This window comes from Parasteatoda tepidariorum, chromosome 9 (assembly GCF_982258835.1).
Source record: "Parasteatoda tepidariorum strain Cologne lab strain chromosome 9, Ptep-v5.0, whole genome shotgun sequence".
Classification (NCBI taxonomy): domain Eukaryota; kingdom Metazoa; phylum Arthropoda; class Arachnida; order Araneae; family Theridiidae; genus Parasteatoda; species Parasteatoda tepidariorum.
Window position 1 is genome coordinate 64,809,645 of NC_141763.1, and position 288,358 is coordinate 65,098,002.

A 288,358-nucleotide genomic window follows, 5' to 3' on the forward strand; every position below is an offset into this window, starting at 1 on the left:
CTCACTATCAATGTCAGGTCAATAAATATGTATTGTAAGTACAAAATATGTAAGTACAAAAATTGCGCTTTTTGTGGGCATAAATCAAAACTTCTTAAATATTAATAACTTCGAAATTGATTTCATCTAATTTAAGTTGTCTTTAAAAAATCTGCAACCTTTAAAAAGTCTTCATAAAATCACTTCACTTTTTTCCCTTTGTGACATATTTTAGTAAATTCAAGATAGTGATTAAAACCATGAAGAAGGAGGCAAATTTCAGGCATACTTGTGGGTCTAAAAACCAACTTTAAGCAATTTTCTGTTTTCATTTTCTTTTTCGTATGCAGCTACACAGGATCTAGTCTTCTAGAAATTCGCTGAACTTTAGATGGAAAAAAAAAACGTCAGAATTTTTCACTTGGGGTTTTTCAGTTAATTCATTCTTGAATAGTAAAATTTCATTTTCTTATCGGAAAGTAAGATTCGTTAACTGGTTGCAGTTCATGGAATGGCATAGAAACAGTCAAATCCATCCATATTTACCTTAAAAAATATTGTACATACTTCAACATGCCATTTTACATAGAAAATCATTAAAAAAAAAAAAAATAGTGCGTGGAGTCCCTCCACGCGGAAGATGTTAAACTTCGCAACATGCGACGTTAATTGTAGAAGAATCAGCAGTCGTATAAGGATCACTAGTTTTATTCTTTTTCCTGCTCTGCTCGCTTCCGTGCTCTGTAATCACGGTAATATTGTGCATTTTTCCCTCTTGAACCAGTGGAAGTGCTTGTGGTTGCCTCATCGTCTCGCCCTGGAAAATGTATTTGTATTAATAATGTATGTGAATGCGTCATAATGTAATTTCAGAGGAGAAAACCTAACAATCAATTGATATTCACAAGAGACGTACCTTGACATAACCTTAAATCCGTCGCATTGTCCGTGGGATTGTTTTCACTCATTTTTTACAATTGTTATCCACTAAATTTGAAAATAAAAAGTACTACCCTATTAAATTATATGTGTATCAAAACAAACTAAAAAAAATAAAGCAATTCGCGATCGCAACGAACTATAGGGGGCGTTGTTGTATGAGACTAATACCTGCGATTTCTATATGAACAGTCATTCAGTTACTCTAGAGACGTCGTTAATGTAGCACGTAGCATTGCAACGTTCCTTCTTTATTGTGGTAATTAAATTTAAAAAAGAAAAATGCTTGACATTCTTTCTTATGCAAACGAAAACAAAATGGTATCTCTTTTTATTAGAGAAGGAATATCCAAAACACATCGGAAAAATATTTGTACATTAACAGAAAAAAATATGTATATTCTTATAAGAGTTAAAACCTAATGCCCGAGAAATAGTATTACTAAATTTAATGATATAACATGAAAGGCCCATTTAAACTTTACATTCTATAGTTTTAAGAATCATATTACTTTAAAAATTAAAATGAACAAAAAATATACATAAGCCTCATAATTTTATGAAATTTAATTTTGTAAACAAAGTTTTTTATAAACAAAGTGTTTTGTCAACAAGTTTTATCAAAAAATTTCAAGTTTCAGTAAAAATCATTATTTAGAAACTAAGAAACGTAAAATAAAGAATGCTGACGAAACAAGAACAAAAACAAAAAAAAAAACAATTCTTTTTTGTCGCCATTTTTAGTGCTACGAAAATTCGTCTTTGGGATTTGCCAAAAACAGAATAAGATGCAATTTTATTTTTTCAGGAGGGAAATATTTTACCAAAAAAACGAAAATGTACCAATTCCCACAACATAAAACTTTATCTTGGTAAACATACGTTTTGGAAATGTTATTTCATTTGGAATCTTATTTATCAGGGTTCATATGGCGATATGATTGTTTTGAATCTATGCTAAACTCTATATCGGCTCATTTTCCACCGAAATCCGATTGACTATTTTGATTTTAAATAAAGTGTTTTATTTTATGAATTGTCGCAAAAATTTTAAGTGTAGATTGGCGGCACTTAAAAACCGCCAAATCTGTAGCGGCGGTGGCGTTAATACGTAAGTACCGAATTTTTATTCCATACTTTTCTGAATCATATTACTTCAAACATTGGAATATACAAGAAGTATACATAAACACATAATGTTATACCATTTAATTTTTCAAAAAAAGTATTTTGAGAACAATTTTTATCAAAAAATTATAAACTAGAAAACGGAAAATAAAGAATTCTTAGGATAAAAAAACGATTTTAAGAATTCTTTACATTGAAATAAAAACTTTCATATTGTTTCTTTTTTTATTATTCTTATAGTTCTTAATCAGACGTAAAAAACCATTCTGTAGAGAACCATCATCAAATGAAAAAAAAAGTATGTACAAGCAAATTTTTTATTGTAAAAATCATTGCACTTACCTGATTTATAATTCCCGGAGAATTCCAAAATGATAAGTTCCTTGTTTGAAAACTTTATTCTCAAATAATAGATACATAGTTTATCCCTTCATTACGTTTAGATAACATACTACACAGCAAAATTTTATAATTGATATGAATTTGAATATGTAGCTAAAAACAGAATAGCTGAATTCTAGTTAAACTTATTCTTTCAAAATTAAAAAATACTTACCAAGAGAATGATTAAAATTAATTAAGAATCAGCACAAATGGCACTATTTCAAGTAACTTGGATAATTTTTTATTGTTGTTTTCCGAATTATATGGATACAGAAATATATACTATTCTAAAACGAAGAAGAATATGCTATAACTATTACAATTCTGTATGTTTTGAATTCATATTTATTCACTGGAATGACGAGAGCAATGTTGACTTCACTTTAATTCGTAATGAATTGAAAACAGAAGAAATACATTTTACCTTAATACACACATCTGTAACAGTATCCGAAATCGGAAGTCATCAGTTGCAAGTTTGTTGATAATAGAAATTAAAAAATATTGTGGAATTTTTCTTCAAATGTTTGGCGTGTTCCTGAAAGATTTACTAATATTCTGGAGATTTTTTTTCAAGTTCTTCGGCCTTTTCCTTAGGGAAATTTTGTTTCTTATTTGCTGCTAAAAAATGGCGTCTGATTCAGTCAATGATTTTGATGGAACTAAATGAAAACGTGATAAATTAATGTCTGATATTTACAGGCTCCCGCTAGACGGCGTACTCGACCGTTGCGATCGCGAATACTTTTATGACTTTTATTATTTTTATGCTAGTGAGAACCAAAACAATATGGAAATGAATGAGGGAAAACTGGATCCTATCACGTGATTTCCCGGCCAATAAAAATGTAACGTTAAACGTTTAACGCAACCTTGTTGGAAGTCGCATAAGAAGTATAACTTCAAAAAATCATCAATACTCATTTTTTGAAGACTGTTATGACCTATGAATTTTAAACACTGTTGGGATTCTTGTGCAACATTCATACGCGCATAGACCGAGTCCAAAAGAGACAAGATCCGAAAATTAATCATCAAATTTGAAAGCCCTGTAAGTTTTTTTTTCTCACGCAAGGATAGAGGAGAGCTGGTTTGTTGGGCTAGAGAGAAGGAAAATGCTCTTCGTAAAGAATGGAGCGTCAACTGTTACAAGCGGGCAAGACTCATTCTAAGATAAGATTTAGGTGAAAAAGATGCTGGTTTAGACGCTAAATAAGAAGAGTGATGAATAAAGCTTTAAATCGATTACATCAGAAAATGGAACAGAGGTACTTGATAACGTAGACCTAAAATTTGGCTTTTTATTACGTATTTCTATGGGAAAAATTTCAATAACACTTTTTCTCATTTTAACCCACTGGCGGTTAAGGAAATGGGCAAAATTGGGAGAATGTTTCTCCCCTACACACAGTTCCCCTATCAGTTAACAAGGGAAAACCGGTTTTGCTATGCAGAGAAGACTGCAGGTTAAAATGCGACTTTTTACGTGCAGAACCGTCAGTGGGTTAAAGAGACATATAAGAATTTGGTAAATTTTTGAAACACACGCATGCTTTTGTTTGGTTTACCACGGGTAAAATTAACAGAACTATGTCAAATGTTAATTTTCAATATATATATATATATATATATATATATATATATATATATATATATATATATATATATATATATATATATATATATATATATATATATATATTAAGATAAAATAAAGGAAAATTACAGACATATGAAAAAAAAAGGGGGGGAATAATAATAATAATAATACGTAATTAAAAAAAAATAACAAACAACTGGAGGGAGGGGGAGGATAAAAATTTTTTTAAAAATCCGGAAAATAAAAGATATAATCTTTTCATCAGTCCATACGATTATATCCACAAATATATATATATACATAATCAAGAGCTGTGTATATCTTTACTGCTTTACATAATGGAGTAAATTATTAATAAAACGTAGAAGATAAAACTTGAGTAAATTCATTCTATTTATATTTAGCGGTAAAATGTCGGAAAAATAAAGCGGCTAACACCCTCGTTTTGTTTTTTTTATTTTAGTAAATGAAGATAGTATTAAAACAAAATTTAAGCTAGTTTTTATTTTAATTACATGAAATAGCAATCAAATACATTTAGGTAAATTTATCATTTGTATAGGTGTTTTAAGTTCGAAAAAAGAAAATTGAAGGCGCAAATTAATTTGATGCTTAAAAAAAATTCTGAAATTTCGTTTAGTTACCTTTTATAATGTCAGATATTAAAAACTTTGAATATATTTATTTAGTTCTGGAAGTATAATGTGTTAAATTACGGTATTTTCTTTTATAAATCGATACAATATCAAAGATGTGTTTAGTGATTTTTTTAAAATGTTTTCTAACAGTAAAATCGGAAATTGGCGTATTACATTTGTTAATAGTACGTTACGTGTGTTACTCTTTGTAAATGTTTCGAATGAAAAGTCACTGCACTAAAACATTTCTTTATTTTAAATTAACAGAATAAAATCAACTTTTTTTTAACAAATGAAGTAGCTATTTTGTCTGGGAAGAAAATTTCACCCCTTTTTTATAATGTGTTAGTGAGTAAAATAAAGCGTATCATTGGCACATCTATTTCCTTAAAATCCTTTCTGTCAAGAAATATAAAATATGTATGTTTTCCAATTATTTTCCGCAAATAATGCATTTTCAGTTTACAAGAATGTGCATGTGCGTCAATAATATGACCGAGATAAAGCACATCTCGTTTGAATTTCAGTTATAGGCTCTATACTAACTACTTTAAGAGGAATTCTAAAGGGAACTAACATCAAGAGGAAACTCTGACAGAAACAGATTATTTGTGTGCCTATTTGTATTCGTGCACTCTGTGCATCTATGCATGTTATTAAGTAGAGATACTTGAGTAACATGCATAGATTTTATACTTTGGATTCTATTCAATTTCTATTTTCGGATTCTAGTTCTATTTTGCCATTATTATTGATCTTTAATCATAAAGTTCTATTATTGATCTTTTCAATTAATATCTCTACTTTATTTTGGCTTTATGTATTACTGTTCTATAAGGCATTAGTTGATTAGTTAGCGTTGTGAACAACACAACATATTTGTAAAACAATGTTGTTAAATTGACTTTGCATTTTGCTTCGCACTAAAAATTTTGCACTGCACACCTATCCAGTCCACAACACTTCTGCCATGTAAAGTGCTAAAATGTTTTCAAATGAATTTCTTCCGAGTAAAATCCTAGAATAGCCCACCTCTTGGCGACTTTTTTAAATCTCGCCAAGTTGGCGATGATTACTGGGATCATCGTTGCTTTTTGATTATTAAAAAAACAATTTTTATTACAAATTTATTAAAATATTTTTTAATAGAATAAAAAATAACTTACCTTTTCTCCAATGTCTCATATTTTGACATACATATACACATACTTAATTTATTCATAGAAAACTACGTACCTCTCCTAACACTCCGACAAAAAGCAACCACGTTCAATCTACGCCTTCGACATCTCCTCTTAAAATCATCCACTACATCCTTTCGCTCAATTTAACTCATTTGTTCTCCTCATTTAGGGCATTCATACGTTTACGGAAATTTTGATTCATACACCATTCAATCATAGCTTTCCTACCTATTGCATTCAATAAAGTTAAAAATTCACTAGTCCACTTGCTCATTAACAAAATAATTTATAACGATATATTTATTTTTGAATTCTGAACTTGGTCCATCACTGGAGAGGAACAGCTGCTGTCAATATTTGAACAGAGGTTCAATACTATAATATTGATTGAACTTCGTTTTGATATTCACAAGAATGTACCATTGCAAAGTCAACTTAAACAACGCTGGTTTTACTACTTCATATCTTCTTCTGGAAGCATCTGCTTGGATTCTTTTAATTCTTATGTATTCTTGAAAGTTAGCCCAATTTTCAAGAGTTATTTCAAAATTTCCTCCTGTACATTTGCTATCATATGGGTCATTCTCAAACAAACAGTCATTCAAAAACAGTCATTTTCATGTCCCCGGTATATTTTATGTTTGTTGTACAACTTATGAAAAAAAAATTTCAGGGAAATTGTCTTTCAGAATGCAGGCTAACAAAAGAATAGAAGTAAAATTATCAATTTTTATTTTTTATTTCTTTTAGGTAATTAAAATATACCAATATGGCATTCCCTCACTTGTCCCCACTGTTGATTTAAAAAAAAAGTGTTTCTGAAATAAAAAATAAAAAAATTAAGAATTCGTGCTTTTTACTTCAGAATATTGAAATATAGAATTCAGAAAATAAATTTTAAATTTAATTTCTGATAAAAATGTTGCCACATCACTACTTTAAACTTTGTCCCTAGTGTTTCGCATCATTCCCTCACAACAATGTTCTTATCACCAGCAATCTTCTTAGAATAAAAATATTTTAATAAAAACTTCAGCAGCTAACAACTGACATCATAGAACAAAACTGCAGTATGTTTCCATCTTCAACTTAAAGAAGCTTTGCTGTGGAATAAATTTGAATGAATCAAACCTGGTAAAATTTTTTACATTTGTCATTCCCTCATGTCGTTTTTTAAAGTAAAATAAAATACAACTTCATCGAGAAAGAGGATAATTATGTGTTGCCTACTTGAATGAATATAATTGTATGTGATTGATTTCAGAATTTAGGTCTAACTGTTATTTTTAAATTTTATTAAATTTGTCATTCCCTCACTAATGTATAAAATGAGGGAATGATGCTAAAGTGAGGGAATGATTCAAAATGAGTATATTATTAAAAACAGTTTTCCTTTTGGTTCTTGGTTTTTCTTTTTTTTAATAAAAATAGGTTATATAATTAAATTATTTGGTTTTTAGTGAAGCACTATGTTTGCAAGTAGGAACTAATTTTAAAATTTTAGCAAAGACTCACAGAGAAAAGAAGTTATTTCATAGACTTTTAAGTGGAAAAATTCTGAAAAAGTGCAGAGCATTGTGCTTTTCAAAGCGACTTCTGAAATATAGAAAACAAAGAATCGGCAAAATCAAAATTAAATAAAAAATAACATAACTTATGAAACTTCATAAAGCTTTGCTGCATTTTTTGAATCTGATGATGTATCCAGATGGTGCTCAAGTGAAAAGGAATGCATCACAAGAAAAAAGATAAAGAAGCAAAAGAGAGTGCTTCTTGATACACTAAGAAATCTACATATAAAATATTTAAGTGAAAACCCAAATCGTCGAATTAGTTATCCTACTTTTTGTCGAATGCGTCCATTTTGGGTAGAACAACCGACAATTAACGACAGAGATACATGTAAGTGTGATACATGTAAGTGTAAGTACATGCTAATGTGGAAATGATTATCTCAAAACTTTATGAGAGGGCCGGGATAGCCTGGTTGGTAGGGCACTGGGCCCATGTCCAAGAGGTCGTGGGTTCGATCCCCACCGGCCGAAGACTCCCCGTGTAGTAAATGGTGACTGATGCTCGTTAAATCTGTCGAGTCACAAAGTCCTCCATGTTCCCATAACAAATCAATACCTCTGGGGGTACTGATCCAGGAGTTCCCTTGTCTTCTGGATTGGCTCAAAATTACAAGGCTACGGAGTTGAGCAACAGTTGTCGGAAACCCAAAAATTGGGTCGGCTGTTCAACGACGGATATAAAATATAAAAACTTTATGAGATTAATATTACTGCATATAAATCATCAAAATGTTTAATAAAAGCAATAACTTGTGATACCAGTTGTGAAAATTGTTTGTTCAGAAAATGTCCTAATTGTAAAGATAAAATGCCAATTTATAAAGAGTTTAACGATAAGGAAGTAATCAAGTACAAAAAGTGGGTATTAGAAAAAAAATAAATATATTGCTAAAAATCAAGAAAAGATTTCTAATAAACCAATTAAGATAGAATATAAAGTTAGTTCATCCAATTTAATTAAAGAGCTAGAGGGTAACTGACCAAAATATATGGTCCGTATTGCAAATATAGTTCATCAGTATAAAACTATGAATGAACTGAAAAAACAATTATCAACACATTCAATAGTAGTACACATTGATTTTAGTGAAAATTATAATTGCAAATATAGTGAAGAGATTCAGTCAGTGCATTTTGGAAGTGGTAGGCAACAGTAGTTTATTACGAAAAAGAAGGTGAGTTCCAACTCTTTTGCTACAATAAGTCCCTCACTTCGACATGATGCAACAGCAATATGGGCACATCTCAAACCAATTTTTAAGTGGATTTTGAGTACAAATGAAGTAAAACATGTTCATATGCTAAGTGGTGGGCCATCAGCCCAATATAGAAACAGAAAAATGTTTCATCTGATATCCCAACATATAAAACAGCTTACTCCTGGTTTTCTAAACTATACTTGGAACTATAATGAATCCGGACATGGAAAAGGAGCTCCTGAGTTGTTATGAAAATAACAGCAGATCGGAAAGTGGCAGAAGGAAAAGATGTTCATAATTACAAAACATTTGTTTCTGTATTAAAATAAAATTGCTTAGTAACTTTATTTGAAGTTACAAATGAAGACATAAAAAATTTGATAAATTCATTGAGGGAGAAATAAAACCATTCACTGGCACTATGAAAGTTCATCAAGTTGCATACAGTTCAAGGAATAACATATTGAATTTTCGCTCTCTTTCGTGTTTGGCATGTGATGCATCAATTTTGTGTGAACATTATAATTTGGGAACTGCATATGAGTATGAGTCTAAAATCTCTGTTCCATTATGCTCTAGTAAAAACCAAAATACAGAGGCATACAAAATAGGAGATTGGGTGCTAGTTGAGTATGAAAAAATTTTATACCCCGGAGAAGTAAAGATCTTACATTCAAAAAATGTAACAATTGATGTAATGGTTCACACAAATGTAGGAAAATACAAATGGCCCTTTTCAAAAGACATACATAGCTACACAAAATCACCCATTCCATGTGACAATCGTGCCAGCCAATTTTATTTCCCAAACCTGTAAAAACTATTAAATATATAAAACTAAACTGTAATAAATATTAGATATACTTAGTATGTTATCATTTTCAAACTTGAGGTAGCTGTAATTTAGAGAAAAACATGTATTAAAAAAAATATCATTCCCTCACTATAAGTGTCATTCCCTCACTTTTTAAATTGTGAAATTAATTAATTTATTTAAATATTAAGCATAATTTAAAGGATATACATTTTCTTTATAATACCGTTACATATTTCTATTAATATAAAAAGCTTCAGACCTTTTTATTCGCTTTACTTTTTTGGGATTTTATGATCAGAAAGATGAGAGTTTTCGTGAGAATGACCCATATATACTTTTATTAAGTGACAATTGATATCGTTTTCCCATTGTTGCCAAACTACGATAGAAGATGGCTAGAAGTCTATAACAAACAATTAGCCAATATTTGAAAATATCACAAGCACCATACCAACAATTAGAATCAAGAGTTTCTTTTCAGCTGGTTTTCATAAATACTTTTACCATCACCATGTATTGTCATAAACTTGATTTAGGTCTTTCAGTAAAAGAATAAAATTTTCATGATGCATACATTTGAATTGATTCTAAGGGGAATTCTACTGCAACAATACATTTTTTGATCGCATAGCACAAAATTTTGAAAACGAAACTATGTTCAGGACGCAACTGGCAAAAAAAACTAAGCTTCGCATAGAAACATGGTTTGATAACTCTTATATTTTTTTTTTTTGCTGTAAGTCTTTTTTTTCATTATCAATCTGTCCCATATCAAAGTGCAATTCGCTTTGCTCAGATATTACTGCAATTTTCTTCCTTGTCGAAATAAGGAGACTTTAAAACGATTTACAAACAGCTTTTCCTAATGACTGACGTCTGGAATACTGTTTACTTTGTAGTGTTTTAAAATTCAATATGCTGTTATTATTATTCAACTTATATCCCTCTTCTATTCTTTCATCTTGCGTTTGCATTTTCGTTACCATTTTGCCCTATGCTGCTTCTTCTCAAGAACGCTCATTTCATTTCATTTCATTTTTCTGTAAGAATCCAATTCTTCTATTTTCTTACCATTGAAACACAGGTTCCGATGCTTTTTTCTGTTTTTATTCTTTCAGCTCCAGCCCCCCAGGGGCACGCTCTTGTGTGACGGGTACGGCGCACCCGGGGCCCCGAGCTGGACCTTAGCATACTTCAATTTCTCTCTTGCGACGGTCCTGTTTTGAGTTCCTGACTTTCACTTTATCATTTTATTGACCTAGTGAGCGAACATTATTTTATTTACTATCAAATTCTGGATATCATTTACAGAACATTGGTTTCTAAACTTTTGATTAGTTTTTTTCATTACGTTGATATATTTATTCCTTTTGTTGCAATTCATTATATGTTTATGAATTCTCATCCTTATCGTGGTTGCCAGATTAACTGGTAAGGACTTTTCTTCTTGGCTCGGTGTTATATTGAACCCTGATGAGAAGAAACCACCCGCGTGTTCGCCGTGCGAGGAGACCCGTGTCCTTGGAAAAGGGGATCCTGGTAGTTGAAGGGCATCCTGGTACCCCAATACACTGCTTTGGCCCCTGCTTCAGGTAAACGGGAGGTGCATATTGGCCTGTATGCATCAATCGGCCAGTCACGAATGTCATCTGTTGGCTAGGGTCAAGCCCGGGGTCACTTACTGAGCACCTCGTTAAGGGTGGAGGCTGCACCAGGGGTGACCTTCGGGCGTATAGCTATTGGCTAGCATCGTTGTTGAGTAACAGATTTCTATCTATTTCTCACATCCCCTAAGTTGGACTCCGTGGTGGGTGGTGCTGCCGATAGTGGAACTTGATTTATTTTTTTGTATGGCAGAAAATGAACAGATGGTGTTGAGTTCCGCAAACAAAAGCGAAACAACCCCTTTACCTAGTTTTAACCTATCTAAATGTCCAATTTACGAACCAGCTAAAGCCAGATTCCTAATATTGAGCTCAACCGAAAAAAAAAACTATCTAATGTATCCCCATTTCTTATCCAAAAGTCTCTTGAATCATCAATAGGCAATCCCAAACATGTTAAACAGCTTCCCTCAGGTGATTTACTAGTGGAAACTATCTCTGAAAAACAGAATACTTCACTCTTAAAAACACAAACTTTAGGCAACATACCCATAACAGTCACACCTCATAATACATTGAATATTTCATTAGGTAATAATCATAATAAGGTGTCATTTCTGATAAAGCTCTCCAGTCCCTTCCAATCGAAGAAATCCTAGAAGGACTATCAAACCAAGGTGTTATTGACGCGCGCCATATCACAATTAAAAAAGGTACAGAGATAATAAATACTCAACATCTAATATTAACATTCAATACTGCTCAATTACCTACTGATGTCAAAGCTGGTTATCGCAACTGTAAAATCCGTCCTTATATTCCTAATCCAATACGCTGCTTTAAATGTCAAAAATTCGGTCATTCAACTAGTAACTGCCGAGGAAAAGAAACTTGCTCACGCTGTAGCCTACCTGACCACACTTTTAGAACATGTAACCTTCCCGAAAAATGCATAAATTGTTCAGAACCCCATTCTGCAAACTCTCGAATTTGCCCAAAATGGAAACAAGAGAAACAAATCCTAAATATAAAAATTACACAAAATCTGACCTATTTCGAAGCTAAAGCAAAACTCCTAGGCTCCCAACCAATACCTAACGTTTCATATGCAGCAGTTGTTGCCAAAAAACCAACAAAATCAATAGGAACACAATATGGCATAGCTGAATTAGATGCGCAGAACATGAAATTAAAAATTCTGAAACCAAGACAAACATCTACTAAATCGAAATCAACGGCATCCCAAGTTACTCAACAAGCACCCAGCACTTCAAAACCCACATCAACTCAATCTAAAGCTCCAAACAATACAGAAAGTAACAAATATCTAAAATTAACTCCTCAAATAGTAAATGCTTTGCATCAAAAATTATCTCAACCTTCAAGTTTTAGCAAACATACATACATCCCGAAAAGCAGACAAAATAAATTTAAATTCCGTCAAAAACAGTTAAATGGTACTCAGCAAGACCAGCAGTTGCTTTCGGACGCAATGAGTACAGATGAAGATAATACAAATGACTCGCCAGAACCAGAAATGCAAGTAGATGAAGGGTTAGAAACGCCAGCTAACCTCATTCCCAAAAAATCAAAATTAAAACTTAAAAGATAATGGAGAGGAAAGTTTTAACCTGGAATTGTCGTGGGTTTTATTCAAGCTGTTCGGACATTAAAAATTTAATAGAGGTGTATAATACCGCGTGCATTGCTCTACAAGAGACATTTCTTAAACCAACTCATACGGCTACTATACGAAAATTCTCACACATAAGAAAAGACAATATTATTGGAAATAAAGCATGTGGAGGCGTATCTCTTCTCATTTCAAACAGTTATCCATTTTCAAGTATTAATCTTCAAACAAACCTTCAAGCAGTTGCCGCTCAAATAACAATAACTTCGCTTATAACTTTCTGTTCTGTTTACCTTCCCCCAAACGAACATATTTCACAATTAGACATTGACAATTTAATAAATCAGTTACCTGTACCTTATGTTTTATTGGGAGATTTTAATGGTCATAATACTATTTGGGGAAGTAAAGATATTAACGCTCGGGGTTCACAAATTGAAAAATTAATAGATGATCATCAACTGTGTTTACTGAATAGCAATGAAATAACTCATTTCCACTTTCCATCCAGAACATATCATTCTATTGATTTAGTTATTTGCAGTCCCAACATTTATACCTTACTGAACCTAAATGTTCACGATGATTTAGGTCAGAGTGATCATTTCCCTTTACTTCTATCTATTACTGGATCTGGACAAAGGAATCTTCCCGCATCACCTAAATTTAAGTTTGAACGTGCTAACTGGACCTTATTCCGAAATTCAGTTAATTTAAATGATGATTTAGTCAATAACTATGTCAACGAAGCTACAACATCAATTACTAATGCTATTCTGGCTGCTGCAGAGAAATCTATACCGCGCACTACTGGTAATTTTCCAAGGTACCCTAAACCTTGGTGGAACCAGGAATACAGCTGCGCTCATAAAGCACAGAAAAGAGCGTGGAGAACATTTCGCAGGTTTCCCACCATCGAAAATCTTATTATTTTCAAAAAATCACGAGCCCTAGCTAGAAATATTAGGAGAAGAAGCCAAAAGAATTCTTGGATACAATATGTATCGAACATAAATAGCAGCACCACATCCCGTGAAGTTTGGCGAAAAATTAAATCCATTTAGAAATAAACAACAACAAAATATGTGACGTTAAAAATATAGCAAATGTTCTAGCCGAAACCTTCAGCAACTCGTCAAATCCAATTAACTATTCGTCAAAATTTCAATCTCACAAAAATAAAATCGAAAAAATACCTTTGAAGCCACCAAATTATCCGCTTAATGAATATAATTGTTCAATAACATTCTCTGAATTAAAATCCGCTCTCAGTGTAGCCCGACTTACAACTGCAGGACCTGACAATATTCATAATTATATGCTGAAAAACCTTTCAGATTCTGATCTTCAAGTAATTTTAAAACTATTTAACAAAATATGATTGGAGAGAGACTTTCCATCTTCTTGGCGAACATCTATCATAATAGCTATCCCCAAACCTGGTAAAGATACTAAAAACCCATCCAATTACAGACCAATAGCATTAACTAGCTGTCTTTGCAAACTACTTGAGAGAATAATTAATAATAGACTCGTACAATTCTTGGAAATCCAAAATATTTATCATAATAAACAGAGTGGCTTTAGAAAATGCCGATCAACTATCGACAATATACAAAATCTCGAAACTGAAATACGATTAGCTTTCCTCAAAAAACAACATCTCATAACAGTGTTGTTTGACCTTGAGAAAGCATATGACAGAACTTGGCGACATGGTATTCTAATGGACTTGATCAAATATAATATTTCAGGAAACATGTTTCATTTCATCAAGAACTTTTTAGCTGACAGGACTTTTCAGGTACGTATCAATTCAATTTTATCCGATAATTTTAACCAGCTTGAAGGAGTTCCACAAGGAAGCGTTATTAGCGTAACGTTGTTTCTCATCAAAATGAACGAGCTTTTATCTATCCTACCAAATACGGTCAATACAATGGGCTGAACTCAATGGTTTTACCTTTTCATCTTCTAAAACATCATGCATTCATTTTTGCCGAAAGAGAGGAATTCACCCTGATCCAGAGTTATACATTAATCATGCACAAATTCCTATTGTTCGAGAAACGAGATTTTTGGGTGTAACACTAGATTCTAAATTAACATTTTCAGCTCACATACAAAACATACGAAAATCCTGTTATGCAAAATTAAACATCTTAAAAGTACTTGCAAATGCATCATGGGGGGCAGATACTCAATCCATGCTTAGAATACATAACGCTTTAATCCGTTCTAAACTTGATTATGCGGCTATTGTTTATGGATCAGCTAGAAAGTCTGTTTTAAAGTATTTGGACACCATCCATCATTAGGGACTCAGAATTGCCACAGGAGCTTTTCGCACATCACCTATTAGTAGCTTATATGCATTGTATAACGAACCTTCTCTTAGTTAGAGGCGAAATAAACTGTCTCTGAACTTTTACTTTCATATAAAATGTCATCCTTCACATCCATTGTACTCTCATGTTTTAACACCATCATGTTCTACACATTTTAGCAGCCGACCTGCCTTAATTCCTACTTTTGAATTAAGGATGAAAAAACTCTTGACTGATTTATATTTAGAAGATTTTAATGTTTTAGAGATTGCAGAACTTATTCCTTCTTGGAATAACATCAAAGTTAAAATTTTCGATATTTTTGAAGGTTTGACTAAGGACGAAACGTCTCCAGTTATTTATCAACAAATATTTTATGCTTTTTTACAGCATTTTAATGACTTTCGTACAATTTATACTGATGGCTCTAAATTTGATAATCATGCTGCCAGCGCGGTTGTGTGTGACTCAGAGGTAATTTCAGAGAAGCTACATTCCGCCTTTTCCGTTTTTTCTTCTGAATGCAACGCTATTTTACTTGCTCTTCAGTTTATTTCTAGGCAACTGTACAAAAAATGGCTGATTTTCTCTGATTCTAAAAGTTGCATCGATGCACTTAAGAATCTTGACAATAAACCTCACTCTATCATACATCATATAATAAATACATATTTAAGCCTCAGAAACAATAGCTTTGAAATAATATTTGTTTGGATCCCGGGACATGTAGGCATTCCAGGTAATGAAAAAGCTGATTCAATAGCCAAGTCAACACACAATCTTACAAATAAACCACACTGTTTACCTGACATTCGAAATTTAGTGGCAGACACTCTTACCCAACTCAGACAGACCAACTGGAATAATGAAATAAACAACAAATTACATGAGATCAAATCAGATATTAAACCATTTGCACCACTGACTAACTACAACAGAAAAACCCAGGTACTTATCAACAGACTACGCATTGGACACACCCGCTTGACACACAAATATTTAATTTTAAATGAAGCACCTCCACAATGCAATTTTTGCAAAGAGTCTCTTACAGTAAAACATTTTCTGACCCAGTGTATGAAATTTAAATCTAAAAGACGACAATACTTTAACTGTGACTTTCCGACTTTATTATTTTTACTTGGAGACACACCTCATCCTAATTTAATACTGTACATCAAACATATCGGATTTTACAATTTGATTTAGTTCTAGATATAACCTAGTTGACAAATTTTAAATTAGTTTTAATTTTGAACAAGTTGCTCATTTCAGCCTAATTGTTCTGATTTTAACAAAGCTACAGTAATTTTTACCTAGGTTTGGGCACGGTATAGCCAAACCATGGCTCTTGCGCCAAAAATTGACATCAATCAATCAATCAATCAATCTTTCAGCTCCAGATAATGTCACTTTTTCAGACTTATTAGAATAATTTAGTAAATGCTGATGAAATATTCCACTTAAACATAAACATATAACAAATAGAAGTTGGGGAAAATAATCAACTCCCAGAAGTTTCAAAATTCTTTATTTGTGACTTGGACGTTGAAGTTGTGCCACGGTTTTGAAAAATGTGCGAGCATGATTTCATTTGACCAAAAAATTAAGTGTCAAAATACTTCTAACACGCGTAACTTTTTGTTACGTGTGTAACCTTGAATATATTAATCTTTAAATAATGATCATTGGCAGTTTTGATTCCAGAATTTTTTCCGTTAAATATCTTGCTTTCCTAATTTATAAAACAAAAAAAAATTTAAATTTTCTATCTTTACTGAAGTTTTACAAAAATTCTTTTTTTTAAAAAAATGTGTAATTATGTTACGTGTGTAAAAGTGTGAACGTGAACATTAATTATATTCTTATTACATATTTAGTATTCCATGTTTTGGCAACAGCAGTATTTAGTATTCCATGTTTTGGCAACAGCAGTTCTTGTGTACGATATAGATTTTGAGTTTTTAGAATAACGGTGTGCGTAAATTTTAATAAAAGTAAACAATAAATGATCTGCGTTTGTTTTGTTTTTCTTTTAAAAGTTGTTTCTTACATTATCAGAAGTGGGATAAACAGGCAACTGTAATTAATTTTGAGTTTAAAATGGCATTTTTATCGCGACTTCGTAAAGATCAGTTATGTTACGTAGCTAATGAGTTATCTGAAGATGTTTCGTCTATTACTTAGAAAATCCCTGACTTGAGAAAGTTAATATTGAATAGCGAGAAATACGAAGAAGAAATGGTTCGAGGAATGGTAGAAAATTTGGTTGAAGACGCCGAGCGCCTTCGTCAAGAAGAGAAAGAAAAAGCCGATCGGGAACATGAATTGGAACTCAAGAAGTTAGATATTGCTGCTAAAACTTCAGAAGTAGTCGAAACTGAAGTAATAACATCGTCGCCAAAAGTTGATTGGCAGTCACAACTGAGAAAGTTTTCTACGAGTAATGAGGATATCAGCCTTTATTTAGTATATTTCGAGAGAGTAATGAAAAGAGTACAAATGCCAAGTACATTGTGGATGGCATGTTTAATTAACCAGTTACCAAGTGAAATTGTCCAAATGATAATGAGAGAACCAGAAGAACAGTCAGAAAATTATGACTATGTTAAATCTCTTTTGCTTAAGTGCTACAGACTAAGTCCTGAAAAATTTAGACAACTTTTTTATTCTCATGAGAATACTGATGGAAAGTCATGGAAAGAATATTACCACGAGCTTGAAACGTATTTTAATGGGTGGACTGCAGGACTTAAAATAAGTAGTTTTGAGAGTTTAAAAGACCTGATCATCACAGATCGAATGAAAGCTCGGGTACCGCCAGATATACGAGAGCGTTACTTGGATAAGTGGACCCATATAATTTCACCTTATACATTAGCTGAAAAGGTAGATGAATTTATTGAACTCAAAGATGTTTTTAAGAATCATATTCAGTATAATAATAAATATAGTAACAATAAGTTTTTGAAAGAAGAAAATATCGACAAAGGTGAACAAACAGAGCCAAGTCGAAGTACAACTAATAATAAAACTGTTTGCTACCGGCCATTTTGCCCGTGATTGTGTAAATCCAAAACGTCCAAAGTTTTGTTCTGCCTGCAAAACAGAAGGACATGGTACAAAGGAATGTCCAAAGATAGCGTCTTTCCCATTAGTCAATGCAGTTTCGTTTTTACCCAGTTCCAGTAATAGTACAACGAAGAATATTATCATAGAAGAAGTAAATACAAGTGCTCTTACGGATACCGCTGCTGATATATCTATGTTAAAATATAGTTTTGCACAAACGTTTAATAAAAGTATACATAAAAATATAGTTCGGTATTGGAGGTGTAAGGGAGTCACTAGGAATTATCATACTTAATGTGACTATAGACAGGGTAAAGCTGAAGGAAGTTCTGTTTTATGTAGTGACTGATGATGCATTTGAAGGCCCGGATGTTCTCATCGGGAACGACATCATTGACGCACCCGAGATAATAATGGTTAGAAATCAAGACAGGTCCAAGTTAGTTCATGTGGAAGACCTGGATTTTTTGCATGATTTCCAGATTAATGAAATGCCTGATAGGGTTGTGTTGAAGACCCTCGAAAAGTTCGTGATTGAACCGCGTACAGTTCAATTGGTAACGCAAGATCTAGTACCAACATCAAATGACTACGTAAATCCAACAAAACTGCAAAGAAATGCCCAAGAAAGTATTATCATTGCACAAGAAAAGATGAAAAGGAATTATGACAAACATCGATGTGATGCATTTAAGTACAATATAGGTGACGTTGTGGTCGTAAGACGATTACCTGAACAAACTGCCTTATCTAACACTAAAACCCAAGTTAAGTACAGAGGTCCTTTAACAGTCATCAAAATATTACCATCCGACACTTATCAAGTAACTGATTTACGCGCAGTTGAACAAGGAAGAAGAAGGCAACATAATTATACGACTACCGCCCACGCTTCGCAAATGAAACTATTTCATCTGGTCAACGACGAAGATCTGTCTGATGATGGGGACAATATTACTGGAAGTAAGAAAAACTTCATTGCTTGTGAACCCATAAACGACAACAATAGTACAAATCAATGCAACGACGATCCAAATAAAAATTTAAGCCAAGATAACAGTAGACCAAAGAGGTGTAAAAGTGTGCCGCTTCACTTGAAGGATTATAAGTTGTTTCGAAGGGACGAGGTCGTCCAAAAGTCAGGATGGTCGAGTGTAAAAGTGTGAACGTGAACATTAATTATATTCTTATTACATATTTAGTATTCCATGTTTTGGCAACAGCAGTATTTAGTATTCCATGTTTTGGCAACAGCAGTTCTTGTGTACGATATAGATTTTGAGTTTTTAGAATAACGGTGTGCGTAAATTTTAATAAAAGTAAACAATAAATGATCTGCGTTTGTTTTGTTTTTCTTTTAAAAGTTGTTTCTTACACGTGTGTTACTTGAAAATTAGATTATCTTGATTAATAAACTTTAAATCAATCAAAAGAAATATAAAAGAATAAAACAGTTATATATGGCACTAAAATTTACTTTATTGCTCTTCAATATTTTCATTGTTTTTTTTTCTTATTAGTCAATAAAAAAAGGTTACTTTGTTCATAAAATATGTAATTTTATATTACCATATTTTACTAATATGTTAATCGCAACCAGTGATCGAAAAAAACTACATTATTTTTGCAGTTAATTTCATTATTTTTCCACTTAATATAACTACAACTACTTAATTGCAAATGTAGTGATTACAAACGACTTTTAAAACGGAGTCACTATTTGACTACTTAATTTCGCTGGAGAATTAATACTCAAAATGAAAATATTTTTGAATAAAAGATTTTCTTATTTAAGCATGAGGAATTATTAAAAAATATTTATTCATGTTTACATGAATAAATATTTTGTTCAAACTTATTTTGACGAAGTTGTTCTTTTAAACTTCAACTTTTTGTGTCTTCTTGACAACAAATATTTAATTCGTAAATACTTAGAAATTATCAAATAATTACAGTTTTGTAAGTGTTTAATGCTTTTTTTATTCCCTCTAAGAAATAAAACGTATCATAAAGTACGGAGGAAATATGTATTTCGTTGAAATCACATTAATGTTTCGTAAGGAAGTGTGGGCAAAGTGATAAATTAAATTTTATTCAAAATGACTTGTTTAAAGATTAGTAATAAAAAATACATGATTTTTATTAACGCTTTGCCTCAAGGGCATTCATTCACATTGTGTCCATTAATCAACGGACCCACGAACATTTGTTCCAATCAGATTCCAAGAGAATTAAGTTCGTCTGAACCTTGTTTCTTTACTAAACTACCGTAACAAGTAATTGCTGGGAATCGCTACAAATTACTGTTTTTTCTTCTTCTTTATTACACTTCTCACTATATTACTTATTTAAAAAATTAGCACACTACACTACGAAAAAAAGTTGTGACAACTTCCGACCACCGATAGTAACGAATTGAAAAAATACCTGAATTTAAAAGATAACCAACTATACTTGGAAAAAAAATGCACCTAGGAATGTAGGATATGCGACACAATGAATTGATATAAATGAAAAGTAATTTTTCTTGATAATAATATCTAAGTATAACCATACATTATGTAGCAGTTCACATTGGAGACAGTTTTTATCTTAATTCAGCATTTATGTTTTTAAAAGTTTCGATATAAATGTTAAGATTTATATCTGGCAACCTTGATTCTCGCTCTCTTATCACTATATCTAATCACAAGGACGACTGAGAACACATAATTCAAATTTTTTTCTGCTTTATCTCAAATTTTTTCCATTGTGATGTGGATTTCCATATTTTGATATTATTAAATAGACCCAAATGTGTGAAATGATTACAAGATTCTTTACTTTTTGCCTCATTTTCACTCTTATCAAATTGATTATCGTTAAATAGATATTCGCTAAAATAAAACTGCCAACTCACTCCAATTATTTCTTTACGAAGAACGCGTTATTGTATGATGTTAGTAAAAGATAATTATATTATTAGAGTCTTGTTTGATTGATGCTTATCTAAAATTAATGATTTTTTTCTCTTGATTTTTACATTCTCATTCACGACTTTTGAAGTTATACTTCTTATGCGACTTCCAACAAGGTTGCGTTAAATGTTTAACGCTACATTTTGATTGGCCGGGAAACCACGTGGTAGGATCCAGTTTGCCCTCCTTCATTTCCATATTATTTTGGTTCTCACTGGCATAAAAATAATAAAAGTATTGTTTTTCTATAAATATTTTTTTAGTTTGTTTTGATACACATATAATTTAATAGGGTAGTATTTTTTATTTTCAAATTTAGTGGATAACAATTGTAAAAAATGAGTGAAAACAATCCCACGGACAATTCGACGGATTTAAGGTTATGTCAAGGTACGTCTCTTGTGAATATCAATTGATTGTTAGGTTTTCTCCTCTGAAATTACATTATGACGCATTCACATACATTATTAATACAAATACATTTTCCAGGGCGAGACGATGAGGCAAACACAAGCACTTCCACTGGTTCAAGAGGTCCACGAGGGAAAAATGCACAATATTACCGTGATTACAGAGCACGGAAGCGAGCGTAGCAGGAAAAAGAATAGAACTTGTTAGAGATTGTAATATGTTTTTATAGTTGGTGTCACGTGACTCTGACTGCTACTACTACTTTCATTTAATTTTTATTGTTTAACTTTGGTTTTTATGTTGGCAACCTTTTTGAAATGTTTTTGTGTTGATTATTTTAGTGTTCGAATTAGTTAGGTTTTGTAAATATCACTAAATTTAGATTGCTTTAGAATTAATAAATGTTTGTTAAGTTTTAATTCGTATCTGTTTATTTATCTGTAGAACTTGTAGTTCATTTGAATAACACAAAAAGGCGTCCGCAATATTTATTTCCAATTATTAGCGACATTTGTGGCGTCCGCGACAGGACGATTGATACGCTACTTCTGATTTGAAAAATGTTTTTAGCATTAAAAGGATTTAAAAAGGAAGATCTTATTATTGTTGCCCAAGAAATTGGCGAAGTATTACCTCAAAAAGCTACTGTAGCGGATCTGAAAACGATCATTTTGAAAAGTAAAGAATATTTAGCTGATCCAGATTTTGTAACAAGTGTATTAGTCATAGAAAAAGTTAAAACTATAATATAGTATTTGTCAGTTAAAATAAAACTTTTTGTTTAAGTCATTGCTAACAATTCAAATTTCTCCGAGGCAATTCCAAAGTATAAATTAAGGTAGTATTGTTAAATTGAAACACAATACTACTTTTAGTTTTAATGTCCACAATACAATTCAATTTTTCACAAAAACGATTGTTTCCATTGTTAAATTCAATGTCAACAATTCAAATTTTTCTGAGGCAATTCTTAACCTCTAAATATTTTTCTTATGTACACATTTCTAAATGGCAGTATTCAACCACAAAACAACTTAAAGTCCTCAAATTTAGCATGAAGTTGTAAAATGTAATGAAAGAGGGCCATAGCAATAATGAAAGTAGAAGTAAAGTTAGTACTGTAAAATTAAAACAATATTTTTAATCAATGATCAAAGTTCTTCAAGAAACAGTTGTAGAAGTAGGTTGTTTATTTAAAACGTTTTATAGAATTTCTTTAAAAACACAATTGTTAATTTGGGCTTTTGGCGATACAACACTTTTAGAATTGGGTATAATATAGCCTACGTCACAGGTTGTGTTGTTCCTACTAAATTTAACCCATGAATGGCATTTTCTGCGAGCCTAACTTCAAGCCACAAATAAACAAACGAAGTGTTCGATCGTTTAAATAGCTGCTCGCCAGATTTTATTGCAAAATAAAGAAAAGTTATTGAAACTAAATACAACTAAATAAACAACAACAACTAAAACAAATAACAACAACTACTAATAACAATAACTAAATAAACAACAACAACTAAAACAAATAACAACAACTACTAATAACAATAACTAAATAAACAACAACTAAATTCCATTCGTTTAGCATTGCGTCATATGTTGTTCCTACTAAATCGAAGTAGTTGTATTTTTTTCATATTATACCCAATTGAAGGATTTGTTACGTCAAACGCTCAGGTATCATAATTTTGATCTAGTTGCGCTTCTATGTCATTTTGATTTATGTTGCTAAGATAACTTTCAAAAAATTCTATGGCTGGCAACAGCATTTTTATTTTTTTATTTCTTTTAGAATTCGTTATTTTTTTTTAGCGAAATGTTTTGTAACCTAACAGAATTCTTTGCCGACTGTTTTCTCTTTAAATGAAGAAAATAAAGTAAATATTTAAGTGTTGTGAAAAGAATCTTATTTAGTTGTACAAAGTACTTCAGCCAAAATTTGGGAGCCACGTAAGAGAATTATATATATTAGATCAGAAACACATCATTAAAAGGCAGAATGCTTTGGTGTTTTCAAAACGTCAACAAAACAAAGCAAACATTGCCACCAGCGGAAAAGAAATACAGCCAAAATTTGGGAGCTACGTAAGAGAATTATATATATTAGATAAAATCTCTTGAAAATTGAAGTACTCTTAAACAGGTTACTTATTTACCACACTTGATTAACACATTAACCTTTTCTAAACTAACCAGCCCTAGTTCAATCTAAAAAGCACATCGTGATCTTGTGTTCTGATTTGAAACTTAAGAGACTGTATTAAAATAATTGCGATTTTCCTCTTTCTTTTACTTGGTATTTCCCCACGCGAACTTCTGCTTCCACAGTGTATTATCCAGCGTCATACAACACAAACGACTGGCATTATAGTGAGAGGGGCTATTGGTTATAATTATCGAGCGTATTTAGCAAATTTCGAGTAACATCAACAGTTATAGTTACATAAGGAAAATTGTAGAGGTAGGAGTCCTTCCAATTCTTCGATGCATTCCAGGCGCTGTATTTGAGCGGGATAATGTCCGTGCACATGTTTCTAAGACTTCACAAGCCTTTTTCAGTGAACAGCGGGAATCGCTTCTTCCATGGCTCACTTATTCCTTCACCAGTCTGTTTCTCGCTCATACAGCTAATGAGGGCACACAGTAAGACTGAACTTTGGCATCGATGAAGCCATGTGGAATGCCATTTTTCAAGATTACATTCAGAACCTGATTCATTCAATGGAACCCCCAGGGGCACACTCTTGTGTGACGGGTACGGCGCGCCCGGGGCCCCGAGCTGGACCTTAGCATACTTCAATTTCTCCCTTGCGACGGTCCTGTTTTGAGTTTCTGACCTTCACATTTAAGTACATTGACCTAGTGAGCGAAAATTATTTTATTTACTTTCAAATTCTGGATATCATTTGCAGAATATTGGTTTCTAGACTATCGATGTATATTTTTTTTTTCTCGTTACGTTGACATATTTATATAAATTATCTTGTTATTCTTATTTATTATATGATATATTATCTTGTTGCAATTCCTTATTAGTTATCGATTCTCATTCTTATCGTGGTTGCCAGATTAACTGGTAAGGACTTTTCGTCTTGGTTCGGTGTTATATTGAACCCTGATGAGAAGAAACCACCCGCGTGTTCGCCGTGCGTGGAGACCCGTGTCCCTGGAAAAGGAGATCCTGGTAGTTGAGGGGTATCTTGGTACCCCAACACACTGCTTTGGCCCCTGCTTCAGATAAACGGGAGGTGCATAGTGGCCCGTATGCATCAATCGGCCAGTCACTAATGTCATCTGTTGGCTAGGGTCAAGCCCGGGGTCACTTTCTGGGCATCTCGTTAAGGGTGGAGGCTGCTTCAGGGGTGACTTTCGGGCGTATAACTATTGGTCAGCATCGATGTTGAGTAACAGATTTATATCTATTCCTCGCATCCCCTGAGTTGGACTCCGTGGTGGGTGGTGCCGCCGATAGTGGAAGTTTTATTTCTTTTCCTATGGCTGAAAATGAACAGGTGTTCAGTTCCGCTCACCAGAACAAAAGCGGAACAGCATCATTACCTAGTTTTAATCTATCAAATTACTCAAATTACGACCCCTCCAAGTCAAAGTTCCTTGTTCTAAGTTCTGCAGAGAAGAAACTCTCCTCTATGTCACCTTTTCTAGTCCAAAAATCTCTTGAGACACACATTGGAAATCCAAAACATGTCAAACCAATGCCATCTGGAGACTTATTAGTTGAAACAAATTCTACCAAACAAACAACTTCACTTCTCAAATTGAATCAAATTGGAAACGTTAAAATTACAATAACCCCTCACAACACTCTAAATATTTCGAAAGGCGTAATTTCAGAAAAAGCATTACAATCCATACCAATCTCAGAAATTTTAGAAGGTCTCTCTGATCAAGGCGTTATAGATGCACGCCACATAACAATCAAGAAAGGTTCAGATATATTTACAACTCAACATATAATTTTAACTTTTAATAGTGCTGATCTACCTATTGATATTAAAGCTGGTTACCGAAACTGCAAAATCCGTCCATATATTCCAAATCCTTTACGCTGTTTTAAATGTCAGAAGTTTGGTCATTCTACCAACAATTGCAGAGGGAAAGAAACCTGCTCCCGCTGTGGCCAACCTGGACATTCATTCAGATCCTGTTCATCTCCTGAAAAATGTGCCAACTGTAATGAAGATCATTCTGCTAATTCCAGACGATGCTTAAAATGGAAGCAAGAAAAGCAAATTTTAAGCATAAAAGTAACGCAAAACCTTTCCTACTTCGAAGCTAAAACTAAATTTCTAAGCTCGCAACCTCGACCAAATGTTTCGTATGCCGCAGCAGTTATGAATCCGATCTCAAATACCAAACATACTAAATCTGTAGGCTGTCAATGTGACTGTACAGAATCTGAAACACAAAATAATAAGCCTAAAACAGTATTGCCCAGACAAGCAGCCAACCAAACAATATCCTCCCAGTCTCAACAATCTGCATCTCTTTCACCTATACAAAACACTTCTGAAAGCCAAAGATACGTGAAATTAACGCCTCAATTAATAAACAAATTACAACAAAAACTGACTCAGTCTCCCGTAGCCAGCAAGCTTAAATATATACCAAAAAGTAGACAAAACAAGTTCCATAAAGACAAGTTAAAAAAACCAAAAAACAAAGAACTTTCGCAATCTGATGCAATGAGCACCGACGAAGAAAACCGTGACGAACTACCTTACCAGCAAATGCAAACTGACGAGGGGTTGGAGGCTCCACCAAACCTTTGTCCGAAATCTAAACTAAAAATTAAAAGATAATAAATGGCCAAAATAATATCCTGGAATTGCAGAAGCTATAACACTACAAAACCAGACATAATTGATATTATAAATAAATTTTCCCCTTGTTGCATTTGTCTTCAAGAAACCGCTCTCAAACCAACTCAAACAATTAAACTACGTGGTTACAATATAAACAGAAAAGATAACATCAATAACAATAAAGCTTGTGGCGGAGTTATGATTATGACGTCCGCAAGATATCCGTCTAATATGTTATCGCTAAATACTAACTTGCAAGTAGTTGCTGTCCAACTATCCCTTCAAATTCTCTTAACAATTTGCTGCATTTACCTTCCTCCCGGAGATAATATATCCCAAATTGATTTAGATACCTTGATCGGTCAACTCCCGCAGCCATTTATAATATTAGGAGATTTCAATGGCCATAGCCCTACTTGGGGAAGTCCTGACTCAAATAATAGGGGTCTCCAAATAGAAAAATTAATTGATGACCATCTTCTGTGTCTTCTTAATACAGGGGAAAGCACCTACTTTCATGCTCCATCGCGATCATTTCATGCTATAGATTTAGTCATATGCAGTCCATCTATTTATCCAGATTGGTTATTTTATGTTCATGACGACCTCTTCAATAGCGATCATTTTCCATTAGTACTTACTTACACAGGCAGTAACAGCTACATTTTATCCAAAACACCGCGAATAAAATTAAACACTACGAACTGGGTTAAATTCACTACCTGGATACATATTGATGAAAGCATAGTAAACCAAGCTGATATAAATCTTGCAGTTGATCATTTCACAGATATGATACTAGAAGCAACCAAACATAGTTCAAAATTGTCATCCACAAAATTACCAAAACATCCCAAACCATGGTGGAACGATGACTGTCAAAAAACCAAAAAAGAGCAAAAACATTACTGGCAGATTTTTCGTAAACATCCAACCACTGATAACCTGATTGCTTTCAAAAAAGCCCGATCAGTGGCCCGAAAAACTCGACGAAACGCTCAAAGAAATTCCTGGAAAAATTATATCTCTTCCATAAAGTATAACACACCATCAAATTTAATCTGGAATAAAATAAGGACGATTTCTGGTAAATATACAGCACATAATATCCCTATTCTTAAGTGTAATAATTCACCAATCTCAGATATACACGATGTTACGAACGCCCTTGCCGGTGCTTTTGCTCAAGTTTCCAGCTCTTCTAACTACCCAGAACCATTTGCTTCAATTAAAAGAAATAAAGAAAAAATTAAACTAAAGCCTAAGAATACAAATAGCAAATATAATGAACCCTTTACATTCAACGAAATTCAAATAGCTCTAAAAAATATTCATCCAACAACACCTGGTCCTGATGATATTCACTACACTATGATTCAAAACCTTCCGGATAAAATTTTAAGTCTTCTCCTAAAACTTTATAATCGCATTTGGATCGAAAGAGTTTTTCCAAAAAACTGGTCAACTGCTTATGTCATCCCCATTTTAAAGCCAGGAAAAAACCCCGAAGAAACTACTAGCTATAGACCTATTGCATTGACCAGCTGTCTTTGCAAGCTTCTTGAAAAAATGGTGAATCGACGCCTTATGTTTCTACTTGAAACCCAACATCAACTTTCTGAATACCAAAGTGGTTTCCGTAAAGGTCGAAGCACTCTTGACAATTTACTAAGACTTGAAACAGACATCCGTCATGCCTTTTTAAAAAATCAACATTTAGTTTCAATTTTTTTCGATATGGAGAAGGCATATGACAGAACATGGCGGTATGGTATACTTAGGGATCTTATTAATTGCGGAATCGGTGGCAACATGTTCTATTTTATCAAAAGTTTTTTATCAAACAGAACATTTAGGGTTAAAATTAATTCCGTTTTATCTGATATTTTTATCCAGGAAGAGGGTGTTCCTCAAGGTAGCGTTTTAAGCGTGACACTTTTCATTTTAAAAATAAACGACATTTTACTTCAACTTCCTCCATCAGTTTATGGTGAATTGTTTGTTGATGACTTTCGGATATCATGCCGATCTACTAATATGTCACTTATTGAACGACAAATGCAATTAGCTGTCAATAAAATTTTAGTATGGACGACAGAAAATGGTTTTACATTATCTACTCAAAAAACTCACTGTATGCATTTTTGCCGCAAACGTGGTCTACATCCTCATCCGGAAATCATTCTAAATAGTTGCGTTATACCCGTTGTTGCTGAAACGAAATTCCTGGGAATGATATTTGATTCAAAACTCACATTTAAACCTCACATAAATTACATTAGGAAAAAAACATCTAATTCATTAAATATTTTAAAAGTTCTTACTAATTGTTCGTGGGGGGCTGACATGGACGCAATGATTAAAATATATCGTGCTGTTATACGTTCAAAACTAGACTATGGCATTCCCGTATATTCATCAGCTCGTTCATCTGTTTTAAAATATCTAGACACAATTCATCATCAAGGTCTTAGAATATCGTTGGGGGCGTTTCGAACTTCGCCAATTGAGAGTCTGTATGCGTTATGTTCCGAGCCATCTCTTTATTTTCGTCGCTCTAAACTGTCCCTAGATTATTATTTCAAAATTAAATCAAATCCACGTCATCCGTTGTATTCAGGTGTCATCAATCCGCAATTTACCACTCATTTCTCTTCACGTCCATCTTACATCCCTTCATTTGGGTTAAGAATCATAAAAATTTTAAATGATTTTAATATTTTCAATTTCGCAGCTTTTACTAATATAGAGACGATCCCACCTTGGGTTAATCTCTCGATGTGTGTCTTAGATATTTTTGGAAATTTCAAGAAATCTGACACCAACTCTAGTGTTTTTAGCCAAAAATTTTATGAACATCGTAATAATTATAATAATTTTAAACCAATTTTTACTGATGGTTCAAAACATGATAACCATGTTGGTTGTGGTGTGGTTATTGAAAATTTTACTATATCTGAACAATTGCACCAAGACGCATCAATTTTCACTGCAGAATGCTACGCTATTTTACTAGCTCTAAATTTTATCTCTGACCAAACTTACCGCAAGTGGATAATTTATACTGACTCTCGCAGTTTTATATCAAGTGTTCCTCACACCGGGCGAAACCCCATGATATGTAAAATCCAAAGTTGTTTTACAGAATTGTGTGGTGAAGGTTTCCATATCTACTTTTGTTGGATACCATCACATGTCGGCATAAGGGGGAATGACCTTGCTGACATTACGGCTAAAACCACTCAAAACGTAAGCAATAACCTTATAACATCTCTTGATTTCAAACGCATTTGTAAATCCACAATACAACAGGCTTGGAAAGAACATTGGTATAAACAATCTAATAATAAACTGCACGAAATTTATCCTAATCTTGACAACTTTAAAACAATACATATTGATCGCAAAACCCAGGTTATTATCAATAGACTGCGCATTGGTCATTCTCGTTTTACTCACATGCATTTACTAAAATCTGAACCTGCACCTAGTTGTTCTCTATGTCATGTCGACATTACTATTAAACATATTTTAACAGACTGCGAACGATTCAAACATTTGAGGAACAAACTTTTTGATAGCTTTTATCCTAATCTTCAATCTTTACTTGGTGACCCTATACATCACAACCTTTTAAAGTTCATCAAAACTATTGGACTATATTCTCTGCTTTAAAATAATACATTCTCAGCTTTAAATAATAAATCAGTAGTTTGACCTAGAGTCCGACTATTAACCTAGTGCCTGGCGCAGCATAGCCATTTCTGGCTCTTGTGCCAATAAAATCCAACTAACTAACTAACTAACTAACATCATTCAATGGTATTAAAACACGAACTAGAACTGATTAAAAACGCAACTGAAAATATTGAAGCATTAACTAGAACATAATTAAATACAACTCTGTTCAAAAAACTACCAATACTATCGCTAAAAACTTAACAACTTTTTAATAATCTTAAACGTAACAGTTCTACCAAAAAAATAAACATCATACTCAAGAACAAATCAAAACTGAAAACATCGGTGGCGTAACTAGATCATTTAAAAATACAACAATAACGAAGGCGCAGATAGATCACCCATCGTTTTGTAATTTATTATCGCTTTCAACTTCCAAAAAAATAAATGATCTAGATCAGGGGTCCCCAACCTTTTTGTACCTAAGAGAAAATACCAAAATATCGGTTGAATGGCTGGCACCATTTATTTTTTTAAGATAAATTTATATTTGATCGACGGAGGTAATTCACACTACATATAATGCACAAAAAATTTAATTTTAAAAATTAATTTAAATTAGGAATACAATTAGTATTAATATTCCTGAGAAAAATAAATGATTACTAAATTGCTTTTTCAAACCATACGAAGTATAAAAATTATTTATAAAATATATAAAATACAGTCAATGTGATCTTTGGTATGGCATTTCACTGGCCAGCGCTTCATAATTGGGAGAATATGGTGAAATTTCTGCTCGCAAGCAGTCGTCAAGGTGCTCATCTGTAAGTCTGGATCTATATTTTGATTTTATGATATTTATTGTCGAAAGCAGTGATTCACTCAAGTATGTGGAACCAAAAAGCGACTTTATTTTATATGCTGCTCTTTTTAAGAATGAAATTCATTTCTGACAACTATATTCCAGAATTTCTCATCTGATATAATACTTTTGAGGATAATGTCATTCTGAAGATCCAAAATTTCTATCTTCACTTCTCGTCTTACTTGAAGAAATTCTGAAATGTGTGTTGCTATTACGGTTACGTTTATTTGGTTGGTAAAAGGATTTACAAAATACATGATCAAATATCTCGATGATATTAAACTGTTGAAAGCGCTTTTAAAATTGATCATGTATGGAAAATGCACAAGAGACTTCATTTTCAAATGTAATATCCACAAAACTAGCTTAGCTCTGAACGAGTTTATAGCCCCTATTATTCTTGCTATATGTTTGTCTATTCCATTCAGCTCCAAGTTTCAATTATTTAATTTTTCCGTTATGTCCGTTATGAAAGACAAATCTGTTAACCAAAGAGGATCTCTTAGATCTAAAAATTTTTGATTTTTGACTGCAAGATAATTTTTAATTTCTTCAGTTAAATCTAGAAATCTATTAAGTACTTTACCTTTACTACGTTAGTGTATTTATGCATGTATTTGCATAAGATTTTAGGGGGAAATGGAAAACTGAAATATTTTATCGTTGGGCACAAGCAGCGGGCGCACCTAGACCGATCGACGGGCGCCATGGTGCCCACGGGCATAGGGTTGGGGACCCCTGATTCTAGATCATCGCTTTTAACAAATGCCACGAAGTATACAGACTCTCATCGCTTAGAGCGACTGGCACATAAAGTACTAATTTGAGACGTTCTTATTGTAAATTGATCTTTTATTTGTACCTTCAGTAATATGAATAAATTTCATACATTCTGACAATTCCTTTACAGTGTTGCGTTTTTCATAAACATTAATTTAGATTTTATCCAACACTTATTGACTAACCTTCACAAGATGGGCCTAGAAATTTTATTTTGCTTGATTCGTAGTCATATAGGTAATAAAGAAATGAGATGGCTGAGACTGCTGCTCAGCATGCGTCTACTCTATTAACCTTGTTGTACCATTTTACTCTACTTTAAAACACTGTAAATGAATATTTTCAGCTACTTTTGCTTTTTTTTGCTACGCTGAAACAAAAATGTCACAATCAATGTCAAAATTTTGTGCACTGTTATTGTGTTTATTTAATATTCATAATTGTTTTTTTTTTAAAAATTTGTAGTGGACTACGAAGTCGAAAAAGGGAGCGTTGCCTTTATATTTCCATTTCTGCTTCATAGAGATCCTGAATCATTCCCAGATCCAGAAAAATTCGACCCAGAAAGATTTTCTCCTGAGAATTTAGCCGGAAGACATCCTTATGCCTATGTGCCTTTCTCAGCCGGGCCAAGGAACTGTATAGGTAGTCATAAATTTATGCATACATTCATAATAATAAAAGAAATTACTAAATAGTGTATTACTACCACATTACTAAATAGTGGTGAACTTGACTTTCATGTGTTGATCGCGATCAGAAGCACTATGAATGATAATAAATACAGTTAATCGTTCTCTGTGGAAACTAGAAAACTAGACATTAGAACTTCAAAACTAGACATTAGAAAAGATACCTTACTTGTTTTCATAGCAATGGTTTAGTTCCTTGCACGCTCCGGATTAAATAAAAAAGTCATTTTTCTCCATTCAAGACTAGTATTTAAAACTCCTTGTGTGACAGAAATAAAAATATTATAGTATCACCCTTCTCTTTCTTTCTTTTTTTACGAATTGTTAACAAACCTTGTTTATGCAGTTTAGCAATCATGATACTATATTGAATTAAAAAGTATTCCCACAACAGCCCGTTCTGGGTCAGGGGGTCATGGAGGTTGACGCTCCAATTGGACATCGAACTCCAATTCTTTACAATGACAGTTCAGTGCCTTAACCACTGAGTCATCGCGCCTTACTCTATTTCATTATGTTTGACAATTATCTCTCTTCTTCTATCTGAGCTCGAATTTCAATTGAAGGGTCAACTAGCGTAAGAATTATGTTATTGAGATACTCAGTAGTAAATTAGTATTTGAACTTCATGATATAGTAATCATGTATTATATGTTTATTTGTTTTATATTATTTGTATTATATGTTAATTTGTTAAAGTTGAAGTAGATATATATTTTACGTGTTCTATTTGCAGGTCAAAAATTTGCAATGCTGGAAGAAAAAACTGTGCTAGCAAATGTATTCCGGAATTTTGAAATAACATCCAAGGACCCCAGAGACAAAGTCAATATCAATGCTAGCCTTATCATTCGCAATGTTCAACCAGTCATGCTACAATTCACACCTCGAAATTTAAGATGAATTTCGATTTGGATAATTACTGTTAAAGAGTACAACTATTATATTTCATGGTTTAAGTTTTTAAAAAATTATTTTATTTGTATCTTTTTGAATAGTTAAGAATTTATTCTCTTATTTCGTGTTGCTACGCTGTAAACTGTTTTCTGTTGCTACTCTCTGCGCTTTAAACTGTTCTTCAGAAAAACACATTTTAAACGACCTTTTTTGGAAATTTCAGTTATATTTCCGTTAGCATTAAATTAAACATTCAGTCAATGAAAGTAATGGGTAAATAATTAATCAATCGCTTATGTAAACTGTAATTATTAAACCAATTTTTGCATTGTTTGAATATGAAAGTGATGATTTAGTATTTGTGTTTTGTCATTTTGTATTTTTTTCATTATAACAGATATTTCTAACTTCATTATTGTTCTGGTTTCAATTGTATTTTTGTCTTTTGATTGTCATTTCACTAATGATTACTTCATTCTATTTTTTACTGTAATTTTCATCATAACCGATATTTCTAGCTTCATTATTGTTCTGGTTTCAATTGTATTTTTGTCTTTTGATTGTCATTTCAATATTGATTACTTAATTCTATTGTATTTATACATTAAATCATAGTTCATCTGACAAAACAAGAATTTGGTGTAATTTTTTAATAAGATTAATTTATAATAAAAAGAAATCTATTAAATGTCTTTATTTGCATTTTGAATGTTCTTTCCTGTTAATAAATATAAGAATGGCACTTCTATTATTTAATTAATAGTGGGCTGCACCCCCTGTTTGCTAACGCTCGCCAACCCCCGAAAATTGCTACCGAATCTTATATGGTTTGCTTCGCAAACCAAGCTCGCTTCGCTTGCTACTAACTTAGATACATTGCAAATGCACAAAATTCCAAGAATTCAAAACAATCATTCAAATCCATATAAAAACTTTTTTTTTTAAAAAAAATTACGTCTTTTTAGTAAATACTAAGTCATTAAAATAAATTTGAATTGAAATAAATGACATGTAATTCGTTAAACCTATTAGAAATGTGCTATAGTATAATTTGTGATATAAATCAAAAATCATCAAATAAATTCGTGAAAAAAAGCGCTTTCGACAAAATACTAAAATAGAGATCTATCGACAAAGACTACTCACTTCTGCCTAGCTTAATAGTATGAGATTGTCACAGCTGATGCTCTCTGGTTATTTCAGTTTCCGTTTTTAAAAGCGCTATATGTTGAGCCGCCTCAACTAGATTTGGCATGTGACATTTTTAGCGGCAATCATTGGTCGATTTGCCGTGTAAGAGAAATAGTAACATAAACAAAACAAAGCAAACGTTGCCACCGGAGGAAAAGAAATACAGCCAAAATTTGGGAGCCACGTAAGAGAATTATGTATATTAGATTTTCAATAAGACACGCAGAAGCGAAACACAATTCTTAATTGTTAAAATACAATGATAATCATTTAGCATTTTTATTAAACGTATTTTGATTTCCGTTCTGGATTAATCCCCAATTTCCGTAACTGTCATATCCATAATAAATTTAAATTTAATGGCTACCATTTGAAGTAAATGATAATATTTCTTTAGAATTATCAACATAATAATTATAAAAAGCTGATACATGGTCGCAATCTGAGGTGGGTGGTGACCGCTGGTAGTGAAAGTTACAGATATTTTCTGTGGCCGAAAATGGCAAGTTGTTCTTTCCCGCACACCAAAGCAAAAACAACGGGACAACCTCAACACCATGTGATTATGCTTAGTTTTTCTTTATAAATCGACAAATCCTAATATACCGAACAATTCATTTAGTAAAGCATCGCAATTTCTTATTCACAAAGCTCTTCTTTCCATACTGGGGTTAGTCGCCTTTGTAAATGTTACGTTCGGTTACCTCTTAGTTGAGGTCTATATAAATCTAATATTCTATTTACTTGTACGAATATGCGTCCATTTGACGTTATAGCCATACGTCATAAATCTCTAAACACCTCTCGAGGTGTAATATCAGAAGCAGAATTTATAAACGATGACGAAGAAATGCTAATTGAAAACTTTAGAGATCGAAATTCGACAAAAGTTCGTATATTAAGGGGGGGGGGGCCCACCCTGAAATGGTAACGTATTAACGTTTTTCTTGAATTTTTTTTAAGTAATAGAGACAATGCAGAGACTCCTTGTTTTTTTTATGTTATTTAGAAAAAATTTTCTTTCACAAAATAATAAAAAAAAATAAGATTGTGGCAGCTCCGTGTGTGGCTGGTCATCAAAAGGTAGCACCTCGCTGGCCTCATGGATTTAGAAGTCCTGAAACACAGGAAAACGATTTTGTTTAGATTTTCTGAAACATAAAGACATTATCTAAAACGTAGCATAGCGGTTTTTTGATATTCGCAAAATTACCAAAATGGCGGCAAACTTTAAAGAAACGGTAAGTTTTTCATTGAAGAAATATTCATTAAAATACTAATATAAAATCTAAATATAAAAATATCAAAAAAAAAATCCTATGCTACTTTCTAAAGAATATATTTTTACGTAATTTAAAATAAAGGACAGCTTATTTTGTTGTATAGATCATGAGAAAAACGTTAGGCCAGGTCAAAAAACAGCGTTCTGAGTAAAACGTGTTTAAAGTTTTGACTTATGGTAGAGGAAAACGTTTAATTTCATATATATAATGATCGATAAATGAAATGCCTACAACAAGTTTCTATATACAGTCAACAGATTGGATGAGACACAAAAAGAATGTCGCCCCTCCTAATCCGGCTGAGCGGGCCTTTCTACCTGCTTAGCGACTACTCTCTATTTTCCGGTATAACTTACAAACGAAGTTAGGTACCGAGAAATTGTTTTAGACAGACATTAGGAAGGGTACAAAGATTCGAAAAATACAATAAATTTTTTTTTCGAATTTTTGAAATAATCAGGGTGGGGTCCCCCCTTAAGATTTGAAAACGCAGGAATCTTGTCTTGTATCTTAGCCTCACATTTTACACATCAAAATTACCATTCTCTGTAAAACTAGTTTGGTATAACAGTCCTATTCGACTATATATGCCAAATTTTTAGAGCTGTTTAGAGCTAATCTCAAAGATTTTAGCTTTATTTTAGTTTCAACATGATGTCTAGATGTCATTGTGCGAATTGGTGTTTATTCACGAAACTTGCTAGCACTACTAAAAATATGGTGATTAGCAACAATATTGATGCCGTGGTAGAGAAAATTACTTCGATAGTTATATGCATGCTGCATACTAAAAACGACTACAACTTTCTCCCGTCATTGTGAGCCGTGCAGTTATAATGTTAGTTATACTTTGTTAATTTGTTTTTATAACTATTAATTGCAAAGCTCATTTTAATTGTTAGCTTTTTTCCCTTTTGTAAGGTAATATTTAGCTTGTTTTCTTTTGTTAATACATAAATTTAATAGTCTTTTTTAAGATAAATTTATTAGTCATTTTAATAACATTTTAAGATTGTCAGAGACAAAGATGCCATTAAATCATGTAAAAATTATAAAAAGTATATTATATATAAACATTTTTCTTTAATTTAAATTTTATTCGTAATAAAAAAAAGCATTATAATTTTTACTATATCATTTCGAAATTTGACTAAACTTTAATCACACAAAAGTGATTAAATTTTAAGGCGCAGTGGTTGAGAATCAATGAAAAATAATAAAGCTTTATAAAAGAACTTTAATAAACTTAAAATGGCAAATATTAATAATAAAAGTAAGCAAGAATTAGAAATGAAACAGAGATCAATTTAAATAAAGTCCACGATAACTCTGCAAAATTAACAAGCAAAGTAACAGATGAAACTTGCAATTAAAGGTCACGAAAAAAAGGATTCAATAACACTGAACAACAAAATATCTCTTTTACCCCATCAGTAATCTTTCCATGTATTTTGTATGCAGAATTTACTTATGTAATAAAAATCTATCTGCTCGCGCTTATCGAATAAAAGGTTCTGAAAATATTTAGGAACAAATATGCAAGACATGATGCTTTTTTCACTCTTTGGAATCGATTGATTGATTTGTTCATTTATGTCGCACTAGAGCTGCACAATGGACTATTGGCGACGGTCTGGGAAACATCCCTGAGGATGATCCGAAAACATGCCATCACAATTTTGATCCTCTGCAGAGGGGATGGCACCTCCGCTTCGGTAGTCCGACGACCTGCACGCGAAGTCGAGCACTTTACGGTAGCACAGTTAAACGAGGACCAATACCGCACACCCGCGGTCCCTACGCAGACTGATCCAAGTGGTCACCCACCCGCACACTGGTTGCCAGTGATGCTTGACTTTGGTGATCTGCTGGGAACCGTGTCTTAACGATCAGTCCAATGTGGGACCTCTTTGGAATCGTATATCTTTGGATTCATAAATGACGGTATAATTTATTTTATAAGGCATAATGTAACCTCTCATCTTTTTTTTTAAAGTGATAGCAAGTTTTTACACCCTACCATAATCTCTATAGTTTATCCATAACCCACAAGATCCTTAAATATAATGCTAATTATAATAAATATAATATTCTTAAAATGTTACTCTCATAAATAGTAAATACGAGGGTTGCTATTTATATTTCTGGCCTAATAATGAAAAAACAAACATGTAGGATCGAAATTGGTTTTATTGTTTTTCAAAATATTCTCCATGATGATCAATACACTTTTGCATGCGTTTGAACCAATTTTCAAAGCACTTTTTCCAGTCCGATTGAGGTAACTCCAAAACATGCGTTTTGAATGCATAAACCGCCTCTTCGGGGGTCGAAAGTCGTTGTCCACGTAATTTATTTTTGATGTGTGGGAATAGGAAGAAGTCATTGGGTGCCAAATCAGGGCTGTACGGCGGATGGCCCATCAGTTCGATCTTTCACTCCGACAGAAATGCCTTTGTTTGAGTCGATGTGTGACAGCTCGCATTGTCATGATGAAGAATGATTCGCCTGTTCTTCTGCTTTTTTCGAATTTCTCCGATGACTTCTGGCAAACAAATGGTCGTGTACCATTCAGAATTGACCGTCCTGCGTTGCTCTAACGCCACTGTTGCCACATGACCGTTAATGCCAAAGAAACAGGCAATCATTTGTTTCAATGTGCTTCTTCCTCGAACAACTTTTGTTGGTTTTGCCTCGTCTTGGAAGACCCATACAGTTGATTGCTGTTTTGTTTCCGGCTCATATGCATAGATCCATGATTCGTCACCTGTGTAGATGTTATACACAGCCTTTGATGTACCTTGAACATATTTTTCCAACATTTCCTTGCACCAATCGACACGAGCCTTTTTTTGAGCGATTGTCAGATTATGCGGGATCAACGCGAACAAATTTTTTTTACGCTCAAATGTTCATGCAATATTTTATTGATGCTAGTCATACTAATGTCCAAAGACGCCTCTATCTCACGATATGTCACATGACGATCTTGCTTTATCAGTTCACGCACAGCATCGATCTTTTCTGGCACAACAACGGATTTTGGACGACCTGCACGGGATTCGTCCTGGATCGAACATTGACCACGATTAAACTCGTTATACCAATTTTTTTACAGTGCTCTAGGATGGCGCTTTATAGCTGAATAAAGAATTAAGTTCATCAAAATACTCTTGTCTTGACAATCCACGTCGAAAGTTATGAAAAATAATGGCACGAAAATGTTTACGATTCAAATCCATTTTTTGAAAGAGAAGAACTTTTCAATTTACTGTCAGCACAAATGAAGCTATAATGGTATTGATTGATTGATTGAATGTAGGGTTTAGTGGCACAAAGTCCAAATGAGGACATGCTGCGCCAGACAATACGGTAATTGTTCTAAAGCCTAAGTACATACAAAATTTAATTGTAGCACAATTATAACTGATAAATCAGTGAATAAAACAAGATAAATTCTATGAAAATTAGATAAAAGGTATGAGTATAATCAGATAAAAGTTTGAGTACAGTATAAAACGCACGGAGTAAAATGTACAAAATAGTAAGATGTTTGCAAAAGTGTATAAAATAGTAGATGTGTTAAAACTTTTATATGCTGTTAAAAATACCTACGGCACATAAAAATGCAAAAATGTTAGGATGGTGAGTATCATCCAACAAATCTTGCAAGCATGAAATAGTACTCCCAAAAAGCTTTAAGCGTAGTTGATTAAAACATGGACACGTTATTAAAATATGATGAACTGTGAGAGGAACGTAACAGGTACTGCATTCGGGGGGAAGCTCTCCAAACAGTAGATGGAGGTGTGTTAACCGGGTGTGACCGATTCGGAGTCTGGTTAGCTTTACATCAGCACTACGCAAGCGCAGCACTGGAAAATTATCTAAATCGAATTTAATGCTATGCAATTTATTGAGAACTTTCAGGTCTCATTGCTGTTGCCATAATGATGTTACCAACTTTCGAGTATGTAGCTTCATGTCAGAAAAAGGTATGGACACTTTCAAGACAGATGTGGCAGATCGTGCAGCTGTGTCAGCTAGTTCGTTCCCTGGAATACCAACATGACTTGGTACCCAGCAAAATAGAATCTCAAAGCCATTCTTTTGAAGAGTGATTAACAAATGAATGATGAAACATAAAATTGGATGAGTATCACAGTGAAACTTTTCTAGTTGGCTCAAAACGCTCATACTATCGGAGTATAGGCAATACTTCCAAGTAGAGTGTGAGGAAATTAGACGTAGTGCCATAAGGATAGCCACAGCTTCAGCAGTGAAGACCGAGCAAATATCTGGGATTTTATAGCTAAATGTATCATCAGCGATGATGACCCCGCATCCTACATATCCGGCAGATTTTGAACCGTCTGTATAAATCGGTACATGATGAGAATATTGGTGACGATGTGCAGTGAAAAGTGTATGAAAAATGCAGGGTGTAACGTTGGCTTTATCGTGTAACTTGAAAAGGGAAATAGATTGGTATGGTGAAATGGTCCAGGGTGGTATGAGAAAGTGATCCACTGATTGTGATGGTAATTCACAGATATCGAATGATTGGATAAGTGAGCGTGTGCGAGCATGAAGTGGGGGAATGTGTGATGGTCTAGCAATATACAGTCGCTCCAAGCTTGATGAAATAACATCATGCTTTAAAGGATGCGATTTAGAGGACATGATACTAAAGTAATATGTAAGAGACAGCTGGATGCGACGTAGATATAATGGTATCTGGTGACAAACAACATATAAGCTTTCAACCGGGGAAGTACAAAATGCTCCAGAACATATGCGTAAAGCAGTATGATGTACTGTGTCCAAGATTCGTAAGTTAGAGGTGTTTGCAGTACCATAAACTACGCATGCATAATCAAGCCGTGAAAGTATCAGGGCCTGATAAATGCGTAAAAGTGCTACGCGATCCGCTCCCCAGTACGTATTTGAGAGAACACGCAACATATTCAGTTTTTGCTAGCATCGCTTTCGTAATTGTTTGATATGAGGGATAAAAGTTGACTTGCTATCAAAAGTGACTCCTAAAAATTTTGCATGTGGTACAACTGGTATAGCAATGTTATGAATAAAAATGACAGGATCATTATGAAGTGCGCGTTTCCGACAGAAATGAATGCATGAACTTTTAGAAGGTGAAAGGGTATGGCCATTATGATCACACCAGTCTAAAATTTTATTCACTGAAGTTGTCGCTCGATGATTCTCATGCCGGATCCCGAACATGAGATTTGTAGATCATCAACAAATAGAGAGCCAAAGACAGCAGGTTGCTGTACGTTTAAAACTAGTGAAATATGAACGATGAACAATATGACACTTAGCACACTGCCCTGGGGAACACCCTCAGCCTGAATATATAGGTCAGAAAAGTTGGATCCAAGCTTAACACGAAAATACCGTCTGAGCAAGAAATTTTTTATGAAAATTGGCAAACGACCACGGAGACCCATATCAAACAGTGCCTTCAGAATTCCATATCTCCAGGTCCGATCATAGGCTTTCTCGATATCAAAAAAGATAGAGACTAGATGATTGCGCCGGACAAAAGCATTGCGAATTCTAGACTCAAGAGCAACGATGTTGTCAATTGTGGATCTTCCCTTACGAAAACCACTCTGAAAGTTTGGTATGAGGCGCTTTTTTTCAAGGTAAGGTAATGCACAAGGCGCGCGTTAACCATACGCTCAAGCGTTTTACCAAAACAGCTGGTTAGTGCTATAGGGCGATAGTTAATGGGTTCTTTTGGATCTTTTCCTTGCTTTAATATGGGTATTACAATGACTTCACGCCAACTCGACGGGTACATCTGCTCTGTCCATATTCTGTTGAATAGGGCAAGAATATTCTTTAAAGACCTCGTGTCCAAGTGATGGAGCATTTTATATGTAATCCCATCTGGACCTGGACTTGTGTTGGAAGATCTAAACAGTGCTGTGTTGGAAGATCTAAACAGTGCTCTCTTTAGTTCAGGAAGAGTGAAAGTACAATTGTATGATGTGAGTTGGCGGCTGTTAAAATTAATATTTTGGCTTTCAGCGTTACTTTTGTGTAGTTGAAATGTTGTGCTATAACTGTCGGGACTTGAGGTACCTGCAAATGTTTCGCCTAAAATGTTACATACATCAATGGGAGACGAGTATTTGATGCCGTTTATCTCAAACACTGGATAATGAAAGTCCCGGTAAATACCATTTGCTTTCTTTACTCTTGACCAGACTTGGCCCGGAGATGTCGACGATGTAATAGAGGAAACATATCTCGACCAACTATCTCTCTGACTCTTACGTCGGACCTTGCGGGCAAAGGCTTTAGTTCGTTTAAAAGCTAGAAGATTCGTTGTTGTTGGGGTACGGCGGAAGACAGTGCCGTTCCTGGCAGGTATGCAGCGAATGCCCCGCACGCAGGCGCCCAATTTAAGGGGCGCCAAATTCAACTATTCGAAAAAAATCAAATTATAGCAAATTATTAAAAATAAAATTATTAAAAATCAAATTATTAAAAATCAAATTACAGCAAAGCTGTAAACTTTGATTACAGGAAGAAACAGTAAACTAATATAAGAAGTAACTTCTATACTTTGCTTCTACACTGGAATTTACATGCAAAAAATCTGTTGTCGGCGTGTCGGCACTCGGCTTACGGGCGGAGGCGGCATTAAGGATAATTTTGACGCTACCGATTTCTGTTGCGTCTGGCGAAAGGAGTTTTTCAAAGCTAAAACTTGTAAAATCTTATTTGAGAACTTCGATGTGCCAGGAAAGACTTTCAGATGTAGCTGTTATTTCAATCGAAAATAAAATATGTGAAGCCATCGATCACAATGAAATGATCAATGAGCTTGCATCTGCAAAAGCAAGACGTGTTATGTTCTAAAACTACCTTGTTATTTGATAATTAGGTACTTAGGTATTAGACAGATCTTGCACATTTTCAAGTTAACGGATTTGTTTGCGTTGAGCGCCGTTTGAGAGTTTTAACTCAATTCACTCAGTTGAGTGAATTGAGTTATATTAGATTTTTTGTTAATTTCCGAATGGACGTGTTTTATTTATGACCTATATTGTACGTTAATAGTCTATTTTATTTGATATCAAAAATAAATTTTTTGTTATATTTTTTCGTTGTTTTATTTTATTACGCCCATTTTCATAATCAAACACTTACACTAAAGTGACTTTAGTCTATAAGGAAACTATTCAGTTTAAACCTCAAACTAAAAATGATTATGAAAATTGGCCTTATCATCAAAATTTAAGCATAGTATATAGGGGCGCACAAAATTATTCTTGCACGCAGGCGTTCGCCACCCCAGGAACGGCACTGGCGGAAGATGTTCCAAAGGCGTCTCTGATCTTTATAAGCAGTGGCACATTCCTCATTCCACCAAGGCTTACGATGGCGGGGAGGTGAAGTGGAGGTCTTTGGTATACTCTCTTCAGCTGCGTGAATAATTACAGACGTAACATTATCAACAGTTGTATTTATAGTATTACACGTAACGAGGGAATCAGTGATCTGTGCAAGTTTAGTAAACAAACTCCAATTAGCGCGATGATAGATGAATACTGGTGGTCTAGGAGTAATAGGTGCAGTAGCAGAATATGAAACAACGAGGGGAAAGTGATCACTGTTGTGTAAGTCATTGTCTACTGAAAGTTGTGTAAAAGGTAAGAGGTCTGATGAGCAGAAAGCCAAATCAATGGAATGGAATGTTCGTGTGGGCGCATGAAAGTATGTTTCTTCGCCTTGGTTTAGCAGGCAAAGGTCATGGTCTTCAATGAGTTTTTCGATTTTTCGACCCCGATCATTGGAGTCAGAACTGCCTCATCACTATGGCCATTAAAATCTCCTAATAAAATATGAGGCTTAGGTAATTGATTAATCAAGCAATTCAAATAAGTTTGTGAAATCGAGTCATTGGGTGGTAAATAAATGGAACATATGGTGATGAGAACATTGACATGAATCTGAATAGCAATAGCCTGTAATGAGGTTGTCAATGGAATGCTAATGAAAGGTAAGTTATTTGTAGTTAAAATCGCAACACCACCATGTGGTCGGTTGCGATCATCGCAGTCGTTACGGAAACACGAGTAATTACGCAAGTGAAACTTGTCAGATGATTTTAAAAGTGTTTCTTGAAATAAAATACACGTAGGTTGATATCGAGAGACTATCTCTCTGACATCAGTTGATTTATTGCGAATGCCACGACAGTTCCACGAAATAAGCGTAAATGCCATTATGTTGTGGATTGTGAGATTTGCATGATCTCTTGATAAGCCGGAGGACAATCTAAAATGCTTTCTTCGTCTTCAGAGAGATAAATGGACACTTCATAGTCCTCTTCAAGATTTTGTAAAACTCCAGAAGCTGAATTGGCATACTGGAGGTACTTCGGATCTTTTTTCTTTTTCGTTTGTCCAGGAAGTTGACGTATTGGTTGGGGCTTTATGTCTATGCGTTGTTGTTTCTTCGGAAATTTATCATATTGATCTAATTTAGCTGCTTTAGAAGGTAGAGAATTGGTCGAGGTAGAACTGCGTGATGAAGTTGCTTGATTCGAAACATTAGGTTTCGATGCTCTAAAATGAAAAGCAGGCTATTTGGTAGATGTTAGAGCGAAAGGAGTATCAGTTTGTGTGCTGACAGAGCAGTAGGTTGCTTTTACAGCTGCAGAATAGGATACGTCCGGACGGGGAGTTCGAGCGGTAACCATTCGCCTTGCTTCATTAAAAGTCAAATTTTGCATGACTTTAATGGTCTGAATTTCTTTTTCTTGTGATCATTTTGGACAATTCCTGGAGTAGACCGCATGATCACCCTTGCAATTGATGCAAAGGGGCGGTAACTCACAGGAAGTATCGTCATGGCCACAACCAGAACAGCGAGCACAAATGGGTGTGCTACGACAAGAGGCCTTTGAGTGACCAAACCTTTGACACTGGAAAAATCTCTAAGGGTTTGGCACGTATTGGCTAACCGGACAGTTATACCAGGCAAGCTTGACTTCAGATGGCAACTTTGGAGTAGCGAAAGTAAGAATGAGATATTTCGTGGGAACGAGTTGGCCATTCCTACGAACCTTAATTCTTCTTACAGCAATAACATGTTGATCGCGCAATTCATCTACAATCATTTCTTCTGTGTCATCAACAAATTCTGATTGCGATATCACCCCTCGTGAGGTGTTCAGAGTCTTATGAGGTGTGACGTTTACTGAAAACGAACATATACTTTTAAAGGTTGATAGAGTAGTCGCTTGTTTTTCAGATGATACCTGTACTAAGAGGTCACCTGATCGTAATTTTCGAACAGACGTTACTTCTCCTAAAACAGAGATAAGAGCTTTGTGTATCAAAAATGGGGATATTTTACTAAACGAAGTGTTAGAAACAGTGGGATTTAACAATGCTATTTTAAAATAACGAGCATATTCACACGGTGATAAAGGTGTTCCGCTGTTTTTGCTATGGTGTGCAGAACTACACACCTTGCCGTCATTTTCCGCCGTAGGAAATTTCAAAGACTTCAACTACCAGCGGCACCACCCACCACGGAGTCCAACTAAGGGGATGCAGACAACATATTGGTTCTAACACCAATACGTTACATGCACCAATGCTAGCCAATAGTTATACGCCCGCGAGTCACCCCTGAAGCAGCCTCCACCCTTAACGAGGTGTCCAGCAAGTGACCCCGGACTTGACCTAAGCCAACAGATGATGTTTGTGGCAAGTCGGTTGATGCATACAGGCCAATATGCACCTCCCGGTTACCTGAAGCAAGGGCCGAAGCAGTGTATTGGGGTACCAAGATGCCCCTCAACTACCAGGATCCTCTTTTCCAGGGACACGGGTCTCCACGCACGGCAAACACGCGGGTGGTCTCCTCCCATCTGGGTTTGACACAACAGGGTGGTAATCGAACGCAGAAAAAAAGCCCTTACCAGTAAATTCGGCAACCACGACAAGGGGGAAGAGAAAGGAGAAAGTAGGAGGAAAGGGAGAGGAAACGGAAGGGAGGATAGATCACTAGGGTACCCCGGGGCGTGACTCCCTGTGTCTACCTAAAGAAGGTAAATCCCCTCAGAGGAGCTATAATGGTAAATCGTCTGCTGAATTTATGTTTAAAAATATCAAAGTTTCGATTAAAATCGTCTGCGGTCGCCTAGCAACACTTACTGTTGCCAAGGCCAGAAATATAAATAGCAACCCTCGTATAGGGGACAGGGATGCACGTTTTATTGTTCTAAATATTTATTAGCACATATAATTTGAAATCGTAGCTTAACATATTGCTTTTTTCTTTATAAAATGTAATTATTAAAAAAAAGCTGTTACAACTTTTAATTAGTTGATATGTGACAAAAGTTGTGCAAAAAGTTTTTATTTTCTTGCACATTTGAAGTTAAATATCCCGAAAACTATATTCTTAAATTTGATTAAACTTGATCTGCTTAAATGTAATAGTAATAATTTAAAAATAAGAATGAAAAAAATAGATAAAATTATACTGATAACCTCGATAGAAATACAAAATATAGCGACTTGATTAAAATTCATTTTTAAATAGCTTAGTTTATTCAGTTAAATAGTATAAAATACAGACAAAATTATGCAAGAAAATATTTATTTTAATAAGAAAATGTTAAACACGTCAATGTTAATTAAAATATCAGTTTGATTTTGTTTTAAACATGTGTAAAAATTAAAAATTTTCAACAGTATGGTATGTTTCAAAATATGGAACAACACACAGTGTGACATTGCACTGCTTGCATTGAAATCGAGATTCTTTTTTTAACTCGTTGTCCTTTTGAGTCAAAATGTTTACTGCGCATAAAGCACACCCTTGTTGGGTTTTTTTTCTTTTCCGTTGCTTCTATGTAGGAATGAAAATTTCTGCCTGTAAGGCGGTCCGCATAGATAGGTGTAGAAGCCATTTTCAATTCACCATATGTTTTTAGTAAGCTCTCAATTAGTTCCATGCGAAAGTTCAAATGCCTTAGAGACCCCGCGCAGTAAATGATGACAGATGCACGTTAAATCTGTCGAGTCTCAAAGTCCTCCATGTTCCCATAACAAATCAAAACCTCTGGGGGTACTGATCCAGGAGTTTCCTTGTCTTCTGGATTGGTTCAAAATTACAAGGATACGGCGTTGAACATTAGTAGTCGTAAACCTAAAAATTGGGTCGGCTGTTCAACGGCGGTCATAAAATAAAATAAAATTACTCAGCGAGCCACCGTTCTTTTTGTACAATACAAAAGAATTCCACACACATTGGTTTAAAATTTGTCTAAAAATTTTCACGTAGTATATATACAGTGGTGGCCAAAAGTGTGGACACTTTTTGAAAGTTACATGTTTTTCAAATTTGTGTGCTTGTAGAATATATAAATTTTCACTTAAATACAAACGTTTATATATCAAATTGAAGGTAATTTAATGTAGAATTTAATAATAAATACAGTATTACAATATCAGTGTTACAAAAAAGGTTATGCATCAAATAGTCAGATCTATCTTAGATTTGCATTTTTTTAAAGTGATACTTACACAATCAATATTTAGTAGGATAACCCTTATTTTTTAAGACAGCTTCACAGTGTCTTTTCATCGAGTGAACGAGTGTTTGGAGTTCATCTTTCGTAATCACATGGTGACAAGAATCAATTATAGCTTCACTTAGTTGTCTTTTATTGGATGGACGTTTTTTTCGTACAAGAATTTTCAAACGTGTCTCCACAAATTTTCAATTGGATTAAGATCAGGGCTGTTTCCTGACCATGGTAATATATCTATGCCTTTATTTTGAAACCATGCTTCGCATACTTTTGCTGTGTGGCATGGAGCTGAATCCTGCTGAAAAATAAATGGTGCGTTGTTGGAGAAGAGATCCCTGATTGAAGGTATCAATTTTGGTTTCAGGGCAGTTTCAATGTATTTTTTGGCATTCAGGATGCCATCAATCACTTGAATTCGGAACACACCATCTGCAGACATACATGCCTAATCATGGCATTTGTTGGATATTTTTTAGTTGCTTCAATGCAATCAGGATGAAGCGCTTCACCTACTCTATGTCTCACGTATTTTCTACCATCACTTCCAAAGAGCGATATTTTACTCTCATCACTCCAGATTACTTGCTTCCATTGATTTTCTGACCATTTAATGTGTTCTTTTGCCGACTTAACTCGTTTTTCGCGTTGCTTTTGACTTAAATATGGTTTTTTCCTTGGAATTCTAGCTTGTAGTCCAAATCCTGATAACCTTCTTCTTATTGTTCTTGAACTTACTGCAATACCAGCTGCATTCATTTCACATCTAATGGCATCTGATGAAATTTTTCTATCTTGAAGGCATAGCCATTTAATTTTTCTATCGGTAGTAGCACTTTTGCATTTTTTTCGACCTGATTTGGCATTCTGAATACCAAAAATACATCGAAACTGTCCTGAAACCAAAATTGATACCTTCCATCAGGGACCTCTTCCCCAACAACGCACCATTTATTTTTCAGCAGGATTCAGCTCCATGCCACACAGCAAAAGTATGCAAAGCATGCTTTCAAAATAAAAGGCTTAGATATATTACCATAGCCAGGAAACAGCCCTGATCTCAATCCAATTGAAAATTTGTGGCGACGTTTAAAAATTCTTGTACGAAAAAAACGTCCATCCAATAAAAGACAACTTATAGAAGCTATAATTGATTCTTGGCACCATGTGATTACGAAAGATGAACTCCAAACACTCGTTCACTCGATGAAAAGACGCTGTGAAACTGTCTTAAAAAATAAGGGTTATCCCACTAAGTATTGATTGTGTAAGTATCACTTTAAAAAAATGCAAATCTAAGATAGATTTTACTATTAGTTGCATAACTTTTTTTGTAATGCAGATATTGTAATACTGTATTTATTATTAAATTCTACATTAAATTACCTTCAATTTGATATATAAACGTTTGTATTTAAGTGAAAATTTATATATTCTACAAGCACACAAAGTTGAAAAACATGTAACTTTCAAAAAGTGTCCACACTTTTGGCCACCACTGTATATATATATATATATATATATATATATATATATATATATATATATATATATATATATATATATATATATATATATATATATATATATATATATTTGATTTTGTATTGTCCGGCAATATGGCATACATTGGTCTCCCATATCAACCCCTCCCATCTCTAAATTATAATCAATTGTGGGTTTCGGTTTTCTTGATGATGTTCTTTTGGATAATCCCATTGTTTTTCTTCCTTATTTTTTCTTGTTCAATAAAGTTTATTTTGTGAATCGTGCTCAGCATTAAGATAGGTTTTTTGTCCATGTATTTTTTTTATTTTATTTCCTATGAGCTGCACAATCAGCTTTCCCAATGAGCAGACCCAGTGCGATCTCCATAAGTGATCCACTCTTTCAGGACCACCACAATGGGTGAGATATCGTTGGCCATGTTAATTTGGACGTTTAGTTTCTGTCACACTAGATGGCAGCACCGAGACTCTATTTGTATGCTAAAGTGCACTAGGAATTTAATTTTGCCGGAAATGCCAAGAGCCAATAAGGCATTCCAGGGATCTTTTACATGCCGCATAATCATACGACATGGCCGCTGACGATTTTCTGCATCCCGAAAATCTGATGTTTGGGTCAGGGCTTGTCCATGTATTTAAAAACACTGATTTTTTCCAATTTGATATCCAGTTATTTCTCCTCTTTTTAGTTTCGTACTTTTTACCCCTTGGGGTATTCCAATACGGTTTATCCTCATCGTTCCATATCCATCAGTTTTCTTGGTCAGAAGGTACTCTGCGAGTTCAATAGAAGTGTAATAATTGTCTAATGTTACGCAATATTCTTTATTTAAGAGATCTTGTATCAAAGTTAAAACAATATTACTAGTTGACTTGAAGTTTGCGTTGAAATTGAGTGGGGTATTTTTGCCGGTGTGAATATTGCAGATGTAGCCACTGCTCAACTCACATAACTGGTAGAATTTCATACCAAATCTAGTTCTTTTCTTCGGAAGATACATCTTAAAATAGAGTATTCCTTTATACAATATTAAAGATTCGTCAACTGAAATATCCTTTTCAGGCACATATACAGTTTTAAATATCTCATTTATATAATTATAGACTTCGTATATTTTCCACAATCCCGGTTGTGGATGTTTGGCAGGATCATGTGAAGAATTGTTTGCAAAATGCAGAAATTTCATCAGAAGAGAATATCTCTTTTCTGACATTACATGTCCTACATATGGTGATGATATTAGTAACTTTGTGGACCAATACCATTTTTGCACAGGCACTCCCATCAAAAGAATTAGGGCAAACAAAACTCGAATTTTACTCGAGTTTGTGTCCTACCAGTCCTTCACTCGAGAACTTGGTGTTAAATCACTAGTCTCAACGAAACTCTCCGCATATCGATTTGTTTCAGTAGCAATGTAACTCACTACGTCGTCATCGAAGAAAATACTGAAATACTCTAAAGGAGTATGAGTATAAATAGGCGTCTGTACACCAGGTTTTCCAGTAAATTAATACCTCGGAGTCCGTGGCGTAGGATCGCTTTCATCTAGTTTACACCCTATTCATCCATCAAGTTTTGGTTCAGTATCTTCGTCTTCTGAATCCGAAGAGGATGAGTCAGAGTATTCTTCTGAATCCATTTAGAAAGTAAATAATGAGAACTGTAGATTTTAATAAAGCAATGAAAAACTTAAGTCTGAAAAACTGCTAAATTGAAAAAAATTTAAAGTTAAGTAAAATAATAAAAACTTTAAGTTATACAAATGATTAATTAAATTAATTTCGTCATTCTTCTTCAGCACGATAGCCCCTTACAGGCCTTGGCTGCCTCCATAGAAAGCCTTGCCATAAGGCCTTGACTGCCGCCATACAAAGAAGAATGTGCACCTTGAATAAAGCATAATCGTAGTACTTTTTCATGACAAAGTATTTTTCTGTCATGTTTATAGGTTATAATTATTGTCAATGAGTTTCACAGAAAAAGAAAAGCAGAGCAATGATTTTATTCCGATTTTGCATGCACTATATTCTATAGGCGGAAAAAAATTAGCGTTGTCAGCTAGAAGTATAGCTATTTACTTTTGTGTTTCTGAGACACCTTTTAGAAATGGTGTCTCAGAAACATATTTGGAATAACTAATTCTTTTTATGAAAAAAATTTACTTGATATTAATCATACTAAATCAATACAACCAAAAAATTTTAAAAATATTTTTATTTTTGTACAATTGGATTCTGTTACTTTGACGTACTTTTTTTTATAATACATATTATTGTTTGATTCATATTGTAAAATTCATTCACACGAAATTAAAAGCAATAGACAAAGCAGCAAAGAATATGGACTGAACAAACGTGGCCTTCTGGTTTGAGTGAAACAATTGTGATACCTCTCTCTTTCTCTCTCTCTCTCTCTCTCTCTCTCTCTCTCTCTCTATATATATATATATATATATATATATATATATATATATATATATATATATATATATATATATATATATATATATATATAGCCGTCGTTTGAGGCAACTTGCTAAATACCTCTTTTTAGATCTTTTATAAATTTTCCGTTTAACTGGTATTGCATTGGTACACAACTAAAAAAATTTTTACGCCTTTTATTTTCTAGCTGAAGTTCTTTTTCAAAATAAAAATTATGATTTTTCTATCGTTTGAATGTTGATTTAAAGCATAATCCAAAATTCAGAGTTAATTAACAAAATATGAAAGAGAAATAAGTATTATAGTAAATTTTTTTTTAAAAAAAACGTCATTGATATTATATTATGTAATATTTAAAAAAAGTTAGTATTAAAATAGTCTATGATACGTACTCAGTAATAACTTATGTTAGTTTCATGCTATCAGTGATCATTTTTAAAGTTTAGTTTTTTATAATTATGTTATGTGAATTAGGATATAAAACAAAAGAAGTCAGAAATGATAGAAAACAATAAACTAATAAAAAAATTGGGTGTGATGGCCAATGACGTCTCTTCAAATACAAAACGTCGCAGAGCTTTTCTGGAATTATTGTTAGAGCATCACATTAAAGATCCATCATTTACGGAAGATGACATTAGAGAAGAAGTGAATACTTTTATATTAGCTGTAACTTTTTTTTTTGTATATATGAATACTTTTTTGTATAGCTGTAAGTAAGTCAGTGGCGGATCCAGAAATTTTTCCTGGGGGGAGGGGGGTCATAGATTCAGATTCCCCCCCATACAATTAATTTTCTTTATACATTTTTTTTTAATATTTATGATGCAGTAATGCTGGGTTGGTTGGTTGGTTGGTTGGTGTCGTATCCTCTATTGAATCATACTTCATGGTGTGCTTGAATAGTTTTTGTTATTTCTATGGCATTAAATGAATAAAAATCCTCTTATGTGGGGTAGTTTAAGAGGTGAAGGCCTGCAACAACTGCAGGGCAGTTAAAAACATGAAATGGTGTCAGTTCCACATTAAGACAGTTGCCACAGTTTTGATATTTTCTAGTCCCATCTGTAGAATTTCGTAGTTCGTAGTAGTGTAGTTTTGATGTTTTGTTCTTAGTCTGATGAGAGTAGTGACTGTCTTCCTATCGATGTCAAGGTTAGTTATTTGATCGTGGGCTTTGATTTTTAAAGGGGTGAACAGTCTTGACTTTGCAAAAGCATTTGCATCTGCCAACGTGGTTGGGATTGTATTTTGATTGAGATCTCTGTCATTTTTAGCCAAGGAATCAGCTATTTCATTGAACTCTAGGTTCACATGGGCGGGAATCCACTGCAAGAAGCATTTTTTCCGGAGACGCTGAAGTTGTCCAAGTTGTTCTATGATATTCAGGATTAGGCTTGAGGTACCTTTGCTGAGGGCCTGTAAGGGCTGGTATCCAATAAAAAAAAATACTAAAGAATTTAAATTAACAAAAAAAAACTAAAGTTACATTTTTAAAGAAATCCGACAAAAAAAAAAACATGGCACATGATCTATCAGTGGAAGTACATAAAATCGAGGCGCTGTTTAACCCAGCGATACTAAAAACTAAAAAAACACATACCTTTTTTTGATGAGAAGTCGATAACTCACAACTATTTAAAAGCACAACTGTAAAAAACTAAATAAAGAGTCAAGTGTTTTAAATGAAAAGGAAGTTCATTTTTATTTTGGGTTTTTCTGACGTTGAGGCAGCAGCAAAAATCAATTATGGCAATTCTGACAGGTAACACACATCATGGCAATCAGTCAGATGGAAATCCATGGCTCCATGGTTAGTGGGAAATTGATTGATATAGAACAGCGGTTTCCAACTTACATGAGGCCGGGGGCCACAATTAACAACGCAAATCAAATGGCGGGCCGCAACTTTATCAAAATTTTATGTAGGACTCTTTTATGTTTGAAGGAACATTAAATATTACTGTCAGATTTTTACCAAGTTGTACAAAAGAAAAGTATTGAATCACAAATTAAAATAAGAAGTGGATTTTTAAAAATACTTAATTGTTACTAATAATATTTCTAAAAATATTAAACAAATAATAAAAATTCGGGCTACAATAACTTTAATGTGCACCTATGTATTAAGCAATTAATATGCAACAGATATCTAATTGTTAAGATATAAATCTTTGAAAAGGTTGGTATTAAAACTTACATAGTACCACACATAATGTTCAATGAGAAAATTGAGGTTTGTCTGCGGCAACCACCAGAGAATAGATATTTACATTTAAAACTTACAAATGTGTGTGTAAGTATTTTCGTCCAAATTGAGTGGTTTCAAAAAGTTAAGTCGGAGAATTTCTTCGGGAAAATTTCTAATACACACGCTGAATTATATTCACAAAATACAAAAAAATGAAATGAAAAAGAGAAACAAACACGATTATTTTTGCATTTGAATAAATATTTTCTTAGATGCAAAATCCGAGAAAAAATTTTTTTTTGCCCCATTGGTATGTTAAATTTAACAGAAAGGACGAAATTAGGTTTTTATTGACGAGAAAAGTATTTTAAACCCAGAGAGAGTTTTTACGAAAATTGTCCTAAAAAAATGACAACTAATATATTTTAGTTCGCGGGCCACAAAAAAGGCTTCGCGGGCCGGATGCGGCCCCCGGGCCTCCAGTTAGAAACCCCTGATATAGAAAGTGGAGTAGGGCGGGATAGCCTGGTCGGTAGAGCGCTGGGCTCATGTCCGAGAGTTCGTGGGTTCGAACCCCGCCGGCTGAAGAATCCCCGTGTAGTATAGTGACTGATGCACGTTAAATCTGTTGAGTCGCAAAAGCCCTCCATGTTACCATAACAAATCAAAACCTCTGGGGGTACTGGATTGGAGATCGATCGCTCTCTGATTCAGGTCAAAATTACGATCTGTGGTTGTATGAATGGGTCCGCCCTGTAAACGGGTGCGACGTATGGTGTGGCAGAAGTCGAATTCTTTACCATAGATGGCGCCACTGGAAAACAAGAACAATCGCACCCCCAATTGCTGCTATGTTGAAAGGTTATTCTTCATAAGTTCTGTTCTCGTTGTCTGTTTTGATGGTATGTCATATAGATCTATTGTTGATTTTTGACAAGCTAATTTGGCCTGTCTATCAACTTCCCCATTGCCCTAATATCCTTTGTGGGCTTTAATCTAGTGGAATTTAGTAATATTGTTGTAAGTATTTTTTTATCATTTGAACTAAGAAATCATTCGTGTTTGTGTTGCTAAGGACTAGAAGACTGGAGTGTGAGTCAGAATAGATGTTTCTTTCGCTATTGATATTATTTTGGTGTATCCAGTAGAGTTTCGCCCATAATTCTGCTTTGAATAGTCTGAAGTTGCGAGACTCTACAAGACCACCATCGACATATATTACGAATACACACCCTACTTTGTATTTGCCGTAATAAATTAACCTGTCCGTGAATATCTCAATTCCGTCTTTTGTTGGTAAATTATAGTCACAATTTATGAATTTTAATTCTGCGGGAAGTCTGGTAAAGGTACGTATCATCGCTTTTATGGAAATAAATATTCGCAATTTTTTCTTCTGCATTAATAAATAAATCTAATGGGATGGTCCTGGCCAAAACGTATAGTGCATCTGTTCAAGATTGTCATGTAGGCGTTTGTTATGGAGAGAAGAGGAATTCGTACTATTTTTTTAAGTCTGTTCTGACTTGATTACTGTTCCAGATTTTGGATCCATAAGTGATTAATTTTTGTGTACTATTTTGGAAAACAAATTTTTTAATGTGTGGGCTCATACCCCAGTCAACTCCAGAGAGTCTGTTCAGTTTAGCTTGGAAGAAAGAGATTTTATTGTAAAGCTTATCCAAATGGGGCATTCAGGAGAGTTGACAGTTAAGTCGGAGCCCAAGGTAAGTTATGGTTTAAATTATGGATACACTCTGTCCACTCAGTCTTACGGTTGCTTTTCTAGTGATCTTGTTAAATTTTGGAAAGACTATGGTTTGTGTTTTTGCTTGACTAAATTTGAGGTTTTGCGTTTTTGCCCACTTCGGAAAAGTCTCAAGTACAGTAGTCATTTGTGGGCCCAGTCGATTAAAAATTGATCCCGAAATCATTACAAAGAAATCGTCAGCAAAAGCAAAAAAAAATTCATTCATTTTCCTGTCTTATTTTAGATTTATATTGGCGATGAGTAGGCACAGGATGGGACCATGGCTCGAACCCTGTGGCACTCCAATAGTAGCGTTTTGTAAAATCTCTGTATTCTGTATGGAGTAGCTCACAGATCTATCATTTAAGAAGCTTCTGATTAAGTTCGTTAGAGTGAAACTACAATTCAGTGTATTCAATTCATTCATGGGAATTTTCCACTCTACACAGTCAAAAGCTCCCTTGATGTCGAGGGAGACTAATGAGTGGTGCCCATTTTCTTAAACTGTTTATGGAACTGATTAGACATTTAATAGCTGATGTGGTTAATCTATGCTTTCGGAAACCGTATTGATCATGGTGCAGGAGGTCATTTTCTTCCAGGGAAAAGGTTAACCCATTTGTAACGAGCTTGTCTAGGACTTTGCCCTACACCGGAAGCAAGGATATTGGACGATATCCATCAGGTATGAAAAGATCCTTTCCTGGCTTAGGTATTAAAATAATTTTTGCTTTTTTCCAAATGGTTGGAAAATGTTCAAAAAATGGAAAATGAAATAAATTGTTGATGGAAAAATGAAATAAATTTATATCTGAATATCTAATTCTGTTAGGTTGTTCAGTTGTTGATCTGTCAAAAGTTATCCCCTTAGTGATTACTAAGATAGATCCCCTTAGTGATTACTAAGATTACTTAGTGATACTTAGTGATTACCCCGATGGTCACTAAGTGTTTATCTGTCAACGACTTGCCAATTATGTATCGGAAGATCTCTAGAATAAGTGGTTAAAACAATCCAGCTTCTGCCCTTAGTAGAGTTATAGGTTGGTGGTGAATTAGGGTCATTTGCAACTTCTAAGTCGATCAAGACAATAAATTCCGTCACTTTCACTCCTCTGTTGTCGTCGCTACCACCCCAGAATGAATTTTTAGCATTGAAGTCTCCATCTATTATAAATGGGTAAGCTCTGAACTTCTGCAGATTGTAAATTGTTTAATGTTGGCGTAAGTTCAGCTGAGGGAGGCACATAGGTGGAAACGAAATAGAATCTGTTTTGTCTGTAGTTACATTCAACCACAACTAAGCCCCTTTCAATAGTTAATGGGAAAATGTCGATCTGCCCTTTTTAAAAAATTGCCGCGCTTCTCCGCCTGTCTTTACTTGCGATTATTTGAATATCTGTTTGAAATCCCGTGATATAATTGTCTGTATACGGTTCATTAATTGATCCAATGAGTATATCTAGAAAGACATCACCATGTGAAACATTACGGACGTTACCTTTTATTGTATTAATCAATCTTTTACTCATATAGCGCTTCGCCTCCTTTCTAGTAAGTAGACTGTGTCTTAAAAAAATTTTACTCCGGTGTTGGCGCTTTGCACCAAACTATGTGACTAGACATACTCCTTTTTTTATGTCGTGTTAATGTTATTATGTTAGTCAAGAATATTGAATAAAAAACATAACTCTTCAAAAATAAATAAATAAAACAGTTAGCAAGTCTTTTCATTTTATTAAATTTTGATGAGACAAAACTTAATATACATTTATAGGATAAAATTATTGAAGTTTACATCTTAAGCACTCAAACAGATAGTTTTCTTGTTATCTAGGACATTACACATTAAGTTCATTTGCTAAATGTGTTTTCCCTTTCTAATCAAAACTCTAGACGTTTAAAACTTATTCAAAGAAAATTTTATGCAATTTTAATTTTCACTTCAAACTTAAAATTTTACCAAATGTAGCTGTTACTCTTATTACATTTTGAAAAATTAAATAAATAAAAGTATTTTAGTACTTTACGTAAACACTACTTTCTTTTTCTAGTCATCAAAAATAAGCAAATCACAATTTCCTTTTCCTTTATGAGAATGCTATAACATGGGGAAATTGATTTATGGCAAATTCTTTTTCTATTAACAGAAAAATTTAAAGTACGGAAAACTTTAGATAAACCTAGAGAAAATCATGAAGTTTCTTACTCTGAAAAATATTTTTCTTTAAAAAAAAACAATATCAATACCTGAACAAATTATTATAGGATAACTTCCCAACTGCCTAATCATAATTAATCATGTCCTAATTTATTTGCATTTCGATATTTTGAAAAAAAAGTTTCAGCAATATAAACCTCCTAGTTTACTTTAGATTTACCTGAAATCAAGAAAAGTTTGCGCAGCTGAGTGTAGAGATGATTAAATCAGAAAGACTTCACCTATACATCAGATTTTAGATAACAAAAAAATCTGTTTTATAGAAACGCTAGATCGTAATGTGTGAAAACGTTAATGGATGCTTTTTCCTCATTATTTTTGAAAATTAAAAATACTATTAAGTAATTCTTCTAATGATTTAAAACATTTTGTTAATCTATCTTCTTATTATATAAAACGCTAATACGTACGTATGTATCAATAAAACAGATGATATTTCTTTTCTCGCGTTGGCAGCAGTTTTCATTTTTTATTGATAGGATTCGGCGCGCAAGAGCACGTAGTGAGTGAGCATCATATGGCTAATCTATATTATATAAAACGCTAATACGTTTTAATTGATAGGCTTCGGCGCGCAAGAGCACGCAGTGAGCATCATATGTCTAATCGGGTGAATTCTCACCGAATTATCAAAAAAATTCTCACAAAATAATCTTCATCGAAGCCGATGCATTACATCCGGCTTTCAGTACTATTTCATATTGTTTTACAACACATGGCTTTAGCCCTCTGGTGGGAAAGACTTTAAAACAAAACTTACAACAGTTACTTTTCTCAACAACTGAAATTTAGAATAGTGTGATTAAGAAAATTATGTGAACTGTTTGCAATTTCAAATTAATATTGAAATGCACAGGTTTAGAATTTTCTACAGTGACAAGTTTTCGGAACTTCAGTGTTCAAAAAAGTATACAAAAGCTAGACGTTAGGAACGTATCCAATGAGCGAGCACGAAATGAACTGCGAAAGCAGTTCAGGGGGGGGGGGTTGGCAAGCGAGAGCGAGCAGGGGGCGAAGCGTCCTAGTCTTACATTATTTTTTATGTGAATTGTTTTTAATTTGAAAAATTAAATTTTTAAAAATTATAAACACCGTTAAGTATATCTTAATTCTTCTAATGATTTAAAACATTTTGTTTTAAAAAACATTTAAATTTACTCGATTAAAAAGATAAACCGGTGAATTGTTAGCATTTTTTTTGCGCCTCCAAATTATATTTATTTGTAACTTTCTTTTTTCAAAATATTATTAACTTGTAAAGCAATGTGCGATTAGAAGAGATTCATAGATTGAAATAATATATGAACATTAAATTTTGTTGCTCTAACTCAGGGGTTTCCAACTTACATGTGGCCGGGGGCCGCAATTAAAAACAACAGTCAAATAGCGGGCCGAAACTTCATCAAAATTTTATATAGGACTCTTTAATGTTTGAAGGAACATTAAATATTACTGTCAGATTTTTATCAAAGTTTTTTTAATATTAAGATGCAAAATAACAAGCATTACAAATATTGTTTGTTGCATAGACATATCATTTTGAATCGTCTCTTAAACAGAATCTTAGTGACAAGATTTTTCTTTTAAATTTAATTCTGTGAAAAATTAAAATTTTTTTCGACTTATTAGGAATTATAGCAACAACAAAAAATTATCGAGCATCTGAAATTAATTTTTGCTCTTTTCCACACATGCGATATTCAATTCATGGAATTTAAATGAAACATGATATTCATTCCCTCTTTTATGCGTTTTAAAATTTAGAAGTTTAAATAATGTCGTCCAAAATGAGTGGTTTCAAAAAGTTGAATGGGAGAATTTCTTCGAGAAAATTTCTGATACGCATATGCTAAATTATATTCACAAAATACAAAAAACCGAAATAAAAAAGACCAACATACACGATTATTTTTGTATTTGAATAAATATTTTCTTGGATGTAAAACCTGATAAATAAATTTTTTGCACCGTTGGTATGTTATATTTTACCTCTTTTATGCGTTTTAAAATTCACAAGTTTAAATAATGTCCAAAATGAGTGGTTTCAAAAAGTTAAATGGGAGAATTTCTTCGAGAAAATTTCTGATACGCATATGCTAAATTATATTCACAAAATACAAAAAAACGAAATAAAAAAGACCAACATACACGATTATTTTTGTATTTGAATAAATATTTTCTTGGATGTAAAACCTGATGAATAAATTTTTTGCACCGTTGGTATGTTACATTTTACCTCTTTTATGCGTTTTAAAATTTACAAGTTTAAATAATGTCGTCCAAAATGAGTGGTTTCAAAAAGTTAAATAGGAGAATTTCTTCGAGAAAATTTCTGATACGCATATGCTAAATTATATTCACAAAATACAAAAAACCGAAATAAAAAAGATCAACATACACGATTATTTTTGTATTTGAATAAATATTTTCTTGGATGTAAAATCTGATAAATAAATTTTTTGCACCGTTGGTATGTTAAATTTTACCTCTTTTATGCGTTTTAAAATTTACAAGATTAAATAATGTCGTCCAAAATGAGTGGTTTCAAAAAGTTAAATGGGAGAATTTTTTCGAGAAAATTTCTGATACGCATATGCTAAATTATATTCACAAAATACAAAAAACCGAAATAAAAAAGACCAACATACACGATTATTTTTGTATTTGAATAAATATTTTCTTGGATGTAAAACCTGATAAATAAATTTTTTGCACCGTTGGTATGTTAAATTTTACAGAAACGAAGAAATCAGGTTTTCTTTAAACGAAAGTATTTTAAACCCATATAGATTTTTTACGAAAATTGTCCACAAAAAAACGACAACTGATATATTTTCGTTCGCGGGCCACAAAAAGGGCTTCGCGGGCCGGATGCGGCCCGCCAGTTGGTAACCACTGCTCTAACTCGTAGAATTTTAACATTTAGATTCAGAAAAAATGAATTTTTTTTAAATTTGTAAAATTTGAGTTTTTTTAAAATTTCGAGTATTTTATTTCTTGTTGCTGATCGTATGATGAATTCTTTTTTCCCTAACTAGTCTCCCTCCCATATACGCAAAATTTTATGGCTTTACGATTTGAAGTAACAATTTTGTACTTGATAGATTCACCTTTCTGTACTGCCCTCATTTTAACTATTCTCCTGCCGATTCATTTCATTTTCAACTAAACAGAATTTTGTTTAAAATAGAATTTTCTCGGTTATCAAAAAGCCAAATATCTTTAAATCTATCGAAAATTGAAATTTTAGGTCCTGATAATGAAAATATTGGTTAAAAAATCATCATTTCATCGACAAATCATTTCGTCGACAGGGTTATTTTGTCGGCAGGGTCATTTCGTCGACAGGGTCATTTCGTCGACAGGGTTGTTTCGTCGATAGGCCATTTCGTCGACAGGGTCATTTCGTCGACAAGTCATTTCGTCGACAAGTCATTTCGTCGACAGGGTCATTTCGTCGACAAGTCATTTCGTCGACAGGGTCATATCGTCGACAGGGTCATTTGGTCGACAGGGTCATTTCGTTGAAAAGTCATTTCGTCGACAGGGTCATTTCGTCGACAGGGTCATTTCGTCGACAAGTCATTTCGTCGACAGGGTCATTTCGTCGACAAGTCGTTTCATCGACGGGGTCTTTTCATTGACAGGATCATTTCGTAGACAGGGTCATTTCGTCGACAAGTCATTTCGTCGACAGGGTCATTTCGTCGTCAAGTCGTTTCGTTGACAAGGTCTTTTCATTGACAGGATCATTTCGTAGACAGGGTCATTTCGTCGACAGGTCATTTCATCGACAGGGTCATTTCGTCTATAAGTCATTTAGTCGACAGGATCATTTCGTCGACAAGTCGTTTCATCGACAGGGTCTTTTCATTGACAGGATCATTTCGTAGACAGGGTCATTTCGTCGACAAGTCATTTCGTAGACAGGGTCATTTCGTCGTCAAGTCGTTTCGTCGACAGAGTCTTTTCATTGACAGGATCATTTCGTAGACAGGGTCATTTCGTCGACAGGTCATTTCATCGACAGGGTAATTTCGTCTATAAGTCACTTAGTCGACAGAATCATTTCATCGACAAGTCATTTTGTCGACAGGGTCATTTTGTCGACAGGGTCATTTCATCGATATGATCGTTTCATCGACAGGGTCATTTCGTCGGCACACCATTTTATCGACACCACTTCATCGACAGGCCGTTTCATCGACTAGGTCATTTCGTCGACAGGCCGTTTCATCGACTAGGTCATTTCGTCGACAAGTCATTTCGTCGACAGGGTCATTTTGTCGACAGGGTCATTTCGTAGACAAGTCATTTCGTCGACAGGGTCATTTCGTCGACAAGTCGTTTCATCGACAGGGTCTTTTCATTGACAGGATCATTTCGTAGACAGGGTCATTTCATCGACAAATCATTTCGTCGACAGGTTATTTTGTCGGCAGGGTCATTTCTTTGACAAGTCATTTCGTCGACAGGGTAGTTTTGTCGACAGGGTCATTTCGTCGACAGAGTCATTTTGTCGACAGGTTCATTTTGTCGACAGGGTCATTTTGTCGACAGGGTCATTTTGTCAACAGGGGTCATTTCGTCGACAATATTAAGAGAAGATCATTTTGTAGGCAAAGTCATGCGTAATTTTGAAACTAGTCTTATGATTCTTTTACAATAGACGTTATACCCCTTGCACTTTTTTGTAATTTAGTATATTTCTGATGAAATTTTTTAAGCCTAGCCTGATGCAAAATCTTAATAGTATGTTGAAGTTGCCGGAAAAAAGCATTTTATTTGAAAATTGCCTACTCCTGTATTCACATCACGTTGCAAAAACGAAACATTAATTGTATTTTACGCATTTAAGTTGTATATTACACAATTTTTTTTCTAATCATATTTAACACATTTGTTTCTAAGATTAATTTTTAATGTACATTACTGTAGATTATCATCGCAAAAGCAATTGCAACAACTATTTTGAATGATTCTTGATGTAGGGAGTGAATGGCGGGTGAAATTAGGAAGGAAAAAAAGACGGTATAAAATGAATCTGTTAGATAATGAAACCATGTGGTCGATAGATAATTTCAATGACAAGGTTTTTTCGTCAACAGGCCACTTCAGCTGCAAAAATTTTCTGTCGATAAAAAAGAAAATTATACTTATATAACGTTCCCCCGCAATGAGTAAAACGCGTTAATACAGTTTGAAATCTTGTCCAAAAAAAAGAGAAGGAAAAGGAACTAACTTTTGTTTACAAAGAATTAATCCGAAAAACACAAACCTTTTAGATAGTTAGCTAGTAAGATTACTTCTTGTTTTATCAAAAATTTATATATTCCCTGTGTTTAGATATTTATTTTTTTCAAGCTCTGTTGATTTTTTTTCATATTCAAGTAATCGTATACAAAAGCTAGACGTTAGGAACGTATCCAATGAGCGAGCACGAAATGAACTGCGAAAGCAGTTCAGGGGGGGGGGGTTGGCAAGCGAGAGCGAGCAGGGGGCGAAGCGTCCTAGTCTTACATTATTTTTTATGTGAATTGTTTTTAATTTGAAAAATTAAATTTTTAAAAATTATAAACACCGTTAAGTATATCTTAATTCTTCTAATGATTTAAAACATTTTGTTTTAAAAAACATTTAAATTTACTCGATTAAAAAGATAAACCGGTGAATTGTTAGCATTTTTTTTGCGCCTCCAAATTATATTTATTTGTAACTTTCTTTTTTCAAAATATTATTAACTTGTAAAGCAATGTGCGATTAGAAGAGATTCATAGATTGAAATAATATATGAACATTAAATTTTGTTGCTCTAACTCAGGGGTTTCCAACTTACATGTGGCCGGGGGCCGCAATTAAAAACAACAGTCAAATAGCGGGCCGAAACTTCATCAAAATTTTATATAGGACTCTTTAATGTTTGAAGGAACATTAAATATTACTGTCAGATTTTTATCAAAGTTTTTTTAATATTAAGATGCAAAATAACAAGCATTACAAATATTGTTTGTTGCATAGACATATCATTTTGAATCGTCTCTTAAACAGAATCTTAGTGACAAGATTTTTCTTTTAAATTTAATTCTGTGAAAAATTAAAATTTTTTTCGACTTATTAGGAATTATAGCAACAACAAAAAATTATCGAGCATCTGAAATTAATTTTTGCTCTTTTCCACACATGCGATATTCAATTCATGGAATTTAAATGAAACATGATATTCATTCCCTCTTTTATGCGTTTTAAAATTTAGAAGTTTAAATAATGTCGTCCAAAATGAGTGGTTTCAAAAAGTTGAATGGGAGAATTTCTTCGAGAAAATTTCTGATACGCATATGCTAAATTATATTCACAAAATACAAAAAACCGAAATAAAAAAGACCAACATACACGATTATTTTTGTATTTGAATAAATATTTTCTTGGATGTAAAACCTGATAAATAAATTTTTTGCACCGTTGGTATGTTACATTTTACCTCTTTTATGCGTTTTAAAATTCACAAGTTTAAATAATGTCCAAAATGAGTGGTTTCAAAAAGTTAAATGGGAGAATTTCTTCGAGAAAATTTCTGATACGCATATGCTAAATTATATTCACAAAATACAAAAAAACGAAATAAAAAAGACCAACATACACGATTATTTTTGTATTTGAATAAATATTTTCTTGGATGTAAAACCTGATGAATAAATTTTTTGCACCGTTGGTATGTTACATTTTACCTCTTTTATGCGTTTTAAAATTTACAAGTTTAAATAATGTCGTCCAAAATGAGTGGTTTCAAAAAGTTAAATAGGAGAATTTCTTCGAGAAAATTTCTGATACGCATATGCTAAATTATATTCACAAAATACAAAAAACCGAAATAAAAAAGATCAACATACACGATTATTTTTGTATTTGAATAAATATTTTCTTGGATGTAAAATCTGATAAATAAATTTTTTGCACCGTTGGTATGTTAAATTTTACCTCTTTTATGCGTTTTAAAATTTACAAGATTAAATAATGTCGTCCAAAATGAGTGGTTTCAAAAAGTTAAATGGGAGAATTTTTTCGAGAAAATTTCTGATACGCATATGCTAAATTATATTCACAAAATACAAAAAACCGAAATAAAAAAGACCAACATACACGATTATTTTTGTATTTGAATAAATATTTTCTTGGATGTAAAACCTGATAAATAAATTTTTTGCACCGTTGGTATGTTAAATTTTACAGAAACGAAGAAATCAGGTTTTCTTTAAACGAAAGTATTTTAAACCCATATAGATTTTTTACGAAAATTGTCCACAAAAAAACGACAACTGATATATTTTCGTTCGCGGGCCACAAAAAGGGCTTCGCGGGCCGGATGCGGCCCGCCAGTTGGTAACCACTGCTCTAACTCGTAGAATTTTAACATTTAGATTCAGAAAAAATGAATTTTTTTTAAATTTGTAAAATTTGAGTTTTTTTAAAATTTCGAGTATTTTATTTCTTGTTGCTGATCGTATGATGAATTCTTTTTTCCCTAACTAGTCTCCCTCCCATATACGCAAAATTTTATGGCTTTACGATTTGAAGTAACAATTTTGTACTTGATAGATTCACCTTTCTGTACTGCCCTCATTTTAACTATTCTCCTGCCGATTCATTTCATTTTCAACTAAACAGAATTTTGTTTAAAATAGAATTTTCTCGGTTATCAAAAAGCCAAATATCTTTAAATCTATCGAAAATTGAAATTTTAGGTCCTGATAATGAAAATATTGGTTAAAAAATGCAATAGAACTAGAGATATAATTATCATTTATGATGAGAATAAATTGCAACTTCAAAGCATAAAATTAGAATAATCCTTAAAAAACCAAATTCACGTTAAAAATATTGAGCATTATTTTTGAAGAGGAAAATTTAGTTTGAAATAAAATAGAAAAATAAATTCTTTAATGAATTACAATAAATTTTAACATGGCAAAAAATTAAAACATTAAGATGATAGGAAATGCCTTCGGTTCAAAAATAGTATGCATAATTATGACAAACGGGACCAAGTTACTCAATTTATAACAGTGTACTACAAAAGAACTTTATCATCTTTATTTAATTTCACGAAGAAAAAAAAACGATCAGAGATTTTTTACATTATTTAGCATTTTCGAAGCAAGTAAAATTCAAAGTCATCGCCCGAACCGAATAAGAAAGAGTTTTTTTTTTAAATGGCAGGCACTTGGAACTTATTGTCCATTGGCCGGGTCGCATTCATTTCATCGACAATCACTTCATCGACACACCATTTCATCGATACCACTTCATCGACAGGCCGTTTCATCGACTAGGACATTTCGTCGACAGGCCGTTTCCTCGACAGGGTTGTTTCGTCGACAGGCCATTTCATCGACAGGGTCATTTCGTCGACAAGTCATTTCGTCGACAGGGTCATTTCGTCGACAGGGTCATTTCGTCGACAGGGTCATTTCGTCGACAGGGTCATTTCGTCGACAAGTCATTTCGTCGACAATTCGTTTCATCGACAGGGTCTTTTCATTGACAGGATCATTTCGTAGACAGGGTCATTTCGTCGACAAGTCATTTCGTCGACAGGGTCATTTCGTCGACAAGTCGTTTCGTCGACCGGGTCTTTTCATTGACAGGATCATTTCGTAGACAGGCTCATTTCGTCGACAGGTCATTTCATCGACAGGGTCATTTCGTCTATAAGTCATTTAGTCGACAGGATCATTTCATCGACAAGTCATTTCGTCGACAGGGTCATTTTGTCGACAGGGTCATTTCATCGATATGATCGTTTCATCGACAGGGTCTTTTCATCGACATATCATTTCGTCGACAAGTCATTTCGTCGACAGGGTCATTTCATTGACAGGGTCATTTCGTCGACAAGGTCATTTCATCGACAGTGTCATTTCGTCAACAGGGTCATTTCGTCGACAGGTTCATTTCATCGACAGGGTCATTTCGTCGACATGATCGTTTCCTCGACAGGGTCATTTCATCGACAAATCATTTCGTCGACAGGGTTATTTTGTCGGCAGGGTCATTTCGTCGACAGGGTTGTTTCGTCGATAGGCCATTTCGTCGACAGGGTCATTTCGTCGACAAGTCATTTCGTCGACAAGTCATTTCGTCGACAGGGTCATTTCGTCGACAAGTCATTTCGTCGACAGGGTCATATCGTCGACAGGGTCATTTCGTCGACAGGGTCATTTCGTTGAAAAGTCATTTCGTCGACAGGGTCATTTCGTCGACAGGGTCATTTCGTCGACAAGTCATTTCGTCGACAGGGTCATTTCGTCGACAAGTCGTTTCATTGACAGGGTCATTTCGTCGTCAAGTCGTTTCGTCGACAAGGTCTTTTCATTGACAGGATCATTTCGTAGACAGGGTCATTTCGTCGACAGGTCATTTCATCGACAGGGTCATTTCGTCTATAAGTCATTTAGTCGACAGGATCATTTCGTCGACAAGTCGTTTCATCGACAGTGTCTTTTCATTGACAGGATCATTTCGTAGACAGGGTCATTTCGTCGACAAGTCATTTCGTAGACAGGGTCATTTCGTCGTCAAGTCGTTTCGTCGACAGAGTCTTTTCATTGACAGGATCATTTCGTAGACAGGGTCATTTCGTCGACAGGTCATTTCATCGACAGGGTAATTTCGTCTATAAGTCATTTAGTCGACAGAATCATTTCATCGACAAGTCATTTTGTCGACAGGGTCATTTTGTCGACAGGGTCATTTCATCGATATGATCGTTTCATCGACAGGGTCATTTCGTCGGCACACCATTTTATCGACACCACTTCATCGACAGGCCGTTTCATCGACTAGGTCATTTCGTCGACAGGCCGTTTCATCGACTAGGTCATTTCGTCGACAAGTCATTTCGTCGACAGGGTCATTTTGTCGACAGGGTCATTTCGTAGACAAGTCATTTCGTCGACAGGGTCATTTCGTCGACAAGTCGTTTCATCGACAGGGTCTTTTCATTGACAGGATCATTTCGTAGACAGGGTCATTTCATCGACAAATCATTTCGTCGACAGGGTTATTTTGTCGGCAGGGTCATTTCTTTGACAAGTCATTTCGTCGACAGGGTAGTTTTGTCGACAGGGTCATTTCGTCGACAGAGTCATTTTGTCGACAGGTTCATTTTGTCGACAGGGTCATTTTGTCAACAGGGTCATTTTTGTCAACAGGGGTCATTTCGTCGACAATATTAAGAGAAGATCATTTTGTAGGCAAAGTCATGCGTAATTTTGAAACTAGTCTTATGATTCTTTTACAATAGACGTTATACCCCTTGCACTTTTTTGTAATTTAGTATATTTCTGATGAAATTTTTTAAGCCTAGCCTGATGCAAAATCTTAATAGTATGTTGAAGTTGCCGGAAAAAAGCATTTTATTTGAAAATTGCCTACTCCTGTATTCACATCACGTTGCAAAAACGAAACATTAATTGTATTTTACGCATTTAAGTTGTATATTACACAATTTTTTTTCTAATCATATTTAACACATTTGTTTCTAAGATTAATTTTTAATGTACATTACTGTAGATTATCATCGCAAAAGCAATTGCAACAACTATTTTGAATGATTCTTGATGTAGGGAGTGAATGGCGGGTGAAATTAGGAAGGAAAAAAAGACGGTATAAAATGAATCTGTTAGATAATGAAACCATGTGGTCGATAGATAATTTCAATGACAAGGTTTTTTCGTCAACAGGCCACTTCAGCTGCAAAAATTTTCTGTCGATAAAAAAGAAAATTATACTTATATAACGTTCCCCCGCAATGAGTAAAACGCGTTAATACAGTTTGAAATCTTGTCCAAAAAAAAGAGAAGGAAAAGGAACTAACTTTTGTTTACAAAGAATTAATCCGAAAAACACAAACCTTTTAGATAGTTAGCTAGTAAGATTACTTCTTGTTTTATCAAAAATTTATATATTCCCTGTGTTTAGATATTTATTTTTTTCAAGCTCTGTTGATTTTTTTTCATATTCAAGTAATCGTTAATTTTGTTACTATTGACATATTAATAAAATTTTCTTACATGAAATTTCAATATTTATATATTTTCTCTTTAAAAGAAAGATCGATATACGAAAAAAACAAACTAAGTTGTATGAGTGGCTATTACGAAGGTTAGCGAGCGAAGTGAGCAACGGGCTGAACTTCCTAGCATTATAAAATTCTTGGGGAAAAAATGCATGAGGGGAAAAAAAAAATGAAAATCCAACTTGGAAAACATTGGGAAATAATGTTGATAAAAATTTTTGTTCTAATCCTCTTCCTCATGTCTTTGTCAGCTATTCTGCTGAAGAGGGAAGTTTCTGACAATTCTTGTAAAATTTAAATGAAATATTATTTGAAACAAAAATCTTGTTCTCGCATTTCCAGTTTATTTTATTTCTTATTTAATTAATTATTTATTACGTTTTGGCGTTTAATAGTTTAATATGTATTTTATTCTATATGTTCCCTAAACATTTATAAGTTTTTTTACCTTATAAAATAAACTTCGTTAATGTGAAAAAAGAAAAAAAAATTCACAATGACTCCACATCCTCGGTATGCGATGCAATCGAAATGATATAAAAAATGGCTCTAAATCAGAGGAGGGGAGGAAACCTGTCTAATTGGTTTTTATGATCTAAAACATTTGGGAAAAAAAAACGCAATTTACTACGATATAACAAATAAATTGACTTTTGAGTTTATAATTGAGGTGAGTTTTCTATATACATCTGATTTTATTCTCATTAATGTTTTATTAAAATAAATTTAGCAAACTTGTCTTACTCAAATATTAAAATGTTTTTCTTTTCGATTTGCAAGAGAATAAAAATTTATTTAAATTAATAAAATTTGCAGTGAGAGTATATATTTTAAAGGCGAGCAAAATGTCCTTTAAAAAGTGTAAATGGAAATGTTTTTAAATATCATGTTTGATATGTGTCCTGATAAAGAAATGTGAATTTTTGTTACCAAGACGAAAAAAGTGGAATTTTGAATGTTGATAGAATATTTTGTGAAATTTTGCCCTTGTGGTTTTTGCTATGCGTGAAAATTTTTATAAATTGTTTTTCTCATTTGTAGTCTATTGAACAAACTTGATATTTTAAATACATATGCATTTTTTATTTTCATTTTTTCTACATTTTAGTTTTGAGTCTCCTGGCTTGTTCAGGCAGAAAATAATCAAAATTTTGATTGGCGATAAGTCGTGCTAATAGTGGTCAGTAAGCGTTTGAAAATTGTGTTTTTATCCTGTGTAGAAAATCAGTTAAAAATTTCAGCAATTATACTAGTAAAAAATTGGTCAAATTTTAATTGCACGATTTTATTTTCTTTTTTGTAGAGAAGGAGTTATTTATTCTTACGTTTAAATTCCAAGCTTGACTTTTTGTTAATTTTCTTTCAAGCAAAATGTGTCTAATTTAAATCCTGCAAATAAAAAATGAATTAATTCATCATTTACTTACTACAATTATTATTCTTATTAAATAATACTATTATTATTTAATTATAACAATAGTATAATTCAAAAATAGTATAATTTGATAGTATTAGATTATAATTGAATATATTAAATTCACTATTCATAGAAAAAACATATTTTGTGAAGACCAAACACTAACAGGCTTGCAGCGTTACGCCCATGCATCTAAACAATTTTGGTAAGGTGAGTAGCACTTTAAATATTGTGGAAATCTACAACCGCCTCGGTAAATACCTAAACATCAAGTTTGTGTTCCTATTGTTCTTCGAAATCTCTAATAGTAGTAACGAAACTAAGACTCAATTCGATTGTTCGAATACGCATATTCCTGTCCCAATGTTAAAGATGCTGAACAAAATGTTTAAAATTGCAATTAAAGTGAACATTAAGAAATTACTTTTCCATCATAAAAAACCTAGAATTTTTTTCTACTTACGCAGATATAATAATTAGATCTATGATTATTTTCATTTCTGTGAGAATTCGACTGATGTCTATGTTTTTGTTAAAATTTATGTAAAAGTGTTGAAAATTTTTACAGCAATAAATTTAGCTTTCCTCTCCTTGAAATAGTGTCTAAATTTTCATTGTAATATATTTTTATTACTTTTAATTCTAAAAATATATTTGATATTAAAAATTTGATTTGATTTGATTTGATATTAAAAACAGTTTGATTGTTAACGTAACACTATATTAACTGTAACCACGGTCCGGATATCATGCTTGGTAATGTTCTGAAGACAATCCTTACCTATCCTAAAAATAAGTGTCGAGCTATTACGATTTAGATATAGAAAAGTAGATTTCGATACATCAACCGTTTAAACGCTTCTCAACTACCTATTAATTAATTTAAAAAAGCGAACTTCTTTTAGTGCAATTGTAACATTAAACCGCCATAAAGAATTTTACTTTAGTATAAAATTAAATAAGTGCATTTTTCTAATTAATAATAGAAATATTTAGATTAAATCTCTAAAATAGTATCAGAATTACGCATGACACTATCAACGAAATGACCCTGTCGACGAAATGACCCTGTCAATGAAAAGACCCTGTCGACGAAATGACCCTGTCGACGAAATGACCCTGTCGATGAAATGACCTTGTCGACGAAATGACCCTGTAGACGAAATGATCCTGTCGACGAAAAGACCCTGTCGACGAAACGACTTGTCGACGAAATGACCCTGTTGACGAAATGACTTGTCGACGAAATGACCCTGTCGACGAAATGACTTGTCGACGAAATGACCCTGTCGACGAAGTAACCCTGTCGACGAAATGACCCTGTCGACGAAATGACTTGTCGACGAAATGACCCTGTCGACGAAATGACCCTGTCGACGAAATGACCCTGTCGACGAAATAACTTGTCGACGAAATGACCCTGTCGACGAAATGACCCTGTCGACGAAACCACCCTGTCGAGGAAACGGCATGTCGACGAAATGACCTAGTCGATGAAATGGCCTGTCGATGAAGTGATTGTCGATGAAATGAACCAGACCCCCATTGGCCACAGAAAGTGCCAGAACTGCTAACTCTCTTTTCTTTACCCAGTGGGCACCTGTGGTTCAGGGAAATCCTAGCATTGTCCGGGAATTTTGTTTTAACTCTAAAAATCAGGGAATAGTCAGGGAAAGCCTTAATATTTTGAAAAATACCTGGAAAATTCCTATATCATACCTGGAAAAGGAAAAAAAACTTCATGTAACACTAACCAAAGGTAATTTGCAACTTAACCAAACTTGCACTTTAAATTTAAAAAATTGGAAAAATAGCTAGGTCAGTTGAATTTTACATTTCAAATGCTGATATACTTTACGCCATATTAAGTTTAAAAACTGGTATTGGATTTCAATTGGTGATTGATAGTAAGAAACTGATTGTAATGCAAAATCGGAAGAAACTGATCACTTTTTTTTTATTATAAAAGCAACTTGTTTTTACATATATCTCCTGAATTCCAGGTTAAAGATTGCAATAATAGAACCGATAAAGGATATAAAGTTATGAATAAAAATTAAAAAAAAGCAAAAATATAAGAAAAATTCTTAAATCAAGTAACAGTAAACAATTGAATGTTTATAAAAATGCTGAAGAAAAGAAAATTTGGACATAAAAATAAAGAAATATAAGAATGTCAATAATGTAAAAACAATAATTTTAAAGAAAAATAAAACAAAAAATGAACTTTAAAATAAAGATTTAAAAAGCAAAACTGAAAATTATCTTGAATTTTTAAATATTCTGGAAACTGGGTTTGATAATGGAGGGTTACGTTGTCAAAGTCATGTTGATGGAATTTGCAAAGTCAAGAAAGACAAGAAATTTTTTTTTTCTCCACCTACAGGAAATTTCGCAAAATTTTTGAAATATTTTGATATTAACATGACAAATATGAAATATAAATAATAAATAAAGTTAAAAGAAGTGGGTCACTAATGGTAGAAAATCGAGTAATATTTATGAATTTAGATATCATCAAACGCAATAAAAATGTTCTGTAAAAAAAATTAACTAAACATAAACAGGGACTATACATCATTCTTCAATAAATTTCTGATGTTAATTACAAAATGAGTAATTCAGCGTTTATCGTTATCTGACAAAAAGATATGGGATGATGTTTCTTTTTCTTCTCTGTTTATCATCAACACCACAAATAGATAAAATTTTTATGATATATATCTTGTATTTAAAACTAGGATATTGCACCACAATTGCTGAGATTTGGAACTGTTTTGCTCAATTTGGGGATTACACAAAAATCCACCTAAAAAAACTGATGTCTGAAACTTCAGAATAAGGACGAATGATTCATTTTTTTAAACTAATAAATAATCTCAAGATTCAGAATATGTCAATATCTCTTTTTATATCTCATGTTTTTGAATAAGTACATCTGGAAATGTACAGTTCTTAGTGAAAGAATTGAAAGACAAATAGATGCAGAATGGTATTTATTGGTGAAAGACTATCATCAAGAATTATAAATAAATGACTTTGAACTGATAAAATCAGAAAAAACTTCATTTATTTTTAAAAAAAATTCATTTAATTTAAAAGTAGGCTGCAAACATTTATTGACAGTAAATTGTGTGTTGAATTAGTAACATTATTAAGTTAAATTTTTTATCATTTATACAAATTATTTTTTTACGATTCATATTGCTTTTATTTATTGCTTGTATAGTAAATGTTAGTCTTTTCATGCTAATTGTGTTACTAACATAGGAAAAGTATTTCTAATAGATAATTTTTTCAGATAATGGCTTTCAAGTAAATTTTAATTGACAGTAAATTTGGATTTAACCAACCGAACCGAAACGGACGTAAAATTTAAATAACTGTTAATGAAAAGCTTTTTTTTTTTTTTGTAGAATATTTTTCCAGTGATTTTTCTTCGAGTAGAAAAATATTAACTTTCTTTATACAAGATCTTAGATTCGATGAAAAAAATGTCCAATTATTCTGGGATATAAATTTATAAAAAATCCCAGTGCAGACGCAGGCAGTTGAACATATAGTGTGGAAATCGTGACTGAAGCCTCATGTAAAGTTTGCGGAGATGAGTAAAGAGATTGTAACCTCAGTTTTGTTTATACATCAGATAGTTCATTACTAAAATATAATACTTAGTAAAACTAAGAATGAGTGAAAACTGAGATTAAATTTTTAACATTATTTTTGTGAACTTACATTTTTTTCCATTAAAAAATCTGTTTTTAAATATTACTAATTTTTTTTAATGGTTTATTTTCAGTAAAGAAAAAAAGAAGGTAAGTTGCTAGCATTTTACATTTATTAGCAAAGATTTCTTTTCTTCAAAATTTTATCAACTTCGAGAGTAACTTGTGAATAAAAGAAGGTACGGATTTTAATGACATCTAAACTTAAATTGTACTCATAAGAATTTTACTGAAATTGCATTGTCCTCAAAAGATCTTTTATCGACGTATTTAGAATCTTTACTTAGGAATTTTTTCACCTTTGATTCAAGTTCAAGAATGTACAGAATCTCAGTAATTGTTAGCTGTTTCAAAATCAGTTCCGTAGTCGGTAATTATTTCTGTTTTTTTTCTTCTAAAAGTTATCAGGATATTTCATTCTGAATCTTATTGAAACAAGCAAATATATCCCATAAATGAGAATTCAATGCATACAGTGGATCAACATGCTTGGCGTCGGTAAATATTGAGATAACTTATTCAATGCAATCGTATTTGAAATTCTGATTTTCTTTTCACTTTAAACTTCTCCATATTCTTATTCTCTAATGTAAATATATTTGTATCAATATATTGCTTATACAAATTAGTTTAAATAGCCCTTAAATTCTGCTTATTCATGAATAAGCATACATATTTTTTAACAATATATATATATATATCTATATATATAAAAATCTCTTGTCACAGTTTTAGTGGTTAAACTCCTCCTAAACGGCTTGACCGATTTTGATGAAATTTTATATGTATATTCAGTAGGTCTGAGAATAGGTTTATAACTAATTTTTTTTCATTTTTCGGACAGATTTAACGTATATTTTAAATATATCTTTATTTAATCGTATTCGGATCCAAACTAGACGTGGAAACATAACAATTAAAAAACAATATTCAAGCACGTTGCAACAAGTCATATTGAACTCTAATACTTATGCACGCCCTTAAAGGAAGAGCATCAAATATATTTGCAAGTATGTGTATAAAGGCAGTGATATAGCAGTATTTCGAGTTGAAAATACCAATGTGACAGCTCTTCCAGTGAATTGGGTATAATATAAAAAAAACACAACTACTTCCACTTAGTAGGAATAACATTTACCAAGACGCAATGCTAAATTCTATGCCATTATCCACATAAATGCCACTATCCACATAAATCAATTATTAATCAAAAATCGAATATCAATTACTTTTCTTTATAATGCAATAAAATCTGGCGAGCAGCTATTTAAACGATCAAACACTTCGTTTGTTTATTTGTGGCTTGAAGTTAGGCTCGCAGAAAATGCCGTTCATGGGTTAAATTTAGTAGGAATAACACAACCTGTGACGTAGGCTATAGTATACCCAATAACAACGACGAAATAACGCTGTACCAAATAGGCCGGTGAATCAGCTCCAATGAAGCTGTTTGGCGTATCTTTGGATTCCCAATTCATGAACGGGATCCAACCGTTAGTCATTTTAGCCGTTCATCTTGAAAACGGTCAGAGCGCACATTTCACGAACGAGACAGCGATTGACCGAGCTACAAATCCACCGAAAACTACACTCGCCAAATTTTTTGAATTGGGTAATCGTACGGATGCTTTTGGCGTCTTTGCACGGGCATTACTCTACTCAGAAGTACCACCCTATTTCACATGGGTTCAAAAAAATGGACACCCCACAAGCAAGGCACATCGGTTGATGCATGTCCCGGTTTATTCAAATCAAACGCCTTGGGGAGAATATTTACAGTCAATCCAAGGCAGACTGAGTGCTTTTATTTTCGACTGTTGTTGGTTAATTACACCGGCTCATTGTCATTTCAAGATATACGTTAAGTCGATGAACATCAGCATCCAACGTATAAAGATGCATGCCTTGCACTCATCTTGCTGGAAGACGACAACCAGTGGGAATAATGAAACAGCATGTATGCTTGCTGAAACAGCATTGAACTGTATTGCAAAGCAAATTCGTCTACTATTCGCTATAGTATTAACTGCATGTTTCCCGGCCCGTATCGAAACGTTATGGGATAATCACAAAGATTCGATGACTGATATACGGTATCAACATCGCACACGTTGCAACGATCTAACGATAACATTCAGCGATGCCATGTACAATGAAGCACTGATTGCTATTGGGGATCTTTGCATTATTATTGCCAACTTGCCACTCAGTCATTTCGGTATGCCTTCGCCAAATCGAAGTGCATCTGATTTATTAAACACTGACATGAATCGTGAACTTCAATGCAATACGATAGAAATAGCAGCGATCGTTACTCGCAATGTTCCACTAATGAATGAGGAACAAAGGAACATTTATGACCGCATTATGCTCGCAGTTTCGACAAGACAAGGTGGATTTTTTTTCCTGATGCACCAGGTGGAACTGGCAAAACATTAATTATTTCGCTAATTCTCGGTGAAATACGATCAAATAATGGCATCGCGTTGGCCGTTGCATCATCTGGCATTGCTGCAACTTTATTGAACGAACCAACGAATTGAATCTGTAGATGCAACAGTTATTGCCAGGTAACTGGGTGACATATAAATCCGTTGATGCAGTTTGCAATCCCATTGAAGCTGCAAATTTTCCAACAGAGCTTTTAAACTCATTGAATTTACCTGGCATATCACCGCATAATTTAGTACTCAAAGTTGGATCTCCAGTTATTTTTGACTAATATTTTCAGAATTCGTTGTATATATAATTTATTAAAAAAAGTTACAATAAATTTAAAAAAAAATTATTTGGTGTGTTGTTATTTTCACATTCCGTCATCGTTCATAGCGCTCCATGCCTCTTCCACTCATATACCACATACGCACACACTTACAATAAATAAGCTATATTTTCATACTATAGAAATAATTCATGTGGCAAAACAACGTTTGCCGGGTCAGCTAGTATATATATAAAAATCTCTTGTCGCAGTTTTAGTGGTTAAACTCCTCCTAAACGGCTCGACCAATTTTGATGAAATTTTATATGTATATTCTGTAGGTCTGAGAATAGGTTTATAACTAATTTTTTTTTCATTTTTTGGACAAATTTTACGTATATTTTAAATATATCTTTATTTAAACGATTCCAAACTAGACATGGAAACATAATTAATCAAAAGTAATATTCACGCACTTTGCAACAAGTCATATTAAACTTTACTTATGCACGCCCTTAAAAGAAGAGCATCAAATATATTTGCAAGTATGTGAATAAAGACAGTGATATAGCAGTATTTCGAGTTGAAAATACCAATGTGACTGCTCTTCCAGTGAATAACAACGTCGAAATAACGCTGTACCAAATAGGCCGGTACATCAGCTCCAATGAAGCTGTTTGGCGTATCTTTGGTGTCCCAATTCATGAACGGGATCCAACCGTTATTCATTTAGCCGTCCATCTTGAAAACGGTCAGAGCGTATATTTCACGAACGAGACAGCGATTGACCGAGCTATAAATCCACCAAAAACTACACTCGCCAAATTTTTTGAATTTGGTAATCGTACGGATGCTTTTGGTGCCTTTGTACGGACATTACTCTACTTAGAAGTACCACCCTATTTCACATGGGTTCAAAAAAATGGACATCTCGCAAGCAAGGCACACCGGTTGGTGCATGTCCCGGTTTATTCAAATCAAACGCCTTAGGGAGAATATTTACAGTCAATCCAAGGCAGACTGAGTGCTTTTATTTTCGGCTGTTGTTGGTTAATACCACCGGCTCATTGTCATTTCAAGATATACGTAAAGTCGATGGACATCAGCATCCAACGTATAAAGATGCATGCTTTGCACTCGGCTTGCTGGAAGACGACAACCAGTGGGAATGTATGCTTGCTGAAGCAGCATTGAACTGTACTGCAAAGCAAAATCGTCTACTATTTGCTATAGTATTAACTACATGTTTCCCGGCCCGTATAGAAACGTTATGGGATAATCACAAAGATTCGATGACTGATGATATACGGTATCAACATCGCACACTTTGTAACGATCTAACGATAGCATTCAGCGATGCTATGTACAATGAAGCACTGATTGCTATTGGGGATCTTTGCATTATTATTGCCAACTTGCCTCTCAGTCATTTCGGTATGCCTTCGCCAAATCAAAGTGCATCTGATTTATTAAACACTGACATGAATCGTAAACTTCAATGCTATACGATAGAAATGGCAGCGATTGTTACTCGCAATGTTCCACCAATGAATGAGGAACAAAAGAACATTTATGACAGCATTACGCTCGTAGTTTTGGCAGGGCAAAGTGGATTTATTTTCCTGATGCACCAGGTGGAACTGGCAAAACATTAATTATTTCACTAATTCTCGGTGATCGGTGACGATCAAATAATGGCATATCGATTCTCGGTGACGATCAAATAATGGCATCGCGTTGGCCGTTGCATCATCTGGTATTGCGGAAACTTTATTGGATGGAGGCAGAACAGCTCATTCAGTATTTAAGCTGCCACTAAATATTCAAAACAAACCAGATGCAGTGTGCAACATAAAAAATATTTCGTCTATGGCTAAAGTGTTGAAACACTGTAAAATTATTATCTGGGATTAATGCACTATGGCACACAGACATTCGCTTGAGGCGTTGAACAGGACATTGAAAGATATAAAAAAACAATGACAAATTATTTGGCGGCACTCTGTTACTCCTTTCAGGTGATTTCAGACAAACACTTCCCGTCATTCCGCGTTTAATGTACGCTGATGAGATCAATGCTTGAAATCATCTCCACTGTGGCGTAATGTTGAAAAAGTTCTACTAAAAGTAAATATGCGCGGACTAATGCTTCAAAATCCATCTGCTGAAACATTCTCAAAACATTTGTTAGATATCGGTGATGGAAAAGTTACTAAGGATGAGACTGGATGCTTAAAATTATCGGACGAATTTTGCACAATGATTGATTCACAAGATGATTCCCATTAGCCTAATATTTCCCGATGTACACTCGCAATACATTCATCATGAGTGGCTGGCAGAAAGGGCGATCTTAGCATCAAAAAATGTGGACGTCAACGAATTGAATCTGAAGATGCAACAGTTATTGCCAGGTAACTTGGTAACATATAAATCCGTTGATGCAGTCTGCGATCCCATTGAAGCTGCAAATTTTCCAACAGAGTTTTTAAACTTATTGGATTTACCTGGCATATCACCGCATAATTTAGTACTCAAAGTTGGATCTCCGGTTATTTTTCTTCGTACTTTGAACCCACCACGGCTGTGCAACGGCACGCGATTAGTCGTTAAAAAATTAATGAACAACGTCATCGAAGTCATTATTTTAAATGACAAATTCCGGGATGAAAGTATATTACTTCCACGAATACCTATTATACCTACAGATGTGCCAATTCAATTTAAACGCATTCAGTTCCACATTAGATTGGAATTTGCAATGACAAGGCCAAACAATGTCTGTTTGTGTCTTAGATTTGAGGACACCATGTTTTTTACACAGACAATTATACGTGGCATGCTCTCGAGTGGGCAAACCATCCAGTTTATTTATGTTGGCTAAAGATGTATGTTGGCAAAAAATATTGTACACTCCATTGCACTAAGAGATTAATATTGTTGACTAACATTTTCAGAATTCGTTGTATATATAATTTATAAAAAAAAGTTACAATAAATTAAAAAAATTATTATTTGTTGTGTTGTTATTTTCCCATTCCGTCATCGTTCACAGCGCTCCATGCCTTTTCCACTCATATACCACATACGCACGCACTAACAATAAATAAGATATATTTTCATACTCTAGAAATAATTCATATGGCAAAACAACGTTTGCCTGGTCAGCTAGTATATATATATATATTGTTAAAAAATATGTATGAAGTGTCCCATCAAGCTGAAAAAAGTCTCTCATCTCTTAATTGCGCTATTTCAGAATAAGTTTTATAGTATTCTTTAAGTTGATTTTTGTGAAATGTTGTTTTTCGACTTTTGTCACTTTTCTCTCATCTCTCAGGGGTGCGATATATATAACACAGATGCAAAATAGCCAATGGCTAAAATAACCATAAATTCTGAAAGTTTTAGTTTAATATTGTCTATCACTGAATAAAATGTTTTGTAAAAGCGAAGCGTACTAATTGGCAGCCCTGTAATAGGCATAGGGAGATATAGCGGCCTGTTCCTCCAAACCCACTGTTTCGTGGTCCTACATATAGTCAACCATCTTACAAGTACTCGTGTTTACACGTTTTAATGACACCAGTGCTGGAATCGACTATTCTTTGCCGAGCACTTGGTAACAATACTTGAAAAGCGCTTATTTAGTATTACTGTCAACGTGGCAAATTACCGCAATAATTATCAATCTATTTTCATTTTATACTTATAATGTGATAACTATTAACTACTCATGGTTCGAATTTGAGCTTGGTAAAAATGTGTCTTGGAGCATTGTTGTCAATTACGCTAATTACTTCGTTAATCAGAAAATATAGAAGAGAAACGTCTTTAGTTTTCCCCTTTTTCTTATAAGGAGCACGAATTTGAAACTCCCTTGTAACAATCTTCTATTTTGCATAACTTTCAATTGGAGTATAATTATCCCGATAATTATACTATACCGTATCGAAACGAAATTTTTTTCGTTTTTTCCTTTATTTAATAAGGAATACGACGAAAATAAATTTGAGACTTCAATCTTCATGGCATTTTTATATTTAGCATTAACATTCAATTGGAGGTAAATTACCAACTAATTACTCCGAAAATTTCAAATGAATTATTTTAGTTTTTCTGTTAATCCTGTAAAGAACACGTTATCTAAATTTGAGACCTCTACCATGTTGAAAACGTGCTATTTAGCGCAATCGTCAATTAATTATTCTAATAACCCCTATAATTACAAAATATCGCAATGAAACAAATTTTTTAGTTTCTTACGTATCTCATACAGAATGCATACTCCAAATTTTAGGTTTTTTACTTACGCGGAGATGAGAGAATTAGTAATGAGTGAGTGAAAGAATAAGTGAGGGCTTTGCCTTTTATGTATACAGATTTAATCAGTAAATAAAATTTATTAATTACTAACTTCTTTTTTTATAATTTTAATTAATTTCTTTAATCTTATTTTTGTCATCATTGTTCCCACTTTCTCTTGTGTTTTAGCATTTATTCTAATAACTGCTGTGATGAAACAGTTGAAGCTTGACGAAACGTCCAACAAACCTTTACCAGGTCTACAATGTTCACCGATGCTCTTTTTCTATTGTATGCTGTTCAGTTTCCTTAAAAGACTTCATTATGGTTTCGATTATTTATTTTGTAGTAAGTATATTGCCACTTGCTAATTTTGATAAGATTAATTAAATGTTGCTTTTAAATGTACTGCCGTTCACAAAAATTACTAATTTATAGCCAAAAGACAGCTCAAGCTTTTTATCTATTTATTTTTAATGGTGTGCATAAAAGACAATATTGACACCAGGAAACAAATGGCAGGAGAATGAAGAAATAATAAAAACGTGACAGAAAAATGTCTATGGACCCATTTGGTTGCTAGCTACAGTAGCGTTCCAACAAATTTTTGGGCAGACTCAAGTGAGTACAGTTCATATGTTCCTGAAGATTACAGAGCAAGTTTGAGTGAGTCACAGAGTACACTTACAAAGTCTAAATGCCTAGCAAGGGAGTCGCGACCAGTAGCAAGGCTTAATTCGGCTACTACTTTCCTTTTAAGCCTGTTTGAAATGTTTTGAATATTTTTCCACCAGGATTTCTGTTACATCCTGTTTAATAAGCAATTCGCTGCACTCAAATTGAAGCTTCTCTACCAGCTGATCGAATTAATCCAGTTACACCATTTTTCTCCACAGGATCAGATTTTGCCGGCCCTGTACATATTCGCACTTTGAATCCTTCAGATACAGCTTACATTGTACTGTTTACCTGTTCAACGACTAGAGCCTCTCATCTCGAACTTGTGTCAGATCTTTCGACGGATGAGTTTCTGTTAGCATTGCAGAGATTTGTGGGTCGTAGAGGACTACCGCATACCATCTATAGTGACAATGCTGCCACTTTCCACGCTGCAAATAAGGAGATAATACTTCTATGGAACACTCTTACATCTACTAAAGTGCATCAGTTTTACGCTCATAATGGCATAATTTGGAAGTTCGTCGCACCCAGAGTGGGTTGGTGGGAGAGCCTAATCGGATTTTATTTTATTTTATAACCGTCGTTGAACAGCGGACCCAATTTTATCGGTTTACGACTACTAATGTTCAACTCCTTAGCCTTGTAATTTTGAACCCTATCCAGAAGACAAGGGAATTCCTGGATCAAGTATTGGGAGAATTTTTGCTTTCGTGGAGGTCTTTTTGATGGAACTAACCCGCATTTGCGTTACATGGAGAGGAAAACCACGAGAACATCCCACGGTTAGGCTGACGGCAAGGGGACTCTTACCCACTATCTACCACTGAGGATATTTCACGTCAGCACTGTGGTCGGTGCAAGCCGGATGCGGAATTCGTATCGATTGGGATTCGAACCCGGTTCGCCCCATTGGAAGGCGAGTGCTTTATCCCCTGGGCCTTCGTAAATCTCTTGGTCGGGTACTATTAGACAAAGAAAATATATCCACTGTACTTGTAGGTACAGAAGCCGCTCTTAACATCAAACCCCTTGTATGTGAAGAGGGAGATGAAGACAACACAGAAGCCTTGACAACGGCACATTTCCTAACAGGTAGAAAATTAACAACTATACCCACAAATCTGAATAACAATCCAAGACTTACAAAACTCTACAGACAACAACAAGATGTGTTGGCTATATTTTGGAAAAGATAGTGCAAAGAATATCTGCTGCAACTGCGCTCTTATCACCAAGTTCGCAATATTCATCAATTTCTTTAACATCCGTACAGGAGATCTTGTGCTACTACAAGAAGACATTAGGCTCAGACACATGTGGTAGAAGGCCTGAATCACCAATCTAATTAAGGGACGTGATGGGGAAATTCAAACATGCGTGTTAAGAGATGATGGATGGAAATACTATAACTCGACCTATACAGCTGGTCATCCCTCTTGAGGTTGACGAGGATGCTGCGACATCAATGGGGAGTTAGTTTAAATAATTGTTTTAACAAGGCTGGCAATTCTTGTAATTGTAATAATTGTAAATCTGGCTGGTTGCCAGGCAACTAAATAATTTTCCTTTTTTTCTTGCTAATAATGTTTTTTGTTTACAGTCTGTATGTCAGTGGAAATAAAAGAAGACGATCGCTGTAAAAGCTAACAACTACTTTGATCAGCCAGCGTAGGGACTGAGGACGCGTAGTATCAATTCTCGTTAAACTGTTCTACCGTGAAGTGCTCGAATTCGCTCTCAGATAGCTGGCATACCCAAACGGAGGAGCCATCCTCTCTGAGGAGGATCAAAATTGTTATGGTAAATCTTCGAATCAACCTCAGGGATGTTTTCCAGACCATCACCTATAGCCTATTGAGCAGCTCTAGTGCTACGTAAATAAAGAACCTATCTATCTACCCTATCGTAGTTTAATTTGTGATTGGAATTAAGCGGGGTAATTTACTTTTTTTCGTCGCAAAATATACCCCGAATTATCCGGCATACTCAAAAATTTGAATTTCTCGGCCTGCTGGTAAACTTCACTATTTCCGGTGGGTCGGCTGATGCAGGGTAATAAGATATGTGATGTTTCATATCATTTACTTAAACTTGGTGCACATTAAGATCAATAATATATCATATTTCAGGGATGACAACCTTCAATTCTACCACAAATTGAAATTGTTACTCTTTGGCATATACAGTCTTACTGAAGATATCCATCACGTTTTCTTAGTATATTGCTAGGTCATGTATAAGGGCATTAAAGTAGTAATACTGAGTGAAGGTTTCGGCCATGGTGGTAAATTTAACTTGGTATTACCCTCTGACCGCATGAAGTCTACCGATTACGAAAAAAAGGTTAGAAGCTCGTTTATCAGCATTTGAAGAGAGGATTGTTGACACAAGTCAGATTTTCCTGCAAGAGAATGCCTTCATTTACATTACAAAATCTTCGAGGATTGGTCTTAAAGCTCTTTCTCATGACCTCAATTGCCAAGAAAAATGTGAAAGGATATCCACAACAAGGCTCAGTATATACAAATAAGAATCACCTTCTGTCTGTGACAGAATTAGACTTTCATGATTGAAACTTGGCATAGCCGTGGTGATAGAGCATTCGTATTCCAATGAGGCGAACCGGGTTCGAATCTCAGTCGATACGAATTCTGCATCCGGCTTGCACCGAACCACAGTGCTGACGTGAAATATCCTCAGTGGTAGACGGATCATCGGTTAGAGTCTCCTAGATTGCCGTTAGGCTATCCGTGGTAGGTTCTCGTGGTCTTCCTGTCCATGTAACGCAAAGGAGGGTAAGCTCCATCAAAAAGTTCTCCACGAAGGGAAATTTCTCCCAATACTCGATCCAGGAGTTCCCTTGTCTTCTGGATTGGGTTCAAAATTACAAAGCTACGGAGTTGAATATTAGTAGTCGTAAGCCCATAAAATTTATTTGTCTGTTCAACGACGGTTATAAAATAAAAAAATAAACTATTAACGTCCTAGGATTGGTAAATGGCATGCAACATCACACGTTTTAGGCCATATAAAAATGTGGTGAATATTTTGGCTATAATCACAAGTGGTTTATTTCGGGGGAGGGGACATTTTCTCTCCTTTTTTTCTACTTATTCCATGTTTTTTTCCTGGACGGGTGGTGCATGACTAAGTTACTCCTTGAAAATATGTGTTTAGATATAGACATTCTTAATATGCAAGTTTCGTTCCAATTTGTTTGCTTCCAGTTATGGCACAAAATCTGTTCTATTTTAGGAGGTACATACTGTTAATGTAAATTGTAATTTTTTTCAGTTGTACTGGATCTTGCATGTGGACTGTGCGTTTTATTTGAAAAGGAACGAATTTTCCAAGCAACTGTTTCAAGAAAAACATTTGTTATTTTCTTCAAACCAGAAACTGTAGAGGTTTGTCATTTATTTTTTGCTAGTAAGTGGATTGATAGTAAAACATCATGCATGATAAAACTTAAGATTCTCGTCATAATACACTCTATAACAAAAAAATTCGACGCACTAAGAAGCAATCATCCGATTGCTTTGAAATTTTGTATGCATGAAACAGATAATATGGCTGGAATGATGCCGACTGGGGACGTATAGTCTTTAGCGACGAATCCCGCTTCCAACTGTGTCCTGACGATAATCGAAGACGTGTTTGGAGACGCACAGGGCAGAGGGGGGATCCTGCCTTCACTATTGCACGCCACACCGGCCCTCAACAAGGCATTATGGTCTGGGGTGCCATTTCCTTTGACAGCCGGTTCCCTTTGGTCGTCATTAGAGGTACACTTACTGCACAGCGGTACGTTGACGACATCCTTAGACCTGTTTTGCTACCGTTCCTTTTGCAGCGCCCTGGGCTGCTTTTTCAGCAGGGCAATGCCAGATCACATGTCACGAGTTGCTATGAACTGTCTGCAAGCTTGTCAAACTCTTCCTTGGCCTGCCAGATTACCAGACCTCTCTCCTATCGAGCATGTCTGGGATATGATGGGAAGGCGATTATTCAATTGTTCTGAAATTTTAATCATTTACTATACTGTACATTGTCTTCCTATCCACCAATTTTCGTTTCAATCGGACAACTCCTTCTTGATGCGTCGATTGTTTTGTTATAGAGTGTATAAAAAAATTACCTCTTATACATACACGAAGAAGTAACAATCACATTGAAAAACTTGGTCCAAGTAAGCATCTGTAAGATGTGAACTCACGTTCTACTGAGGAAGAGTGTTAAATACAAGAAGGGGAAACCACAGCGCCACTCAAGATAGAATAGTTAAGGTCTGAGTAGAAATAGTTAAAGGGAGTTAGCGAGTGTAGCTAAAATTAAATATGCATAGATTAAAAATATTATTATTCATGGATTAAAAATATAACTTCTTTATAGAGAGAGAATAAACTGAATTAAGTAGATTAGAAATATTTTTTGCAGCACTTATTGCTATTTCATTTCTTTTTTAAATTTTTTTTTATTGTTTGTTGGGAAAAGTTTTATTTCGTCATGCACACAATTTACTGTAGAGAAATTTAAGCAACGAATTGACGCAACGTGTTTTTTTGTCAATATTATAAAGTTTTTAAGAAAATATTTAAAAACTAGTGATTTTTTTTATCTTTATAGTTTTATGGAATCATGAAAGTATATTTTTTTCCTTCAGGTTTTATTGAGTAGTAGTGTTAATATTGATAAAGCCTATGTATATGACTATATACACCCATGGATTGGAACTGGTCTTATTACAAGGTGATACTAATTTATTACTGATATTTGAAACATTATTCTCATTAGTAGGTTCATTATAGACACAACTGCCTTTACATTAATAACTCCAAATTAAATCATTACTCTATCGTATTTTATATTTTTTCATTTCCGTTGGTTGTTATAAAGTCGTTGTTAAATGGGTTAAAGTTATTAACTAGTTCTATCTATTTATCAGAGCCTGATTATACCTTTCGTAGGCCCTAGGCATAGCCGTTTTTTGGGCCCTCTCCTCCTTCCCCCCCTCCTCCCCTCTTTTCAAAATATATGCTAAAATTTTCTTGCATATTTTTTTTAACATTTTTATTAATATGGATTTTGAATCCAAATATCGCAAAAAAGTAATATATTAGATCAGTGGTTCCCAACCTTTTCTGAACCATCGCCCCCCTCTTGTGGTTGGCTGACACACATCGCCCCCTTTTTTTTTGCTCAAAAACCATTCTTTGCTGCTTGTGAGCAACCAAACGCTAAGTTATATTTGATTTTAATTTAAAATGTAATGCAAATAAGGAGGCAATTTTATCCTGCCATTTTTATTAATTAAAAAAAAATGCGCATCTTTTTTTTGAGAAAGAAATTATATTTAAAACGGAATAATCAAAACAAAAGTACATTTTTTAAAATTCATATTTTAATGTAATCAAGAAAAAGTTAAAACGTTAGCAACTAAAATTTGAGAAAAAAATGAAGAGTGAGAAAGTACATTTTTACCTCTTCAATGACTGCCCTTTGCTTGGTGTATTTCAGTTAAAGCTTGAATGTCAGGTTTTATGTTCGTCAGATTTAAACGCAGGTCTCCTTTGAAGCAAATGTCCAACCTATTTCTTTGCTTTGTGAGGAGCTGGACGACAGAACTAAATCCTCTCTCCACTAAATTTGTTGACGGTAATGACGAGATGAGGAGCGGCTCAGTTTGTTTCCACAATTGTGGATAAGCGTTACCCAAGCTAACTCGTAACCGTATTTTTTAAAGACGACTTTAGCATACTTCAAATCTAAAAACTCAGTCTGCAAAGAGGAAGTGAGCTTATCCACAACTTCAAAAGAGAAAGGATCGAAAATCCGATCCGGAATTTCTAATTTCATCAAATCTTTAAGTCTTGATTCCATATCAGTTTTTAACTGGTCAACGTGATCAGTAAAAATTAAAGATTTTATTTTCGAGAATCTCGATATCTGCAATTGAACACTTTCTAAGAGTTGGAAATTGCATTATCTCTTTGCGACCAATGTTTGACTTGTAGATATCAAACTTGGCGATGAATGAAGATATGATTCCCTTAGCCTTGATAATGTTCACTTTATTTCCTTGAAGTTTTATGTTGATTTCGTACATTTTTTCAAAAATATCTGTGAGGTACGCAGTTTCTAACTTGCGTTGCTTCAAACTCTCACTTAAAACGGGATCAGTGGTGTCGAGAAACTCAGTAACCGAGTCAACGATTCGAAAAAACGACGCAAACAGTTTCCTTTTGAAAGCCATCTCACATCTGTATGTAGGAGCAAGCATTCGAAATCTTCATCATTTTCACGGCAAAGTTCTCAGAACAAACGGTCATTGAGAGAATCAGCTTTGATTTTATTGATGCCAGAAATAACGAATTGTAAAGTGTCATGCAGGGCACCACTTAACTTTTTTGCAGAAAAATGCTGACAATGAATGGTGATGACCACCAGTACTTCTTTTTTAAGGTACACTAGAAGCCCAGTATGACGACCAGACATGGCAGGAGCACCATCTGTCGCACAAGCACTTACATTTGTAAGGGGAATTTTTTTCTCCACAAAATAGTCTTTGACCAATTTAAAAAACTACAAACATTTTTTATCAGTGATCAAAGTTCTTGTAAACAACATTTCCTCGTTCATCCAATCTCCTTACTCTCATTTATGAATCTCGCGTAAGCTAATACAATAGCTTTGTTATCTATCTCAGTTGAGTCATCAATCTGCAACTCAAATTTACCTTCTCTCATACATTTGATGAGTTTTGATTCAACGTCTGCGGCCATCTCATCAATAAGCCTGGAAACAGTATTATTGCTCAGAGGTTTTATCTTATTGCTCGATCCCTCACCCAACATGATTTCAAATTTTTTTTTAGTAGCAGGTAAAATAAGAGTTTACCAATTGTGTGAGATTTAGAGTTATATAAATGTTTCGTCTATCAATTCGTTTCTCCTATTACATGCCTTTTAAAATCGGAGGGATGGGAATGAGACGAGAGAGGAACATTTGAGGAGAAGAAGGTATATAAAAGACCATGACTTTCAACAAAAGAGAATTCTTGAACGTCAGATTTCCGCCAACGATACCAAAACGCATGACGAAAACGATCCTGAACTTGAAATTTTTTAATTTTTAACTATCGTAATTCTTTATCTATACCAGAACCATAAGCTTCATATATGTTTTCAATTTCGATCTCAAATAACTTTTGTCATTAATATTATTAGCAATTTTTATCTTTTGAACACTCGTCGCCCCCCTAAGGATTATCGCCCCCATGAGGAGCTCTATCGCCCCCAGGTTGGGAACCACTGTATTAGATCATAAGATTCTGCAAAATAATTTATTATCGAAAAATATTATATTTTTATTTGTATCTTCATAATTTTGTGCAAAATACACTTGTTGTTTTTAAAGCTAAATTATTTTTGTCAAAAAAAATTTTTCTCCCAAGTTTTTCATAGGCCCCTGAATTTCGTTGGCCCTAGGCACGTGCCTATTGTGCCTATAGGTTAATCCGGCCCTGCTATTTATTGAAACAGTTAAGATGAAAGTCAACTCTTATTTTATTCTCCCTCCCCCTCTATTCTATTTGGTTTATTTCATTTTCATCACATATATTTCTGTTCTTTATTTAAATTTTTTTTCACTCACTGTACATATTGTTCTGTTATTCTCATTAATATGCCAAACGTTGCATTTAGCATATTAGTTCGAACCATTTGGACCTCCAGTTATTGAACCCTACATTCAATCAATCTAATATGTAAAACCAGCTATATTAATTTACAAAAACATATATGGAGCTAAGAGCATAGAGAAAAAAATTACACTAATCGGATATTATTGTTAATACTATAAGAAAATTAAAAAATTGCTAAAATTTTAAATCCTTTTAATTTCATAAATCAGGGTGCACATTTATTAACGTGTTTATTTACATAGCTTTAACATTGTCATCACTTAATTAATGTTTTTTTTGCAATTAAAATCCACAGTCGCCTACCCACGCACAATTTTATGGCCTACTCAACACATACACCGACATATTTGTTATTAATATTATATAAATAAATATTTGTTTTAATTAAATTATACAATGTTACATACATTATTTATTTTTGCTGTATTTTTTTAATTTTTAGCTCTGGTAAAAAGTGGCATTACAGAAGAAAACTATTGACGCCTAGTTTTCACTTTCGAATATTAGGAGATTTTATACCTGTATTTTTCGATCAGTCTCATATTCTTGTATCACTTCTTCGTAAGCTTGAGAAAGATTCCTGGATTGATATTGTTCCTTTAATTACTTCTTGCACTCTAGATATTATCTGTGGTAAGCGATATCTGAGAAATGGATAAATATCTAAACCTCCTTCGTAAGTCTAGAAACCGAGATTAAAATGCAACCTTTTTATTTCTAAAAAGAAGAAAAAAAAATAGGCAATTAGCAATTTAAAAGAAGCAATAATATGCGGAATCATCGATTTAGAATGCCAGAAGACGGAATTGTATCATGCAAATTAATAAACACATTCGAATAAATTTCGTACTAAAATTTTAGGAAAAGTATGAAATTTTATAATTTTTGATCCGTGAAAATTAATTTCCCGACAGACATCTTTCTATATCTTGTTGCTCATGGTTGCATTTTAGTCTGATGAGTCCCGCATTGGACTATACACTTTTGCGACGTTTCTAAGTTAAAATTATTTTAAGTTTCAAATGAATAAGTACAGTAACATTTACAGTGAACAAATTCATTTACTTATCTATTATATAGTTTTCTTGAGTTTTTCTGATTTGTTAATTTTATAATACGTCTTTATTTGAAATATCCAATTTTTTCCTAAGTCTACAAATTGACAACGTTAGATAAAGCTGGCCAGCATGTTTTCGCGTGCTGCGTCTCATAAGGTAAAAAATGGGTACCTGCTGGACTTAATTGTCTACTCTCACAAACGAGTGTGGTGCTTAAGAAAGCAAATTTCACGTGCTTCATTTTAGACCATTAGAGATAGGTTAGGTCTTCTTCTCTTTCAACCGCATGCTTTACTCCCAACTAGGAACCATGTATTTCATTAGGAGGTTTGCCCCTGACCTCCGTTTTAATCATAGACTTATATAACACGGACATGGTTTTAATCATAGACTTATATAACACGGACACGGTTTTAATCATAGACTTACATATATAACACGGACACGGTTTTAATCGGGTCTGGTTCATTTCATCGACAATCACTTCATCGACAGGGTTGTTTCGTCGACAGGCCATTTCGTCGACAGGGTCATTTCGCCGACAGGGTCATTTCGTCGACAAGTCAGTTCGTCGACAGGGTCATTTCGTCGACAAGGTCATTTCGTCGACAAGGTCATTTCGTCGACAAGGTCATTTCGTCGACAGGGTCATTTCGTCGACAGGGTCATTTCGTCGACAAGGTCTTTTCATTGACAGGATCATTTCGTCGACAGGGTCATTTCGTCGACAAGGTCATTTCATCGACAGAGTCATTTCGTCGACAAGTGATTTCGTCGACAAGTGATTTCGTCGACAGGGTCATTTCGTCGACAAGTCATTTCGTCGACAGGGTCATTTCGTCGACAAGTCGTATCGTCGACAGGGTCATTTCGTCGACAAGTCATTTCATTGACAGGATCTTTTCATTTACAGAGTCATTTCGTCGACAGAGTCATTTCGTCGACAAGTCATTTCATTGACAGGGTCTTTTCACTGACAGGGTCATTTCGTCGACAGGGTCATTTCGTTGATAGTGTCATGCGTAATTCTGAAACTATTTTAGAGATTTAATGTAAATATTTCTATTATTAATTAGAAAATGCACTTATTTAATTTTATACTAAAGTAAAATTCTTTCTGGCGGTTTATTGTTCCAATTGCACTAAAAGAAGTTCGCTTTTTAAATTAATTAATAGGTAGTTGAGAAGCGTTTAAACGGTTGATGTATCGAAATCTACTTTTCTATATCTAAATCGTAATAGCTCGGCACTTATTTTTAGGATAGGTAAGGATTGTCTTCAGAACATTACCAAGCATGATATCTAGACCGTGGTTACAGTTAATATAGTGTGACGTTAACAATCAAATTGTTTTTAATATCAAATCAAATTAATAAAATATATTTTCAGAATTAAAAGTAATAAAAATATATTACAATGAAAATTTAGACACTAATTCAAGGAGATGAAAGCTAAATTTATTGCTGTAAAAATTTTCAACATTTTTACATAAATTTTAACAAAAACATAGACATCAGTCGAATTCTCACAGAAATGAAAATAATCATAGACCTGCGTAAGTAGAAAAAAAATTCTAGGTTTTTTATGATGGAAAAGTAATTTCTTAATGTTCACTTTAATTGCAATTTTAAACTTTTTGTTCAGCATCTTTAACATTAGGACAGGAATATGCGTATTCGAACATTCGAATTGAGTCTTAGTTTCGTTACTACTATTAGAGATTTCGAAGAGCAATAGGAACACAAACTTGATGTTTAGGTATTTACCGAGGCGGTTGTAGATTCCCACAATATTTAAAGTGCTACTCACCTTACCAAAATTGTTTAGAAGCACGGGCGTAACGTTGCAAGCCTGTTAGTGTTTGGTCTTCACAAAATATGTTTTTTCTATGAATAGTGAATTTAATAATAGTATTAATTATTCAATTCTAATCTAATACTATCAAATTATACTATTTTTGAATTATACTATTATTATAATTAAATAATAATAGTATAGTTTAATAAGAATAATAATAGTAGTAAGTAAATGATGAATTAATTCATTTTTTATTTGCAGGATTTAAATTAGACATTTTTTGCTTAAAATAAAATTAACAAAAAGTCAAGCTTGGAATTTAAACGTAAGAATAAATAACTCCTACTCTACAAAAAAGAAAAAAAAATCTTGCAATTAAAATTTGACCAATTTTTTACTTGTATAATTGCTGAAATTTTTAACTGATTTTCTACACAGGATGAAAACACAATTTTCAAACGCTTACTGACCACTATTAGCACGACTTATCGCCAATCAAAATTTTGATTATTTTCTGCCTGAACAAGGCAGGAGACTCAAAACTAAAATGCAGAAAAAATGAAAATAAAAAATGCATATGTATTTAAAATATCAAGTTTGTTCAATAGACTACAAATGAGAAAAACAATTTATAAGACCAATAGTAACCGACCTACCCCCGAAGGAGTTTGCGGATAAGGGTTTCACCCGTTTGCACGTGACTAAACACTACCAAACTACAGAAAAGTAAAAGTACTAAATTAAAAAGATTAAAACACATAGGAAAAATCCCAAAACCGAAAAAGTAAAATAAAATAAAACAGAATAAAGAATAAAAGTACTTAAAACATCAAAGTGGATAAAATCAACCGACAATAAAAGTGTCAAAAATACAGGTAAAAACATATAAAAGTAAGGTCAATTAAAACATCAAAGGGTAAAATATGAAAAATCACATTAAAAATAAAGACTAAAATAAGCCCAATAGAAAAAATAAAATAGTCGACTAAAAGTTCAAGTGTCTCCCTTTCAAGGCTAAGTGCCTCTAAGATTAAAATGTTCTAAGGTAAACCAAAGTTTCACTGAGGTGATAACACTCAAAGATGACACCAGGTAAGACAGAGGGTGCTGAGCTTGACCAAGAGCAAGATTTCATTTTGAATGTCCTATGTATAAGGAAGATGCCAGTTTAAGGAAACGGCAAGTGCCGGAGTAAAATACTAAAAGCAGAAATTTAAAACCAGAAAACCTAAAAGCCGAACGTTTAAAAATAAAACCAGATAAAATTAGTCAGGTGTGCTCGCAGGGGCAAGCAGATCATCGAGGGTATATTTAAGAATTTCGATGATTTTCTCCCTGCAGTCAATATCAGCATAAAGTTGATGTTGAGTGTATTGATCCCATTTTCTGCCACGGATCCTCTGGAATTTGGGACAAAATTTTATGAGGTGGTCAATGTCTTGTACTCTGCCACAAAATTTACAATTTGCTCGTTTATTGAAGAATTTCTGCTGATATATTCCGAAAACTCCGTGGCCAGTTAAGAATTGGTTTAAATAGAAGTTTGACTGCAGGCGAGTTAGTGTGGGATCTTTAAAGAAATTATATGTCTGCCTGCCCTTTGTTGATTCACTCCAATCAATTTTCCATTTATTCATTGTGACTTGCTTGATGTATCTAATAATGAATGTTCTTTCCACTGGGAGCATCGTTCCCACCCGGCTGAAGCCTGTGGCCTTTTTGGCATGCTGATCCGCCTCCTCGTTACCTTCAATTCCAATGTGTGCTTTGACCCAGTAAAGTTTAATACTTGGTGTTATATTTACTTTGATCTCTTCAATAATCTTATTTCGATTTCTTGGGTCATTTAGACTTTGTAACGAGGACAGCGAATCAGTATAAATTTTCGCATCTTTGTAATTTTTGTTTTTGATGTAAATAACAGCTTGTTTAATAGCCTCCAGCTCCGCCAGATAAATACTTGCTTCATCGTTTAATCTATTGGAGATTAGATCGATTGTAAGTCCATTTTGCTTCACGACGATTGCGTATCCTACTTTACTCTGCATTGGTTCGCTACCATTATCATCAATTTTTGATCCATCTGTGTAGATTTCGATGTTATTGTTATCCGGTTTTCCTTTGCTCCAGGGTACAGCGAGAGAAGTAGCTGGGTGCTTGAGGGGTGGCAGAGACTCCAGGTATTGGGCATGTGTTAAATTAGTGCTAACCAAATTTAGGTCGTCTAAATGCCATCCCCATTTTAATCTTTTATAATAAATTTCGTCAATTATTTTATAATGAATGGGTTTGATTCCCGAAAGTATTTGCAGGGCTTCGGTGCTAGTTGTATTATAGGCTCTAGTTATTGTTAGCAGCGGGATCCTTTGGATTGATGCTAGTTTTTCTCTCATCCTGACCCCCTTGTTGAACCATACACTGGCGGCATAAGTAATTATTCTCTCACTGGCCTGGAGGTAGATACGTTTCAGGACTCTGGGTTTTAAACCCCAGGTCCTTCTTACGTAGGCACTCATGTTGTGGTTAAAAACGGTGATACGCTCTTTTGTATCCTCCAGATGCGGAAGCCAGGTTAAACCGGGGTCCAAAGTGACACCTAGATATTTCACGGTTTTATAATTCTTAATGTTTCCATTTAATCCCATTTTGATGCAAGGGAGACGTGTGATCTTTCTGCCGCTCTTAGGGAAGGAAATCACTTTAGTTTTTTCATGGCTAAACTTGAGTTCATAATCCGTAGACCACGAAATCAACTTCTCCAAAATCTGTGTTCCAATAAGATCAAACTTGTAAAAGCTAGTGTGCTTAATTAAGAGCAGCAAATCATCTGCAAATGCCACAATTCTAAAATCTTGTTCGTTAAAATCACTAAAATTCGCATAAAATTCATGATTAAAAACGTCAAAGACAGTATTGATCAACAACAACCATAAAATGGGCCCCAGTGAGGATCCCTGAGGAACCCCCATATTAAAATCTTTTTGTATAAGTATGGAACTACCACCGTCCTCATAAGTAACAGTACGGTTATCTAAAAAGCCGAAAATCAATGACAATAAATTTTTGGGGACATTGAGCTGATTTAATAGTTTTTTCAAGCTATCCCATCTAGCTGTTCCGAAAGCATTCTTGATATCAAGGGTTATCCCAATTGTGTGTTTCCCCTCCGATTTAGCATCATTAATAAAATCGATAACAAACTTCAAAGCTTCCTCTGTTCCCTTGCCGACCCTAAAGCCAAATTGTTGATCGTGCAGTATATGTTGACTTTCAAGGTGATAGACAAGTCTTCTGGTTAGTAGTTTGTCGAGAACTTTCCCCCAGGTTGGTAGAAGTGAAATTGGCCTATATGCCTCGGGTTTCTTTAGATCGATCTTTGGCTTATTAATTAGGGTGACCCTCGCTGCTTTCCATATCTTAGGAAATACACCTAATCTCAAGCATCTATTTATTAAGTTTGTCATCCAGGTCTTGTTTGCATAGAATAGATCCTTTATCACCTCTGCTGGGATTCCATCTAATCCCGGTGATTTGCCCACACCCTGATCTCTTAAGACAGCCTCAATTTCAGCCTCAGTGAATTCAACATCGCTAATATCCGACTCCTCCATAGCAATATTCTCATTTATTGTTTCTCTGAAGTGGTGTTTAATAATATTTTCAATAGACTCTTTCAAATCCATTGCGCTTGTCCCATCTGGCTTTTCCGTGTTAATATTAATCTGCCTTCCCATATTTTTGCCCTTGGCCATTTTGTAGGGGTCTGAGAAGGCGTCCAGTGGAGTAATTCCATTTAATTTAAGTTTTAAGTCCTCTCTCTTTGCATTTCTAATTTCACGTTTATAATCCGCTCTAACTCTTCTGTATGCCATAATCCGTTCATCTCTCTCCGATTGGTTTGTGGCTGACTGATAATATCTTCTGTGAGCTCTAAGCTTCTTTCTAAGTATTTCCAGTTTGGTTGTCCACCAAGATGCTGGCCTCGACACCTGTCTCCTTAATTTAAACCTTGATCTTTTACAGGCTTCAACAATATCATTTGTCACATTTTGGACGAATCCATCCAATTCCTCAGTTTTTACTATTTCCTCTACTTTGAATTTTTTGGTTATCCTATAAAGCCAATATCTCAGATCAAGCCAGTTTAGCTGTTTATAATTGATTCTACGTGTTTTCTTATTATCCTCACTCCTCTCGATGTTCTTATCTTCAATGATCAGGTCAGCCATGATTAGCTGGTGATCCGACATTGTTTCACCCTCATAAACTCTATAATTATCAAGTTCAAAAGTGTTGGTTATGATAATATCAATCCAGCTCATGCCCAAAACAGAAGAATAAGTGGGTGGTGCGGCTGGATCGTTAATAACAGTTAGGTTAAACATACTTAAAAATTCGGTGATTTGATCACCCCTAGCATCACACCGGGGTCCCCATGCCGTTGATTTAGCGTTGACATCTGAGCAAATGAAGATTTTAAAGCTGGAATACTTAGTCAAGATTGACCTCAGAACATTGAGGTTTCCATCCATGCTCTCACTTGGCGACAAGTACATAGAAATAAAAACACAGTCCTGAGACCCAGCCCGAAAGGTCACAGCGCAGATATCACGGGTTATCAAAATTGAGGAATCATTTTTAACATGTTTGTCCATAACGATAGCCGCCCTGGGTCTATCCTCCGAGGCGTAAATCTTAAGGCTGTTAGAAAATTCACTAATCCTCATCTGCTTATTGTAGTAAGGTTCGTTTAAACTAATGAGGTTTAGTCCCAGGGAAGAAATATCGTAGTCCAACTGAATGTTAGCCAGTTTTGAATGATGTAAATTTAAGTGCCCTATTTTACAATTAATTGTTATACCATCGGCCATAGTCAGTGTGCTTGATCTGTAAATTTTTGGCTCTTATGTACTGATAGCACTCTTTGCTGAATGGTGAGTGGCTCACATCCAAGTTTGACTTGTGTTTGTTGTTATTGTTGGCACAATTTATACAATGTGGTCGATTGCGGCATTCATTTACTCTATGATCTGTTGATGAGCAGTTTCTACAGATATCCTGTCTGTTACACTCTTTAGCTAAATGTCCCATGGCTGCGCACCTGAAACACTGCTTGATTCTATAATTTTCCTCAAAGTTATATCGCTTCCAACCTATATTTATTTTATCCTGGTATTTTAAGCAATTAAATGAGTCCGGATCAAGCTCAACAATCCAGTGTTTGTTATTCCTCCGCCCCTTAAGTGGGAATTTTACATTAATTCCCTCATTATTTAGACCCTGATTTTGATTAATTAGGGCTTCTTCTATTTGCTCTCCAGTTATTTCTTCATCCACACCAAAGATAATTATAGATGGTCTTTTCTTTTTGGGCGAACCAAAGCTATATTGTTCATCCAACTTAACCTTTTCCATTTCAAATTTAAGTTTTTCCAGGTCTTCTGAGTTTTCAGTTTCAATGATGACACCCCCATTTTTAATGTTATTGATTCGCTTGACGCCTATCTTTAAGTTTGCGGGGTTTAACTGGTGGACCAAATCAGATTTTGTCTTCTCAACAATTTATAAAAATTTTCACGCATAGCAAAAACCACAAGGGCAAAATTTCACAAAATATTCTATCAACATTCAAAATTCCACTTTTTTCGTTTTGGTAACAAAAATTCACATTTCTTTATCAGGACACATATCAAACATGATATTTAAAAACATTTCCATTTACACTTTTTAAAGGACTTATTGCTCGCCTTTAAAATATATACTCTCACTGCAAATTTTATTAATTTAAATAAATTTTTATTCTCTTGCAAATCGAAAAGAAAAACATTTTAATATTTCAGTAAAAAAACAAGTTTGCTAAACTCATTTTAATAAAACATTAATGAGAATAAAATCAGATGCATATAGATAACTCTCCTCAGTTATAAACTCATAAGTCAACTTATTTGTTATATCGTAGTAAATTGCGTTTTTCCCCCAAATGTTTTAGATCATAAAAACCAATTAGACAGGTTTCCTCCCTTCCTCTGATTTAGAACCATTTTTTATATCATTTCGATTGCATCGCATACCGAGGATGTGGAGTCATTGTGAGTTTTTTCTTCTTTTTTTTTTTTACATTAACGAAGTTTATTTTATAAGGTAAAAAACTTATAAATGTTTAGGGAACATATAGGATAAAATACAAATTAAACTATTAAACGCCAAAACGTTATAAATAATTAATTAAATAAGAAATAAAATAAACTGGAAATGCGAGAACAAGATTTTTGTTTCAAATAATATTTCATTTAAATTTCACAAAAATTGTCAGAAACTTCCCTCTTTTGCAGAATAGCTGACAAAGACATGAGGAAGAGGATTAGAACAAAACTTTTTATCAACATTATTTCCCAATATGTTTTCCAAGTTGGATTTTCATTTTATTTTTCCCCTCATGCATTTTTTTCCCAAGATTTTTATAATACTAGGAAGTTCAGCCCGTTGCTCACTTCGCTCGCCAACCTTCGTAATAGCCACTCATACAACTTAGTTTGTTTTTTTCCTATATCGATCTTTCTTTTAAAGAGAAAATATATAAATATTGAAATTTCACGTAAGAAAATTTTATTAATATGTCAATAGTAACAAAATTAACGATTAACTTGCATATGAAAAAAAAATCAACTGAGCTTGAAAAAAATAAATATCTAAACACAGGGAATATATACATTTTTGATAAAACAAGAAGTAATCTTACTAGCTAACTATCTAAAAGGTTTGTGTTTTTCGGATTAAATTCTTTGTAAACATCACCATTGTTATCATTGCAAAAGTTAGTTCCTTTTCCTTCTCTTTTTTTTTGGACAAGATTTTAAACTGTATTAATACGTTTTACTCATTGCGGGGGAACGTTATATAAGTATAATTTTCTTTTTTATCGACAGAAAATTTTTGCAGCTGAAATGGCCTGTTGACGAAAAAACCTTGTCATTGAAATTATCTATCGACCACATGGTTTCATTATCTCCCAGATTCATTTTATACCGTCTTTTTTTCCTACCTAATTTCACCCGTCATTCACTCCCTGCATCAAGAATCTTTCACAATAGTTGTTGCAATTGCTTTTGCGATGATAATCTACAATAATGTACATTAAAAATTAATCTTAGAAACAAATGTGTTAAATATGATTAGAAAAAAAATTGTGTAATATACAACTTAAATGTGTAAAATACAATTAATGTTTCGTTTTTGCAACGTGATATGAATAGAGGAGTAGGCAATTTTCAAATGAAATGCTTTTTTCCGGCAACTTCAACATACTATTAAGATTTTGCTTCAGGCTAGGCTTAAAAAATTTCATCAGAAATATACTAAATTAAAAAAAAGTGCAAGGGGCATAACGTCTATTGTAAAAAAATCATAAGACTAGTTTCAAAATTACGCATGACTTTGCCTTCAAAATAATCTTCTCTTAATATTGTCGACGAAATGACCCCTGTTGACAAAATGACCCTGTCGACAAAATGACCCTGTCGATGAAATGACCCTGATTACAAAATGACCCTGTCGACAAAATAACCATGTCGATGAAATGATCCCGTCGAAGAAACGATCATGTCGACGAAATGACTTGTCGATGTAATGACTTGTCGACGAAATGGCCTGTCGACGAAATGACCCTGTCGACAAAACTACCCTGTCGACGAAAAGACTTGTCAATGACATGATCCTGTCGACAAAATAACCCTGTCGACGAAATGATCACGTCGATGAAATGACCCTGTCGACAAAACTACCCTGTCGACGAAATGACTTGTCGACGAAACGACCCTGTCGACGAAATGATTAGTCGATGAAATGACCCTGCCGATGAAACGATCATGTCGATGTAATAACCTAGGTGAAGATACGACCCTGTCGATGAAATGACCTGTCGACGAAATGACCCTGTCGATGAAATGAACCTGTCGACGAAATGACTTGTCGAAGAAATGGCACTGTTAACGAAATGACCCTGTCGACGAAATGATATGTCGATTAAATGACCCTGTCAATGAAAAGACCCTGTCGACGAAATGACCCTGTCTACGAAATGATCCTGTCAATGAAAAGACCCTGTCGACGAAATGACCCTGTCGACGAAACGACTTGTCGACGAAATGACCCTGTCGACGAAATGACTTGTCGACGAAATGACCCTGTCGACGAAATGACTTGTCGACGAAATTACCCTGTCGACGAAACGACTTGTCGACGAAATGACCCTGTCGACGAAACGACTTGTCGACGAAATGACCCTGTCGATGAAATGACTTGTCGACGAAATGGCCTGTCGACGAAACAACCTTGTCGAGGAAACGGCCTGTCGACGAAATGACCTAGTCGATGAAACGGCCTGTCGATGAAGTGGTGTCGATGAAATGGTGTGTCGATGAAGTGATTGTCGATGAAATGAATGCGACCCGTTTTAATCATAGACTTATATAACACGGACACGGTTTTAATCATAGACTTATATAACACGGACACGGTTTTAATCATAGACTTATATAACTATGTCGGTATATGATTTTCAGTTTTGAGCATGATTTCGTAGTGTTTCTCAGTACTGATTTATTGATTTCCGTACAAATTTTTTATTCACCCAGTCGAAGAACTGGTATTCAGCTAGTATTAATTAAAATAGAAAAGTGAAAGCAGAAAATATCCATTCAAAATGCTCATAAAATATTTAAAAAGATCACAACAAACATTTTCACAAGCCGTTTTTTCAAACGTCCCCCTATTATTGTCAAGTTATGATTCTATCCTTAAATGCGAGTTTCAATCATATATTTTACAAATTTTGGTTTTCACCAAATTTGGTTTAAAATTCTACATGAAATAAAACTATTAATTACTCCTTTTGAAATCTAATTAGCTCTAATAAAGTTGAAGTTCTCATAAACATATTACATATTGGTCACAGTACGTAAATACCTTTAACTGAATGAACGGCACCGGTTTGTGGTAGTTGAAGGTTCCAATTTGAAAAATAAGCACATCTTAACATAATGTTAATATCAAACGTAAGGCACGTGATTAACCTAGAAATTTTGTTGATTCATTACAATCCTCATCGAAGTCTTATTCATAATACTGGGTATTTCCAAATATATTATTCCAGGAATTTCATTTTTGCCAAGTTATAGTCGTGGTAAGTTGAGTTGTTGTAGTTTTAGCTCTTGCGCAATGAATAAATTAAACAAAAAATTTTACATTTCACCAGATAAAAAAGTTCGGATTTTTGAGAAACACGCAGAATTGAGCCACCTTGAGTAATCTTTGAGTTGGAGAACTTCGTATTGAAGACTTCAAGTACAGAATGCGCACATAGGGGGGAAATGCGGAGGAATAAACATAATTTTTTTACTACATTTCAATACAAGAATTACCTCCAATACAAGAAATATTTGCATGAATTACTTAAAGCTACCTGAATTAATTTATTTTACAAGAATTAATTATTTCAGCACACAAAATAGATTAAGGGGCTTTGAAATTTATTTTTGCAAAAACTTAATGAAGCTTTTAACCTTTCACAAATACTAAAACAGGTGTAAAACTTAAATATTTCTACTTGTTTTTTTTAAAATAGTTACCTCAAGTTTGAAGCTTAAATTGCTATTGTAACTTTTAAACAATATTTAGTACTCACACGATTATTGAAACTTTTCTTTCAGAAACTGCTATGGGCGTAAAAATCAATGCCCAATTGGGTGAAGGCCAAGAATATTATAAAGCAATTCATAAGTAAGTTTTAACGCATCTTATACTTAATTTTTTATTTGTTAATAGGGCACTATATATATATATCACAAGAGGAAGCCTTCCCGACGAATTTTCTTTCACCTACATAAGTAATTTAAAGTTTAGAGAAAAGTAAATTCTCAAATGAAAAAAAAATATCTAGAGTATGCCATAAAGTTTCAAAGGTTGCCTGTTGAGATGCATGAATCTACCAGAAAAGATTACTTATCTCAAGTCTTACTCGGCGCATACTTTCTCCGGCAAAATCGCCCATTAAAATCTGCATTGCTCTTATTCCACACAAACCACAGTGCTAACGTGAAATATCCTCAGTGGTAGACGGATCATGGGTTAGAGTCCCCTTGCCGCCAGGCTAACCGGGGGAGGTTCTCGAGGTTTTCCTCTCCGTGTAACGCAAATGAGGGTTAGCTCCATTAAAAAATCCTCCACGAAGGCAAATTTCTCCCAATACTCGATCCAGGAGTTCCCTTGTTTTTCTGGATTGGGTTCAAAATTACAAGGCTACAGAGTTGAACATTAGTAGTTGTAAACCCATGAAATTGGGTCGGCGGTTCAACGACGTTTATAAAATAAAATAAAATCTGCCTATCTCTTATTCATTAAAACCTGCATTATTCTTATTCCATTAAAATCTGCAGTTTTCTTATTTCATTAAAATCAGCATACCCAGAGGATCCAATATCCAGAGTGACTATGTTAAAAACTACAGTTAAATAGAAATTTATATCTAGGTAATCAGCTAACTAGAAAGCTGCTGCTATATGGTCAATAGCTATTTTTATTTTGATTAATTTTGTAATGTTCATCTAAATACTTAAAGAATATTTATTTATTATTCTTTTCCCCCCATCTAGAATTGGTACTCTAGTTTTGATCCGCATTTTTAAGCCTTGGCTTTATCCAGAATTTATATTTAGAATATCACCGACTGGAAGAGAATTTTACAAAAATGTAGACATTATTCATCGCTTCACAAGGAAAGTAAGTGGTTTAACGACATTTTTACAGAAAGCGGCGCAATTGGCTCAGCTTATTCTGAACAGCTATCTTGTCAATTTCAAACATTTAGGGAAAGATTTTATTACATAGATAGTAAAAAGCACGTTTAAATACAAGATTCCTGATTCATATACAAGATATGGGATTTTAAATTATTTTGAACGTCAGATAAATAAAAGCTTAAATTTATACACATGAAAGTACTGGTTTTATACTTTTAAAAGCCATTATTTTGAAAATTAGAGTTTAAAAAAAATGAAATTTTTAAGGTTGTATTTTCTAGTTGCCACGATTGTTTTTTAATGTTGACCATGGAAAATGAATATTGTGTAAATATGTGTTCAAGAAACAATTTTCACGAAAACCCTGGCTAAAGAAACAGCAAATTATTGTTATTATAGTTTTTTTTTTTACGGAATTTGAAAGTGAACTATTGGGACAAGTTCTGGCTACTAACACATTACTGGGCTATTGATGCTGTAAGCTATATAACCATTAAAAATTTCAAAAAAGTGAAATCCAAAACTTTACATTTGTGAAAATCCAAAACTTTAAATTATTGCAGCACGTTGAACATTAGTAGTCGTAAACCCAAAAATTGGGTCGACCGTTCAACGGCGGTCATAAAATAAAATAAAATTATTGCAGCAAAAAATGACTATACCATCTTTAATATAAATCTTGTATTACGTGAAAAGAAAAAGCAATAAGGTCTCCATTTTTTAATAAACGCAAAATTACCAAAGTTGATATAAATTAAAAATTATGAGGGTTCCTAAAAAATAAACGAAAAAAGAAGATAGTTTTATGAGAAATCTATCTGTAATTTTAATGTATAATTATGAAAGAGAAAAAAAACACTACTGCATTATGCCATTTAAAACAAAAAAAACTTTTTTTTGTAATGAATCTCTTTATTTTAAAAAATCATAAGTACAACCACTGTTTAGGTTGTTTAACTTAACATTAATTTTTTTTCCACTGCAAATACAATAAGCTTCAGAAACTTTGAAATTAAAAAGGCGTTCAGAAAAACCTAAAAGGAATACGTTAAATAAAATAAAATTTCAATATTAGTCCAGAATTATTTTAAAGTGTTAAACTTAGAGTAGAGAAATAATATGCGGACCTCTCAACAGGCTGCAGAAATACATTTCATAGTTGAAATTTGATATTCTGAAACGGCCATCTTTATTAATAAACTTAAAACGAGATTTGTTTTTAAAAGTTATTTCAGTCTTAAGTGCTTCTTTCGGGAATTTTTCTCATTGTTACTTATATTACACTTTGTTTTGCTGTGCAAAACCTACATAACATAAAATTTAGAAATGATTATGTTGCGCAGTAACTTGTGCAAGGAAAGCTACAAAATAAAAATATTTAACGTTCGTTGCTTTCAAAATTATCTACCATCAAAACATGTAAGTAAAAAATATTATTCAAGCAGCTGAAATGAAACTATGAAGTTGGAATCAAACGTGAAAGAATAATTTTTATTTATATTATATCTTAATTTAAAAGTATTTAAACTACTTAGAGTATTGTTTGAAACTTTTTAAAGTTTTAAGATAATCAAATCAGACTTTTTTCCACAAATCGATTCACTGCAAAAATATTTTTTTTGCGCATGCGCAGTATGAAAGAACTACAATAACTACTCATATCTTGCCCAGTTTTTAAACTAATTTCTTTCAATTTTTAAAATAATAATTTTGTAATTCATTTTAAATTGCTCCAAAATTCACAATGCATGTGTATAACTATGTTCTACCTAGGTAATAAAACAGAAGAAGTCAAAAATGATAGAAAATAATCAACAATTAAAACAGTTGGATGTAACTGCCAATGATTACCCCTCAAATACAAAGTCTCGCAGAGCTTTCCTGGAATTGCTGTTAGAACATCACTTTAAAGATTCATCGTTTACAGAAGAAGACATTCGAGAGGAAGTAGATACTTTTATGTTTGCAGTAAGTTTTTTTAAAAAATAGTATTGTAGATTAGTATGAATGTAAAATAAACACTATTTTATCCCGAAAAAAATATTTCATTTGAAATTATATCTCATTTGTAAAGTTTATTGACTATCTTAACGGTACTAGTACTTCCCAAAAATTTAAATTGTGCTTTTAATATCAACCAGAGCAGTTGTTGCATGTCTGTCCAAAACACGTGTTTTTTGAGTTGTGCCACTATTGCAGCCCATGAGCGATATAATAAGCTACGCAAGTATGAATAAAGCAAAACTTATTAGTGCAAATAATGGCACAAAAATAGACATGCATTAGTTCTTTAAACTATGATTTTTATCAGTGTGGAGACATTAATGACCCAAGAAAAGCGTAAATCTCAGTGTGAACTTATCTAGTTTTTGCTGACCATATTTACCAGAATTGTATTAAAAACCTTTTCAAAGTTGTTCATTTTTTTTTTCTTTTTGTATTAAATGTTCAAGGAGTGGTTTGTAAAGAATCACCTTCTTTCGAGCACAGTATCATAAATACCGAGATATCATTGATTAAAAAAAATTAAACTTAAAACATTCATTGGTGAACATAGATTACTAAAAACTACTATATTAATTTAATTAAAACATACATTATAATTAAACATAGACATAATTTTTACAAAATATTTAAAAAATAGAAGCAGGTAAAATCTCCTTGAAAAAATTAAACATTCTTGAAGTCTAAATTACAAGCGTACAGAGATTAAAAGCTTGCGAGAAACAAATATGCTTTTAGGTTGAGTACACATATTTAAAATTTAGATGAGTAAAGTTTGAAATCCTGGATGTCAAGAAAATGAAGTTTTTTAATAGTAAAAATCATTAGTCTAGACTTAAAAAAATTTAATAAAACCTCCTGGAAAGCTGAGGTCCAATTTAATTTCTAATTAAACGTGTAAAATAAATATGATTTTTATACTAATTTTAATCATAAATACTCAATTTCTTGGTTATAGTTTTTTTGTGCTTGAACAACGGCATTAAATCTAAATTACTTTTTAAATTATAATTTTAGCTTTAAAATGTATTGTTAACTGTTTTGAACCTGTGTATTCTTATAATTTAAAAATTTATAACTGTTATAAGTTCGTTTCGTTTTGGTGAAAAAACCTTACGAAAGAAATTCGTTGGGTCACTTAATTAATATTAGCAAAAATTAGTACAGTTTGATTTTGACAAAATAATAAATTTTTTAATTATCCAAAGACGCTAATTACCATTTTTTCTTCTTTCAAATTTGTCGGAGGTTGCTAGGTTTTAAGAAGGGAATTTATTTTAGGTGCATTATGTTAATTTCAAAATTTTAATTTTAGGGTTACGATACTACGGCTGCGGCGATTTCTTGGGCATTATATTTCGTTGGATTATATAAAGACGTGCAGGAAAAAATACACGAAGAATTGGATGAAATATTTGAAGGTGATAATGAAAGAGAAATTGAACGTGATGATTTATTGCGCATGAAGTACTTGGAGTGTGTCATTAAAGTATAACTTTATATCAGGAATTCATAACATCAAAATACTGTTACTTTTTTATCAAAAAAATAATGTTTTCTTTATGTTTAATTTACAATAGGAGTCTCTTAGATTACACACTTCAGTGCCTTTTGTAGCTAGAGGCGTTGAGGAAAACTTCAAAGTGTGTAAGTAAAAATAATCTTCTAATAGTAAAAGCAAAATTATCGTGGAAGAAGAATTTAATTTACAAAACATAAAATAATAACAAATTTAATATGTGCAATTTTTCTATTATTTGTTACGAAAATGTAAGACAGTAGAAATTGCATTTAACAAGATGCTGAAGAAACTGAAAAAATACTCTTTAAATCCAGTCCTTCGCTAAATCTAACTTTAAATTGTGTACCATAAATGAATACAAACTAAATTGCTTGAACTGAGAAGTAATACAGTTTATTTTATTTTGCAGTCGCTTTTGAACAGCCAACAATAGCCTTGTCATTTTGATCAAGAGAACGGAACTTTTGAATCAAACTAGCCTCAATAGAGGATTTTATAACTGTACAACTTGAGCCGCGATTGCTCAGGGGATAGAGCGTGAGCCTTCCAATGAGGCGAACCGGGTTCGAATCTTAGTCGATACCAATTCCGCATCCGGCTTGCACCGACCACAGTGCTGACGTGAAATATCCTCATTTGTTACCCTGGGAGATTCTCGTGGTCTTCCTCTCCATGTAACGCAAATGAGGGTTAGCTCCATCAAAAAATCCTTCACGAAGGAAAATTTCTCCTAATACTCGATCCAGGAGTTCCCTTGTCTTCTGAATGGAGTTCAAAATTACAAGGCTACGGAGTTGAACATTAGTAGTCGTAAACCTATAAAATTGGGTCGGCTGTTCAACGACGGTTATAAAATTATAAAATAAAATTGTACAACTTATTTGCATTTGCGTTACATGGAGGGAAAAGTCACCCATGTTCGAAGGAAAAGGGACCCTAACCAATACCAGGGCTAAAGAGAATAGAAGGGCTGGTTCACTCCTTTGAAGTATCTCTTGCCGCGCCGATCCTCCGACGTCACTCTAGTGACGTCACTTTGGCGCAAAGCTCGCACTTTTACTTCAAGAACGGAGCGTTTGGCCTTACTAGCTCTAACTAATATTGGATCATTTCTTTTTGCGAGATATTCTAAGACATTTGTTATTTTCTATAATGACTTTCCTCAGTTTTTGCAGTGAATTTACAAGAATTTAAAACTATTATCGAAATGCCAGTTTGCGCGATTGCAACTTGCAAAAATTCTGATATAAAAACAAAAGGAAAAAGTATAATTTTTCGCGTGTTCCCTAAAGTAAATGAACAACTATGTAAAGAATGGATTCCGAAATGACACAGTTAATATAAAACCGCAATACGTTTATTCTGTCGTTAAGAACTTTTATAAAAATTCATTATCTAAATAGAAACCGCCTCGTTACTTCAAAAAGAAAGGCAGGTGAAAAAAATTAAAAAATGGATAAAGTCAAAGAAAATTAAAATGTAAGTAAAAAGTATAAATAAAATATATAGTATATAGTTGGAATTCTCCTAATTTCATAACATATTTTTTAATGTAGTTATTCTAAATATTTATGATTTTTTTTTGAAAATTATATTCTCTTAAATTTAAATATCTATAAATTGTATCATCGTAAATTTAAATGTCTATAAACAATCGAAAAATTTCTAATGTCATTATGAACCTAAATTATTATTTTGTTTCAGTAATTTGCGCTTAAGGTTGATGTTTCCTAATGATGAAGTATGAACAAATTGCTATTAACGACATATTTTAAAATCAGGGATTCTAAATTTAACTTAACTTATCTTTATAAAAGAATATATAGATAAAAAAAGTGTCGATATATGCCTTCATTTTTCTTAATAGTTAAAGTTAAAACTGAACTTCTTAAAATAAAGTATTTATCGTGTCATTTTCACCAACTAGCAAAACATTTTTATAAGTTTAAAATGGTATTTTTTTAATATAATAACCAAGAAAGCTTTTTTTGAACTATGTTTATGAACGGAAATAATGTATTAATTACGTAAAGTTTTAAGGCTAATAACCAGAAAAAGTCTTAACTTATTTTTACAAGAGAAAGATGCAAAGTTATCATATCTTGCTTGCGATCTCCGAGATCTGTAGACACAGTGACGTCATGAGGAGGAAAATCGTAGCTTCAGCTCTAAGAGCGGAGTGAACTAGCCCTTGTATTCTCTTTAGCCCTGAACCAATACCTCCTAGAAGATGGAAAGACTTTCCACGGATTAATTTAGTTGTCTGATGTAATGAACATAAACAGCGCAGTAATGGTTAATATGAAAGATTTCACTACGTTCAGAATAGTAAAGGATCGGATTTCTCGTTTACGGTAACCTTCTCTTTTCTAGGAGGAGTCTCTCTAACCCAGGGGTTTGCCAAACTTTTTTGATCATAGACCCCTACATAATTTTTCGAAATCTCCATCGACCCCCATAAAAGTAATTTTCTGTTAATTGAAATAAAACTCTATTAGATACTGTGTTTCTACATTTATTTTATGATTTTGAACATTTATTAAAGTAATAGTACATAGTGTAACAATAGTTTTATGAAAAATACATTAATGTTGAAATATAAATACCTTAATATTTATGAAATAATAAGTAATTATAAGTAAGTAGAAATAATAAGTAAAGTAACAACAGATTTATTGTTTCTTAATCAATGACATGGGTGTGCCTGGTGTTTTTTTTCCTGCAAGGTTCGTTATATTGGGTTCAAAATTGGTCAATTTTAATCTTAAATCCCCTCGAAACTCCACATTTAATTTATTTCTGTTCTTAGTTAAGATTGAATTTACGTGACTGAAACGAGCTTCAACCATGTAGGAACTTGGAAATGCTATCATAAATGGCTGAGCTATTTTGTAAAGTCTTACATATTTTTGCATTATATTTATATTTGTCCAAAATTTGCTTATTGTTAACTTTTTAAAAAGAATCTTTGCTTCAAATCCCCATAATGATTCAGCAAGCTCATCTTGCAGGTTGATGTCCACGTTTTCAATTGAAGCAGAAAATGGCACAATAATCCAATCAGGGATGTCAATGTTTTCCAAATCAACAAAACGCAGCAGTTTAAAATCGTCACTCAATTTTTGAAGATTACCTGTATATATTTCCAAGTCTTCTTCTTTTATTTCTAATTGTCACATATCTGAAAAATACTGATAATCCTTCGACTAATCGACCCTTCTGGTTCGGATCGACCCCCTGGCTCAGATCGACCCCCGCTTATGTTAAATAGACCCCTAGGGGTCTATGTAGACCACTTTGGCGACCTCTGCTCTAACCCATGATCCGCCTACCTAGTAGAATTTATGTCAGAACTGTATTCAGTGCGAGTAGGTCGCGGAATTCGCATCAAGCTGTCACAACTGGGACTCCAACATAGGATTACCTCATTGGAAAGTTAACGCTCTATCCCCTGAGTCAACGCGTTCAATAACGTTGATTTGTGCTTGATTAAAGACTTCATGGTTTTTAAAAAAATGTATGAAGAGGGTATTAAAAGTTGATATGTTTCGAACTATCAAGATTTAAAACAAAAAAGCTTAAAGTTACTAACGAAAAATTGAAAATGTAGGTGATAAACGAAACTAGAAAAACCACGGTAGCAGAGAGTGAAAAAAAATAAAAATATTGAGTTTTATCCATCTCTTTTATGGGTTTTTAGATAAAAAAAATCCAGAGGATTCTCAGTCTCAGAATTTGTCTTTATAGTCAATCAAATCAACATATATTGTTTACTTTTTGAACAGGATGAAATAGTTTTTTATTTGATTTTTGAAAATAAATTTAATTAAACTTGGAATTTTTGATCTTATCAATTTTTCTTTTGTTCACCCTGAAAATTCTTCCCTGTTTTCTTTCCTCTCTGAAAATTCTTCTTCAATTTTTATTTTATTCACCCTTTATTTTAGCCACTCAGGGCTTTCGTGCTTGTAACTAAGATTCTCATTTAATTAGATATTAAATTTAGTTTTTAAACTGTGCTGAAACCAAAATTTAACATTCACTACAATTTTAGGTTGTTAAAAAAGTTCTGCAACACTCAGCTTTTATGAATTATCATATTGTGTTGTTGCATTTTGGTGTTCTTAGTTTAAACTTTCGTCAATATGCTGTAAATGATTTTGGATAGAAACTGAACTTCGGGTTTTGATTCGTTATTCCTATGAAAGAATTAGTTTTTACGTAATTCAAAAGAAACAATGAAAAACCAAAATTATGATAAAATACGACAATCGAAGTTGATAGCTCCGGTAGAAATAAAGGCAAAACCTTTTCTATCGAGAGAACACGACAATTGTCTAAATTGCTCTCTTTCTCTGTACCCCAAAGGTTTTGCTGAAGTCCAGGAAGAGAAAATACAATATTAAATACGTTAAGCAAATACAAAAGTATAAAATCAAGACAAATACTTATAATAAAAAGCAGGGCTCGAAAAAACTCAGATATTTTACCCGTCCCCGAGGACGGCTTGTCCAACAATGTACCCCGTCCTCCTTTGAAACTAACCCGTAGCTTCTAAATAAATAAAAATATAATTTTCTCTTATTTATTACAAACATTTTTTGCACAATGAATTCGTAGTTACTAGGATTACATTATACAGTAATAAAAGAAATTTTAGGTTACTAATAGCAACCTAGTATTTCTTTTATGAAATAGTTTATTTCTTTTATGAAATAGTTTATTTCTTTTATGAAATAGTTTATTTCTTTTATGAAATAGTTTATTTCTTTTATGAAATAGTTTATTTCTTTTATGAAATAGTTTATTTCTTTTATGAAATAATTCAAGGTCAAGTTGTCTGGAATGTCAATTTATCCGAGGGTACTGCGTTTTTTAAATGAATCAAATATGACGTTTGCCAGTTCTACAATCAAGCCAATGATTTACAGAGGTTTCAGCACAGAAGTCTGAAAGGGGTTTTCCGTTTAGGTAGATGTTCATAATTGCGTTTAACGCTTCTTGTTTAAGGCCAGTACGTAATGTGCTTTTTTGTAAGTTCATTGCTGAAAAGCCCCTTTCAACCGTTGCAGTACTCCCATACAGAGAAAACATCAATTCCACCTTGCGCAGTATGTTGCTGTATTGTGGGTCATTTTGCTGCATTAGGTCTTTATAAATAGCTTGAGCTCGGAGGGCTGAAGTTTTCTTGTGTTTAACAATGTTGTGTATCTTAAATTTTAATAACACCCATTAGAATTTCAGATGTATTCCAACAAAAATTGAAAATATATCACGAACATTAACGGGAAAATAGCCGTCCGCGCGGACGTCGGATTCGAGAAATTCATTGTCCACGGGGAATTTTTGACCGTCGAGGACGGGCGGTATTTCGAGCCCTGATAAAAAGCTCAAAAACTTACTTAAAAACAAATCCTATAACCAACTTACACTACTGACTACCAAGCAACAACTAAATTGAAATAAACGAAACATTTTTTCGTTTATTTCAATTTATGGCTTACGGAGCTGGTACGCCTTGAAGACGTCAGCTTCAGTTGTCGTATTTTTTAATAATTTTTCTTTTTTTCAATTCCTTTTGGAATTTCAGCTGCAAACCGCGTTTAACCACTGGAAGTATAGTTTTTAATTGCTATTATTATTCTGAATTCTTTTCTTATTATTTTTAGTTCATTTATCATTCACAAGTGTTTCAAAACTTTTTTAACACCTAATAATTTGTTATAATGTTTTGCTGTATTTATTTATCTCTGATCTAATTTATAGTGGACTACGAAATTGAAAAAGGGAGTCTTTGCTTAATATGCCCATTTATACTTCATAGAGATCCTAAATCATTTCCAGATCCAGAAAAATTCGACCCAAAAAGATTTCTTCCCGAGAACGTAATTGGAAGGCATCCATTTGCCTTTGTGCCTTTCTCAGCCGGGCCAAGGAACTGTTTAGGTAGTGTAATGAATAAACACTTATATAATTAATAGAATAAAAATAAGAAGTTAGAATAATAGAAACGTCTTTGCAAATTGTTTATGCAGTTTATTTTCAAAGTAATAATCCACACGTGCTCAAATGTTTTTGGAAGTGTCTAATAGTATATGAAATGTACTGTTAAATATGCATTCAGGAAATGAGATACCTGCAAGTGACGTGGTATATCGATCCCAAATGGTGTGGGTATATCGATCCCAAATTTTTTCGGAAACGTGGATTTCTTTACGTTTTCAACTGTTCTTTCCACTCTCTTTCGAGTAAGCTAAACCCATCTGACCAGTTTAGTCAGATTAATAGCTCACAATAATTGGACTGTATATTCACTTAATACTCTCATTAATTTTTTACCAGTATTCCTGACTCTCTCGTGAGCCTGATACTCTCCTGCTTTAGCACTCAGTCCTACAGTTAAAATTCAATTCGTGCCATCTGTATGTTGGATGGGAATTAACCACGTTAGCTATCAATCCTCATAAGTGACACATTCTATATTCTTACACTAAGATACTTTAGTAAAGATTTCAATTCTTTCATAATATATTTCTTACCTTAGACATAGACGGCATGAATTCATGTAGAACATAAACAAACAAATTATGTATCGAAGTTGCCATATACACATAACAAAAATATGTCACGGTTACAATAAAAAACATTAACAAATAATCAATCCAAGTTAATTAAAAGTAGACGAGAAAAAAATTGTATTTTTGTACAAATTCGATGTGCGATATAGTGCTGTATTTTAATTTAATTCACGTTAATTAATATTCTAACTTATGAGAAGAAACTTAGCTCAACTTTAACACACCATTTTGCTTATAAGCGATCAAGTGAACCTAACGTCATAGGTCACATGTGTGGGTATTGTGATCTTCTTCAAGTGCAATTACCCAATTGCCATCAAAACAAAAGTATTGAATTACAAATTAAAATAAGAAGTAGATTTTTAAAAATATTTAATTGCATATTAAAAAATTCGGGCTACAATAACTTTAATGCGCACCCATGTATTAAACAATTAAAGTGCAACAGATATCTAATTGTTAAGATATAAAACTTTAAAAAGGTTGGTATTAAAACTTACATAGTAGCACACAAAATGTTCAATGACAAAATTGAGGTTTGTCTGCTGCAACCACCAGAGAATAGATATTTACATTTAAAATTTACAAATGTGTGTGTAAATATTTTCATCCAAAATGAGTGATTTCAAAAAGTTAAATCGGAGAATTTCTTCGGAAAAATTTCTGATACACACATGCTAAATTATATTCACAAAATACAAAAAAATGAAATGAAAAAGAGAAACATACACGATTATTTTTGTATTTGAATAAATATTTTCTTGGATGCAAAACCTGACAAAAAAATTTTTTTTGCACCGTTGGTATGATAAATTTCACAGAAACGAAGAAATTAGGTTTTTATTAACGAGAAAAGTATTTTAAACCCATATAGATTTTTTACGAAAATTGTCCGCAAAAAAATGACAACTAATATATTTCAGTTCGCGGGCCACAAAAAAGGCTTCGCGGGCCGGATGCGGCCCCCGGGCAGCTAGTTGGAAACCACTGCTCTAGTGAAAGCATTGTTTTTGCACTAAAAATTGACAAAACCGAAAATTAGATAAATTAAATTTCAAGGTGGATTGTATTGGGATTATTTTATGTTTCAAATTACAAGCACAATTTTATGCACGTTTTGTTACAAAATCAGCAACAATTTTTACTAAAATATACTATCAATATTTTTCTTAGGAAAAAAACCTGGATTGTAATATAATTGAATAGTTTCTATCTACTTATCTTTTCACCGTTTAAAACCTTGTTATGCCCTGCAAAAAAATTGCAGTTTTTTATTTTAAGTTTTGGGCATTTATTTTTTTAGAAAATATATTTAATAGACAATTAATAAATGCCTTTAAAAATTTTACTTCCCGCAAGTTTAACAATATTTTGTGTTTGTTGAATTATTACCTTCATATCGATATAAAAGATAAGTTTCTAGTCCAGCCAAGTACTTTTTCCAAGAAGTTAATAACAAAATTTTTTTTTTAATATCAGAGCGAAAAATCTAAAATAATTATGATTATTGAATCGCCACCAGACCACAAATGTATTATTTTATTCAGATTTTTCACATAAATAAGAAAAGCACAAGGTTTTCTTTTTCTCAAAACGAAGTTAGCTAGACTGAAGCCCTTTTATGCATATGTCATTCTTCGATCTGTAATATTATTCTTTTTCTTTGTTTGTAGGACAGAAATTTGCTTTAATGGAAGAAAAGACTGTGCTTGCAGATATATTCCGGAACTTTGAAGTAACATCCAAGGACCCCAGAGACAAAGTCAATGTTACTCCTAACCTGGTCATTCGAAATCTTGACCCACTCATGCTACGATTTACACCTCGAAATGCTAAATGAATTTCAGTAAAGATTAAAATAATTATAGCTGAACAGTACTTTTATACAGCAGCAAATTATCATTATGTAGCGTAAAACGGATTTTAGATTGCCTTGATGTTTAATAAAGTAAATAAATAACAAGTCAGAGGCCTTTAAAATTAATCATTCAAATAAAAATATTCAAATTTTTAAATGTAATAATTTAAAAAAAGCTAAAAAAAATTAGTTCAATCATAAATCTTTTGACGTTTTTTATCACCAAGTTGTTACCTGCAATTACTTAAATGCTAAATAATTTCTAGAGACAAATATCTACAAAATAGCTGAAATATTGACTCATTTTTAAAATAATAAGGGATTATAATTAAGTTTTTTTTTAAACTTCCGAACGTACTCAAAACATACTATGAGTTTAAAATCAAGCATTTTAGATTATAATCTTATATTCAGGATTTCAAAGTGTTATTAGTTATGTACCGGATGATTAAGGATTATTGAAGCAGAATTCTCTTTTTAAAATCTTATAATATTTCCCCCTTTAATTACGTTGATGCTTATCCAACTAATTATTACGTTAATTGCGACAGACAGATTAAAACATTGAACAATTATATTAATTTGCATGAGGATGCAGTGAAATAAAAATTTTAAATATTATAAATAATTCTGAAAATTATAAACAGCTTTGCTTCAGAAGTGGAATAGCTAAGTAACATGGTAAAAAATTAATACAAATATTTAACCACTCTCTGTAATTTTTAGGTTTCTTACCATAACGCAATTGTCACGTACTATTTACTGTTATTTTTTAAAATTATCTCTAGATCAACTGATACAAAAAATTTATCACTTCTTTGCATTTATTTGTTAAAAAATTAAGGATTTTGCATTATAAAAAAGCTAACTATTTGTTAAGGAAAAGAATTTTTTGCGAGTTAAAAATCCGATGTTAACTCAACAAAAGATATTTAAGTCTATTTCAAAATTTTTTGAGGATGTTAATTTTTATTTATATTAGTGTGTGTTTTGAATGTTCGACACAATGCTAGCACGTAAGCTTTGACAAGGATAATGTGCCAAAACTGAGGCCATGTACCTCAATTGTTTGACCGCCTCTTATCTTTTTGAGAGAAAAAAAAGATTAATGTATTTCCTACAAAGAAATAATTCTTTAATTGTATAATCGAATTTGTTGTTAAAATAACACCAGCTTGTGTTGATTTCCATACAATCCTACCATTTTTGAACAATTTTTAATTTTTTGAAGAGATCACAGCAAACACACACACCCAGGTCACAGAACAGGTGTTCTCATAAATCGTAGGTCTATTCGTATTTTCATTTAACTTTTGATGTGCTTTAAAATACTATTTGGTGCAGCCATATCCTCGCTTGAATCTAATATCAAGTAGCACGTAATATTAGATTACATTAGAAAGCCAGAAAGACCTTATATAAATTTTGCATAACTTTCGAATATTAGAAATATACCAAAGGTCGCTATCTTCTCTGCACATGCTTTACATAGCCGTAATATTATTTTTCATTGATTTTGGTGCTATATAGCTTTTAAGTTTTCTGTATTATATTGCGTTATCTTTTACTGGAGGAAGATTTGGATGGCAGTACAATAATTCGGCGATATAAATTTACTTAATTTCCTGTGAAGTGAAAAACTTTCGAAGAATAGTTTTATAATGTCATTCCACGCATTATTTACTTTATTAGCAATAAATAAATAAAATTCTGCTACCATCCCTTTCCTCCTCTAAATTATATTTTTTGTCAAGCTGATTTTTATAAAAAAGTTTCTTCTTTTCTTTACACAAAGAGTTTCCTGATAAATTTTATATAAGTAATTATTTTAAAATACCATATTGTTCTTTAAATTTAAATGCATTCCTAAATTAGATTTATAAATAAGACAATTATATCCAAATCTCAATTGAACATGTTAACTTATGAAATACATTTTATAAAAAATCATTATAAATTTCACATTTATCGTACGATATTAATATGCCTAAAAAACACTCGATATTGTATAAAAGTTAAATTTCCATTTGAATTGAGAGGCAGTTCAGAATTTTTAAAAATATCTAGTATATAACTATTTCTGATTTTTAAATTCTATAAAATAAAACAGTAACAATACTTAAATATTTATTCAATATTAGAATACATTTATTGTTCGAATTTTTAAAGTGTTATTTTTTTAATAATAAAAAAGGGAGAAAAAAAATTAAAAATAACCAAAATACTTTTTTCACTGAAATTGAAATCTTTCAGTATCTGAAATTTTACTTAAGAAAAGACCTGAAACAGAACCAAAAGTATTCGTAGACATTTTTACAGGAGGTGAGAAAGGAAACCATTTAATAATTTTAAAATTTTCAATGTATTGTAAATATTACATTGTAAAAATATTTTTACTCATAAAAATTAAGAATTCGATAATTATTTAAAACTACTAAGTTCAAAAACAACAATTCATTTCGAAAGATTCACATATCATTTAAATGTTTTTAAAAAAATGATAAATATTGTTTTACATCTAAATTAAATTTGCACAAACATGTAATTGCATACAAAAAATGAGTTGAAAAAATATACATTTTCTAGATCACCTTTTAAAAGCTTCCTTTAGTATTAATAATAGAAATCAATCACAATTTTGAGAATGATGTTATTGCAATATTTTTTTTTCTTCAAAACAAAACAATTCCATTACTTGTATTTCATATAAGAGATTATGCATAACAAATATAGTAAATATCACCTCGTTTCCAAAAAAAAAAAAAAAAACTAGGTGTTATATGCAAAGATTAAACAGAGCTTTCTAAAAAAGGAAAATGCGATAAATTGAGCAGAAGTCAAGGTTCTAACATTGCCAGAAAAAAATTATATTACGCATAAACATTAGGTCAATCATAGAAATTTTTTACTATTATCATTATTTTACTATTATAGTATTATTATAAACATGATGACAATAAAAAAAAATATACTTGTCTCAAATTTCAGCAAAATAATTAAGAGATCAAAATAATAAATACAATCTCGAAATTATAAATACTCACTAACTTGAGATAGTTTTAAACGTCAGTACTAAAAGAAATTTGCATCTGATATCATACCCTTACATTGTGATGCAATTAAACCAAGACAAAAATTCTATTACAAATCTTTTAACGAAAGCAATGAATAGTGAACTTAATCATAATCATATTAGAAAGAAGATAACAGATGCAAAAGAAAGCAAGAAAATATGAAGAAAAAAACTAACGCGAATAAATCTTAGAGAATAAACACAAAAAACTTAACTTTTACTGAGATCGATTGCTCAAGTCTGCATTAATTAATTACAAAAAATCATGACAAACTATTTCTCTACGTAATTATTTTATATATATATATATATATATATATATATATATATATATATATATATATATATATATATATATATATATATATATATATATATATATATATATATATATATATATATATATATATATATATATATATATATATATATATATATATATATATATATGTTCAAAATGAAGATAAAACAAATAAAAATTATAGACATATGAAAAAAGGGGGGGGGGAATTAATAAGTAAAAAAATAACAAACAACAGTTTTTAAAAAAAAAAGGATGAAATTTTATTTAAAAAAACCGGAAGGAAAGAAAAAATATAATCTTTTCATCAGCCCGCACGATTATATCCGCAAAACAGAGTACTTTCTGATATTGTATCAATAAAGCCAAAGCAAAATATATTGATACAATAGTGTGAGGAGCACTCAAAAAATTTTTTTACAAAAATTACAACAAATAATATAGAACACAAAAAGTAAAAATAACATGTAAAAACAGAAAATAAAATATAATAAAAAGAAAAAACAGTATAAAAAATGGACTATAAAGCGAGTAGCGAAATCAGATCTACTTACATGAACGGGAAATTTTTCAAGAATGATTTAAAAATGTTTTCGCAGAAAGATTGCCAGATTACAAAATATGAAAACAAAAGCGCAAATTCAGTGTAACTAGAGGGTTTTAAATTTTACTCTATTTATTTGTTATTTATTTTACTCAATTGTGTTCTATTTTATTTGTTGTAATTTTTGCAAAAAAATTTTTTGACTGCTCCTCACACTATTGTATTAATATATTTTGCTTTGGCTTTATAGATACAATATCAGAAAGCACTCTGTTTTGCGGATATAATCGTGTGGGCTGATAAAAAGATTATATCTTTTTTTTCCGGTTATTTTTTAGAAATAAAATTGCATCTCTTTTTTTTTAAACTGTTTTTTTTTTATTTTACTTATTATTTCACCCCCTTTTTTCATATATCTATAATTTTTCTTTGTTTTATCTTCATTTTGAACTTATCTAATGAGTTCTGTTTACACGCAGTTTAAGCGCAATAAATGAAACTTATTGTTTTTCTTAACTTTCTTCGTGTTTTCTTGTATTTATTTATTCATATATATATATATATATATATATATATATATATATATATATATATATATATATATATATATATATATATATATATATATATATATATATATATATATATATATATATATATATATATATATATATATATATATATATATATATATATATATATATATATATATATATATATATATATATCTTAATTGTTTAGCATGAACAACTTGTATTTACCAAAAGAAAAAACACAAATACATATTTATATTTTTGTTCTATTGATAAATTTTTTTTTTAAATACGCCCTTTGTCCGAATTACCAAACAATATTTAAAAATTTTTTATGAATTTAATAGTATTTTAGCGTTTAAAGTACAAAAAAAAAATTTTGATAGCCGAAAGACAATCACTGGTTACCCATTGGCAAAATACATGTTGTCTAGTTTTTTTCTTGCTTCAACTCTAACTTTTGGGATCGTGTCAATCAGTTTGAGACCCTCTTTATTTGTGATATTCACTTGAATTAGTATTGAAAATGATCCAGTTTGAACTGTAGGTTAGAATTTCTGATTCTTAATTAGAACAATAAAAACAAAAATATCATTCAAATGATGAAATTCTCTTGTATTCACAACTCAAGAAGTATTTATGGGATCTCTCTGGTCTCATATCTCAAAAATAAACACACCAACTTAATCCAACTTATTTCTTTTCTTTATTATTCATGAACGGAACATAATTTACATTCACGAAAAATAAGTAAGAAAAGTACGAAAAAAAGTTGAATTTCCCTATTTTTCATTTCAAAAAAGATTAAAAGTTGCTTGCCTGACCGAAAAGTACCGTAATAATTGAAAATATATATATATTTAATGAGTAGGTAACTAAGCATTCTTTTTTGTGAAATTAAAACGATTTTTTAAAGAATTTTAGATATTTAATTGAGAATCATTCTAAAAATTCAATGGTTTTTAGAACAGAAATTTAAGGACCACAGTTTCGTTTAAAAACATGCAGTTTGTAGGCTGAGATAAAATTAAAAAAAAACGTTTTGTTACAAATCGACAAAAAATTACTTTATCTGGCTTATTGTTAGAAAAAAAATTAGTTATTGTCTTAGCGGTTTTTTAATCTTATGCTTATCAAACAGAACGCGGTTTAACATACATATACTGAATTACCTTCGATAAGAATGTAAAATCATTGTGTTTTTACGAAATATAATTAAGGAAACTTATGAATATAAAGGAATAAAAGATTGTTTCAATGTTCAATGTCTCGCTTTATTATCTGTCATGAACGATTTTTAAGCTCGCACCTGTAGGTACGTAGAGGAAAAACAAAATTTTATAAGATAATTTAAATTATTTACTAACTTAATAAAGTTAAATTTCATGAAGGAAATCTTTACTAGTATATATTTATGATTTTTGCAATCAGGTGGTTTTATTAACAATATTAGAAGATAATAAATACTAATGATGTGTTAAAGTGTGACGTGAGTGTTGACGCTGTAAACGATCCTCGTATCTCGAGTCCTAACAAAAGTTTATAAAAAAGATTTTCCAGTTAATAGTTCACAAACCGTATAAGCTTTCAATAATTTATTATCTTGAGTTTTCTGGCATAAAATTGCATAAATAAATAAAAAAGATATTTCAAGGAATATTTTAGTTTATTGTTTTTATTCATAAATAAATATTTATTCATTAATGTAAATAATTTGAAGTGCCTTTTCAAAAAAAAAGTGGTGACGGACGAAAAGTAATGAAATGGAGGATATATTTAAAAATTGGAATGTTAGCTCGTATAAAATTTAATCTGATATTATAATATTGACATTAATATTAGATGATAGGATTTGATAGTCAAGCGTTTTCTAGAACAGCAGTATTGCATTGCATCTGTCTGATGTTAAATAATATCGTTTGGCTACTTGAGGTGAAATTAAACACTACATATAAATCAACTCAACTAATTGGTAATATATAGGAAAAAATGTTATTATCTAAATTGGAATTAAAATTTATACTCTTTTTTTATAAGGAAAGTTAAAGTAATTTCTTTTGACAAAAAGTTAAAAGGAAATTTTGTCAAACTTCATTATTTCAAGAGTTAAATCTCGAAAAGTTACTGAAAGATTTCAAATATTAATTTTGATGAGAATTAATTCACTTGGATAAATTTGCTAAGCTAAATCTAAAATATTACAAACAAAAGATCATCAATAAATCACAGAAAAGAAGAAGATACTTTTGAAGAAGATTACAAAATGAACGTAGACCGTACCACAAAAAAGAGTTTTCAATGCCAGACCAGTTCGCATACGAAAAAGAGGCAGGCCGAATTTGAGATGGATAGATGACCTACAGAAAGACCTTTTGATCTTAAAAACAAAAAATTGGAAAGCAGTAGCAAGAAAAGCTTAGCCTGGAAAAAACTTCTTGAGAAGGCCAAGGCCCACCTTGGGCTGTCGAGCCATTGATGATGATCTTCAAAAAAATTTAGCGAATTCTTGGGGAAAAGGAAAAATATTGCAATCATTTCACGGAGAAAAGAAATCTTTCACCATATTTGGAAGGAAAGAAACCACAATTCTAATAACTAAACCGAAGTATACGGTATTTAAACTATTCATGCGATAATTTAACCGTTCGCTGGTTTTACTGTTTACTGGAAATTCCGAAATTTTAGTTCTTATTACAATAGATTTTTAAAAAAATACTGTTCAGTTTTGTGTGCGAGCAGCGACCTATGTGTAATTAAGGAGAACAAGTTAGTTATTAATAACCTTGGTTATTAATAACCTTGAAAGAGGCAAGTGTGTTAATTAAATTTTTAAAAAAATAGTGCGTGGAGTCCCTCTACGCGAAAAAAGTTAAACTTCGTAACCTGCGACGTTAATTGTAGAAGAATCAGCAGTCGTAGAAGGATCACTAGTTCTATTCAACGACTCTTTTTCCTGCTCCGCTCGCTTCCGTGCTCTGTAATAACGGTAATATTGTGCATTTTTTCCTCGTGGACCTCTTGAAGCAGCGGAAGTGCTTGTGGTTGCCTCATCGTCTCGCATGGAAAATGTATTTGTATTAATAATGTATGTGAATGCGTCATAATGTAATTTCAAAAGAGAAAACCTAACAATCAATTGATATTCACAAGAGACGTACCTTGACAGAACCTTAAATCCATCGCATTGTCCGTGGGATTGTTTTCACTCATTTTTTACAATTGTTATCCACTAAATTTGAAAATAAAAAATACTACCCTATTAAATTATATGTGTATCAAAACAAACTAAAAAAATATTTATAGAGAAATAATACTTTTATGACTTTTATGCTAGTGAGAACCAAAACAATATGGAAATGAATGAGGGAAAACTGGATCCTACCACGTGATTTCCCGGCCAATAAAAATGTAGCGTTAAACGTTTAACGCAACCTTGTTGGAAGTCGCATAAGAAGTATAACTTCAATAACAGTCCACTGCCTCAATATGTGTTTTGAGAACTGTATTTTCAAGAGCAATTACATGGTCCTTACCCGAGTAGCAGAGGGTAAGCGACCTATGTATGAGTGAATTTTATGAAAAAAAAGTGAAAATTAGTGGCAAAAGATTTAGTTTCAATTTTTGAATCGGCAACGTACACATATCACTTATAACTAACTGCGTCAAACAGCGATCTGAGGAGGAAGGTAAACGTTAAACGTTCTATTTAGGTGTATTAAATTATAAATATGTCTTTAACTACATTACAGAAAGACGAGTTAAAACTCGACGCAGAAGAGTTAAATTTAAATGCATCGTAGGGTGTAAAAATCGCTAATTTGAAAACTTTAATCGAAAACAGTGAAGTTTTTTAAAAACGGATACAGAATTAGTTAAATGCGCATTGGATTATGCAATAGTATGTCTGCCAACTTTTAATCCCTTCCATTATGATTTTTCCCAGTGGTATTAAAATGGAATTAAAATTTCAATTTTTGGCAAAAAAATACGTTGTATTTGAAAAGACTAACATGATAGTAGTGGTGATCAAAATCATTTAAAAATTAAGTTTATATAAGAAAAAATAGTATTTATTTACTATCATTTTAAATATAAAATTTTACGCCAAATGCCGAAGTTGTTAAATTTGAATTTGAGCGAATTAAATTAGCGGAATTAGAAAAACAATTAGAGCTAGCTTATGTTCAAAAAAGTTACCGCATAAATCCGCACTTACAAAAGACAGTGCTTTTGAGAATGCAAATAATATTAATATAATGTAAATGCAAATATATTATAAATGTGAAGGCAAAATCCTATCATTTTTCTATTAAACCTTATCATTTTTTCGTCATCAAACGTCATTTATTGAGCTCAAAAGTTCATTGATACCAGTTAATAACTTCAGATACGCCGTTATTTTAATTGTATTCTTTTGTTCTATTAACCTCTCTCAGAAACTGCTATAGACGTAAGAATCAATGCCGGAAAGCAATTCTTGAGTAAGTTTTAACTCATATTCTTAACTTGTTATTTATTAAGAGCTAACAGTTACTTTTCTAATACTTAAATATGACTCTTGTGCCAAAACTTAGCATCTTTCAATCTCATATAAATAGGATGATCAATTTATTCCCATAAATTTTTTGAAAGCCATAAAAATATAGGTCTTTTTTCCTATGTTCTCAAAAATTGACGCATGTTTTCAGTATTATTTGATAAATCTCAATAAAAAAAATACACTTTAGCACAATGCATTTAGTAACTACCAGTTCTTTTAAAATTATTCTATTAATGACAAGCGCCTGTGTTTATGTCTGCTGTAAGTTTAAACCTTTGTTTCTCAAATCACCGATGAGTCAGATTTTCAGTTTAAAAATATTTTTTACTGTAATAATCTAATTTTAGCCGATTCAGCGCTGCGCCCCCTTTTTGCGCCTGGTATTTGTAAGTTTGATAATTAGATTTTCTTTCTTTTTTTCTTACAAATCTTTAAACTCAATAAACCTAGTCTATATTTTTAAAATTTTTTGTCCGACTACATGAAATTAATAGCTTTTTTTTATAAATTTTTGAAGCTGATTCAGTAACGGACTTCCACATAAGTGTAAAAAATAGCTATTTTAAATATTTTTTAATCAGTGTAATCCACAATCATTTAATGAATTAAAATTTTAAAGTTATGTACCAATTTTTATGCATTTTTACACTCAATCGAATAGAACTAATTACAAGCTGATAAGGAGCTTTTGTTTTAACGTTGTGAGCAATTTTATGTGATGAAAATTTCTAGGAGTGAACGATTTGAAATAATACTTTAAAATAAAGTTGAGTAAAATATCTCCTATATAACTTGTAATAACGAGCAGAATAAAACTAATTGTCACAAACATTTCTTTAAATATAAAAACATATCCCATAGGATGAAATTAAACAAAAATGCATATAACTTTAAAACACTAAATGTTTTTATTTGTAATTGATTTTTATTCAATTAAGCACTAAAATTACAAAAGAAACAATACAGATTTACTTCTAAAAAATTTAAGATTTCCGAAATTCGCTAATTTTTGAAGTAGTGAACCATAAACAGATGCATAACCCTGAAACAAATTGTCGTTTAAACTTGAAATAGAATTTTATTTAATTCTGCTTAGTATTCTAATAAGTAATAACAATCTGCTTAGTAAATTAACGTGGGTAAATTGCTAAAACATAACATGTAGTTAAAAATAGCAGTTTTGTGATCAAACATGAAAAAGTGAGCTAGCACAGTTACTAGTTTTCAATTATCAAATATCAGGCAAACTATTATTATCAACAATTACATAAATTCTGTAGTTTATTGTGAGAGATTACTTCTTCTTTTTGGTATAAATACAGAACTATTTCCCAGGGGAAGGGTGAGCAGTAGCTTGCTAGCCACTTCCTCGCTGCTTCACGTGTGCTATTTACAGCCTAGCTCATCTCAGCAATATCAGGGAACTACTTGTGGATAAGCTCTGTAAAAAAAAAATATATATATATATATATATTTATATATATATATATATATAAATATATATATATATATATAAATATATATATATATATATAAATATATATATATATATATATATATATGTGTATATATATATATATATATATATATATATATTTATATATATATATATATATAAATATATATATATATATATAAATATATATATATATATATAAATATATATATATATATATATATATATATGTGTATATATATATATATATATATATATATATACACATATATATATATGTGTATATATATATACACATATATATATATGTGTGTATATATATATATATATATATACACACATTACAGAAAGAAATCGCATGTTAATCAGATTTAAAACGGAGTGTTATTATACATATTTTCACTCATAAACAACAATATAAACGTTGCATAAAGATATCCAAGCAAACGATCAGCATACAGCTGTAGTAGAATTTCAAAGCAAAATTGTTATTTTAAAATCTTTCAATTTTCAATGATTTATTTATACGAGAAATTATGAACATTTTATTCAAGTAATCAGCTTGCATACTGCTACATTAAAACATATACTCCTAAGCAAAATTAAAAAAATAGTTACATTTGAATAAATAGCAAACAATAAAATAAACTATGCGTAAACTGCTGTTACGATTCACCAGTAACGTTAACCTAAACAGCGACGAGAAATACTTCTATCTCTTATTGCTCTCTTCTATCTCTTGTTATCTCTTATTGCTAAGCCTACAACAACAGCCTCTAATAATAAAATTTAAATTTGAAAATTGAAGCATAATATTTGATTAAAAGTGATAAAACTGAATTAATAAATGTCAAACACACATACTGAATTTCGCATAGACTTTCGATTGTCAACAAACACGCCATTTGTCAGCTCGCACGGAACTCTGGGAAGTGAGCTAGTTAATGTGAAGTGTACTTTAAACAACCTCAAAATAAGCTTAGGTATAACTAAAATGACTTCATATTCCTCAATAAATACCTGAATCCTTGGCCAAAGATGGCGCCACTGGAAAACAAGATCAATCGCACCCCTCTGCCTAAACAGGCATATGTCAACAACAATGTCTTGAGTTGAAATAAGGTATATTTTTTTATACCTCATAAATACCTTTCTTGTTATAAGTATCAGAAAGAAACCTGTATAGCTTTACAATCACCTCATCAGTTTTGTTGATATAAAGTGAATTTAAAACAACGTCAAAAGAATCTTAGATATAAATAAAATGACATAATACACCTCAATAAAGACCTCACTCTTTTTAGTTGAAATAAGGTAAATATTTTTTTATCTCATAAATACCTCATTTGTTTCAATTATCAGAAAAACAACCTTGTATACCTTAGAATTCACCTCATCAGTTTGGTTGATATGAAGTGAATTTTAAACAACCTCAAAAAGAGCTGAAGTGTATGCAAAACAACCTCGTACACCTCAATTACAACCTTTACGAGGTATAATTTTTATGATTGTTTTCTCAGCAACCTCAAAACAACATCGATACCTCAAACCAACCTTAAACTTCGTAAGGGATGTTACTACAAATCTGATACAAATTTAATCTATTTAATAATGAGTGAAAATTGAGATGCATAATTTTTCATTATTATTTTTTTTAGAACTTAAAATTACATTTTTTCTATTAATGCTTCTAATGGCTTAAAATATTTTATTTTTACTCAATTAAACTTATGTTCAAAGAAAATAAACAGGTAAGTGGTTAGGATTTTTTTGTACTGCAATTTACATTTGTTCGTGATTTTTTTTTCTTTTTAAGATTTCATTAAGTTAATGCGAGACCAGAAGAGGTTCATTTATTCAAATAATATTTAAAAATCAATTTTTGTGGCTTTAATTCAAACGAATTCGAACATTTACAGTAGGGAATTTTTTTTCCTTTCAAATTTGTGAAATAGTGAGTTTTTTTCAAATTTCGAATAGTTTAGGTCTTGTGGTTGATCTTATGATGTAAATAAATATTAATTCTTTGTAATCTCCCAAATACTCAAATTTTTGTCACTTTACAATTTCAGGAAACAATTTTGTACTTTATACACTCACCTTTCAGTACTTCCCTCAATTTTACCATTTATTCTTTTAATTTTTCTCCTGCATTTTATCTAGAACTAAACAGAAATATGATTATCAATTAATACAGAATTTTTTTGGATCGTAAAAGATAAAATCTCTCAAAAATTGCAATTGCAAAAAGATTAATTTCAATATAGAAATATAATTAGAGATATAATTTGTATTATTGATCATGGAAAAAGACTGAATTCCGAAGCATAGAATTAGAATATTGCTTTAAAAACCAAATTCATTGTTAAAATATTTATCTGCGGTCCAAAAATCGTATGTATAATTTTGACACTCAGGACGATAATGGAAGTAGACCTCATGGCAAACTTGCAATTTTAACTTCAAATGAATTACCATATACTCACCTTTTACCATATACTCAACCTCATTAAACTCTTCACAGTATGCTCTGTTTATCTACTGCATCATGCATCGTAGCAAATTTAAATTCACTGACAGATCAAGTTACCTTCGCATTTTAATTTTCTCGGAGATTTAAATGGTCACAGAGAATCGTGGGCAAGTTCAGCCACCAATGAACGGGGACGTACAATTCCACATTTTATCCAGACCATAATCTCAGTTAGCTAATAAAGGCAAGGAAACTTATTTGGATGGACCTACATGAACCTTTCCTCCATTGATTTAGCATTAACTTCACCAGTTATCTTGCCCTTCCCTAAACGTTACTGCGAGTGATGATCTCTGTAACAGCGATCTCTTTACTCTCATAATTTTATATTCTGCTTCAGTTTCCACAAACCCCAGATCCTTAACTTTCATATATCATCTGGCTCTATTTGCTCATATCATGGATGACATGGTAATACATCATATTATAAGTGCTGCTTTTGATCGTGTTACGACTGTAATACTCCAAACGGCAAATGATAGTAGTCTACCCAAGAAGTCAAGTTTGCTTCTTCGTCATCGCAATGCTTGATGGAATGTGGAAAACGGCTTGTGGAACATCCTCTGCCTAGTCAGAGAGATTCTTGGTCAAGTTACGTCTCTTCTATAAAATCTTCGACATCTCCCAGACAAGTTTGACAGTCGAGAGACATGACAGCTAACGACTGAATACCGTTAATTTCCGCTTCCTTGTATTTGAAAGAAAAAAACGGAATAGTTTATTCTTCTCCTGTCGTAAAGAGTTTTGTGTCGCTTACTTTGATTTTTCTACTGCACGGCAGTTCAAGGATAAAATAATTTGTTAAAAAGGCCGTCATTAAATAGAATAAAATTGTTGTTTAGGTTAATATAAGCGGGGCATTTCCAGCTTTTTTCATCAATAATATTAAGATTAAATAAGCCATAAATTTTAACCGTTTGATTGCTGAAGAGTTTTCTTATATACATATGCTATATATGCTAAATATATATGCTAAAAGTGCGGAATGAAATGCGTAGTAATGTTTTTTGGAGAACAATAGAAATGGTTATAATTAACACTAATTATTATGTATTTTTACCAACAAAAATATTTTTTATTCTCCCTTATTACATTTTCGGTGCAGAACAAGAGAAAGCTACTCAAACGGTTAAGAAGGTTATCAAGAAATTTAATAGTTTAGATGGGAAGTATATTAGTATTTGAAATATAAAAAGCTTACAGAATCAATTTTTTAAAATAATTTTTGGATTTTTAAAACTTGTGTATTATAATAGATAATCAAATTCAGGTGACTGTTCTTTTAGTCTTTTTGCTAATTTTATTTCATAACGTTTGAAGTACATTTTCAAATAAAATGCCATTTTTTTCGCTTTACTATTAACACAAATAGTAATAAACCTGAATTTAGTTGGAGTTTTATAAAATTGTGGATTAGCAGAAAATAAAAGAAAAATTTTTAATATTATTTCGTTCAATTTTAAGTGTTTAATAGACAGTATTATTTTATTAATATTAATATCACTGCTGGTGATAAGTTTTAAAGTGTATTTAAATAAGTAAAAGTGTAAAAGTCTTTTTAAATAAGTTTTCAAAGAAGAAAAGAACATAATAAATTTGTTTCAAGTTTTATCTAAACAGTCGTATAAAATTATTTGGTTAAAATATTAAATTAAAATTGACTTCCGTCATCAATGAAGGAAACACTTTAAGAATAGTAAGAATCAAAAAGTCCAAGTTATAAAAAAAGAAGTTTATAATTTATTTATTTTTCTTGTTTATAGTTTGATATTTTTTAATTTGTTTTTGACATCGTTTCCATCTTTTCTTTATAGCTGGCACTTATTCTAGTTATTTCTATCATGAAAAAGTTGAATCATCCGGAAATTGCTACGAACTCCATACCACATCTGACATGTTCACCCATACTCTTTTTCTATAGTTTTCTTTTAAGTATCGTTAAAAGTATTCACAATGGTATCGATTATATGACGTGTAGTAAGTATATTGTCATTTGCTAACTTTAAAAATATCAATAGAATGTAGCTTTTAAATGTACTACCGTTCACAGATTCATATTCGCAAATGAATTTAAACTTAGAAATAAAGATTTGAAGTTCCAAAACTTGGTTAATATCACGCTATTGAGGAAAATGTACAGAAAACCTCGAATTTTACCTCCTCGCCATCACATTTATCACCTCCTTTCCTTGGTGGAATGTTGGATTCTCCACTACTTTTAAAGAGCAGAGATGCTTTCAAAATATTTTCGGTCGTTTCCGAACGAAAATGAATCACTTGTCTTTAAAACGAGCTAAAGATTTAGCTCTCACTTGGTCTGGCGAAATAATCAGAGATTAGGCCTCATACAGGTGACATTTCCCAGGAAAAATCTCATTGAAAGTTAAGAGAGCAAATAGCATTTACTGCATTTTCACTTTCCTATTTTCGAAGGGAAAAAAACCGGTACCAGTTGATGTACGTATTACAAACTGTGAGATATATGCTGCGATCTCAAGCCGTGGTAAACACCGTGAGCATAATGCCGAAAACCAAATCATCTATTTTGATATTCAAATTTCTTTTTCTTCCTTTATTTTTTGGGATTACACTAAGCACTATTTTCTGCAAACACAAGTCCCAACTTCGATGGTGTTACAAATAACTATCTCTGCCATTTATATTCGGAGTCTATGACGAATATTCTTGTTCTGTTCAATAAAATATGAACAAAACAAACGTACCTGGCTTATACACTATCATGTACCAATAAGTATTTGGACACCTATGCAAATGACTATTTCTGCGGTCCTGAGATATGTCACGCCCTCCTGGTATGTATTGGGACCCTTGGTCTTCATTCATGGTAAGCTCGACGCCGATGCCTACTGCACTGCGATGCCTACTCGGATGACAATGTGCTTCCTACGTTGTGGCAGTTTTACGGGGTAGAACCCTGCTACTTCCAGGTCGACAATGCCAGCTGTCATGTTGCGATGGTCAACAAGTCTTGGTATGGTACAAATGGGGTAAATCGAATGGACTGGCCTGCCCAGAGCCCAGACCTGAACCCTATCGAGAAACTCTGGGACGAGTTGGATAGCCGAATTAAGGGGTGTACAACCTGTCCAAAATCGATGAAAGAACTTACATGTCTTCTCCAAGCCGAGTGGAAGAAAATACCACTAGCCGCCACAGAAGGACTTGTGGAAAGCTTGTCGAACAAAGAACACGGGGCGAGCTCAAATGATCAGAAAGTCGCTCCCCCCAATCGTGGTTGCCGGGAGAAAAGTGTTGAACCAAGCAGACTCCTCAATTCTGCTTTTAACATGTAAAGTCTATCGCGGGCTTGTCATACTTTGAATCGATTTTTCTTGTTTAAGAATCGGAGTGATCAATTCGAAAAAAATACTAATAATTTTTCCTATCCACGAAAATGTAGGTCAATTTTTTATTTATTTATCTTTATTACTTTTTGTAATATAGCCTTTGAAACACAAGTCACTTTCTACCTTTGAGTAAGGGAGGAAGGCAACTTCCACCGCCAAGTTCATTCTCCAAGAGACGATTGCGGACTAATCTTCTCCGTAGGGGGTCTTGCTCCCTCCTTCCCAAATACTTTTACTCTGTTCAACTCTTTTTGAAAATCTTTGACAAGCGCAGGTTGCAATCCCCCTTTTCTGTGACAGTGTTTAGTCGATTAGTTTCGGGTTACTTAACAAACCAGGAAGTGCACGTACCCCCACCAAAAATGTAGGGGAGACAGTGAAACTGGTTTTGGAGGTGCTCTATATTTCATCCATGTTCGGACCGAACTCTTACTGAAGATCAGAAGAGAAATGGAAAGGCCTTTCATCAGGGTTTGTTGATTTAAATCAGCTTGATTTAAATCACGATTTAAATCATGATTTAAATCAAATTATTTTTTTAAAAAAATCATTGATTTAAATCAAATAATTTTTTTTATCTATATATATTGATTTTAAAAGTCAAAAAACAGTGTTTTAAATTTTTAATACTTTTATTATTTTCTTTTCTTAGTATTAAAATTTAATTTAAATAAATTGCTGCATTAATTAATTTTAGTTAATGAAATTACTTTTTTGGTGTGTGTTACATTCCAACACATTTGAAATTACATTTTTAAAAATGTTTTGATTCTTGAGATTGAAAGTACAGATTAAAGTAAACATTTAATGCTGTCTTAATATAGACTTGCATAGCTGTAGAAAGTAATTAATAAACATGAATATTTTTTAAAAATTATACAAATAATGTTAATTAAAATTCTACCTTTTGAATGAAAAAGCGTGAATTAAAATCTACATTATATTTTATTGGTGGAAAATGTGTATTTCTGAAGCTTGAGGTTATGTTAAAAAGAAATTACCCTAATATGCCAAAAACAGAAAAAGAAAAAAAGAGGGCTGATGAATTCAGATGTATTTTTCCAAATATAGTGTCATTCTTCCCTTTCAAACTCTTTCAAAGTCTATTTGATGCAGTAGGGTTATTAACTGGTATTTTTTTCTCATAATTTGTTTACAGTATCTTTGACATTATCAGATTTTCTGTAAAGAAATTTTGTGAAAAAAAAATTCCAATGAGTAGATAGATTTTCTAACTTTTTTTTTTAGCTTAACTTATCTATTTTGATATAGAATTAAAAATGAATATTTTAATATAAAAATATGTAGATTAAATATTTATTTATTATTTGATGAATGACTACATTTATAAACACAGTCTGCTGCATTTATTTTGTCATTTTAAAAATCAAGAGGAAAAAAAAAGAAATCACAATTTTAAATTAAAGTTATGGTTTGCTAACTGAAACTTTGTTTTAATAGTTAAAGTGCATGGGTCTGTCCAAGCCAAATTTACTACCGTTTAACGGTACCTTTACAAATTCAACTTTAGGAGAAATGATAGAATACTCACACAAAATACTTTTTCTTAAAATTTTATTTTTGTGTCTCGTAAGAAACGATAAATCCATATTTTTACTATATTTGTGCTGATTTTTTAATATAATTTTTAATTTTCACAAAATAGGTACCTCTCAGAAAAACCCAGACAGATCCCTGAAGTATTCTTTAAATTCTCTATTTAATCTAGTCTTTAAATTTTAATCATGCATTTCTTTCAAAACAGTTGCTATGCATTCAAAGCCATGTATTATAATGAAAAATTATTTTAGTTAGAGCTTCTAAAATATTGTTACAACATAGTTTTAATATTAAGTTAATTTGATTAAACATTTAGAACTTTTTTTAATCATAAATTAAAGTTCTTACAGTGTATTTGAATAAAAATCAAAAAAATCTGATTTAAATCCAAAAAATCCGATTTAAATCAAAAAAATCTGATTCTTTTGATTTCTTTAAAAAAAATCAAAAAAATCACGAACCCTGCTTTTCATGTATTCTTGGTGGTATGCCTCGGAAGGTATGCCTCGGAGGGTTCACGCTGTAATTGCCTCTCGTGGAGGCTCTACCAACTATTGATTATGAATAAAGTTTGCTTTTCTTTTCAATGACGCGTGTCCAAATACTCAATGGTAGATAGTTTTGTCGTGAAGCTATAGTTATAGACATCTTAAAACCAGCAAAAATGTTTAAGATCCAAACAATTTTTAGTCATTTCTCGCTTTGTATATTATATAGAGAAAAAACGTATTCTCCCCATTTTTCACTTAGAAAGTTAACTGTGGACAATATTAACAACTAATAATCTCGAATTCGAAATGGCTCGTTTGTAGAACTCAAATCATTTTGTCTCAATCTTCTCTCATATTGAGTTGAACTTACGTGAAGGATTATTTTGATTTAAGAATCAACACAATTGTTATATAATGTCAGTTAGTTTTTTCTTTAAAAGTAAAAAAAAGAAGTTATAATTTATTGAAGTATAGTAATCGGAATTTTACTTTATTTAACCCAATTAAAATGATAATATATATTATCTAAAAATTTCTATTGATTGTAAATTTTTTTTTCCAGTCCTCCTAAATTTTTTATGTGGATTATGTGTTCTATTTGAAAAGGAAAGAATCTTTGAACTCACTTTATTCATGAAGACATATGTGTTTTTCTTCAAACCGGAAACAGTAGAGGTAACTTTTTGTTAGTTTTAGTGGGTGAAACATCAGGCACAAAACTTAATTCACATTTAATCCAATCAGGCATTAAACTTGACAGTTACAAAATCAATATCCAAACAGTCGTATTGACAAAAATGTTCATAATTACTATAAGCAACTGCGTCATATGATCTCTCGTTTAACTAAGAGAATTAAATTTGGAGGAAGAGGGAGTGAGTAACTAAAAATAGCTAACAAAATTAATTAAAAATATTTTAGATAAAAAAGCTAAAATGGAGGAAATATATTGAATAAAATATGCCGAGAACAGAAATGCAGCACGATTTGTCATTTCATTTCTGTAGTATGACCGTGAAATATTTGGATTGAATAGATATTAAGATAATATAAAAATATCTAAATATTTCTTCTAAACATCAAGTTAATTGTTTCAGATATCGGCGTCAACATTATTATACATTAATGCATACCACATAATGCCGAGAACAGAAATGCAGCACGATTTGTCATTTCATTTCTGTAGTATGACTGTGAAATATTTGGATTGAATAGATATTAAGGGAATATAAAAGTATCTAAATATTTCTTCTAAACATCAAGTTAATTGTTTCAGATATCGGCGTCAACATTATTATACATTAATGCATACCACATAATGCCGAGAACAGAAATGCAGCACGATTTGTCATTTCATTTCTGTAGTATGACTGTGAAATATTTGGATTGAATAGATATTAAGGGAATATAAAAGTATCTAAATATTTCTTCTAAACATCAACTTATTTGTTTCAGATATCGCCGTCAACATTATTATACATTAATGCATACCACATAATTTTAACATAAAACATTAACAATTATAACATAAAATTTTTTAACATTCTCTCCGAAAGTATTTATGTTTACAAAAGATAAAGTCAAAAAAAAAATTCAATTTTTATGAATTGATTCTTAAATAAAGTATTAATATATTCAGTGATCAGCTAAGCTTTCTTTTATCAAAATACAGTACTAAAATGTGTAAACTGACTTCTGCAGTATTACTAGTATGCGCTTTATAGTTTCAGAACGCTATTATTTTAAATTTGTAACCAGTATCTATTGTGAAAACTACTTTTAATATTTAAACAAAAATGGATTTCACAGTTATTGCTAAAATTAGATATGCTTCGTATTACCTCGTGTCCACAACCGTACTTTAATAATTTTTATTTTAGCAGTTAGTTAAGTTACATTTCCTTTCTTAAGACATTTATAAATGTTTTTTCCTACTTTTAACATTGACGTTTTTAACTTATGGGTATTTGCAAATTCTCTTTTTCTCACGTAGTTTTTCACGAGCGCATGCACACTTCTGTAGGTTTGGAATAATTGGGTTGGTAATTATTAATGATAGGATGACAGCTGTGTCTTCTGTAGAGGTGTTTCGTCGTAACCTGAAAAGCAGTAATAGAAAATTAGGCTTCCAAGACACTTATATATTACAGCAACATAATGATCCTGTAGCGTATCTACCACTACAAAATTACAAGTACTAACCCCACATTGGTGACTCAGACGTGATGTGAACCCACCTATCTTGACAGTAACGCCCACTTCGATATGGTAACGCCTACTTCGATGGATGTTCCACATTGAACAGTTGACTTGCTACTTGTGACTGCAGCATTATTCACCTCCTCAAGCTGTTGCTACTCAGCCTTGTCTCGATCATACACAACGTCAGCCTGCATACATTCGACTGCTAAATGCAATACAGGAACGACTACGACCGTGAAGTTAATACACCTCTCACATTCAGCACTCAAAAAAGCCCGGTTACCTTAATCCATACCTGCCAACTCTTCCGGAAGATTTTATTTTCATATTTAAAGTGGAAGTAATTATATACTATTTTTTCTTTTATAATCTTAATTTTAAAATGATATTGATCACCACTATTCTTACAAAAATTAAGCACATATATTAATATGCGTTACTATCATGGTTGTTAACTTAAGTTTTTTCAAATACAACGTATTTGTTTGCTTAAAATTGAAGTTTTAATTCCATTTTAAAACCACTTGGAAAAATGATAATGGAAGGGATTAAAAGTTGGCAGGTATGCCTTAATCCAGCTCTCCCGGTATTTTCACAAGTACAGCAACTAGTGGTATCTATGTACGAATTCTATCACAGGTACATAGCTGCCAACTCTTCCGGTTTTCCCGGAAGATTTTAATTTCGTATTTAAAGTGGTATCGAAACTCATGTCATGCCATTAGACTTTTTGAATTATAAAAAAAATTATAAATGAGTTTGACCACCACTGCATATAAATAATTACAACGAATATATTAAAGCATACTAATCTTTATGATAGCGGAATTTAACCGAGTCAAAATATAAATATATTTTTGAATAAGATTGTTTTTCGGTGATTGTTTTACTACCACTTGAAAAATCCATTCTCAAAAAGAGTAAAAGTTGGCAGGTATAATTCTGGTGGAGGAGTACTGTAATGTACCTACCACTGCAAAATTACAAGTACTAACCCCACAATCCTTAAACATTCCTCGAATGTAACAAGGAAATGGTAGCTTTATAATGCACCAAGAAGGCTAGACACTCCCCAACAATCTTCTGATCTGAACTCGATCGAACATCTTTGGAACCATTTAGAGCAAGAAGTAAGAGTTACTAGGTACGAGTTATTAAGTAAGAGTTACATTACGGGAAGAAATTCTTCAGAGTCTGCATTAATTCGTTCCCGGAATATTTACCAGATATCAACAAAGAGCTTGTGAAGTTCATGCAAAGAAGTTTAAAGGCATTCCTTAAGGCCAATGGACTGCATATAAGGTATTAAAAAGCAAATCACCGATAATGCATAATGTTACTTTGTGTTTCTCAAAGAGTGTAATGTTTCTGAGCAAAACAATTTTAATGTTTTTTTTTTTTTGTTTGAAATTCTGTTATAGCAAGTGTGCTCTTCATTTCCATTTACTTTTGTTTTTACTATGATGGAAGTAAATAAAAAATAGTTTAGATTTGTTTGGTTGATTCATCTTGTTAGAATTTCAAATTCGCTTAGTGTGCTAAAACTTTTCTTGTCAACTGTATTTTGTAAACTGTCAGCTTAGTCACGAAATTATTTCTGAATAGTTTTTGCAAGAGGTTTGAAAGTATGTGACGTCCGTTTGCATTTCTCGCTTTATTTGTTCCTTTTTGTGTTTTAGTGTGTATTTTTCGTGAATTTTTACGAATTCACCCTGTTTAAGTTTTATTCTCGAATCTGTTTCTTTCTTTCTTTTTGGTACTCCTCATATTATTCTATTGATATAAATTGCCTTGGAATATATTAATCCAATTTAAAAAAAGCACCATTTTTGTAGATATAATATAGTGAACTGGTCACAAGATTATATTGTTTATTTTTTTCTTAATTTATTAATTGTTAGGAAAATTTTTCTTACTTTTCTTTATAAAAATATTTTTTTTCTTTCCTCCTTTTTATCGTTTTTTTTATCTTATGCTATGAGTTCCAAGTACTAGCAACATCTTATATTAATATTTTTAATACACGTATACTCGCACGGGATGATACGTAAAACTGCGAAATCTTTCTAATTTTTCATAAATAACTTGTAACCGAAAGTAGTTTCTTTGGTATCAGCAGTTTCTTTTACGAAGTTCAATTTTTGAAAATTCAAGAAGGATGTTATTCCTCAATTAATACTTAATGAAAAGTGCTTTTTTAAAATGAATACAAATTCTTGGATTAATTTATTTTAAGCTTGCACATTAAAACTTTATTGTCTTACAAAAATACCAAAAGAGAATAAAAATAGATTCACGAAATATTGCTTAGAAGAAATATGTTGTTCGATGATTAAGATGTTTTTGCTTTATTTGAAACCATTTAAGATTAAAGCATTTTTAAAAAAAAATTTAAAAAGTAATTAAAACTCTTTAGCAAAATTTTTTTTTGAAAATTATTACTTTAAATATTTGTTTGAATAATTTTGTAGACAGACTTAAATTAGTGATAACAACAATCTGCAAAATCTTCATAATGATCGGACTTTTTTTTATTTTAAACAACCATTTTCCAGTTCCGTTGCACGCAGTTTATCATTTTATTTTGAATGCGCGAGAAAATTATCACCTCTCTGTAATTAGTTTTTCAAGTATTTCTTGAAAATTATGGGGGAAAAATGAGTTAGCATAGAAGTGTTCCATAATCTTGTCATATATATATATAGTTTCATACGCTCATATAGGTTTTTTTCCCTCAGGTTGTATTAAGTAGTAGTAATCTTATCGATAAAGCCGGTTTTTATAACTTTGGTCACCCATTGGTTGGAACCGGTCTTATTACCAGGTAATACTCGTTAATTACTTATATTCAAATTATTATTCTATAGTATTTCAAGGTGTCTTCAATCTCAATAATAATGATTTTGGAGTTTTGTTCTTCTGTATCTTATAGGCATGTTGTAATGCAACTTAATGAGTGATCCCATTAAAAGTTCTCCTAGTCTACATTTCCTCTAATTTTTTTCATTTTCATCACAACTACTTCATGTTGTGGGCATGTATTGTATAAAGATAAATATATAGTCCGCAGTTTACCTTCAAATCTGTTTTAAATTGTTAAAACAGATTAGAAGGTCTAATCTGTTTTCAATTGCTAGGCGCAGCATGCCCTTATTATGCAATGTTTATAATAATCAAATGTGGCTCTTCCACCAAAAACTATTAGCTCATTACGGGTAGTCATTTCCGCTGAAGTAACATCTTTGAACTTTGTTCCACTCCGAAAAATTTGTCCGTATGCAGATGTTTCGATTTTCTTATGAAAATGTTACATAATAATATATTTTTAGAATTTGTAAGTATTATAAATGAAAATGCAAGTGACTGACAAAACAGATTAAATGTATTCAAAATATACTTTTAACGGTATTGATTATTATATAGGTCAATGGAATATTAGCTAGAGGCAGTTTGAATCAGAGTGGGCTAGTTATCGAACGCTAAAACGGTAACGCTAGTTACCGTTTACAATCTTAGTTATATAAAGATATACAGAGTTAAATGCATTGAAAAAAATTACATTAGCTGGATTGAAACGTTTATACAATTTTAAAATAAAAAACTTGACATGGAAATAATCTTTGATTCCTTTAAATTCGACATATACGGTTCGAAATTTACCATCATAATTATTAATAGTTTCACATCTGTCATTATTACTCTCCAATCATTGTCCAAAAAATTAAATTTGCTGGATTGAAACGTTAATACAATTTTAAAATAAAAAAACTCGCTAGAAAAAAAATCTTTGATTCCTTCAAATTCGACATACACGGTTCGAAATTGACCATCATAATTATTAATAGTTTTACATCTGTAATTGTTACTCTCCAATAATCATTGTCCAAAAAATTAAATTTGCTGGATTGAAACGTTAATACAATTTTGAAATAAAAAACTTGCCATGGAAAAAGTCTTTGATTCCTTCAAATTCGACATATACGACTCGAAATTTACCATCATAATTGTTAATAGTTTTACATCTGTAATTGTTTCTCTCCAATCATTGTCCAAAAAATTAAATTTGCTGGATTGAAACGTTAATACAATTTTTAAATAAAAAACTTGCCATGGAAAAAGTCTTTGATTCCTTCAAATTCGACATATACGACTCGAAATTTACCTTCATAATTATTAACGTCGGCCATTGTTACTCTCTAATCATTGTCCTTTTCTGAACTCAATGCAATTAAACCCCACAGTCCCATTTATTTTTATAACACCAATCAATGCATTTTTATGTGTGTTATTGATTTTTGCTTCTCATTTAATATTTTTTTATTTTCAGCTCTCGTAAGAAGTGGCAATACAGAAGAAAACTATTGACCCCGACTTTTCACTTTCGAATATTGGAAGATTTCTTACCTGTATTTTCTTATCATTCGCATATTCTTATCTCACGACTACGTGAACTTGAGAAAGATTCATGGATTGATGTTGTTCCTTTAATTAATTATTGCACATTAGATATTATCTGTGGTAAGTGATATACTGAAAAATAATTTTAGGAGATAATTTATTCTTTATTTATTTATCTATTTTATTATTATTATTTTTTTGGTTATAACACACATCAAAATTTAACGAATTTAAATCTTAAAGAGAACAGAGGTATTTCTAAAACATTTAATAGCCCTGGGAAACTAGAGCGAGAAAATTCCTTGCTTCGAATTAAATCCCTTCGACAGCTCATCTCGTCCCTTTGGCAGCAGCATTGGAACCTTCAAACTCAAAATAAACTTCATAACATCAAACCATATATAGACCCCTTACCTGTATTACGTTTACGTAATGCAGATGTAAAGCTTAATCGTCTCAGACTCGGCCACACTCGACTCACGCATCTTCATCTGTTGTTTGGAGAATCTCCTCCCAAATGCGACTCTTGCAATACTTTACTTACGGTTCATCACATTTTAACCATTTGTCCTTGTTTTAACCAACATCGTCTTACCTTTTTTAATAGTTCAATTTTATGTATGAAGGATTTGTTAGATGATATTCATCATCCTAACATTTTCACATTTCTGCGAGCTATTGGTATTTTATATAGTATATAACTGTTTTATCTGATTTTATTCACTCTTATTTCCTACCCATGAACCGTTTTACCTTTTCTGTATATTTTATAGAATTACGCTTTTTATTGATTTTTATGAGCTTTTGAAAATGCGTGTCTTGAGATAAACAATTTTATTAGTTTCATTTATTTTATAACAATGAAACTATTGTGTGCAATTTACCATTAGATCTAACTCAACAAATTGTTTGGCGCTGCATATCCTCCTTTGGATCTTGTGTCATAAAACTTCTACATTCAATCCAATCCAATCGAATTAAATCCCTGAAAGCTGGAAATGTTTTTATTTCACTTTGTTTCAAACAAGAATACTATGAGTTTAATATGAGCGGCGGTTTCTGAAGTGAGTTAAACTTTAAAGAGGCAAAATACTAAATATTTGGCCTTTTTTTTTCCTAATAAGATCTATGCAATGCATCATTTTTTTTTGTTTTTTACCTTAAAAGATCTAAATAATGCATACTTTTTTATTTATTGCTTTATAAGATCGATACAATGCAGTAAATTTTGCATCGAATGATATTCTTAAATTTGGTTGAGCAGTTTGGTCAGAATCAGTGGTCAAAAATGAGCTTAACTTTTCGCTTTGAATTGAAAAAGCGTTACGCTTTGCTTTTAAACCTTTGTAACTCAAAAAATAATTTCTCAAATAAAAATTTAAAAACATATAAATTTGCTTTCAGTTCTCCGATAAAATTTAATATAGTAAAAATAAAGCACTAAACACAATCATTCTACACGTTCTCTACCAAAGATAGCAAAAATAGAAAACCAATTTGATTCCTTTATAATATATATAAAGAACTTAGCTTAAAACTTTTTGTCCATTTTAGTTCGAAAAAATGTAAGACTTGCTTATCTTCAGAATCTTAGACTATAAGATTCTGATAACTAACAATTTTTATTTGTAGTGGTATTTACTGTAAATAGGCGTATGAAAATAAGTGCAATATTTTTTAATGCAAAGCGAAAAATGTTGCTCATTTTTGATTACTGATTCCGATTAAAAAATTAATGTTCAAGTATATTTTTCGATACAGTATTTACTTATCTTTTGTTCGCAGTTAAATTTTGGGAGTAATTCCTTTTTCAGATGTTATGATATCAAATCTAAAAAAGTGGCGAAAATTTATTAGTTTTTTTAGTCTCAAAAGTTTAGCTAACTTCAGAAACCGTCACAAACTTAAATTATTCTTATTTCAAATGACTAAAGTGAAATAAAATCATTTTCAGCTTTCTAGGAATTATTTTGAATCAAGAGTCTTAGTCTGACTGGGCTTTAAACCAGGCTTTTAATTTCGACCTAATATTAGGCGTGGGTCAGTCGTTTTTCGTCTGGCATTATTTTTCTAAAATTATAAAACTAGCTCCCCATATCTTAGGACGCATTTATGAAATTTCAGTTGCAGCTATAATTCGATTTTTCAACGTAACTAATTTCATTCATTGTTATACAGTTCATAATATTTTTAATGTATTCCGATAAAATAAAAAATCCATAGGCTTAAGTTCGGTTTAGTTTTCAATAAAGCATCATAACTGGGCCATCTTACTCATTCTATGAATTTCCTGTAAAGGTTTCAGGTACAGAATTTTCACATATGGGAGAACTGAGGAGCTTGGAAAAACTTTTACTACATTTCAACACGAGAATTATTTCCGAATGTTTAAAAATAAAATAAACAGTTAATATAATAATGAATATTAACAAAAAATAAGAGTATTGTATTTTTGTATTCGAACAATGTTTAGTTTTTATGCAGTTACTGAAAATTTTCTTTCAGAAACTGCTATGGGGGTGAAAATCAATGCCCAAACAGGTGAAGGCAAAGACTATGTCGAAGCAATTCATGAGTAAGTTTTAACGGATTGTGTGCTTATTTGTTAAGAGCTTACATCAGTTACTTTCCCAGTTCCAAATACTTAAATATCTCTCTGCCCTAAAACTTTACAACTTTCAATTCCTCATTCTTAAGTAGACAAGAAATGACAAAATTTTCGTATGATATACAAATTGTAAACTCAATTTATTTTTACAAATATCTTGAAAATTATTCTTTATGCTGAGAAAAATGTACAGGGAGTTTTAAAATGGTAGTTATTGAAACTTTTTTTAATGATAGATATGTCAAGAGAATGACATTTTAAAGCACAATATATATATATACACTAGTGTAAAAAATTTAGTGAATTTGTAGACTTGGTCTATAATCTCTAGAATTACTGGAGTGATTTTAATGTAATTTGGTATGTACATACATTGATAAAATACAAAAAAAATAACCATTCTTCAACAATTGTAAAACACACGCAAGATCGTGCGTAACATTCGTTGGAGTATATATATATATATATATATATATATATATATATAAAGTTCAAAATTAAGAATAAAACAAAGAAAAATTATAGACATATGAAAAAAAGGGGGGGGGAAATAATAAGTAAAAATATAACAAACAACAGTTTAAAAAAAAAAAAGAGGATGAAATATTATTTAAAAAACCGGATAAAAAGATATAATCTTTTCATCAGCTCACACGATTATATCCGCAAAACAGAATGCTTTCTGATAATGTATCAATAAACCCAAAGCAAAATATATTAATTCAATAGTGTGAGGAGTACTTAGAAATTTTTTGAATAGAAATTACAACAAATAAAATAGAACACAAAAAGTAAAAATAACATGTAAAAACAGAAAATAAAATAAAATAAAAAGAAAAAAAAGTATAAAAATGGACTATAAAGCGAGTAGCGAAATCAGATCAACTTACATGGACAGGAAATGTTTCAAGAATGATTTAAAAATGTTTTCGCAGAAAGATTGCCAGATTACAAAATATGAAAACAAAAGCGCAAATAGAGTGTAACAAGAGGGTTTTAAAGTGTCGTTCTTACTGCACTGCTGAAGTGATTTGTTATTCTGTGCATTGATTTGATATATATATATATTGTTGTTGTTGTTAATTTACGTCGCACTAGAGCTGCACAATGGGCTATTGGCGACGGTCTGGGAAACATCCCGGAGGATGATCCGAAGACATGCCATCACAATTTTGATCCTCTGCGGAGGGGATGGCACCCCCGCTTCGGTAGCCCGACGACCTGCGCGCGAAGTCGAGCACTTTACGGTAGCACAGTTTAACGAGGACCAATACCGCACACCCTCGGTCCCTACGCAGACTGATCCAAGTGGTCATATATATATATATATATATATATATATATATATATATATATATATATATATATATATATATATATATATATATATATATATATATATATATATATAGTTAAAGACAGTGTAAAGTTATTCTAGAGAGCTAATAATGGCATTAGATTAAGTTCTAAAAGCTTTATAGCATAGTGTTTTATTAGACTCCTGTGGAAAATATATCTGTAAAGAATCTCCTATTAATCGATGGGGTATTTATAAAGTTGCTCGGTAGTGTACGTTTGCGTACATCTTGCATGCGCTGAGCAAATGAATTTTATCCTCACATATCGACTTAAAGAACGTTAGTGATATGCGCAAAATGAAGATAATAAAATTAAAAGTTAAAGATTTCTCTTCTCTACATAGTTGGAATTCTAATCATAGTTTTGAGTTTTATTCTGCTAAAATTCGCAGAGCATGACTTTTGGGAATCATTCCATCTTAAGAAAGAAAAAGTTATTTTGTAATTATTAAACAACATTCCAATTCAATTTTATTCAAATTGAAAACAGAAATTTATGTATAGTGTATTTAAATGTATAAAAATTTATGTATAGTAAGTTTATGCATAGTATGATGAAGTAAATTTATGCATAGTAAGTTATGTATAGTAAATTTATTAAGTAAATTTATGTATAGTAAGTTACTACTAAAAGTTTGACAGCAGTATTTTTATTATGAAAAATTCTGCATTGCTCAAAGAAATACTTTTAAAGAATGTTCATTTTTTATTCTTTTTCCCCCTCTAGAGCGTCTGCTATAATTGTAAGCCGCGTCTTGAGTCCTTGGCTTCATCCGCATTTTTTATTTAGAATATCTCCATCTGGTAGACAATTTTACAAAAAGGTAGACCTTGTTCATTCCATCACAAGAAAAGTAAGTGGCTCAACACCAACATTTTCTCAAAATATTTTAGAGTTTAATTTTGATACATCCCCCCCCCTCTCCTTTCGAATAAGAAGAACTACGTTTGCACATTTTGCAGAGAAGCCAACCAGCTTCGTTCTGTCGACAAAGGTATTCTTCAGTCTTCATAGTATGATTAATGATTTATCATATTTCCTAAGAAATCAAATTTTAAATGTACAATTTTTTTTAGATTTCTCAGGAACTATTCAACCAATTTCACTCAAATTTTGTATTTTGCCTTGTAAAATTAGTCACTTTAAATTTATATAAAAAAAACTGCATACCTTACTATTTAAAAGTTTTTCGACTTTTGCTAAATAAAATAATAGTAAATATTTACTAAAATTTATTTTTCGCACGGATTTTTTGGATAAATGAATTTTTCAATTGTATTTAAGGATTTTTCAAGTTAAAAAGTCCTCGAGACATGGCGAAAAACGCAAAAAATTTGGGGGTACAAACTTCGCTTTCCTGACCAAACTATGGAGACCATATTTAACCAATTGCCGCTACCCCCTATATTAAAGAAAGTATAATTATTCAGTGAAGGTCTAAAAAGAAGGTATGTTTATTCAGTGAAGATTCGTTTTTTTGTGTCTGATTTCGTAACTTAAAATATCGTCTGCACTAATTAATAAGCATATTTGATGTGACCCCCTCAAACCATTAAGATGGAGTCCTAGAAAGATTCGATTATTAGATCAAAAGCTATTCAGGGTTGTCCGTTTTTTATTTTGCGCATTGCACCCTGGCAAGAAAAGTGACACATGTCGAAAAACAGCAATTTTGAGGTTATGTCAATAAAAAATATGCATGAAGTGTCCCATCATGCTCAAAAAGTATCACATCTCTAATTCGCAATTATTCCAGCTGAGAGCTGTTGTGTTTGTTTTGAGTCTAATTCAGAATAAGGGTTATCGTATTCTTTCAGTTGATTTTTCTCAAATGCTGCATTTTCGACTTATGACACTTTTCTTGCCGGGGTGCGATGTAACACTTTTTTGTTCAAACTATCTCGAAAAATAATTCTGCAAATGTTAGTTTTTAATTCTTTGCCAATGAATATACATAATTTCTTTCACCGTAAGTGAAGCAGTTAAAAATTCCTGAATCTGAACAGCGTATTTGTATACTTTTAACTTTTTGAGGTAGATTTGTTTCTCTAAATAGCAAAATGCATTTTTAATTATTCTGTTCTAGTTTAATAAATGCAATTTCAAATTATTTTGATCATCACCATAAAATTTATGCATAAAAGGAATAATAATCATTTCATGTTTTTTAAGAGCCCTTATCTTGAAAATCAGAAAGAAAAAACATGACATTTAAAAAATTGTTTTATTTTTCTCCGATTTTATGTTGAAACAGAAAATGAAAAAAAAATTACTGTATAATACTAAAAAACATGTATTTTGATATTGGATTCCTTGTTAAATAAAAGTGATTTTAAAGGATTTAGATCACCACAATATGTAAACATAATTTACATTTATATGTAAAAAGCCGGTATTTGTTGCTCTCTCACCCGCCCCCCCCCCCATCCCCAGAATTTGTGCAAGTGGTCACTTAAAAAGATTTTCATCTGAGACTATAGACACTCTTAGAACGGATTTAACCGTCATTTGTTCATCACCAAAATTCAGACGGATATAACCTTTATTTGAGATAACGTGTTAAATACTTCTTTTATAAATTTGCCGCTTAACTGGTATTGTATAGGTACATGACTACATAACCTATTTTTTTTTTATTTTTGCACTTTCTATTTTCTAGTCGAAATCCTTTTTCGAAAGTGGAAATTGCGATTTTTTTTTTACCGTTTGCGGGATGATTTTATTCATAATCCGAAATTGCAGGGCTGACTAACGAAATATTAAAAGGAAAAATATGTAGTAGTTTTAACTTATACTAATATGGAAAAAGTATAAAAAAAACGTAATTGATAATATATTATATAATATTAAAAAATAGTAAATATTAAAATTATATATGCTTAAGTACTCAGTGATAACTTTTATTAGTTTCATGCTATTAGTGAACATTTTTAAACCTTTAGCCTTTTTTATTATTATGTTACGTAAATTAGGTTATAAAACAGAAGAAGTCAGAAATGATAGAAAACAATAAACAAATTCAAAAAGTGGGTCAGATTGCCAATGACGTCACCTTAAATACAAAACATCGCAGAGCTTTTCTGGAATTGCTGCTAGAGCATCACTTTAAAGATCCATCGTTTACGGAAGAAGACATTAGAGAAGAAGTGGATACTTTTATGATAGCTGTAAGTTTTTTTCAATCGTATTGTAAATGAGTATAAATGTATAATACAAGCTTATTTTATTTTAAAGAATTCTTTTTTGAAATTATATATTATTTCATGGATGACACTCCACATTGAAACTTTATTGACCACCAGTACTTCTCAAAAGTTTAAATTATACTAACAATGTTTAACAGAACAGGCGTTGTCTATCCTTTTTAGGCTTTTGTGTCAGAAATCAATAACTCTAAATGTATTTTTTTCCTAATTAAGATAGGGTATACTTTATGCCACGTAATAAATAAAGAAAACCAACGTGAAAAAGATGATAATAAGAGCACAAAATTAGATATACGCTGTTAGAATTTTCATTCTAAAATTACGGTAAAATATCCTGCAGCAGTCTATCCATTCAATTAACCGTAAAGTTTACGGTTGGGAAAATTTTTTACCTTTACGGGCTTGAAACCTTTTACAACTTGCATGTTTTCAAAACGGTAGAAAAGAAATTTAACTAGACATGTTAGCTGAACTTCCGGTAATGGACAATGAAGTTAGGTTGTAGTTTTTCAAATGAACCGTGAAATGTGGTTTATCTGGTTGTTTAACCCATCATAAGATATGAGAAATATTAAACTTTTTCGTGTTAAGCAGCTTTATAATGTTGCCATCTATACGCGAATGAAAGTATCGTATTCTAATACTGCAGGGTCACAAATTGAGAGGTACAAGACAGTGTTATATTTCTTTACGTAATACTTTTATATTATATTTTTTAATAGCAGTAAGTTGTTTTCAAAATTTATTTTTAGGGTTATGATTCAACGGCTATTGCAATTTCTTGGGCATTATATTTAGTTGGATTATATAAACACGTACAGGATAAAATACAAGAAGAATTAGATGAAATATTTAAGGGTGATGATGAAAGAGAAATTGAACGTAATGACTTATTGCGTATGAAGTACTTGGAGTGTGTCATCAAGGTATAATTTTTATTTAGAAAATTTTCAATATCGAAATACTGTCATTGTTTATTGCAATGGATTTATTGCTTCATGTTTAATTGCAATAGGAGACTCTTAGATTATATCCTTCAGCGCCTTTTATAGCTAGAGAAGTTAAAGAAAACTTCAAAGTGTGTAAGTAAAAATATATTTTAATACTAAGTGTTAACTACTGTTCTAAAAAAGATTTTCCTTCATGAAACAGAATAACAAATAGTGAGTAATTTTCATATAAGCTACAAAAACATACTACAGTGGATTCCATATTCTTTCCATTCCATTTAATGAAACTGAAAAATGTTCGTCAAATTCGGTCTCTAACTAAATCCAAGGGTATAACGAAAAATAAATAAAGAAATAAAAACTTAACTTTATGAAAAAATAATTTATTAAAATAGCTTAAATTTAATATGAAAAGTTTCCAGATAATCTATATTAAGATGTGTAAACGTTGATTCTTTAGCTTTACAAAATTTTCTTGTATATGCATTTCCACAAAACAAACAAATAAACATTTACTACTTTTATGTGTAAATGTTTATGTATGATCTTTATCTATGTAAATCTTTATGTATGAGCTGATGGCACTCATACATAAAGATTGGAAACCTAATATTTGAACCAGGATGTTCTTTCGGATTCCTTGCTCTTAAACCAAACACTCAATCAATTACTCTCAAAATAAAAAATCCTCATGGAATTTGCAGAAAATCTTTGACAGTGGAAGTTTTTTTTTTACTTTGTATGTGAAATTTAATTTTTAAACAGACTCTTCTTGGCTGTATATCTTTTACTTACAGACATCGGAATTTATCCATTTCTGTAAGTGTTTTAAGAAAGACACGGATTCTATAATCCCAAAGTAACCCTCAGTAACCCTTCATTTTTAGTACAGTTTATTTACAATTTTTTATTTGATCCTTGAAGAAAATTCAATTAATCTTGAAATTTTATCTTAACAATTTTTTGTTTATTTACCCCGAAAAAGAGACCGATTTTTCTTTCGTACAAGATATCAACTTTGTTTGTTGTTGTTTATCATCTTCCATTTTTTGTATTAGTAAACTTAATATTTTAACATCTATATAAGTAAAGAACTTCACCCAATCAGACATTGAATTTACTTTTTAAACTCTGCGGAAACAAAACTTTTACATTCTGCAATTATTATTTATTTTATGCTGTAATTATTTATCTACTGAAAACACATTTTTAAATTTCTAGTGAACTACGAAGTGAAGAAGGGGACCGATTGCTTTATCTTTCCATATAGGTTACATAGAGATCCAGAATCATTTCCAGATCCAGAAAAGTTTGACCCAGAAAGATTTTTTCCAGAAAATTTAACTGGAAGACATCCATATGCCTATGTGCCTTTCTCAGCCGGGCCGAGGAACTGTTTAGGTAGTGATAAATATACGCATGCATAATAAAACATAAAAAAACAGTACAATATTCAATTTTTTTAAATTTATATTCTCCATATGTGCATAAATTTCAATGGAAGAGTCAAATATAGCAAATGACGTGTGATGTTAAAATATATATCTAAGAGTAATTTTGGAGCTGGACTTAGTTTAATCTCAATTATGTCATACAAAGTTGTTTTTTATTGTATAGATACCGATCACAAAACAGCTTTAACTTTTAAAGTAGACTATCCCTTAAAGTAGATAAACACAATTTCCTCATTAGAATACAGTTTGATTAGCTTGCCTAGAGTACGTAATATCATTTACGTTTGGCGTACTGTGATTATTTCGTCACAACTCATTTAATGTTATTCTTATTTCAAATGCTGCAACATAATTATGTTCATTTTGATCAAGGTTTAGGCTTGATGTAGCGAAACGTTGTTCTTGCAGTAAAAATTGACACCGACCAATTAATTCTTGCAGTGGATTGTATTGTGAATGTTTTTAAGTTTCAAATTGCATGCAAAATTTAGAGCATATTTTGTCTTAAAATCACAAGCAAAAAATAATAACATCTATAAATTATTTTATAAATAATTTACAAACAACAGTAAAAACTTTTCTATCCCGCAAAGTATTCTAAATGAACAATATATTTTTTTCTATGATATTATTATGAATCGATGTATGCTAAATGTCTTCTACTTCTATAAAATTCCTTTCGAAAAAATTGAAGAGGAAACTATTTTTTGCTTTTATCAGGCGTAAAATGCCATAAAATATAATGCTTGTTATCTAATCATTACATTAGATACATAATTTTGCACTGACAGAAAATAGTTTTCTTTTTAGCTTACTCGAAATAAAGTAAGCATAATTAAAGTGCTTTCGACGTATAGTGTTTAATTTGATCTCTAATAGCATTTCTTTCCAATGTTTGTAGGACAAAAATATGCTATACTGGAACAAAAATCTGTGCTTGCACATATATTCCGGATTTTTGAAGTGACATCCAGGGATCCCAGAGACAAAGTTAATGTTACTGCTAGCTTCCTCTCTCGAAACCTTGAACCAATCATGCTACGATTTACACCTCGAAATCGAAGATGATTTTCTGTAAAGATTAAAATAATTATAGCTAAACAGTATTTTTATACAGCCACAACTTATCATCATGTAGAATAAAAGGATGTAAGATTGTATTGATGTATTTATTAAATAAATGAATAAATAACATTTAGAAGCCTTTAAAACGTGTATTCAAATTTTACAATATTATAATTAAAAAAAAAAACTAAGAACGAAATTAGTTAAATCATAACTCGTTTGGGTTTTTTTATCAATAAGTTATCTCTTGCAATTATTTAAAGGTTCAATATTTTTTAGAGACAAATTATCCATAATGGCTCTAAGATTGACTCAGTTTTCTTCTTAAAAATATTATCGTAGTTTTTCTTTTCATCACACAGAGGCTTCCAATTTCATATTACGTCGATTGAGGTAGACGGAGGAAAACATAAGCAAATTTGTTAGGTTGCAACAGGAGTTATTAAAAAAAACTATAATATTATCAAGTATTTAAAAATAGCGAAAATGATTAACAATTTTGCTTCAAAAAGGGAATTGTTGTGTAACATGATAAAAAGTTAATACAAATATTTTTTCAAATATAATATAATGTTAAAGGTTGGCCATTGTTTTTTTAAACCAAAACTAACAGAACACATGATGAAGCAAAAAACTGTAATAATAAAAATATAACGAATTTGGAAAAAAGTCTTTTTAAATGCATGCTCCACAGCAAAAACAGTTCTGCGTTTAGAGTTTGTAGCATTTCTGTTGTGTGGTGATGTGTATTCCCACTATAGCCATCAGACAAATTGTTCGTGCAGTGAACAAAATATAAATAAAAAGTATTGTATACGCACTTCTACAGATTTCAAAAAGATCATGCCTGTTATCACACAAGTCATATCTATTATCACATATGGTAACCATGACCAGCAACAGACATGACATTTCAAAGAAAAAAAAAATTCTTTTGGCAAAATAACTCTATCTAATATTTAGAAAATTTTTATTTCTAAAAGATTTAGAAAAAAATTTCACTAAACTAAATTATTATCTTATTGAAAAAAAAATAAATTTATTTTATTCAACTAATTATGATAACAGACATAACATAGCAAAGAAACACTTTTTACACGTACGCTTCTATTTCTTTTAAATAAAAAGAACATTCAAAATGGTTATTGTTATCAACATATCTGCTATCAACATAACTTATCAACACATTCTTCTCTGATATGCAATTGTTATCATTAAGGAATTCCGAATGTGTAGTTATAAAAATGTAAATATTTGTAAGGAAACAGACATGACATGACATTAATTTCTGGACAGTTGTATTTTATTAATTAAAATTAATAATTTATTTTTAATTTATTATTATTTTATCATTGTGTAATTTTAAAAATTTTACACAATTATAAAATACGACAGAGTGAAAAATTAGTTATTGGAAGCTCCTTAGAATTTCTGAAAAATACTTTTATGGCGGAGAGAAAAAGGCACCCAATTATGAAAATGACCCATAGGCAGTTCTCCGGTTTTGGTGCTTTCGCACTAAATCATGTGACAAAACATATCAATTTTTTAACGTTATATCGGTTAAGAATATAGAATAAAAAATTCAATTTTGCAAAAAAAAAAATTTTAAGTTTTAAATTATTTTATAAAATTTGGAGAAGTCAATTTTTCAACTTAACATACATTTAAAGTAAAAAGTTATCTAAATTTAACACAAAAGCATTACATCAAATGGTGTCCGAAGTCATTACAGCCATTTTTTCTTGCGTTTTATGGCATTGCTTCTTCTTATTTTGCTCTACTCAGCATAAATCTCGAGTTATTTCTTTATCTATTCATTCAGCATCTCCCATACCTGCAGCTCCTTTCATTACAGAATAAGTTCATTAGCTGAAAAGTGTTTTCCTTTTTCACCAATTTTCATTTACCCAATTTTAGCTTTTATTTCGACTTTGAAAATGTAATTTATTAATAATTTTTTTATTATTATTTAAAAAAAAATTGTGTTTTACGTAAACACTGCTTATACCCTTTACCCCTCTTAGCTATCAAAAATAAGTAAATAAAAAATCTCTTTCCCATTACGAAAATGCTTTATAGTGGGGACAATACTTCATGACAAATTCTTTTTAAATTACTTACGTAATTTAAAGTATAGAAAAGGTGAGTTTGGATAAACCTAGAATTTTGAATCTGAATTAGTAAATCATTAAAAAAAATCAATACGTTAACGAATTATTGCAGGATAATTTTCCCACTGCTTAATTTTAATTACTCATTCCATAATTTGTTTGCATTTTAATACTTTGAAAAAAAATTTGCACTTATTGAAACTCCCTTGTTTATTCTAGGTTTACCAGTAATCGCTTTTATCAAAACTTTAAAATACCAACTAAGGAGAAATAGAATATGTTGTGAAATATTTCATCCACGATCAATCATCCTTTTAAGTTCTAACGTATTATTTGAATGGTCGCTAATGGAAAAAATAATTATAATTAAAATTTCTTAAGAAATTTTTGAGGAAATGATTATGCCTTTTTTTTTTATCTATACGTGGCATTATCCATTGTGATTGGATATACCAGACACTTACAGGATATTCCATATAAGTGCGTACTTATGCAGATGAACAATGTATGAAATACGTGACTGAAGCCTCAGGAAAAATTTACTGAGCTATTATGCGGGCGGGAGATATTTAAATAAAAAGACTTCAATAATACATCAGATTTCAAATTAAATAGTAAAACTTAAGAATGAGTAAAAACAGAGATGGATAATTTTTGAACATTATTTCTTTAAACTTAAAATTAAGTTTCTTTTGATAAAAAAAATGTTTTGTAATAGTTCTAGTAGATAAAACTATTTTATTTTCGAACATTTAAACTGGTATTCAATAAAGAAAAAAAAACAGATAAGGTGTTTTTTAACTGTAATCTTTATTTGTTTGTAACTTTTCTTATCAAAATTTTATTCACTCTTGTTGGCAATGCGCGACTAGAAGAGGTTAATGGATTTAAATAACATTTAAACATTAATTTTTGTGACTCTAATCCATAAGAGTGTGTGCATTTACATTTAAGAAAATGAAATTTTTTTTTTAATATTTGTAAAAATGTAAATTTTTCCAAATTTCGAACATTTTGGATCTTGTGGGTGATCGTATATAATACAAATAATTTTTAATTCTTTTTTCCCCTCCGTTAATTACCCAAATACGCAAATATTTGTGACCTTTAAGACAACTTAAGAAACAATTTTCTTCCTTTCTGTACTCATTTACAAAATTCAGAACTTTACAGAATCATTACTCGTACTGTATTTGTTTTCATTATTATTTTCCGGTCACTGCATTTGTTTTTTCTCTTAAAATAAGCAGAAATATGTCAATCAATAAAGGCAGAAATTTCTCGATTCGTGAAACGAAAAATATCTTTAAATCTATCAGAAACAGCAATTTGAAATTCCTGATAACGAAAAGATAAATTTAAATATAGTAATAGAACTAGAGATATAATTACCATTCATAATCAGAGCCTGACTAAGACAGGGGCATACGGGGTAGTTGTCCCGGGCCCCACAAATCGAGTAAAAAGTTTATTTTAAGTTTCCTTCTTTATTGAACGCTTTTTTAAACAAAATATCAGTTCAGTGTAAAATTCGTCAGTTTTATGTTAGCTTCTTCATTAATCTATCGTATGAACACAAAAAATCTATATTTCGTAAATCCTTGGCTTTCTAGGGAGGAATTTAACTAAATTTTCTCAATTAAGATGGATAAATTTGGCCAATGAAAAGCCTGTATTTTTTTTTTTTTTTTTTTTTTACATATCGCAAAATACGGGCTTCTGATTGGCATAATTGAGCTACCGTAATTGCGAGAATTTAGTTGAACTCCGCCCTAATGTCGGTAAGGATATGAATTTTTTGAAGTTAGATGACAGGTTAGGTGGTAGGTTCAGGAACTCAATTATTAAAGGGGTAAAACAAGATTAAATCCATATTTAAAATATAAAGAATGTTCAAAACCTATTAATAGAGTAAATTACGCTGCAAATAAACATACAAAATTTATAATTATGTGTGCGATAAAAATATGGTAGAAGAATTAGATGCAATACTAAATCCTACCATTTAGAAAGAGGAATAGTTAAACCCATTATAAAAGCTAAGAGGACATTTGATATGGGAAAATCTGATATATATATTGTCTAAAAAGCAAAAAAATATACAAATCTTAAATATACTCACGAAGCAACTTCTAAAAATGGAAAATTTATGATGAAAGGTATATGTGAAATTTGTGAGTCTAAAAAGAATGTTTTTTAGCCACAAGGCTAACACCAGTCAAAAAGAAATAGGAAGGATATTTTATGATCCCGAAAAGGGTTGTTTTGGTATTAATGAATTAAAAAGAAAAACCTGACTTATGTCAAAAAGAAATTTAAAACATTTTACGCTATATATAAAATTTTTACACTACTAGATATAAACCAATTATTCGAAAATTTAGAAGAAGATTAACTGTTTCGCATATTGATGACCAATTATAAGCAGAATTATTACTCATTAAACCATATACAAAATATAATGACGGAGGGAATTATGTTTTAACAGTCATAGATGTTTCTAGTAAGTATGCTTGGTGTATTCCTATTCAAAGAAAAAACAGGTAAGGAAGTAAAAAAATCTTTTAAACTCAGTTTAAAGAAAGAATTCCGGTAAAAAAAATACAGCCCGGTAAAGGTACAGAGTTTATTAATAAATATATTCAGAAATCATTCGAAGATAATAGTATTTACTGGTTTACTAAAGAAAACGTTGAAATAAAATATTTTTTTTGTTGAAACATAGGGTCACAGTACCCAAAAAATGACCAAAACATCGAAATTCATTTATTGGTTATAATAAAACTTCAAACTATTTCAATTTCACTGGAAAAAATCATCTCTCTATCTACATTTTTAAAAAAGTTATGAATGATTTTAGGTTGACCTAAAACAGAAACTTGGTCAGCAGACAGACTTTAAAGTGCTTTTTCTCATAGATGATAATTTTGTTTTTTAATCTTGACTAAATCCCTAAGGATTTTTTTTATATTTAAGTTAAAGCTTTGAAGTAAACTTTTTTACCTTAAGTATAATGCACTTATTTAAACTGTGCATCGAATAAGCATTTTATGAGGTACAGCAATTTTTACAGCATGTTATATATACCTAACAGGAATTGTTAACCTTTTTTTTCTACTTATTCACAAAATGATCTATAAAAAGTATTCTAATTGATATATCAGCAAATGAATGCACAAAATTGTTAGGATGAATATTGTAAGCACTAAGAAAAAAAAACTGTTTTTGAAAATTTGTTAAAATAAAAAAAGTTTTAGGAATTTAAAAATTTTGAAATTTTTTTTTTAAATTTTAAAACAATTGAATTATTTTTTGAAGATAAATTATTGATTATAAGTTAAATGAGCATGTAAAACCTCCACAAAATGAATGATTATATCTTTATTTAAAAAAAATTGTTGCAAAAGTACTGTGACCGCTGAATTTAAAGTGAGTGATACAGTCAACATTTCAAAATACAAAGAAACTTTCACAAGAGGTTACCATCCTGCTTTTACAGAAGAAATTTTTATATCCCCAATTCAATTTGTTAAGTAAGGAAAAGCAGCAGCAACCTTCACATTAAAAATTTTAATTTTAAAAATTTTGTATACTATTAAAATAATAAAATTAAATGTTTTCTAATAATTGACGTTTTTTGCAATTATTTTTTTCACAGGGGGGTGGTCCGTGACTTCTTAAAAATTTTTAAAAGGGGTCCATTTTATCAAAAAGGTTAAGGAACACTGCCCTAGAGCCAGATTTTACCGCCAACTGGTGAGAAAAAATTTCTTCGAATTTCATCCCGTTAAGAAACTGATAAGGTTAATCAAAAGGAAGTAAAAATTTTTTTCAAGGCTGCTTGAGAGCTGTAAAATAATTTTTTACGTTTTTACTATTTTCATTTATGAATGACGTCATTTTTCATTCATAATGTTGAGTAATGCCTTCAACGTAACCGACTCAGTGTAGCGTGACAGTTTTTAATCTCCTAAAGCGTTTGATGTTTGAAAATAATAAGATAAAAATGTATTCATTGTATGCAAAGATAATTGTGTGTCAGATACAAATGTATTCTGTAATAATTAGTAAAATATGTATTCATTATGCATTTTCTTTTCTTTGTTTATAGTTATATTTTTATCTTGTTTTTGACACAGTTTCCACCTATTCGTAAGTGTTGACATTTATTCTAATAACTTCTGTACTGAAAAAAATGAAGCTCAATAAAACTACGAAGAACCCCTTACCAAGTATGCATTGCTCACAAGTGCTCTTTTTCTACTGTGTTTTTTTAAGCTTCCTAAAGAAAATTAACTTTGGTGTTGACTATGTCTTGTGTAGTAAGTATATTGTCCCTTCCTAATTTTGAAAATAATAATGGAATGTTACTTTTAAATGTATAGTGGACAAAAACAGAAAGTACCAAGTGGTCCGTTTATTATTTGCGTACTGTACTACTGTTCACAAATTCATATCTGCAAGTGAGTTTAAGCTTAGAAATTAAGATTTGAAGTTAAACAAGTAGGTTAATATTACGGTACTGAAGTAAGCTTACCGAAAACCTCGACTTTACTTTCTCATCAGGCAGGTGCCATCGCAAGCCTTTGTGAAATTTAAACTTAAACTGTATAAAACATCTGGGCACCTGAAGCCTCTTGCGGCCCTTTCCCCATTCATCATTAGCTTGATCTTTGTGGTGCTTCGATGAGGTTGTGGAATGCAAATGAAGTACCTTTGTGAAATTTATACTTCGTCACTGTTTTTAAAGCGAAGAATCGAATTGAATGTAGGGTTTAGTGGCGCGAGGTCCAGATGAGGACATGCTGCGCCAAACAATACGGTGAATCCATTTAAAAACCTAAGTGCATACAAAATTTAATTCTAACACAATTATAATTGATAAAATAGTACTAATGGGTGATTAAGGCAAGATAATCTAATTAAAATCAGATAAAAAGTATTAATACAGTATAAAACGCACGAAGTGAGTAAAATGTACAAAGGTGGTAAGATATTTACAAGAGTGTATAAAACAGTAGATGTGTTAAGACTTTTATATGCTGTTAAAAATGCCAACGACACGCAAAAATGCAAAAATGTTAGGATGGTGAATGTCATCCAACAAATCTTGAATGCATAAAATGGAACTACCAAATAACTTTAAACGATGTTGATTAAAACATGGACACGTTATTAAAATATGATGAATTGTGAGAGGAACGTTACAGGTACTGCATTCAGGGGGAGGTTCTCCGAACAGCAAATGAAGATGTGTTAACCGGGTGTGACCGATTCGCAGTCGAGTGAGTTTAACGTCTGAACTACGCAGATTCAGAACAGGCAAATGGTCCAAATTGGTTTTAACACTATGTAGCTTATTGAGAGTTTGGAGATCCCACCTTTGCTGCCATAAAGATGTTATAAATTTTCGAACATGCAGTTTAACATCCGTAAAAGGCACAGATAATGGAAAGAGATCAGTGGCAGAACCTGCACAAGAATCGGCCAGGTCGTTTCCTGGTATGCCAACGTGACTCGGCACCCAACAAAACATTACATGAAACCCATTTCTGTGGAGACTACATAGCAAATGAATAATAAGATCTAAAATTGGATGATTTTCACTGCGAATGTTATCCAACAGGCGTAAAACGCTCATACTATCGGAGTAAATACAATACCTCCGTGTAGACGTCGTGGAAATCAGTCTCAGTGCCAAAAGGATAGCAAAAGCTTCAGCTGTGAAGACTGAGCAAATAGCTGGGATTTTATAGCTATAGGTTTCATCAGCAATGACGACACCACAGCCAACGTATCCAGCAGATTTTGATCCGTCTGTAAAAATTGGTATGTATTCAGAATATTCGTTACGATGTTCAATGAAGAGTTGTTGGAAAATGCAGGGTGCAACATTGGTTTTATTGTACAACATAAATGGAGCAATAAATTGATATGGTGAGATGACCCATGGCGGTATGAGAAAGTGATCAACTGACTGAGATGGTAGTTCGCAGATATCAAAGGCCTGTATGAGTGAGCGAGTGCGCAAATAAAATGAACGAATGTGTGAAGGTCTATTTACGTACAATCGCTCTAAATCTGATGATATCACATCACGGTGCAGAGGATGTGATTTACATGACATGATACGATAATAGTATATCAGAGACAGTTGCATGCGACGTAAATCTAATGGAAATTGATGACAAATAACATATAAACTTTCAACTGGGGATGTTCGAAATGCTCGAGAAGAAATACGCAAGGCAGCATGATGTACCGTATCTAAGTAACGTAGGTTAGAAGCTGTAGCCGAGCCGTAAACTGCACATGCATAATCAAGCCGCGATAAAATCAGCGCTTGATAAATGCGCAGTAAGGCTATGCGATCCGCTCCCCAAAACGTATTTGACAGCACACGCAGCATATTTAATTTCTGCTCACATCGTTTTCGCAATTGTCTGATGTGAGGGATGAAAGTCAATTTACTATCGAAAATGACGCCTAAAAACTTTGCGTGCGGCACAACAGGTATAGCAATGTTACGAATGGTGATACCGGGATCATTATGAAGGGTGCGTTTACGACAAAAATGAATGCATGAACTTTTAGAAGGTGAAAGGGTGTGTTCATTGTGGTCGCACCAGTCTAAAATCTTGTTCACTGCTAACTGCATTTGCCGCTCGATGACTCTCATGTCGGATCCTGAACACGAGATGTGCAGATCATCGACATAAAGAGAGTCAGAGACAGCAGGTGGCAGTACACGTAAAACTTGTGAAATATGAATGATGAACAAAATGACACTCAAAACACTGCCTTGGGGGACACCTTCAGTCTGGATATATCGTTGAGTTTTTAAAGCGAAGAGGTGCTTCTGAAATATCTTCCACCGTTCCTGAACGACAGTGAATCTTGCCTTTTAAATGAGCTGAAGGCAATTCTCACTTTAGAATTGAGAGTTGTTGTTGTTGTTAATTTACGTCGCACTAGAGCTGCACAATGGGATATTGGCGACGGTCTGGGAAACATCCCGGAGGATGATCCGAAGACATGCCATCACAATTTTGATCCTCTGTGGAGGGGATGGCACCCCAGCTTCGGTAGCCCGACGACCTGCTCGCGAAGTCGAGCACTTTACGGTAGCACAGTTTAACGAGGACCAATACGCACACCCTCGGTCCCTACGCTCGAGGCCAAACAGCTGCAGTTCCGTGACCTCAACGCCGAAAATTAAACCATTCATTTTGATATTTGCTTTTCTTTTTCCTTTACGTATGCTTTCCATTTTTCTGGAATTACAGAAAACACTATTTAGATCTTGAAGTACAAGTCCCGACTTCGATGGTATTTACATATCACTTGATCCGCCAAATTGACATGGAGTTTTTAACGAATATTTTTGTTTTATTTAATAGAATAAGATCAGAATAATCGTACCGCTTAAAACTATAGAAATACACATTTTAAAACTAGGCAAAAATTCGAATGAATGAAACAGTTATCGCCCTAAAGCATCAACAAGTTTCATTGGTAACACACTTGAGCGCGTAGTCAATTCTCGCCTTGTATATTACCTGGAGAAAATTGAATAATACGGTTTTCACTAATTTAGAATAATAAAAATGAATAATGCGGCTTTCGTAGGGAAAGATTGACTGTAGACAACATTTTCCACTTTGAATCTTGAATTCGAAATGCTTTGTTTAATCAGAAAAGATCAATCTAGAAAACAAATTCTTTTTCTCATTCTTCATTCATATTGAGTTGAACTAACGTGATGGATAGTTTTGGTTTTGTTATATGAACAACACCTTTCGTTATACAATATCACTTAAGGCCTGGTTTCTTAGGACAAGCACCTTATCTGGGCGTCAGCGTTAAGTTGACGTTACCCTGACGCCAACAAAATACTGGTTTGTTAGCTCAAGGCCTGGTTTCTTAGGAGAAGCGTCTTAACTGGGCGTCAGCGTTAAGTTGATATAATTTTGAAGCCACAAAAATACCTTTTTTGTTAGCTCAGCATGAGCAGTCGGTTCAACACAGACATGTTTAAGACATGTGTCGGTTCAACACATTGCGCATGCGTTAAAACGTAAGCAAATATTTATTTTGAATTTGTATTGATTTTGTGATTGTCGACCAGTGCTTTAAAGAACAAGTAATGACTTTGTCCAAGAAAAAACACATTATAGCTGAGCTAAATGAAGAAGAAGAGGAAAAAGAAGCTATGTTTAATGTTAAAATTAAAATCTCGGCTGATTTCAATGCTCTGTTGTTGGCTGTTGTCCGCCAAGCTGAGCGTTCGATGACGTATGCTGTCAAACTCATAAATTAACCAATCAGAGGTAAACGTTCGTTTTAAGCTGACGCCGACGTTTCCTAAAGGTCTGGTTTCTTAGGACAAGCGCCTTATCTGGGCGTCAGCGGGACGTCAACGTCACGCTGACGCCAACAAAATACTGGTTTGTTAGCTCAAGGCCTGGTTTCTTAGAACTAGCGCCTTATCTGGGCGTCAGCGGAAAGTTGACGTAGATCTGACGCCAAAAAAATACTTTTTTGTTAGCTCAGCGTGAGCAGTCGGTCCAACGCAGACATTATCTCTCATTGCGCATGCGTTAATAACGTAAACAAATATTTATTTTGAATTTGCATTGATTTTGTTATTGTCGACCAGTGTTTTAGAGAACAAATAATGACTTTGTCCAAGAAAAAAGACATTATAGCTGAGCTAAATGAAGAGTGCTATGTTTAATGAAGAAGCTATGTTTAATGTCAAAATCAAAAACTTGTCTGATTTCAATGTGCACCAGGATGTTGTCCGCCATTGCTTCTGTGGTTAACGTCACGTTGTAATTCAACTGCAGTTGAGTTAGACGGTAATTGTAGTTCAAGATGAGCGTTCGATGACGTATACTATCAAACTCACAAATCGACCAATCAGAGGTTAGCGCTGATTTCCAGCTGACGGCGTCCTGTCCTAAGAAACCAGGCCTTAAGAAACCAGGCCTTTAGGTAAAAAAAAAAAAAAAAAAAAGGTTTTTTGATCTATGTTATCTGAATTTGACATTATTTCGCTATTTTTAACCTAATTATAATGATAATAATATTATTTGAAAATTACAATTGATCGTAAATTATTTTCTTTTTTTTCAGTCTTTCTAAATTATATTTGTGGAATGTGCGTCCTGTTTGAAAATGAGCGAATTTTTCAAATGCTTCTTTCAATGCAGACATTAGTGTTTTTCTACAAACCGGAAACCGTAGAGGTGATTTTTTTAATAATCCTAGTTGGGGAAACATCATACACTTAGTCATACACAATCAAAAGAGTCATATTTGCAAAATCAAATTGATCCCAAATAGTCATGTTGAAAAACATTTTCATAATCACTGTACGAAACGGGCTGATGTGATCTCAGGTACAACTGACGAAAAGAATTGAATGCGGAGAACGGGTGCAACAGCAGCGTGACTGAAGATAGCTACATTAAAAATTGATTTAGATAAAAAAAAATTATTTCAAGAGAAGAAATATATTATTAAATAGAATATATTATAAAATAAAATATATTAAATAAAATATTTCGAGAATGGTATTACAGCACATTATGCTATTTCGTTTTGTCATTAAAATCCTTTTAATTATTTATTTCGATATGTCGGCTGCTCACACAGCCAATTCGTCTCACACAGTGATTGTTGTCAGCAACAAATGGACGCATGTGATCATGAAAGGAAAAAAAAGCCGGAAATGACTAGGCTATCACCTATTCGTAACACAAACAGTTTCCTCTTAAACCATCCTGTGCCCGAAAGAACAGATTTTCTACAAAGAAATTTTTTACAATTTTTTTGAAAAATAATAACTTTAAAACTAATAAAGATTTTTTGGGATATATATATATATATATATATATATATATATATATATATATATATATATATATATATATATATATATATATATATATATATATATATATATATATATATATATATATATATATATATATATATATATATATATATATATATATATATATATATATATATATATAAGGGTGGTAGTCGTGCGAGCAGGACAAACATTCGTGAGATTTTAAAATCGAAGGACGCAAAATTGAAGTGTTTCTCAATAATATAGTTAGTTAAAATCTTGCAAAATAAATCCGTAAAATATTTCGTTTTGGGGAATAAGGGAAATGGATAAGAATTAACGTATTTTAAGTGTGTCCGGATAGTATTACTTGTCAATTTGTTTTTGGTTATTTTCTTATCCTAATACTGGAATTGATTCTCAGCAAAAAGACACTTGATTTGTTAATGGAATTGTCTGATCCAGGCTGTGAACTGAACATTAATGTCAGGCTCAATCAGGTTTTTCTTCGGGTTTATCGGGATTAAAATTCAAATTTTGAAACTAGTATCTAATTCATTTTCCAAGTTATTTGTATTTGTTTTGAAATTTTCTTATACTTTCATGTTTTTTTATAATATTTGCCACAACGTAAGGGCATTCAAATATTGAAAATAAATTTCAATAACCAATATTAACTATAGAAAAAAGAATAAATATTACTTGTACTTATTTATTTTTATTTTTTTAACACTAAACGCAATGTTAAATGCAAATTTTTCTCATACAATCAATGATTTATATATACTATAGTACATAAAACAATAAAAAAGATAATAATTCCCCTAAACATTTTTATACCAATCAAAATAATCAATTTATTGAAAAACTATTTCCCATGAAAAAGTTTTCCAATAAAAAAATTTACATGCGTCCTACAATGAAAATAAGATCTGTGTATAAAAAATAAATATTATCAATTGAAATATCAAGGACGAAAAGAAAAAAATTTCAAAAATTATAATCCAAATTTACAAATATTTTTGCTATTTAAACACTATTTACTTTAATAATTGTGAAATATTTCGAAAGTATTGTTTGAGCGAAAATGCAGATCAAAATAAATAAAATCATTAATTATCAATATAAATAAAAAAAATCAATACAATTTGCCTCCATAATTATGATGGTATCGAATAGCATTTCCACTTACTAAATTATATGGAAATCAAATTCAACACTCAGCCAACGCTTCCTTTGTTCACAAGTTATCACTGATAAACATAATCATAATTTTCACCACAAATCACTTTCGAAAAGCACAGATCCAAATAAATTTTCAAATTATTGCTGTACCACAATCTTGTAGGAGAAGATTGTTAAATCACGCTAGTAAATATGAACTACTGCATTTTTTCTTTTCATGTATGAAAAGGCTGAAACGACGTCACATTAAAAACCAGAATTTGAAAAATCAAAAGCGTTCATCTCTTAAAAGCGGGGCTTCCCTTTTTTTGTCTCTCACAGCAGCTGTGCAATCGAAACTTTCCTTTTTCACCAAAGCTCCATCTTCAGCAAAATGCCACGTTACTTTTTTTTAAAATTTATATATTTTTTAAGTAAAGAGCATTTTATTAATCCTGCACATCGTTTTCTCAAGTATTATTATCCTGCCGGCTTTTAAGGATGGCAATCGTGCGGTCAGGATAAACAGTCACATGATTTTAAAAAGAGCAAAATAATTTTATTTAACCATTTTAATCAGAGAATGAATATCCAAGTGACACAAAATTGAAGTGCTCCTCAATAAAAATTGGGGAAAATCTTGCAAAGTATATCTGTAAAATGTTTCGTTTTAGGGTATAAGGGAAAGTTTAATAATTATAATTGATCTATTAAAAAGGTCGAGGAAAAAAGTCTTTATCACGATTCAATGAATGGGATAAACCAAATATTTTAATTAATGCATAACTTGAAGCCGAAAACAGATTAAAAGACAGGATGCGAATATTAAAGTGTGTGGAATAGCGTTTACTTTAGAATAATAAATTAAGAAAAAGATTTAGATGAAGGAATACCATAAAAATATAAGTTGAAGCTCTTTATGATACATATATGGGTGATTCTCACGAAACATGACATTTCACTGTCCATTGCTCCAAGATCTAATACTATAATACTAAAAGAACTTTTTTTTAAAAAAAATTTATAAATAGCATTGTTGTTTGCATTTTAAAATGACTTGACGATTGACTGTTTTGTATACTTAAAAAATTTAATTGAATATCAAAATGTCATTTTCCTGGCATGTCCCAAACAATATTTCCAATAATAACTAGCTTCAAAACTTCTCATACATTTTTCAAAATCTAATTTTTTTTATCTTATCCTATGTAAGCATTTCTAGAATATACGCAGAGGGTATTGTTTACTAAAACTATAATTTTTATTTAAAATAATTTTTTCTGTCAATAATTTGTTTGTCCCATGAAAATCTGTCATTTTCCTGGCTACTTTTATTTAGTGATTTATAACCAAAATAGATAGCGCCAGGAATCAATATCTTATGTTAATAGATTAATTAGATCCCTCCTATGTGAACATGTCTTGTTACATGAATGAAGAACCAATTTTTTGGCTCAAAATCTATTTCAAAAAATTTTCAAGGTGAGTAGGTTTTTATGCTGTCATTTTCCTGGCTTTCTTAAAATCATTAATAGCAAAAACTACATAGATTTATCTGAGTTATTTTAAGAAATACTGTTGTTTTCTGCAGAATATAAACGTCTTCGGCCAAAATATTAAATTAAAGTTATATGCTATAAAATGGCGAATTTGTCATTATCCTGGCTGTCATTTTCCTGACCTGTCATTTTCCTGATGGTCCATCAAACATAAAGGCTTAAGTTGAGTTACTTACTATTAACGTAAAATGACTGTATTACTTCTAAGGTAATATGTCATTTTCCTGGCATTCAAGATTTGGTGAATTTCTTTTTTATTTTTTTTTCTCGAGCAAATGTCAATAAACTACACTGCTGTCTATAAAATATTAATAAGTGTAGCTAAAAAAGTATACAAAAAAATTTTTTAGATTATTTTGAAGATTTTAAATTTGAAGAAATTTTTTGGTCCGAATTGTCATGTTTCGTGAGAATCACCCATATATTTTGTTTGATTTACTCATAAAGGTTTTCCCCCCTTAGGTTGTATTGAGTAGTAGTGATCTAATTGATAAAGCCGCTGTTTATGAATTTGCACACCCATGGGTTGGAACTGGTCTTGCTACCAGGTAATATTCATTAATTACTCATATTTAAAACATTATTCGATAGTATTTCGAAATTTTTTTTCTCTCCCATTGATGAGGATTTTAGCTTTGTTCTCCTGTGTCCTATTAGCCTGTTTTAATCCCACATAATGAAATAAGTGATCCCATTGAAAGTTCCTCCAGTTCCCATAAATTCCTCCAGATTTTATTCTCCTTATCATTTTCATCACAAGTATTCCATGTTGTGGGTACGTATTTTACGAAGATTTATATGTAGTATGAAGTTTGCCCTCTGATCTGTTTTATAACCTACTGTTCGACTCAGCATGTCGTTGTTGACATGAAACACTTAATTTAAATCATTAAAGCGAGTTAGGATGCATAGTCGCAAATTTTCTGCGATTTTGGAAAACATTTCTTCTACTAATAGTTAAGTTTATGTTCTGTCTATAATTAATTGTTTTCTAAATTTGATTTAAAGTTGTTTTCCACTCCACTACCTATAAATATTTCTAAAGTTTATATAAATCGACACTTACACATGGTGAGGCTCTTAAATTGCTGGCAAAATTACCAAACATTTTTAATTATCTCCCAGTCTATATAAAAATTTAACAAAATCATAGTAGTTGGTAGCCTTTGAATGTAACGCTATGCACCACGCTAAATTTAGTGCATTGTGCGTTATTATCAAATCTGGATTTTGCACAAAAATCTCCTGATTAAACCCTATCGTTACGGCAAATCCGTTCCGCTAAAGTGGAACATTTGAATGGTGCACAGCGTTGCGAAATATGCACATTACACGTCGGTAAACTGATGTTAGAATTTTCATATGAAGTGTTACATAACAATATATTTTAACGTTTTGTAAAATAAATTAAAAAAGCAATTGGCATACAACACATATTAAGCGTCTTCAAAACACACTTTTAGTGGTGTTAATCCAATGGAACATTAGTCTGTGGCAGTTTGAAGCAGAGAGGGCTGGTTATTAAATGGATAATTGATGTCGCCTCCTAAATAGGGCGCTCGTGACGAAAGGGTTAACTAGGCAGTTAAAAACAATATGACGAAAAATGCATGTAACTGAAAAAGCAATGTTACCACTGTGACCAACTAGTTTGTCTTTGCTTTTTTTTCATGTACGAAAATAAAACTTAATAGTTCAAAGGATTACTCTCAAATCTGATAATTAATTAGGGCTTACTATTAATTAAATTGCAGAATCAGACACAAAAATTTACTTTCTCTGAACAAGCATACCGTTTTATTTTATTTATTTTTTTTTTGTTGCGAATTTTAAGTTTTAACTATCTGTATAGCTGGATGGAATCTGTGATTCAAAAAAATGTGGATCTAATAGTTTAGTTATAGGGGAACAGAAGATTTAGGATCCTTTATGTTAATTAATTTTGTCTTTTTCGTTGCATTTTTAAAACTTATTGCACAGTTTTTTACGCATTTCTATACTCATATGGTAATATTAAATACAAAATTTAAACGCAATCGGTCTCGAGTTGTAAAATTTAAAAAAGTCGTATTTTAAATTTTTTAATAGAAATTATGTAAAGTAGTATCTCTTTTTTTTCTTGCTTCACTGCATCTATTTTTCTGAGTTATTTGAGCTGATATGGTAAATAATACATAGTTAAAATGAAGATATGCTGAGTTAAGTGCGTTTAAAAAATTACATTAAAAGGATCGTAACGCTAATACTACACTGGTTATCATAAATTAAGGAAAAATCACAAAAATAGCGATAACTCTTTCAAAAGTAAGCCAAACCGTGCAAAATTTGCATATGTTGTCCACTAAGAGTAGCTGAGTAAAATTGCAATATGCAAATTAGTGGCGCTGCACTCGGCTTACGTCATCTGCCTGGAGCATAAAAGTCCAAGTTTGAGAGAAAGCACACAAATTTTACTGTGATTGCGACATTGAAAATCTGAGATAGCCAATTCGTAATAATGACCTCTAGGCATCATTTGCCTGAAGAACTACGATGGAGAGCCATCGGGAGACTAGAGGCAGGGCAGAGTCAATCAGAAGTGGCCAGATGGCTAAATGTGAGTCCATCTGTGGTTCATAGACTTTGGAGGCAATTTCAAACCACAGATTCGGCATCTAGGAGGTTCAGTCAAGGACGGCCAACTGTTACGACCAGTGCCGATGACCGATATTTGACATTAAGTGCACGCAGGAATAGAACCGCTACTCCGACACATCTTAGATCCTCTCTTGCTGCAGCCACCGGAAGGTTGGTGTCAACGTCAACTGTGCGCAGAAGGCTCCACGAAGGTGGTCTGTATGCGAGACGACCAGCCATTTGCGTGCCGCTCACATCACGCCATAGGAGAGACCGTTTGCAGTGGGCCCGACAACATGTCCACTGGACGTCAGATCAATGGAGGCCTGTTCTCTTTACGGATGAGTCCAGGTTTAGTCTAGAAAGTGACAGTAGACGTTATTTGATATGGAGAGAACCTGGGACCCGTTATCATCCATCAAACATCCGTGAAAGAGATGCATACGGAAGAGGCAGTGTCTGTGTTTGGGGAGGCATATCCTTAGGAGGGCGCACATACCTCCATGTCTTTCCAAGGGGAACCGTGAATGCTCAGGTTTATCGAGACAACATCCTTGATGCTTATGTGCGCCCATATGCCGGGGCAATTGGTGATTGCTTCCTGTTACAGGACGATAATGCAAGACCACACAGAGCTCGCATTGTTGATGATTATCTTCAACAGGAAACAATTACTCGCATGGAGTGGCCAGCTCGATCCCCGGACTTGAATCCTATCGAGCACGTTTGGGATGCTCTAGGGAGGCGTGTATCTGCCATCAATCCGCCCCCTCAGACCCTTGCCACGCTTGCAACTGCTTTACAAGAGCAATGGCTCTCACTTCCTATTGAACTGATAGACCGCATAATTGAAAGCATCACACATCGCTGTTTGTGCTGTATTGCTTCTAGAGGCAATCATATTCCATATTAAAGGTACTTTTTCTATTGCAAACCGATACTTCCAATTTGTTTATTTTATACATGTGCTAATTTCTATACTACTATTAATGTCTGATAATTTCTTTTTATGTTGTTTAATACCTTACTATGTGTTGTATATTGTGGGTAAGTTTCATAAAATTCCATGTGTAATTTCTTGAGTTATCGCGATTTTTGTGAATTTTCCTTAATTTATGATAACCAGTGTATATTGAAATAAAAAATCTTTGTCTTTTTTTAAATTCCACACATACAGTTCGACACTTACCATCGTAAGTAGTTTTACATCGTTAATTAATACCGTTTATTATTTTCGTTAATTATTATTGTTAGTTATTTAAGTAGATTAAGATCGGTAATTATTACCATCCAATCAATGTTCTTTTTTGAACTTACTGCATTTAAACCCCGCAGTTTTATTTATTTTTATGGCACCAATTTTTATTTATGTTATCGATTTATGCTTCTCATTTAGTATTTATTTTATTTCCAGCACTGCTAATAAGTGGCATTACAGGAGGAAACTATTGACCCCGACTTTTCACTTTAGAATATTAGAAGATTACATACCTGTACTTTCCGATCACTCTAATTTTCTTGTCTCCCGACTACGTGAACTTGAGAAAGATTCATGGATTGATATTGTTCCTATAATTACTTCTAGCACTCTAGATATTATCTGTGGTAAGTGATATAATACTGAAGAATATTTTTAAGAGGATAAATATTTATTCTTCAATATTCTAACCTCTAATAGGCCAGGTGAAAATTTAACCTTTACATTACTAAAAGACAATTGTACGTAATAAAAAAAATTTAAAAAAAAAGAAAAAAAATTTAAATAAGACTTTCTTTATTAGTTGCCAAATTCACTAAAATTTTATTAAAAAATGAAGAATTATTTCGCACACTCACAGTATTAAAGAGCTACTTTAAATATTCTGCGTAGTTTTAAGCGAATTGTTTTACAAATTTTAAAACTAAATTTTTGTATTTAATTTTGAATAGCACCAAAAACTTCGTTTAATTTTACTGAATATTTTTAAAATTATAGCAACGAAAAGAAAAAAAAACGTAAGACGTTTGACTTTATTCTCTAATTCGAGTTTCAACTGTTGCTAAAACTGAGTGTTTCATCAGGGTCGCATTAAGGTATGATGGGCCTGAGGATTATAAATGATTCGTGGCTCAACCTGTATCAAATTATCTAAGACTTACCTATATTCAGAAATAATTAAATTTTTTATGAAATTCAGTTCCAGTTGTACTCGTTTTTCTTAAATTTATAAAAACATCTAATTTATATCTTAATCTAATTCAATTTATGAGTAAACTAGATATAAACCGTTAAATTTAATATCGAAGTGAAAATAAAACACTGAACACGAGTTCCAGAACACCTCAGGTATTTATACTAAATGCAGAAAATCAATTCGATTCCTCTAACAAATATGCAGAAAATAGAGCGGTGATCAATCCCTTATGAAAAAATCGAGGTATAAATGAGGTATAAACAAGTTATATTTTAAAGGTATAAAGGAGGTTGTTATTTAAAGACGTCGTTGAGGTTGAAAAGGGTGCAAATGAATACCTCAAAACCAACCTCAAATATACCTTAATATATACCTCCAGAGGTATATATGTTTCAACTTGAGGTGTTTAATTTTACATCTTGGGAGAGGTAGATATTTACTACTTTAAAGTGTTTCATTTTCAACCTTAGGTTATTACTTATCAGCTTGAAGTATATTTATTTACACTTGTGGAAGTATTTATTCAACAACCTAAAGTGTGTCATTTTACACTTCAGGTTATTATAAATCAACCTCAGGTGTATTTTGTTCCACTTCAGGTAATTATTTTTCAACCTCAGGTATCTAATTTTATGCTTGTAGAGATATATATTTTTCAACGTATGGTGTGTCATTTTACACTTCAGGTTATTTCAAATCAACCTCAGGTGTATTTTGTTCGACCTTAGGTTATTACTTATCAGCTTGAAATATATTTTTTTACACTTGTGGAAGTATTTATTCAACAACCTAAGGTGTGTCATTTTACACTTCAGGTTATTATAAATCAACCTCAGGTGTATGTTGTTCGACCTCAGGTAATTATTTTTCAACCTCAGGTATCTAATTTTATGCTTGTAGAGGTATATATTTTTCAACCTGAGGCATGTCATTTTACTCTTCAGGTTATTTCAAATCTACCTCAGGTGTAATTTTTGATAGTTGGAAAGGTGATTTTTTACTAACGTAAGGTGTATTATTTTTCACCTCAAATATAAGTTTTTATGCTTGTAAAGGAAATTTTTTTAATCAAACTAAAATATGCCATTTTTCCCTTCAGGTTATATTTTTTTATGCTAATGCTGGTAATTAAATATAATTAAAATGTTTCTCCTTAGACTGCTAATTTTTAACCTAAAATATATATCTTTTCACTTGTAGAGGTATTTATCACTCTGATGGAGTTTTTAATGTTACACATTAGGTGGTAATTACTAATTAACTTTTTACGGTCTGTCTTAATTTTCACTGCTAATCCTGATGCTAAGAAACTATTTTCTAAACACATAGGCGGAATACGGATGAATCTTTCTTTCGAAAGAATTTTCGACTGATTTCCATGTATTGTGTGAAGAAAAGTAAAATGCAATGCAAAGAATATATCTTCCTTTAATTTTGAAATACAACCCATTGGAATGTATTCTTCCTCACACAATTCAAAATAGGAATTTTCACTTAACGCCTTTAATTTATAGTTTGTGAACCTTGTGCTAATTTGCAATTAAATAGTTCATAAAATTTATTAATCTTGAATTAACATGTAGAGTTGAATAATGTTAAGTATGCTGACTCATAAACCTTAAAAGAACATTTCAAATGTTTCTGTAATTTTAATAATTTCAATTAAACTATCGTGAAAAGAGGATACATTTGTTTCAGAAAAATGTGGGAACTCATTTATATAGAACAGATGTTAAAGGCGCTAATTTTTTGTAAAAGCGAAATAACAGCAAATTTAAATAATTTAGCCAGCTTACAAATAAAAACTTTTATTAACAAAAAAAAATTAATTTTTCGTTCAAGAAATCAAAATTCTTGACAATTACTCTGCTTCTTCTGCAAGTTTGCTGTGCTTACGTTATTTGGAGCATTGGAACCTATAAATAAAAAATTTGAATTAGCGAGAGTCATATTTACATTGATAATGACAAATTTTAAAAGATTAGAATAATATTTTAAAGCTTATTTCGTTGCATAAATCACCTTTTATTATTATTTCTATTCAATTTTGAATAAATAAATGGTTTCTTTAGTAACAGCAGATGAATAATAATAATGACCTGCAAAACTCTCCTCCCAGTATATTTCAATTCTTTATTTTGACTGTTTAAACATATCACTTAAAAAAGCTAATTTTTCTATAAGATGCATATAAAAACTGCTGTAGAAATAACACGCTTATTGAAATTCTTAATTTTCCAATAATTCAACCGACCATTTTTAATTATGGATTGTTATGCTGATATTTAAATTTTTTTCTCAGCAAATTTTGAATAAATTCAATTACACTGGCCTGCTTGTTTAAATTTTTAGTCCAATTTCGCAAAAGAAATTGTACTAAAACCAATTCTCAATGCTGCTGATTCCGAAAATAATTGTCTATCACGTAAGGTTTTTAAAAACAAAAGGTCATTTTCAACCTTTTATTTAATGTGATCAAGAATCAATCATCTTTTAATAAAAGAATGTAGAACATCAATGTTTTGTGTTTTTCATGCCCCATCGAAATAAAAGCAACATTAAGTTTATATGTTTACTTGCCTGAGGGAATAATTTAAGATAATGCTATAAAATAATGTTTTCAAAAATCAAAGATCATGCAAACTTTATCAGTAATTTTTTAGGTGAAAAGATTTCATTGAATCAAAGGAGAATAATTTACTTGTCTTTTTTCTTTTTGGTGTATATTTAGAGTTACTCCCAGGGGAAGGCTCTCCAGTTACTAGTCTCCACTTCCTCCTAGCTGCAGAGCACGTATTATTGACAGCCTTATTCAAACCTTGAAATTCTGGATGCCATTTACGGAGCAGCTCTGTAAAAGTTGCATGTTCAAGTTGAGTAAAATCAAGTTATATAAAAGTTGCATAGCAAGTTTCATTTGGAAATTTTCAGATGAGATTTTTTTTTAAGAAATTGAAGGAAATTGAAATATATATTTATATAACTTTGATAAGTTACTAATGTTGACAACAAAAATCCAGAGTCAATAATACTTTTAAACTTTTTTTACTACAATATAAGCAGATTAAGTATAGGTTCACCAAAATGATTTTAATATTTAATTGAAATAATAAAATTATTTTTTTGGAATAGCTGTCTCAGTAAATTTGTTTTATACAATATTCTTTGTGGATTAAAGATAAAAACTATTTTATTAGAGCACACTATTTATACGAAAAGTTTTCATGTTCTTTTAGTCTCTTTACGAGTCTTCACGAGTCTTATTAAAAATAAATTGAAAATCATTCCAAAATATTAAACTGCATCATGTTGATCTAGAATAATATTCAAGATTTTGCCTTAGCGGACTAAAAACTAAAATAAAACTAAACACAGTGGCGCGACAGCCCATAGAGGGCCAAGGTCTACTGTGCCCATTTCAGTTTTCTTGACCTTGGGCTCTGGGATGCAGGAGCAGATGTTCCGGTTAGGTGGTCAGCCGAACGCGGAACCCCCAGTGTTTAGTTCCCAAGCATGCTTGGTACTCATTTATCGACCCACTGAAGGGATGAAAGGCTGAGTCAACCTTGCCCGGCCCAAGGATCGAACCCAGGACCTGTGGCACGGAAGAGCGGGGCGTTGCCTTAGTGGACTAAACGGACAAAAAGTTTGAATTTTGCATGAGAATTTTTTAAGTGGATGCCAGTTTTCCTTTACCTATAGTTGCCTTTTTGCTAACTAACTTCAGATATTATTTAATAGGTGATACACATACAAATACTTTTAAGATACTCAACTAAACCAAGCTTATGTATAAAAGGGCAAGTAAACTTAAACTAGGCTGCATTAATTTCTTCGTAAAAATTTTAGTAACTTGTACTTGTCAGAATTCAATATGCTGTTGCTGGAATTATTATGGTGTTATTGAAGAAATGATTTCTGGTGAAAAGATGCGTTCTCTTAATCTTAATTTTAATGTTGAACTAAGCCATATTACACAAGTAACTAATTCTGGCAACTTTAACTTAATTCCTGTGACAAATATATCTTCTGTTTGTATTTCCATCCAGTGCGATGACACTGGAAAAATTTATTTTGCTAATGTGGTGAACAATCTAGAATTAGAATAACTTTTTTCTCTCTAGAGGCAATGTATATGTAAGTTCAGTAATCCCCGCTTATATATAATGTAATCGCTGCTAATATCAATCACTTATTATTACCGAAATTATTCGGTTCTGATTTTTTTTTCATTGATATTATAGTTTTCTGTGATCCTTACATAATTTAATGTTATTAGAATTTAATTTTCAAAATTCTTTATTTATTAGCGTTATATTTTTATTTACTCTGCACATTTAAAAATAAAAAAAAATTCTTTTCTTTCTCTGCGATAATGTTAGAATTTCCAATTTCTCATCATTTCTGGAGTTTAAAAACAAAATATTTTTCAGATTATGAAAATTTATGAAGTTTGCTTTATTAATTTGTGAGGGGGGTTAAAAAATTAGTTCACTAAAATTAGCTTGAATCTTATCTCATATTACATATATTTTTATTAAAAAAAAATTTCAGATTTTATTAGGAATTCTCATATATTTTTTAATGAAATTTGTTGATTTGATATGGTAAACTTGTTTCCTACCTTAGAATCACCTGTTAATAGTAAACATTAATTTAAAAAAATGAATATTTACTTCGAAAAACAGGATTGTTTTTTTTCTTCATGTTTGTAAATATATATTTTTATGAAAATGCAACTTTTGAAGAAATATTAAAATTTTTGTGTGATGTATTTACCCTGATTGCAATTTTTATTGTATATGTTTATTTTATTAGTTAAATATGTATGTTAGATTTTTGTTGAAGGCAACAAATATGCATTTCGTTCCTTACAATAGTATTGTTTATTTGTTTTATTACCTGCAATATATAGAAACTGTTAACTTTCAATTTTCAGTGATTTATTTATAAGAGAAATTATGAACCTTTTACTCAATCAGCTTGCATACTGCTACGTTAAAACATATACATTTAAGCAAAACAAAAAGAATAGTTATATTTGAATAAATTACAAACAATAAAATATACTGTGCGTAACCTGCTGTAACGATTCACCAGTAACGTTACCCTAAACAGCGACGAGAAATATTTAGATTGATCTGTCTTATTGCTAAGCCTACAACAATAGCCTCAAAGAATATCCTTCGACTTAAATAATGTAAGATCAGGACGCGTCTTTAAAACAAAAATAATGAAATTTAAGTTTGAAAGTTGAGGCATATTTGATTAAAAGTGACAAAGCTAAATTAATAAATGTCAAGCACACTTACCGAATTTTAAAGAAACTTTCGATTGTAAACACACACGCCATTTGCCGGCTAGCACGGAACTCTGGGAAGTGAGCTAGTTGATATGAAGTGTACTTTAAACAACCTTAAAACAACCTTAGGTATAAATAAAATGACTTCATACATCTCAATAAAGACCTCACTCTCTTTAGTTGAAAAAAATTATATTTTTTATACCTCAAAAATACCTCTTTTATTACAAGTATCAGAAAATCAACTTGATATACCTTAAAAATCACCTTATCAGTCTGGTTGATTTGAAGTGAATTTAAAACAACCTCAAAATAAGCTTAGGTATAAATAAAATGACTTCATATACCTCAATAAATATCTCACTCTTTTTAGTTGAAATAAGGTAAAAAATTTTACACCTCAAAAATACCTCTTTTTTTACAAATGTAAGAAAATAAACCTGGTATACCTTAAAAATCACCTTATCAGTCTGGATGATTTGAAGTGAATTTTAAACAACCTCAAAACAAGCTGAAGTATATATAAATCAACCTCGTACACCTTAATTGCAACCTTTACGAGGTATAATTTTTATTTCTGTTTTCTCTGCAACCTTAAATATACCTCAAATATACCTCAAAACAACCTTAATACCTCAAAAATACCTCAAATCAACCTTAAATATACCTTAAATTTTCATAAGGGATGTTTTTTTTGTTTATTTTAATACGTTAAAATAAGCATAATTGTAAAATGCTGATGCTATAAAAGTTTTGATAACTGGCAATTTTTATTTGACTTGGTACTTACGATTCACAGGTGTTTGAAAATGAGTGCAACAAAAAATTGCGCTCATATTTAATTACCGATTCTGTTTAACCCGCTAAACCAAATTTAATGTTTAAGTATATCATTCGATGCGGAATTAACTTATCTTTTGTATGCTGTTGAATTTTGCGTATAATGCACTTTTTAGATGTTATGCGGCATTTCTAGCTTTCTGGGAATTAATTCGAACTAAAAGTCTAATTTGACTAGGGTATTAACCAGGCTTTTAATTTCGACCTAATGTTAGGCGTAGTCAAGATATTTTTTGGTTCTTGCACTAAAATTATAAAATTAACTATCTTTATATCTTGGGAAGCATCTATGGAATTTCAGTTACGTCTATAGTTTGATTTTTTTAAGTGACTAATATCATTCATTGTTATACTGTTGATAATATTTTCAATGTATTTACAGAATCGAAGAATCCATAGGCTTAAGTTGGCTTTAGTTTTCAATATAAAGCAACATAACTGGGCCATCTTATGCTGTTGTTGCTAATTCCCATCTGGTCTGACGGGGTCAGACCAGATCAATGAATCCGTTGATATTGAGAAAATCTGAAACCAGAATGGGAGAGGAATGAATATCGTTCCAGTCCAGCCCTAAACAGATCAAGATGTGCTCAGGTGATGCCTGGTTTTGTTGGCATTTAGGGCAAAGAGGAAAGATCTTTTGATTTGCAGAAAATGTGAGACTTTTCAGGTGTCCACTGGCCAGTCGGGATAGGCAGGTGTTGGGGCCATCTTATTCAATCCATAAGTTGTTGAACTAACTTCCTGTTAAAGGTTTCAGGTACAAACTACGGGAGAAATGAGGATCAGGAAAAAAAAATTTACTTTCACTACATTTTAATGCAAGAATAACTTTCCTAAGGTTTAAAAATAAAAGTTAATATAATAAAAATAGTTAAAAATAAAAGTTAAAAGAGTAAAACTTAGCTATTTTTTAAAGTCTTATTACCTGTCACCACAAGTTTGAAAATCATTTCCTAGGGGTCATAAATTGTAATTTTTAGTTTTCGAACAATTCTCAGTATTCATGCAGTAATTGAAACTTTTTTTCAGAAACTGCTATGGGTGTAAGAATCAATTCCCAAACGGGTGAAGGCCAAAAATATGCACAAGCAATTCGTGAGTAAGTTTTAACGCATCCTATACCTAATTTTTTATTTGTTAACAGTTACCTTCTCAGTTCCAACTACTTAAACATGACTCTTGCTCCAAAACTTCATATCGTTCAATTCCCCATATACTATATAGGCTATAGAACAAGTGTTAATTTTTTTTAATTTCGTTTGCCAACTTATGGTACTAAGTTAGTTTTGGTATACTAGTAAATAAAGAACAGCTTTTTTCTAAAGGCCAGATTTCTTAAGACAAGCAGGAAGTTGACGTACCGCTGACTTTAATTTAAGACATAAAGTTCACAAAAAAGGTACCTGCACATTATTTTACAATTAGGGGGTAAAAAAATTTCTTTCGATCAAAATAAAGCTTAAAGAAAAAATTTACTATGTTCACACTAGATGGCGCACTTATAAATGTTGTTGTTGTTGTTAATTTACGTCGCACTAGAGCTTCACAATGGGCTATTGGCGACGGTCTGAGAAACATCCCGGAGGATGATCCGAAGACATGCCATCACAATTTTAATCCTCTGAGGACGGGATGGCACCCCCGCTTCGGTAGCCCGACGACCTGCGCGCGAAGTCGAGCACTTTACGGTAGCACAGTTTAACGAGGACCAATACCGCACACCCTCGGTCCCTACGCAGACTGATCCAAGTGGTCACACTGACCGTAGCCAGTGATGCTTGACTTCGGTGATCTGCTGGGAGCCGTGTCTTAACGATCAGTCCACTGCGGGACCGCACTTATAAATAAAATTAGTGATTATTAATTTATAAATTCCTCTTGTATTCAAAGATAACATTCAGAAAAAAAAATTTCTAACAAACGAGATACAGATTCTATAGCTGAATACAAAATTAATTTTTTCTGTCAGCCAATGAACTACAAGCAATTGCTTTGTACCAACATATGAACAAATATGCTTGATTTCGTATGCCTGTTGAGGCAGAGGAGTTCGATTGTTCTTGTTTTCCAGTGGCGCTATTCGACTTCTACCACGCCCATACGTCACGCCCGTTTATAGAGTGAACCGATTCATACATCCATTTATTAATCCACAGATCGTAATTTTGACTTGATTCAGAGAACGATCAATCTCCAGTTCTGTACCCCCAGAGGTTTTGATTTGTTATGGGAACACGGTGGACTTTGCGACTTGACAGATTTAACGTGTATCAGTCACTATTTTACTACACAGGGAGTCTAACTCACGAACTGTCGGACATGGACCCAGCGTCCTACGGACCAGGCTAATAAAAATAATTCATAAAAAATATTCTTTGCATTTATCATCGGCTGGCTACACAATAGCAACTAGATGTTGCTCATATATTCTGATAAAGGCAAATTGCAGAATTCTTCTTCTACTATTGGAAAAGTTTTAAATGAAATGTAAGAAAATTGGCTAATGTCAGTAAAAAAAGTAATTGCGTCCGAAGATTTATACAATTAGTTTCATTCTAGTTCATATATGGTATAGCTCAATTTTTTTTTACGCTCAATTAAAATAAGACACGAATATCAAAGGCTGAAACATAAAAAGGTAAAATCGTTAGTTTGAAGGAATCAAATAAAAGGTGTCGCTGTTTTAATACGCAAAGCTTTAACATTATGGGCATTTCTCTGGATACTTGCTTATTATGTGAAAAAAAATATGTTCATACAAATGTTTCACGAAAACACAATACAGAGATATCTTCACAATGCACAACCTTTGTTAATAGTGCTTTTCTTGAAGCTGCTACGAAAAGAAAAGATGAACTTAATCTAATTACTTATTAAAATTCGAGGAATAGATTTAATTGCAAAAGGACTAGAATATCAAATAAGGTCAGTGTGCCTAAATGTGACTTTATTTCATGAAAGTTTGTCGCATTTAACTTGATATTTTATCAGATTTTTTTTTCTTCGAAAATAAGACTTCAGTTCTAAACAAATTTTCCTTGCTGAAATTGAATTATTATCTGTAACCTAAGCCAAAATATTTCACTGTTACCGTCAGGGCATTTTTGTCGCATTTAAGGTAACCAGCACTTAAATGGGGCTGCCAAGGTACCTAATTGAGACAGTGAATTGTTATAACCTTTTTATTTACTTGCTTTTGTGCCTGTAACAATGAAATCTTGCTACTGAAATTTCAATCCTCCCCGACTAGTTATTATGCTCCATATCTGAAGACAGTACAAGTTTAAATAGTTTCATGATGAATGCAAGCCAGTATTTATCAAAATTCCAGACATTTCAAGATTAGCCAGGCCAGACTACTTAAAATACTACAACTATGAGAACTCTGGTAGACAATACAAGTTCCCATAATTTGTTTGACCGCTACAAGCAAAATTTATCACGATATTATCGTCGATAGGAATGTATTAATCGAAACTATGACCACTTTAAAATATGCTTGAACTCTACAGTTTTAGTTGTTACTCTGTGTTGCATGACATTACAAGCTTCAATCATTTTCTAATCACTAAAACCGAATTTCTCATCGAAAAATTAAGTTAATCGTCAATCAAAATTCTGAACATTTAGAGACTAGCTAGAACACTTAAAATACAACTAGAAAAGCTCTGTTCTGGGTGACTATGTATGTACCCATCATTATTTTGACTGCTAAGCGCAGAATTTAATCACGATATTATCGTCGATGCTATACTCGAAAAATTTCAAAATCTCTCTGGTACATCAGCTTTTATGGATACTAACAACAGCTCCTCATCTAGTATGTTTAGATGCTACTAAAGACACATCATCACATTTTCAATATTATTACTTTCTTTGTGGGAAAGATATCAAACGATTGCACGTTAGGTATAAGCTCTGCCTAAGTATATATACATAATACTTGACGTTGAGTACGTTTATTAAATTATTATACTTTCCCTTACAATTCAACTGAAAGAATATGAGGCATTCGACCAGAATGAGGATATTAAAAAATCTTTTCTTAGATACGTTGAATTCTAATCATAGGTTTGAGTTTTTTTCTTCGAAATTCTACAGACCTTGAATTTTGGGAATCTCATTCAATATTTCGAAAAATGGTGGTTTTTAAGTTAAGCAACATTCCAATTCAATATGATTAAATTTGAAAACTAAATTTATTTTGAGTGTATCAACTATTAGCTACCTACTACTAAAAGTTTAAATAGCAACTTTTATTTCGAAAAATTCTGTAATATTCTTCGAAATACTTTTAAAGAATAACCATTTATTGTTCTTTTCTCCCCCCCCCCTCTAGAATGAGCACTACAATTTTACTCCGCGTCTTGCGTCATTGGCTTCGACCAGAATTTATATTTAGAATCACTTCAACTGGTAGACAATTTTACAAAAATGTAGATCTTGTTCATTGCTTCACAAGAAAAGTAAGTGGTTCAACAATAACATTTACAATTCCCAAATATATTAGAGTTTAGTTTTGATACGTTTTGTTTTTCATTCCATTTCGATTAAGAACAATTACGTTGTACATTTTGCAGAGCTGCCAACTTGCTTCGTTTTGTCGACAAGTTTCTCTGTACTCTTCATAGTATTGATTTATCATTTATTTAATTTCACTTAATGTGAATTTGCCTACAAAGACTCAGAAAGATTTCAAGCTTACGTATATAACGCCCCCTTGTTCAAATTATCTCCAAAAATAATTTTGCAAACGTTAGTTTTTAACTCTTTGCCGCTTAATATTCTTAATATTTTAGATTAATAGTTTAAGTAGACTGTATATCATAGATTAATAATTTAAGTAGAGTGCTATCACAACGGTAAAATCACATTTGTTTTGAAACCAACATGTGTGGCCGACCGGCCTGTGTAGGGGGCATGGAACTGTCCTTGCATCAGAAAGGTCCTGGGTTCGAATCCCGGGCAAGGCATGGATGTTTCTTTCTCTCTCTCTGTGTTTTATGTCCTTTCTCCTTTGTATGTGAATGTGACCTGCCCTATAGACGGGTTGTGGTTGTGTGAATGACGTGGCAGAAGTCGAATTCCTGGCCATAGATGGCGCCACTGAAAAGCAGGAACAATCACACCCCCACTGCCTAAACAGGCATACGAAAAAAAAAACAGAAAAAAAACAACCAACATCTGTGTGAACTATTCATAGACCAACAATATAAGTAGACTTTTCTCGCAATGATAAAATCATACTAAAACCAACGTATGAGAATTATTCCTTGCGGAATGTCTGAATTATTAAGTGGCGGAAAAGAAGTTACGGCAAGCAATGTTGGCTACTTATCCCTATATTTGGCAATAATAGTAAGTAGAAAAACATTATATTTTTTTAATGTCATAAAATGCTTTTTGAGATAGTACCTGGAATTTCGCATTTTCCACAGACAACGAAATTTAAGACAAACGTTGACTACCCTTAATGTCGAAATTTCTTCTTTATAAAAATTAAAAATGGAATAAATATTTACAACATCGATTATTCAGCAATCATTCGTATAGTTTATCGCTACCATTTAACAAGTTGGGAAAAAGTTTCGGATGAGCAAAATTTAATAAAATCTATAAACAATTCTTAACTTAAAAATTAAATAACATTTCTAATTATAATATTTTTTTGTAATTTTTAAATAAGAATAACAAGGTGTGTTTTTAACATATGAGACAATGATAATCAAAACAAGAATATAAAACTATAAAAATTAAAACTAGCTATTTAAGAAAACAAATATAAAATTCAGCACAAAACACTAGTTATACAAAGACTAGTTATACAAAAAATTAGACTAAAAATAAAATTATAGATCAAATTAATCTTTTTTTTTAAATAAGTTTTATTTCAAATGATTTTGATCATCACAATAAAACTTAAATTTATATATAAAATATTTGATATTCATTTTTTATTTTTAAGAGCCCTTATTTTGAAAATCAGAAAAAAATCTAAATTAAAAAAGTTGTTGTTTCTTTTTTAAATTTTTTTTCTGTTAAAGTTGATATACTTACTTAATAAATGTGAGATCCTATAAAACATATATTTTAATATTCGATTCCAAATTAAATGTGATTTTAAAGAATTTTTATCATTTGTAAATTTTAACATAGAATGTTTTATTAATATCAAATTTTTATATAAATGTTCATAATCATTTTATGTTTTTAAGTGCTGTTGAAATTTATTTGAGGCATTATTGCTATAGGCAAACTTTTTCGTAAAATGGGCTCATGTTGAAAGCTACTGTACAATCTTTATTTATTTTACTCAGTTTTTCTGCATTGAATTTTTTTGCAAAAATATTTGTCATGAGAAAACGAAGAGAAAGAAATTTATTAATAAAGAGATTTTTTATTTAAATTTTAAATTTCGAAAGATTTATTCTGAATTGACAAGCTGTTTAGCCTGCGCAAGCACAGCGACACTCACACGATGACAATAGGTTTAATGTACTGTATCAACTATTTGTAATAGTTGAGAATTCGTGCAAGTTGTACTACTATTTCATGCCGTTTTATCCATTATGTGACAGATAAATTTATAGTAACCTGCTGATCTGCTTTAAATTTTGTGGAAAAAAAATGATATGGTAGCATTTTTAGTTCATTAACACTTTTTTCTGCTGTCCTTTATGTAACCTATTTGCTTTAATTTTATAAAACAATGCTTAAAAGAGCTGCATATTGAAATTTAAAAAAAAGCTATGTACTAAAAAGCAAGGTTAATGCAGAACAGGTCCTTTATTATTTAAGGAAACAAATAGCTAAACAAAGAAATATAGCTAAGAAGCTAAAGTAAAGCTATCAACTCGTGTGAAAATTTTTCAAACCGGCATGCCTTTATATGTGATTTATTTGTGTTCCTTTTCTCAATTTGGTAAGTATTTAGTTTGTATTGGTAAGTATTATGTTTGGTAAGTATTTAGTATTTATTTAAGTATTTAGTTGTTGATTAGATGAATATCAGTTGGTTGAATAGCAGAATTCTTTAGGATACTACTTGAGCTCCCACGTCCTCTGCCCTCGTTAGCCGGATTAACCGTTGCCCGGGCGATACCACGTGGAAATGAGGGTCAGCAGAGGTGTTGTTTTGTGGGAACTTTGCGAGTGTCTTCCAGCGAAATAGTTTCCATAAAGCTACTCCACTAGGAATAGCATGCTGCATATAATAATATTATTACACTCGATGGACATTGCCCGTTTTTTTTTTTATTTATTGTAAAAGTTGTCTTTGTTTGCAAAGTCATTTTTAATGTTAGTCATTTTTCATGGTCATTTTGATGTCGGCCATTTTTTTTTAAATAACACCATGGAGCAATACATTTTTGAAGGAGCTATGCGAGCACTTCCTACTCGATAAGAAAGCTTTGGCTAATCCTCTTCACCAAAATCATTGTCTTAGGGTACATAAATTTTTTTTTCTTCATCCATATTCAAACAGCACATTTTGGAAGGAGCTACGCGAGCACTTCCAATTCTACAAAAAAAGCTTTTTCTCCACCTCGTCGCCAAAATCACTGCCTTTGTTTCCGTCAAGGCTTTTTTCTTCATCCGTATTCAAACAGCACATTTTAGAAGGAGCTATGCGCGCACTTCCAATTCTATAAACAAATGTTTGCTCCTTCTCGCCACCAAAATCACAAAGTTTGGCTCTATCAAAGTTTTTTTCTCCATCCATATCAAAACAATACAACTGCGAAGGAGTTATGCGTGCACGTCAAATTCTATAACAAAACTCTGATTCTTCCTCTCCGCCAAAATCAAAATTTTTGGCACAATCAAAGTTTTTTACTCCACCCATATCAAAACAATACAACTGCGAAGGAGCTATGCGTGCATTTCCAATTCTATAACAAAACTCTGATTCTTCCTCTCCGCCAAAATCACAATTTTTGGCACAATCAAAGTTTTTTTCTCCATCCATATCAAAACAATACAACTCCGAAAGACTTATGTGTGCACTTCCAATTCTACAACAAATCTCAAGCTTCTCCTGTCTGCCAATACTATTTTTTCTTGCTCCTTTTTTAGGAACATCATTCAATTTCCCGTTATTAAGCTAAAATTCAGTTATTATTACTTTAAAACAAATTCTTCATACAATAACAATTTATTTCTGCAGAAACAATAATAGCTATAGATATTTAAATGGTTTAAGATATCTCTATTCATTTTTAATATTTAAGACATGTTTTTAATAAAAAATAATCATATTTTCAATTAGTTATAACACAGAACTGACATATATATTTAAAAAAATCAAATTAATATATCAACATATAAATGAATAATACATCAAAATAATTTTCTTACAAAATAAGGAAGTTTAAACTAGTGTCAATAACTTTTTGAAGAGCTGTGACGATAACTAATGGTGATGGGAGTTGCTGAACTTAATGCTCTCAATTTCATTTTTATGCTTGAAACTGACATATTCTATATGCAGCGTTATGCAGATTTACGATTAAAATAATATATATAATGTTTTGTTTTAATGAACAAAATAAATGTTACTTACAGTTTTTTACGAATGTACCGGAAAAATCTCGAGAAAATTCTTGCCGTAATCAAGTAAATTGAATCACAAAAGAGAAGTTGAATAAAAATCGCCCAACTCACTCAATAGCTTTTTACAAAGTGAATTCTTTTCATTGTTACGCATCTTACATATATTTCTTGCATTGTTTAGTTACCTTAAAATTTTTATTCATTGTTAAGTGTTTGAAACTGAAAATAAAATTTTAATTGTTTAGAGTCTTTTCAAACAAACTACTCTGTTAAAGTTGATTAGAAATATTTTAACAATAAATACACAAACATAATTCTTTAAATGTGTATATATTTTTTTTTTCGTTACAAAAAAATACAATATGTACATTATGTTCCTTAAATAAAAAACATTTAAGAAAATGCATAGAAAATATTTAAAAAATTACTTTAGTATTCATTATTAAAATTATATCACAAAACTCTTAGAACAATTTTTTATGATTTTGGTTGCTTTGCATGCAGTCTACGCTCAAAATCACAATTAAATTTTCAAAAACCAGCATTTGGCACAAACCTTTTAAAAAGTTTCTTTTTTAAATATTTTTTTAAAATAAGCTAGCATAATGATTAGATTGATCGCTGCTAGAAACTTATGCATTCCATTGCATATTATAAAACGTAAGAATATTTTATGTGGTAACGTGTGTGCACAGAATATTTTAATAGAATATTTTATGTGGTAACACGAAGAAAATTTTTTAAAAATAACTGTAGCGCAGATATAACATGGTGTTGAAATTCTTACAGTGCAGCAAGTATACTATGGTGATTTTTAAAAAGTTCACTTCAAAGCATTAACTTTAATAGGAAAAAGTCTTTGGGTATTTAAATAACATGCAAACACCAAATAATCACTTATCTACCAATCACCTATGTAAAAAAGCACTTCGGTCCTCGAACTCAATTTTCACTATGATTCAATCTTGATTGTTCAAAACCCTAACTCTGAATACTCAATTCAATTAGTGGAGACGATATTTTAACTTGTGAATTCAGATACAAAAACGTATATTTTCTCTGAATAAATTTCTTTTTTTCTACGTATTCGATTTTCTGACAATTAAAATATGGGCATACATGCAATATGGGAAATAGGGTCTCAATATTTTGATAAGAAGTGTGGTCAAAATTATTTTTGCTCAATATAAAGTAAATAATAAAAGAATAATATATAATTGCAATCAATTATTTTCACATGGTGTTAATTAGATAAACATGTCTCTTATAGTCGTGTGCAAATAATTTTTAATTCGCTACATTAGTTCAGAAGTATCATGAGTTATCAGAAAATAGAACGAAATTTTCAAAGAATGAAATTAACACTTAGATGGACCCAAACTTTCGACCAATATCATACTTAACTTTTGGGATTCTATTTTCTCAATTGCGGCTATTGCAAGAGTCTGATATTCAAATCAGTATGATAGAAATCACGTTTACTTAGAAAAGTACGATTTTGTCATCGAAAATTTCGTCATCACTTCTTGAGAAGCTAATTTAATGTTAATTACAAATTTTAATTTTTAACCTCTTATATAAAGCTAAAATTTTCTTAATGGCAATATTATTATTTAAATTACTGAATTTAAAATTTTTACTATTTAATCTGAATGAACTATGACTTTCATTTTTCCACACCCTATTCTCACGAACATAAAAATTTAATTCTTTTTTAGAATTTAATTATTACTCACTCAGTTTTTAAATTATTTTTCTTCAACTATTTTAAAACACATTACACAATCATATTCAATTCATAATTTTTTTTCTTCTGTTCATTGGGTCAAAATATCTGCTTCTGGGTGTATTCTTATCATGTCCCATTTGATAAGCAAAGTATCACTAGGCAAGTTATCTAGAATAGTATCATATTGAATCTTTCTGTCCCATAGAAATCTGAATGAACTATGACTTTCATTTTTCCACACCCTATTCTCACGAACATCTCTGAAACCTCCATCTTCAGAAAGACGAACATTTACCCATATTTCATCATTCCTTTCATGTTGAACTACAGTAACATCAAAATATTCTTTTTCGTTTTCTTCCATCTTCCTCTCCGCAATGACATGCAAATTGCTGCATTTTGTTTTGTTCTTTGATTCAGCGAAACAATATATGAAAGTAGGACTTTTTAGAGGCCCCATACAAGAAATAAAACTGAATCGCTCAATAGTCCAGCTGTATGTTTTTGATTCAACAGAACATGTGGTCTTGAAATCGTTTTTCAAGTTCGTTTTCTGGGTAGCATAGGCCGTTGCGATAGCAGTGAAAATTAAATGAAGGATAAGATTTCTTGAAAATAGTTGGCACATTTTAACTTCAAAAATATAACGCAAAAAACCAACACTAATGCCTCAATTTTTAATTTGATTGAGAAGCTATCGTTAATCCAAAAGTATTGTAATGAAATGGGGGAAACTGTTATAAAGTATCTGAAAAACAACATTTATCTCAAAATTTTCTTCACTTGTGACTTATAGTGATTAGATTTAGTAAATACAGATAACATGCATTAACAAACATTATTGTGAAAAAAAGAAGATATAACAAAAAATAGAATAAGCATTGTTCAGTTTATATAGGATAAAAACTTTCAAAATATTGAAAACATACTTTATTCACCTTTTGAATTTCTTTAATACTTTATCAATTCTTTGAAATTGTGTTTCAACTGAAAAAAATTATTTTGCTTCTTTTTAAATTTTATTTATTTACGCATTTTTTTTTTAAATTTCTTCCCCTTCTGATTCCTAACGATTTTCATCACAAAACATTTTGTTGTATTCTTTTCTTTTTTTATTTAAATCATTATCAAAGTTCACAGGAAATATCTTACAGATACTATCGCATACTAAATTCCCTTAAACATGAAATTTTTCCAAAACATTTTTGATTATTCTTAAATAAGTAATAAAAAACAATAAATATTTATTGTTATTTTTTTCCATGGAATTATATTCAGATAAATGAATTTTACAGTTGTGCGCTTAAAATTTTCAAGTTGCTTAAAATGTTCTCGAGATATGACTAAATATGCAAAAAATAAACGTCAATATTAAAAGGTGTAAACTTCGGGCAACTCTCCTGACCAAATTATTGGGACAGTATTTTCCTCATCGCTATATTTTGGGGGTCAGAAATCCGCATCCGATACGATAAAAAGATATGTTTATTCAGAGAAAGTGCGTTTTTGTGTCTGAGTCCGTAACTTAAAATATCGTCTGCACTTATTAACATATTTGAAATCGCCATGGAATCATTAAGATTGAGTTCCAGAAAGTGAAGATGCCATCATTAGATCAAAATTCAGACCTGGTATTGAAATAAACTGTCTACAGCTGTCAATACCACTACAATTGTGTTTATGATATCTTTACACATGTTATTTTCCTAGTTTTTAGAACGGCACAAAGTTGTACAATGTCTTGGTTTTTCATGCCCAATGTATTATGCCTAGCTAGAATCTGAAAAATGAATCCAATTGTGGCAGAAAAATCCAATACGTTATATTCAGATGTTTTCAGTTCATCTGTATGTACTATAAATTTGTTTATTAGGCTGAGGTGAGCTAGTGTATTGGAAATAATTGCAATATCCATGACGGGTTTGGATGTGTATGGTAAAATTCCACATATTGCAAATAATTCAAACAAAAATCGAATGTTGTTGAATCCTTTTACCATTTTAGCTCCACTCTCGTTTAGCTCAGTTTTGTGCCACGTTCTTTAAAATTCTCTCGAATACAACTTTTTTTCCATTTCTTTCTTTATAATGAATAGGACCATTTTGTATTAAATAAAAATAAAAATTTCAGTTCTCTATGAAGGTGGCAATTTTTTTTAATTATTTGCTATCAAATAATACTGCCGATAGTTACTGCCGACAATAACATAGACAATGAGATTCGGAGTCGTCTAATTAGTTCAAATAAAGCTTTTTATGGTTTAAAACGTTTTTTCAAATCCTCTCTTTTATCAAAAAATACAAAACTTTTACTCTATAAAACATTAATCAGGCCAATACTTACCTATGGCTCTGAGACCTGGAACCTAACTCAAGCTGGTGAAAATAAAATTGCCCTTTTTGAGAGAAAAGTTTTGAGGGCCATCCTTGGTGGGATAAAAATAAATAATTCCTGGAGAAGACGATATAATACTGAACTGTATGAAATCTATAGAGAGCCAGATATTGTGAAATTCATTAAAACACATCGAATGAACTGGGCAGTTCACATTTTCAGAAGGAATGATGACTCAAATTTAAAAAAAATCCTGTTACACAAACCCCTAACGAACAGGAAAAGAGGTAGACCCAGGCTAAGATGGCTGGATTTAGTTGAGACTGATTTCCTTACTCTAAAGGAGAAAAACTGGCGAACAAGTGTCAAAAGTAGAGAGAAGTGGATTCGAATTCAAAGGAAGGCACTGGCCCACCCTGGGCTGTCTAGCCAGATATGATGATGATGATGCTATCAAATAATTTAATACTTGCAGTAAAATATTAAATTTCTAGAAAAGTAACATCGTTTTTATATACTTTTCTTTGCTAAGTATTTAATTTATATATTAACCAAAATAAAGCCTAATTCGTTACAATCTAATATTCTTTAATTATGAAATATTCGGACGCAATGAGGAAAACTGTACTATATTTCAAAAAGATTATCAGAAGCAGTTTTGCAGTAAAGGATGTTGATTATAATACAGATTAGCACAATAAAAGCAAGTTTACTATTTATTTTTAAGATGATCAGAGATCAATATAATACATTTCCTATTATTTCGTTTCTAAATAAAATATAAGAAATAATTATGAAAGTAATGAGGTTACTATCAATGATGCTGAATAAATACTAAAGTTTAGTAAAAAGAATTACTTAATTGTAACTGATTTAACCATCTTTACATCTTGGTGATCAATTAGTAAAACACCAATATTTTTAAGACTTTTCATTTTCCCGGACATTTAATTTTCACTTGTAAAATCGTTAATATTAAATAATAGAGATCTATCGATATATACCATTTTTCAAGTGTAAACCATCACTATAAAGTAAAACAGATTCCGCAGCATTCATAGAAAATTCAATCTTTCGTGAAAGATTTTAACCATTTCTCACAAAAACTGCTATACCGCCAGATTTATAAAAAAAGAGGAAGGCCAAAACAAGGATGGTTCGATTCTGTATAATCAGATTTTAATCTGATTAGAGAAAAAAACTGGAAGTTAAAAGGTAAGTCAGGTTAAAAAGTAAGTTGATTTAGAAAAATCTTGCAGCAGAAGGCCTTAGACCTGGGCGGCCGTGCGAAATATAATGATGTAAATTATCTACTGAAAATACCAGGGCTAAAGAGAATAGAAGGGCTGGTTCATTCCTTTGAAGTAACTCTCGCCGTGCCAATCCTCCGATTTTATCTAGTGACGTCATTTTGGCTCAAAGCTCGCACTTTTACTTCAAGAACAGAGCTTTCGGCCTTACTAGCTCTAACTAATATTGGAGCATTTCTTGTTGTGACATATTCTAAGGCATTTGTTATTTTCTATAATAACTTTCCTCTGTTTTTGCCGTGAATTTACAAAATTTTAAAACTATTAACGAAATGCCAGTTTGCGCGATTGCAACTTGCAAAAATTCTGATAGAAAAACAAAAGGAAAAAATATAATTTTCCGCGTGTTTCCTAAAGTAAATGAACAACTATGTAAAGAATGGATTCCGAAATGACACAGTTAATATAAAACAGCAATACGTTTTTTCTATCGTTAAGAACTTCTTTAAAAATTCGTTATCTAAATAGAAACTGCCTCGTTACTTCAAAAAGAAAGGTATGTGAAAAAAATTAAAAAATAGATAAAGTCAAAGAAAATTAAAACGTAAGTAAAAAGTATAAATAAAATATATAGTGTACAGTTGAAATTCTCCTAATTTCATAACTTATTTTTTTAATGTAGTTATTCTAAATATTTACGGTTCTTTTAAAAATAATATTCTCTTGAATTTAAATATCTATAAATTATATCATCTTAAATTTAAATATCTATAAACAATTGTAAAATTTTTAATGTCATTATGAACCTAAATTATTATTTTGTTTCAGTAATTAGCGTTTAAGGTTGATGTTTCCTAATGATTAAGTATGAACAAATTGCTATTAAAGGCATATATTAAAATCGGGGATTCTAAATTTAACTGAACTGATTGTTATAAAAGAATATGTAGATAAAAAAGTGCCGATATATGCTTTCATTTTTTTTAATAATTAAAGTTAAAACTGAACTTTTTAAAATAAAGTATTTATAGTGTCATTTTCGCCAACTAGTAAAAGATTTTTATAAGTTTAAAATGATATTTTTTTAATATAATGGCCAAGAAAGTTTTTTAAACTATGTTTATGAATGGAAATAATGTGTTAATTACGTGGTGGTGGTACTTATTCCTCTTGGTCCAGAACAAGGCTAGACCAAGTCCAGGAGACCGTTCACCGACAGAAAATCAAACACCATCTGCGGATCCTCCAAAATAAAATTTTTCTCCAGTCCCATACAGGATAGCAAATGATCTGGTGAAGCCTGGTGGGCATTACATTTTAGCCATACAGGGAACGTCTTTTGACCCTGAACAAATGTTAGTCCGCGGGTATGACCAGTGATTAGTCTTGTGATAGCTGTCTGTAGTTTCCTATCACCTTTTAGCTCCAGGGCATCCCCAGGACTATTTTGTTGATACCATTCACGACTAGGTGGAATCCTCCAAGTCCTATTATTGTCGGCCTTTACTTTTGCATAGATTTCATTGTATGTTAGAAGGCCACTACTATCTATGGGATCATTGGAGCCCTCCTTGGCCAGTTAATCGACCAGATCATTAAAGTGAAGGTTCACGTAAAGTTTGAAAGCTAATAACCAAAAAAAGTCTAACTTATTTTTACAAAGAGAAAGATGCAAAGTTATCATAATATCTTTGCGTGCGATCTTCCGAGATCTGTGGACACAGTGACGTCATGCGGAGGGAAATCGTAGCTTCAGCTCTAAGAGCGGAGTGAACTAGCCCTTCTATTCTTTTTAGCCCTGTGAAAATACTACTACTTTCAGTCTCAAAAGCTTAATCACGAGCAAAAATTGATTTTTAAAGGAAGCAACAGAGTGTTATAAAAACATTTTCATGTGATGTAATTAAAAACAGGAAATAAATAATTTGCTGAAAATATCTTTTTACCATGACTTTGTTATTCGGAATTAAAAAAATAGCTAAACTTATCTCAAAAGTTTAAACAATAGAGCTAAAGTGATACCCTTTAGCAGTTTTAAAATAATCTTACTTAGATATTGATCCTTCACTACTCTTAATAATATCAAATATAAGCATTAAAGGAAAATTTCTGGACCAAATGTTATCGGACTTGGTAATAAATTAAAAGAGGCTATGGGAATTTGTTTTCAACCAAAAAAGTTCAAAAACTCACCACCAGGGGACAAATGACACTGAATGAAATATTGTTAAACGAAATAAGACATGAAGACATTGGTTTTAACGCCGTTTAATCGTTTCTGAAACGTGTTACAAAGCATGTTCAATGTAGCATCCACCATTTTCTAAAAGCATGTTAAATCATTCTCAACAACATCAGCTCGTAGGAGGAATGTTACGGACATGTCGGTGCATCGTATCTTCCTTTGTTTTCATGTGTTCCATGTTTGATTTTTAATTGGAGTAACTGCAGCTCTTTGCCGACGATTTTATACACCGTACTCCATGGTACGAACCGTTCATGCTATCTATTCGACTTGAGACAGCGCGTATCGTGTGTGCTGTCCATTGTTACTTCCTCCACTGTTAATGCGGGGCCGTGATAGCCCAATGGTTAGAAAATGGGACTCCGGTCCGGAAAGTCCAAGGTTTGATCCTCGACTCCGCTAAGACCTATACATGCGATGTACGTGCTCGTAAAACCTGTTAAATCTAAAGTCCTGCTGTCGGTCGCTGAGCCATGGGTACAGGGATTAGGAGAGAAATTCCTTCCCCATCAGATCTATGTCTAAATTGAGGAAGTGGCATCACAAAATTTGCGATGTAGCATATGTCTTTGGATATCCACAGGGATATTTCCTAGACCTTCTCAAATAGTCTATTGTGCAACTCTAGTGCGACGTAAATAAAGTACCTACCTACCACTGTTAATGCAACAACCTCCTCTGTTTCCACAGAAGCAGGTTTCCTTCCTGTCTCAGATGCAACAATAAGGTACGTGAGATTCAGATCCTTATTTCGTAAATCAATAATTCATACAGCGCCATTTCCTCTTTGGTGGTGAGTTTTTGAACTTTTTTTTCTTTAGGCGAAAACAAATACCCTGAGTTTTTTTAAACTAAGTTCGATCATATTTGCTCCAGTAATATTCACTCTAAGATCATTTCGAAGTGGAACTTTAATTATAACCACTTAACTTATCATATTATATAGGAGTAGGAAATATATAAGTAAACTAACTTATAGTTTCGCTATGTACCATTTCATTGGGAGGTGAGTGCTGTATCCCCTTAGCCGCCGAGGCTCAGGGGAGTCTGATGAGGCTAATCGGCGTTGGTGGAAATCTCTGATTATCTTTAATCAGAGTAACGTGGAATCGGCCCTAAGGCGGATAAGAACGGTTGGCTATTATAAACGTTGATTCGAGTTGACGTTTGCGGGTAACAGGTGGCAAAGATTCAAAAAATGGAAGTGTCATTTTATGAAAGCTGATTTCTTATATGCTATTTAGGTAACTATTTTAAGATGTTTTCCAAGCAGCCGGACAATTCTCATGCGGGAAACCACTTGCCGGATTTCCTTAAAGGTTAGAAAAATGGGATCCTACTTAGGTGATTCTTTTGTTGCATGTGTTACTTTTACACGACATACTTCAACTTAAACACGCTTGTTAGATATTTTTTACTGGTTTCTTAATTACAATAGTTATTAAATCTACACGTGTTTTAAGTTTGCGAAAAGGAGATTGAAGGTACAAATTAATTTGATGTTAAAAAAACAAAGTTCTGAAATTTCGCTACGTGTGTTAATCTTTTATAATGTCAGATCTTTGAATATATTCATCTAATTTTGTGAAGTATAAATATGTAAAATTATATAGAAGAATAATATTTTCTTTTATAGAAAAATACAATATCAAAGATGTGTTCGGGAATTTTTTATAATGTTTTCTAACAGTAAAAACTTTTTAATTTGGTGATTTGCGTGTGTTAACAGTATGTAACGTGTGAAGTATTATTCAATTTATATTTCAGTAATATTTCAGTTTTCATTTCTTTGTTGTCGGTATGAAAAGAAAATTCGTCGGTTTGTGGACAATTTATAAGCCTACAAGTTTATGGATTTTGATTGAATTCTTGCACTTCCTACTTGCTATAATTAACATATTAATTAATGTAGAAAATCCCTCAATTATAAAAGTGTTTAATTAAATTATAATAGTATTAAAAAAAAGAATAAAACCATAAAAAGGAACAAAACCATGTGTACAGCATGCCTTATTATCTAAATACTTTTATAATGTGTGCTACTGTCAGTGAATTTGTAGAGAACTTTTGCATAGCGTTTATATAACATTAACTGCTACTCCTTATAGGAACACGGTGATTTGTAGGAAAATTTTCTCGCCTGCGCTAAGAATTTCCAATAGCTTTCTAGTTAGAGTTATAAGGAACCTTAATTCTATGCGAAATCTTTCTTGTATACCTCTCTTCTAAATATTTTTATTACAAACATGATGAAAATAATAAATTCACACTTAAACCTTAGCTTTTAGTTCAAAATGTGGCTAACATTATACAAAATTTCGAAGAATTATATTATAAACTTTATTATTATAGAATTGGATATAGAACTAATATTAGCAATAGAACTATACATTATAAATTTTTTTTTATAGAATTTATCATAGAGTTAGCCTAAACAAATTCTCTCAAATTCATTATTTTTCTAAAAATAAATTTAAGGTATGAAATTGCCATAAAACGTCAGACAGCATGTGAGAAAAAGAAAAACTACTATTTTAGTACTAAGGATTTGAGAACAAAATTTTAAAAAGCTAATGGACCTAATGAAAAGCTAATGAACTAAAGTTAAAATATAGACAGGAAAAAAATAAAATAAATAGATAAGTCAATCATAATTAGATAAGCCAATCACAATTTTCTTTCTTAACTAATGCGATAAAATTGGGATTTTAACAGGAAATCGTGAAAGATTAAAAAATGCGAAGTAACAGATAGAAAATTCTATTTTTATCTTTATATTGCTGTAAATTAGAAAGAGCCAAATTAGGCGAACTGTAAATTTAACTGCGCCACAACCCCATCACGTTAATTAGGCTATGACTAGACTATTTCACATTAGTATTTCTAGGTATATTGCCTAGTAAGAAATGAAATAACAATTGTTAGCATAGTTTTGAAAATAAAATGTAAAATATTAGATTATTCGCCCAGCCCTCAAGTCTCAAAGAGATTGACCGACAGGAATTTTATTTACATTTCCTCTCACTAGATAGCAGCACTATAACCCTTCATTTCGTTGCTTTAGAAAAAGTATGAACCAACGCCTAGAAATTAATTAACCTTTTTAAATATACATTTATTAAAAAAAAAATAATAATAAGGTTTTTAGTTTGAAGTCTGTAAATAAAAAAAAACTAAGGTATGCAATTTTTTAAATTATAATTGTTCTACCATTAATAATATCGAAAAAAGGAGTACAATAATTTTCTTTTAATATCTTCGAAAAATAGCTCTCCTGAAACATATTTGGGTTATTTTTATAATTACTGTGAATGAAATGAATTACTGTGAATTACTGTGTGTGTAAAGAACTTAATATTATTTAAAAAATTAAAATTTGAAATTATTTTTGATTGTTAAATATTTATGTATTTCTATAATTATATATTTTTATTATTTCTGTATTTTGTCATTTTCCCAATAGATGTCACTTTAAAAGGTTATTTTATGAGCTGCTTATACTAAGGCAAGCCGATTTTTAATTTTTTCTTTTCTCATCTCAATCTAAATCCATCTGAGGCAGAGATTTGATTAAAAATAATTAAGCATTCAACTTCAGAGTGCCAGAATATCAAAATTTTTCAAATCTTGCAATTTTTAAAAACCTGACGAGAGCGGTAATGTGATATGTAATTTTTTCGTTCACAAACAAAGGATCTTACTCTGCAACTATTTTCACTGCATACGAGTAAAGTTTTGATTCATAAAAAAAAAAAAAAAAATTTAAATATTTTTAATTTCAAAAAAATAATTTTTTTTTCTTCAACACACAACTTTTTCTAACGCAGGCAATTTCGATTGAAATTACAAAATCATGATAATCTTTGGTGATCGAGAAGAGCAGAACTCTCTACCTGTGGCAACACTTTGCATGATTTCACGATTAGCGTGTGAAGAGTCATTAGGAGAAGTTTCTGTCTTGATTTTCAAATAGATTAAAAACTTTAAAGTTAGGAAACTATATCGAAGTGAAAACTACATTGAACATAGTTCTAAAATTTCAACAACGCTAAAAAATATTTTTGACAATTAAATATTAAAAATATTAAAGAAGAGGAAAATATCACAGTACTTTCCTATACAATTGGGAAGAAGTGGTAATACATGGAACCGTTCTTCTCAGCAGATGGCGTATTCGAGTATTGCAATCGCGAATACTCAGGTATGTCACGAGAAAAATTTTAGCAGTTTAATTGAAGGGAATTCAAAATTCTAATATATAAATAATTATTCTAAATGCATTGATTTTCTTTTGAAAAAAGTAGATGAAAGATTTTAAGTAACAAAAACCAAAAAATTCGGATTTTTTTTCTTCTTACCACTCATCTGAGTAAGCTTCAAAAAAAAAATTAAAAAAGCGCAATTTTTTTCTTCTTCAAACTTTGATAAAAGTTATGTTGAATCACAACTCATGAAGTTAGAATTAAAAACATCTAAACCAGTTTGATTTCTCAATGAAACTTGAAAGTGGATCTTTGTACTTCCTTTCAGTTTCCTTCATCATTCAAACAGGTTTTAATATTTTTAATCTTTTCTATCTAGTTGGTGTATTATCAAGTTTTGATAACGTTTTTTTTTCACTTTTGAAAAATAATTTCAAATCTCCAAATGTTTAAATTTTTTTAAACTTCGCAATTAACAAGGATTGTAAAAATATATATTATGCTAACAGGACACCCTATTGGTTGCAAATAATGTAGCTTGTTGAATATTGATTATATTACACCACAATGTTACTTTTACGGAGTAATTTTTTAATTACGGACTGCTAGTGAGATTTAATTAATTATCTATCAGGTTACTCGGAATAAATATTTTTTTTAAATAAAACAAATCTTTTACAGTTTATTTTAGTTTAATTGTAAATTATTTCTTGTTTTAACAAAAAGTTGTTCAATTGTTTGGTTTTTATTACGAAAACAGCTGTCTCAATCCCTACCAGTCAGCATTATGGGCGGTCTACCATACTTGGAAAAAAAAACAGAATACTTAAGATTTCTGATTCCTTTTTGTTACACCAATTTTAATAATGTTTATTGAACGGCAATTTTTTTAGGTGTAAAATACTCAATATTTTGAACAAGGGGTTGATTCCATGACTTGGAGATTTTGGAGTACACTCCAAGGGGTTGTGACAATACCATTCGAAAGCAGGCAAAAAAGGTTAATTAGTTTTAATCTTAAGAGAAGTAAGGAGATATTCCATTTTTCTTTTTTGACATAAGCAAATTAAAATGCTGAACTAAAATGTCCTGAAAACAAACTTTTTATTTTAATATAAAATATTTTCCAGCGCTGCTCCGACAGTATTTCGAATAGTAACTTTTTCTTTAGAATAAAAGACAAAATACACATTTAGAAATTGAAAATTTGATTGGTGCATTTTTAGTAGAACGATCGAACTAGATTCAATAAGAATGTTACCTGAATTTCCAAAAATTGCAAATTATATTTCATTATTCTTAATTATTTTTACTTTTTTATATTGTCTTATGACAGAATTGTTTAAAATATCATTATTTTTAAATAACGACTAATCGTTCGACGTCTAATCGACTGGATCGTTCGAAAAGTTGACTGTCAAATGATTGAGAAAATTTTTTTTTGAATAAATTTGGTGGGAAATCCAACAGTTTGGTATCGAGGACCGAATTCAATATTTGCTAGGTTCTACGTAATGTTAAAGTAAACCGATATCTCATGGAATAAAAGTTTGCAATGAGTAAGTTTGACTGTATTTAAAATTCTAACAAAGCAAAGAGTTGTGTAAATAAAACTACAACTGTAGAAGGCGTAAGATTGCTTAAAGTAATTGTTTAATGAGCTTATTTGTATGTCGAGCTGCCCTATTTAAGGGCATACGAGAGTAGATACATACATTAAGCATACATTATAAATACGTAAAACTCTAAAAGTTACATCAACAACGAGTATAAAAATCAGAATATCTAAGATAATGATCAATACTATTCTATTAAACAAGTGTAAACCAATTAAAATAGTAAAGTAGTAAAAGGGTTAAAAAACAAAATCACCCAAAAACCAACAAATGTTAAAACTTTACAGAAGCATGTGAAACAGTAATAAAATATTAGAAGTTAAAATTCGGTACAAAAGTTAAAAATCAGAACAAGTTAAGAATCAAAACAATCAGTTAAAAATTGATAAAAACAATACAAGTTAAATCCTAAAGAAGTTTAAAATGATGGTAGATAAAAACACAAAACACCAGCAATAGTGTTCACAGGCTCCGAGCAGAGTTAAATGTGGTTCAGAATGTCCTCCAATGTTGCCTTTATAATTTTTTTTAACAATGGTTCTACAGACCAACTTAGCAAAGCATTGATGCAAAGTTTGTCCTGCAAGATGGTTTCCACGGAGTGTCTGGAAGTGTGGACAGTTCATGATCAAGTGTTTGATTGTCCCCACAGTAGGTACACAGTAAAGTAATTGTTTAATACCTAGAACTGTATCTTAGATTTCTAACACCCAAAATAAAAGAGCTCATTTTCCATCTATCATTCTGAAAAGAAAACCTTAATCTATAAGTGGTGAAGAAGAAAATAACTGAACTCTCCAAGCTATAGTAACGTTGAGAGAAATTTTCTTAAATAAAGGAAAGAAAAAAAAGAGTATTGCTAGATTGTGTTTATAGGTAATAATAGTAACATAGTCTAACTATTTTTCCAATTTTACACTTCTTTTTAAATGGTTAATTTAAACAATAGAAAAACCGAGTGATCTTCAGATAATTTTTTTTTCTTCTGAAAACTGTTTTCCTTTCTATTCTATTCTATTTCTATTGCATTGGCTTAATGTACTTTAATTATCACAAGAAACTTTGCTTTAAAAAAATAACACAGAAAGAACACCATAATTATTAGATTCCATATTCAAGTTTTTAAAGTTTGACTTTATTTATATTATAGCCAATAACTTAATTTTTTATTTCTAATGGCAGAGTAATGCAAAGAAATACATCAAAGAGAGAACAATAAGCACCAGAGCACTTTTATATCTCGGGGATTCGGTATCAAGTCAGTCAAGTTTTTGCAGCAATGGAGGGACTTTTAACTCATAAGTCTATAGCAGGGATTTCCAACTTACATGAGGCCGGGGGCCACAATTAAAAACACAAATGAAATGGCGGGCCGCAACTTTATCAAAATTTATGTAGGTCCTTTATGTTTGAATTAACATTAAATATTACTGTCAGATTTTTATCAAGTTGTACAAAACAAAAGTATTGCATTACAAATTAAAATAAGAAGTAGATTTTTAAAAATATTTAAGTGTTATTAATAATATTTTTAAAAATATTCAATAAATAATAAAAATTCGGGCTGCAATAATTTTAATGTGCACCCATGTATTAAACAATTAATGTGCAACAGATATCGAATTGAGATATGAAACGTTAAAAAGGTTGGTATTAAAACTTACATAGTAGCACACAAAATATTCAATGGGAAAATTGAGGTTTGTCTGCTGCAACCACAAGGAATAGATTTTTACATTTTAAATTTACAAATGTGTGTGTAAATATTTTCGCCCAAAATGAGTGGTTTCAAAAAGTTAAATCGGAGAATTTCTTCGAGAAAATTTCTGATGCGCGCATGCTAAATTATATTCACAAAATACAAGAAAAATTAAATAAAAAAGGGCAACATACACGATTATTTTTGTATTTGAATAAATATTTTCTTGGATGCAAAACTTGAGAAATAAATTTTTTTGCACCGTTGGTATGTTAAATTTCACAGAAACGAAGAAATTAGGTTTTTATTAACGAAAAAAGTATTTTAAATCCATGTAGTTTTTTTACGAAAATTAACCGCAAAAATTTACAACTAATATATTTTAGTTCGCGGGCCACAAAAAAAAACGCCAGTTGGAAACCCCTGGTCAATAGGTTCTTTAAAGTTAAGTAGATGACACTCAGGGTGGTCATATTTAGGTAAACGATACAAGTGTTCTCCTGGGCAGTCATTGCCTTTCAGGATAGGGAATAGGGCTATCGCATTTCGAGGTATATCTGGTATTGCTCCTATCTTTGCCTCACTCCAATTCTTATTCTTTACACTTCCTCCTAGCCAAGAAAAGGTCCTCATCTTTAATATGCATTTTACATGGAGCTTTATCAGATGGTAGAACAATTTGCTTGAAGTAGCTGAGTACCTTTCTGAGCAAAAGGAATCAGTGTGCTCGTTTGGTTTGGTATCCACTGGATGATTACACTTTTGTTCTTAATTCTAACGGAACTCTCCGTATTGGAGTATCTCATCCGAAAAGTTGTTTACTAGTGAGCTAATTGCTTGGATGGCAGCTTTGGAATCTTAAACTTAAAGTGAATAGATAGCAGTTGTTTTAATACAATACGTATGGCATGAACCTCGCCATCAAAGGATGTCCTGTGTTTTCCGGCAGGTGCAAAGAATGAAAAAAGACATCTGAAAAACTTCAGAACCTGGTGTCATATGAGAGTCAGAATAGGAGCCATCTGCATAAAGGTGTGATCAATGGCGCTCTGCATGCTCAGTACTTTTGTACTAAGAAAAAAGTATTCCCCTTACATTATTTTTCATTCTGTATTGTGTAAATGCCTGTATATGTTGTGAATTATTAAAGCTTAACCTATTCCATTCATCAGTAATTTCTCTTTATGTTGTTATTTCAAATTAATTTTTAAAAATGTTTCAAAAAATTTTTTCCGATGCAGTCATATTGAAAACTTCAATGGTAGTTAAATATTAAAATGAAGTGATATTTTAGTAAGATTATTACTGCATCAGTTAGTTTTTTTTCTTCTTTAACACTAACCAATTAATGACATTAATTTAATATAATAGAAAATACCATGTAAAAAACTTTTAAACACTTTTATCCAAGTATCTCTCAGCAGAATTTCTCCATAGGCAATAATCTGCTGTGATGTCTATATATAGATTATGGGATGAAGAAAGCGGAAAAAATAAGAGTTTCAATAGTTGTAGCATTTTGCAAGCATAAGAAATAATAAAATCCAAAAATTAGGAATATTATGATTAATAATATTTGCAGTAGAAGCTGAAGAATAATGTGTCGAATTCTGAAAAATTAGAAAGAGGAAAACTTTAGATTAAAAAAGACTTTTAAAAATGATTTATAAAAAAGACTTCTGCAACTTAAAATGTGGATCACCAGAGTGCAATATGTTTGATGAAAAATGGCGTCATGAACAAACAAACAGATGAGAGATTTCATTTCATAAAAGAAAAGGTTGAAAAAGGTTTGATTAATATTAAACATTGTCCAACAGATAAATAAATAGCTGACATCTTTTTCAAGGCGCTTGGACCAAATAAGTTTAATAAATTTAAAGGTGAATTGGTAGAATAAGATTTTTAAGCAAGTTTTCTTTTTAATTGAACTAAGAACCGTTAAGAAGAATTGAACTAAGAACTGTAAACACTAAAATCAAACATTAATAATTAAGGGAGTGTGACAGATATAATTATTTATGTATTAACGTTTTTATTAATCCTCAAAACATATTTGAGGGTCAACGTTTGTGTGATACGTGTCTGTAAAAATGTTGCCGTCGCAATGTTCGACGTTTGTAAAAAGTTAAAGCCGTAACAACTAAAAGTGAAAATCTATACTCCGTGCGTGTTTATACGTAGATTTTGCGTTAGATTAAATGTTTTGTTTGCTTACGAAAACTGTAGTTTACTCTTCCTAAATTCACTGCGACGAACATATCTATTTGTCTTTTATTATACATACAAAAATAATCGTTCATAGAGGCTTTTAATGATTCTTTAGATTTGAATATTTGAGAATGCTTATAAAGTGAGAATAGAAAGTCATTATTTTAAACACAAATTATATGCGTTAAACAGTGGTACACAAATAAGCACTACTGAAATCATTTCCATTATGCTGTCGTTGAAATCAATGGTAACAACATATCCCTCTGTCTGCTTTCGCATTGATTTTTTTAAAAAGTGTGTTTACATGTATTTAAATAAAAGCTCGATACTGATAAACATTGAAAATGATCTGTTATATTGATTTTTAAACTCGTGTATTTACATTATATGTTTGTTCAAAGAGGAAGTATCACGGATTTTCAAAAGACTTCTTATTGACTAAACTTTAAAAAGGCATTCCTTTTTCCTTATAATAAGTATTAATAAAGTTACGGTTAAAAATTAATAAAGTTTTTATTGTAAAAATTTAAAGCAACTCTTCCCCCTCAATTATAAACTATACTAGTAATTGAAAAATAAACTATGAAAAAATAATAAAAAAATAAATTAAAATATTTTATAACATAGTTCTGTAATTTTAAGATGAAAAAGGGCAGAGGCTGCAGAGTTTTTAAATTTATTTTAGATAGAAAGAAGATATTGGGAAAATAGATTTAGAAGATATAGGTTAGAAGATATTAGGTTTAGAAGAAAAAATATGTTGTGAAAAATAATGATTGAAATGGGTTTTTAAATTATCATTACATTAAATAATAAAACTAAATATGAAATATTTATTATATATTTATTTTAAATAAAGTTGTATATAAAATAAATAATGATAAAAACTCTATTTTTTATTATTTTTGAATTAATGAGTTTTTTTTAAAAATTATTTGCTTAATCTTTTTATTCATAGTTTCGCATATATTGCAAAATACGAAAAAGGCAAACTTTAATTAAAACTGATTCAAACTTTAATTGATTACTAATTGATTAACTAAACTCCGATTCCCTTTCTCTCTAGCCGACCCAAGCCAAACCCTGTCTTAAATATTGACAGAACGGCTCTTATATGAAATATTTAAACCTCCTAACCATAATCACCACCACTGCTCTAGAGGTGCGATGTGAGTTCTTTCCATAGACAGATTATACTGTCCACAGTCACAGTATTTGTAACAATTTCCAATCATAGCTAGTAAAATTCGAAAACAAAGCCAAAAGGAGTCATGTATTAAATACGCCAGTAGTATAACTTTAAGTACTAAATCTCACGCGAAGTATGGAAGAAAATGGGGAAAATATCCGGAGAATACACTAAAACATTAATGCCTCATTTAGAAATAAGTAGTAACAAGATAACAGATTTGAAAACAATTGCTAATACTTTGGCTGAAAATTTTTCTCGAGCTTCCAGTAAATAAAATTATTTTCAGGCTTTTCAAAAATATCTATCCCAAATTGAAAGAACATCAATTAAACCTCCTGTTAAAACAGCTGATGAATACAATCAATGCACCTTTAACAACGATTGAATTAAAGCTTGCTATTAAAAAATGTAAGGAAACATCCCCAGATCATGACAAAATTCATAATATTATTTTTTAACATTTATTGGATAATCATCTCGAAATATTTTTATGGCTCTTCTGTAGAATCTGGTTAACCGTTAGAGTGCGGAGAAGCGCTATCGTGCTTCTCTTGTTTTGTACCGAAAATGCGGAGATGCTGCTGTTGGTTAGTAGTTGGTTGGTAGTAGTTAGTAGTTGGTTAGTAGTGTTGTACGCATTTCATTCCGCACTATTAGCATATACACCGAAGAGCCATTACATTATGACCACCCTCCATCTATAACAATGGGCTCGCCCAGGTTTTCATGGTTTCTCGCCCAGGAACAATGTTTTCATGGGGCACATTAGGACCCATAATCCTCATAGAACAATCCCTGACGTCAAGGGTCGAATCGCCATGGATTGGTTCGAGGAACATTCCAGTGACTTTCAAGTCATGTCTTGGCCCCCAAATTCACTTGACCTTAATCCAATAGAGCATTTGTGGTCCTACTTGGAAAACCAAATTCGTGCTGCCACGCTACCCTCTCGCAATGAGAGGGAATTGCTGGACCAGTTGGTGAGCGCTTTGTACCCAGATACCTCAGACTACCTATCAGCACCTTGTGGAATCAATGCCACTGCGGGTGCTAGCAGTTTTGAGGGCTAATGGTGGTCCTACATGTTATTAGCAGGGTGGTCATAATGTAATGGCTCTTCGGTGTATTTAAGAAAGCTCTTCAGCACTCAAACGGTTAAATAAGCAAATTCTATCCATATGGCGAAAATCATAAATTATTGCTATTCCAAAGCCTGGCAAATATCCTACACATCGCACAAACTACCAAACAATGGCCCTTACTAGTTGTTTATGAAAACTACTAGAACGAACTGAAAACGCGAAATTGGTGAATTTGTTAGAATATCGAGATATTTTATATGGTAGACAGAATGGGTCTCCGAGCTATTGGCCATTGTCAGTGAGCTGTTGACGAAGCTATTTAATAAAAGAAATTATTTACTTTTCAAGTTTAAAAACACATAATTTTAAACAATATTGTTTTCAAAAGTATATAAAAAAGATGACCTTCGTGTAAATCTACGATACTGTAAAAGCATAAATATTGGCACCAAAATAAAATGTAGCAGATCGATTACTTTTATCTTTAAATAGGCATATAACTAGCCTTACTGAGTTGATAATTATATCTATGTAATGATCTATACATCAATATCTATACATCATTATAACTACTTTTAAACTAGTTGAAAATCAATAACAAGTTATTTTTAATGATCTTGTAGCTTTCATTGATGAAGCTTAATAGTGTTGTTTTTGCCCCTTACTGAACGATTAATCTATCATTAAATAATCACGTACATTGTCATCCTATCTATAATTGCACAAAAATATCGATTAAAAATAAGAAAATTCAAAAATAAAAACTATAACCATTATTTTATTTAATGGTTTACTCATTTAATTTATTTCAGGATCGCTTTATATAAATATTTGTATAAACCATTAAGAGCAAATATCATAAAAGCAAACATCATACCAAAGCACTAACGCCGTCACATAAGACAATAAGATTCTTTAACTGTTTGTTCAAAATAAATATTCAGATGTTTAACTTTACAAAATTACTTTTATTTACAAGAATTTTAAAATACGATATACTTATATTTTCATGGAACATAGAGAGTTGCCATAAGCGAAAATTAAAGTAAAACAAAAATTAAGTGGAAGTAGTAGTTACAGTCACAAAATAATTTCCAAATGAATCAACCAAACGCGGAACTTCTTCAATAATTCCTTCATCCAGCCATTGCAACAAGATCTTCTATAGCTATCGTACAAATTTTCGGAGAGTATCTTGGTTGTCGCAGAACGCAATCTTCTCTTGGCCAGTTCAAAATTATCTGTTAAAGGTACGCAATCATCTCGCCAAGGTAGATGAACCTCATAACGCCCTTCGTTAGTGTATTTAAGGGTTTCAAAAAAAAATCTTTCCGTAGTAGAATATTCCTGTTCATCTTTTTATAACTTTTCAATTGGATCCAATCAAGTCTAACTCCCACAAATCATATATATTAGCTTTTTTTACAAAAAGCGAGGTGACAAGCATGGCAGAGCAAGCAAGAGTCGTCTTCTTTTCGTGGCACTTTACCAAATTTTGAACTTTCAGGTGATTCCTAAAAGTGTCCACCCTAACAACTACGTCAGCTGAATAATCACGTAAACAACGAAGCTCACCCTATTTTATGTATCATCAAACATCTGTTAGTTAGTCTTCACAAAAGTGGTTTTAAGATTTTATATTTTTGGATTCCCAGCCATGTTGGTATTTCAGGTAATGACATGGCTGACTCTGCTGCCCGATCTGCTACGACTCCATTAACACTATCAGTCCCCATTTCTGACATGAAGAATTATATACGACAGCTTACTATGTCTTTGTGACAGCAACACTGGGATTTACAAATTGAAAACAAACTGCACACAATTAAATCCATGCTAGAGCCTTGGCCTGTATTGCGTGGAGCAGATGTCAAGCTCACCCGCCTACGTATAGGACATACTCGGCTGACTCATCTTCGCTTGCTGTTCGGAGAACCGCCTCCACGATGCAATCTTGTAACGTTTCACTTTCAATTCATCATAATTTAATCGCTTGTCCATGTTTTAACCAACAACGCCTTACCTTTTTTGGAAGCACGATTTTATACATAAAAGACTTGTTAGATAAAAGTCACCATCCTAACATCTTTGCATTTTTACGCGCTATTGGAATTTTAAGTTGTATATAATTGTTTTATACTATTTAGTGTTTTAGTAAATTTACCATGCAGATTTATTGATTTTAATGTATGTAACTTTAAAACATTGTTTTAGAATTTTCACTATCTTATCTGATTTTACACGTGTGCTTTACTTAACCTTTTAATCTGTTTTTAAAACCGTGTGTTTGGCTTAGTATGTCCTTTTTTGGACCTTGTGCCACTAAACCCCACATTCAATTCCATTCCACCCTAACAACGTTTCTATGGCTGTCATGATCTTTCTTGCTAAGTCAGCACCAATAAGCAAATGAATTGTAGAGGAACAAAAGGAAGAACATACTTTATCTGATAAATGAATTCCATTATCTTCCAATTCCTGCGTCAAAACCACTAATACCATTTGATGCATTTCTGAGCAAATCTTCTCTTGATCAAAAACGTTGAAAGTGCAATGATAACTCTTTGCAACATCACGCACGTAGATCTTGTATTCTAAATGCTTTTGTTTATTCTCAATTCCACCAAATAAAGTATGGATGAGAGTCGTTTCTTTCAAAACATGAAATTTCCTTTTCTCAGCGAGCCTCCTTCGCAATGTATGACATATGGCTTCCAGTGTCTATGAGAGCTCTTACAGCAAAATCCTCTACTTCACCTCAAAGCAGCACAGTCTGAGGAAAAACATTTGAGGAACGTGTAGGATTGGACAATGTGTTAAAATGTTCAACCCTCTTGACATCAGTGACAATTGAGAGTCCCATTATTCTTTCCATCAGGGCACATAACAACATGTGTTTTCTTACAATTTTCACAGTTTATTCGAACCCTGCAGAGTTTAGACAGATGACCAATATTCAAACATTTAAAACAACAACCATAAGTTATGTCGTTTTTTCATTTAAATCCATATTTTGAGCAAAATGACAATCTTTTGCTTCATGATTCTCTCTATCACAGAAGACACATTTCAAATTAATACCTCTATTTCCTGAAAACAATCCTGCAGCAGTTGGAACGTCTCCTTTAACTTTAGAATACTTCGTATTTTCCTTCAAAGAGAAAGCTTGCATAGCAAGAGCAATTCTATCTTTACTCTCAACTTCATTTTTTAAGAAGCTCATTAAACTTTCTAATCAAGATCCTTCTTTAGAACGTTTCATCAGCCCCTTTTCATTTCTCTGCTAAGCTGTAAGTACTTCTTCACTTAAACATGATTCCACAAGGTTACACCTAGAGTCTCTAATGACCTTAGTTGTGTTTCAATACGGTCGTAAATAGTTGATAATTTAATTTGTTTATCTTTAGAGTTAAAAGTAAGTTTTAACAGCTCCCGATCATAATACTCAACCAAGAAATCATCTCTGCCGAACCGAGATTTCAAACAGTCAATGGCCTTTGCATAATTTCCAGAAGACGGGGGAAAGCTTTCAACTAATTCGCGAGCTCTGGAATTCTGAATAGTAGCCTGTACTAAATATAGAAATGTGTCAGTTTCATCAATATCGGCATCTTCATAGATTTTTCGGAACTGTCCCCAGAATGAAAGCCAATCCTTAATTTCTCCGCCAAACTTCTTCAGTTCTGAACGTGGGAGTTTAAATTTTCGTCTTATATTTTCATTAATTGCCGATTGTGTATCTATGTCAGTACTCAAATGAACTTCTCAATTAAATAATCAGTTCATCTTCTTAAATTTGTAAGAATACTCATCAACCAAACTAACTCCCTTTTCAATGACATTGTGGGGAATTAATCTTAGACTATGTCAACCTTCATCTATCAAAAGGTACCTCAAGATAGAATCAAATTAACATGTCTTAGATACTAGTGAATTGATATTCAATATTTATAGTGGCAGTTACGCCACATTACTCCCCTTCCAGAATTATATCTGTCATAGAATTCGATGTACGATTATCACTCGTTGATTCATGCTTAATATATTTTGATCAATTTTGCTAATTATATTATACATTTTTTATAGCATTTCGCTCATAATTTCATAATCACGTCCGGGTCACCAATGTGGGGAATTAATCTTAGACTGTGTCAACCTTCATCTATCAAAAGGTACCTCAAGATAGAATCAAATTAACATGTCTTAGATACTAGTGAATTGATATTCAATATTTATAGTGGCAGTTACGCCACATTACTCCCCTTCCAGAATTATATCTGTCATAGAATTCGATGTACGATTATCACTCGTTGATTCATGCTTAATATATTTTGATCAATTTTGCTAATTATATTATACATTTTTTATAGCATTTCGCTCATAATTTCATAATCACGTCCGGGTCACCAATGTGGGGAATTAATCTTAGACTGTGTCAACCTTCATCTATCAAAAGGTACCTCAAGATAGAATCAAATTAACATGTCTTAGATACTAGTGAATTGATATTCAATATTTATAGTGGCAGTTACGCCACATTACTCCCCTTCCAGAATTATATCTGTCATAGAATTCGATGTACGATTATCACTCGTTGATTCATGCTTAATATATTTTGATCAATTTTGCTAATTATATTATACATTTTTTATAGCATTTCGCTCATAATTTCATAATCACGTCCGGGTCACCAATGTGGGGAATTAATCTTAGACTGTGTCAACCTTCATCTATCAAAAGGTACCTCAAGATAGAATCAAATTAACATGTCTTAGATACTAGTGAATTGATATTCAATATTTATAGTGGCAGTTACGCCACATTACTCCCCTTCCAGAATTATATCTGTCATAGAATTCGATGTACGATTATCACTCGTTGATTCATGCTTAATATATTTTGATCAATTTTGCTAATTATATTATACATTTTTTATAGCATTTCGCTCATAATTTCATAATCACGTCCGGGTCACCAATGTGGGGAATTAATCTTAGACTGTGTCAACCTTCATCTATCAAAAGGTACCTCAAGATAGAATCAAATTAACATGTCTTAGATACTAGTGAATTGATATTCAATATTTATAGTGGCAGTTACGCCACATTACTCCCCTTCCAGAATTATATCTGTCATAGAATTCGATGTACGATTATCACTCGTTGATTCATGCTTAATATATTTTGATCAATTTTGCTAATTATATTATACATTTTTTATAGCATTTCGCTCATAATTTCATAATCACGTCCGGGTCACCAATGTGGGGAATTAATCTTAGACTATGTCAACCTTCATCTATCAAAAGGTACCTCAAGATAGAATCAAATTAACATGTCTTAGATACTAGTGAATTGATATTCAATATTTATAGTGGCAGTTACGCCACATTACTCCCCTTCCAGAATTATATCTGTCATAGAATTCGATGTACGATTATCACTCGTTGATTCATGCTTAATATATTTTGATCAATTTTGCTAATTATATTATACATTTTTTATAGCATTTCGCTCATAATTTCATAATCACGTCCGGGTCACCAATGTGGGGAATAAATCTTAGACTGTGTCAACCTTCATCTATCAAAAGGTACATCAAGATAGAATCAAGTTAACATGTCTTATATACTAGTGAATTGATATTTAATATTTATAGTGGCAGTTACGCCACATTACTCCCCTTCCAGAATTATATCTGTCATAGAATTCGATGTACGATTATCACTCGTTGATTCATGTTTAATATATTTTAATCAATTTTGCTCATTATATTTTTCATTTTTTATAGCATTTCGCTCATAATCACGTCCGGACCACCAATGTGGGGAATTAATCTGAGACTATGTCAACCTTCATCTATCAAAAGGTACTTCAAGTAGTGATGTGCGAAAAACGAACGAATCGATATTTCAATCAACTCTTTTTTGTGAATCGATTCATCAAGTTCGTTTTTGAAAAAGAATCGATTTTTATTGACAATATTTTGTACTCTACACTTTATAAGCTTATTCAGAGTTAGTACTTATACTTACTAAGCATCCGCATATGCATTTGATACAGCATTTCGTTTATACAATTGGAGCTTGATAAAATCCTAACTCAGTCGAATAGACACAGGTCCATTCTCACTCGAGTATCATGTGAATGACAATCTGATTGGTTGAAAATATTTACATGCGAACAACTTTCCAATAAGGTATTCGTATGTGTGAGAGTTTTCGCAAGCGGAAAAATCGCATCCAATGAGAATGACCCCGATGTCAACGTTAGCGCACAACCGGTTTCCGGAGGTGATTAATGAAATGGACTCACTTGAAGGATGAAGGGAATTCGCGATCGCAACGCTCGAGTACGCCCTCTATCGGGAGCCTGTAAATATCAGACATTAATTTATCACGTTTTCATTTAGTTCCATCAAAATCATGGGCCATGACGGACGCCATTTTCTTAGCAGCAAATAAAAATCAAAATTTCCCTAATTAACAGCTGAAGAACTTGAAAAAACTAACCAGAACACGCCAAACATTGAAGCAGAACACGCCAAGCATTTGAAGAACAATTTCTCAATAATTTTTACCTTTCTATTACCAACAACATAACTTACAATTTCATGATCACTTGCTGTTACAGATGTGTATATTACGGTAAAATAATTTTTTCTGTCTTCAATTCATTACAAATTGAAATGAAGTCAACATTGCTTTCGTCATTCCAATAAAGAAATGTGAATTCAGAATGTCAAGAACTGAAATAGTTATAGAATTCTTCTTTGTTATAGAACAGTATATATTTCTGTATCTATATAATTCGGAAAGCAACAATAAAGAATCAACCAAAATACTTGAAATGACTTGTGTCATTTGTGCTGATGATTAATAAATTTTTTATCGTTTTCTTGGTAAGTATTTATTAGTTTTGAAAGAATAGATAATTTCAACTAGAATTCAGCTGTTCTGTTTTTAAGCTACATATTCAAATTCATATCGAGATCTTACAAATCGTGATCTTACAATTATAAAATTTTGATGTGTGGTATGTTATCTAAAAGTAATAAAGGTATAATCTATGCACATATTATTTGAAAATAAAACTTTCAAACGAAGAACATTTCATTTGGAACTCTACGGATTTATAAAGAAGGTAAGTGTTATGATTTTTATAATAAAAAATTAGCTTGTAAAACTTTTTTTTCTTATTTGATGATAGTTCTCTACAGAATGGTTTCTTACGTCTGATTAAGAACTAAAAGAATAATAAGAAAAGAAACTATATGAAAGTTTCTATTTCATTGTAAAGAATTCTTAAAATCGTTTTTTATCCTAAGAATTCTTTATTTTCCGTTTTATAGTTTATAATTTTTTGATAAAATTTTTTGTCAAAATACTTTTTTTGAAAACATAAATGGTATAACATTATGTGTTTATGTATACTTCTTGCATATTCCAATGTTTCAAGTAATATGATTCAGAAAAGTATGAATAAAAATTCGGTACTTATGTATTAACGCCACAGCAGCTACAGATTTGGCTGTTTTTAAGTGCCGCCAATCTACACCTAAAATTTTTGTGACAAATTATAAAACGAAACACTTTATTTAAAATCAAAGTAGTTTATCGGATTTTGGTGGACAAAGGGCAAAATATTTCGCTCCAGAAAAAATAAAATTGCATCTTGTTCTATTTTTGGCGAATCCCAAAGACGCATTTTCGTAGCACTAAAAAATGGTAACAAAAATCGAAAAACAAATCATTTTGGTATTCTTCTGATTTATAAAGCAGGTAAGTGTTAATTTTTATAAAATAAAAAATTTTACTTTTAAGTAGTTTTTTTCTTGATGATAGTTTTCTATAGAATGGTTTTCTACGTCCGATTAGGAATCAAAAAAGAAAAAACATGAAAGTTGTTTATTTTAATATAAGAAATTTTTAGAATTGTTTTTTTTTTTTTTTTTTTTTGTATCGTAAGCATTCTTTACTTTACGTTTTTCAGTTTCTAAATAATGATTTTTATTAAAACTTAAAATTTTTTGATAAAATTACTTGTCAAAAAACTTAATTTACAAAATTAAATTACAAAAAATTATGAAGCTTATGTATACTTTTTGCTTATTTTAATGTTTGAAGTAATGTGATTCTTAAAACTATGGAATGTAAAGTTTAAATAGGCCTTTCAGGTTATATCATTAAATTTAGTAAAACTATTTCTCAGGCATTAGGTTTTAACTCTAATAAGAAGATACATATTTTTTTCTGTTTATTTACAAATATTTTTCAGATGTGTTTTGGATGTTCCTTCCTTAAAAAAAAAGAGATACCATCTAGTTTTCGGTTGTATAAGAAAGGATATCAAACATTTTTCTTTTTTAAATTTAATAAGCCACATTAAAGACGGAACGTTATAATGCTACACGCTACATTAAAGACGTCTCCAGAGTAACTGAATGACGGTTCATGTAGAAATCGCAGGTATGCGTCTCATACAACAACGCCCCCTATAGTTTATTGCGATCGCGAATTGAAAATGCTATTAATGCAATACGTACTGTATGCATCACTCTCTCTTTTTTTCTTTTCATCTACGAAATTAATAAATTCTATTGATAAACAACAATTTAAAAATGGCAAGAACAACTGAAAAGCTGTCTTCTCCAGTTTCGGTTCTTCCTTTCAAATAAAAAAGATATTAATTCTGTAAAGCTCAGATATTACTTTTCAGTCCTTCAATATTAAAGAGCGAATTTTTTCATTTATATGGTTAATTTTCAATTTATAAATTTCAGTAAATATGAACTAAAGCAGAGTTTTATGTTATCGTTTATTCTATGCCAAGGAGCGAGAGCCATAGAAAATGAAACCGTTGGGCTGATTGGGTAATGAACTTACGTATGAATGCAAATGTCTGATTGGTTGAAAATGAATTGAATGAGAGAAAAAGAGTCGAATGAACGATCCTCTGATTGGTTGAAAATGAGTTGAGTCGAATAAAAGACTCAATGAACTGTTTGCCTATCTCTTAGCATTAAATGAATCATAAAGCCAAATGAATCGATTCTTTTGAACTGTTTCCTATCCCTTAACATTGAAATCGGCTCAAAGAGTTGAATTGAACCTCTAAACGATTCATTTGAGTCGTTTCGTATCTCTTAACATTGAAATCGGCTCAAGGAGTTGATTTGGATTTCCAATTAGTTCTTTTGAGTCGTTTTCCTATACTTTAACATTGCATTCGATTCACTGAACTGTTTAAACGATTCATTTGAGCGGCTTTATATCTTTTAACATTAAAAGAACTGTTTTGTGAAACGAATCGATTCTTTTCGCTATTATCTCATTTTCTAAAATTAAAAGATACCTTCAGAGGGATGGGGGTTATGAAAAGGGGCATGTAACTAAAAATATTTAGAAAAAAGGACAGTTTTTTTTTTCTTAAGAAAAAGATTAAAAAAAAGAAATATTTATTTATTATTTTAAGGGGTTGAAAAACTGTTTATTGCGAAAAATTTGAGTATTTAGAGTAAATATTTTTTTAATGCTGGGGGGGGGGGGAGGGATACTTTTTATTTTATTTATTTATTTATTTATTTTTCGTTAGGAATACTTTTAGACAAACTTATAGAATATCAATTCACATCCTCTCATTTTTTCAAGTTTTAATTTTTTAAGTTTTAAAACGTAATTCAACTATTTATTATTTTGTTTCACGTGATACATTTTGAATTTTTTTTCATTATTATAAGTGAATTTACTGTTTTATTTTTTTACGAATATCTTTATTGTTAGTTACCGGTCAATATATTGACAAATTTAAAAAAAAAAAGAAAAAGTTAATAAAATTGTTATCTCAAACAAATTTTAAAAAAAAAATTAAAAAAATATTAAAATTCTAAAATTTTTTTTAGTATTGCCTAGAGTAGGAGCTCCCAAATGGTGTTTGGCGGAACCCTTGGGTTCCGTTTAGAATTACAGGGGTTCCACTAGTTAGTACTTTTAATAGTCACATTCAACTGGACCACCCAAGTGGAACATTCTGCTTCTGAACCCTAGAGCCCGAGTTCTAGATTAACGGTTCCCAATTGGTGTTCCGGGCAGCCCTATGGTTCCGTGGAAAAGTTACAGCTGTTACACGAGATAGTACTTTTATAGCCACCCAAGTAGAACATTCAACTTCTGCCCCCTAGAGTATAAGATCTAAAAGAGTGATTCCCAAATGGTGTTCCATGGAACTCTAGAGTTCCGTCAAGAATTGTAAGGGTTCCGCCAGTTGGTACTTTTTTTAGCCACATTCGGCTGACCACTTAACTGGAATATTCTGTTTCTGCACCCTAGAGCCCAAGATCTAAATTAATGGTCCCCAATTGGTGTTCCGTAAAGCCCTATGGTTCCGTGGAAAAGTTACAGCAATTACACGAGATAGTACTTTTATAGCCTCCCAAGTAGAACATTCAACTTCTGCCCCCTAGAGTATAAGATCTAAAAGAGTGGTTCCCAAATGGTGTTCCATGGAACTCTAGAGTTCCGTCAAGAATTGTAAGGGTTCCGCCAGTTGGTACTTTTTTTAGCCACATTCGGCTGACCACTTAACTGGAATATTCTGTTTCTGCACCCTAGAGCCCAAGATCTAGATTAACGGTTCCCAATTAGTGTTCCGGGGAGCCCTATGGTTCCGTGGAAAAGTTACAACTGTTACACGAGATAGTACTTTTATAGCCACCCAAGTAGAACATTCAACTTCTGCCCCCTAGAGCACAAGGTCTGAAAGAGTAGTTCCCAAATGGTGTTCCATGGAACTCTAGAGTTCCGTCAAGAATTGTAAGGGTTCCGCCAGTTGGTAATTTTTTTAGCCACATTCGGCTGACCATTTAACTGGAATATTCTGCTTCTGCACCCTAGAGCCCAAGATCTAAATTAATGGTCCCCAATTGGTGTTCCGTAAAGCCCTATGGTTCCGTGGAAAAGTTACAGCGATTACACGAGATAGTACTTTTATAGCCACTCAAGTAAAACATTCAACTTCGGCACCCTAGAGCACAAGGTCTGAAAGAGTAGTTCCCAAATGGTGTTACGTGGAACCCTTTGGTTCCATTAACAGTTAGCGAGTTAGTACTTTTTATGGCCAGTGATGAGTTTCAAAACCTCAGATTGTATTTAAATACAATCTGAGGATACGATTCTATTTAGATACAATTTATTTAACATATAACCAATAAAATAGAAATGGCATTTTTTTAAAGAAAATATAATATTTCTAATAACAATATAACGCATAAATTATGAAATGGACAGGCATTCATAAAATATTGCATTGATATTTCTCATTACACTTTTCGAATCAAAATAATTATCTTCTTTAATAAAAAAATATGTTTCCTTCATTACCATTTCCAGCGTTTTTGGCAGTTTTTCTAAATTTTCATTACGAAGTAGAACATAATTCGGCTTATTTTAACTTATTATTTATTTATATTATTTATTTCAAATTATTTATTTTCAACTTAAACACTAAAATGGAATTCCTAATTAGACTAAATATAGCACAAGAGCTGAAAATTTAACTTTCGGATATTACTGATAAAACGATGAAAATTCTTCCTTCCTCTAGTTAAATACTTTAAAAATATTTTTAATAGGCTATAACGTTCAGTATTTCCTTAAAAAACTTTATTTATAAAGTCAGGTGTTCCGCCGAAAGAAGGTTAATTATTTTGGGTTCCATAGCCGAAAAATATTGAGAGCCCCTGACCTAGATCAACTAATTCAAACACTAAAACAGTCTAAACTAATGTGTACGACCTCCTTTTATAAACACTCTTCTATTATAACGACCATTAAAAAAAAAGAATCGATTCATTAAACCGTTCAAATTAGTGAATTGTTTCTAAAGAATCGATTCATTTAAATGAATCGATTGGCACATCACTAACTTCAAGTGAATATCAAGTTAACATGTGTTATATATTAGTGAATTGGTATTCAATATTTATAGTGGTAGTTACGCCACAACCTCTTCCTCAATATTTTCAGACATTACAAATGAATTTAAAATTTCTTTATTCAAGGTCAAAAGCATTTCGTTTTTCTCTCTGAGAATTTCAAATGTCGCCAAACGCAAACTTCTTGTTTTGCGGCTACATCAATAACATTGTACAACAGAGTAAATGCAGCCCTGGTAGACTTCCGTTTTAATTTCAGAACTTCCATAATTGTCAACAAGCAAACACTTCTTTATAATATCAATAACATGCAAAATTTCAACAATTATCGTCCAAAGTCCTTTGCCTTTCTGAATTCGAATCATTAAATTTCAAAACACAAGGAGTACGCCATTATGACCCATAAAACAACGAGATTCTTTAACTTTTTGTTCAAAATAAATATTCAGATATTTAACTTTAAAACATGACTTTTATTTACAAGAATTTTAAATATGGAACATAGAGAGTTGGCATAAAGGGAAACTAAAGTGAAACAACAAAAGATAACTTGAAGTAGTAGCTACAGTCACTAAAATAACATATTACAATCTCAAACACACGCCGTGTTTGCGTGAAACAATCACAAAAAAGCTAATGAATTACAAAACATTCGTTAAAGTTGACACGCAAGACAATAGTTGTGTCATTGAATTTTGTTTACTTGTTTTTAAAAAAAAAAATTGTAGATAAAATATTTTAAAAAGCCTTCAATTGATTCTTATACACGCACTTACCATTCATCAAATTACAAACAAATATAAAAACTCTTCGTTTTGTTTTGCATTCATCAGCTTCTTGATAGCTCGTTTCTTTTCCTTGGAGCCTTTTCCTGGTCTAACTTGTGTGCAAAAAAATTAACTAATTACTACTATCTTAAGAATTGCTATTACTGTTATCCCGGATTTAATAATTTCATAAAAAATGAAATACAGAGATTCGTTATTATTTGTGAAGAATGGTAAAATTTCCTTGTCAACTCAGATTCTTTATTCTCTGTTAGAGTTTCAGATGACTTAACGTATGCAGACAAATTTTTTGACCGCAGAATTTACATGAAAATTTAGATGCAAAAAAAAGTAAATTCTTCGCTCGCATTCCAAGTCGAAGAACATTTCCACAAAGAATTCGTTCATCTTGTGAAGAACTGCGAATTTTTCTTGCCAACTCAACGTCTCTATTTTCTGTTAGCTTTCAAGATCTAACTTCACCGAAAGAACTTCAACTGAATTTGATGTCAAAAACTTGATTGAAACTGATTCACAAGAATTCCATAAAGATTTTATATAGAATGGCAGATTATTTTCCCTCTAAACTTAGAATCGCAGCCCTACCACTTTCCGTAGTCTTACAAATTAAAAGAATCAACAACACTACCATCATCTCGGGATGTGAAGCAGAATTAATAAATCTACTATCACGTAAACTAAATTTCGAATATGAGATTCTTGTTCCCTCCGATTCAACGTACGGTTCAAGGGATGCATTCGGAAATTGGACTGGAATGATGGGAATGCTTACAAGGAATGAAGCTGACGTGGGATTCCCCTTTATAGGTATCACCGAAGAGAGGGCTGCTGCAGCGGACTTCAACATACCTTACCTCCCTTTCGAAAAAACGTTTATGATGAACCATGCTTCATTCTTGCCCAAAACATCAGCATTCACGTATCCTTTCAGCAGACTCGTATGGTTTTCATTCTTTATCGTACTCCTCTTAGTGACAGTGCTATTTCGAGCTTTGATTTCCCCAAGAGATTCTGTTTGTTCCGTTTTCATCAATTTGTGGGCATCTTCTTTCGGACAGGGACTGAACTACAGCCCTCGTTCAATGTCCAGGCGGATACTAATTGGAATTTGGCTCATTTATTCATATCTGATAATTCTGAGTTACAGCTCAGTCCTGTTATCGTTTTTGACATCCCCGATTAGAATGAAGCAAATAAAAGATTTCAAGGAACTCTATGCGGCAGTCAGAGAGGGGAAAATGGAGTGCCGATCAGGATACCCCTCTCTGGAAGCAGAGTATTTGTCAAAAAGCGATGTACCCCATGTTAAAGGATTAGGGGAATATGTTAAAAAGAATAAATGGTACTTCTCACCTAGTACGATCCGAAGTGTACCGAAACACACAGCATTGCTCGGGTCACCCATTCTATTTCGCATACTTTTTGGGAATCCTAAGAAGCACTTTTATTCGAAGGAAACTTTTGGATTTTTCGGATCAGCTGCACTCAGCAAAGATTTTTGCTGCAAAGAGCGTTTCAAAACAATCCTACTCAGAATTTGTAGTGGTGGCTTATATAATAAATTCATGAGCGATCTATTCTTTAAATTAGATTTAAAGAGAAGTTCAAACAATGACATTTATAGTAGGTCTTCAGCATCACCTTTAGGATTATCAGATTTAAATGGACTGTTCATTATTCTAGGTATAGGCTGGGCATTAGCTATTTTCACTTTGATATTGGAAATCACCTACAGTCGATGGGTACGCTCAAAACTTCTCCAAACCTAAAATATGCGATGTGGAAATACTTTTTAAATTTTACAACCTTCGCCATCAGCTTTTTCCAAACACATTATTATTATTATTATTTTATTTTATTTGAAATTAGACGTTCTACTATATCGTTTAGTAATTTTTATCCCTCGATCAAATTTCCACGTTATAACTTGTATGAGTAAAATAAACCACATTATTTTCAAAAAGCATTGCATTTATTATATAATGTAAGCTTTCAGTCGAATTTTTTTTAAAAACTAGTTTCAAAATTTTTGTATAAATATTAATATAATGTTAGATATGAATGAATATTTCAGTATTTGTGTATATATTTATCCATTATCTGGGATCATGTCATACAGTTCTAGCTCAATATTCTTGCTTACAAATTAATAGTGTATATCAGATAAGATTGTCAGCAGAATCACCAGTGGTGAATATAAAAACTTATCCTGTTACATAATAATGCAAACCCTCGTATTTTAAAAGTCTCACTCCAGAATAAGGTTTTTCTCCATTCAGCTTATATTGTTTCAGCTACCGTTCTTTTAAATAGGCATTCAGTACAATTATTCACTTTCTTCACACAGTTAGTATTAAAAGTTAATGACCTACTCAACCTATGTTTCTTCTCCGTTTTGTTCTTATTCATGTGTTAAACATGTTCACGATGACTGCAAGTCCGAGTTAAACTGAACAAAATATTTTTTGTAATTCTTTATTTGATGTAAATGCCAATAAATATATGAGCTGTTTGCTTCACAAATCTATTAATTCCACTCTTCTTCAAATATATATATGAAATTTAAGTATCGAAGCTAGTTACAACTTTTTTATATTCATTATAAATTTTTTAAACAATTAAGATTAAGAACTTCAAGATGTAAAAAAATAGTTTAAAAAATTTATTCATTTGAAAAGAAATTTTAAGAAATAATGCAAATTTTTTCAGCACAGTTTCAGAAATTTTTTGTTTAATGGAGTTAATAATGTGTGCAGGAAAAGTTTCGTCTGATGTGTAGTCTAAGAAAAAAAATTAATTTTGTAATAAATGAATTATTCTCAACTATTTATTTATTGCTTCATGAGAATCGATGAAACAATGAAGTACAACACAACTCTTAATTATTTAGTGCTGTGTTTCCCAAAATAGTTGTCTACAAAATCACAAATTCTTAGTTATATTAGTTACATATAACATAAGACTGCACTTTACAAACGCTCACATATCGAAAGTTCTCAGCAGTTCAGTTCTCTTGAAGCCAACCTACTTTGAAGAGGGTCCACGACGCAAAAATCGCGTAAAATTTGAGATGATAAAAATAATAATTATAATGATAATGCTCCCCCTTCTTTATCAAATGTTTAAAAATTATATTTGTATCTCATTTAGAACTAAAGATAAAACTTTTTTTGTCTTCCTTCCATTGCATTTAAATACTGAAAATTTCAATACTTTTTTACTTCTATTTTTTTTATATTGTTTTCAAATTTTAAATCAAACATAGTTAAAATTGAGAAATTTAGAATATGTATTATATTTCAGATTCATTACTTTATAGATATTGTTTTTCTTTTTATACTATATTTTTTAAACTTTTAAATGATATAGTATCGCATTAGCTAAAAATGATAATTCTGAGAAATTTGGAAGAGTATTATAATTTAGATTGATTATTTCATTTTCTTTTCATACCACTTACCATGTATTTTTTTTCTAAATTTTTAATGATCTCCATAACTGAAAATACTAATTTTGAGAAATTTTGAATATATGTATTAAATTTTAAATTGATTATTTCCCATTTTTTTTATATTCATGCCTTATTTTTTCAACTTTTAAATGACAATAGTATTTTGTTAGCTAAAAAGTATAATTTAGAGAAATTTGGAATCTGTATATTTTAGATTATTTTTTCATATTTTTTTAAGATTCCTATTTTTTTACTATATCTATTTTCCTTTTTTTCAACCGTTAAACTATGCAGTATCTTAATTGAAACTGATAATTTCCAGAAATTTAGAATACATAATCATATTTTTAATTGATTTATATCCATGAAGTTCAAAATTCTTGTTATATTTTGATTTAAGAAAATTTGATAGTTACGCAAATATAAATTATTCTGAAATTACGCAAATATAAGTGTTAAAAAATTAAAACAAGACAAATGGTTGATATTTTGTACAAAGCCAATGAAAATTTGTTACTATCAAAGCATTGAAATAGTTGCAATTATATGAAACATTGCAAAGATCAAAATTTTAGACTTTGAAAATTTTTTAAAATGTCGATCAGAATATTTATTTACAGGAGAGAGAAGGACCAGTGTGGACAATTTTTATAAATTTGCCAAGAAAGAAAAAACAGATTACAAACCATCATTTGGGTGTTTATTTAGGGTGTTTTTTAAATAAAATTTGAACTTTTATCTTCATTACAATTTGACCAAAATCTAATTTATACTCCCACTATTTTAAAAAAAATTAAGTTTTTTTTTTTACTCTGGTAGCATAATATGAGATATGTATGTGAAAATTATGAAATTGATTATTTTATCTAATATTTCCACAAAAAAAATAAAGAAAAGAAAAATGGATCTTATTTATCGTTAATAAGGACAAGATTTAATATTTTTGCAGCAATATTTTATTTTACTTAATACTGAGCTACATAAAATACATAAGCTACACAAAATAAAAATACATAAGCTAAGCAAAATAAGAACACATAAACTACATAAATACCTAAAATACTTCAGCTACATAAAAATACCAGCTTATATATTCTTAGCAATGTTTGTCATTTATAATATAATATTTCTTATTCATTTAAAACAACTAATAAAAATAGTGTGAATGAGCAATTAAAAAGCAAATTTAGAAATTATATACTTTTCCATCTTGTTTATAATTAGTTACTTAACATATTTTTATGAACCTGCTAAAATTATGAGAGGAAAATTTTGACTGACAAATAACATTTCATATAATTAGCACAATAGCTCTTAAATGGTTCAACAAAACTCAAATTTCAAAATAAATAAATAAATAAAAATAAAACATTTCTCCAGCTCCTGTTATAAGTATAAATTTTCCGATTTTCTGACAGTGTGTCTATTCTATCACCATTTAGGTCCCTTGTTTTCTATAGGTTTTTGCTTTTCGAATTATTTATTCTTACATATTTTGTGAAGTTATTTCAAGAAAAGAATTTTTCTGATACATCTGTTGATAAAAGCGTGTAACTTATTTGTATTTGTTTTCAAGTTGCACAATGTTTTTGATCCGCATAAAAGTAATGATTTCACATTTGATTTGTTTTTTTTGTTTCATTTGATACAGCCATGCATGTCCAAAATTTATTTAGATTAGCAAAAACACTGGGAGCATATATGGCAGTACTTTTACTTTCGTTACTAGTACCGCCGGTACAAGTAAAAAGTACGTACTTTTACTTGTACTTCGTTACTTTTTAAATTTAGTACTTTTACTTATACTTTCGTTACTTTTTTAGGGAAAAAGTACAAGTATTTGTAACGGAAATGTCGAATGAAATCGTTACTTTTTTCTAAAACTCGGTAAGCTTTCTAAAAAAAAATATGAATTAAAAAAAATGCTTACGTTTTTTTTAATTTATAAAATTAATGCGTAATATATATATGCATTCACAGCTAACTTCGTGTTTAAATACCTTGATCTTTTAAAATTGTCATTCCTGAAAGGGAAAAGACGGCTCTTTTGAAGAAGAGCTTCATAGCATGTATAGCAACGTTACTTTTAAAAAGTAACGAGTAAAAGTACAAGTACTTTTAAAAAAGTAACGAGTAAAAGTACAAGTATTTTTAAAAAAAGTAACGAGTAAAAAGTAAAAAGTTCTTATTTTAAAAAGTAACGAGTAAAAAGTACAAGTACTAAACAAAAAAAGTAACGAGTAAAAAGTACAAGTACTAAACAAAAAAAGTAACGATTTAAAAGTACATTTCTAGGAAATCGAAAATTCAAAGTAACCTAAATTTTATTGAATAATATTCTTATGTTCTTTAATGTTTTTGTAAAATTGTTGTTATTTATTTAATTATTTTTAATTTTGAAAGTTATGGACATTAATTTATTTTTAAATTCGGAAGAATATTATAATATAATCGTATAATAAAATTTTAAAATTAAATATAATTTTAATATCAAACTTTATATGGATTTGCACGAAAAAGAAATTTTGTCTACTGATTTTAATTTTTAGTTTATTATTTTTATTTATTTAAATTACCATTGATTTAAAATTGTTTTACTCTATAGAAACGCATTTTAAAATCACAAACATAAACAAAGCAAACACGGGGCTTCAGATAGCTTTGTGATCTTTGAGCTAGTAAAAAATAATTGAATGTGCAGTATAAGTTGAAACAGAACAGTCTACAGTTTTATTTATAACAATGGCTAATGCTGAAGTCATGCGAGAAAATCCTTTTCCAAACATTTCTGCCTGATGGAATAATTAAAATTTGTAAACGAATTTTAGTATCAGCGGCTAAATTAATACCTTCGAGTTTTCAAGAGTTAAAATAGTAATTATAATAGTTTTCACTAGCACAAAAAGTTCTGAAGTTCTTAGAGATTTGACTGGGCGTTGTTTGACAAGGTCGGGCATAAACATAATTTTAGAAAAAATTTACTAGGTAAAAATGTATTTAGTAAAAAATGTATTAAGACAAAAATGTATTATTATTGAGTTCAAAAAGAAAATTGAAAAACGTAATAACAAAATCCAACATTTTTTATTTAAAATTTATTAAATAAATGCATAAAACTCGAAAATGAATGAAAATAACTTGCTAATTAATGTTTTTATTCATTTTGCAAAATAATTGCATTTCGAAAGTGGTGTCACTGAGTCTGTTGCGAGAATTTCTCAGAACATGCTTAGCCACGATGAATAAGCGCTCCACGGGAGGTCAAGGTATTTAAACACGAAGTTAGCTGTGAATGCATATATATTACACATTAATTTTATAAATTAAGAAAACATAAGCAAAATTTTTAAATTTAATATTTTTTTAGAAAGCTCTAATTTTTTATAAATTAAAAAAACATAAGCATTTTTTTTAATTAAACTTTCTTTTTCTTTTTTCAGAAAGCTAAACCGAGTTTTAGAAAAAAGTAACGATTTCATTTGACATTTCCGTTACAAATACTTGTACTTTTTCCCTAAAAAAGTAACGAAAGTACAAGTAAAAGTACTAAATTTAAAAAGTAACGAAGTGCAAGTAAAAGTACGTACTTTTTACTTGTACCGGCGGTACTAGTAACGAAAGTACAAGTAAAAGTACTAAATTTAAAAAGCAACGAAGTGCAAGTAAAAGTACGTACTTTTTACTTGTACCGGCGGTACTAGTAACGAAAGTAAAAGTACTTCCATATATGTTTCGTTGTATATATATATATATATATATATATATAACTTATTTCAAATTTATAATCAGTAAAAATTAAAATTTCATCTGACTTTTACCTTTTATAAAATTAAACTGGAATAAATATTTAATGGCTTTCCGTGTTTTTCTAATACGATTAATAGAAAGTGAAATTAAAATTACTTATAATTATAAAGAATATCAGTTACTTGTCCCATTTTTCAAATATTTAACCTTAGAAAAAAAGACTGCATTTTTAGATAAATTTTAACTTTATAATTTCAGAAAACAAATTAATCTTAAAGTTATAAAAAAGCATACATAAAAAGTTTTAGCTAGTTTTTTTTAAAACCAGAAAATAAAACTTTAAATTTGTTAATTGTTGTTTATCATTTTATCACTTAATAGAAAACTTTTTTTTTATTTGTTTTCAATACGCTTGAAAATAATATTTAAAAAATCTTAAAAGTAATATTTTAATTTTTAACTGTTTTTTTATGGCGATAAACTTTCTGCAAATAGTTAAAAATTGTCAGCAAATGATGAGAGTTAACTTTTAAAAAAATCAATTTTCTTATTTATTATTATTATCATACAGCAGATTCAAAGTGTCTACATTTCTCTCTTAGATGGTGATACACTTTTACGAGTTTTGTAGCTTTATCTATTTCTTAATCTATTTTGAAGTTTACTCTACACCAAACCAAAAGTTGAAATGTGTCTTTCGATAGAGACAGAGAACGCTGGTGCCGAGTGTAAAAAATAAAAGAATTGGCAGAAATTTTGTAGAAACTTGGAATTTTTTTAATTTTTTTGCCATAATTTTCCATTATCTTTTGATGAAAACTGTTTAATAACAGTGTCAAGCACCATTGATTTTGGAAAGTATTCAGGATCAGAAATTTTGAATGCTATAACACCAGGCAGAAATTCTGGATGATGCTTAGAAAGACAGTTTCCTGCTAATTGCTCTTATTCAGTTTCCTGCTAATTGCTCTTGTTCATCATTTAAAAAGTGTCCCTTTGTTTTGGGATCCAGGATGCATATGCTAATAACTGAGGTAGCTGAACAGCCTAATGGAATCTTTTTACAAAATGTTTATGGGGTTCTAATTCATCACACGATAGTAAGTTAATTCATAACAGCTTCTGAAATTAAAATGTTTTCTGATTTTTTCTGATCAGAAACAATTGATATCTGTTTTTCCAAATTGATAGTTTACTGGTAAAGCCCAACATTATTTAATATTTTTGATATATTACTAGATTCTTTTTGATGTTCAAGAGCAATCTCTTGATATTTATGGTAATTTTTTGCAAAAGTGTTTACACTGTCACAATATGAACTCCACCTAGTATCATTTGGTAAATGGGGCATCAAGCAATTTTTTTCAATTGCCCATCCATGTGCTTGAATCATATTTCTAAAATATTTGTTAACTTCCACTATGTGTCCAATGATAGTATTAGGAAATACTTCTTTTTCAACCAAATTCAGAAGGAAAAAAAAAAATTTGTGAAAAAACCTACCCAGTCGGTTTTTTCAAGATGGGTCCACCCAATAAATCCCGGGCGGGTTTTTTCAAAGTGGGCCCACTTGGCGAACCCTGACTGATAGGAACTGAGACCGTCGTTTTCTTAATAAAAATTCATGACTAAAACAGAAAATGGGCTATCCACCTGTAGCCCATTTTCGATCGCCAATAATAATCATATCATTGTAATTTCAATTGAAATTGCCTGTGTTAGAAAAAGTTGCGTAATGAAAAAAAATTATTTTCTTAAATTAAAGTGTATTTTTTCGAATCAAAATTTTAATAGTGTGCAGTGGAAATAGTTGCAGAGTAAGATCCTTTGTATGTTAACAAAAATATTACATATCACATAACCACTCCAGCCAGAACTTTAAAAATTGCATGATGTGCAAAATTTTGATACTTTGGCATTGTCAAGTTAAATTTTTAATTATTTTTAATTAAAACTCTGCTTTAAACGGATTTGGATTAGAATGTTTTTTTTTTAAATAAAAAAAATGGATTAAAACAAGTAACCAGCTCATGAAATCTGCTAAAAAAGTGACATCTAGCGGGAAAATGTAAAAGGTTTCAATCACCGTTAACAGAGGATGAAAATTAAGATAATAGAAATAGAGAATAATATAAAAATTAAAATATAACTTAAAATTTTTTTAAAAACAATTTGAAGTTATTTATACACATTATTCATAGTAATAACCTCAATAAGTTTCAGGAGAACGCTATTTTTCGAAGATATTAAAGGAAATTATTGTACTTTAATAGTTCTTTTTCTTCTCGATATTCTTAATTATAGTTTAATTATAATTATAAGAAAATTTCATACCTCAGTTTTTTTATTTACAGACTTCAAACTAAAAACGTTATTTTTTTAAATTAGTTTATAGTTAAAAGGTTGATTAATTTCTGAGTTTTAGTGCGTACTTTTTCTAAAGCAACAAAATGAAGGTTTATGGTGCTGCTATCTAGTGAGAGGAAATGTAAATAAAATTTCTGTCGGTCAATCTCTTTGAGATGTGAGGCTTGGAAGAATACTCTATAACCTACGTTTTATTTTTAAAACTATGCTTACGATTGTTCTTTTATTTTGTAATAGGCAATATCTTTAGAAATATGTAAAATATAAAATCATAGCCTGATTAAAATGAGGGGGTTGTGTAGCAGTTAAATTTACAATTTGTCTAATTCGGCTCTCTCTAGTTTATAGTATAATAAAAAATAAAAATAGAACTTTTTTATCTGTTACTTCGCATTTTTTAATCTTTTATTATTTCTTGGTAATATTTATTCTCCAAATTTTATCGAATCAGTTAAAAATGACTTGTGATTGGCTTATTTAAGGTATTCGACTGAGTGTAAAACTGCAATTTCGACAAATATTTCGATTTTTTTTTTTTTTCTTTACTGTCTATATTTGAACTTTGATTCTTTAGCGTTTTAAATTTTTGTTCTCCAATCTTTAGAACTGAAGTTGCAATTTTTTTCCCCATGCTGGCTGACGTTTTATGGCAATTTCATACATTAAATTTATTTTTAGAGAAACGATGAATTTGAGAAAATTTCTTTAAGCAAACTCTATAATAAGCGCTATAAAAAATTGTATAATACACAGTTCTACTGCTAATATCAGTTCTATATCTAATTCCGTAATAATAAAGTTTTTAATGGAATTCTTCGAAACTTTGTATAATGTTAGCTACATTTTGAACTAAAAGCTAAGGTATAAGTGTGAATTTATCATTTTTTTCATGTTTTTAGTTCAAATATGTAGAAGATAGATATACTTGAAAGGTTTCGCATAGATTTAAGGTTACTCATAACTCTAACAATAAAGTCTTTGGAACTTCGTAGCGCATACAAGAAAATTTTGATACAAGTCATCGTGTTCCTATGAGGAGTAGCAGTCAATGTTACTCCAAAACTCGCTACTAATTCACTGTCAGTAGAACACATTATAAAAATAATCAGATAATAAAGTATGCTGTACGTATGGTTTTGTTCCTTTTTTATGGTTTTATTTCTTTTTTTTAATACCATTATAATTTAATTAAAAACTTTTATAATTGAAGGATTTTCTACATACGTTAAATATGTTAATTGTAGCAATTAACATATTTAATTTATTATAACAATTGTACTTTATTAGTTTTTTTTTTCTTTCTCGATATTCTTAATTATAGTTTAATTATAATTATAAGAAAATTTCATACCTCAGTTTTTTATTTACAGACTTCAAACTAAAAACGTTATTTTTTTTAAAAATAGTTTATATTTAAAAGGTTGATTAATGTCTGAGCGTTTGTACGTACTTTATCTAAAGTAACAAAATGAAGGTTTATGGTGCTGCTATCTAGTGAAAACAAATGTAAATAAACTTTCTGTCTGCCAATCTCTTTGAGACGTGAGGCCTGGAAGAATACTCTATAATCTAAGTTTTAATTTCAAAACTATGTTTACGATTGTTCTTTTATTTCTTAATAGGCAATATCTTTAGAAATATGTAAAATACAAAATCATAGCCTGATTAAAATGAGGGGGTTGTGTAACAGTTAAATTTACAGTTTGTCTAATTCGGTTCTCTCTAGTTTATAGTATAATAAAAAATAGAAATAGAACTTTTTTATCTGTTACTTCTGGGTTGGGTTCAAAGTTACGGAGTTGAGCATTGGTAGGGGACCATCTGTTCGAAGCCGGTTCTGAAATAAAATAAAATTTGCGTACGAGAGAAATGCGTTTTGTCAACGAAGATTCACCAATTATGTATTATTTTATTTTCTAATAATTTTTTTTATGCATTTTACGAGTGTACGTTCAAATAAAAATCTTAAACTTGCTGTCTCTAAACACTGAATTTTGTAATTATGTATACAAAAATTGCTATGAGCTATTTCTATTCCAGGTATAATTGAAATGTGTATAAATCAAATCTTAATGTATATAAATCAAATTAAACATATATTTAAGGTGAACATCTGAAGTCTTGTAAATTCTGTTTGTTTTTTCGGTAAAACCTAGCTTTTACCAGAATGGCTTGGAAGAATTTAAAGTATGCTTTAATATGATACTATTTCGGTCTTTCACCGAACTTTTGCGATTAAACTAAGCAACTTTGTCCTTGTTTTTATCAGTTAAGCGTATGATTTATCAAAGAGGCTTGGTAAAAGAGTGAAGTATATATTAATATGACTCCATTTCGGCATTTTATCAAGTTTTGCGGTAAAATTTAAGAGTTACCGATCTAATTCCTAAGTTTTACCGGTAAAGCCTATAATTTACCAAACTTTTCGGACTTTAACTGTAACATATATAAATTAAAGGTTTCAATGAACATGCTGCTTATTTCAAAAACTGTACCACCAGTCATAAAAAGCTAGACTTAAGTACGAAAGTATCCAATGAGCGAGCGAATGGAGTTCTGTTTGCGAAACAATCCAAAAGCAACTGCAGAAATAGTTTCGAGAAGTTGGAGACCACTTCGAGCAAGGTATAAGGCCCTCCAAGTATATAAAAATAGCCTTACTCTGGTAAAATATAAATTTAATTGAAATATGTCCTTAAGTATACACTAAAACATATCTAGAAGAGATTTTAGATGGATGAATAAAAAATATGTGTTCCAAATATTTCAAGTACGGCAGAGGCGTTCACTTGTTCAAAATAATTGACTACACTGCTGCTAGTAACTACACTGCTCAATATAATTAAAGAATATTGAGGTTGATCTTGCACCTGGAGAATTCTTTAAATGATTGATACATTATCGACAGACGTAGTAGTCTATATGAGATAAATATGACATTTGTTTGGCAGAAAAAATGCGCTTTATAGAGCGTTTGGATACAAAAGGAAAAAAACACAAATTGTGCTTAGGAGACAAACAAATTAAAAATTGTGTTTCCTTAAAAGAAAATTGTTTTTAACAGGGGGTATGGTTTTCCCGGCTAGCAACGTTGAACACCTTTGATGCATTGAATCAATGAGGTTATAATTGAGGGGCTGGGGTATTCTGCCCCAGTCCTCCAAAAGAGCTCCTTCCAGTTTTTAAAGAGTTATTATTAGGCATACCAGTATTAGCCAGTACATACAATCATCAGTTCGTCTGCCTAGAATGTCCCAAACATGTTCGATTGGGTTCATTTACGGAGAAAACGCTGGCCAATCCATTCGTATAATTCCTTCCACCAAAAGAAATTCCTTCACCAAGTTAGAACGATGTGGCCTGAAATTGTCGTCCATTAGCATGAAGTCATCTCCAATTTCTGCGGCTTAAAGTAATACTATAATAGGTCTTAGGAATCTCATCATTATATCAGCGAACGGTCAAAGTTCCATTGCGAATGATATGGAGATCGGTGAGCCCATCAATGGAGATACCAGCATAGACCATAACTCACCCACCGTCAAATCTTAACAATTTCGCGCTCGAGCGTTTAGTGCCACGTTCCCCCCAGATGAAAATACGCTTATTATCAGAATGAACAGAAAAACGGAACTCGTCAGAAAAAAGAATATTGCGTAATTCATTTCGCCACCAGTTCACATTCTCTGTTGCCCACTTCCTGCGGGTGTGACGGTGGATTGCTGTTAGGCTGCGTTTAAGCAGCTTTTCATTCCGCAAGGAAATTGAACCCCACCACAAAATTTATACGCTACAAATCGTTTGTGGTCACCCCTTTTACATGGTGGATGCTAGAGGACGGAGGCTTGGACAGCTAGAGGACTACCCTTAGGGTCAGCTGAGGGGAAGATAAGGACTGATAGATTTATGAAGAATTAGAATGTAGAATGCCTTATCTTAATAATTTGTTCTTGTGGTAATATTTCTTTCAATTTGTTTTTGAGGGATATCTACTTCATTGAGGAAACTAAAAACTGCTTGCGCGAAGCCATGACGTGACACACACCATTGGTCATCGAGTATACAGACCTATAGCGTGACTGCGGTTTCGGACAGTCTGTGTCGAAACTGTGGTACTTTTTACCGAACGAAGGTGTTGCTGAAGAAAAGTGGCATTCACATTTTGGTGTCTCCGAGTAAATAACGGACTTTTGGGCGTTGTTACTCGTCGACGCTCTTGCCGTGATCTTCGGCCTGCATTTCCAGTTTCTGAAAAATGTTTCTGCTTATACCGTTATTGTGCTGCTTACACCGTTATTTTATACAAGACTTACGATACCGTTTAATTGTTTTGAGCAGCGTCCTAAACTTTGATTCCAGGGGAGAGGGGTCATTCCATTGTTTCATTCGACTTATAAAAAATTTCATTTGTCGACGGAATTGTTTAACATATATAAAAAAAAAAGAACATTCAGGTAAAGTCTACGATACTGTAAGAGCATAAGTATTGGCACCAAAACAAAATGCACCAGATCGATTACTTTTATCTTTAAATAAGCATATAACTAGCGTTAATGAGTTGATAACTATATCTATATAATGATCTATACATCATTATCCATATATCATTATATCTACTTTTTATTGAGTTAAAAATCAATAGCAAGTTGTTTTTGATGATCTTGTAGCTTTCATTAATGAAGCTTAATTGTGTTGTTTTTATCCCTTATTGTACGATTACTTTATCACTAAATAATCACGCACATAGTTATACTATCTATAATTACACAGAAATATCGATTAAAAATTAGGAAATTCAAAAATAAAAACTGCCACCCTAATTTTATTTGATGGCTTACTTATTTAAATTATTTCAAGATCGTTTTATATAAATAGATGTATAAATCATTAAGAGCAAGTATCTTCAAAGCAAAAATCATATCTAAGCACTTAGGATGCGTTTGCGTAAAAACTAACCTTCATTTGAACAATTATAAGAACAAATTCACGAATTATAAAATATTCGTAAAAAGTTAACACGCCACGCAGAATAATTCCATAAAAACTGATAAAAAAATATGAACTCATTTATATTGTGAAGAAAGGCAAATTTTCCTTGTCAACTCAGATTCTTTATTATCTGTTAGCTTTTCAGAATTGACTTAAAGAATCCAGACCAATTTTTTGTCTGGAGAATTAACACGAAATTTTAGGCTTAAACGTAAATTCTTTGCACTCCATTCCAAATAGAAGAACAGTTCCCCAAAGGAATTCGTTCATCTTGTGAGGAACTGCGAACTTTTCTTGCAAATTCAACGTCTCTAACTGTTATTCTTCAAGAACAGACTTAACTGAAAGAATCTGAACAGAATTTAGACCTGAAAATTTGATGTTAAAAACTTTAGATTGAACCGTTAAATCTTTACACTCATTTCAAGAAGTATTTCATAAAGATTTTATATAGAATGGCAGCTTATTTTCCCTCTAAACTTAGAATCACAGCCCTACCAATTGCCGCAGCCGCAGAAATTAAAAGAATCAACAATACTACCATTATCTCGGGATTTGAAGCAGAATTAATAAATCTATTATCACGTAAACTAAATTTCGAATATGAGATTCTTGTTCCCACCGACTTATTGTACGGTTCAAGGGATGCATTCGGGAACTGGACAGGAATGATGGGAATGCTTGCAAGGAATGAAGCTGACGTGGCATTCTCATTAATGGGTATCACCGAAGAGAGGTCAGCTGTAGTGGACTTCAGCATACCTTACCTCCCTTTCGAAAAAACGTTTCTGATGCACCATGCTTCATTCCTGCCCAACACATCAGCATTCACGTATCCTTTCAGCAGACTCGTATGGTTTTTATTCTTTATCGTACTCCTCTTAGTGACAGTGCTATTTCGAGCTTTGATTTCCCCAAGAGATTCTGTTTGTTCCGTTTTCATCAAATTGTGGGCATCTTCTCTCGGACAGGGACTGAACTACAACCCTCGTTCAATGTCCAGGCGAATACCACTTGGAATTTGGCTCATTTATTCATACCTGATTATTCTGAGTTACAGCTCAGTCCTGTTATCGTTTTTGACATCCCCGATTAGAATGAAGCAAATAAAGGATTTCAAGGAACTCTACGCAGCAGTCAGAGAGGGGAAAATGGAGTGCCGAGCAGCATTGCCCACTCTGGAAGCAGAGTATTTGTCGAAAAGCGATATACCCCACCTCAAAGGATTAGGAGAATATATTAAAAAGAATAAATGGTACTTCTCACCTAATACCCCCCAAAGTGTACCGAAGCACGCAGCAATGCTTGGGTCACCCTTACTATTTCGCATAATTTTTGGTAATCCTCAAACGCACTTTTATTCGAAAGATTATTTTGGATTTTTTGCGACAGCAGTTGCTATCAGGAAAGAGTTTTGCTGCAAAGAGCGTTTCAAAACAATCCTACTCCAAATTTGTAGTGGTGGCTTATATAATAAATTCATGAGCGATGTATTCTTTAAATTAGATTTAAAGAGAAATTTAAACAGTGACTTTAATCATAGTACATCAGCTTTAGGATTATCAGATTTAAATGGACTGTTCATTATTCTAGGTGCAGGCTGGGCATTAGCTGTTTTCATTTTGATACTGGAAATCACTTACAGTCGATGGGTAAGCTCCAAACTTCCTCGAACCTAAAATATGCGATGTGGAAACACTTTTTAAATTTTATAAAATTCCCTATCACCTTTTTCCAAACACACTTTTATTCTTATTATTTATTTATTATTTTTTATATATATATTTTTAAATGAGATTTCAACTATATCGTTCTGTTAATTTTTACTGCATGGCCAGATTTCCATGTTATAACTTGTATGAGTGAAATGAACCACATTATTTTCAGGAATCAATGCATATATAATATTAATTATACTATATATCTTTCAATCTAATTTTTTTCGAACCATTTCAAAAATTTTTGCATACATATTGTTATAATGTGGTTAGATATGAATAAACATTTTATGTATTTATGTACATATTTATCCATTATCTAGGTTCATGTCGTACAGTAATAGCACAATATCATTGTCAACAAATTAATATTGTTCACCAGTTAAGATTGTCAGCAGAATCGCCAGTGGTGAATGTAAAATCTTATTCTTCAACATAATAATGTAAAACCTCGTATTTTAAAAGTCTCACTCCAGAATAAGGTTTTTCTTCATTCAGCTTATATTCTTTCAGCTACCTTTCGTTTAAATAGTCATTCATTGCAATTATTCACTTTCTTCATACAGTTTGTATAAAAAGTTTATGACCTATTCAACCTGTGTTTCTACTCCGTTTTGTTCATATTTATGTTGAAACATGTTCATAAGGATTGAAAGTCCGAGATAAATGGAACAAATTACTTTTTGTAATTCCTTATTTCATGTAACTACCAATAAATATTTGAGCTGCTCGCTTCACGAATCGATTAGTTTCACTTCTTCGAATATCTAAAATTTAAGCGTCGAATCTAGTCATAATTTTTCTTATATTTATAATAAATTTTTCAAACAATTCAAATTAATAACTTGAAGTGATAAAAACATTTTTTTTTAATTTATACATTTTGAAAGAAATTTTAGGAAATAATGCAATTAGAATTCATGAAACAATGAAGTACAACACAATTCTTAACTAATTAGTGCTGTGTTTCCCAAAATAGTTTTCTACAAAACCGCAAATTCTTAGTTATATTAGTAACATATAACATAAGACCGACCTTTACAAACGCTCCCCTATCGAAAGTTCTCACCTTGGCCAAAGGATACGTGCTCTTGGTTCGCCAAGGTTCTCACATACTTGAATCCTGCAGGCAACCTGCTTTGACCTGCCACGACACAAAAATCTAGAAAAATTTGAGATGATAAAAATAATAATTATAATGATAATGCTCCCCCTTTTTTTATTAAATGTTTAAAAATTATGTTTGTATCTCATTCAGAACTCAAGATAAAACTTTTTTTGTCCTCCTTCCATTGCATTTTAAATACTGAAAATTCAAGTACTTTTCTAATTCTCCTTCTTATATTGTTTTCAACTTTTCATGTTGATATAGATTCATTCATGATGATATTATTCATGTTGATATTGATATAGCTCATAAGCTAAAATTATGAGAATTGAATTATGAGAATTATAATTTTGAGAAATTTGGATTATATGTATTAAATTTTAGATCGATTTTTTTCCACTTTTTTATATTCATGCTTTATTTTTTCAACTTTTTAATGACCATAGTATTTTGTTAGCTAAAAAGTATAATTTTGTGAAATTTGGAATCTGTATATTTTAGATTATTTTTTCGTATTTTTTTACGATTCCTTTTTCTTTACTACATCTATTTTCCTTTTTATCAACCGTTAAACTATGTGGTATCTTAACTGAAACTGATAATTTCCAGAAATTTAGAATACATATCATATTTTTAATTGATTTATGTCTATGAAGTTTAAAATTTTTATTACATTTTGATTTAAGAAAATTTGATAGTTACGCAAATATAAATTATTCAAAAAATAAATGTTACAAAATTAAAACAAGACAAGTGGTTGATATTTTGTTCAAAGTCAATAAAAATTTGTTACTAACAAAGCATTGAAATAGTTTCAATTATATGAAACATTCAAAGATCAACATTTTAGACTTTTTTCAAGTAATTTGAAATAATTTTGCAATCAATTTTAAATGGATCCAAGCGTTTTGTTTAATTTTATTGAATATTTTTAAAGTTATTGCAAAAAAAAACTCAAGACAAAAAATTTGTTTTTTGAAAACAAAATGTCCATATCTCCATAAATATTGCAACTATTTTTAAGAAATTTCGTTCAATGATTGCATGTAATAACTAAAATAATCATTGTAAGTTACAATTCTATTACTGCATTGTTTGGCATAGGGTGTTCAAATTTTTTTTTTCCATTTGAAATTTATTGTTTTTCCCACAAATTTCAAAAATCTTGTAAACTTCATTGATATGTATGAAAAATGGCGAGATCTAAACATTTCTAAATTTATAAACTGATTTTCTAAGTATTTTTTTTGAGAAATATCAAAAAAAGTGTTAGTGAAATGAAACCGAAGTAAGAATAAATAAATCAGAATTGAGAAACACTACGAAATCATGTTCAAACTTGAATACCGACGGAAAATTTTCAGCGGAATAATGAAACAGAGAAAATAACAAAAAGGGTTGCATCAATATAGGTATGTTGGATGTAACAGAAGTGTTTTTGCCTTCCTTGCAATCCTAACATAACTAACCTACATCAGTTTTTAGAATGTTTGCTTTTTTTTTTTTTTGAATTACAAATAAGGCAGTGGTGAATAAAATAAAGCAAAGAATTATTACTCCCGCCTTCAAATAAATTGGTAATAAAATAGTTCGGAGAAAATTCGTTCTAAGAATGTCATTTACCTGGTTCTTCCACTACATATTTTACTTAATGTAGCTAAATAAATTTTTTTATTATTTAATATTATTTGTTATCCTTTTTGGTGGCTTTACGTTATTGAAGCAAGAAAAACTCGATTTTTTCAGGTTAATCTCATTAGATAAAAGTTAAAATGTATGTAGCATCACCCGGCATGATTCTATTGCTCGCGGTTAACTCATGATAGTCAATATTTACCACTATCAAGCAATTTTTCTCCGATGCATATCCATTTCGAGGGACTGTAAAACATTTATTTCCAAAGTATCGGTATTACAACTGCTTAGTATTGGTGCTGTTTTGATATTCAGCAAATATATCAATATAATATTTTATACCTATATTAGTTTATTTGGTACTTATTACATAACCCTTTAATATTTGATTTTTTTAAAAATAAATTCGTCAATAATGGTCAATTAAAACAGATTTTTAAAAAATATAGAATTTTCATTAGAACTTGATAAGGATTTTGGAGCATGACCATTTCTCTATCTGACCTTTAATTGGTTTTATGATAATTTTCGTTCAGTTTTGCTGTAATCTTATTTCTGGATACTATGATATATACTTTGCGGTTTTTGCTTTCAATGACGTCACCTTCGGGTTACAGCAACTTTTGTTTACTTTATGTGATTGATCCTTGAGTTATTTACATCTATATTCTAGGACTCGAAAAACCGCCCGTCCGCCCTCCCTTGGCTGTCAAAAATTTCCAACGGACAACGAATTTCTCGAATCCGACGTCCGCGCGGACAGCCATTTTCCCGTTAATGTTCGTGATACATTTTCAATTTAAATTATTTCATAAAAGAAATACTGGGTTACTATTAGTAACCTAGTATTTCTTTTATTACTGTTTAATGTAATCCTAGTTTTTGTAATCCTAGTAACTGGTAATTCATTGTGCAATTTATATAAATGTTTGTAATAAATAAGAGAAAATTATATTTTTATTTATTTAGAAGCTACGCGGGTTAGTTTCAACGGGTACATTGTTGGTCAAGCTGTCCTCGGGGACGGGTAAAATTTCAGAGTTTTTTCGAGCCCTGCTACATCTATTCGTTTATATGCAAATCACCGAAAATAAGAGGGGGCCCCCCGATTGTAAACTATTGCCAATTTTTTAAAGAAAAACTAAATGTCTTAAAAGAAATTTTATAAATGAAAAACTTTAAAAGTATAACTTACTTAAAAGCAACTTAAAAATATAAATTTGTTGACGTAGATCAGTGTTTCCCAAAGTGTGGTACGCGTACCCCCAGGGGTACGGGAACAATTTAGCGGGGGTACGCGTTCTTATGCGAAATATCTTGCAACAAATTAACAGAGTTAACTGTTAACAGAGTTAACAGTTAATAACTAAAATATGTTAATAAAAATAAAAATATTTTTTAAAAAATACATTCATTTTTTTTAATTAGTGGTACACAGCGTTACGAAAAATTTAGAAAGGGTACACAAAAGTCATAAGTTTGGGAAACACTGACGTAGATCATGGTTGCTACCACGTAATGTTGTTTATTAAATTTATCTAGAGCCCCTGAATTAGAGACAGGCCGACTTATCTTTCATTTCGGAGAAAAAGCTTTTCCTTTAATAATAAAGAGCTACAAGATTTGGCAACTTATCGCTACAAACGACGTAGTCAACGACGTACAAACGACGTAGTCACTACAAACGACGATAATCAGTAAAGAAGCTTGCATTGAATAACATTGTTTTTCGGAAACTTTTTTTTATGCTTATACAAATTCACTGCAAATTTTATTACCGATTTGATGTTTTAAATTAAATACTGTGCATGTGCTATATGCCAATTGCATCAATTTTTTTTATAAATGATTTCAAAGTAAATTTGGTACTAAATTTTATATTTCAGTTAGATCTGGGTTTTTCAAATTTATTTTCAGCTTTTTTTTTAACAAAATTAAAATGGAAAAAAAAACATGTTTTCACCTGAAATATTTTTAAGTATGTTTTTATAATCAAAATGCAATATTCTAAATGTAAATGTCTACAGTCATGAGAAGCAATAAATTTTGTTTCAAAATCAAGGATTTTTAATTGAGACATTGAATTTTCTTTAAAACATAAAAGGACAAGACGAATTTAGATTTTTAGCCATTATTATTATATAAATAAAATTAGTGGAACGAATAGAAACTAGTGTTTTATGGGGAGGGGAATAAACGACGCATGATAAATTTTTAAATAATTTATTTAAATAAGCATCTTATTTCAAAACACATTTTCAAAACATTTATTTATGAAATTTTTTTTTTCTAACTGACTGTAAACTAAAACAATTTTTATGAGCTGCCCTTTCTATCATCTGTTTTTTTATATCTGGCGTTGATTGCTTATATTATAGATTATTTTGATTTATTAATTTTAATTTAATTGTATTTAAACATACCTTCAAAACCAAATACAGTTACACCAAAAAAATAAATATAAAGGTATTTAATATTTTAATAGAACGTTAAAACAATAAGAACCCTGAGCTTGTTTCTTTGAAATGAGACGGTTCCATCTGGGAGTAATCGGAGACAATGATACTTTACAAACATTGAAAAATTTATGTCACTACCTTCGGGGGCCCCTTTTTTTTAAAATAAATAAGATTTTAATGGAACACAGATATTTTTAATTTGGGGTATAAACCTAGGAATTTAAATTTAATATCAAAGAAATGGGCGGCCCGGTAAAATTTGATCCACAGACCGGTATCGGTCCGTGGACCGGGGGTTGAGGAGCACTGACGTAGACCACACGTGCTACCATGTTATGTTTTTTGTTGAATTTATCTGACACAACAAATATAAATAATTAAATATTTAAAAATGTGCAATAAACTATTTTTTTTAATCAAATACGGCTATAAGTAAGAAATTGTCTCTGGTGTTATCTTCAAAATACGGGAAAAACTGAATCCTCATAAAAAAAATGAAAAGCAATGACTAACGCTTAACGAATCAGAAAATTCCATTTCGTTATTCGTTTATCCCACTCGAACAGTTAATAGTACAATGTTCTAATGTTGACAGAACTTTCCTCATGCTTGCAACTATCTATATGCCAAATTTCATCGCTTTCGGTCTGTTGGTTTAGGAGTCTATAAAGGACGCACGCAGACATTCATATATATATATATATATATATATATATATATATATATATATATATATATATATATATAATACCAAAATTATCAAGGAATACCAGACCAAACAAATAATAAAACAATTCTTTATGGAGTCAGTAATCTTTTTGAATTTAAACAAAAACTTACATTTTATGAAAACGACAGAGTTTTAATGCTTTTATTAATACAAAAGTATTTATAATTTTTGTATTATATATATCTATATATATGGGTCGCCCAGGGGCAGAACCACTGCGCGTGCGCCTCTGATATTGGAGTATATAAAGCGGGTATGCATTGTCTTTCTAAACAAAGTGCGATTAACGACATAATGGGAAAAGCAGCTGATTTGTCAGACTTCGATAAAGGTCAAATCGTTATTGGCTCGGTGACTGGGAACATCAATATCAGAAATGGCGCGTTTAGTGGGCTGTTCACGTGCAGTTGTTGTGAGCACACATCAAAAGTGGTGCAGGAACATATATGGCAGTACTTTTACTTTCGTTACTTGTACCGCCGGTACAAGTAAAAAGTACGTACTTTTACTTGCCCTTCGTTACTTTTTAAATTTAGTACTTTTACTTGTACTTTCGTTACTTTTTTAGGGAAAAAGTACAAGTATTTGTAACGGAAATGTCGAATGAAATCGTTACTTTTTTCTAAAACTCGGTTTAGCTTTCTGAAAAAAGAAAAAGAAAGTTTAATTAAAAAAAAATGCTTATGTTTTTTTAATTTATAAAATTAGAGCTTTCTAAAAAAGTATTAAATTTAAAAAAAATGCTTATGTTTTTTTAATTTATAAAATTAGTGTGTAATATATATGCATTCACAGCTAACTTCGTGTTTAAATACCTTGACCTCCCGTGGAGCGCTTATTCATCGTGGCTAAGCATGTTCTGAGAAATTCTCGCAACAGACTCAGTGACACCACTTTCGAAATGCATTTATTTTGCAAAATGAATAAAAACATTAATTAGCAAGTTATTTTCATTCATTTTCGAGTTTTATGCATTTATTTAATAAATTTTAAATAAAAAATGTTGGATTTTGTTATTACGTTTTTCAATTTTCTTTTTGAACTCAATAATAATACATTTTTGTCTTAATACATTTTTTACTAAATACATTTTTACCTAGTAAATTTTTTCTAAAATTATGTTTATGCCCGACCTTGTCAAACGACGCCCAGTCAAATCTCTAAGAACTTCAGAACTATTTGTGCTATTGAAAACTATTATAATTACTATTTTAACTCTTGAAAACTCGAAGGTATTAATTTAGCCGCTGATACTAAAATTCGTTTACAAATTTTAATTATTCCATTAGGCAGAAATGTTTGGAAAAGGATTTTCTCGCATGACTTCAGCATTAGCCATTGTTATAAATAAAACTGTAGACTGTTCTGTTTCAACTTATACTGCACATTCAATTATTTTTTACCAGCTCAAAGATCACAAAGCTATCTGAAACCCCGTGTTTGCTTTGTTTATGTTTGTGATTTTAAAACGTGTTTCTATAGAGTAAAACAATTTTAAATCAATGGTAATTTAAATAAATAAAAATAATAAACTAAAAATTAAAATCAGCAGACAAAATTTCTTTTTCGCGCAAATCCATATAAAGTTTGATATTAAAATTATATTTAATTTTAAAATTTTATTATACGATTATATTATAATATTCTTCCGAATTTAAAAATAAATTAATGTCCATAACTTTCAAAATTAAGAATATTATTCAATAAAATTTAGGTTACTTTGAATTTTCGATTTCCTAGAAATGTACTTTTAAATCGTTACTTTTTTTGTTTAGTACTTGTACTTTTTACTCGTTACTTTTTAAAATAAGAACTTTTTACTCGTTACTTTTTTTAAAAATACTTGTACTTTTACTCGTTACTTTTTAAAAGTAACGTTGCCATACATGTGCAGGAATGGTGAAACAGCAAGTCGCCGGCCAACAGTGTGTCGTCCACGGCGCATTGTTCCAGAGGAGAGCGGAGATTGCTACGCATTGTTCGCCGTGACCGAAGAGCTACAACAGCCGAAATCACCAGCTACAGTGTTTCTCAACACACTGTGCAGCGTATATTGCTGCGTATGGGCCTACGCAGCCGGAGGCCGAAGCATGTTCCTGCACTGACGGAACGTATCGCCAGATGCGTCTGCTATGGGCCAAGAAACATCGGAATTGGACACCACTGGAATGGAAGAAGGTTGCATGGTCCGACGAATCACGTTTTCTGGTCCAATACCTCGACGGGCGTGCGAGAATACGCCGATTTCCAAAGGAATTCCTGGCTCCCTGAATGCACAGTTGGACGGAGACAAGCCGGTGGGAGGGGGTAGTATGGTGTGGGCATGTTTTCATGGGGCACATTAAGACCCATAATCCTCATAGACCCTGGTATCTGTAAGCTACTTGAACATACACTCTAAAAACTGTACCTCTGATTTCAGAGGCACATTTGAATCATTTGTGCCTCTGAATTTTAAGGGCACAACGTACCTTTAAAAATAAAAGGCACAATGTACCTCTGATTTCAGAGGCACATTTGGATCGTTTGTGCCTCTGAATTTTAAGGGCACAACGTACCTTTAAAAATGAAAGGCACAATGTACCTCTGATTTCAGAGGCAAAATCAGATGTACCTCTTAACTTGGAAGGTACATTGTACCTTAGATTTTGCTTTTATGTACCGCTCATTGAAACAAGCATTGAAACACCTGTTATTTACCAGATTTGAACACATTTTTTTTTTACCTATTTGTAATTTGCTAGCACTTTATATAAAAAGGAACTTTCTGTTTGGTTTACACTATTACCATAATTATAATAATTCTTAATGAAAAATATTTCTCAATTCTTTGAATATTGGCCACTTGAAAGTGATAATTTCAAGGGATTCCATCTAAGGCTTTTTCATAGACAATTATAAAATATGTAAATTTATACCATTTCTTTAATTATGTAGCGTTTAATGATACTTCAACAACTACAATGATGCTTTTCTAATCAGATATAGGTACAAAAAGATAATATTTATTTCTGTTAAGCCAAGTCAATATAATTCATGAATTTTTTTTCTTTTCCAAAAAGCATCCTCAAAATGGAAATTTATTATAAATTTAGATATTTTTTAAATATTTAGAGATTTCATAAAATAGTTTTATAAGGATCAAAAATTAAACACTAAATATCATGAAATCTAATATCTTTTATTTTCACACATAAAGAACAATTTTACATAATTTAGTAACAGTTGCAATATGATGTATACAGTTGCACAAATTTGGAAAAACATAGAATATTTTAAAATGATAGATGTAGATTTTGACAACTTGGATATTTTATAACATGAAATATGCTTAAACAAATGACTTAACAAGTGTAAAATAAAAGATTTCTTTCCATTGAAATGAATTTTTTTAAAATCCAGATTTTGGCGAAACATATTAACCCGTTAGGCGCCATCATTCCCATTTTGGGAACATTAGCTTTCAATTTTTTTAGAACTAACTATACTTAATATTACTTAATCGATGATTTTAATTTGAGCTCAGAATATATGAAAAGCCTTCTGCAATTTTTTTGGAAAGCTTGTTTCAGAATTTTTTTTTTAATTGTATTTTAAAAAACGTGAAATTCTGCATTTTTGCCCCAATCAAAACATGCATTTGTTTTATAAATATTATTAAAATAAAAATTACTTTCGTGCTTAAACTTGATTACAACAATCGGATATAATTCTCTTTTCTATAATCCGAATTTCGATGTCTACAGTATTTCTTAAAATGTCCTCACCACAATAGAAACATTCACGTTCAGATCTAAATTTCTTCACAATACTTGGCGAATTCCATTTCTCATTAAAATGTTCTTTCTGGCGATCGTTATTACACGGAATAGCTTGTGAATCATACTGAAAATTGTCAATGAGATTTTCTTTAAAGTAATAAAAATTATAATCATAAATTTCTGACCTCTCAGCAGGAATAAGCTGTAAAGCACACGAAAACCAAAGATCGAAATTCACACTAAATCTCTTCGCTTTCTGTTCAAAGAGTTCGAAGTACCGTCGAATTCCACACTTCTTGGCATCAATTTTAAACATCTCATTCACTAATTTTTTCTAAAGTAGGAAATCCTTAATAACAATAATATTTGTCACCAATTCTTTCAAAAACTTAATAAAACATTTCTGGAACGGATCCCACCGCTGCCACCAATTAATACATAGTTGTAGCGTATCAAGCTATATTAAAGAACTGTTCAGTTTTTTTATAAAAACATTTATTTCACACCACAACAAATACAATAACAAATATAAAGTACCCGTAACGGGATAGTTAAATCTTATAAAGGAAACTAGAAAAAGTGCCCGTAGCGGGATATATGAAAACTCACCCGTAACGCGATAGATAAAATATCATAAAACAAACTAGATAAACCCGTAACGGGTAATATGAAAACTCAAATTCCACACAAAACTAGTTCTAAGAAATCAACAACTTTCTGGTGTTCTAATTTTATCGTCTGCTTTTATTATTTGTATTTCGTCATAAAATATTTCATTGATGTGCGCATGCGCTTCTTCTCCGTTACATCGTACCGAAGAAAAAAAAGGGAAGCCCATTTGAGAGGCACAGGGAACCGGTAAAATCCTTTCGTACCGCGCATTGACTCGCGTTTGCTTTGGTGCCTTTCATTTCTTGTGGTGCCTCTCATTTTTAAAGGCACATTAGTTATGTGCCTCTAACGCGAGAAAATAAAGGGTACATTTAGCTTGTGCCTTTTATTTAAGAGGTACAGTTTTTAGAGTGTAGTTGCAGACCGGGTTCACCCATTCATGGCAACAGTTTTTCCTGCGGGGGTGGTGTTTAGCAACAGGATAATGCACCACGTCATAAGGGTCGAATCGTCATGGATTGGTTCGAGGAACATTCCAGTGACTTTCAAGTCATGTCTTGGCCCCCAAATTCACCTAACCTTAATCGAATAGAGCATTTGTGATCCTACTTGGAAAACCAAATTCGTGCTGCGACGCTACCCTCTCGCAATGCGAGGGAATTGCAGGACCAGTTGGTGAGCGCTTGGTACCAGATACCTCAAACTACCTATCAGCTCCTTATGGAATGCCACGTCGGGTGCTAGCAGTTTTGAGGGCTAAAGGTGGTCCTACATGTTATTAGCAGGGTGGTCATAATGTAATGGCTCTTCGGTATATATATATATATATATATATATATATATATATATATATATATATATATATATATATATATATATATATATATATATATACAAGGTCCGGCTATTAATTTCCAGGACTGACGTAATTGTAGGAGAACGAAAAGTCGGAAGATGGCGCTAATGATTGCATATTGAAGAGTGTTTTCTTGCGCATGTGCAGTGCAATCGGCACCATACTGAAGTAAGTGGTTCTCGTAGAAAGGCGCATTAAAACGTAGCTCTTAAATTCCTATTGTCGAAGTGAAAATGGAGCAAGAATAAACATTAAATGTTGCTTCAAATTGGGCAAGACAGCTGCGGAAACCTACAAATGATTAAAACAAGTTTACGGCGAGGAAGCATTATGTCGCTCCGGAACTTTTGAATGTTTTAAACGCTTTCGGGACAGCGCGAAAGCGTGGAAGATGATCCACACACAGATTGGCCGCAGTCGTTACGCACGCCGGAAGAAATTGAAAAAGTTCACTTCCACACATTGCGTTGCCTGTGAGGCGATTCTTAGCCCAGCATGGTGTCGTTGAAATGCAGCATCCACCGTATTCTCCAGACCTAGCACCCGCAGACTGTTTCCTAAGCTGAAAAATTCTCTGAAGGGGACAAGATTTCAAGATGTCGAAGCCATCAAGAAGATTTTAACGTCACTATTAAAGAGCATTCCAAAAGAGGACTTTAAAACTTCTATCCGAAATTTGTACAGCCGAGCACAGACGTGCATTACGGCTGATAGGGGTTACTTCGAATAATATTAAATGGCTATGTGTTTAATTTTATTTTCTTCTGAGTTATTCCATGAGTCCTGGAAATTAATAGCCGGACCTTGTATATATATATATACTCAATTATTGAGGGGTAGCAGCAATCTGGAAAATATTGTATCAGTAGTGTCGGCAGGAATGTTGTCGAAAGTTGGGGCCACTAGATGTTAAAATCACTTTCTGCGTATTTCGCCATAACTCGGAAAGTTTTTAAATAATTTGATAAACGTTTGCATATAATTATAAAATTTGCTCATCCAAAGACAATTCCACGAAAAAAGTCATTTTATTTACACTTTTTATTTTATTTTAAAAGGGTTGAAAAAATATTGAATTTTGAAAATTTGCATTCAAATTTTATAAAATTAAAATCTATGTAATTTTAAATGACGAAATACAAAATTTGAGAGAAAACGGTTGAGTAGTTTCTAAGTTATAAAATTTTCAAAAAGCCATACAATTAAAATTTTATTGAACAGAAATTCCGTTGATTTCGTACAAAATTTGTATTATATCATTACATTGTTTAAATTGACGTAACCTTGCATATTTTAGAATTTAAAATTTTTTCGACCCTTTTTAAATACACTATTAAAAGTTACTTTTGTTTAATATAATTATCTTTTGATAAAATAAAATTATATTTTTTCAATTTCTTAAAAAAATTCCTCAAAAACGGTGAATTACGCCGAAAGTGAACTTAAAGTTAAGGGACCGCAATTTCGACAGCAATCAGGAAAATAGCGTCCAGATTGCGGGAACCTCCGTATTTTGATAGTCAAAATTCGTCAAAAAGAAAGTACATTTTTGTGTCTGATTTTGTACTTGAAGTTTTGTCTGCATTGGATCTTTTGAGCCTTTATAAGCGGCATTTAATTCGTAAAAATCCAATCTTTAAAACCAAAGTTATTCAGGATGATATTTTTACGCACTATACACGCTTAAAAATCCTCAATAAAAAAAGTGTAGTTTGTAATTTAAGTTTAAAAAATAATAAATAAGCTCATTTTTAACGTAAAATGTAAAAAAAATATCAACTTGGATATGAACAAAAATTAAATATTTCGTAATAAGCGGATCAAGCTTCTCTTGTTTCAAGGTATATATAGACCGACATACCTGTATACAGCTTCCATTAAATAGAACACTTGAATGATTATTTACTATCAAGTGTTGTAATTGTTTTTCTCTAGCTGTAATTATCATTATTCATGTTATTACTCATTACATAAAAATGTCAACTTGGAAAATTTAAGATGTTAACAAAAAATAAATATTTTATATAAATAACTGAAAGGCAACATTTTGACCACCGAATACAGCTTACAATAAATAAAACGCTTGTTTAGTATCAAGTGTTATAATTGTTTTTCGCTTGCTGCATTTATTATTATTCATTGTTATTACATATTACATTTAACAACTAGTTTCTCTTCCAGAAAAGGACCGTAGACCGTAGTTTACGCAGATGCAATTATATACATGAGCAAAAATAAATAAATAAAATCGCAAGAGTGTTTGACCGAAACACATATAGACTTTTGTATTCCGTATTATATGTTAAAACATATTTTATCAAAAACATTGGAATAGCTTTAAAAGCGTTCTTTAATAAATGTAATGCTTTACTTTTTAACTGCAAAAACATACAATTGTAATCAAATTTGTTTTCGAAAGTATATATAAAAAAAAGATAACCTTTGTGTAAAATCTACGATATTGTAAAAGTTTAAGTATCGGCACAAAAACAAATTGCATTAGATCGAATACTTTTATTTTTAAATAAGCATATAACTAGCTTTAAGGGATAAGACAACTAAACGGTTTTTTAGTTAAATAGTTTTATATGAGTTAAAAATCAATAACAAGTGGTTTTTTAATGATCTTGAAGCTTTCATTTCTGTAATATAATAGCATTGTTTTTATCCCTTATTGCACGATTAATCTATCATTAAATAATCACGCACATTGTTTTTCTCTCTATAAATACACAACAATATCGATTAAAAAGTGGAAAACCCAAAAATAAAAACTGTCACCATAATTTTACTTAATGGCACACACATTTAAATTATTTCAAGAACGTTTTATATAGATGTGTGCATAAACCATTAAGAGCAAATATCTTAAAAGCAAACATCATACCTATGAACTACAGTCGTGTTTGTGTAAAAACCAACTTTTATTTGTGCAATCAGAAAAAAAATTCACGAATGATAAAATATTTGTTGAAACTGACACGCAGAACGATGGATCTGTCATTCAATTTTCTTTACTTGTTGCTTTTTTAAAAAAATGGATAAAACGTCTGCAAAAGCCTTCAATTGATTCCTTTACATAAAACTATTCATTCATTAAGACTTCAGGCAAAAGTTAAAACTCTTCGTTTTGTTTCGCATTTATCAATTTCGTGACAGTTCGTTTCTTTTCTTTGGAATCTGTCAGTTTCGTATTTAGATTTTGTCCTGGTTTTTCTTTTTTCCAAATAAAGTATTTCATATAACCCTCGGAATTAACTCTGATTATTGTATAGATTAAAAGTATTTAAACAATTTCGGATAAAATAATTCCTTACGAAGAAAAAACTCGTTCATTCTGTGAAGAATGACGAATTTTCCTCAGATTTTTTATTCTCTTTCAGCTTTTAAGAACTGACTTAACTAAACGAATCAAGAAGCATTTTTGACTAGAGAATTGACTCAAACATTTTGACGCAAACGGAAAATCTTTATACTCGTTTCAAGTAGAAGAACATTTCGTCCAAGAATTCGTGAAGAACTGAGAATATTTCTTGCCAACTCAACATCTCTATTATCTGTTATTCTTCAGGAACTGACTTAATTAAAAGAACCTGAACTGAATTTAAACTAAAAGTTTAATGTCAAAATTTTTAGATTAAAACGTTAAATCTTCACCTTCATTTCAAGAAGAATTCCATAAAGATTTCAAATAGAATGGCAGCTTATTTTCCCTCTAAACTTAGAATCTCAGCCCTACCAATTGTCAAAGCCTTAGAAATTAAAAGAATTAACAATATTACCATTATCTCTGGATTTGAAGCAGAATTAATAAATCTATTGTCAAGTAAACTTAATTTCGAATATGAAATTCTTGTTCCCTCAGACTCATCGTACGGTTCAAATGATACATTCGGAAACTGGACTGGAATGATGGGAATGCTCGCAAGGAATGAAGCTGACATGGCATTCTCCTTAATGGGTATCACCGAAGAAAGGTCAACTGTTGTGGACTTCAGCATGCCTTACCTACCTCTCGACAAAACATTTCTGATGCACCATGCTTCATTCTTGCCAAAAACATCAGCATTCACGTATCCTTTCAGCAGGCTTGTATGGTGTTTATTCTTTATCGTACTGCTCTTAGTAACAGTGCTATTTCGAACTTTGATTTCCCCAAGAGATTCTATTTGCTCCGTTTTCATAAATTTGTGGGCATCGTCTTTCGGACAAGGAATGAACTACAACCCTCGTTCAATTTCCAGGCGGATACCACTAGGAATTTGGCTTATATATTCATATCTGATAACTCTGAGTTACAGCTCAGTCCTGTTATCGTTTTTGACATCCCCGATTAGAATGAAGCAAATAAAAGATTTCAAGGAACTCTACGCTGCAGTCAGAGAGGGAAAAATGGAGTGTCGAGCAGCATTACCCACTCTGGAAGCAGAGTATTTGTCAAAAAGCGATATACCCCATCTCAAAGGATTAGGAGAATATATTAAAAAGAATAAATGGTACTACACATCTTATGACAGACAAAGTGTACCAAAACACGCAGCAATGCTTGGGTCACCTTTTCTGTTTCGCTTAGTTTTTGGGTCCCCTCAATCTTACTTTTACTCGAAGGACGCGTTTGGATATTTTCCGTTCGGAGTTGCAATTAGCAAACACTTCTGTTGCAAAAAGCGTTTCAATAAAATAATTCTCCGAATTTTAAGTGGTGGCTTATATAATAAATTCATGAGCGATGTATTCTTTAAATTAGATTTAAAGAAAAATTTAAATGGTGGCGTTTATCAAAGTGCATCAGCATCAGCTTTAGGATTATCAGATTTAAATGGACTGTTCATTATTCTAGGTATAGGCTGGGCATTAGCTGTTTTTACTTTGATACTGGAAATCACCTTCAGTAGATGGTTGTGCTCAAAACCTCTCCAAACCTAAAATACGCGATATGTAAATAACTTTTTGATTATACAACCTTCACTATCACCTTTTTCCAAGCACATTATTATTATTTGATATAGTCAGATGCTCTACTATATCGTTCAGTCAGTTTTCATTCCATCACCAGATTTCCCTGTTATAACTATTTAGATGAGTTAACACCATATTGGTGGCAAGGACAGATAGAACAGAGAGATAAGTTACACCCAAACTCGAAGTGGGATTGGGATCCCGAGTCTCCAGGGTACGAGGCCAACTCCTTAACCGCCATACAGTTGGTCAGCTTAATTCGTCAGGTAAATTGTCTAGTCTTTATTCTAGGCTCATCATTCTATTTAACGATCTCTTACCATGCATTACGAACAAGTTTCGTCATATATTTGAGAGATCGCATTTCATCACAAATCACGTGATTTGGTGACGAAATGATTCTCTAAATTAAGGAAATACTGCTCTAGGATTGCTGAATCCTTAAAAGTGAGAGCTTTTTTTCTTAGAGTGTATACTTTTTATTCTACCTTTTTATTCCAACTTAGTGTTATAGCATAGATGCGTTTTACAATCACATAATCAAAATATATTTAAGCACTTATTGACGCTTTAAATTTACCTCTTGTATTCGCGAATATTAAAATACTATATTTAAAAAATATATATTTTTTAATATCCTAATGTTTTTGACAAAGTGTTTGATTTGTCAAAAGCATTAAGTAAGTTGTTTATATTGTTTATATTACGAACGTCGAAATTACGAACTAGATGCAACAGAGCAGATTTAGCTGTTATTATTGTCTAGATGCATCTATTGTTATTACTCTAATAATTATTGTTTTTTTTTTTTTTAAATATCTCGCATATCACCTACCAAAACTCTTGTTGCGCACGTGTGTAACTTGCTACTAGATTTATGAATGTTGATATAACTTATGAATGTATATTTATGAATGTTGATATAGCTTGATTTTTGTAGGAGTGAAATTAAAAGAGATTGGAAAAAAAATTTTATAAGATACTTTTTGTCAGTTTTATTTATAGGCATTTTTTTTAAATTTCAATTATTAATTTCTTAAATGTTCCTACTACTTTCTTTATTATATAGATTCAATTAAATAGAATAATTTCTCAAAAATAGATTAATAAAATATACTTTTAATAGTATTGATAGAAAAAATATATGGGCGCAAAGTAATAGTACTTTTTTATACAAAATACATGCATCTTTACACCAAAGTTACTGTAATTGTTAAGGGTTTTATTGTGTTTTTTTAATAATTTTTTTTTATCTTCTAATAAGCAAGAAATGAAACTTTAGAATATCGCTCTAAACATTTAGATGCGAATGAAAAGTTTACACAAACCAAAAATATATGAAAGTAAAAAAAAAAAAAAAATTCAATTTAGCAGGTTTTAGCATAAAATTTACCCAAGTTATCCTAAATTAGTTACTGTCTGTTATTTTAGCTTTCAAAGACATTCAAAGTTACATCTTTGGACAGATAAATACGAAAGAATACAGATAAAAAAAATTGCAGATAAGAAACACGTCTGAAATATTCCTGGAATTCTAACATTTTTCATGAATACAGAATCAACGATGGGTGGAACTGCCATTTTCAAAGCAACTATCAATCCTGAACTGACATTGTATGTGAAATCAATGTTCGATTGAAATGTGTTATACTGGGTACACCCCTTCCTGAATCTCTCTCTCTCTCTCTCTATTTCTTTATTTAGTTGCACAGGTAGTATGGAAACAATGTGTTAAACAGTAAAGACAATTTTAAAAGTGATAGACTATAACCTAAATAAAGTTGACACAAAGAATACAGGTTTTCAATCATTTATAGTTGTATTACTCAGCAACAAATTGTCTTTATAAAATTTTAATTTAGTGACTCTCGGAGGATAATTTTCTTTTTTCTGTATAAACCTAGAGCTATAGAACTTTTTTCAAGTAACATCATCGTTATCGAACTGACAAATACTTTTTGAATATATAGATAATACAGGTAGTTATCAAAATAATGGAAACACCCTAGATTTTGAAGGCTATGGAATTGCTGTTCTGCCGTAAATGTTCTCTTTATGAAGGTTTCTCCTAACTGTAATTGTTGACACTGGAGAATCCAGATGCTGATTGAGCTCTGCGGTCACTTTGGCTGCAGTTGTTTTCTTTTTAGACATTACAATCCGCTTCAATACCCGTCGGTCTCTTTCACTCAGCTTCTCCTTCTATTTTGCTTTGCTGAGCTTGTCTTTCCGCGCTGTGTGTATTCTGTCATGACTTTAGACACCGCCTAAAAGCTGGGATGTTTCGGTCACTGTTGCTCCAACTGGTCGTGCTCCTACGATTTGGCCTCTCTGAAAATCTGTGAGGTCTGACATTTTGCGCTTCTGACAAAAAATCAAAACGTAGACAACTCTGCTAAAGCTTTAATGTTGTGGATTTTGATGTGGTACCTGCCTTTCGGCACTTGACACTTCATCTTAATTTGTTTGCGTTTGCAACGAAAGAGTGAGTCGTAATATAGCGACACGATTGATCGAATAATAGCACATAAATAAAAACAAAATTACAATAATACAGTTATTACAAAAATACAGTTATCTGCTAAAGCTTCTCTTATGCCACCTAATATATGTACTTTTTATATTAAAAAAAACTGGTAGCTAAGATTATATTTTAATGCTTATGAAGCGAATTCTTAAATGTCCCTTTTATTCACAAGTGTTTCCATTATTTTGATAATTACCTGTATATATATATATATATATATATATATATATATATATATATATATATATATATATATATATATATATATATATATATATAACATAAAAAGCTTCTATTAATCTTTTTATGTTAGTTTCTTCGTTATAAAACAACTCCTAATTTATTACTAATTGTTTATTCTAATCTAACTGCCTTCTTACACTTTTAAAAGCCACATCCTGTTTCTAAATCTATTTCTGACCTAAGTATGCATACATTTAAATAAAGACATTTTTCCCTTTAAGCTTCGTGGGAATCAATCAATCTAGTTCATAAACCAATAGTAATTTCTGAGATTTCCCTAAATAGAGACTTTTTCGGATTTTTTGCAAGATTTTCCCTACCAGAAAGACTGATCGTGAATGAAGTTAACAAGACTTTTCGTCCTCTACTCAACAAAGAATGACGTAATAAAAGTTACTCTGCTTTCATTAAAATCCATCATTTTATATATATATATATATATATATATATATATATATATATATATATATATATATATATATATATATATATATATATATATATATATATATATATATATATATATATATATATATATATATATATATATATATATATATATAAGAGGGGGAGAAAAATGTTTTGTTGGAAATTTTTTCAAGTTTTCAACATCAATAATTTTCTATCTTGAACAACAACAAAAAACTAGGTTTCATCAAATTTATCCCAGTTCCAGATTTTTGGTCTCAAAATGAAGATTTTTTGTTCGGCATCCTCTAAAAACAAAACAAAAATAAAAACTTCAGTCAATTTTTAAGCAACATAGATTTTTGAACTCTATTGTCTGGACTAGAGCGAAAGATGAGATCACCTAGTATTTTATACATTTCTTCAGAGTGTTTGAATGTAATTATACGATTGGTAATTGTTAGTATAATTGATTGATTAATATTGTGATTATTATTGTGACGTTATAAACTTGATATTTATGCAGTTTTTTCAAATATTAATTCATTAATTAAATAAGGATGAGCAGTTTTAAGGCAGTGACACAGTTTTAAATAGATTAGTTAAATAGGGAACGAAATTTATTTTCTGATTGGTTATTTATTTATTTAAATCTGTACTTATTTGCAGTTATTTAGATCTAAGAGAAACAGTTACCTATCATTGAAATTATTTTAATTTACAAAATCATTGATACATTTTTAAGTATAAAGGTAAAAAAATTCAAATTACTTTTTTATTTGGATGTTATATTTTAGTACAAATATAATTCCGATAAACTAACAGAATTTTTTTAAAATAACTATCAGACTGCTTTTTGTAATTAAAAAAAAATTATTAATAGATATTTTTGCGTGTAATTAGAGCGTCAGAAAAAAAAAAGTATAGAAAAAAGACGTAGATGTCTAAATCTGCGCCAAACAGTTAGTTATGCCCTATATTGTGTTCTAAAATTCAATGACGAAAGTTATAGTGTTAGTTTTATTTAAATCGAAAAACATTTTTATTACATTAGTAATGCTTTTTAGAGCATGTAAACAATAATATCAATGGAATTCAGAATAACTACCGTTTGATTTATTGTTACCCCCTTTTTGAAAAGTGCAGACATGCAAATCAATTTTGTGGTCTGGCATATGCCCCTACATAACAATACAGTTGGTTATCTCCCTGCTTCTTCACTCAGGCACATTATCCTTATCATCTAATCAATTTATCTTGTTCACTTTACTTGACAGAATTGAGATTATCTTTCGCACTGAATTGTGTTCTTGTCATTTTCTTATTGATCTGTTTTCCAGAATGAGTTAGCAACTACACATTAACAATATTTAACCCTCTGACGCAAATGGGATACCAGAAAAAATTATATTTGCATATAACTGACGATGACTGACTAAGTACAAATTAAAATATATTTCGGTATTTTTTTTTAATATAAAAAACAGTATCATAGTTACTAAAAAACATCTGTTAGATTATCAGAATCCTATTTGTGCAAACATATAAAATCAAAAAAAGAAGTAATTTGAAGGGGAAAAAAATTATTCATATTCAAAAAATTAATCAATAATTGTAAATTAACAAATATAGTAAATTAACGAAATTTCAGTGATGAATAAATTATTGTTTAAAAGTGAGTCGAGTTTGGAGGATTTTACCTTTAACGTGCACAGATATCTCATGCAGTGTTTTATAACCACAAATTTTTAAAATGCTAAATATAATAGTCTTCACTTATTTTGATCTAAATTAATACAAAATAATAAAAAAAAGAAACATATGTTTAATTAAATTCTGCTTCAAAGATTAAGCTTTAGAAAAGTAAAAATTGCTGTTATTAAATAAAAAGTCCCCAAATTTTGAAATTTTTCGCGCAAATCATAGAATTTTTAGAAAGTTGTGGATTTTAGAAAAAGAAATGCGAAGCTTAGGAAAGACTTGAGAACCTACCTATGGATGTTAAGGGCAGGTTCAAATTTGTTTGCTAATAACATTAATATTCATAATTTGACAACACCGATGCACTAATAAAAAATAAAAAAAAAGTTCAAGTTTTATGGAGAAATAAAATTTCAAATAAAATGAAAACAAATATTCCAAGTCATAGAGCTGTTTCAATGCTGTTAATGCCTTTGTCACAAGTGTCAAGATCCAATAATAATAATATAATAAAATTGAGTCGTGTTTATAGCATCGAAACAAGTATATGCCCATAACCTATTATATTTGTGCTTGTAATGTCTTAGTTATGCGACATAGTTTATTTCAATCTATATGAAGTTATGTTATCTCTTTCAGTTTAAATCATTTTTATTGTTAAAGTTGAATAATTATTATACTGAATTGTTCGAAAATTATATATCTCTGTCATATTCATATCTGCATTATTTTCAAACAATTTTAATTCCATCTCTTTTCATTTGTAATATTTTTCTAAAAAAAAATTTGAAAGAAAATGATTGTTAAATTATACTTATGAAAGAAAAATATTTATTATTATGTCCCATAACCTATTATGTATAGTAACATAACCTGTGATATTTGTACTTGTAATGTCTTATTTATTATTTATGCGACATAAAGTGTTTTAATCTATACGAAATTATGCTCTCTTTTTTAGTTTAAATCCTCTTTTATTATTAAAGTTTGGTAATTATCATATTGAATTGTTTAAAAAATTATACATTTCAGTCATATTCATACAATTTTAATTCTTTTTTTTAATGTAATATGTTTGTATGTTTTCTCAATGTTTGAAACATTTTTTTAAAATTTATCATACTCGCTTTTATAGAAGAAAAATATTTATTATTAAGTCCCATTACCTATAGCGTATGTCCCATTATCTATAATGTATATCACATAACCTATTATATTTGTGCATGTATTGTCTTACTTATGCGACATAAAATGTTTTAATCTATATGAAATTATGCTGTCTTTTGTAGTTTAAATACTTTTTATTATTAAACTTCAAAAATTATCATACCGGATTGCTTGAAAATTATATATATCAGTTATATTTATACCTGTAATATTTTCAAGCAATTTACAGAATTCTTTTTTTCAATGCGAAAATTTTTTTTTTCCTTTCTTCTTTAAAACTTTTGAAACATGTTTTTAAAATAATCGTATTTGCTTTAATAAAAGAAAAATATATATTAATGCCCGGATTTTGATAATTCCTACCTTCTTTTTTGATTCTTTGCATTTCAAGATTTTCAGGATATTTTTTTGAGATATTTGAATTTTGTTTTTTTGGGGCATTTTTTTTAGGTTTTTAAATACGTTTTTTTTTTCTACATAACAATTTAATACCGAATTTCTCGATCTCAGTAACTCTACAATGGGCATTATGGCAACAGGGTGGTGATATACTGTAATAACCACCCTTACTGACTATTTTTCAAATCCTAGTTAAAAACAAAGTCAATCAACTTTCCCTTTGATGAGTAATTAATCGAAATTTAAGTGAAAAAAACGTTTCTGAAATGTGGAAAATCGTAATTGCCAATTGACTAAACAATTAACTAGAAATGTATTCGCTTTTCACTATTTTTTCTATATCTTTCTGCTTAATCGTCAAAAAATTTACTTTAATCTCTCCTTTGCTCATTGTGCTTGAGTTTGAAAACGGTTTTTACTTCCTTACCATTCATTTGTGGCCCTAATATGCATACTGTCACCAACCGTCATCAAATTTTGAGGCCAATCCTCGAATTAAATAGTTATTCTCAAACACTTTCCATATATTAGAGGACAAAAATCGTCCTCAAATCTTATCAAATATTCTCGAATTTAACTTGAAACATCTCTTTTTTACCGGTGTTGAAATATCAAAAAAATCAGCTGAAAAATATTAAATAATAGCAAAAAGCTAATACATTTTAGTTCAATTGTATAGTCAATTGGCAAATGCTCATGATTTTTTTTCTTCTTTTTTTTAATTAAGATGATTTTGTCATACAGAGAAAACAAGCGAAAAACGTAAAAGCGCCATGTTAAAACTATGTCTGATCGGCTGAAATAATTTAAAAAAAAAAAAAAAAAACAAGTTTTATAGCAACTGCAGAATGTTATATCATATGTGTAAACTGTTCAGTAATGAAATTAAGTACAATAAAGATGGTTTACTTGGTATTAATTATCAATTAAAAAACAATCTATGTGGCACATATAAATTTATATTCCCCATTAATATATGGGTGTCCTCAAATCGCAAAATTTTTTGTCTCAAAAATTTTTTTGAGGAAGAATCAGTATTCCGATTATTTTTCCTCAAATCATGATTCAGAAATCTGGTCACATTAAATATGCATAGCTTTTTATCGTATATTTTATTAAAATTTTAAAAAGTTGGTTTTTGCGGAACGACATGCATATTTCATGCCATACACCCAAAATGGTTCTTGTACCACTTCTGGAATCTATATATATATTTCTCTTACACGGCGACAAAAAAAGCCTCATTACAGCTCCCCGAATGGCAAGGCTAGAAAATCGACCAATGATTGCCGCTAAAAATGTCACATGCCAAATCTAGCTTAGGTGGCTCAACATATAGCGGTTTTAAAAACGGAAACTGAAATAACTAGAGATAGCTTTCTCACTCTTTCAGTTGCGGCAATCTCATACTATTAAGCTAGGCAGAAGTGAGTAGTCTTTGTCGATAGATCTCTATTTTAGTATTTTGTCGAAAGCGCTTTTTTTCACGAATTCATATATTACGAATTTATTTGACGATTTTTGATTTATATCACGAATTTATTTGTTTATTTATTGTTATTAGTTATTCATTAAAAAATGAGTCTCAGTCGTGCTGTTACGCTTTAAGATTTTATACTATAGCACATTTCTAATAGGTTTACCGAATTACATGTCATTTATTTGAATTCAAATTTATTTTAATGACTTAGTATTTACTAAAACTATTTTTTTTCTTAAAAAAAGTTATATGGATTTGAATGATTGTTTTGAATTCTTAGAATTTTGTGCATTTGCAATGTACCTAAGTTAGTAGCGAGCGAAGCAAACCATATAAGATTGCGTAGCAATTTTCGGGGGTTGGCGAGCGTGAGCGAGCAAAGGGCGCAGCCCACTAGTAACAAATATTACAATAGCAAAAATATAATAATTATGATGCTTTTGCTTACTTTATTGTAGTACCGACTGGCAAATACGGTACATTGTTGCACAAGCAACTTGGACATTTTTCTTCATAAATTGTTTCCACACCTCGGATTGAAATACAGCTTTGGAATTACCACAGATGAAGTTTTCGACTACTTTGCTCAAAAACATATCTCCATGCAAATCTGAAAGAATCAATAAATCGGGTACTGTTTCAACTCTTAAGGCAGATTCCAAAAAAGAAGTACAAAGCATTTTTAGTTTTTGAATTTGGTATTTGTCAGCAATGAAGTATAATTCCAAAGTAATATCCCACATTAAGTCTTTGAAAGCAGGAAGTACATTTGAAAGGGAGTAGTTTATACAAAATTGGCTGTTCTTCACTAAAAGATTTTCTTTCTCAATATTCTCTGGTTCCTTTCTTTCATTTTTTTTAAAATTCTTCTGATTGTTTATGACAGTCATCAGTTTTTCTGTAAGTTCGATCTCGATCATTTTTCTATAAATCACTGTCTTGGACATGCCGCCTAAAGACGAGGTCGCTATCCATCAAATCAGTACATCATAGATGCCGCTTTCCAGCTGCAAATTTTCTTAGTCCTTTTCAAGCATTGACATAGCGGAAACTGATTCTCACTTAAAGATATTACTAAGTTTGTTTCAACCCTTTTCTTTTCTCGAAAAATGGGTGAAACTGTCACATTTCTTCCTAAGGCAATTCTCACGTTTCGCAGAATTTCATTTACCCTCTTTTTGCACATAGTGTAAACAAAAATAGCAATGCCTTTCGTTTGTGTTTAAGTAAAGTCGTGCAAACAAGTATATAAAGAAACCCAGATCTAGGTAAAAAGATAAATGCAGGCTGCGAAATATAAATAACACAATGAAGCTTTAGACTTGACGTCAGAAACTCTTGTGAACTTCAAAACCAATAACGTAGTTTTAGAAGAAAATGTATTAGCCATTCAAAACTGCTCTAGTAGTAGTAAGAGTCCACTGTTTTTTTTTTTTTACTTTTAGTTGCATTGCGTTAAATTTAGAGTCGTCGATACTATTTGCTGAGATATTTCTATTCAAATTTTCTTCAAACTTATTTTTCTATTCAATATTTTTTTAAGGTTATTATTTCTTTTAAAAAAAATTTTAAGTTTAAGTAATTTTTAAGTTTTTTTGGTTCTAAAGTTTGTAAAAAAAAATGAGCAAGCGTAAGAGAGGGTTGACGCAAGAGGAAATCAATGAATCGCGCCTGATACCAGTGACGAAGAATTATTAAGCGAGGATGATGGCTGGCCTCTACAATCTCCATCAGAAGAAGTTGAAGAAGAGTTAGGAAATTCAGATAATAAAACAGATGACCATCTTAGTGAGGATGACAAAATTAACTTAGCGGACATAACGTGGACTGAAGATGTGTCCAATGATTTGTTTAAAAACATTGAAAGCACATTTGAAGGCGGACCTGTTCACAATTTGGACTCTTCTTCTGAACCCTCAACATACTTCAAACTGCTATTTTCCGATGAGATGTGCCAAACCATCATGGAAAATACCAACAAATATGCCAGCTATGCTCACAAGGAAAAAAATCTGCCGAAGACAAAATGGGTGCCAATAACTGATATAGCTGAGATATGGGCGTTGATATCTTGTCTCTTTGTGATGAGTGTTTGCCGCGTTCCGCATATTGCGGATTATTGGTCGAACAATCCAATTTTCACAAACTTAAAAGTGAAGTCAACAATGACCCGTGATAGATTTTTCGATATCTGGAGATTCCTACATACCTACATCTGTCAGACCGGGAAAAGGAGAAGCAAAAATCAGACCCCAAATTCTACTATATGCAGAAGGTCGATCCTTTCCTCACTGACGTGAGGAAGAATTTTCAGAAACACTTCGAACCTCACAAGAATTTGTCAGTTGATGAAGCTTTGATAAAGTACAAAGGACGACTTGGTATTGTGCGATACATGCCTCAGAAACCTGCCAAGAGAGGTTTAAAAGTATGGATGATGTGCACTTCCTCTCTTGGCTATGATTTAAACTTCGAGGTTTATTGCGGAAAGCACGATAGCATTAGAAGAAGTGGTAAAGGAATTGGTATTGTGCGATACATGCCTCAGAAACCTGCCAAGAAGGTTTAAAAGTGTGGATGATGTGCACTTCCTCTTTTGGCTATGTTTTAAGCTTCGAGGTTTATTGCGGAAAGCACGATAGCATTAGAAGAAGTGGTAAAGGAATTGGTATTGTGCGATACATGCCTCAGAAACCTGCCAAGAAGGTTTAAAAGTGTGGATGATGTGCACTTCCTCTCTTGGCTATGTTTTAAACATCGAGGTTTATTGCGGAAAGCACGATAGCATTAGAAGAAGTGGTAAAGGAATTGGTATTGTGCGATACATGCCTCAGAAACCTGCCAAGAAGGTTTAAAAGTGTGGATGATGTGCACTTCCTCTTTTGGCTATGTTTTAAGCTTCGAGGTTTATTGCGGAAAGCACGATAGCATTAGAAGAAGTGGTAAAGGAATTGGTATTGTGCGATACATGCCTCAGAAACCTGCCAAGAAGGTTTAAAAGTGTGGATGATGTGCACTTCCTCTTTTGGCTATGTTTTAAGCTTCGAGGTTTATTGCGGAAAGCACGATAGCATTAGAAGAAGTGGTAAAGGAATTGGTATTGTGCGATACATGCCTCAGAAACCTGCCAAGAAGGTTTAAAAGTGTGGATGATGTGCACTTCCTCTCTTGGCTATGTTTTAAACATCGAGGTTTATTGCGGAAAGCACGATAGCATTAGAAGAAGTGGTAAAGGAATTGGTATTGTGCGATACATGCCTCAGAAACCTGCCAAGAAGGTTTAAAAGTGTGGATGATGTGCACTTCCTCTTTTGGCTATGTTTTAAGCTTCGAGGTTTATTGCGGAAAGCACGATAGCATTAGAAGAAGTGGTAAAGGAATTGGTATTGTGCGATACATGCCTCAGAAACCTGCCAAGAAGGTTTAAAAGTGTGGATGATGTGCACTTCCTCTTTTGGCTATGTTTTAAGCTTCGAGGTTTATTGCGGAAAGCACGATAGCATTAGAAGAAGTGGTAAAGGAATTGGTATTGTGCGATACATGCCTCAGAAACCTGCCAAGAAGGTTTAAAAGTGTGGATGATGTGCACTTCCTCTCTTGGCTATGTTTTAAACATCGAGGTTTATTGCGGAAAGCACGATAGCATTAGAAGAAGTGGTAAAGGAATTGGTATTGTGCGATACATGCCTCAGAAACCTGCCAAGAAGGTTTAAAAGTGTGGATGATGTGCACTTCCTCTTTTGGCTATGTTTTAAGCTTCGAGGTTTATTGCGGAAAACACGATAGCATTAAAAAAAGTGGTAAAGGAATTGGGTATGACGTTGTGACTCAGCAGCATTTTGACTCCTGGAAAAAACTACCACATTTATTTTGAAAGATATTTCACGCGTTTTCCTCTGATGATGGACCATATGAAAAAAAGTATTGGTTCTCGTGGAACTTTGAACACTTGCGGAAAATTTTTACCCAAAGAATTGAAAAGCTGTAAGCTAGATGATGCTGGACACTCGAAAGTATTCCAGGGCTCTGAATTTCCCAATCTTTTGTGTACGGTCTGGAAAGATAAAAAGAAAATTTTTATGTTATCTACAACTAAATCCGCTACAACCACAAATGTGAATCTAAGAATTGGTGGAACCGTCAAGACACTAGACTGCCCAACAGTATTTTCAGACTACAACAAGTTTATGGGTGGTGTATATCTGGCAGATCAAAAGCGAAAGAACTATGAATCAGCTCGAAAATCAAGAAAGTGGTGGCTATATGTGTTTTGGTTTTCGTTGGACACAGCTGTCCACAATTCTTTTATAATTTATTCACTTTCACAGCCACCAAATAATAAAAAACCTTAAAGATTGTTGGACTTTAAAGTAAGTCTTATCGAAGAATTGTCCAAAGGAATTCTATCTCCCATAGCCCGAGCCCATCTGCCAATTCGAACCCAAATCATCTTCATAAAAGATGCAAAACATCAACTCCTAGAAGATGCCGTAGATGTTCGAAGCTGAAAATTAAAACATTTGGCAACAATACCGTTAGAAGCTCTTGGATGTGTCAGGCATGCAATGTATGCCTTTGCATAGATTGTTTCGGTCCATATCATGACAAATTAAAGTCTTAAACTCAACCGGAAAAAATTATTTGATACTTTTTTTTTACTTAAAATCCCTTTCTATACTTTCAAATATTAACGTTTTCCCTTAACGAAAATTAAGTATATTTTTCAATTAATAGTGCGCTAATAAAAATCTTTATAACCACTTTCTTTCTCATCAAAAATTTAATTAAACCATTTTCAAAATAAATAAATAAATTTATCTCCAAATCCTAAATTTTCATGAACTTTTCTTTAGAGTAGAGTAAATTTTTTTAAACTTTAATATGTTAGACGATTCATTCACGAGCTTCAAAACGGCCTAGTTGTGCATTTCTGTTTTTTCCTTTCGTGTTAGTATACATTTTTTTTTATATATATGCATTATATGTCGTGTGTATATTACATTTCTTTTCATTCTGTACCAACCGATTAATTTTATTTATTTTCAAAAATTATTTCACAGCATTAATAATCATGTTTATCCCTTGTTTTAATTTATTTTTTATGATTGCTTCACTCACAAAAAACAATTCCTATGTGACGGATGTGAATAATTTTTTATAAATTATTCATATCCGATAATGATTTTTTTTATCAGATAATGATTGTTCCAAATATGCATTTTAATAATATACATTTAAAATTAATATTTTTTTTTCATTGTTATTGATTTTTTCATAATCTATTTGGCGTATGATTATTTAATTTTAGGAAGAAAGTCTGCAAAATCTCTTTTCCTTGATATTTTTAGTGTTTTTAAAACTCATTCCATATGAAATTTAATATACTAGTGGGCTGCGCCCCCTGCTCGCTAACGCTCTCCAACCCCCGAAAATTGCTACGCAATCTTATATGGTGTGCCTCGCAAACCAAGCTCGCTTCGCTCGCTACTAACTTAGGTACATTGCAAATGCACAAAATTCTAAGAATTCAAAACAATTATTCAAATCCATAGAACAACTTTTTCTTTTATTTAAAAAATTACATCTTTTTAGTAAATACTAAGTCATTAAAATAAAGTTGAATTCAAATAAATGACATGTAATTCGTTGAACCTATTAGAAATGTGCTATAGTATAAAATCTTAAGATAAAATTTCTAAAACTGATATCTCTTTAAAAAGGTTAAAATTCTTGCTATAATTAAGTTTATTAAAAATTGAAATAAGTGAATTGCAATGGAAAAACCTTCATAAGCAAATAAATTCTAGTAAAACAAATAAATTCGTGATATAAATCCAAAATCGTCAAATAAATTCGTAATATATAAATTCGTGAAAAAAAGCGCTTTCGACAAAATACTAAAATAGAGATCTATCGACAAAGACTACTCACTTCTGCCTAGCTTATGCTCTCTCTGGTTATTTCCGTTTCCGTCTTTAAAAATGCTATATGTTGAGCCATCTCAGCTAGATTTGGCATGTGACATTTTTAGCTGCAATCATTGGTCGATTTTCTAGCGTTGCCATTCGGGGAGTTATAATGAGGCTTTTTCTTGTCGCCGTATAAGAGAAATATATGTATAGATACTTAGCGTGAATTTATTTAATTGACGTCTTCTTACATAATTTTGCAAATTTTAGAGTATGAAATTTTTTTTTGTAGTATGATATCATATAATAATTGCTCTGAATTTATTTTTGTGATACGCTCTTTAAAAATGTATTATTTAGGTCATTTTTATTATTTTATTTTTCAGTAGTATATTTAATTACTGTAAATTATTATTTTTTTGAAATATATGAAAAAAATCTTACAATTTATAACGGTTAGTACAATTTTAAATATTAATATGCGTACTACACGTATCTCTTTACTTTGAGCATTTTTGTATTGAAAAAATATGCATTTATTTTTCTCATTTATATAAGCATTTATAATATGCACTTATAAAGCATATATATGCATTATAAATGCATATATATGCATTTATAATATGCATTATATTTATATATAAATTAATAATATGCTTACAATATGCATTTATTTTTCCCATTTTCGGATAATTTTAATCTTTTTTATAGTTCATTTCTTGGGAAATTTAATATATACTTAGTGCAGTTTAATTTATTCAAGGTCTTCTTTGGAATTTTATGACTGCTTCATGTTGTAATCGAAATTTTTCTTGTGTCAGTAGAGTACGGAATTGATTTTTATAGAATAATAACTATCTAATAATGATTAATGATTGTATCAAATTTATTTGTGTGATCTGCACTTTAATTAAGCACCTTTTATGTTATTTTTAATATTTCCCTTTATAATATTATAAATGAATGGTTTCATAAGTAAAAGTTACTTAAAATGTTAACTTAAAAATATTTTGTTTAGGTACAATAATTTTCTGTTTTTTTAGTCTTGCAATTAAATTTTTTACTAATTAATCAAATCAAGATGATATTAGTAAGCATAATTAAATTTTGCAAGTGAAATCAAATATGATTTAGTCATTTAAAAATGCTACTTAAAAATCAAATCAAATCAATGTACTTTTGTAATTATTTTTAATTGCAATCTGAACAGCTGTTTTTTTTTTGTTTTTTTAAATAATGTGTGAAAGAATATTTTCAGAATCTCTTTGACATTAAAGGATGTTTACAAATTATTAATCTTTTACTGAGTTTCAAAATAATTTGTTGCGTTTATTATGTTATACAAGGGCACATTACATCAAGTTAATCGTTGTTTTTATTTTATCATTTGAATTATATTGAAGCAAAATAAAATGACATTAGACATAGTTTTTACATTAGACATCTGACTATAAAATGACATTAGACAGCTTTTCTTTCTTTCTTTTATGGTATACTCAAATTTGTTTGCTTTTAAATGTTTCGGCTTTGAAAAAATATTTCAAAATATTTTTTGTAAGAAAGAAATAGCATCCTATAATTTGTTGAAATACCATGAGTGTTTTAAAAATGTTAAATATTTATTTCAAAAATAAAAATAAATGTAAATAAACAGCCATAGAGAGGACATTTAATGTTTCATACAGGGTTGGCTTTTTGCCGGTAGAAACTGGTTTTTGCCATGCCAGTGGCAGAAACTGGTTATAACCAGTAAAAACCGTCAGAAACTAAAAAGACGTCTATATTAGTTCTAGTAGTTGCTTAATGATATTTTGTTTAAGTAAACTGAAAAATGTAACTCCATGTAACTGTAACAAACTTTTTAATTCATTGTTTGTAAATATATATTATTTTGTTTATATTAAATATAAAGAGTGCAGTATATCAAATATTTGTATAAAACAAATCAGCCCCATTTCCTGAAACTTACTTTTCCAGTCAAGTTTTGAAAACTACCCCAGCTGCTACATGGTGGTGGTCCAGTTTTAAAATATATGCAATAGATGAAAGTTTCACAAAACTTGCTTGTTCCTTGATGACAATGCCTGCTAGTTCTGCTGGAGAATCTTCTCAAATTTCTCGTTCGGGCATAGCAAATTGAGAAATTGTTCAGGTTTAGAAACTGCATCAAAACTTGTCTTTTGTTATAGATTACTGCAGAGTGCAGACAATGTAATATTTGATTTTGAATGGTGATAATTTTGTAAATAAATTGTACTTTGTTTAACATTTAATTGTTTTTTCTATAAATTATCCATTGTATGTCAATCTCAGTACTTACTTTTATGTCATTTTCTGAATTTCTGCCACAAATGTGGCAGAAAAGGGTTTCTGCCATGCCGGTTTTAACCAGTGGTTTTAACCACTTCGGCAAAAACTTGCCAACCTTGGTTTCATATAATAAATATAATATGATAAAATCTATATAAATCAATGTAATAGAATTTAAATTTGTAAACATAATAAAACGGATTTCAAATTTATATGCATAATATTTTATTTTTAATAGTAACATCGCAAATCTTGTCAAAAAGTGCTTCCCTTCGACTTTTAGATTATTTTACTTTTAAAATTAGTTATTATTATTTTTTTTTTTTAATTTCAAAGTCTAATTCTTTACAAACTATTTTTATTTTCTATGATCATATATATAAAGAGAAGTTACTCCTTATACATGTTTCAATTGTCAAATTTCCACCAGATGTTAAAAAAATTTTATGTTTCAGAAAAAATGTTAGAAGTTTTCCTTTTCAAAAAATATCGAAAAATGTGAATAATTAAAAAAAATAATAATAAAATGAATATGACTTTTATGTTTTATATAGAGTTGTCTGTGTCCCCCTTGTGGTCAGACCCTACAATGCAAATAAATTTTTCCCTAATGGCACTTATTTTTCTCATGATGGCATCATAATACAGGAAATTGAATATTAGATTTAATAAATTTATTTCGTATTTTAAAAATTCTCAAAAAAGCGTACTTATTCTTATTATTTTTACTTATTCTTAATAAACTTATTCTTACTTCCTACTTATTCTTAATAAACTTATTTCATATTATACATATAAAAGAAAAATATTTATTATTATGTCCCATAACCTATTATGTATAGTAACATAACCTGTGATATCTGTGCTTGTAATGTCTTATTTATGCGACATAAAGTGTTTTAATTTAAACGAAATTATGCTCTCTTTTTTAGTTTAAATCCTCTTTCATTATTAAAGTTTGGTAATTATCATAATGAATTGTTTAAAAAATTATACCTTTCAGTCATATCCATTACTGCAATATTTAAAAAAAAAATTAATTCTTTTTTTAATGTAATGTTTGTTTGTTTTTTTCAATTTTTGAAACATTTTTTTTAAATTTATCATACTTGCTTTTATTGAAGAGAATTATTTATTATGTCCCATTACCTAGAACGTATGTATCTTAACCTATTCTATTTGTGCTTGTAATGTCTTACCTATGTGACATAAAATATTTCAATATATATGAAGTTATGCTGTCTTTTTTAGTTTAAATCCTTTTTATTATTGAAGTTGAAAAATTTTCATACCGGATTCTTTGAAATTTATATATTTCAGTTGTATTTATACCTGTAATATTTTCAAGCAATTTACTGAATTCCTTTTTCAATGCGATTTTTTTTTTTTAAATTTTTGAAATATTTTTCTAAAATAATCACATATTTGCTTCAATAAAAGAAATATATATATTAAAGCCCGGATTTTGATGAATCTTACATTCTTTTTCCATTCTTTGCATTTCAAGATTTTTCAGGATATTTTTAGAGATATTTGAATTTTGCTTATGTTTTTTTTTTTGGGGGGGGGGCATTTTTTTCGGTTTCTAAAAACGTTTTTTTTCCCTACCTAACAGTATAATACCGAAATTCTCGATCTCAGTTACTCTGTTGCTAATTATGGCAACAGGGCGGTGATATACTGTAATAACCATCCTTTCAAAGTACTTTTCGTAGTAAGAGAAAAAAAAACGTTTCTAAAATGTAGAAATTCATCATTGCCAATTGAGTAAACAGCTGAAATGTATTCGCTTTTTGCTATTTTTTTCTATACCTTTCTGCTTGATCGTTAAAAAATTTATTTTAATCTCTCCTTTTTGCTACTAATGGTCTTCATAGTGGGTGCTTGAGTTTGAAAATATTTTTCCTTCCTTACCATTTATTTATGACCTGTGGTCACTAACCATATGTGCAAATCTAAGCACATGTGCTCAAATGCTCTCGAATTAAACTGAAAATATCTATTTTTAATCCGTGCTGAAATATCAAAAAAATCAGCTTGAAAAATATTAAGAAATAGCAAAAAGCGAATATATTTAAATTCAATTGTATAGTCAATTGGCAAATGCTCATGATTTTTTTTCTCTTTTTTAATGAAGATGATTTTGTCTTACAGAGAATATAAGCGAAAAAACAAAGAAGCATCAGGCTAAAACTATATCTGAATAAGAAATAATTTTAAAAAAAATAAATAAATAGATGATGATAATAATAACAAAGTTTTATTGCAACTGCAGAATATTATATCATATGCGTAAGCTGTTCAATAATAAAAATAAGTATAATTAAGATGGTTTACCTCATCTTAATTATCAATTAAAAAATAATCTATGATGTACACAGAAATTTATATTTTTCCATTAATATATGGGTGCCTTCAAATCACAAAATTTTTTGTCTCAAAAATTTTTCTTGGAGAAAAATCAGTATTCCGTTGATTTTTCAACAAATCATGATTTAGAAATCTGGTCACCTAAAATATGCATAGCTTTTGATCGAATATTTTATTAAAATTTTACGAAGTTCATAATATGGGTGATTATTGCGGAACGACATACATATTTCATGTCATGCGCCCAAATAGTTCTTGTACCACCTCTGGAATAACAAATATAACAATAGCAAAAACTAGTACTAGTAATTATGATGTTTTTACTTACTTTATGGTAGCACCGACTGGCAAATACGGCACATTGTTGCACATGCAACTTGGCCATTTTTCTTCATAAATTGTTTCCACACCTCCGATTGAAATACAGCTTTGGAATTACCACAAATGAAGTTTTCGACTACTTTGCTCAAAAACATATCTCCATGCAAATCCGCAAGAATCAATAAATCGGGTACTGTTTCAACTCTTAAGGCAGATTCCATAAAAGAAGTACAAATAGTTTTCAATTTTTGGATTTGGAATAAGTCAGCAATGAAGTATAATTCCAAATTAATATCCCACATTAAGTCTTTGACGTTGCCTCTGTAAGAAAACTCCAGCATTTTTTCTATTGTTTCAGCCGAAAATTCTTTAATCTTCATTTGTGAGATCTCTGATTCAATCATACCACTTTCAAACATTGCTCGGAATACTGGTGATACAGCTGCTAGAACTATTTTGTGGACGGAGAATTCTTTGTCAGAAACAATAATTTTGAAATCGCACAAACCTTTTTCGGAACACAATTGCATCAAGTTACTTTGTAGATGGCTTAAATCAAAGCAGCTACTTGTTGAAGAATCTTGCACATTTTGATTGTAAATTATCTTCTCCACATACGAAGTGTAGTATCCAATAGTTACGGTCAGTTCACATTTTATGCTATTGGCATCGAATATCGAATGTTTAAAAAAAGTTGCTCTGTTTACATGCATCCTTAATATTCCGTATTCCTTACATGGTTCAACTACGTGTTTTGTTTTTTTCTCAAATTTTAAATCCTCGTTGCATAAAATTGATAAGTTACACTGTACAAAAACTTTAAAAGGAAAATCGGACATCGGAATATTAACGGCAATCGGATATACAGCTTTGGTAAAATTGCGAGAATACAAATAAATTCGAAATCTCGGATGCTCTGGGATAACAGAAAACATTGGTGTGATGATTAGTTCCTCCTCATCGTCATCAGGAAATTTCAGCGGCAAGGAAACGGAATATTTTTTTAGAGATAATTTTGAACGTCCAATGCATTCAATAGGAAAGTCATCATTTATGAAAAATTGGAAACCAACAGTCAGAATATCTTTACGCAGGAAATTAGCTTTCAAAAGAGTTTTTCGAGATAGGCTAAGAGGTTCCGGGTATGAGGATTTCACTTCAAAAGAATTGCAGATCTTATCTAGAAATACATACGAACCATCAGTTTTTGCTATGAATAATTTTCCGATTACATCTACTGTAGACGGGCCAACTTCATCTTTTTCGCATCTGTATAGATTCAAAATAATATTCTCATCATCTTCTCCAGGTAGGTAGAGCATAAGCTTCCAGTCCGTGTCCTGCAATTGTTCCATTCGAAACGACGAACTTTCAATCATATGTTTCTCGTAAAACATCCACAAAGTTAAATCTTCAATATGCCAGGTGAAAGTAAACCCGTTTACTTTTTTAATTTTTCCGGTAGCAGACATGTTCGAATATTTTTTGATGACTAATTTGATTAATCAAACATCAATAATATACCATTTCAGGAAATAAAATTTGCTTTCTATTTTTAGTTGCGTAAAAACTTATTGAAAAAAGAAAAATTTAGAAAATCTAACCACGTGGATTAAGAAGCACAGATTACAGTAACGATTTCTTCTGCTGTTCTGAAAATATTTTGAAATAGATACGACTCAAAATGGAGGCTGCAGTTTTATCTAAAGAAGTTCGAATGTCGAAGAATATGATATATGAGCTTTTAATAGTTAGCTTTCTACATACATTCTATGGGGTAACAATGAAAGCGCTCCAGGGGACTTTCTAGGAATTCGTTGTGGGAGGGAATGGAAAGTGAAGGTTGTCAATGTCAATCAAGTCAATGAAGAAACGAAGTTTTATGGAAGGTCTGAAATTAAGTATTCCTGCAAAAATGTCTTAATCCTTAAAAATACCTCAAAACAGAATTTTATTTGATTCTATTTTCTGAAACAATGAGTTTGGAAATTTTCGCTCCTGCCTGCAATACTGTTAGATAACGTAAGTAAGCTTTGAACGATACCAGGGTATCTATTTACTACAAATATAGATGAACTATATATACTTTATTGTGATTTCCGTTTATTATTGAGCGTAATGACTCAGAAAATAGAGAGCTTGCCTCCCAAAGACGTTACCTGGGTTCGAATCCTAGCGATGACTGAAACGAATTCCGCATCAGGCTCGCACCATCCACAGTGCTGACGAAAAATATCCTCAGTGGTAGACGGATCATGAGTAACAGTCCCTTTGCCGCCAGACTAACCGTAGAAGGTTTTCGTGATTTTCCTCTCCGTGTAACGTAAATGCGGGTTAGTTCCATCAAAAAGCCCTCCTCGAAGACAAATATCTCCCAATACTTGATTCAGGAGTTCTCTTGTCTTCTGGATTGAGTTTAAAACTACAAGGTTACGGAGTTGAAAATTAGTAGAGTCGCAATCTCAAATATCGGGTTGGCTGTTCAACAACGGTTACTTAATAAAATAAAAACTTTTTATTATTGCCATTCATTACCACCCTATTCAAAGACTTGCTGTAAAAATACATTCATTTAAATTATTTTTTAATGTACAGGGCAGAAAAAAAAAATAAACGGACCACCCTGAATAACTTTTTGATCTAATAGCGATCGGATATTTACATTCTAGGACTTAATCTTAATGGTTAGAGGGGGTAACCTCAAACAAGCAAATTAGTAAGTTATTTTAAGTTATGAAATCAGACACAAAAACGTACCTTGTCTGAATAAACATACCTTTTTTTTCTGAACGGATTCGAATTTCTGACCACCAAAATATAGGAGGTAGCCGCAATCTGGAAAATATGGTCCCAATAGTTTGGTGTACGAGAGCGCTCCAAAGTTTGGGTTCCTTAATGTTAATTTTATTTTAACGTACTTCGTTATTTCTGGTGAAATTCTAAAGCGAATTGAAATTTTTTTACGTACAATTATAAAATTCATTTATCTAAAAATAATTCTTCACAAAAAACAACTTTTAATAAATATTTATTATTTTTTATTATCTTATTTAATATTAGTCAAAAAAATTTTGAAATGTAAAGTATACAATTTTTACATCATATTGAAGAATACAATTTTGCATGACAAAATGCAAAATTTGAATAAAATTGGTCAAACAGTTCCCGAGAAATAGAATTTTTAAAATACGACTTTGTTGAAATTCGATTTCTCAGGAACTATTCGACCGATTTCACTAACATTTTCCATTTTGCCATGTAACATTATATTCTTTAAAATGATGTAAAAAAGTACATGCCTTACAATTCAAACTTTTTTTTGACTAATATTAAAAAAAATAATAATAACAATAATGGTAAATATTTACTAAAAATTATATTTCGCATGGGGAACCTTTGGAACAATTAATTTTATAATTGTAAGCAAAACTTTTTAAATTCGCTTTTGAACTTCTCCAGAAATAGCAAAAAGTAAAATGAAATGGGATCCAAACTTTGGACAACTCTCCTGATCAAAATATTGGGACCATATTTCCCAGATTGCAGGTAACTCCTATATTTTGGTGTCAGAAATTTGAATCCGTTATGTTTATTCAGAGAAAGTACGTTTTTGTGTCTGATTTCGTAACTTAAAATATAGTAATTTAATTAATTACCATATTGGAGGTCAAACGCTCAAAGCATTATGAATTATTAGTCATAGAAGATTAGGATCCGATAATTAGATCAAAAGTTATTTAGGGTAGTTGGTTTTTCATTGTGCGCACTGTACGTAGTTAAAGGGTTAAATAAGAAAATTTATAAAAAAAAAATTTTTTGATATTCAAAAAAAAAAAAAAAATGAAAGGTATTAGGAACTTAAGTAGGACTTAAGTCTTACTTAAAAGTTGAATGCAATTAAAATTTTCCATAGCAATAATTTAAAGAACGGCTCCGAAAATTAAACTGTCAATACTGAATTAAAACTTTTTGAAAACTCAATTTTAGCATATCTGAAATTTAAAATTTTTTAAAAACTTACTCATGATCACCAAAAAAAAAAACATTTTTTTTTAGAATATTTTTTATTTGTTTATTGTGAAATAATGCCAGTAAAATAGAAATATTGTCAAAAAAGTCGTTTTAATATTAATTAGTGGAATACTGGAAAGAGTGAAGCAGTTGTGATGACGAATTTTACATACAGCCAAGTTAGATGTCTTTCTAAAACTATTAAATTCGTATTTTAGAGCTTTCCAAGCCTATAATTTTGACTTACAGATTAAATTTTACAATCTAGTTTTTTAGGCCGGAATAGCCAGGTTGGTAGGGCGTTGGACTAGTGTTTGTAAGAAAGGGAAATCAAATCCAGCCGGCAGAAGAATCCCCGTGTATGAAATGGCCAAAGGTGAACGTAAATCTGTCGGAGTCACAAAGTCCTCCAAATTCTCATAACAAATCTATATCTCTGGGGGTACTGATCCAGGAGTTTCCTTGTCATCTGGATCGGGTTCAAAACTACAAGGCTACGGCTTAGTCCCAATTTAGGTAGTCGTAAATCCTAACTTGGGTCGGCTGTTCAACGACGGTTATAAAATCTAGATTTCTAGACCCGTGGTGGCTCAGGGGATAGAGCACTCGCCTCCCAATCAGGTAACGCGGTTTCGTAACCAAGCGATAATTCCGCACCCGGTTCGCATGTACCACAGTGCTGACGTAAAATATCCTCAGTTGTAGATGGAATCATCGGTTAAAATCCCCTTGTCAGGCAAACCGTGGAAGGTTTTCCTCCCCCTATAATGGAAATACGGGTTAGTGATGTCAAAAATTCCACCGCGAAAGCAAATTTCTCCCTGTACTTGATCCAAGAAATCTCTTGTCTTCTGGATTGAGTTAAAAATTTTCAAGGCAACGGAGTTGTCGGATTGTAGACTTTATTTCAAGATTGTATCGGCTATTAAACGACGGTTATAAAATAAAATGAAAGCTAGTTTTCTGGAAGAATCCAGTCTTCTCTTTAACAAAATATTAGTGTACAGTAAACAAAGAAAAAAAAAGATATCCTAAATAAAAAGATTTAAGACTTGACTTGAAATAGGCTAATTGATTAAGGGACAATAATTAATTGATAATAATTGATTACTGCTAGTAATTAATTAGTGCTAGTAGTAATTTGTTACGAAATCAAACAAAACGTATTTTCATTGAATAAATATACCTTTTTAAGGATGGATTTTCTATCATAAAATGTAGGAGGGGGTAGCTGCAATCTGAAAAATATGGCCTCAATTTAAGACCAGAGCAGTCTTCAAAAGTTTGAGATCCTTAATGCTAATTGTACTTTCTCCTTCATTATAAAAGCCGTCTATCCAAAGAATAATGCAAAAAATAATGTTTAATAATTATTCATAATTTTAATTATTTAATTTCCTACTAGTGGAAAAAATTTTGAATTGTAAAGTACACAAATACTTCGTCATTTACAAAATTTGAATGAAATTGATCAAATAGTTAAATTAAAAATTATTATTTTTTATCTCTCGATAAAAAAAAGTTTTCAAATTGTTTGCGAAAAGTTTTTGATTCGCCAAAAAAATTCCTGAAATATTAAGAAAACGTTGAATGTGAAATGAGCATTAAAGAGTCCAAACTTTAGACCGATCCCTTTCCTTCACTATAGGCTATTGCGACCCATATTTTCCTGATTGCGACTACTTCCCACATTTTGATAGCGAAGAATCCAACTTCGTCGCGAGAGAGTATTTTTATTATTACTATTATTAGTATTAGCACTAATTAATTTACATATTCCAGATGAAACCTTTAAACACTCAAAATTTGTTTTCGGTACTTGAAAATTCGATCATTGAAATAAAAGTATTCACGATGATAGATATCATCTATTTTTTTCCCTATATATATATATGCAATATATATATATATATATCAGGGCTCGAAAAACCGCCTGTCCGCCCGTCCTCGGCTGTCAAAAATTCCCCGCGGACAACAAATCTCTCGAATCCGACATCCGCGCGGACGGCCATTTTACCGTTAATGTTCGTGATACATTTTCAATTTTTGTTATCTTACAAGAGTCCAACGCCTCACCTCCAAAATGACCCTCTAATTTAGAAATACAGCAACATACTGCGCATGGTGAAATTGATGTTTTCTCAATGTGTGAGTACTGCAGCGGTTGAAAGGGGCTTTTCAACAATGAACATTAAGTACTGGTCTTAAACAAGAAGCGTTAAACGCAATTATGAACATCTACCTAAATGGTAAACCCCTTTCAGATTTCTGTGCAGAAACCTCTGTAAATCGTTGACTTGATTGTCGAACTGACAAACGTCATATTTGATTCATTTAAAAAACGCAGTACCCTTGGATAAATTGACATTCCAGATAACTTGACCTTTGTCATTTAAATTATTTCATAAAGGAAATAAATTATTTCATAAAAGAAATACTAGGGTTTACTATTAGTAACCTAGTATTTCTTTTATTACTGTATAATGTAATCTTAGTAACTACTTATTCATTGTGCAATTTATATAAATGTTAGTAATAAATAAGAGAAAATTATATTTTTATTTATATAGAAGCTACGGGTTAGTTTCAAAGGAGGACGTGTAAAATTTCTGAGTTTTTTCGAGCCCTGATATATATATATATATATATATATATATATATATATATATATATATATATAACTAAACTCAGTGGCGCGACAGCTCATAGAGGGCCAAGGCCTACTGTGCATATCTCAGTTTTCCTGACCTTGGGCTCTGAGGTGCAGTAGCAGATGTTCCGGTCAGGTGGTCAGCCGAACGTGGAACCCCCAGTGTTTAGTTCCCAAGAATGCTTGGTACTCATTCATCGACCCCCTGAAGGGATGAATGGCTGAGTCAACCCTGCCCGGCCCGAGGATCGAACCAGGGACCTGTGGCTCGACAGCGCTAGCCACCAGGCCTCATATATATATATATATATATATATATATATATATATATATATATATATATATATATATATATATATATATATATATATATATATATATATATATATATATATATATATATATATATATATATAAACAAGTTTGAAGAATACCCCATACCCCTTTTTGTAAATCAGAAGTGACGAATTTGAGATATCAGTTGTGACAGAAAATTCATTGAAAAAAGCGATAATGATTTTTTTTTTTTATGGCGAAATATATTGCAACCAATTTGTATAGGAAATGTCATTGGAATGTTTTGTTTTTATTTAGTAATAGCATTGATAATACTGCCTTCGGATCTGATTGTTAGGCTCAATGCATAGATAAGTATTATTCTATTTCCTAATATTCGATTTTATAGTATACTTATCTATTTCTTGTCAAAGACTGTAGAAAAAAATTTAGTTTTCTTAGTGCATTGAGAATTTTTGTATGTTAAACAAAAAGTTAGGTGAGTTATAATCACAGTCCTGATTTCGAATTCAAAAGCTGATGTCCGAACTTAACCAAAGGGCAAATGGGACGACTACTATATTACTTACAAGCTGTGTCTGTGTGAATCTAGATCATTTGAAAACAGAACTAGAATAAAATTGCCTTTTATTCATAATAATATTTGAGTATACTATAGCCTACGTCACAGCCTGAAGGCATTTCTGCGAGCCTCACTTCTAGCAACAAATAAACTGAACGAAGTGTGTTGTTAACAGTCGCGACTCGTCAGGCTGACTGTTGTTATAAGTCGTGACTCGACTAATCAGAATTGTTTTAGTCAAGTTCTTGTTTAAATAATTGATTTTATTGTTTTCTCCAAGTTTATGCATTTCGTAAACATATTTAAAACCCAGTTTATTAACTGAACTAAAAGGTAAGTGGTAATCCTAGTAAAATTTTCGAAATGTAAGTAGTTTTCTTCTTTCTTTTTTCATAGTATACCCAATTTTGTTTCGAAAGACATAATTGTTACTTAGAAGCTTGATTTACATCATACATTTTATTTAACAGAAATAGATAGATTGTGTAAAGCAGAATGTTTATTTTTGCTTCAAAATAAAGTTTTCATTGTGCGTCTCATCGAAAATAACCACAATGGCGGTTCATCTGCAATGTCTTACTGTGCTAAAAAAATTCTTAAAGTTAAGAAAGAGTTATACTTTTGAATGTCCACTCAGCAGAACACAAATTTATTCTAAAATTTTCTCTGAGCAAGAACAATCGGATAAGTTGCATCTTAACATTGAACCTGAATTTTACTTAAAAACAGGGAGATTACTTTAAAACAGTACTATGTGAGCTAAGCAAATAATTGACTGAAACTTCCACTTCAACGTTTTATGTGTTGACAAACATCTCGGTTTAATCGCGTGGAAAATAAGGTATTATAAAACGATAAATATCTGTTTGAATGTGGTTCGCGAAGTGGCGCATGGAAGAAGCATTTCTCCTTTAAATTACGGGACGCGGAGGTTAATTTGACATTTTTGCGTCGCAAAATCTTGATTTCAGATGGAATCTTCGTTTCTCATAATAAGTTTGAAAGTTCACCTTCTGAAAAAGAAATTGTATTACATCCGAAAATATTTTGAATAGTATCTTTAAGAAAAAAGTGTTATGTGATGAGAAGAGGGAACTAATCAGTTTTCAGCACATAAAAGTGCGTGCTCGGTGATGTTTCGAATGCGTTTGCCGCCATGTTTAAAAACAACATGAAAGAAAAGGAAGACTGAGCTGATAACATAACTGGAAAACCTTCAACCTCCCGTTGGCAGCTGCTGTTATGTTTCAAACTTGGCTCAAATGATCAGAAAGTCGGGTCCACAATCGTGGTTGCCGGGAGAAAAGTGTTGCACCAAGCAGACTCCTCAATTCTGCTTTTAACATGTAAAGTCTATGGCGGGCTTGTCATACTTTGAATCGATTTTTCTTGTTCAAGAATTGGAGTGATCAATTAAAAAAAAATACTTATAATTTTTTCAATCTTTCCTATCCACGAAAATGTAGGTTAATTTTTTTAATCTTTATTACTTTTTGTAATATTGCCTTTGAAACACAAGTCACTTTCTACCTTTGAGTAAGGGAGGAAGGCAACTTCCATCCCCAAGTTCACTAATCTTCTCGGTGGGAGGTCTTGCTCCCTTTTGAAAGTCTTTTTCTCTCTCTGTCCTTCTGAAGAACTGATATGGGAAACGCTTTAAAAACCGATAGCTTTCTTTTTAGTTATAAGCTTGTAATTTATTATGAAAATTATATTTGCTGATAATTCGTTCATTCTATATACATTTTATTTATTTAGTAGTAATAATTTTCTTGCTTTTATTCATTTTGAGAATGGAATTTATTTTTTAAATACATTATTCCCCCTTTTTTAAACTTTGTTTCTTGTTTTTTAGAGATGTTTCGGAATTAAAAAAATTAGCTGCTGAATAAAGTGAGATTAATTAAAATCGAATAAATGACGTAAAGATCTTCCAATATACTATAAAGCATCACAAAACTGCAGTTTTCCTTTTTTTTTAAAAAAATATATCGTACACTCATTTGTAGGTTTAAAAAAACATTTACATTAAAAAAATTCAAAAGGTTCCAATTTTTTCATTCCGTAAATAGTTTTAATTACTCCAATAGCTGGGATAGTATGTTTTTTCACGGTAAGGAAAAAAATAGCTAGTACACAAGACCACGCATCATCCAAACATGAACAAGCACTTAACCCTGTTTTTCGGGCTTTAATGTAAATACACAAGAACACTAAAGTATTATGAAATTTTCATTTTAATCAGCAAATGAAGAAAAATATGAAAATACACGCATGTATTGTAAAATTCTTTAAAAAAAAAGGAAGTAAAAGAACATTAGTGGTCATAATTAATATTCACGAGAGAAAAATACAAACGGTATCAAAATATAATGAATCGATGCTTAGGAACGCAACACTGAAAATATTGAAACCAGTTTGATTGCCAAATGAAATAGAAAGAATGAGAAATGTGATTATTATAAACACCACGAAATTTCATCACGATAAATTAAAAAATAAAAATAAGCTGTAATACTTAGAGTTAAGCTACTCTTTGTTACTTCAGACAGTCAAACTGGTTTTGATGTTTTCAGACCTGATTCCTTAGTTGATTCCCTGATCTGTAGTTCCTAATTAATACACTTTTTAAAACTTTTTTTCGCAATATTCTAAAAATATATATTAAGAGTAGTAATTATGCTATATCTTATGTATTTAATAACGAGAAATTTTTCGAATTCATATTAAAAGTGTATAATGTAATTTTTATTCATAATATTTTGCTAGAACAAAGTATGTAATCAATGTGTTATTTTAATTTCTCTTCCCTGACCCTCTTTTGCCATTCATGAAGAAGAGTTTTAGTAGAAATTTCTATACTGCAAACTTTAATTAGTGTAATTATAGTTAATTAAAATATAAGAAAACTAACCGTCATTAGCATTACATAAAGAGGAAAAACACGAAAACCTCCCAGGGTTAGCCAGCATGCCATCTATATGAATATATCTCCTAGATAACCATAATTTTCTGTATTTTTTTATTTGATAAAATTTTGTAAAGTAAACTTGTCTCAATCTGTTGTTATGTTGTAAGTTTTAATCAAAACCAATAAATGCCTTTTTCTTTCAAAAATTTCGTTATCGTACTTTTTTATAAATTAATTTCGATTATTTTGATAAATCTTTATATTAATTACAGTGAGCAGTCTCACAAATCTATGTACTAAAATGTAAAATAACATAGAATTGTTTTATTTTGTTGTTTTTAATGATCCATCGAAATGATCTATTAGAAAAATTAATTTAAACTGTCACTTCAGCTTATTAGTCGAAAATGTTATAATTTATTTTTACGACAGAAATAATGGTATTTTTTATGAATCCTCAAAACTGAAATGAAAGAGTTACATCAATTTTCTTATAATATTACTTCTACGTTTAGAAAATTATAAAGCTTATCAAAGATAGTTTTTAAGGAATTTCTTAGAAATAAGTTATACTTTTGTAAGTTATTTATTTGTCCTTTTATTTACGACATTTACAAATAAAATGCGTTCATTACCCACTTTTATCATTATTCTTTGTTATTAGGGTTATAATAATTTTAATTAAAATTAAAAATTAAGTCGTTCCTTTATTATATAACGTAATCACAAGATATTACTTGATAAAAATTATTTGATAAAACATAAATACCTTTTAACAAGCAAAAGCTGATAAATGAAATATATTCACTTTTTAATAAGTTATATTTTACTTTATTCCTTAAAAATAAACTTCATATAAAACTGCGCTCTCAAAATATGCAGTTTAATAAATTTATACTAAATAACTGTTTTAGATCAATAAGGAATTTCTTTTGTATTATTGTTAAATAATATCTCTGGCGATAAGTTTTTAAAGTAACTATAACTGAGAAGAAATAATGTAAGTAAAAATGATGAATATGAGTTTGTGGGTGAAGTTTTAAATGTATCCGAGCTAAATTATTTGAATAAGTTAAGTGATATAATCGGAAACTAGATCTGTCTTAATATGGTTTAAAATTTTGTGATAATTAAATGGAATAATTTTCAATTTTGATGTTTCAATTTGTTTGTGACAAATAACAGATAACCCCGGTGTTTATTTTTTAAGATCGAATCATAATTCCAGTTCGGAGTTATTTATACAATAATAATTGTAGTTAGCAAAAGTAACAATTAAAATGAAGTGAGTTTTTAGTGAAGGTTAATTTAGTTCATTCAAATTGCGAAATTCAAATATTTAAGTCTAAATCAAATTTACATAGTAAGCAACCATATTTGCTTAAATAATGGATTAAATGTTAACATAGTTTTTTAAAGTGGTAGAATTTAATTAGTTTCAAAACGGTGTAACAATCTTTAAAAAAAAATTAATTAAAATTAAAAAAGGATTGTGAAAAATATTTGTATTTGAATTGTAATTGAAAGAAGAAAATTAAATACGTAATAAAAAAATAAAATCTTGAACTCAAGGTTTTACTTTAACATAAAAAAGTTTAAAAATTAGCAAATCAATTTTAAAAAAATTAACAAACTTTATTTGATCTATAGAGAAAATATAAATTTATTTTTAATGTAGTTACTTTATATGAATTACTTTCATATGACTACATAGTAAAATTTTATAAATTTAAATACTCTGGTTATTATTAGTTCTCTAAATAATCAAATCAAAATAATAAACAATTCAAGATATAATTAGAAAAAGTGCATGTTAATGATAAAACTATTTTGAAAATAAATAAAGTCGTTTTAGAGTTAAAAAAATATTTTTTAAGTTTTTCTTAGAAAGATAAAAAGCATAATATAAGATGAAGAGTGAGTTTCTTCTGATATCTTTTGAAAGCTAGTTGACCCCCGCAGGTTGCAATCCCCCTTCTGTGACAGTGGTTAGTCGATTAGTTTCGGGTTACTTAACACACGCACCCCCACAAAAAATGTAGGGGAGACAGTGGAACGGGTTTTGGAGGTGCAATATATTTCGTCCCTTTTCGAACCTATCCTTACTGAAGGTTAGAATTGACAAGAATTCATAAACCATTTCACCTAAGTTATTCAGTTGTTATTTTTTTTATGTTTGAAAATTTTCCTACCTACATTTTTGATTCATAGCATTATCAATGTTCAAAAAATCATTTCATTTTAATGTGCAATGCCGCCAAATCTACTATGTAACGTTTAGTAAAATTAGGCCTCTTTTATTAGTATTTATTCTTTTCTTTTTGTGATAGCCTGGTATGTAAAGAGAAAAATAATTTCTTTTGTCGATCATAATTAGATTCAACTAATTAAGTAGCATGTATGCTTTATAGTGGAGAAGTTAGTTAAGTACTGTTTCATAGTGTATCATTTTTATTTCTTCCGGAGAAAGAAATTATTTTAGAATAATAAGTATTGGAAAAAATCCAAAACAAATTAAGATGTTTTCTCTTTTAAATTTTTTTTTTTTAAATATTTACGTTTTCTGAATTGTTTTTAGAAAGAAATAAAATTCTAGTAGGCTTTACCAATCTTAAAATTTAATTAAACTAAAATGTTCTCTCTTTAGAAAAAATATATATATATATTTTTAAAAATTATTTTCGTTTTCTAAATTGTTTTTAAAAAGAAATAAAATTCTAGTAGGCTTTACTCGTCAACTCTTAAAATGTAATTAAATTGAAATGTTCTCTCTTTAAAAAAAAATATATATATTTTTAAAAATTATTTTCGTTTTCTAAATTGTTTTTAAAAAGAAATAAAATTCTAGTAGGCTTTACTCGTCACCTCTTAAAATGTAATTAAATTAAAATGTTCTCTCTTTTAAAAAAAAATATATATTTTTAAAAATTATTTTCGTTTTCTGAATTGTTTTTAAAAAGAAATAAAATTCTAGTAGGCTTTACTCGTCAACTCTCGTAATTGCTTACCATTCCAGATTTTTTCTTCTTAAAAGTTTATATTTTTTTCAAAACAAAAAATTGCTTTCATGTTTCTAATAGTTTTTGTGCAGCAAAGCAAAATATAACGCACGTTTAAATATCCAAATCAGTGGCGTTTTTTTTTTTTTTTTTTTTTTTAACTACTGAGAGATTGTATTTTAATTATGTATAATCTATGACATTCGCTTTCAAAAATTAGTTTCCGTAAACTTTACTTATTTAAATACAATTTAAATGAAAATAAACTGAATAAAAATATATAATTGTCTTCATCTTCCTGAAATATGCATTTAAAAATGTTTTACTAAAATAAAATTATTTAGACAAATATATATATCAGCACTATGTATAGTAAAAATTGCTTATATATATTAGGTTATAATAAAGCGAGAGTTATGAAAAAATAAATCAATTTTAACAGAGCAATGAGATTTTGAAAAGAGGTTGATTTTCGTTCTTTTTTTGACCCAACCCCATATTTTCCACCAAAAAAAAAGTCATATTTTTCGTATTCATATACCATGTTCATGCATTTATATTTTATATTCATGCACCATGTTGTGTTCTCACTCATAAATCCAAATAAAAAATTTCAAAATTTCGCCTTTAAAGATATTTGGGTACCTGAATTTTTCTTATTTGATTTTACTTATCATAAAATTATATAAATTAACTCGTGTGGGGGAAAAAATTTCTACTTGTGCGCAAGAAGCAACAATGTTATTAGCATGCCAGTAGAATATTAAGAATGACTATAAATTAAAAAAAGACTTAACTACTATTATTTACGTTATTATTTATTTTATATTTATTAATATTCATTAAATTCTCATTTTATTAAAAGACTATTATTAAGACTAAAGATTTGAAGAAGAAAAAAGATTAGTATATTACGAAATTAAAAAAAAAAATGTTGTCTCCTCCCTTTAAAATTATATAATGTGTTTTACTTTAATTTATCAGCTTATTTAGCTCACAACTGTCTTAAGTAAAATTTGCTAATAAAGAATGCAACCTTCCTGCCTTCGAAGGAAACAATCATTAATCTAAACCATTTAATCGTAAAAACCTGAGTTTATTCTATTCTCAAAATATAACCATCACTATTTTAATACATTTATTTTCTCTTTTTTAATGATATCTCGCTTTGGGCTTCTTATTCCTGAATTCTAGGACTTCGTCCATAAGTGCATTCGTTACGAAACACGTGTTTATATAACAAATAACCTTTGCTCTTTTAACACGACTAGGGCAAGAATATGACGTTTTCCTCAAAGAGCATCAGGAGAAGCCCGGGAGCACTTCTTTTCCCGTTTTAACTCCGGACGCGCATGCGGAGATAATCCTGTTTCTTCCCAGACGTAGGAAGAGAAGATAAATATCGTTCTTCTCCGCCGGCTTGCTCTTAGTCTATGTTGGATAGTAAGCACTTTTGTTATAAGATTTATGGGTTTAATTTATCGGTTTGGTTAATAGAATTTGATTGGTTATAATTTTTTACATCAATTCATTCAACAGTGGCATATTCTTGCACTTAATTTGTCTTATAAAATTACGAAGCTAAAGTGTTAGTATAGAATATTACAGACCAGAGGAACTGGAACTGTTTGGTTATTGGTAACCCGTAATAGATAAATAGAACTTGTTCTGTTTTTATTGATTATATTCACTTTTTCATCAGTGATAAATCCTTACACTTTATTTGTGCCATTAAGTCTGGAGGAAGTGTTTGTATACTTACTTCATTCTTTTTACAATGTATAAAAATCCCATAGGGGAAATGGATTATTGCTTCGACAAAAATGAAGTGTTTGTGTTCATTTGGAAAATTGAAAACTTCAGCTGTCTTTCTCAAAAACGGGGTGAAAATGTTGCAAGTCCTTATTTTCACGTGAGAACTCTTGGTCGTTGTAAATTCCGCCTGCTCCTCTTCCCCAGAGGATTGCCAGATGAGGAAAATAAAGTTCACTGCGAATTCACCAGGGCACACAGTGATGAAGGCCCTGAAGTAGTCGACTTTCTTTTGAATCTATCAGCAGAGGAGATGAAGACTTCGCGCAAAACAGGTGTTTTTATAAATCGATGCATCAGGGGAAGTAAACTCTCGTCAGGACTATCTATAGATCGGCAAATAATGTATGAAAATGCTCGTCACTATTTGCCGAACGATACACTAACTTTTCGGTGTGAAATAAGTACCAAGTCCATGAATCCCGTATCTTTTGTGAACTGTTACGCTAGAACTCTAGTACGAGCAGAAAGACATATTTTTTCGATTCCTCTAACTTGTAACAAATTACTGGGCATTGCCGAGACGCCTGGTCCAAAACAAGAGCACACCATCGAATTGCCATTTCTGTGCAACTTCAATGGATTTGGTGAATTCGAAGTCCTTCTGCGTTTTAATAACACCCTCCTGTTTGAAAAAAATGCAGATATGGAAGTGCGCAGAGTTAATTCAGGAAGCAATCCTGTCAATCTAATTTGTAAAATATCCGTTCCAGATGTCATTGGGGAATCGATAGTGATTCGCCAAGAGCACAAATTTAAGAAAGATGATACCAAATGGATTGTGACCTACCCTTTAACTACATTTAAAGCAAAATTAAATCGTCCCGATTCCATAATTGAGTTACGCTGTGAGTTTTGCGCGTCAGATGGCTCTACAACATCCTTTCTTGATCGAGTGATTTATCCGCAGATCAATGTGAATAACTCTCCCGATTTTTTACCGGATTACGAATCTGATGAGTCTAAACTATTACGAAGCATGTTTGAAGACAAAACATTTTGTGATGTTACATTAATGGCTGAAGGCAAAACTATTCCAGCACATAAATGTGTCCTAAGCGTTCGATCTCCTGTCTTCAGGGCCATGTTCGAGAGCGACATGAAAGAAACGCAAACGAGTTCTGTGGACATATGTGATCTGAGTGCTGCTACTTTAAATCACATGTTGACGTTCGTGTACACAAATAATGTGGATTTGGCCTCGATTGATGTGTCAGAACTTTACGCAGCCGCTGATAAATATCAGATTCTCGATTTGAGACAGTATTGTTCTAACTTTTTCATAGAAACCTTAACCGTTAAAAATGTTTGCGATGTTTTGGAATTGGCAGACTTGCATCAACACCGCGACCTAGATCGCGCCTTGCGCAATTTTATTTATAAAAATGCTAAAGATGTCTTGATTTCTTCCGCATGGAAAAGTTTTATGAAAAAACATGTCAAGCTAGCAGGTGAAATAACACATCAAATGTGCATTAAATTTGCATATCAAATGTGATCTCCTTTATTTTAAAATGTGAGTATATATCTAATTTTTTTTTAAAAAATAGAATTTGTTTTTTCTAACGATTCTTCTGCCACATTAAAATTATTATAATATAATCTATGTAATTATTATAATATAATCTATATAATTATCATAATATAATTATAATATATAATAATCTTATTAAATCAACCGTTTTTCTGAAGATGTTTAAATTTTTCACTCATTTTTCCCCTCGTTGGTGTCTGATTTAAATTTAAATTCTACTGCTTTCATAAGTAAACGACTTTCATTTTAAAATAGAATTAAATTTAATTTTTAATTCGTTGTTCAACATTAATCAATAAAAAAATGTTACTAAGCCACCATATTAAAAATTAATAAACTATATTAGAATACCGCAAAATAGAAATAACTAAATTGTAATTGCCTTCTAAAATTTTCTGAATGGCTGTCTACAAATATTGAGACTTTTCCCAATTGATTTTTATCGAATTGATTATTTCTAATTTTCGTAAGCATATTGATAGTATAAACTAATTTTTCAGCTAAGCCTTATTCTTCAAATTAGAATATTAAATATTTTAGTTTAGTTAAAAAATATTAGATAATATTAAATTAAATAATATTATTAGATAATATACAGTACAAAACCCGTTATCCGGAAATCAGAAAACCAAAAAACCGGAACGAAATTCGATAAATTTTCCCGCGATTTTTTTAAAAAGATGTTTTTTTCCTCATAAGATTTTAGGATTTTTCTTTCTTTTTTGAAGGATGTTTACCTTACCATCAGTTTAGAAATAATCATTAGTGTATTACTTCATCGTTTTTTCTTCTTTTTAAGATAATTTCCAAATATATATATATATTTTTAGTTGGGTTTAACGATAAAAAAACGGCTTTTTGTAGCGATTCAGAAAACCTGAAAAATCAGTTATCCGGAATAGCGATGGTCCCGATCGTTCCGAATAATCGGTTCCCTACTGTATTAATCATTAAAAATTTTTATTACAATAACACTATTAGTGTTGAAAATGAACAATAGTCTTTTTTAAATAAAAGCATCACAACTCCAATATTTTGGCAACCTAGCTCTAGTTAAAATATTATTCTTCGATTTTCAAAATTATTTTCCTTTTCATTTTTTGAATAAAAATTTTTATAGGTTTATGTGGAATAAAATATAATGTTTTTTCTTTCTTTTTTTTAAAAATCTAGATTAGAACTAAACAATTCTCTTTTTTTATGTAATTTTAAATCCTTTCTTTTTAGAACACAATACCAAGCACAAGATTCCCACAGGGACGGGAAAACCTGAAATTTTCAAGAAATTTGATTCGGGGGGGGGGGGGGAATCCGAGAAATAAGCGATTTTAGACAAAAACCGAGGAAAATCTTGCAATAATTTTACATAATATCAAATTTCAGATTTAATAAATAGGCAATGAGGTTAAAGTAAATAAAATCATTATTCTTGTAAATTTTCGTTTAAAAATTCGATTGTAACGTATTATTATATAAAAATATTAATTGGTTAAAAAAAAACCTTTTGTTACATAAATTATAGAAAAAACAACTTATTATTAATTAAAATAAACTGGAATCTAACCTTTTTAACTTTTAAAATAAACTGGGATCTAACCTTTGTAACTTTTAAAATAAACCAACTTTCATGGTTAGATATTTTTAAATTATTTTTTAGCATATATAATTTATTCATAAGTTATGTGGTGAATTTGAATCGGTATAAATTCCACTCTGCTGTTCAGAGGGTTGACTTTAAATACGCTAATTAGTTATTTTAAGAAATTAGACACAAAGTACCATCTCTGATAAACATGCTTTTTTTCCCACACAGTCAGGGTTATGATTTTACCCAACCCTAATAAAAACCACCCGGGTTTTTTCGAAAACACCCTTGAAAATTCCTACTGGGTTTTTCATAATTGTATTTTATAACAAATCAGCTCTATATATTAAGTTTATAATATACAAACTCCATACATTAAAATATTTATATTACCATTATTTTGATATTCTATTATACTAAAAAAAATTTATTCACCTTTTAAAGAACACATATAATTTTACACCTGTTACTATCGTTACCTGTTATTATGTTTACCTGTTTCACACTCTTCTACTTCTTAGCAGCTTTTAACTGCTGAAATACTTGTTCTAGAATTCTTGTTCGGGTGTATTCCTTGTTGTTCAAATACTAAAGCTTATACTAGAAGCTCAATTTCACTGTACATAACATAGTACACAATAACGCAGTTGGAAAAGTAATACAATACACCATTGTATAAACATAATTTTTAAGTTAAAAATTTACCTTGAAAATTGATGTCTTTCATTTGAATTAAGATAATTTATTTCTTCACTTAAACTAGTAGTTTTTCATATTTCTAAAATAGAATAGGTTTATCCTATAAAGGTAGTTGTACCCTATGTTATTTATTAATGTAGAAAAATTTACTTAAGTATCATAGATAAAAATTTTTTTTAGAAGAATGATGGAGAAACTCAATTTACTTTGAAAAAAAGCACGCCGTTTTTTTTTTAAATAATTATATAACCCTCACGACAGTCTTAATTTAGAAAGGAGATCAGTGGAAAGTTTGTACTCCATCTTAATTTCACTTTAGCACACTATTATTATAAAACTCGTACTTGTTTATTAAAGGATACAAAAATAAGTTTTGTTTATAGAATTTTAATAACGGTCGAAAAAGTTTTGACTTGGAGAAAATGCAAATTTTTGCATTTTAAACTGCGTAATATTCAATAGAAAAAGACAAAAATTAGAACAAAATTAGTCGAATAGTTCATTAGACTACTAATTTAAAATTTCATAACTATTCGACACTCTATTTGTTTTAGATAGTAAATTTTCTAAGGTATGGCGATATTATCATTAAGGGGCCTAAACATTCGTTAAGTCCGATTTCCTAAAGATTGGGACCATATATCCAATATTTTATTTTCGAAAGATTTGTCTTCTTTACGTTAACACAATCCCTCGATCCTATATTACTCAAATAATCTTAACTTCTTTTTTTCGTCAGGTTTAGTTATATTTTTATAACCATCGTTGAACAGACGACTCAATTTCCGGGTATACTACTACTCATGTTTAGCTCCTTAGCCTTGTAATTTTGAACCCAATTCAGAAGACAAGGGAACTCCTGGATCAAGTATTGAAAGAAATTTGCTTTCGTAGTGGACTTTTTGATGGAACTAACCCACATTTACGTTTCATAGAGAGGAAAACCTCTCACAGTTAGCCTGACGGCAAGGGGACTCTAATCCATGATCCGTCTACCACTGAGGATATTTCACGTCAGCACTGCGGTCGGTGCGAGCTGGGTGCGGAATTCGTATCGACCAGCCATTGCTGGGATTCGAATCAGGTTCATCCAATTGGAAGGCAAACGCTCTATCCCCTGAGCCACCACAGCTGCTCATAAAGCTATTTTTTTATAAACGTCGTTGAACAGCCGACCCAATTCGCGGTTTACGACTTCCAATGTTTAACTCCGTAGCCTTGTAATTTTGAATCCAATCCAGAAGACAAGGGAACTCCTGGATCAAGTATTGGGAGAAATTTGCCTTCGTGGACTTTTTGATGGAACTATCCCGCATTTGCGTTTCACGGAGAGGAAAACCACGAAAACCTCCCACGGTTAACCTGACGGCAAGA

At 31.4% G+C, this 288,358-nt stretch overlaps 9 protein-coding genes and 1 long non-coding RNA gene across 12 annotated transcripts in view; 6 read left to right on the forward strand and 4 right to left on the reverse strand.

Moving 5' to 3' along the window:
* Positions 1-39,597: 39,597 nt before the first annotated feature.
* Positions 39,598-40,629, reverse strand: LOC147804137 (uncharacterized). Its single transcript, XM_087151445.1, has one exon. The coding sequence runs from the start codon at positions 40,627-40,629 to the stop codon at positions 39,598-39,600; it is 1,032 nt and encodes a 343-aa protein (XP_087007571.1).
* A 16,971-nt stretch (positions 40,630-57,600) lies between these two features.
* On the forward strand, positions 57,601-114,692 carry LOC107456121 (cytochrome P450 4c3). Of its 3 annotated transcripts, none has more exons than XM_087152027.1 (12): positions 57,601-57,779; positions 80,781-80,939; positions 84,567-84,679; positions 85,936-86,021; positions 89,417-89,607; positions 101,537-101,606; positions 102,479-102,605; positions 104,399-104,593; positions 105,945-106,118; positions 106,210-106,276; positions 111,918-112,097; positions 114,403-114,692. In XM_087152027.1, the coding sequence occupies exons 2-12, from the start codon at positions 80,804-80,806 to the stop codon at positions 114,567-114,569; spliced, it is 1,506 nt and encodes a 501-aa protein (XP_087008153.1). In that variant the 5' UTR covers positions 57,601-57,779; positions 80,781-80,803; the 3' UTR covers positions 114,570-114,692. The 3 variants fall into 3 exon arrangements, with proteins under 3 accessions (XP_087008153.1, XP_071042776.2, XP_087008154.1); XM_071186675.2 differs by lacking the exon at positions 57,601-57,779 and adding an exon at positions 73,489-73,675; XM_087152028.1 differs by lacking the exons at positions 57,601-57,779; positions 106,210-106,276 and adding an exon at positions 73,538-73,675 and having other exon boundaries at positions 105,945-106,050.
* Positions 114,693-123,392: 8,700 nt separating this feature from the next.
* On the forward strand, positions 123,393-150,365 carry LOC107456123 (cytochrome P450 4V2). The gene is made up of 12 exons (XM_016073905.4): positions 123,393-123,519; positions 129,382-129,544; positions 133,549-133,661; positions 137,927-138,012; positions 139,516-139,706; positions 142,092-142,161; positions 144,280-144,406; positions 146,526-146,720; positions 147,512-147,685; positions 147,775-147,841; positions 148,931-149,110; positions 150,065-150,365. The coding sequence occupies exons 2-12, from the start codon at positions 129,409-129,411 to the stop codon at positions 150,229-150,231; spliced, it is 1,506 nt and encodes a 501-aa protein (XP_015929391.2). The 5' UTR covers positions 123,393-123,519; positions 129,382-129,408; the 3' UTR covers positions 150,232-150,365.
* Positions 150,366-157,377: 7,012 nt separating this feature from the next.
* LOC147804138 (uncharacterized) lies at positions 157,378-159,021 on the reverse strand. Its single transcript, XM_087151446.1, has one exon. It carries the CDS (start codon positions 159,019-159,021, stop codon positions 157,378-157,380), a length of 1,644 nt encoding a protein of 547 aa, XP_087007572.1.
* A 12,488-nt stretch (positions 159,022-171,509) lies between these two features.
* Positions 171,510-175,195, reverse strand: LOC122269886 (uncharacterized). Its single transcript, XR_015429269.1, has 3 exons — positions 175,030-175,195; positions 172,419-172,568; positions 171,510-171,633 (listed from the first exon to the last, which is right to left on the reverse strand). It is a non-coding gene; the product is annotated as an uncharacterized LOC122269886 (long non-coding RNA).
* A 42,044-nt stretch (positions 175,196-217,239) lies between these two features.
* LOC107456119 (putative glutamate receptor) lies at positions 217,240-218,466 on the forward strand. The gene has a single exon (XM_016073897.4). The coding sequence runs from the start codon at positions 217,240-217,242 to the stop codon at positions 218,464-218,466; it is 1,227 nt and encodes a 408-aa protein (XP_015929383.3).
* A 13,240-nt stretch (positions 218,467-231,706) lies between these two features.
* Positions 231,707-232,930, forward strand: LOC122271426 (glutamate receptor 1-like). The gene has a single exon (XM_043052568.3). The coding sequence runs from the start codon at positions 231,707-231,709 to the stop codon at positions 232,928-232,930; it is 1,224 nt and encodes a 407-aa protein (XP_042908502.2).
* A 14,896-nt stretch (positions 232,931-247,826) lies between these two features.
* On the forward strand, positions 247,827-249,056 carry LOC110283499 (putative glutamate receptor). Its single transcript, XM_021148746.3, has one exon. The coding sequence runs from the start codon at positions 247,827-247,829 to the stop codon at positions 249,054-249,056; it is 1,230 nt and encodes a 409-aa protein (XP_021004405.1).
* An 18,414-nt stretch (positions 249,057-267,470) lies between these two features.
* Positions 267,471-269,657, reverse strand: LOC147804139 (uncharacterized). Its single transcript, XM_087152030.1, has one exon. The coding sequence runs from the start codon at positions 269,394-269,396 to the stop codon at positions 267,933-267,935; it is 1,464 nt and encodes a 487-aa protein (XP_087008156.1). The 5' UTR covers positions 269,397-269,657; the 3' UTR covers positions 267,471-267,932.
* A 13,019-nt stretch (positions 269,658-282,676) lies between these two features.
* Positions 282,677-288,358, forward strand: part of LOC107445286 (uncharacterized) — a 6,170-nt gene continuing 488 nt past the window's right edge. Inside the window, exon 1 of the mRNA XM_021148767.4 lies at positions 282,677-284,682. Within this exon, the coding sequence (XP_021004426.2) occupies positions 283,132-284,664 (1,533 nt within the window). The 5' untranslated portion in view covers positions 282,677-283,131 and the 3' untranslated portion in view covers positions 284,665-284,682. The remainder of the gene's footprint in view (positions 284,683-288,358) is intronic.

Coding starts and splice junctions, on each gene's coding strand:
- LOC147804137 (XM_087151445.1), bottom strand. CDS start 40,629: ATGTTGCGTGTTCTCTCAAATACGTACTGGGGAGCGGATCGCGTAGCA.
- LOC107456121 (XM_087152027.1), top strand. CDS start 80,804: ATGAAACAGTTGAAGCTTGACGAAACGTCCAACAAACCTTTACCAGGT. Junction 104,594..105,944: donor TAGATACTTTTATGTTTGCA/GTAAGTTTTTTT, acceptor TTTTAATTTTAG/GGTTACGATACTACGGCTGC. Junction 106,277..111,917: donor TGAGGAAAACTTCAAAGTGT/GTAAGTAAAAAT, acceptor TCTAATTTATAG/TGGACTACGAAATTGAAAAA.
- LOC107456123 (XM_016073905.4), top strand. CDS start 129,409: ATGAAAAAGTTGAATCATCCGGAAATTGCTACGAACTCCATACCACAT. Junction 142,162..144,279: donor TATGTCGAAGCAATTCATGA/GTAAGTTTTAAC, acceptor TTCCCCCTCTAG/AGCGTCTGCTATAATTGTAA. Junction 149,111..150,064: donor CGGGCCGAGGAACTGTTTAG/GTAGTGATAAAT, acceptor CAATGTTTGTAG/GACAAAAATATGCTATACTG.
- LOC147804138 (XM_087151446.1), bottom strand. CDS start 159,021: ATGAGAGTCATCGAGCGGCAAATGCAGTTAGCAGTGAACAAGATTTTA.
- LOC107456119 (XM_016073897.4), top strand. CDS start 217,240: ATGGCAGATTATTTTCCCTCTAAACTTAGAATCGCAGCCCTACCACTT.
- LOC122271426 (XM_043052568.3), top strand. CDS start 231,707: ATGGCAGCTTATTTTCCCTCTAAACTTAGAATCACAGCCCTACCAATT.
- LOC110283499 (XM_021148746.3), top strand. CDS start 247,827: ATGGCAGCTTATTTTCCCTCTAAACTTAGAATCTCAGCCCTACCAATT.
- LOC147804139 (XM_087152030.1), bottom strand. CDS start 269,396: ATGTCTGCTACCGGAAAAATTAAAAAAGTAAACGGGTTTACTTTCACC.